The sequence below is a fragment of the Leptodactylus fuscus genome, chromosome 9, assembly GCF_031893055.1.
Source record: "Leptodactylus fuscus isolate aLepFus1 chromosome 9, aLepFus1.hap2, whole genome shotgun sequence".
NCBI classification, from domain to species: Eukaryota; Metazoa; Chordata; class Amphibia; order Anura; family Leptodactylidae; genus Leptodactylus; species Leptodactylus fuscus.
Genome location: NC_134273.1, coordinates 29204878 through 29493235, shown reverse-complemented (window position 1 = coordinate 29493235; position 288358 = coordinate 29204878). Strand labels below are relative to the sequence as shown.

The 288358-nt window shown below is 42.6% G+C and overlaps 3 protein-coding genes and 1 long non-coding RNA gene across 7 annotated transcripts; 2 read left to right on the top strand and 2 right to left on the bottom strand.

Annotated features, from left to right (window-relative positions):
* Nucleotides 1-26822: 26822 nt before the first annotated feature.
* CCDC66 (coiled-coil domain containing 66) lies at nucleotides 26823-48473 on the top strand. The gene is made up of 19 exons (XM_075287895.1): nucleotides 26823-26949; nucleotides 30747-30811; nucleotides 30892-30917; nucleotides 30997-31408; nucleotides 32543-32663; nucleotides 34373-34464; nucleotides 35585-35712; nucleotides 37196-37354; nucleotides 38238-38369; nucleotides 38655-38872; nucleotides 39291-39375; nucleotides 39786-39947; nucleotides 40420-40564; nucleotides 41102-41239; nucleotides 42189-42697; nucleotides 44777-44814; nucleotides 45051-45316; nucleotides 46667-46794; nucleotides 48253-48473. The coding sequence occupies exons 1-19, from the start codon at nucleotides 26939-26941 to the stop codon at nucleotides 48304-48306; spliced, it is 2889 nt and encodes a 962-aa protein (XP_075143996.1). The 5' UTR covers nucleotides 26823-26938; the 3' UTR covers nucleotides 48307-48473.
* A 5468-nt stretch (nucleotides 48474-53941) lies between these two features.
* On the bottom strand, nucleotides 53942-91552 carry TASOR (transcription activation suppressor). 2 transcript variants are annotated; one of them, XM_075287886.1, is made up of 24 exons: nucleotides 91050-91552; nucleotides 88068-88210; nucleotides 87614-87706; nucleotides 84448-84520; nucleotides 80497-80588; nucleotides 80204-80359; nucleotides 79766-79893; nucleotides 75799-75830; nucleotides 75000-75105; nucleotides 74810-74913; nucleotides 73728-73831; nucleotides 73117-73189; nucleotides 72687-72761; nucleotides 71234-71869; nucleotides 67722-68134; nucleotides 66430-66553; nucleotides 63034-63093; nucleotides 60844-61721; nucleotides 59347-59469; nucleotides 59048-59207; nucleotides 56567-56675; nucleotides 56004-56182; nucleotides 55761-55919; nucleotides 53942-54581 (listed from the first exon to the last, which is right to left on the bottom strand). In XM_075287886.1, exons 1-24 carry the CDS (start codon nucleotides 91360-91362, stop codon nucleotides 54115-54117), a joined length of 4800 nt encoding a protein of 1599 aa, XP_075143987.1. In that variant the 5' UTR covers nucleotides 91363-91552; the 3' UTR covers nucleotides 53942-54114. The 2 variants fall into 2 exon arrangements, with proteins under 2 accessions (XP_075143987.1, XP_075143988.1); XM_075287887.1 differs by lacking the exon at nucleotides 63034-63093.
* A 176-nt stretch (nucleotides 91553-91728) lies between these two features.
* Nucleotides 91729-137234, top strand: LOC142218933 (uncharacterized). 2 transcript variants are annotated; one of them, XR_012717485.1, is made up of 7 exons: nucleotides 91729-91779; nucleotides 91875-91954; nucleotides 123976-124044; nucleotides 128064-128228; nucleotides 131328-131480; nucleotides 135222-135327; nucleotides 136771-137234. It is a non-coding gene; the product is annotated as an uncharacterized LOC142218933 (long non-coding RNA). The 2 variants fall into 2 exon arrangements; XR_012717484.1 differs by having other exon boundaries at nucleotides 91742-91954.
* ARHGEF3 (Rho guanine nucleotide exchange factor 3) lies at nucleotides 120733-254520 on the bottom strand. 2 transcript variants are annotated; one of them, XM_075287915.1, is made up of 11 exons: nucleotides 254354-254520; nucleotides 240018-240086; nucleotides 139039-139146; nucleotides 133691-133861; nucleotides 132764-132826; nucleotides 132543-132639; nucleotides 132377-132453; nucleotides 127291-127548; nucleotides 125619-125789; nucleotides 123835-124021; nucleotides 120733-122994 (listed from the first exon to the last, which is right to left on the bottom strand). In XM_075287915.1, exons 1-11 carry the CDS (start codon nucleotides 254384-254386, stop codon nucleotides 122651-122653), a joined length of 1578 nt encoding a protein of 525 aa, XP_075144016.1. In that variant the 5' UTR covers nucleotides 254387-254520; the 3' UTR covers nucleotides 120733-122650. The 2 variants fall into 2 exon arrangements, with proteins under 2 accessions (XP_075144016.1, XP_075144017.1); XM_075287916.1 differs by lacking the exons at nucleotides 240018-240086; nucleotides 254354-254520 and adding an exon at nucleotides 156498-156764.
* Between the last annotated feature and the right edge of the window lie 33838 nt (nucleotides 254521-288358).

Below are 288358 nucleotides of genomic sequence, written 5' to 3'. Positions count from 1 at the left end.
GTGTGGTGGATAGGAGGCAGGGTATACAACATCTAAATTTGCCAAGCGCGCTAAGAGTGTTGTACATTCTCTCCCTCTTTCACTCCTTTGCAAGTTGGGAGGTATGCATTTGCATAACCATATCTCACAGTATGCTTCTCCAGTCTGCTTGGTATATTTTATCAGTTTTACACATTTCTAATTCTCTTTAGTTTTCATTGCAGCAAACATATCACACTTCCTAGTAACAGCATGGGGATCTAGTAACTTGGCTGCAATTGTGGGCTCTAAAAATAAGTAGCCAATTCTAGTTATCCCCAGCCAATACACCAGAGAGGGATCAATCACTGGATCCAGTGCAGGGAGTTTGCAGTGCAAGTTGCTGCAATTAGTTTTTAGCTGTCATGGTGACATACACATCCAGTCATTTTATGCAGCAAGAGAAGTCATTCAGATTATGCAAAAGTGCATGGAGCATTCCAACAAGATCATCTAGTTTGCAACTACTGTCAATTGTTTGTGTTTGTATTTCATGAAAACCCACATGCGGATTTAGGATTTGCATGCTGCAGAGTATGACACATGGGTTATTATGTCCTATCTACCTTGGGAACAGCTCTTCTTATTTATTGAAGCACAAAGCAGAATCTCCTGTGTTCAGACACAATAATGCTGGGGATAGAAACAGCTGTCAGAGCATCTCATCTGTGACACGATAAACAGCTGACACAATGGCGAAAGGGACTTAAACAGTGTCAATAGATGCCAGCCGGCAAACACTGCAGCATTTAAAGGAACAATGGGACTTAGTTGAAACATTGAATGCACCTAAATTTGTATTAATGTTGGTGTTGAAATGCATTAAATCTCAGAGTACATAACATATATATAAATACTTATAGACAATGTGGTATGTTATGATAGTATCTCTGGAGAAAATATCAGAAATTGCAGGAACTGGCTGACAAAAGAGAGCAATAGAACAGCAGTGAGAGAGTTCCTGGGCACCCAAATGCCTTCACCAGCACCAGCTGTGAAGCCAAATGGACTTGTGCAGAATTTGGGGCCCGAGTTATCACTACAGAAACTGGTATAAGAAATAAATGCTCCACAAACTGAAGTCTAACCGGAACCCATTATGAACTCACAAGGCAGATCAAAACCAGGGGGATGAATCAGAAAAGTGAACATGTCTAAGCCAAAAGTCAGTCCAAGAGGTAATGTTTGAGACAAAATCAAAAGCTCAAAAATAGTAGTCCAGCACAATCAAGCAGGATATGCGAGCCTCACTATAGTACAACCAAATAGCAGGCACCTGGATGAGTAGGAACAAGGTTTAAATATCCCTCCTCAGCTGCTAAATGGATCAGCATAGGAGATCCCTTAAAACTGCAAAAATTTCACAGGATGGCACGGTAATCTTAAAGCAACAGCAGCTAAACCAAGATTCCTAACAGTATACCTCCTTAAGGTCTTGTTTGGACCTGAACAAGGACATGGTTTTTGCAAAGTATTCAAATAGGTTTTTCTAGCAGAAAAATTCAGTGAGTGGAAAAATAAAGCGAGCGGAACCCATAGAACTTTATGGGGAGGCGTTTTTTTTCCACGTGGATTCTGACGCAGATTCAGCAGCAAAATCAGCACCAAAAAAGTCCATGTGAATGTACCCTCAGAGTATCTGAGTACCCAGTGGCAGACAGGCTTACTATAGGCATTCTTGGAACATTAAACCACCAGTCCATAATGTCATACTGTGGGGTCTATATCCCAAATTCACCTGACAAGTTTCCTTTTATTATGATGTTGACATATAAAAACAAATTCATTCATGCATTAAAGAGGACATGTTGAGTCCCCCGACATGTCTGTTATAGTAGGTTCCTACATAATTTTTGGAACATTTTTACTTATAACTACATTTTTCCATTTCTCAATTATTCCTACAACAAATAATATTAACATTGACAATTGGGTGTTACCATTCTCCTTGTTAGCACTGATTGAACAGTATCACTGTTTAGAGACTGACAAACCCCAACTAGTAACACCCAGTGTTCCTTTTTACACATTTCTAGTGAGGATAATAGGGGTACAACACAATACATAGCTCTAAAATGATGCTCCAAAATTCTTATTTTAGGGTATAAAGGAGAGAGGGCAGGTGATTATAGACTCTTATAGACTTCAGCGCAATATTTGATATCCACCAATTTCATCATTTGAAACTGAATATAACAGGGATTATGACACATTACAGTAGAGGCCAAGTATACAGTATGTTCTATGTAGCAAACTAGTATTTTTTCCCTTAGGCTTTCATCTGTGTATCCATATGTCCACTTGGGTTTAGCTGCTAATTATTCCATGCTAAATTATTTGTTGTTCTCGCTGCTCTGCAAAACACTCTCAAAGAGCACGAGGGCCATTTAGGTTTTGCCCAAGTACTGGAAATTTTCAAGCATAAAGAATTTGGAATTGAATTTTAATTTTTACTTACTGGTACGTCAATTTTTACATAAATTACTTTCCATATAGAACTGGTATGGTAGTTCCTTACGTTGTTTCTCAACTATATTTGTCTCTATTTTTGCCTATTTTTTTTACTGTATTGTCTTTACCGTAGATCACTGTTTGCAAAGAAAGAAAGCAAAGAGGGTAGCGGGCCACAGTAAAAAAGTGCTGTGGGAAAAAATGCAGCAGCAATGCATCGCGGTTCTTCCGATAGCGTTTAGACAGAAAGTGCGTAGAGAATTCCACTTCAATTATACTTATAGGGAAACTGAAGGTATTATTGACATGCTATGATTTCTGCAACGGTTTGGGGAATTGCCACGTGTACGCAGCATGTATTTTACCGCAAGCTAGAATCCCATCCACTTTGCTGCATTTCTCCTGCGGACAAAAGGCGGAGTTTATGCCACGTGGGGCCCTGCCTAAAAAAGTATTAATGCAATAGTTACTGCTTGTCAACTAAATAGACCATCACATCGTGATTGGTTAGGACCTTTATGAACTCAAAAATAGAGAACTCCGTCTTACATTCCACTTAAAATCAGCAAAGTCAGTCAGAAAAGTCCTGCAAGGAGTACAGCTATTGGGTCTACGGGTTTCCACAAGTAACTGCTTTGTAAGCAGATAGGGTTTCTGTCTTCAAAACCCAAACGCTAGTGTGAAGCTAGCTTCACTGAAGTCAGTGGGATTTCCAAAAACAACTAAGCATGTTTCCATATAAAATTGCTAACAAAACGTTTTTTGACCAGCGATTTCAGTTAAAAAGGATCGACATCCTATAGACACATGACGACCTCGTATAATGGATCAGCGTGAAGGATATTGCCTTATCAAAGCCACTTGGCGCACCTGACAATCACCCTTCTTCCTTACTTTCCATTCACCCCCTGTAAGCGTGCCTGGGTTTACAGGATAATACGGAACAAGTTTTACAAATTTTATATATTTATGAACCCGAGTGGGTCGGTACAAGCCACTAACATATACAGCACTACATATCAGTGGGTGACAAGCAACTACAGATAAAAGCACAATACAATATAAAAGATAGAATGGAAACAATTCCAAAACGAGTCTCAGTGTGCCCATCATGGCTTCCAGGCTCAGAACTACTTCTATCTCCTCAGGTGGGACAATATAACTCTCTTCAGTCTCCTCACAGGTTCCTTCCTGAATGATGTCATTAGGGGGAAGTCCAACCCTCCACCCTTGACACCAAATAACCATGTATCTTCATATTTCCTCGCCAGATGACTATAGAGTCAGCCAAGGTGTATGATGGGATTCGGGGCGAGATCTCCATCATGTAGACACCAAAAATGACACCTCAATTCCCTTTGGGTAATAAGTTCAGTGTCTGGACCTTTTCCCTGTGCCCAAGAATACCGAATCTAGATTTTCGTCTCTCTTCTCGCTCCCGAGGAATTTATTGGGGAATTATCATCATAAAACCATATTTCCTTTGTACTGTGACTGTCTCCAGGCAAACTATGGTCTGGTTTCATAAAGCTCTTCCAGCCATGACTCTGCAGGAACCTACTGCGGAGATAATGAGTGTAACACAGGTATGTTAATAGAACTAGGGACAGGACAACAAAGGGCTTTGAGTTAAAAACAGAAATACCACATTCCTGCATCAAAAGGGTTAATATAAGCATGTGATAATACACAGAAGAAAAATACATGACTGAAAAATACATAACTGGATTCTGATCATCACAATCAGTTTTTACGTTCTATCAGTCCTCCAATGGACCGGATGAACGGAAACTCAGATATCATTATAAACTTACAGTAAGTTGGCAAATATCCTTGTATAATGAATTGATAGTTAATCTATTTGCAATGCTTGCAGCTGTAAAGAAGTATACATAGAATCAGAAAAAATCTCAAAAATTGTGGAGAACAACAAGTCTTTAAAAGATGATTCTACTTACAATGAGCATTGGCTTTCTCATCCATGCATGGTAAGTCCTATCCAGTTGATCCTCGATGTCAGATGGTTGCATTAGAAAGTAGACCACCCTGCCTCAAATGCAACATCTCACAATATCAGTTCTAAACATTGAGCTAGAAAGTTGGAGTTCCCAAATCTACACTATATCATCCACTACGCAACCTCCATTCCTTCTCATTTCCATCTGACTATATTTGCAGGACATTTGTCATTTAGAGATCACACACTACTGGAATTGTGCGCAGGACATTTGTGTGCTTTCCCCAGATATGTGAATAATGTAGTTCTCGCTAACTCAATCAACACATCTTATTTCATTTCACAGGAACATTAACAGCACCGGGTGAAGAAAACACCTATCTGAAAAATCTCAAGTGAAGAAATTGTCATGTGTACCAGGATCATCTGCATCCTTCTGTCCTATAAATTAATTGATATAGAAGGTGTTAAAGGGATTGTATAGGATTGGCAAAGAGTATGGAATGTGATAAAATATACCCCAGAGACTCCAGAATATAATAGTAGTTCATGAGCAGCGAACCCCATGTGTACGCTATTAAACCCCTATTGTTATTTGTGGAGGGGCCACTACTTTTACAGGGATCTTTGCCATGAATAGGGGAGATACAAGCTTTCTAAACAGTCCTGGGCCCATGATACGCTGAATCTTCCCCTGGCAAAGAGCATTCTAGCTGTTTCCAGAAGAGGTCAGCAGTATAGAACAGTTTAAAATATTTTTTTGGTTTATTTTATCAACATGTTTTCACATATTGCACACTGACCCATTCATTTCTATGGTCCCATACACAAGACTGTGTATTTTCACAATCCGAGATATGGGGCCGTGAGCAAAACTCAGGACTGGTCCTATTTCTGTCCGTTTTTCGGACTGTGCTCTCTGGACCCAATGAATGGGGCTGCAGAACCATGACCAGTGCACCAGTGTCTGTACATGGAAGACATCAATCACGGCTATGTGCATTTTGCTTTAGGCCAACTTCATATCTGTCTATCCAAAAGAAGTGGCCAAGAAAAAACGTATTCAACTGTATAAAAAATATAGAATATTTATTCAAAAAGTACAATATGTCACAATACATAATGGTTAAAAAGATATGGGCCTGATGAAAAAACAGTCCATAGTGTATGCATCTCTAGTTATGTCTAACAAAATATATATGGACAACAAAAGTCTATACCTGTGACCATAGTGACAGTTGGCAATAGTTAGCAGGTGTCCACAGGAACAAATAGTCCCTGTGTTTAGGAACCATCTCAATATGTCTTACCTTACAAGCTTCCTCTGGAGCCATCTCCTTCCATTACACCTATATGGCTGCATCAATCACAGCTGTTAACCCTTTAGACGCCATGGTCAAACGCGACGACGGCGTCTGTACTTTGCAGACACCTCCGGGGCCGCCATTTTTCACTGGTCACTGCCCTCCGGAGGGCAGCAATGAAGGCTATTGAAGGCTCCCAGGCTTGTCAAAGCACTAGCTCTATGGCACGCTGCCAGAGGCAGTGTGTAATAGAGAGCAGGGGCGTAACTACCGTGGTAGCAGCGGTAGCAGCTGCCACAGGACCCAGGAAATTAAGGGCCTGGTGACAGCCGCTACCGCTGCGTTTTTTTTTTCTTAATAGGCCGTTACCGGCTGGAGTTACTCCAGCCGGTAACAGTCCCTATTTACTTATCGATCCTGGCAGGGGCTGAGATCGGTAAGTGACACTGCGAGCCCCACAAACACTATTATTATACTCAGGGGTCTTTTCAGACCCCCAAGTATAATGATCGGAGGCCCAGGAGAGGTAAGGGAACATAAAAAACCTGTGTTAACTTTGTATGAAATGATATAGAAATTATTTTCCCTGTTATAGAAGTATTAGTTGAGAACTATATATATATGTATATGTTTTTTATTTATTTATTTTTATGTTTGCTGATCTTTTAAACACTGGAGATGCTGCACTAAATTCACAATTGACTGAATATGACAGTGTTGTTGGTATCTTAGTATTTGGGGCCCCACTTCTAATTCTGCGCAGGACCACACTTTGTCTAAGACTCTCTCAGTAAGTTACTGTGTTTATTATCGTGTACTGTGACGTCACTGTGTGTATTATCCCTGTACTGTGATATCACTGTGTTCATTACACTTGTTCCGTGCAATACACCTGTTCTGTGACATCACTGTCTGCATTACACCTGTTCTGTGACATCACTGTTTTTATTATCCCTGTACTGTGACTTCACTGTGTGCATTAACCCTGTACTGTGACATCACTTTGTTTATTATCCCTGTAGCGTGACATCACTGTGTGTATTATCCCTGTACTGTGACATCACTGTGTATATTATCCCTGTACTGTGACATCACTGTGTGTATTATCCCTGTACTGTGACATCACTGTGTGCATTAGCTCTTTACTCTGACACCACTGTGTGTATTATCCCTTTACTGTGACATCACTGTGTGCATTAACCCTGTACTGTGACATCACTGTGTGCATTAACCCTGTACTGTGACATCACTTTGTTTATTATGCCTGTAGCGTAACATCACTATGTGTATTATCCCTGTACTGTGACATCACTGTGTGTATTATCCCTGTACTGTGACATCACTGTGTGTATTATCCCTGTACTGTGACATCACTGTGTGCATTAGCCCTTTACTCTGACACCACTTTGTTTATTATCCCTGTACTGTGACATCACTGTGTGCATTAGCCCTTTACTCTGACACCACTTTGTTTATTATCCCTGTACTGTGACATCACTGTGTGCATTACCTGTGCTGTAAAATCACTATGTACATTATCCTTGTGTATAAATTAGATAGAATTACTTGGACACTTTTCAATTTCAGAACTTGCTTCCTAAGGTGGTCATGGCAGAATGGGGCCCCATTACAAGTTTTCCTATAGGGCTCCATGGTTACTCCCCTGCTGTCAAATAAATAAAAATCCTTTTGTATCTGTTTTTTTAATTTTATTAGTATTAAATTACATTTTGCTTGATGTTCTATTATGTAAGATCTTGGTATACAGATATGTAATAACATAGAAAGGGCATATCTATTTTACATATGGCTACATATAGACTTAGCTTTAAGTCAATTCTAGCACTTGCATTTTATTTCTTCTAGTGTGTGTTGCAAGTCCACACTTTCAATCTGTTTTTCCAAAATTGCTACCGTCCGTAATAAGTGTGTATACGCTGCCACTTTTCAGTAGACAATTTCCTATTACAAGAACAACAAATAAAGTTATCTCAGTGCTGGTTGGAAGCCAAGACTGCATCTAAGCCATTCAAATGATCATTTGCCTTCATTCCCACTCAAGCTAAATGACTGTACCTTACTGCTCCACTAGACACTTCATCTGACATAATGCATTGTGGCTGGATTGCATGCTAATTCGCCGGGTTTTGCAGATTTGGAAGAAAATATATTTCATTTTTATAGCCTGTGACATTAGCACACTTTTTCATTCTTTATGTGCCTGCAGTAAAACAGACACAAGGTTCATATTGTGAAATTTGTGACTTTGGAATTGAATTAGATGCACCCTGGACACTTGGGCGGTGATAGAAATAAGGTCATTTCTGAACTGAGCAGACGTAAAGATAACGGAAAATACTCAGGAGAAAATTCAACCCCATTCAACTAGCCTTGGCTCATGGCCAGGACTTAAATTTCTGAATTTACCGATGTGCCATTTCCTTTTTCTCATTTTATTGTATTGAATTAATTTTTTAGTGTGTAGAATTGAATCTCTTGCTGTGAATGAAATAGATGATCCCACATTGAAACTACAGAATCCTGCACAATCTTTTATGGTCTTCTCTCTCATAAATTACTGTCTATAAAACCTTGGCTACATCATGTGTGTACAGTAGTGCAAAATTTGTTGGTGAATGTGGGGCCAAATTTATCAAACTAAGGACAAGACTTTTCTGGGTTTTTTGAAAACCCCTTGAGCACAAATTTCAGAATCAGTTTACTGTATGTGCAGGCAAAGCTCCCAGGACATACAGCAACTGCATCTGTAGACCAGGCATGACCTTCTATATATATTGTAAGCCGATGGCTGGTCAGGTAATGGAGGGGGTGTACATCTCACCCAGACTACTAAGGTGGGTGAGATGAGAAAACTCCAGAAAGAATGTTTCTCAGCAGATAACTATTGTCTGCTGAGGGTTATTTCAAAGTTCCAGTTACTGGGCTGGATTTTTAGGAATGGCAGGTAGGTTGGTAGTGGGACCTGTCATTCCACCCCCCCTCCAGTCCACACTTTGGGGATGTTCCGGCAGCGACTCAGCTGCAGAGAGTCTGCTCATCAAGGGAGCTTAAGAAGCCAGCTCCAGCAGCAGACTTTGGACAGAGCTTGGCTGGAGAGCCAGCAAGAAGGTCACACTGCTGGAGCTGTCCTGGTTGTTGTAATTTACTACTGAGTATGCTATTATAGGTGAGATAACCTATGTTCAGTTAGAGGCTAGCCGAGCAGGTATTTTTTTTTTTTTTTTGTATTGTTTCCTTTTGTTGCTGCACTATCTTTTTGAGTGAAAATAAAACTCTACCTTTGTTTTGGACTAAAGAAACTGGACTTGTGTGTCTATGCCACCCCACCTAGCAACCCCAGACCCTGACAATATACATAAGCATCAATGCTATTATGCTCTAAAAAGGCATCTAATCTTTTTCTGCAGCTGTCAGTTATGACTGCTGTGACAAATTTCCTGGGTTAGGCTATTCCACATATTCACAGTCCTTACAGTATAGAACCAGCTTCTTGGTAGGCTATTCCACAGATTCACAGACCTTACAGTGAAGTAACCTTCTTGGTTCTTGAGATTAAACCTTTTTTCTCCAGATGGATAGAGCGCCCCCTTGTCTTTTGATGGGATTTAACATGGAACAGCTCTCCCCCATATTCCTTATATTGGCCATTTACATATTTATACTGGTTTCTCATATCTCTTCTTAAACACCTCTTCTCCAGATGAAACATATTTGGCTCCTTAAGGCTTCGTTCACAAGGGGGGGGGGGGGGCGGAAGGGCAGATTTTGGCACCATGACTGTAGCGGCTTCTGACAGCCACGGCTTCTCCCTCCGGAGCAGGCTCAAATTAATTGGCCGACTCTGGAGGTTGTTGCCGCGAATCCGCCTGAAGAAAGGGCAGCTCACAACATAGCGGAAAAAAAACGCTAGCTGTCTCCATAGACCACCATTGTGAGGGGGCGGATTATGGTGTGGGCAGAAAGGGCAGCTCACAACATGCTGTTAGCAGAAAAAAGAATGCTAGCGGTCTCCATAGACCACCATTGTGAGGGGGTGGATTATGGTGTGGGCAGAAAGGGCAGCTCACAACATGCTGTTAGCAGAAAAAAGAATGCTAGCGGTCTCCATAGACCACCATTGTGAGGCGGCGGATTATGGTGTGGATTCATCCATCCATAATCCGCCCCCTCTGTGCCCGTCTGAATAGGCCCTTAGTCTCTCCTCCTACCTGAGGTCATCCAGGCTCAGTTTTGTGGCCCTCTGTTGAACCTTTTCCAACTCTAGCACATCCTTTCTATGAACTGAACTGCACAATCCAGATGGGGCCGCACCAATGACTTATAAATTGGTAATATTACATCTCTGTCCTGTGAGTCCATGCCCCTTTTAATACAAGACAATATCCTGCTGACTTTAGAAGCAGCAGACTGACATTGCATCCTGTAATATAACCTATGATCTACAAGTACACCCAGGTCCTTTACTCCCCCTAGGACAACAACATATAACATGTGCTATACATTTTTATTAAGACTCCATTTTTGGGTCAGTTTACTGTACGCATTGCAAGCCTTTCCTGGTGCGCACGTGTTAAAAAAACGTGTTGTGTGAAAATAGTCTAATGGGTTATCCTAATAAATATACAGTCTTGAATGGCGTATGACCTACTTGGGTTTAACATTTCTATTTCTTTAAGTTCTTTTCCGTAGGTTCTTGTATAGACATGGTTATTATACTCCGTGCTCTAGTTATTACATTACAGATGTCTAGGTATCAGAATAAATCCCTCTAGTCTTTTCTCCTGTTCTCAAGCAGAAGACAATAAATAAAATTAAATGAATGTACATGTCATAAATCTGGCAATTCACATTACATTTAGCAATTTCCATGGAGATCATCCAAAAGTTGCCCAGGCAGACAATATCATGTAAGAGGAGCTGGGAAAAAAAACATCAGATGGATGTCTTAAAAGGATCGGATGGTTTGGATGGAATACAATAGGTAGAGCTAATGTTGGTAGTAGCCTGTCGCTGACTAATAATCATCTCATCCACTATTCCCTCATTTGTCTTCTTAGGCTAAATTTTCATCTTTCTAGATTTTCTTATAAATTGAATTTCACTTCTGTGTACTTGGAAAAAGTGCCGCTCAGCACAATCTCCTACAATTATCCAGACAATGCCATTACTTGCAACAAAAAATAGAGGTCAGGCAAGCTGCAAATGGAGAACTTGGGCAGAAGATTGTTTAATGAGGTGGAACAGAAGAAAGGTTTGTTCCTACCGGGCTGCAGACAATGCTTGTGTTTGGCACATCTAATCTAGTATCTGCCAAGGTCTGGTGTATGTTTCCCGCATGGTTGTATTCAGTTCATATAGTTATATATGCTGTGTTACAAAATCAAAGGGAAACCATCAAGAAGACTCTTTGTGACCTGTTGCTTAGGGTAGGCTATTCTTGCTGACACAGATATCAGTTTGTCACATTTACAGTATATAGAAATTGGCTTAGGTATGCCAGAAAATATAGCCGTGAAAAGTCCTCCATTGTTGTCCAGTCACAATTTTTTTTTTAACAAAAAGTAATATTGACTGTACCAATCTACTACCAGTGATCCCTGATCTTCGGCCAGTCTCTGTGCGAAAAAATTGTACCTGCTACCCAGAAAATGGAATTGCTGGGGCCACACGGTGGCTCAGTGGTTAGCACTGCAGCCTTGCAGCGCTGGAGTCCTTGGTTCGAATCCTGCCAAGGGCAAAAAACCATCTGCAAGGAGTTTGTATGTTCTCCCCGTGTTTGCATGGATTTCCATCCCATATTCCAAAGACATACTGATAGAGAAAAATGTACATTGTGAGCTCTATGTGGGGCTCACAATCTACATTTAAAAAGAAAAAAAAAAAATGGAATTGCTGAAAACTAAGTGTGATCTCAGTGGTGTCAACATGCGAAGTCATCACTATAAGCAGGTAAACAGAGACCAGTGGAGGATCAAGAAAGCATCAGCATGACACGGTTAGGAAATTGGTTCTGGGTACAATTCTTCTCGGTACTTGCAGAAAGTTTTTGGTAGATCTCGGCAGGGAGGTTGTTCCCGCCATCCTGGAGAACTAAGCCCAGATCTTCTGTGGATGTAGGCTTGTGCCAGTCCTTCTGTCTCTTCATGTCATCCCAGACAGACTGGATGATATTGAGATAAGGACTCTGTGTGGGTCATATCACTATCAGGATCAGGTGCTGTTGAATTGCCTAATATAAGCGGGGTATGTATATATATATATATATATATATATATATATATATATATATATATATATACTAGCTGGTACCCGCGACTTCGTCTGCGGTGATTGTAGAAGTGGGTACATAAAGGCGTGGGGAAGGTTTTCGTAGTGTGTATTAGGTATGGGATATGAAATGTAAGTTTGTATCTTGTTTTTGCTGTAATTCAGAGAATACGTGAGACTTTTGTGTTGAAGTTAATTTGTATTTGAGCTGCTATACGGTGTTGTAAGAAACTTTACATAGTGACTTTGGGACAGAAGTATTTGAAGTTAACCCTTTCCCGCCGATGACATTTTTTGATTTTCGTTTTTGACTCCCCTCCTTCTAAACCCCATAACTTTTTTATTTCTCCGCTCCCAGAGCCATATGAGGTCTTAATTTTTCCTGGGACAAATTTTTCTTCATGATGCCACCATTCTTTATTTATATATAATGTACTGGGAAGCAGGGAAAAAATTCAGAATGGGATGGATTTGAAGTAAAAATGCAGTTCTGCGACTTTCTTACGGGCTTTGGTTTTACGGCGTTCACTGTGCAACCAAAATGACATGTCCCCTGTATTCTGTGTTTCGTTACGATTCCGGGGATACCAAATTTATAAGGTTTTATTTACATTTTGACCCCTTAAAAAAAATCCAAAACTGTTAAAAAATTATTTTTTGAAAAGTTGCCATATTCCGACAGCCGTAAATTTTTTTATACGTGCGTGTACGGGGATGCATAGGGCGTCTTTTTTGCGGGGTCGGGTGTACTTTGTAGTTCTACCATTTTCGGGAAATGTTATTGCTTTGATCACTTTTTCTTCAAATTTTTCAACATTAAAAGTTTTATTGAAAGTTTTTCCAAAAATTTTTTTAACACAAACTGGAGAGGGGGAGGAAAAAGAAAAAAGGGGGGGGGGGGGGGTTCGAAGGGGGGGAGGACCGGGAGGGGGAAATAATGTACAGAAGTATCAAATAATGGCAAAACTTGGGGGAAAAAGAGGGGATGAAGGAGGGGGAGGGAAGGGAAGGGGGAGGGGCACAAAACAGATAAACGCTCTGGCGCAGCAGAGCTGGGGAACAAACCATATGCGAGGACCTCAGCAAAAATATGAATAACAATAGACAGAGGAAATAAGGAAGAATTCAACAAACAAACCACGCAGGGGGACATTACACAGGGGACACAGAGGGAAAGAGGGAACGGAACTCGGCAGAATAATAAAAGTGGTTCCAAAGGAGCCAGGTTTGTTGAAGCTTGGTATCATCCTGACGGAGCTCAGCCACCAGGGTTTCCATAGTTCGCAAGGCAAGGACCTCATTCAACCAACAAATGAGCGAGGGGGGGGTCGTAGACTTCCATAGCCTGGGGATGACAGATCGAGCCGCCACCAATAAAAAGCCGAGAAGTCTACGGGTGGGTTTACGAAACACCCGGGAGAATAGTGAAAGGAGTAGCGGAGCCGGGTCATCTTCCAGCTGTAATAGTCCTGAAAAGTGGAGGCAATCACAGATGTGGAGTGAGTGATCGATCCAGAGGGCGTTTTGAGGGCCATGACATGTTGGGCTGTATGGCGCTCTCGCACCGCCCGTGCCAGCAGGCGGCCCGCTTTGTTACCCCACTCATAGAACGAGCGCTGACCCAATAGGCGAAGCTGCTGATGCTTCCTCTCAAGAAGGGACCTAATCTCCTGACGAGTGGCCGTCAGAGACGCCAAGGTCGCCTGCTGGAGTGTACGCTTATGCTGAGCTTCCAGGGACGCCAGATCGCTCAGGAGGGAATGAAGTTTCCGTCCCGCTTCCCTCTTCAGACGAGCACCATGTTTCATCAGCACTCCGCGGAGGACACACTTAAGGGCCTCCCACTGTATCGGTGGAGTGGAGGTGTCACAAGAGTGATCCCGAAGAAAGTGCGAGGTAGAAAGTTTCAGTTCTGCCAAACATTGGGGATCAAGAAGGAGCGATTCATTCAACCTCCAAGTGTTAGACCGCATGCTGGCAACAGGCGAGCGAAAAGCACAAGAGACCGGGGAATGGTCAGAGAGGAAGGCCACTCCAATCGAGGCTGCAGAAACGGAAGGGAGAAGGTTATGAGAAAAGAAAATGTAATCAATCCTACTGTAAGAGCTATGGGGGTGAGAGAAAAAAGAATAGTCTCTGTCGGTCGGGTGGAGGACCCGCCAAACATCACAAAGTAGAGAGGCGTTAAGCGCCTTCCTGACCTTATTTAAGGCACCATAGGAGATCTGGGACCTACCCGTAGAGGTATCAAGTAGAGGATTAAGCGGAAGATTGAAATCACCACATACAATCAGGTGACCTTTAGCAAAGGACTGGAGTACAGACAGGGCAGACAGCAGAAAAGGAACCTGGCCTACATTGGGAGCGTAAACATTAGCAATAGTATAAACAACACCCAATATCTCACAGATGATGAACAAGTACCGCGCATCGCCATCCACCAAGGAGTCTAGGACTTTCACAGGAAGATTTTTATGGAAAAAGATGGCCACACCCTTAACCTTACCTGCCGTGCTGCTGCTATGGAACCACTGGGGATAGTACCTGTTCTTAATCGAGGGAGTGTTGGAAGCTAAAAAGTGGGTTTCCTGTAGGCAAAGAATGTGTACCTTACGCTTATGGGCATCATATAGGACCTGCGAGCGTTTTTCAGGGACGTTAAGCCCCTTAACATTGAAGGAGGAGACTGATATCTCCGACATTAAGAGGGTGGGGGGGCAGAGAGGGCACAAAAGGGAAGAACAAAGGGGAGGACAGGGAGACCACACTACACAACAAAGACACAAAAACTAAGGAGCTAGAGCCTAAGTAAGAATGCACAAAAAAGGAGGGGGGGAGGAACCAAGAAGCACAAGGACAAAAGAAAACCAAGACTAACAAACGGAACACCAAAAACAAACAAAAAAAAGAGGGACTACAAGATACCCTCAAGGGTAGGCTAAAGAACAGGAGCACAAGTCTCCGGACGACCCCGCTCTGCAGGGACGCAGCTATTTGGGGGCGAAGAAGGCAATCCACACGGCAGGACACAGATCACTGACAGTGAATCAGGTGGAAAATGAAAAAGGACAAAACAGAACAGGAGGCAACTCCAACTCCGACACGCGGGCATCTGGACATACATATGAGGGGAGAGATCAAAGTAATAGCAAGATAACAAGTGTAAACAGTCTAGAATCATGGGCAACAACGTAAAAGGCAAACTTAAAGAGAGAGTCATAAGAGGAGAAAGCAGGGCACGGAACAAACTCAGAGTCCGGTCACAAATAACCAAAGTGCAGTAGGATAAGTCAATCCTGGGAGCCCTGAGCAGGCGGGGGCCTACGTTGTCGTTGCGGCCTCTGAGAGCGCAGTGAACCGGAGACTCCGGGATCATCCGCGGCATCCCATTGCAGACGGAAAGGGCCGGATTGGTTAGGATCTGCCAGTAGGGAGGACCACTCAGGAAGCTGTAGAGGCGGTAGACCCATGGAACGGAGGAAGGTAGGAAGGTCATCCGGATGAGCAAGAGAGCGCAGTCGGTCACCTCGGCGAACTTGTAAGGAAAATGGGAAGCCCCAACGGTAAGGAATCCTACGTTCTCGGAGAAGGGAGAGGAGAGGCTTCAGTGCTGCTCGCTGCCGGAGAGTGTATCTGGAAAGGTCCGGGTAAATTGACAGAGAGGAGCCCTCAAAGTCCACATCGCCAACCTCTCTAATCTTGTGCATGATAGCCTCCTTGACTGCATAAAAATGGATCCGACAAATAACATCTCTCGGCTTACTGGGGTCGTCACTGCGGGGTCGAAGGGCCCTGTGAGCGCGGTCCATCTCAATGTGGGAGTTAGGCGGGCGTCCCAGCAGCGAGTTAAAGATGCCAGACAAGACCGGGACCAAATCTGCGGTCTGAACCGATTCCGGGAGGCCCCGTATACGAATATTGTTGCGGCGGTTGCGGTTTTCAATATCGTCCATGTGGGAGACCAGGGTGCAAATTTGTGCGGAGTGAACGGCCACTTGCTGCTGGATGGAACTGAGAGTGGAGGAAGTAGTCGTCTGAGACCTCTCGAGGACCTGCACCCGCTGTTGTAAGTCAGAAATGTCCGCTTGGACCACACGTAAGTCCTGTCGCCAGGCGCGTTTCAGATCAGATGCTAGACTGTCCATATCCTTCCTACTTAGGGCTAGTAAGGCCTGTAGTTCTGGAAACTTCTGCAGGGTGAGAGCAGCCTTCTCAGGTGGAGGGAGGTGAGACACAAATGCAGGCGCCTCCGCACGGAGGGTCTGGACGGAGGACCCAGGGTCAGGGGCCCGCACACAGGCAGTTGGGAGGGCCAAGTCACCGTCCGGCGCAAAATCATACCCCGGGGTAGGGGGAGTTAAGTCCTGGCCAGCAGTGGAAGGCAGGTGACGGGCAGGCAGAGGGCTAGCACCCCAGTTAGTTACACCCTCCAGGGACCCCTGAGGCCATCTGAGCTGGTTGGGGCGAGGAGGGGATGCCTGTAGAGCCCTAGGGGTAGACCTGGGGTCAAATGGGGGCGATGCAGCCCTGGAGAGCAGCGGCGCCTCTGTTGCCGCTTCTCCCTGCAGCACAGCCTGAGGAATGGAAGCAGGGGACCTGGTGAGGGCAGGGACCGGTTCCAGGGCAGGAGAGTCAGTATCAGGTACCTGATGCCTGTCCACAGGCAGCGTGGAGGGACCCGGAGCGGTCAAGTCTCGGCAGCGGAGGTCCGGCATGGAGGAGCAGAGCGCACCAGCCTGCTCCCTCAGACGCCCACGTGCAGCGAGGGAAGATGGCGCCGGCGGCGGGAAGTAGGCCGCGTCCTTCTCGGGCTCCCGATGCCCCGGCCGTGGGGTGAAGAAAGTGGGGATCTTGCCTGCTGATGGAGGGGGGCAGAGGGCTCCCCCCTAGTACGTTGTGCCCGGGATCTCCCCATGAAGCCGCGGAAAACAGCCCGGGAGACGCAGAGTAGAGCGGAGCTCTCAAGGTATGCTGCCGCTCGCGTGCATGTCCAAGCCACGCCCCCCTTTATGCAAATTTTTATCAGAATCAAAACAGTGAAAAAATGGCGGTTTGGCACTTTTGACCACTTTTCCCGCTACGGTGTTTACCGAACAGGAAAAATATTTGTATAGCTTTGTAGAGCGGGCGATTTCGGACGCGGGGATACCTAACATGTATGTGTTTCACAGTTTTTAACTACTTTTATATGTGTTTTAGGGAAAGGGGGGTGATTTGAATTTTTAATCCTTTTTATTTATTTTTTTAATATTTTTTTTAACTTTTTTTAAACTTTTTTTTTGCATTTATTAGACCGCCTAGGGGTATTGACATGGGTGGGCGGTGTCGCGGATTGTCAGAGCGGTGGGGGTTGGCAAACATGGCTGCTCCGGAGCGTTAAAGAGAGCCTCCTGGAGTATCGTTAAGGTGAGGGGCAAAGTGGTAAAGTATATGTATATGTGATTGTGTGGGGTTAGGGGCGAGGCTGTAGAGGGCAATATGAATTTTGTGGCTTGCTATGGTCCAAAGTGTGTGAGATTGCAGAGATGGTAGTGTGAGTTTGGGTTTTGTGGGGGTCCTGGCACAAACGTATGTGCGCTATTGTGACGAAAAGTAGCCTATTGTTTAATCGGGTGTATTAACTATGTTTGTGGAAAATTTCAGCCAAATCGGTGGAGCGGTTTTTCCGTGATTGAGGAACAAACATCCGAACATGCAAACATCCAAACACACAAACCCACAAACTCACAAACTTTCACATTTATAATATTAATAGGATATATGTATGTGTGTGTTTATTAATTGTAAAAACGTGATCTACCACTAGAGAGCCAACAGTGCACAATGTCAGATTTCCCGACATATGCCCCAGTGCTGGAGATTTTGGTGCCAAAATTAACTTTATCTCTTCATTGTCAGAAGGGCGGGCCTTACAGCTCAGTGTCATCACTGGACAGTGAAGAAAGCCCCCTCCCACTTCCCCAGATAGTACAAGCCTATGGAACAATATTGTCAGAGTGGGTGTTCCAACAGACTGTAAGGCCTGCCCTTCTGGCAGTGGAGGGATATCGGTGCCGAAACTAATGGCACCATTATCTCCAGCATCCAGGCACATATTGGAAAAGATGACAAAGTGCTGAATTAAGTGCACTGTCAGCTTTCTAGCAGTATATAATACCACCAATGCCAGAGCATGTGAAAGGTCTTCTTTAAAGGGGGCAATACATCTTTGATAGCAGTATTCCACTGATATTCTGGCCTCCATATGAGTATACCTGTGCTGAGATACATACATATGTATATACATCCTAATGACAGTAATATGAAATTCATGAAATCCAAAAATATTAATTCTTGTTGACAGGTGCACACGAGTGCTTTGTTCTGCAGGCAGCGACAGTATGTGGAATATCAGCCGGAGCAGGCGGCATATAAATGGGTAATTAATGCAAAGATCATCTCTTCCCTGTGAGATCTGCCGGTTTAATGTCAGCAAAAACCTTTTCTCTTCCACTTTTCCTGAATTTGACTTAGTGCAAAAATAGCTTTCTGTCTCTAATCTGTGCATGAAATATAGATTTGCTGTACTGAAGATCCTGCTAATCTTGCTCCTTAGATCTGATAGGAAACACAGAATGCAAGTGGCACTGAAGTTTCTTAAAGCAAGGACACTGACTAACCTTGTGTTTAGTATGAAAAGCTTCTTCTAATATGGTGCAAATATTTCTGGATAAAGACATCAAAATGTATTGGTAACGGCAAACGTCTGCTGAAGAGGCCTGCTGCTGTAAGCAAGGATTTACTGGACATTGGGCACAGTTGATGGAAATATTTATGGTGTTTTTGCAGTGTTTAAATAATAAAAAATGATAGAATTAAAATGTAAAAACAGATGTAAAAAGTCAAATTCCAACCTATTTGTAATACCCAGTCCTCTCTCTCTCTCTCTCTATCTATCTTATATCTATATATTTTTCTTACATATATCGATAGATACTTCTCATATCTATATATCTATCTAGAAGGAAAAATATCAAAGTAGCATAGTAAACTAGAAAAATGGGTGCAAATCCAATGGAAGAGGGTGACAAATTATCAAATTATATATAATAATGTCTGTCTATCTATCTATCTATCTATCTATCTATCTATCTATCTATCTATCTATCTATCAGTCTCTGGAAAGCGATCCGAAGGCTTTGCTATGTCAGGATAGGTCATCAGTATCAGATTGTGGGTTTTTGACTTTCAACACCTCCATTAACCAGCTTATTGAAGGAGCTGCAGCACTTGCATGGCTGCTGCAGTCTCTTTTGTGACTGTAACACCAAATCCATCAATCTAGTGGCCTTCCTGCTTCTCATTCCCATTCAAGGGACTAGGCCCACGATGCAATAAGATGCACAGCTGCTATGTAATGTATGGTGCTGTGCTTGGTAAACAATGAGGAGGCCGGAGCGCTTCCCATATACACAATTGTGGCCATGAGTGACCTTGCCATTCACTCCCACACAGTTAAAGGGATTATCCCACTATTAAATGTCATATTCACTGTATGAATAAAATAATAATAATAATAATAATAATAATAATAATAATAAATGAATATTCTCATAGATTGTGAGCTCTTGCGAGCATGGCTCTCAGTCCCATTGTCTGAACAGACTATTACTCTGTAATGACTCATATTGACTGTACTTGAACCGTGCAATTTGTAAAGTGCTGTAGAATATGATGGCGCTATATAAATAAAATTTATTATTATTATTATACATATCAGTTTTTTGGGGGTAAAAACTGGGACATTTAACGGTCTCCTCAACCCTACCAGAAATACCCACTTTTGTGAAGGGTTTATCCAAACCTTGCCCCTGTTTGGGCCAGGACAAGAAAAATTTGCCAGGATTATTACTTCTTTGTAATATGTGAAGCTAGCCACAAGTAGTATTGTGAAGGTAGACCATGTCTATTCTTATTTTTATACATGCGTTATACTGCTTAAGAAATTATATTTTTCTTTGTGCAACGTTTATACATTAAGATGGCGCCTGTATCCAGTACCGCACCCAGATGCTGACGCACATGATCGTCATGTGGTTTACAAGAAAGACAGTATCATTTCCTGGGAACTCGAAAGCTAAGAGATGTTGAAATTTAACAGCCAATGACTGATCACCAGTGTATTCGGATACAAGACGTATATGCTTACAGCCTGCCTTTTTCTTATCTTTCTTGCATTCCTGTATAAAAACTGTAACTTCCTCAATAAACCTCAGTTCTGTGTGAATAGGCATCACGCTCATTGCATGGACTGAGATTGAAACTGCATCAATGTCAGTGTTTATCTTTGTCAGCGCGCACATGCATGATTGATTTGGAGCAGGTGACTGACCACTGTAAGTGACCCGTATTCTGGCGGGGGTTCTCCCTCAACAGTATCAGCTGCATATTCCTGAACCTGACAATCCTAGATCCTTTGTTGCGCTCCTGCTTTTGCTATTTAATGTTGGATCACAAGTTTCCTTGAGTTCCTTTATTCATCATAAAGCCTTTTCAGTGTAAGATAATTCACTCCCCATTGCTTAGTACATAATGAAATAATAGATTTTTTTCCCATCAAGTGAGATAAATTATGTGCTGTTATATACAGATGAGACACGAGCTACGATAAAATACCTGTTGACGTTATGAAGGATTCTTCTACTTGGCCTTCAGAATAATTATTTCTGAAAGTGAAAAATAAATATAATTGTGCTGCTATGCTGCCCTCTGGTGGAGATTCTGTATATCTGCAGGGTTAACCTTTATGGAGTAGATTTGTTGAAAAGGTTATCCAGGTTCTCAATACACCTGGACCCTTGCAGATCAGAGGCAGAATGAGAAAGATGCACTACTCACTTGCTGTGTACAATGTAGCGGCGAGTGTAGGTACTGCAGTACCATCCTATATACTTCAATGGGGCAGCACTGCAGTACCTATACTCGCCGCTACAGTCTGTACAGCAAGTGAGCAGCATGACCCTCCTGTGCTGCCTCAGTATCGGTGATTTGTGGTTCTCCAGGTTGTCAGACCCCCGCAGATCTAATATTGATGGCCTGTCCTAAAGATAGGTTGCCAATCTTAAAAACCAGATAACCTGTTCAAAAGTATTGACTAGAAAAGGTGAAAACAATTCCAGCCGGTGCACTACCCCATGCACACTACCTTATACGTGTACGGGTACATAAAAACAGAATAATTGGCACACAGAGTAACATCCGAGTGTCTTTCATGTTTTTCACAGCCACAAAAATGTACCGGAATAGCCCCTTCCTCTGTATTATGAAGCTCGTTTCTACAGTCCGGACACTGACCCATTAAAACTATGGACATGTGCATGGGGCCATAGAAATGAATGAGTCCTTATTCTATCCATTCTCAAATTCATAAAAACAAATAGCTCAAAATATCCCTGTGCCTAGTCAAACAAAAAAAAACTTTGCAAGTCTTCAGTAGGTGATACCTTTTTTAATGGCTAACTCATAATGATGACAGAATATGACGTTTCGAAGCTTTCCTCTGAGCTTCTTCTTCAGATATAACTAAAAAACACTTTCTAGAGGCTGCATATTTATGTACAACAGGACACATAGGGGATAGGATTACAGGAGGGAGGGGGGAAGAGGCTTATTACTATATACTTATAACAACAAACAATCAATTGCCAGATCCCCCAGTTCTTTTCTTAATGGCTGTCTTAATGATGTGTATAAAAAGACATAAACCCACGTGAGATGTTCATCCCATTGTCCAACGTCTGGAATAGGGTCATGGCCTTGTACTCATAAATCAGTCGCTGTTTCCTTGATTTAAAGTTCCCTTTTAAGATCAAGATTTTCATGTCATTGGTGATATTATGAGCTTCCTGGCAAAAATGATTTGGCACGGGAAGATCAGTTCTCTGTTGTTTGATTGTATGGCGATGTGAATTAATTCTCATTCTGAGTTTCTGACCAGTCTCTCCAACATACAGATTTTCAGTGGAACATTTGGTGCAAATGATCAAATACACCACATTAGGTGTGTTACAGGTGAACGTACCTGGGATTTTATATTCCCTGTTAGAGTTTGGTATCTCTATCCTGTCAGTGGTCAGTATGTGGGGGCAGGTTTTGCACCTCTTCTGTCCACATGGAAATGTTCCTTTGTTAGTTGGAGGTGACAGTGAGCTGCTAATAATCATATTCCTGAGGTTTGGTGGCTGTCTGTAGCATAGGAGAGGGGGGTCAGAAAATATGGATTTTAGACGGTTGTCTTTTTGCAGTAGTGGATGTAATTTGCGTGTGATTCCTCTCAGCGTCTCCAGGTGGGGGTTGTATGTGACAACCAGGGGTACCCGAGTGTTCTCCTGTTTGGTATTGTATTTTAATAACTCCGATCTTGGTATACTTGTGGCTCTGGTGATTTGGTTATCAATAGAGATGAGCGAACACTAAAATGTTCGAGGTTCGAAATTCGATTCGAACAGCCGCTCACTGTTCGAGTGTTCGAATGGGTTTCGAACCCCATTATAGTCTATGGGGAACATAAACTCGTTAAGGGGGAAACCCAAATTCGTGTCTGGAGGGTCACCAAGTCCACTATGACACCCCAGGAAATGATACCAACACCCTGGAATGACACTGGGACAGCAGGGGAAGCATGTCTGGGGGCATAAAAGTCACTTTATTTCATGGAAATCCCTGTCAGTTTGCGATTTTCGCAAGCTAACTTTTCCCCATAGAAATGCATTGGCCAGTGCTGATTGGCCAGAGTACGGAACTCGACCAATCAGCTCTGGCTCTGCTGGAGGAGGCGGAGTCTAAGATCGCTCCACACCAGTCTCCATTCAGGTCCGACCTTAGACTCCGCCTCCTCCGGCAGAGCCAGCGCTGATTGGCCGAAGGCTGGCCAATGCATTCCTATGCGAATGCAGAGACTTAGCAGTGCTGAGTCAGTTTTGCTCAACTACACATCTGATGCACACTCGGCACTGCTACATCAGATGTAGCAATCTGATGTAGCAGAGCCGAGGGTGCACTAGAACCCCTGTGCAAACTCAGTTCACGCTAATAGAATGCATTGGCCAGCGCTGATTGGCCAATGCATTCTATTAGCCCGATGAAGTAGAGCTGAATGTGTGTGTTAAGCACACACATTCAGCACTGCTTCATCACGCCAATACAATGCATTAGCCAGTGCTGATTGGCCAGAGTACGGAATTCGGCCAATCAGCGCTGGCCAATGCATCCCTATGGGAAAAAGTTTATCTCACAAAAATCACAATTACACACCCGATAGAGCCCCAAAAAGTTATTTTTAATAACATTCCCCCCTAAATAAAGGTTATCCCTAGCTATCCCTGCCTGTACAGCTATCCCTGTCTCATAGTCACAAAGTTCACATTCTCATATGACCCGGATTTGAAATCCACTATTCGTCTAAAATGGAGGTCACCTGATTTCGGCAGCCAATGACTTTTTCCAATTTTTTTCAATGCCCCCAGTGTCGTAGTTCCTGTCCCACCTCCCCTGCGCTGTTATTGGTGCAAAAAAGGCGCCAGGGAAGGTGGGAGGGGAATCGAATTTTGGCGCACTTTACCACGCGGTGTTCGATTCGATTCGAACATGGCGAACACCCTGATATCCGATCGAACATGTGTTCGATAGAACACTGTTCGCTCATCTCTAGTTATCAACTGTTCTTGGATGGTAACCCTGCCTCAAGAATGTGTTTTTGAGGCCCCCAAGGTGTCTATCTCTATCTGCAGGGTCTGAACATATGCGATGGTATCTGATGGCCTGGCTGTATACAATGGAGTTCTTTATGTGTTTAGGATGAAAACTATCCCATCTTAGGTACGTAGGGCGGTCAATTGGTTTCCGATACAGCGATGTCTCAATTTTGTTGTCCTGTATCTTGATGACTGCATCCAGGAAGTTTATTTCGGAGAGGGAGTGATTGAGCGTCAGGTTGATGGTGGGATGGAACTGGTTGAACTGTTCATGGAAGGTTTTCAGCTGTTCCTCAGACCCGGTCCAAATGATTAGGATATCATCAATGAAGCGATAGTAGGCCCGAGGCCTAATGGTGCAGGTGGAGAGGAAGTTACTCTCCAGCTTGGCCATGAAGAGATTAGCGTACTGTGGCGCCATTTTGCTCCCCATTGCGGTGCCGGTCCGTTGTAAATAGATGCAGTCACCAAAGGAGAAGTAATTGTGAGTGAGGATGAATTTTGTCAGTTTCACCACCGATTCAGCGTTCATACCTCGCTTTTCCATGAAAAACTGGCAGGCATTTATACCGTCCTGGTGTGGGATGTTGGAGTACAGGGATTCTACATCCATGGTGGCCAGGATGGTTCCATCTGGAAGGGGACCTATAGTGGATAGTTTGTTTAATAGGTCTGTAGTATCCTGTAGGTAGCTGGCTGTATCCTTCACTAGGGGTTTCAGAGTGCCCTCCACCCATCCAGAGATTTGTTCAGTGAGAGTCCCAACACATGATCGGTCTCCCTGGGTTCCCAGGTTTGTGCAGTTTTGGAAGCATATAAAAAGTCCCTGTCCTAGGGCTTGCTGGTATGAGGCTGCTTAGGCTTATTGCTCCATCAGATAGGCCGGAGATAACCTTTTTTAGTTTTTTGGAGTACTCCACTGTGGGGTCTGAATCCAACTTGGAGTAGTAGTGTGTGTCATTCAGTTGTCTGTGTGCCTCCTGTATGTAGTCTGATGTGTTCATCATGACTATAGCGCCACCCTTGTCCGCTGGTTTAATGATGATGTCGCAAAGGTTTTTTTTGTTTTTTTATATTTTATAACCACTGGCTAAAACGGTACCAAAACAAACATTTTCCTTTAGTCAAACAAAGTGATAAGTAAATGGCAAAGGTTGATATGGTGAAGGGTTAAAGGGAAACTGACATGTAAATATGAGACACTAACCCACCAGCAGGTTCTGATAGATCAATGGTTCAGGGTCCCAAATATACCTATAGAAAGCTTGTCCTCCCCAGGGTCTCACTGGATCCATCTCCTGTACGCACACAGAATACAAATGAAATTGGTGTCATACGCTTCAGTTCAACCGCACAGTGAAGTTAAGATGTACTTCTCTGACTTCATTACAAAACTGTACATGCACCGGGAGTAGTCTTCATCATCGGGAGCAATCATCATCACTGGGAGCAGTCATCATCACCAGGAACAGCCATTATCATTGCCAACATTACTAGGAACAACCATCATCTCTGAGAGCAGCCATTATCACAGGAGTGGTCATCATCACCGAGAGCAGCCATCATCACTGGGAGCAATCATCATCACCAGAAGCAGCCATCATCACAGGGAGCATCCATCATCATTGGGAGCAGCCATCATCACCAAGAGCAGCCATCATCACCGGGAGCAGCCGTCATCACCAGGAGCAGCCATCATCACCGATGCGTTGCCACTGCAGTTTTGTGGCCTCAGGCCTTACCCTACAGTCACACAGCCATCACACAGCCACATTAATTTCACTGAATGGGGGCAATTCACATGACCGATATTTTGACAGTCCATTGTCACATAAAATCAAAATATAGGTCATGCTGTATTTGTGTCTGTTATCACAAATCTCTCAATACACTGCAATATGTGAGGGATCTGTAAAAAATGTATGTTTTTCATGTCCGTTTTCAGCACCGATTGTGTAAATGTTGGCTAACCCACAGAAAGTTTGGTTTAGGGGCCCAAATCCTTTTTCCAGGTTCCCTTTAAAAATGATCAAAAGTTAAAGGGATTGTACAGGCAAAAACTTAATATTTAAAAAATCATACTCACCTTTCCCCAATGGCTCCCAGCATGGTTCGGGCCTGCCGGTCCATTGTTGTCATTTGGGGCACCTGACCACTGAGGCCAAACAGCAGCAGGCATGTGACATCACTTCGTGTTTCATCTCAGGGTCTCTTCCTAAGGCCGATGATCATTCTCAGCGATCATGTGACCATTGAAGCCTATCAGTGGTTTCAGCAAAATGGATCCGGGATATCATAGAAAGCAAGCAGCTTCACTTTGAGAAGACCTCCTAGCAGAAGGACCAGACCATGCCGGAGCCCTGGCCTATATTAAAAATAATTTTATTGCCCGGACAACCTCTTTAAATTCCCCTAGAAGAACATAAAACATATGTAACGTATTTAATAAACATTATATAAATACAACACAGTAAAGCCAGACATGTGAAAAATAGAAGAAATATTTTTATTATACAAATATCAAAACTGTGGTATAAATTCAGGCCAGTGTTGCGTAAGGCTGTATTCACACAATCGCAGATCATTCCATTTTAGCTGCCATTTTGCGTCCATTTTACATCTGTTAGTTGTTTTTTTTTTAATCAGAACATTAGCATGCAGAATTTTCAGAAGATATTTTTCAGAATTGGCATTTTATTGAAACACAATTATTGACTAACGCAGACATGTGAGCAGAGGTGACAAGTCCTCTTCTCTTTTAATGTAACTTAACATGATGCCTGCACATCTCCCTAAAAATAAAATAAAGGAGCTACAAGCAGTAGTTGCCCGGTCTCCCATGTGTGAACATGCTTTTATTCTTTACAAGGTATTCTACAACATACCAGGGATAGAATTCTATAGAACGTGCCCTCATCAAAGATGGCGCCGCTAGCATCAACCGCAACGGGCGAGCAGCCAACCCGCTGCGATCACATCGCTTTTTCCAACTGTCACCTGGTAAGTAACGCGTACGCTGATTGGGCGCTGTACGATCCAATGGCTGCGGCTGTGATTGAGCTGTGCCAGCAACCACCGTACACACTGGGAGTCCGGGAAGTGCTGAGCTCAGGATGCCTGTGGGCTCAGTGTGGAGGGGATCCTGACAGAGCCGGCCGCTGTGTGCCGGGGGGAGCCGAGGCAGGGCCATGAACCTGGGGTGAGTCTTGTGTACGTGTGTGGAGGGGGCTATATACTGCCCCCTGCTGTCCAGGAGCCTTGTAATGGCTGCCTGTGGTCTTCTATGTATTATATGCTGGTAATAATGCAGAGCTGGTCGTCCTGTTTGGTATCTCGCCTAATATTGCTGCTTTTTTGCACATTAAATGATATTTTTTGCAGCTGTGGCGAATAATCGTCCTGCATTGTGCTGTATTCTATAAATGTAGTGATAGCAGCGTGTCGCTGGGCATCAAACAACCCGGGTACAGCATTTGCGCCATATTTATTAAAGGGGTTTTCTGGGATTTTTGTGCTGACTACAGAAATTCACTGCTTGGTAAGTGAAGCATGTTTACAATATGGTGTCAGTACTGTTATGGTCCTGTTAGTGGCGTTGTCAGAGCGTCACGTGATCACCCTCGTCTCTTCCAGTGACAACCCGTATCCCAGAAAGTTCCAGCCGAGCGTCATCTTCTAAAGTAATAACTGCTTCCTCTCTGCAGCCCCCATCTATCTCTCTGCACTGTGTGATGGCCTTAGTGTATACAGCGCATGCGCGCTCCCTCTCCCTGTGTTGTTGAAATCAGTCATGCATTTGCAGTATATACTAGTGGTATCATGCAGAAGGAGTTATGTAATTGAGCTATGTACTGCGCATGTGCAATCAATCTGTGCAATACAAGGAGAGGGAGCATATATGCGCAATACAGAATAGCGCCATCACACAGTGCAGAGAGGAATCAGGCCCTACTGTAGGAGAAGTAGACAAGGATGCTCAGCCGAAACTTCCTGAAGATCATGTTACGCTTCGGTATTGTCGCATTGCTTCACTTAGCAAGGCTTGTCTGTGTCCTGGACAACTCTTTTAAGTCTGCCATCATGCTTTGCCATTCATTATGTAAGAAAAACATTTTCGTGGCTCCTTCTGCCATGTTTCCTGCGTCATGTACCTCAGTAGGTGTGCGCCATATTGTGGTATACACTGCACGCTACACAGGAATTACAGACTGGAGTTTAGCTGAGCTGAGACTACTTCTAGGTTGATGTAGGTAGCACAGATAGTATGGCGGTACAGGGAGACACTAAGGAGCCGTAGAAACGCCATGTGCCACTGTGACATCTGTAGTAATACATTTTATGCCAGCCCAACGTATGCTGAATAGACACTCATGTTGTATACACCGGGTGCCAATATGGCTGACTGTGAATGGGGTAGTCTCATCTTGTAAAGTGATGGCATGTCTCTAGGATATGCTATCACATTGTATTCAGAAAGGGACTTACCTTATCTTGAGAATGAAGGGACCACAACGCTGACTTAGCGTTTCTTCTTTTTTTTTTTTTTTTTAATTCCAGCATGGCGATGCTATAAAGCAAATTTAGGGGGCTGGGGTGTCTCTGTGCAAGATGAGCTTAGAATAGAGCACTAAACCAGTTCAGCAGCTCTTGAAGGGGTTGTCCATGATTTTTATTTATTTTTATTAGGATAGGCTATAAATATCTGATTGTGAAGCCAACAGCCAGTCCCCACTTCAATCAGCTGTATAGGGCTACATCTGTATTATACAGTGCCTGGAGCTGTTAGCAGGTAGCTCTGTATACTGTGTACTGGTCAGTTGATGTCACTGCAGTTTACTTGACGTCATGCTCTCCTCCTCATGGAGCTGCATAAACACAACCCAGCCATTATACAGAGTACAGAGGTGTCCATGTACCCTTGAATAGTTGATCCTTACAAGGAGAGGCTGTTGGGTCCCCGTTGATCAGGTATTTATGGCCCATCAGTACATAGAACTTTAACGGGTTGTCCAAGGTTAAGCTATATATGGCATATCCTACATAGACAGCAAATGTAGATAATGTGGGCTTCAGCTGGTTTTCTCACATTAGGTTTTCTATGGTATATCCATTGTCTGGTTAGTGGCCACCTCCGGTTTTGTAGCTAGTTTTTACAAGATTGCTTGTAATAAACAGAGAAGTGCCTTGATATACAAGCTCTTAGACTCATGTATTACCTTCTCCCAGTTATACAGTATAGACTAATACTAGTTTAAACCTGCAGATGAAAAAAGACACTTTTTGAGTCTCTCCAGCCCTAATAGATATTGTGCCCTAACAGAACGTCCATCAAAATCAACTAAGATAGATCATGCCTGTTTTTTTTTTGTCTGTCAGAACAGGATATGTAAACACTAGAAATGAGTGAGTAGTATGCGATCGACTACCTCCGCTGCATAGTTATTGGTGTAAAAAAGCGCCAGGGAAGGTGGGAGGGCCATCGAATTGTTACTGCGTTTACCGTGTGGTATTCAACCGATTACAACAATAACTATGCAGGAGAGGTATTCGATCGAATACTACTCACTCATCTCTAGTAAACACACATTCAGTCTCTTTGCTTTTGAGATAGCCACGTGTTGATTATTTAAAAAACAAAACTAAAACATTACTTGGAAATTTTTCACTGCCGTGGCAGATGTGTGTTCCATGTGGGTTCCACCTCTAGAGAACAAAGGTTCTTTGAAACACGGTTCCTCCCGGTGAGTCAGTCACCATGTCCAAGTGAAGTATGAATATAGTGATATGCGTGACTTCTCTGTTCAAGTGTGTAGGACGTATGAAAACAATTCTGTGGATAGGTCCATGTTGTCCCTGGGCAGGTACTGATTTCTACTCACAAAGTCATGACTAGTCTGGGAAATGGAGCCCATCCATGGATGAAGTATGGTCCTTACAGAAGCGTAGACTAGCGCCACTTGGCTGTTTCCCTGTGTCTGACCCTCATGGTTGGGACTTGCGGGCAGTTATTACAATCTCTACAGTGGTTTGCCAAGCTGGGTGTAACGCTTTTATACAAAGGCCCCACGTAGCAGGCCGCAGTGAAAAAGCAATGTGGGAAAAAAACGTGGCAGAAACACATTGTCGTTTTTCCCACAGCGCTATTCACATAAAGTTCGCACCTTCTGCGTCCATGAAACCTATAAGGAAACCGCCAGCATTTCCGTAGGTATAATTGGCATCCAAAAACACATAACGGTAATTTTAGAAATCGCAATGTTCCTGCTGCGCCTATTTTTCTGCAGTGTGTGGATGGAATTCACTAGTTTTTTCCAAACTGCTGGGTTTATGACGCCTGGGGCCCCGGCCTTAAGGTTTAATGTCCCAATTATTAGAACACTAGTATCTGTATGTAGCGATGTAATAGAAGAACGACGCTGAGCGTACAGGATACAGACTCATTTAGAAAACTAGGCCGTGTCTTTTCTTAGGCGCTGTGACATTAACGCTGGATATATTTAATTAGTATAATGGCTCAAAGCAAAACTATACGCTGTACTTCACATTACTATAAGGCATCAGGGAGTGAATTATTATTTATTAACCTCTTCAGGACTACACACATACATTTTAACATTATCACCTTAGTCAAAGGCTGTACAGGCATGCTGAGAGTTGTAGTGTGGCAGCAACTGGAGACTGCTAATGACATTGACATCTTGATTTTAGGCATGGCCCCAGTAGTAACATCACCTGTTCTTTCAGTGCTCCGGTATCGGCGGCATGACATCATCATGGGGTGCCAGTGTGCTCCTCTGTCAGCTGCCATGAGAACGTCTATGGACCTTCAGTGCAGATGAGGGCCGTATGTAATACCTAGTAGTCCATTTAGTCATACATTTCCATTAGGAATAATTGAGGATTAGCATCAAGCAAAGTTATATTAAAAGCTGCAGCACAAATATAACAGTTTTTTCAGTCTATTGTCCTTATCGTTTTATATGCCTTATTTTGTAGGGATGGACTGATGCTTGAAACTCAGATTCTGAATGGCAAACCCAAGCTTATCTTGGCTCCGTATGGTAAGATGCTCATCACAAGGCTTTGATATGCTCCTAATGGTTACTGAAATATGTTCATTTTTATGTTATCTCTTTACTAGGGGTACAAGAGAAGACTGCTAAACAGGTATCGTACCCGGAATCACAAATATCTATTTAATTCATAGTTTATAATGGCACTGACTAAATGACATGTTTTTTGACAGGTGGGTAACAAGGGAAGGGCACACAAAACTACGCTAAAGGGAAAGAATCCGGCTCAAGTCCTGCATACGGTACAGAGTAGCAATGCCAGAACAGAACAGCCGGTACTGAAAGGCAGATCTGCAGTTGGAGCGGGGCCCGCTGGTAGACCTCCTGCCAATGTACTCAAGGAACTAGAAAACAAACATCATGACCAAAATGTGCAACAAACAAGGCTGGATGCTGGAAGGGGGAAGCCCATGCCCAAAAAGATCTCTAATGTGCCAAAGCAAAGACTACAACAGAAGCCGGCAATCTCAGCCGAAGAGCTAAGGGAGAGTCTAGTATGTCTGACCCAGGAGCAATTCCAGCAAATTCTAATGACCATCAATCACGGTAGCAAACCAGCGACAACCGACCAGACAGCTGACAACGGTAAAACCATCGTCTGGGTATATGTAAATGGCTCTAAGTAGGGAATATGGATTATTGCTTGCTCACTTATTGACAGCTTGTCTGTACAGTATTTCCCACCCGGCCACTCGCTGTCATGGGGAATATCTGGTTAGTTTATGCGAACGTGGCAATTCCTGATGACTAGGAACAGAGTCCAAATAGTCAGAGCAGCCATTTAAAGGGGATATTCGGCCCCAAATTGAAGTTTTACACTGATGACCTATCCGTAGGTCCTGCTGTGAGACCCCACGCATATCATCTGTTCTAGAGACTCTGGGTGCTGGAAGCTGCTAATGGAATAATAGGAGCGACTCCATCCACTGCATATCAATGGTTCCAGTGCACTGCTGCTGTTACTTGTATAGGAGCGGTGCTGCACCCATCCACCTGCATCTTTTGGCACCTGGAGGTTTCTAGAACAGATGATCTGTGTGGGACTGGGGTCCTGTGGATAGGTCATCAGTATGAGAATTCGGTTTGGGGCTGGAAAACCCCTTTAAGCCAAAGTCAATTCAGCCAACAGCTTTTCTTCCTGTCCATCCAAATCTATACTTGGTTTGGCTGAGGATTCATGTGTTGTAAATGTAGGGAGGGAGTAAACTGCTGCTAAACATTTCTGGTGACCGCTTATCTCCCTTTAATACTACAGGATTGGGCAGGTAAAATTTAACATGCCTGACCTTCTTTACCCACACATCATCTGTAGGGGGAGAGTCTGGACACTTCAATACACATCAGCTAGTTGGCCAACCCTCCGACTAAGAGTATTTTGTATTTTAGTCTGCTCTACACAAAAAAAAATCTAAATCTCCCAGGTCTGTATACCCAACAGGGGTACCACCGCAACGTTTCCTGGTCCCGTATAGCCTTCATGGGGGTGCTTTTTAGTTAAGCTCTGGCTGTTTTCTGATATTGATATGTTTGTATAGTGGATATAGATGCTTAGGTCTGTTTGAAGGCACAGTGATTGTTTTCCAAGTATCACTTGTATGTTATCCACTATCAATAACCCCTTATTTTGCTTTCATTACGTCTTTGTGATGCTGTTTTCATCTTCACAATCTGAGCTCTTAACCAATGTCTATATTGATTTTATATTGCTTTTTAATTTAGATGAGGATGAAAAGGAAACAAAAGGAGACAACCTTATAGAAAGCCCATCTACAGAGGAGGAGGCCAGCAGTGGACTAGCAGAGAGAAATGATCTTCCTACCGCTGACCAGACCACTGATATGTAAGCTTTATTTCTGTACTATTGCAATTTCCAAGCGCTTGCCTAAAGATTATTGCTAATGATAACTTTTTTTTTTTTTACTGCAGCTGGTTCTGACTGTTTGAGATCTGCTCATTTCATCACAATTCTTATTATACACATTTTAACCTGTTAGAAACCAAGTACATGTATGTTACATGGTCCCAGACTTTGTTCCTGTACTGTTGTACTTATGTGTCGTGGATTTAAAGGAACTGTCCAGGGAGTTTAAAACTAACTTAATTGATCTGGTGGATTCTTCATGATGGACTCAGGGGCTCGGTCCTGGCTTCCAACACCTGATCGCAACCAGCTTCTGACCCCTAGGTTGCTCCCCCTCCTCTCTTGATCTCACTAATAGGGGGCTGGTTCAGATCATGTTATTTGGGGGCTTGGAACCAGGTCGGAACCCCTTGGTCCATCATCAAAAATCCACCAGATCAATTAAAAGGATTCTATCATTAGAATCCTATTTTCCACAAACTCTACGTCCGAATAGCCTTTAGAATAGCCTTTCTTTTTCTTCTCCGTGCCGCTGTTTCTGAGAATTTTTTTTCTTTTTTTTTTTTCTTTATGCAAATGAGTCTTAAGTAGGGGCTGTGCTCAAAGAAGGCACTGTGATGAAGATCCAGCGTCCATTCAGCCACAGGAAAATGGCCGAACGGACATGTGCAGTTGGATCTGCCCAATGGGACATGGCAGAGCCGACTGAGCGTGCGTGGGGTTTGGAGACTCGGCGACGGAGAGTTGTCTGCAGAAGAAAGAGACGGCGCTGAATCTTCAGCAGAGCATCATCTTTGAGCACAGGGAACGCCCCCTCTGGTTTCTAAAGACTCATTTGCATAAAGAAGAAAAACTAAAATTCTCAGAAAAGAAAATAAAGGTAGGAGAAGAATAACTTTTTCTAAAAGCTATTCCGACATGGTGTTTGTTGAAAATGGGATTCTAATGATAGATCACAGAGCTCAGCTTCTATCCTCTATCATATAATCCTATATATCACAGAGCTCAGCTTCTCTCCTCTATCATATAATCTTATATATCACAGAGTTCAGCTTCTCTCCTCTATCATATAACCCTATATATCACAGAGTTCAGCTTCTCTCCTCTATCATATAATCTTATATATCACAGAGTTCAGCTTCTCTCCTCTATCATATAACCCTATATATCACAGAGTTCAGCTTCTCTCCTTTATCATATAACCCTATATATCACAGAGTTCAGCTTCTCTCCTCTATCATATAACCCTATATATCACAGAGATCAGCTTCTCTCCTCTATTATATAATACTAAATATCACAGAGCTCAGCTTCTCTCCTCTATTATACAACCCTATATATCACAGAGTTCAGCTTCTCTGTCTCATACAAACTATATATCACAGAGCTCAGTTTTTCTCCATTCATTATATAAATCTGTATATATTGCATAGCTCAGCTTCTCTCCTTGTATCATTATATATCTATTAGAGATGAGCGAACACTATTCGAAACAGCCGTTTTGAATAGCACGCTCCCATAGAAATGAATGGCCGCTTCCATTCATTTCTATGGGAGTGTGCTATTCCAAAAGGCTGTTTCGAATAGTGTTCACATCTCTAATACCTGTGCATCACAGAGCTTAGTGTCTCTCTCTACATTATGTGACGTAATATGTTTTGTTTTTTTTTTCCCCCTAATCAACTCAGACAAACTATCAGCTTATTCAGCGCCCTGGGAGAACGGGAAAGAGACAAGAGTCTGCAGGAAGCAAAGAAAGCCCAGTGGAGGAGAGAGCTGGGTATGTGTCCCATCCTGCACTGCTGAATACTATATCATCTCTCTGCCAGCATGCATTTCCTCTACAGACAGACGGGACATATTATTTCACATATACCTCCCCTGAGTAGTCGTTTAGTTTTATGTAAATAGGCTCAGATGCTGAATACGTTTATCTTCCAGCTGTTGACATAGAGGAGTCTCACTTCCTATTCCAATAAATCATTCCAGGAAGCCAGCGTGTTGCTTTAGTGTTGGGAATTTAAGATATTGTAATTACCTGTGAGGCTTTCGGGAACTTTTTAACTCTTTGCTCAAGTCACAAGGGGATCACCTATTCAATCTTCAGAACCAGAAATTTTAATTACATAACCACATGACTGCTGGTGGTAGGATGAGCCCTGTCTGCTGATACTCGATCACTTCACAGGCTTAGCATTGGCACAATTCAGCCAGATGGTTTCCATTACAGACTGTCTGACTATTAAATATTGCTATAGCACTGTGTTTACATGCTCAGCATAAAAAGGGATATACACATAGATACACATTGGTCACCTATAACATCAAAATTGCTTAGAAATTTACGGATCTGAACAATGAAGACAATGGCCAAATGGTGATTTAAAGATGAAAAGGGAAGGGCGTCTACTGATCGGCAGATCTCATGGGGTAAGAATCTACCAAAAGTGTTTCATGGAAGGACAACTGGTGGGTCAGTGACAGGGTGAAGGACGCCCAAGGCTCATTAATGTGTATGGGGAGGGAAGACTAGCCAATTTGTTCCGATCCCATGGAAGATCTACAGCAGTGCAAATTGCTGAAACAGTTCCTGCTGACTCTGATAGGGTGTGAAAACACACAGGACATCAGAACTTACTTTGTATGGGGCTGTGTCGTGGTAAACTGGTCAAAGCGCCCCGGCTAAGCCTTGTCCATGGTTGAAAGCCCTTACACTGGCATGTGAGAATCAGTGCTACACGAACCTTGTCTGGTCACGTTTACTCTAACATCACGTGGTTGGATCTACACATTATTAAGCTGATGATTTTATTGTCATGAGTGAGCTGTGTACATTCTGCTTAAATCAAGGTATTATGGATGAGTTGTAGCTCTCACTTTTTCTATTTGTGTGACCTTAGATGAACAAGTGGCTCTAAAGAAGAAGTTGAAGGAAGCTGAAAAGGATGGAATTAATCTCAGGCATCGGGACCCTTATGGCAGAGACTCTTCTATTTCAGAGAGGACAGCCTCTTCAGATCTTCTAAAAGTAAGAAATGGAACCATTTGCTTTATACTTTACGTTTTTGGCTCTCTGTCGTTTGGGTGTCTCCAGCAGAAGATGTGAACTTAGTTAGGCTGAGTAATGTATTGATAAATTCATTAAATGAAATGTCAGTAGTGTCAATAGTCCTTTTAGTTTACAGAGATTGTATAGGATTAGTAAAGCATGGCTGCTTTTTGTTTAGAAATCACTCTTCACCTCTCCATACGATATATCTGATATTGCAGTTCAACTTCGTTGATGTGAATGGACTTAAGCTGCAGTACCACACACAACCTGGCAGCCATGTTTTTCTACACCTCAACAACCATGCACCGATGGTAAAATGGGGTCTTGGTTAGCTTTGACTGAGGCAGCAGAAGGGTTAATCAGGCACCGCAAGCAGACATTAGCACTGGGTGTCTGCTGTATAAAACCGCAGACACCTGGCAGCTATGGCGGCCGGCATATTTAAACACCTGGCATCCGGGAAAAAGTAGGTTTGGATTTTTTTTTTTTTGTAATAAATGTAATGTAAAAAAAAATTTTTTTAAAAGAAATATTGTGATGGCGGGGATGCCAGATGTAGAAAACAACCCATTAAATTCTTATGAACTACCCTAAGAGTAGATCATCAATATCTGCATCCCAGGTCATACAAAATGCAGTTAACATAAATTCACTTCACAAACTGATGTAGTTCAAAACCTATTTTACAGAATTTGGAGGAACCCCAAGGGCAACGGGGTTAGAGGAGTGTGTCTTCCCACCCCTCCCCCCACTTGCAACCATTTTGGTGCTGCTTTTTTTCTGGTTCTGAATCCATTTTCCCTTTCTGCATTGCTGGAAGTTGTGAGGCTCACATGATGGCTGACAGCACCTTGTATGACAGCTAATGGCAGAACCTTATAGGGCGGCTTTTACACTTTCCAAAGATGCCATTTCTTATTCTGCAGTCCAGCTCTGTTTTCTTGAAAATCAGTGTTCTAGTATTATAAATTAGCTGTAAAGGGCTTCAGGGGCATTTCTGCTCTTTTCAGGGCCTCTCTCTCTCCACGCTAGATAATCACCCCCAACTGTCTATGGAGAGACGAGGAGGAAACTTTTGATGTTAGTTATAAGGGATTGTCCAGTTTCGGGAAATAAGTATTATTGTTTGTATAATGAAAAATTTTACAATTCCCCAATATACGTTGTGTCAATTCCTCACATTTTTCTAGCTCTCTGCTTGCTTTCATTCTTTGTTAACTTAAACTAGATAAAAATCAGTTCATGGTCTGTGATGGACACACTATGCAGCACTTTTTCGGCCCACAATTTTCAGAGGTGATTGCAATGGAGTCTCTAAACAGACAGAATCTGACGCAGATGTGAACCCAGCTTTAGAGTACTTGGTACCTGCAAATGTATAAATATGCTATTGTATATGTTATATTCTGAACCAGCTGAATATATACATAGTTGCCTTTATTGTTGCTTGTTTTCCTAGAATACACCCCTCAATGATTACATCACCCCAGACCAAGAAGAGCCCCTGCTGAAGATATCCCCTGGTACAGAAACTAATGAATCCTCGCCATATGGAAGGGCTTCGAGTTTCAGCTCTCCTGAGCTTCCTGCCGCTATCCGTAGTGCATTCGTTTTAGGGGTAAGACAAACATTTTCAACATGGACAACACACTACAGACAGACTGTGCTATATTATAGTGCAGGAGGAGCTCAGCAGATAGATATATAATTTTATGGGATATGATTCAGCATAACTTGTCATTTATTCAGTTATTTTAGGTGTGGGAGATCAGTGGGTGGTCCTACTTTGTGATTGACAACGTTCCTGTTTTTTGAGAACATAGATATGGCTGCCAATCACTGGGTAGGACCGCCCACTGGACGCTTAAGCCCAGAATGAGCAATAAATTGAGTTTTCTTACAGTCTGCTCAGATCCTCCTGCCCTATATCATGAAGTTAACATGGCAGCGATGGTACTCTTCAAATTAAAATCTGTAGTCTTAGAGACCCTCTTTGTGCATTTGAAGGAAGCGAGAGCGACTCTTGTAATATTGCACCACCACATTCAAGTTAATGGACATGTTCGATGCTGATATGGGAGTGGGACTGTGCAGGGCTGAAACCAGAATTGGCACCATACTCCACACAATCAGTAAGGGTGCTAGTGGTCCTACTTCCTTACCATGAGACCACATATCCCAGCCATATAATATTGCATTATCTTTTTGTTAGTAGGGTGTTCCACTGCTGGAGTCTCAAGCAATCAACTATAATAATCTGTAGAGTAAACTGGCAGGAGTTGCTCTTATATACCCATATCGCCACCACAGGGGAAGCATTGCATGTTGCCAGTTGAAATCGGAGTCTGCCCGTGTCATGGATGGGCTTTCAGTGCTGGCTAATGGATCTTGGTTTATGATGGACTTTATTTGAAAATGTGCGTTCTAGTCCAGATAATCCCTACACAATAAATATTTTATTTTGTATCCCCGTGTTGAAAAGTATATTTCTGATACTATAGGAAGCCGCTCCAATGGATCATCCTTTTAGTGCTGTCAAACGACAACAGCAGAAGAAATGGTTAGAGGAACTGAACAAGCAAAGAGAGGAAGACGCCCTGCGTAAAATGGAAGAAAAGCAGAAGCTTCAAGAGGTAGATGACATTGTATTTCATGTAACTGAGAAAAAAATCCCAAATATAAATATAAAGTCTTCAGGTCAATTCACACTTCTTGTGTCTGCCTCTGTATAGCTGTAGAGTAGCCTATGTTTTGCCTCTTGCTTTAGAATATGTTTTCATTTCCGAGTTTTGTCTACAATTGCCAGAATCAAAAAAAAAATAAATCTTTTTGCACCATGGAAACTGTATCATGCCCGATTTATGTATCAAGGATACGTGGTTATTGTATAGTCAATGTCACTTCTTTGTTTCCTGCAGAGTGTTCAGCAGGATCATTGGGCGATGCATTTTGATTCTTTCAAGAAACAGAATCCTATCTCTCAGAATACTGTAACACTGCAGCAGTCGGAAAATCCTCAGACGACCCCAGATCCGCTGGGGGGTACGCCATCTCCCTCTTCAAGTCATCGCCAACAGGGACAGTCAGAAATTATCAAATCAACGGAGGAAGAACATTTTCAAAGCCAGAAAGTTGGGTAGGCATGGTGACTACTGCGGTGATATGTGATGGCATTGTTAGTATCGAGGAAGCCATTGTAAAGTCTTACATGTAATATTGTGTCTGTGTGAGGGATTTCAGAGTTACAAGTCCATATAGAGGAAAGTTTGGGTAAACAAAAAACACCCTCCCAATTTGCTTGGAATTGTCCGTTTGCTAGTCAGAGACCAAATTAGTTTAGGCCGCTGCTGGCAACACAACTGCTGTATCTTCATGTTTTTAGAAACCAACATATTGGTCCTTAGCACTTACCGCCAGGGATTTCGCTTTATATAATAACCACTATTAAAAAATGAATTAAGGGATTTTATCATTTTAAGGCTTTTCTTTGGGTAAAATTAAAATCTATATTTAGTACTTTTATTTACATGATTATGATTTTGACTTGTTTTTAGGTTTTTGCGTACCATGACCTCCCTATTAGACCCTGTGCAGATTGAAGAAAGGGATCGTAAAAGACTGAAACAACTGGAGCATCAGGTATATATGTACAGGCGGCCTCTGTGCGGTGGATTGCACATTGAAAAGCCTCTGATCAGCCCCATGGAATGGAGCAAATCCTGCTTTCTTCTTGGGGTAGATCCCCTTTAATGTAATGGGACAATAGGCGGGTTCACATCAGTGTACAGATATAAGATTACTATTCGACCATGTAGAATATGAACGTCAGTGTGGATCGGCCCAATGCTAAATTTGTAATTTGTAATGGGTTCGGAGGTGTTATGTGGCAGTGTGTGCACTAGTGTCCTATTCTGGAGGCAATTCCAACACATATGAACATTGTCTACTGGTGGAACTGTAAAGTTGCTTAGAGCAGAATGTGACCACAGACCGCAATACTTTTAATTTCACACTTTTTTTTTGCTCTCTTTTTTTTTAAAACTTGCCAGAAAGCTATAGCCGCTCAAGTGGAAGAAAAACTCAGGAGAAAGCAGCTGGAGGAAGAACAAAGACAAAGGGAAGAACAGGAGGAGGAGAGGCGATTGGCAAGGGAACGGGAGCAGATGCGACAACAGTACGAGGAAGACTCATTAAAACAGAGACAAAAAGAGGTATGCTACTCGTCTAATAGATCTTACAGATATGAACATAGCTTTACAAAACAGGTTGTATCAGAGGCGCCATCCATTTAAAAGGAACCTGTCATGATTATATAGACTGTGAATCTCCGTTATGTTGGATGATGGCATACCTATTGGGTAGAAGATGAACTGGTGACCGGTGGGGTCTGACTGCTGAAACCTACACTGCTGTTGAGAACATGGGGCACTTCCATGATCATTTGAATGGGATTGCTGGAGATGGCAACGTGCTGTAATTTAGCTATTTCCAGCACTCTCATGTAAATAAGTGGACCCAGGGAACATGTCTTCATCCACCAGTACATTCTCAATGAGGGTAAAACAACCCCCCTTTCCCAGTCTAGGGATTGGAGGGGGCTTGCAGTGGTTGGACCTCTATCAATCAGCAATTTGCCCTTTTTCGTACCATTTTGAACTTTGTTTTTTCCCTTTTGACTGATAGGAGGTTCTTGACCAGAAGACAAGAGAATTGTACCAAAGTATGCAGAGGGCACAAGAAGAAGCCCAGCGGCTAAAGCAAGAGCAGCGCATGCGTCACTTACTGAAGAAGGGACATGATGTATCTAACCTTCAGAAAAATGTATCTGGTAAATATATGCAGTTATGGTTTGAAATGGAATGAGAAATATATAGGAAGCTCTTAGACGTTTCCCTTCTGTTAAATATACTCCTGACTTTGGCTCAAAAAAACGCTGCTTTTCTGCAATGTGGGGCCTTAGTCTTTAATAGTTTATTCATTTATTAATAATCCTGTACTATATTTATCAATCCTGGTTATTCAGATTGTACATTTATAGCAGAATGTAGCAGCAGATGAAGTGCCTTAGCATGTGAAATGGTCATAGGCCATGTTTTGCTCCATCTGTGAAACTTACCATGAATAAAGGAGTTATTTTGAAGATTTGGTGAGAGTGAACTGGCCCTAAGACTGTGGTTGTTCTTAGAGTCCTTACTTAACTTTATTCAGGCTTGGAGAAACTCATTGATGGGCTAGTGTGCTGGGCATATTTATTATTCCGATTATATTTCTCCATTTGCCTGTATCTGTCAGATACTTAGTGCAATGTAAAGACAAACATATAAAACTTATTCAATTTTTTTTTCTTTATCTGATACTTCTTTAGGTGAGACTGTGCACCCAGAGGTCAGCAGATCTGCAAGCCGCACCACTGAAGCTAAAGGTGAAGATGTCACCAGCAGTGTTATAAATCCCAGGACTTTAACTGTTACCTCACCGAGGAAGGACACCGCTGTTCAGACTGGTAAATATTAGATTCTCAATTTTATTACATTAGGAGGAAAAAAAACTTGTGGCTTGGTTACAGCTGGAATCGTGCACTTGAATGTGGCCAAGTTCACATGACTGTTATTACAGCCCGTTGCTCTTGTCTGTCATAGGGTGAGAGCAATGGAAATTAAAGCATTTTGTACTCCATTAAAGAGGACCTTTCACCATTTTGCCCACAGGCAGTTCTATATACTGCCGGAAAGCTGACAGTGCGCTGAGTTCAGCACACTGTCGGCTTTCCCGATCTGTGCCCGGTGTGAAGAGCTTATGGCCCGGTACCGTAGCTCTTCTATGGTCAGAAGGGCGTTTCTGACAGTTAGCCAGAAACGTCTTTCTGCCTCGCGGTGCCAATCGTGCTGTGCTGTGAGAGCCGGGAGGAACTCCCCCCTCCATCTGCTCGCAGTACTCGTCCATAGACAAGCATTATCAGGGAGGGAGGGGGCGTTCCTCCCCGCTCCACAGTACAGCGCGATTGGCGCCGCGAGGCAGAAGGACGTCTCTGGCTAACTGTCAGAAACGCCCTTCTGACCATAGAAGAGCTACGGTACCGGACCGTAAGCTCTTCACACTGGGCACAGATCGGGAAAGCCGACAGTGTGCTGAATTCAGCGCACTGTCAGCTTTCCGGCAGTATATAGAACTGCCTGTGTGAAAAATGGTGAAAGGTCCTCTTTAACTTCTCTTGGTCTTCCCCATAGATGTTAATGGAGCACAGGTTGTGTTATGTACTTTGATGCACTACAATAGGAGTTATAAGTGTGTTGTGTATCCACACATTTACACTCCCTAAGGACTATTACTAAAATGTCAATCTTGTATGTAAAAACAACTTTAGTTGTTAGAGATTTTTGTCCACAAGAATCTTCATTATGTGGTTTGTGGTTCGATCTCGACTATCTTACTTTGCACTTTTTATTTAACAGATGACTTGAATTTTGTAATGAAGCCAGATCCTGTATTACATTACAAAGACAAGACCTGGAGACAGGAGCACAATGCCTCTCCTGATATTCCCATAGAGTTCAAGGATCAACCGCGCAAAGCTGAGGTACAGACAAAAAAGTCCCTTGTCCAGAGAGACAGAAATGACTCCAGCAAAGAGAACACAAATACCTACAGTGATGTTTACGATCAGTACGCGAGAGCAGAAAAGCAGGGTAAAGAGCTCGGCCGGAGACCAGACTGGAATAAAAACAGACCTCACAAGAAATACATCCCGGCCTCCGAGCGCTACCCCAGAGGCCTCCAGAAGCAGAGGGAGGAGAGCAAAGTGCGCAGACAGATGGAGCTGCTGCATCTCGTGGAGAAGAATTCCTCTAATAACTTGCACTTGAGAAAAGGAAATTCCCCAGAAAAGTCTCCAATTCCACGAGAAGAAGCCAAGATCTCTCCACATCATGAAGACATAAAAACTACACAGGAGACCAGAAAGGTAGTAGATATATATGATTCAGTAGAAATGGCGTACAAGTAACACAAAACGTACATAAGAGCTACTAATACTTTATATAGGTTACAGTCAAAAGTTTATCAGATCTTTGCATAGTAAAGTCTTACAGTTCACTGGAACTATATATGATACTGTGTGATATATCTTACTAAGACAATGTTTCAGACAGCATTACCTTCTAGTACAGTAGTCTATGAAGAGGGGAGGGGGAAGGGGAGGCTGCTAGAAAAGACACTCAAATAATTACAGATAAGCGGCTAAGAGTTCACAGAATGACATACAGCACAGCAACCTCCTACTCCACCCCTCCATTCTCCATAGAGCTCTATCTGTGAGGCTGAATAAGACAAATATAATGTGAACAATCAGTCAGATTGAAAATAAGGAACAGAAGAACAGCTTAAGTGGTGAAGAAAACAGATCTCCTTAAGATATATTACAAAGTTTCTTCTATTGACATGTGCTATTCATTTATGAGAAGTTGTTTATAATTGGAGGGAACCTGTCAGGTTGATTTGGGACACTAAACCATCCACAGGTCTTAATTCCATCCAAGCCCACGATTTAAATAAAATAAATACACCTTTATACTTACCTAGAGAAGAGTCTATTGAGCCTCATCGGACTCCTCTCTGGTGCTCCCAGTGCCTGTGCAGTTCTTCAGTAAAGCCAAGGACGTACACCCCAGCTTCACTGCGCAAGTGCCAGAGATATGGGAAGCTGAGGGCTCATTCACATCTGCGCCCAGTCTCCGTTCTGCAAGTTTCCGTTTCCTACACAAAACAGAGGCAGGAGACGGAAACCTGTAGGACTCTTTCATACCCATTCATTTGAATGGGTTTGAAAGATGTCCGGCCGTGAGCGGTGGTGAGCGTTTTATGCTCTCCGCTGTGAAACCGTTTTTTAAAAAATAGGACAGAGTCAGACATGCCGTACTCTGTGTCTGGTTTAAAAAAAAAAAAACGGTTTCGCGGTGGAGAGCATAAAACGCTCACTGCTGCTCACAGCCGGACCCAGTCTGACAGGTTTACGTCTTGTGCATGCAGAAGACGGAAACCACAGAACGGAGACCCAAACACTAGTGTGAACCTAGCGTGAGGTGTATTCCTGTGACTTTAGTGAAGAACTGCCTTAGTGCAAGGAGTATAGTGGCAGGGTGAGGATAAAGCTTTTTTTTTTTTTTTTTTTTTTTTTTTTTTATTGTGGGCATGAATGGCTTTATAACAAGGTAACAGGGCCTGTGAGTGATTTAGTGTCCCAATTCGCCCTGACAGATTGCCTTTAAGTTTATAACCTTCACCAGTACTTGTAGCTGTAGGCCTGTATTCACATGACCACATCGCTCAGCTTTATTTATTTATTTTTTTTTCGTCACACGAATCTTAATGGCACATCCTAGCAATATAGTGTTATAATATAAGATATGAATATTTCTTTAAAGGGGCTTTCTGGGAGAAGAGTATTAGAGATGAGCAAGTAGTATTCAATCGAGTACGCATTTGATCGATTACTATGGTATTTGAAATACTTGTACTTGGTCGAATACCACATGGTACACGTCTTTTACGTTTACCGCGTGGTATTCGACAGAATACGAGTATTTTGAATACCGTAGCATTCGATCAAATACCTACCCGATCAAATACTACTCGCTCATCTCTAGTATTTATAGACCATGCATAGGAGAGGCCTTCAATATCTGATGTATGGGGTCCAGCTCTCCAGACTCCAGCAGTCCAATGAGGCAGCAGTCCATAGAGTGGGGATAAAATTGTAACAACCAGCCCCTCCCAAATGTTTGGTGTACAGATGTATGGACTGATCTAAACAATGAAGAGGTCACAGGCATTACACCTCCTTCAGACAGCTGATCAGTGGGGCTGCCTAATGTCCCCCAACGATAAGATCCAAAGCATAGACCATCAATATCATAACCTCACAAAATTCCTTTACATTGTGGAGCATGGGGCGTGTTGTCTGCACCTGTACATGGAGCTGTAAAAGGGAATGTTCACCTGGTCTGGTTGGAAGAATAATTGTTCTAATTTTTGTGTTGTGCAGGAAGACAGGTTGCAGAAAGTTGAATCCAGTTTCAAGAGGTACGTAGATCTATCTTACCGACCTGTATCAATCCCCACAAGTTAACTTTTGCCTTGAAAACATGTATTTTTTCAAATTCTGTGTAGTAGTAATTGTGTATTACATACTCAAATAATGTCCCCGACGGGATGTATATGTATGTTCACTCCCTAATGTATATGCTTTTCTTTTAGACTGTCCTTCCTGCAGGACAGTGATCTGTTACCTTGTTATAACTAGTCCATTGTTGTCACAGACCAGACTCTCCACCAGTTCCCGCAGTGAAGAACAGATTACACCAAGCTCAGAAGAGATCCACGGTTACTCCTGTTCCTTCAGTTTACAATGGAACTGCTGTGTCCGTTCAGCGGCATGTCACCCCCGACCTTGAGAAATTAGATACTGACCGACCACCATCTTCACATTTTGTTCCATATGTTCGGACAAAAGAGATTTACTATCTAGATCCGGATGCCCCTATGTCCAGACCCTCAACGCACGAACCGCTGCACAATCCAACTGGTAAGAAGCTAATGCAGACCAGTAACCAGGCTTGTCATTTACAGACTGATTTTTTTACATATATATTATATTTATTTATTACATACCTACATATTTTGGAATAAGGCAAATAATTATATACAAGCGAAGGTAAGACTTGCTCATTGTGAATTTGATGACAAAATCAGACTCCAGAGAAGAAATGTCTTTTTGAGCAGGGTCTTCCTTACCCAGCACACAAATGGAGAACTTTCTCCCATATATCTGTCGCACACTATGGAAGCAGTATCATATAGGGACTTGTATTATGTAGTTTGCATTTCTCTCTGAGCTGGAGGGCGGATACTAGCGGTTATACACTTCATATAACGTAGAGAGGATCTACTCCATAACTTTGTCACTCAAACCATGCAGAACATATATACTGAAGGAAAAAAAAAAAAAAAAAGACAAAAACTTGTGTTTTGGTTGTGATAGAAAGCTTCAATGTAGCCCCAGTATCACACTAAACTTGAGTTTCTGTTGTTATCTCTTTGCATGTGCTCGTTCCACCTCTCCATAGACACATGTCCCACAGTCCAGATCCATACCAATATATACACAAAGTACCTACCAGGTGCCTACCATCAAGGCCCAGAAAATGCATATGTAGAGGCCCACTAGTCAGAAATATATTATTGGCTTCCCTTTACCAGCCAATAAGGGAGTGGGGAACACATTGAGAGTATAATAGAACTACTAAAGTACATAGATGATATTTAAAAAACAAAAAACTGTTTCACCACGGAGAGCATAAAACGCTCACCGGCGCTCACGGCCAGACTCAGCATGACAGGTTTCCGTCTTCTGCATGCAGAAGACGGAAACCTGAAAACTGAGTGCAGATGCTGGTGAGAACCCAGCATAATACTCTATTACTACAGTTTTTATCCTGTAACCCGCACGCCTTATACATCTGTTATGTTTTAGTTTTCTACACACTGCACTTTTCCTCAGCATTGGGCCACTGCAAAATAGTGTGGTTTTTCTCACAACACTTTTCACAGAGTCCACAGAGGTTTTCTCTGCGACTTTCTGCTTCCATTATACTTGTAGGGATACCTCAGGCATTTCCGTAGGTATAATTGGCATGCTGTGATTTCCAAAACCGCAACAGTTGTGGAATTCGTAGTATAATGTAACCTGAGCAGGGTATAAGTACCCACACCTCCTGAAAGTATTGTAACTGATCTACTGGAGAAACAAAGTATAACTTGTTAGAATACAATACTTCTAATATCTGCCATGAAACCTGGGAAGTAATATACAAGGTATGAAATGTAACTATGGAAATGGGATAATGAATTCTGGACAAAATGCTCTTCTCTGTAGGTAACGACCAGGAATTGCGACAGATCTTCAGCTCTGAACATGGAAAAGACCCGTTACTGAATCCTAATGTCATTAGAAATAAGGACCGACAGCAAGCGATACTGAAGGGGTTGTCAGAATTACGGAAGGTTTGTATTGTCTTCAGTTTTGGCACAATCTCTACAGGTATTGGTGCAGGTCACACTGTTTCTCCATCACCTTCTTAGGGTTAGTGAGCAGCATATAGAACAACAGGAAACAAATGTGGGAGGGAAATCAAAGTCCTAAAGAGTGTTTCAAAAAGGCCTATTCTAAATCTAGTTTTTAATGTTAAACACATTTAACCCCTTCTCGACATTTGCTGTGCTAATCATTTTCATCGAGTAAGACCATTTCTTGTGTTTGCTTAGTTATGAGATTCATTCTACTACCTTGTCCCCATATGCCCAAATTACAAACAGATAAAATTATTTTTCCCATACAGTGAACACAACAAAGTGTGCGTCTGAAAATTATTACATGTCTTCTGTGGTCCAGAATTGTATAACCAAGGAGCAAAGGACCAATATAATAAAACTTGAAGGGGTTTTCTGGGCCCAAAAAGTTTGTTTTTTTTTTAAATATAAAAAGTGAGTGCTATTAATGGGTTAATAAGTGCACCTATATACCTTTTTAGCTGTGTTTTGATTGATCCCTGGGAGTTCCTGGTATCTCCAGCATTTGTTTACACACTTCAGCTTCCTGCTATGTAACTTCCTCTCCCAGTCTCTCTAGCTAGCCCACCCTTCCCTACCTACTCAGTATAGTATATACTTACCCTCCACACTACTTCCTGTGAAACAGCTTCTCCTCCTGTACTGAATCTGTAGTCATGTGCTCTTCTCCATCTATGACTGCCCCAGGGATATTGGTAACCATACATTTTTAATTATGTTATTTAGAAAGTGGGAGGGGGATGTTTTAGATTAGTGTAGGGATTTCAAGTTATGCCGGACATCTCTTTGATCTTTTACTCTATTATCTAAAATACAATTCCATATCATCTAAAACAATCAACCACAAATCAAATAAATTGTACATGTCAAACCATGCTCTTAAGAAAAGGAACAGTCTTACCCAATCCTGATGAGGCTTTGGGAAGTCAACAGCATGGTGGGGGCAGATTAACTAACCCTTACTGACACCTAGGTCCCAAAAGAATTCCTGTCCTGACAAGGACACTCCCACATGTTCTCCCTCAGTGACCCTATTGTAATTATGTAATTAGACTGATGTAAACTGGTTGCTCATTCATCGGTACTTCAGGGGCTGAGATCTTGTTCTTGATCAAAGGGGTTGGCCACTTTCAGACCAATATTGAGAGACAAACTATTGTTGACAGCAAGCAGAGATCTAGAAAACTGACGAATTGATACAGAAAATATATTGGAAAATTGTACAACTTTTTAATTAATTATACAAACAATAATTGTCTATAAATATTGGTCTGAAAATGGCCAACCCCTTTAAGGCGGTATAAATTGCCGTGCCTGAAGTGAACATGTACGGATCTGTAACTATTCACAGCCACTTCTGTTACAGTCACAACTTTTGTTCCTTTCCCTTAGGGCTTGCTTCAGAAACAAAGGGAACTGGAGACGGGGTTGATGCCCGATGTGTAGGATGGTCCGAACTTCTGTCCCGCTATGTGTGTTATAACCTAGGACTCTGTGTGACGGTCATTATGCTATCTAGATGCACTGTAACATGATCAATGTGAATTGTGTTTGCTGCTGTTTTGTGTATTTATCAAACTTCTCATAGGAGTGTGTGTTTTGTCAATTTTGTAGATTGTGTTTTTAATAAAAATTATTTTTGTAACGTTTATTTTAAACCTGGACTTTTGATTGGTAAAGTATGTGTGTGAAATATCTACAGACTGCAGCGCCATATTCGATACACATCACTTTGTAGAAGTAATATTTGCCTTACTGTATATCACTTTCAGTAATTTACTGTATGTGGTGTCTACAGGCAAACAGAATTTTAGCATTAATGGGTCTGTACAGGGAAGTTGAAGGTCTCAGACTTTTTTTTTTTTTTTTTTACGCAAAAAAAAGGGTCATGGCTAGAGATGTGCGACTGCTTTTCCTATCTGCACCTGTTTTCTAGTGCAGAAGGAACAGTAAATGCTCCCCAATGTGCAGATTGTATGCCAATATCCTTCCATGCAGTAGCCGCAACATGGATGAGATTAAGAGATTCAGCAAGAATGTTGGCCTGTCATAGTAATGGTGGCCGATCACTGTTATATCTCCCAGGCAGTAGAGTACAATACACCTCTGCATATCAGACTTGTAAGGAAAAGTCTAAGTGATGCATCAGCAGTCTAAATGGAAGACAAGTTATGAGCCATTTACTACATAAAAAGGGAGTATAGTATCAATGCTACAAGGAGACTATATTTATATATATTTTACACTGCCGCCCCATTTCTATTGCGCTGTTTTTAGTTCTCATTTTGCTTCATGTCACCCTATATACAGGTGGACGTCAAGGCTGCGGAGTTGAAACTTGTATACAGAGTCCCACTCCTGCTTTAAAATAAAATTATTAGATATTAAAGGAATAAGCAGTAGAGATGAGAGTACTGTTCGGATCAGCCGATCCGAACAGCACGCTCGCATAGAAATGAATGGACGTAGCCAGCACGCGGGGGGTTAAGCGGCCGGCCGCCGTCAAATACGGAAGTACCAGGTGCATCCATTCATTTCTACGGAGCGTGTTGTTCGGATTGGCCGATCCAAACAGTACTCTCTCATCTCTAATAAGCAGAGCTTAGACTATAGCTGTTCTAGGACTACATTCTCAACACTTCTAAATTCCTATCAGTCTAAGCCCCATATACACTCAGCCATTGGATGGCATTCACCTAGGTGCATCAAGTCTACTGTATAAGAATTGGGGCGATGCTAAACTCAGCCACATCCTTTCATATAAACACTCAAAACTATGATTTACTAGCAGTTACCCGCGACTTCGTTGGCGGTGAACCGCTTATGTGTTGTTTCCCCCCCCATCTCTGGCCCAGTTTCATGTCCCACTCCGACATCGGCCCCAGTGTAGTAGCACTCACCTTGGCCACGCTCCCTCGCCGCTGCTTTCTCCGCTCGCTCAGTGCATATAGTTCGCGGGCTGCTGCCTGTGTGGCAGAGTTGCCATGACGCCAGGCCGCGTTCTTCTGCATATACGACACACACAGGCAGCAGCTCGCGAACTATGTGCACTGAGTGAGCGGAGACAGCAGCGGGGGAGCGTGGCCAAGGTGAGTGCTACTACACTGGGGCCGATGTCGGAGGGGGACATGAAGCTGGGGAACGTGGTTGATCCCTGGGGACACCCCCCTCCCCCCTGTTTGTGGAGTGTCGGGTGCAGCAGCCTCCTCCGTCCGCAGGTGGCCTAGTATAGCTGCAGCTCCAGGACGATGTGGGCTGCTGCCATCTTGTTCACTGTGTCCCTGCTCAATCGGCACGCCCACATTCAGCCCCCTACCTATGGTGCCGCAGCCCTGGCTCTATAGCCCACCCACAGCCTGCCATGCACCAATAGGAGGTGCGTAGACAGACCAGCGCTGGCAGCATGCCAGCTTCTACAGCCGAGCCCGGAGGGGTCTTTGGAGGGTCACGGTGGCGATTTGGGGCGAGTGACCCAAATTTTAAGTAGCCTACTACCTTTTCCTGGCAAGTGTGTGTGTGTGTGTGTGTGTGTGTGAAATTTCCCCCAAATCCATTCAGCCGTTTTGAGCCATCAGCTGTGATTGAGGAACAAACATACACACACACACACAAACCCACAAACTTTCACCTTTATAATATTAATAGGATATACATTAACAAAAAGATTAGTTTTGCATTAAAGCAGCACTCCACTTTAGGCACTCTTCCTATTTCTGCATAGGTGGTTCAGAGGGATGTTCATTGGTTTTGATACTAAGTCCTGTACTGCCCCACGTGACCAATTCTGATTATTATTATTTTTTTTTTTATGAAGCAGAACTCTGATTCCCTCTGCAATCCTACGGAATCAGGAGGCAGCTCTATTGGGAATGCATGGAGTCTCTGAATTCTTATTCTTTGACATTCCCACTGAGCTTCTGCCGTCGTTGAACAGCTTTGCTTGGTGGAGTTAAATGCCTAACCCGGCATAAGCCTATGTAACGCTTCTACCATCAATACCATCCTGCAGCGCGGAGAGAAAGATATTGAGCCCCGTGCCCGTTAAATTTACTCCAAGTAGTAAAAGTCCACTGTTTTCCCTCAAGTTGTCTATGCAGGATCAAACGCACAACATAACAAAAAGATGGAGACCCTGGTGTTCAGTAAACATCTTGCCCTTTCTGGCAGCATATCACAGACTGCTCCAGGTACAACCTCAGACCATACAAGAACTGAAAAACTCTGGAAATTGTCAATATCGAATTTCAACACTGCTATGAGCTCAGCCAAAGGCAAATGGCACAGATCATTGCCATCAGTGTGAATTACTACCCTGTAGGCACTGATGGCCACAGCAGGCAAAACCTGCAACCAATGCAGGGCCCACAACCCTTTCCAGAAGATATTAGCATCAAAGAAACCAAGGCAAGGGGGAAACCAGGGTGCAACACTTCTCTCTGCCCAGAACTCAGGAATCACCGATAAACCATTCTGGGGCTGAGCACCTAGAAAACATACAGCACACCAATTATAGTGGGAAAGTGTAAGCTGTAGAACAACTGTGCCCTAAATGTTTAATTTATCATGGTCTAGCAGGGTCCGCCGCGCATGCGCAGTGCACGGGTCTTGCGGTGGACGGAAAGAGAATAACCCCTAGACACGAGCATTGCCGTGGTAGTTTGTTTGTCTTCCCCCCCCCCACCTGTCTTCCCCCCCTCCCCCCTGTCTTCCCCCCCTCCCCCCTGTCTTCCCCCCCTCCTTTCCTCCCCCCCTCCCCCGTCTTCCCCCCTGTTGTGGCACCGCTAGGGGCAATATGCTCCATATCTGGTAGGACTGTGACGTTCTGTGGCCTTTCTGGGATGCTGTGTTTTCATTGTACTCCAAGGTGAGTGGGCGCTCGATATCTGCCTCCCCGCAGTTAGCGCTCCTATCAGTCATTCCTGGTAAGCTGTCGGCAATTAAGAAGGACCTCTTGGGGCATTTTCTCACGGCTGCCAGGGCTGATATTCTGAGACATTGGCGCAGCTCCACCCCTCCCTCCTTGCTCGAGTTCCTCCAAGAATTCCTTCTCATACGGAGGATGGAGGTATTGGTGGCGGAGAACTCTCCCGATTCCTCCAGGTTTGAGCGCCTCTGGATCCTGTTCCAGGAGTCATGTGACTTTTCCGCTGCCTTTGCTTGAATGCGACGTGGTCTCCTATCTTCTTCCCCCTCTGTTTGTCCTCTTGCTTTCCTGCTTTCTCCTCCGGTTTCGGGTTTGGTCCTCCCTTTGCCGTTCTCTGTTTCTGTGTTTACGTTTCATGTTTCTTTCTCCTGCCCTTTTCCCCTCTCAGTTTTGAGATGGTTTTCTTAGCGGTTTTTGTTTTTCCTGACTGGTCCCCATATGTTTTCTCTTTTTCTTTGTTTCTTCCCCCTTTTTCTTTCACTTCAAAATCCGCCCCTTTACAATGGTGGTCTATGCAGACGGCCGGGTTTTTTTCCACTAGCGGTGGGCTGCTGCTAGCGGAGAAAAGAAGCGACATGTCCTATCTTCAGGCGGAAACCGCGGCGCGCTGGGCCGCGGCTTCCTCCTAGCGGCAACACCCTCCTGTGTCGGCTCATTCATTTGAGCCGACATAGGAGGGAAAGCCGCAACCGCGATGGTCGCAGTAGGCGGGTTTGACCAGAGAGAGACGCGTCTCTCTCTGTGTCAAAACCCGCGCGGATGGCCAACGTGTGAACTAATCCTAAGAAAACCCGTTTATACATAAATCACTCCATTCCCTAGAATACATATAAAAGTAGAAAATGACTGTGAAACACAAACACATTAGGTATCCCTTTGTCTGAAAGTGCCGGGTCTACTGAATATAGGGCATCTGCAGTGCTCCTGTTCCGTCGGGAAGGGGTTAATAGGAGCACCTCGGCTTATACTCTAGTCAATAAGTTTTCCCAGTTTTTTTGTGGTAAAATTAGGGGCCTCGGCTTATATTCGGGTCGGCTTATACTCGAGTATATACATATATATACACTGTGTGTAATCTGCAGTTCACAAGCATTGTCTGACACCTGGTAAGTTTCCACAGCACCCATCTTTTGCGTGGTTCACATCTGCATTTGGTAATCCGTTCAAGGAGTCCACATGGGGGGGCTCCCCGAACGCATTGGAAAGTGGTGTGCAGTGAAAGCAAATGGACCCCATAGACTATAATGGGTCCGTGTGCTTTCCACGTGCTGTCAACACAAATCATGTGGACATGAAAGTAGATCACAATCTATTTTTCTGTCCATGTTTCATGCAGAATGCTCACAGACCCCATTATAGTCTATGAGGTCTGTGTGCTTTCACTGCACACCACTTGCCAATGCGTTTGGTAATCCATTCAGGGAGTCCGCATGGGGACCCCTACCTGAACGGAATACCAAACGCAGATGTGAGTAGTCCCACCACACAAGTAATATTATCTATAGGAGGCACAGTATGGTCCGCCTGCCCTGCCTATACTTTTATTAAGGGAGCTGTTCATGCTACAAATAAGTTCAGACACACATAATAGTATGTTTGTTTGTTTTTTCAGTATGTGCAGAGCAGGAAGGGGTCAGGTCCAAAACAGTCCCAAACCAATAGTTGTGCTATTAAGAGGCCTTTAATAGAAGCAGGAACACAATGTGTGACCACAAACAGATTGGTTATGGATATGCAAATCAGCTGCCAAGTGCACTGGCGGTGGGTCAGATCAGCCAACAAGAACCTGTGACAGAGGTGACAAAGCTAAAGGGGCAGCCTTGGCACTTCCAGAGCAGAACTGGAGCACTAACAGCTGTCTGTAGGCAAATCGGACCCACTGCTGACGCACTTGCAGACAGATCTGGATATCCATAAAAAGATGATCATCTCCATATTACTTTGGGACCACAAAGGTATGTTTCTACTATTAAAGATCTCTAACCCTACACCATTATCAGTTTGGGAGGCATTTTGGACCTGATTTCTTTTAAAAAATGTTAAAAAATAAAAAATCCCATGCAAAATAGTCAACAATTAGAAAAGGAGAAACACTTAATAGTAAAATGAAATTCTTTCGGGTCATTTATGTAAAAAATTTATTTACTCCGTGTAATATACAAGGACTCCAAAAAGAGGCAGAGAAAAGGGAATTTCCCTCAATATATAATAAAATGTTTTTACTTTGTGTAAGAAACAAAACAAATCTTACAAAAAACTTCATTTATATATATAAATACTTCAATTATATTGCAAGTACATAGGAAAAAAAAAAAAAAAAAAAATCTATTTTACATTCCACTTCGATCCCACTCAGAACGTTGTACGGGCTCCTGTTCCCTTGTCTGACTGTATGAATTTGGGAAATAGCTTTCCCCTGATGTTTGGTTGCCCAGCAGAGGGTATACATTTGATCCAAGAAAGGTCTGATGTGTTAGAAGGTTGAAATGGGAGATCCCCAATTGTCTGCTGCTGTAGTCCCGGAAACTGTTGTCCTCTCCTGTCACACTGCTATTGTCCCCGGTGGTGGATCCAGCCGTGGAGACGGGCGTGACTGGCTGCATGTACTCTGAGTCCATGGTGGGTGACCTGAGTTTTGAGCCCTCAGTTTGAGGCTCCTCTGCTTCTGAATCTCGTGCAGCTTCGTGTGTCTCTGGATTAGGGTTTGCAGAGTCGGTGCATACTTCAATCTCAGGAACTTCATCCTCCGAAGCCAGAGACATATCCTCATCCTCCTTAACATCAGCTTCGACGAGAGCTGTTTTACAAAGAGAATTTTCCTAAATATTAGGCCACATAAAAAGAGACATTACTTTTTCTGGCAATCTATAATCCGGCATGCTCTGGTAATTTCATCTTCTGCAATGAACCCTCAGATTAAGGTGTTAGGCTCCTGGAGATTGGTTCATTTATTAGTACCAGTATATGAAGACATGACACATTCACAGGTTTACCTAAGGCCTCATGCACATGGGGGAACTACATTTCCAGGCAACCATACGTCACCTACATCAGTCTATGGGGGCCATACTGTGCAACTTAATGCCTCAGATTTTACAGATTCCTTTTCTCTTAACTTTACCTAAGGAAAATGTTGTCATAGGGCATCAGATGTATAATGCTATCTTCAGTTTGGTTACTTGGTGCTGTACAGGAACACAGACCAGTACAGAGCTGCAGGGTCAGCCTGCTATCTGCATTAAGGACGACCTGTCACCACCTTATAAGTTTACTGAGAGACGTGTTATTTCCCAATGAAATAATAATCTCCGAGCATATTGTCTTAGAACTCTCCACTCTTGAGGTTTCTCTGTTATTCCTCCTAGAAATACAGTATTTATGTACACTGTCAACAGGTCCATAGTCTTGTGCTATAAGCACCAATTGGATAGTGTGAGCATATGGCGACATCCGGTCACAGATTAGATCTATGACTAGGAGGCATAGCACAGGAACAGAACACCACAGGCTTATAGGAGGAGATGCTTCAGAATTGTAATACTATGGGGAATGCAGGCATTTACAAGTAGATAAGGTCCCCGAGCGGCTGCCATCGTTTAACACCCAGCATCCGCCGTACGAGTACGGTGCATGTCGGGAAAGGATTAAAGAGACATACAGGGGGACCCCATTCTATTCTCGGTGGTCAGACACCCCACTGAACAGACGCTTATCCCTATACTGTGGGTAGGTGATCAGTATAGATATTGGGTATAAAGATCTTATAAATGTATCCATGTGAACATTTTCAGATGACCTTCTGCAGTGATCTACCTGCTGTCGGCAGAATGCATACACTACATAGGATGTGTCCTGATACAACTTGAAGTTTTCCACAAATTGAAAACATTCCAATACAACTAGAAAAACTGTATGACATTTTAATATCTAAGGGGTACAGACTGTAGACTGGGAACACAGTATCATAGCAAAATACCTGCTGGTTTTTCTTCATTCCCCAAATTGGGCAGGTCGACTCCTTCACTGCTGGCACTATGATGACCAACAAGCCCGGTAAAATTCTGCATGAACTCCTCCATTCTGGTCACCACAATCCCACTTTCAGTATAACTGGAAAACAAAGACGTATTCTTTTCTGGAACAAGATAAGAACGTGCTGTTAGGTTTGGCTGTCACACAACAAGCCGTATCACATAAAATAGAAACGTACGTGTGTTACCTGTCAGGAAGATGAGGTGTCGCTGCTGGATGTTCTGAACCTGAAGGTTTATCAGACAGTCTAGTCCTGGAGCTTGTCGGCTCTGAGAGTCACAGTTGTGATAAGAAAGTATCTCGACTAGATGCTTCTTCTGGTACGTGTTGAGAAGAGACAAAATGTTCAGTGCATTTGGTTTTGTCCTAAAATGGGAGGAATAAATGAAAAAAAGATTTAAAAAAATAAATAAAATTGAACATAACATTGGTACCATGTTTGTACAGAATGTAGGGTCAGGGAGACAAATGCACTATCATTATGAATATGTCAGATCGGGCCCAGTGTTGAAATTTCAAAGGCTATGCGTCGCACCACATTTCTCACCATTTCACTACTTTTTGGGCGTAAACAATGGCCGGTATCGACGCCATACTCGAGTATAAGTCAAATTTTTCAGCACAGTTTTTGTGCTTAAAAAGCCCCCCTCGGCTTATACTTGAGTCAGCAAAAAACCAGCTGCAATATCAATGTATAGAATCTCCCATAAAATAGTGAGGATAGACTCTAGTTAGAATAAGAGCACTTACCTTCCAAGCTCCTTTAGCTTCTTCTGAAATTTGCAATGGATTTTCAGTTGCCACTTTGCTTCAGGACTGTTTATTTGCTCAAGGAACAAAAGGAATTTTTCCAGATCACCTACAAGATAATTTAGTTTCAGTACTCAAATGAAAAGCTATAAAGGATCAGAACAAACTAAAAATGCAGTGTAAAAGCTTTATGAGTTTACAATTTCTATGCAGACCTATGCAGCGCCGTGATTACAGACTGCAAAACCTGGGTGTATTTTAATGGTGTAGTCAATCCTTTTATCTTCTTGCTGAGGTACATTTGGGTAAGAATAGTCAGCAAAGTGAAGTAGTAACCAGCACCCCGATTAGAAATAATGGTTATACCTGAACTCTGCAAAGTTTCAGACACAACAGTGTTAAGAGTCTATAGTGCAGCCGCCCCTTTAGGCTTATAGAGGACCTTTTATCACCTTCAACTTATTGCACCCTTCAAGAGGTTTAACTTCAATGATTCTGAGGCAGCTGGAATATTCACTCCAACCACCACCGCTCTCGAGCAGTCAGTTCTGTTAGTTTGAGCACCCAATATGTTAAGCATGCCCTCTACTGTTAGGGCTAGTTCACACGGGGCAAGTTGGCAGCAGATTTTGACGCAGAATCCACCTCAAAATCCGCTGCCAAAAATGGCTCCCATTGACTTCAACGGGAGCCGCTTGCTTCTTTTTTTAAGGCTAGCTAATAGCGGGGGAAAAAAAAAAGAAAACAAGCTGCCCTATCTTTCCGCAGCTGAATCAGCTGCAGCGCAAGGCTCCAGCCCATTCATTTGGGCATAATCCATTGCGGAATGCCGCGACAGGATGCCAGTGCACTGTGGAATGTGAACACGCGATGTTCATTTAACTCCAAAAATGGGCCGGACAAAAGTATTGGCACCCTCAGCCTAATACTTGGTAACACAACCTTTAGACAAAATAACTGTGCACAACCGCTTCCAGTAACCATCAATGAGTTTCTTACAATGCTCTGCTGGAATTTTAGACCATTCTTCTTTGGCAAACTGCTCCAGGTCCCTGAGATGTGAAGGGTGCCTTCTCCAAACTGCCATTTTGAGATCTCTCCCCCATAGGTGTTCTATGGGATTCAGGGCTGGACTCATTGCTGCCACTTTACAAGTCTCCAGTGCTTCCTCTCAAACCATTTTCTAGTGCTTTTTGAAGTGTGTTTTGGGTCATTGTCCTGCTGGAAGACCCATGACCTCTGAGGGAGACCCAGCTTTCTCACACTGGGCCCTACATTATGCTGCACAATGTGTTGGTAGTCTTCAGACTTCATAATGCCATGCACACGGTCAAGCAGTCCAGTGCCAGAGGCAGCAAAGCAACCCCAAAACATCAAGGAACCTCCGCCATGTTTGACTGTAGGGACAGTTTTCTTTTCTTTGAAGGCCTCTTTTTTTTTTTTCCTGTAAACTCTATGTTGATGCCTTTTCCCAAAAAGCTCTACTTTTGTCTCATCTGACCAGAGAACATTCTTCCAAAACGTTTTTGGCTTTCTCAGGTAAGTTTTGTCAAACTCCAGCCTTGCTTTTTTATGTCTCTGCGTAAGAAGTGGGGTCTTCCTGGGTATCCTACCATACAGTCCCTTTTCATTCAGACGCTGACGGATAGTACGGGTTGACACTGTTGTACCTTCAGACTGCAGGGCAGCTTGAACTTGTTTGGATGTTAGTCGAGGTTCTTTATATCCACCATCCGCACAATCCTGCGTTGAAATCTCTCGTCAATTTTTCTTTTCCGTCCACATCTAGGGAGGTTAGCCACAGTGCCATGGGCTTTAAACTTCTTGATGAAGTGCCATGGAGATGAACTTGTAGCCTTGAGATTGCTCATACTTTCTCACAATTTTGCTTCTCAAGTCCTCAGACAGTTCTTTGGTCTTCCTTCTTTTCTCCATGCTCAATGTGGTACACACAAGGACGCAGGACAGAGGTTGAGTCAACTTTAATCCATTTCAACTGGCTGCAAGTGGGATTTAGTTATTGCCACCACCTGTTAGGTGCCTCAGGTAAGTAACAGGTGCTGTTAATTACACAAATTAGAGGAGCATCACATGATTTTTCAAACAGTGCTAATACTTTTGTCCACCCTCTTTTTTATGTTTGGTGTGGAATTATATCCAATTTGGCTTTTTGACAATTCTTTTTGTGGTTTTCCATTGAAGACAAATTAAATGAAGATAATACCAAAGAATTTGTAATTGCAATCATTTTCTGGAAGAAAATGAGCAATATCTGACAGAATTGCAGGGGTGCCAATACTTTTGTCCAACATTGTATACTAACTTAGCATGCAGTATTATTCACAAACAGCTGATTGGTATGTAGACTAGATTTCAGATATTGAGGCCTATCCTAATGATATCAGGAGTTACAAAAACACCCTAATGTTACAATTATAAAACCCAAGCTGTTAAAAGATCGCTATTGCAGAGAAATCCTACCAGCTGTAACAGAGTCTGGGTTTAGCACGGAGTCATCACACACGATAAATCCTCCGGATACAAAAAGTTCATTATATGTGTGGTTTTTCACATCATCTAAGCTATCCACACCAGCGAAGCTGACGCATGACCGCTTCTTTAATTCTGTCAAGGACGGGATCTACAAAAATGGAGAGAAAAAAAAAAAATAAAAAAAATAAAAAAAAAATCAAATTACATGCTTTTTCCAGGAACTAATGGCAGAAAGAAATAGACATTGTAAAGGACTATTAAGGACTCGGAGGCTGAATCTCTCTCACCGTATGAATACTGGAGGCAATATCTTCATTCTGAATAACTATTAGCAGTTTGTCAGAGGATGCATCACTGTGCACATACTGGTCTGGGTAACACTGGACATTACCAAGTTTTGTCAAATAATCCTGGTGGAAAAAAAAAAATTTGAAAAATTACTTCCAAATAATAATAAAATCTAAAGTTATTGTGACAACTTGACACCAACTCAACCACCTCCGATGGTATACGGGCAAAAATACAGAAAATGGACCCAAACATTATACATGAAAGCAAATTCAGGCAATCTTATTGTTAATAAGCCAGTTCACCATCATAGAGAAGGTCACGTCAGACCAAATGAAGACTCGTCATCCGTCTTTATTTACAAGTCAGACGATACGGCTGTATAGTGTGGCAACTGCGCATGGTCAAGGCCCTACTAGCAACACCCAGGGGGCCCAATGGATACCTGCAAAGTCACACGGCCACTGGACAGGGCTTTGGCAATAAGCAGTTATTTCACTAGATCTGTGTGTGTGTTAAGGAAATGTGATTTATGAAAAATTTTAAATAAAATCTGATAAATTTTCAAATTTCTTTCAGCCTAACATTTTGTCAGACAATCGCCAGCACTTGGCATCGGTAACTGTGAGCCAAATCCAGGAGGAGAAACTTTGCAGAGATAAGTTAGAATGGAAATATTTGCACCTCTTCTGCATTTTTGTCACACATATGACACAGTGAAACAGATTTATTAAGAGTGGTGTTACGCCAGTCTTAATAATGGCCACCGACTGGCACAGAGTACCAATGACTATATAAAGAGGCTCTAGCATCATCATAAATCAGTGCCGAAATCCGGTTCCTAGCTGGTGTAAGTTTCCATTATAACTTACAGACAAACGGTGTGAGTTAAAAAATAAAAAAAAAAGTTGGGCTGAAGCGCCCCCCCCATCCACATTCGCACAATATCATCCCTGCAGAAAACGGATATATTTTCCCCATTCCTTTCTCGATTCCTGCTCCTTTCACTTCTAAAGACACAAATGGAGAACTGTACTCTATTACCTCTTATGTCACATGAACACAACCGGATGTGCAAGCTGAGGGGGGGTCCGATTGTTTAACAGAATGCACTCCGAAGACATCTGAATTTTCTGACCGCCATTTATTTCAAAGGGGGTTTTCCATTCAGATTTCATGAAGCAGGATAGGAACAGCCATATAATTATCAGAGTAGAATGTTGCATAACACACCCCCTCCCCCCCGTATCTCAGAAGACCCTTCGGTTGCACTCAGTCGTGTAAAAACTACAGCAAATTTCACACACAGGATTGGGGAATTTTGGAGAGTTTTTCAAAAAGCAGCTTTTCCTGTCCCCCCACACACACACACAATGTGGATGACTAACTACAATCAGTGTTTCTCCCCCCCCCCCCCCCCCCGTGTTTCCCATAAAGTGGGGCATTAACCTTCAGAATTCTATAAGTTACATAAGAAAACGGCTCTATTGCCTTACCTTGATTTCACCACATATTGTGTTTCCCTCTTGTTCTGTGTGAACGTAGAATTTTAATGTGTTTTTTTTAACCTGGGAGAAAATATTCACTAAATTGGTGAATAATTCTGGATTCATTTGGTTAATTAGAGCTTCAATATCAGGCAAGATGGGCGTTTTTTCTGGATTCTTAAGTGCTTGATCCTGTGACGCATGAGGCGATGCATCTATATGAGGAGCTGGACTATGTGGTGCGGGATCCTGGGCACGGGTGGACGGTGCCTGCTCCATGCACCCATTATGACCCAAATCAGGACTTTGTAGAGTCTTTAGCGCCTGTGAAATGTCTGTGTGTGTCTGTGAATATGTAAACCCAGCTGTACTGCATCCTTGCTGTGCATGCTCTAAGACATCCTTAGTTTCAGAAGATCCATCTTCTGGAGGTTTAATACGTGAATTTACAATAATATCCAGCTTTACACGTAGCTCATCTACGTATTGCTGCACAGGAATTTCAGAGGCTTGGGCAGATAGCCAGTCTGAAAGCTTGACCATCCTGTCTTCTGAAGACAACAAGGGTGTGGAAACAGCAGAAAATGAAATATCCTTGTCTCTCAAGACCTCCTGTAGCTGCTCTGAAAACTTGCTGTACACGTCAACCACAGTTTTCTCTATCACTCCATCCTGGCAGTGTTTGCTCTTAAAATGTCCTTTCTTCCCATGATTCTTATAGGGGCCTCTGTTACTTCTAGACGAATGTCTCCGTCCTTTCCTGTACTCTTCAAGTGGTGAAAATCCAGACCCTTTGCATCGTCTGGTGTGGTTGATCCTCGGATCATTTGGAAGGGGATCTTCTTGTGGTGAAGAGTACACAGACTGGTCTTCAATGATATTTAACTCTGAAAATGAAGGTATGAAAACAAACATTATTTATACATGCACAAGTATGATCACGACCTTGTATCAGCTACTCACAGAAGGTAGTTACAGCTAGATTCACATTTGTTGCAGTGTCAGCTTAATATCGCCAGATGACAGCCCTGTACGCTCAACTTTTCCATCTGGTGCATTCAGTTAAGGACACCAAACACATCCTGTTATAGTCAATGGGGTCAGTCTGTCTCTGTATGTGTCTGCTATATGGAACAGAACAATGGACACCCCAATGCTAGTGTGAACCAAGACTAACCTGAAATTTTATTAGATATCAAAAAAAAGAAAAGTACAAGTCTATTTGTAATGCCACTGTGGAAAGGAGTTCAGTCCCCCTTTCCAAGGGCATAAAATTACAGACAATCGACTCACTTTAGAGCCCTCATGGCTGATATCAACAGGAAGTGGAGAGTCAAGTCAAACTTTTCCCCTGCAGACACCCTTTTAATTATATGGCACCCATGTCAATCAACCACCATGTACTGAAGAGGGTGGCACCTATGTGCACTGGCTAAGTGACTCCCTGAAGTATCTGCTAAATGGCAAGTGATCGGCAGCTATATGTCTTTATCTGTCTTACTTGCAAACCTACCAATTGTATGGCTGCAAACAGTGAGGATATATGGGCCAGCATTCAAGCCGTAGAAATGAAACACTAGCAAAGTTACTTTCATTTTTGGCCGCAACATTGGATAGTCACATGGAGCACAGGTCTACCTTCAGTGAAGGCACGGCGCATGACCGAAAGAATAGTGGAGCACCAAGGACTGTTTGGCTTTTTGCGTTTCACCTTCTCCGGCCTCCGATTTGTCCAATTCCTGGAGAACCCCTTTCAGTAACCATCTTATAGTTGCAGAAAGTATAGAGGAAGGACACATACAAAAAATAAAAAAAATAACGTGCACAATGTACATGCAGATGAAATGATGTTTTTGGAGGTGCTTGACTTCTGTTACCACAATGAGGATTGTAGCTGTGTCTCCTGCTAGGTCGGGAGGTGACCAGTCTGTCTGGAAGACATGGCTGTGATCAAATATGTCCTGAACAAGTCTTATTTTAGCGGGACACACAATCTGTGCTGTAAGCCCTGGCCTCAAAACCCACAGAGGACAATGCTGAAGTGAACTCTGAGATGGTAACGTAATATTTTTCTCCAGTAGAGGTTTGGCCATAGCAGACTGTTAGCATGGAAGTACCAAGACCAAACAGGGCTTCCATACATACTACAGTTACAACAGTGCTTAGCATATAACTTTAACTTGGCATTATCCTCCTCACCTTGTGGTTTTTCATCTCTAAGATTTCCAATATGATCCTCTGGTATTCTTCCTTCCTCTCCTGGGGGAAACCAGTAGTTAGAAATCATGGATTCTTATCTAGGGTCTTATTCTATAGAATCCAATAAGTTAAATACAGGAGTTTGGCAATCCAACTACAACTTATAAATGACCAGATAAGATGGGAGAATGGGAGATGGTGATGATACAATACAGGCACACACAGCACAGCTTGGATGCATTACAATACATTAGCAACTTGCTAATGTATTACTCTAAGTAGAAATAGCAATCTGCTAAGAATATGTGACGACGGGAATCATTCCCTTTATCTGAGCGAGCGATCAGAGAACATGCAGGTCTGCAGATGAATAGTTTTGGGAAAATTTAACTTCTTGTGTTAGTAGTCCAGGTCTGCTACACACACGTGTCCAAGTACAATGACAAGGGAGGGTCCAATTCCCCAGCAGCCCTGCATGTTATCATACAGCATATGCAAATCACAATACGTACAAATACATAAGCTTAAAAGAGGTTTTCCAACCAAGACAAGTTATCATGCTTTTGTGGGAAAAACCAAAATCATTCCTTGGTAGGCACACTCAATATGTATGCATCGACTCTGCAAATATAAGTCACCAAAACTACATAGAACACCATCTCTTTATTTAACATTTGAAAAACTTTTCAGAATATATTTTATTTAGAATCGTGTTCTATGTGCCGAATGTAATCCAAAGTAAATCTTTTTCTTCAAGCATAGACCAGTGTCTCAGGAGTCCTTAGCACCCCCTGCTGTATGGCTTGCCATATAGATATAACCAGACTGGTGCCAACCTGGTCACATTTTAAACAGAAATGAGCAGATACTGGGATCTCCAACCTGATTTTTCTCTACATGATTATAGTTAAGCCATGTTGCCTGGGTTGCTTCTTTGCTTTTTTTTTTTTTTTTTACAGCAGTGACATAGGAAGCCATAATCTGGAGAAGACTGGCTTCTATGGGGAGTATTTTGTGCACTGTGCAGAGTTCGTTGTGTAGGGAAGGGTATGAGGTGTGCGGTGTTCATCATCATGTGTCAGTGGTGGGTCCTGGTTTATGTGCCGCCATCTTTATAACAGAATAATTGTAATTCTGCCTGTTCTGATGAGAAAACTAGTAAGTAGAGACCAGGTAGTAACAGACTATTGAAGGCTCTGAGGTCAGCATAGGCAGTGACATAGAACCAAAAAAATAAATAAATACTAAAACAAAACAAAAAAAAATTGTGTATGTTTAATACAATAACTTAAGGTCATAGTCTGACAAGTCCTTAATGCAGAATCACTAATATTTATGGTGTAATGTGTATAAAGGGATTCTACCACTAAAGTAATTTTTTTTTCTAATTACCATGTTGGAATAGCCTTAAGAAAGGCTATTCGTCTCTTACCTTTAGACGTGGTCTCTGCGGCGCCATTCCTTAGAAATACTGGTTTTAAACGGTATGCCGGCAGCCATTTTTGGGAGGCCGCTCTTGCTCTTGTAATTCAATACAGAAGCGTACTGCGCAGGCGTTGGAAGTTGGACCAACAGAAGACGACAGAAGAGGCAGGGTTGCAGCTGAAGATGAAGGCGGCGCTGGAGTGAGCTCTCGGGCAGCAGTGGGGACGCTCCCATCGCTGTTTGAGCACTGGGACCCGCCCTCATTGCTGTGGAGAACTCATTAGCATACCGGTAAAAACCGGGATTTCTAAGGAACGGCGCCGCAGAGACCACATCTAAAGGTAAGAGACAAATAGCCTTTCTAAAGGCTATTCCAACGTCTAAAGCAGAAAAACCAGAGTTTTAATGGTAGAATCCTTTTAATAAGCACGTCCTCATGTAAATGTACCTAATGGTGATCACAAGAGGATTCCAGGTGTAATTGTGGCAATAGCCTGGATGATTAGGATAATCCAGAACACTGAACCCCTTAAATGCAGAAGTCAAAGTGACTGCAGCAACTAAAGTGTTTGTCAGGGTATCAGACACCTCCCCTACCCCCTTGCAATGCAACTTCAGGGCACCAATAAGGTGCAGTGGCAGCCAGGGGCCCAATAGTCACCACAGGCATGATACACTACAATACATATGGAAATTGGTAATTGCGTTCCTTAGTAGTAAAGTACCTAAGACAGACTTACAATATAAGTGGCTTTAGGTACTGCAGCGCTGCCCCATTGCCTACACTTTCTACAGCAAGTCGGTAACACCCCCCCAGCATATAAACATTGGGCGTCACAAACTTATGTTCAACCAGCAGATTGAAGAGGATGCACCGTTTTTTTTTTAAATATAAAGCCTAGACACGAAGCCGCCTCAGTCTCCTTATGCTGGAATATTTTGTTGGTTCTGGAGCGTGACCCCATTCATGGCGCATTGGACTGCAATGATTCAGATAAGTACCTAAGTCCTAAATGTATCAGTCTCATTGTAAGGAGCTTTGCCAGCTATTCTTTTTGGTTGACATTGTCTTGAGTATTTGGTCTTGCAGCTCAGCACATTCACTTGAATGGGACTGAACTGATATTAGGCCATGTCACTGATGAATATGACATTACATGACCATTAAAACACAGTTCAGGGACTGCACCTGCCACTTCAAACAGGCAATACATAGGGGTCCCGGGTGCCAGACACACACAGATCTTCACCAGATGACCTATCCTGATAGCAGGTTAAGGTCTTGTCCATATGTATATTCTGGCTCTGTACAGTACTGATCTGTATGGATCTAAAATACAGCACCTACACTTTATATCTGTATGCCTCTAATGTCATATGGAGGATTCCATGTCTTGAAGTCATACAGAATCTGCAATGAGCCATCCAGTAATATACTACGGGAATAGTGTAACCAGAAATCTATTGTTGACCCTAATCCTATTGATTTAATCTAGAAATATGATTCAAGCAAATAATGTCTTTTTGTTAAATGCACCAGCCATTGTAGAAGTCGACATTTCTATATTGTCTGTATAAACAATGAAGAAGGGAGTATGTGCACTGAAATGAAGGGGAGTCAATAGGCAGAGAAATGCCATAGATGATACAGTCTGCAGGAACTGATAAGAGTACTGCCCCTCCTCCATAGGTTAGAGAAGATGCATACAAAGACTTATCTGTGTATGTGATGTATATTGTTTCTATTCTGCCTTATCAAGGCCTCCAGTAGTACAGCAGAGCTAGCTTACCCTCCAACAATAACAAGGGCTCATTCACCACTGGTGTACAAAGACAAGTGAGCTCCTGTATATACAGGTTGTGTCATCCTTTTGGGACTTCTATTGAAAATAGCTGGAGGCATTTCAGATCTATTCTGAAACTTCACTTCACCACACGCAAACATTAAAACTTGAAGTGTATATAATCTACCTGTAATTGGGATCAATTTCCAGTGCATTTCAGACTCCACATTGGTTGAACTAGAACTCTGTTGTGGGTAGAGTTGTTCTGTAGGTGTGCTGGGACAAGGGCTGGCATAGCCTGAATATGGCCCCTAAAAAAAAAAAAAATAACAAAAATACAAATTAGAATAATGGGTTAGTACCAAAATTAGCTCTAAGAGGTTTTCCCACAAAAGACATTTATGGATATGATGCGGGTCCCAGAGTCCTCCTCATGCTTACCAGGCTGGGACCTCTCAAAGGGCGGGTTCACACCTGCACCCGGTCACCGCTTTCAGGTTTCCGTCTTCTGCCCAAAAAACTGGACAGGAGACGGAAATCGGCAGTCACTCTTCAAATTCATTCATTTGAATGGGTTTGCAAACTGTCTGCCCGTGAGTTTTGTGGTCTCTGCAGTGAAACCATTTATTTAACTGAACACAAAGTCGGACATGCAGGACTTTGTGTCCGGTTAATAAAAAAACGGTTTCGCCGCGGAGACCACAAAACGCTCACGGGCGGACACTGACAGCCGGGTTTTTGTTTCCTGTCAGCAGAAGACAGAAACCCACAAAGCGGAGCCCAGGCGCAGGTGTGAACCCACCCTAAGAAGACTTTCAATTATAGCCTGCCTTTACGGAAACAGCATAGCTCTCATTTACACTGTTTCCATAACTCCAGCAAAAGTGAATTGGCATTACGGAAACAGCATAGAACAGCGAGCTAGATTTTTTCCATAACTTCTATTCTCTTCAGTGGTAGTTATGGAAACAGTGTAGCTCAGAGCTACATCCTGTGGATATGCCATAAACTTATTTCATGGGAAACCCCAATTAAAGAGTCTGTCACTAGTGAAATACATCACACCAGTCATAGTGCATTGTATTGGACATTACGCAGAGCGCCATCATAACATCATCATTTCCTCGAAAGAAACATTTTCAAAATATGCAAATGAAGCTCAAGTGCAATAGAAGTGTCAGAGACACCAAAGGCCCCGTCTGTCTCCTCCTTTGAAAGGCCATCTCTTATTCTACAGGTATGAGCTGCTCGTGGACCTTCCAGCTTTCCTAACTAGATCCCTTACAGACACTGACAAGCCGCCACTGCACTCGAATGCATATTTTTAGAAAGAGAATTTTAAAGGAAAAGGTTTATCTGTTGGGTTACCTAAAGGGATGAGGGTCCTTCCCTACACTGACTTGTTTGATATGGAGTTTCCTGATGATAGACTAGAAAATTTCCTAACTGGAAGCCATTAATAGAAATGTATGTAATTACTTGGATAATTTCCTCAGGGGCCAGTAATTCCTCATCCACGACCTCCTTTTCCGTAAAATCATCCTCTATAGGTGATGCTGTAACCGGTGGTGGCGGCACATGATCCATGCTTTGTTCTTGTACATAAGTGTTTTGCTCATAATGTGTAGAATTATCAGCAACACAGTCCGATGCCAATGAAAATGCCATTTTATCCACCTCCTCGTGAGTAGTTTGTTTTTGATCAGGAAACAGATTGTTAATGGAATTAATTATACTCGCTTCTGAAGAGTCTCCAAACTGTTCATTACAATTCTCAGGCTCTGCATTATCTGTTTCCATGTCTGTGTTCTCCTGTCTTAGATCTGTATCTTGTCCACCAAGGGCAGATATTAAAGTGGAAACAGAATGCGATGAATCCACTGCATCCTCACCTATAAGAAAAAAAAAAAACATTATTAGGTTTTACACTTATTAAAGACCAGCAGAGCAAAAGTACATGTACAGAAGATTGCCAGACAATGGACAGCGGGAAACCTGCAAGCAAAATTCTTCTCACGTTGATATGTAAAGCAATACTCCAGAACTAGGAAGATGTATTTGTCTTACATGACCTCAGCAAATTATGGAATAGCAGCAGATAGGTACATAAGCCCGTGTCACTGAAAAACAGCAAAGATCTGCAGCATGGCTTTCATGAGGATACGAAAGGTCTTTTTTAACTCCTTCCCTCCGACGGCATTTTTTGATTTTCATTTTTGACCCACACCTCCTCCCCTTGCAAACAGCAGAACTTTCTTTTTTATTTCTCCGCTCTCAGAGTCATATGAGGTCTTAATGTTTGCAGTTCAAATTTTTCTTGATGATCGTACCATTAATTGCAGGCTGCATAGAGTAACCTGCAAAAGAAAGTCACTGCAGACAGGCCAGAAAGCCTTTACAAGGCTCCCAGCTGTCAAGCCAATGTGACGTCGGCCCTGGAGTTTGCACCAGGTGCCAGTGATCACCAGCAAAATGGCGGCGCCCATGCACCGCCGGGAAACCAGCGCCTCGGTCAGCTTTGATCAAGGCACCAAAAGGGTTAATGCCCATGATCGGTGGAGGCGCATGGTGTCTGCTCTATGATACCCAACTCCTGGGTGGCCTTCACAATTAAAACACCTGACATCCGTCGCACTATTATGGCAGATGTCAGGAAAGGGTTAAATGCAGTTATGAGTATCTCATTTCTACTATGCCAGTAAATAAGAGGTTTTCAATTTAATGGCCACTAGCATACAGGTAAAATAAATAGTACTGCCTGCAAAACATGTCAGGGTGTCATCCGTGCAAACAGACTTTGAATGATCTACACTTGTGGTCCAAGTGTATGGGCCCAATAAAATGAATGGGTCCGTACCACCTGGGAGTATAAAGTCTATGGGCAGTCTGGAAATGGATAATTAAATCTGTACATGATCAAATTGTCCCCAATATGAACACTATATAATCCTAAGAACACTTAAAGGGGCTCTATCACTGGGAAAAGTCATTTTTAACTAATCACATCTTTACATTGCCTTTAGAAGGGCTAATCCACACCTACCTTTAGTATGTAGATTGCCTCAGTGCTAAGTCCGTTTTTATTCATATGTAGAGATGAGCGAGTACTGTTCCGATCAGCCGATCCGAAGAGCACGCTCCATAGAAATGAATGGACGCACCTGGTACTTCCGCTTTGACGTCGGCCAGCCGCTTAACCCCCCGCGTGCCGGCTACGTCCATTCATTTCTATGCGAGCGTGCTGTTCGGATCGGCTGGTCTGAACAGTACTCGCTCATCTCTATTCATATGCTAATTAGATTGGTGCACGATACATCGTGCACTCCTCTCCTATTGTTTCCTATGGGAGGCTGATGATGATGATGACTCAGCTTCCTGTTCGCGCACACACACATAGGAGATAATAGGAGAGACGAGTGCTGCTGGGAACGTCCTGTGATGGCTGGAAGCTCATTAGTATATGAATAAAAACGGACTTATTCAGAAACCACTGAGGCAATTTACATACTAAAGATAGGTGTGAAATAGCATTTCTCAAGGCTATGCAAGGATGTGTTTAGTTAAAAATGACTTTTCCCAGTGATAGAGCGCCCCTTTAAGTTACCCTCTGGAATTGCCCTAAAAGAACTCAGCCTGGGCACCTTCGCTTTTATTAATACTATTACTACAGTTTACACCTGAACCAATTCACTTCATTTCATCCGTTATAGTAGTATATCTGAATATACTGTAAAAGCCTAGTATTTCCTTATAATATTGTCCCACAAAGTTATATACGAATCTGCTCTATAACATGTGGCCTGCAGACTAAACACAATTATATATGTGACAGGTTTCCTTCAAATGAAACCTTTCAGATTCTTTATGTGAGTACCGCATTAAAGGGGTTGTGCCATTAAAGACACAGATCTCCTTACCACTGGATAGAGGATAAGTGTCAGATTGCTAAGGGGACCCAAACACTACATTCTCCAGTGATCATGAGAATGGGAGACCTAGAGTCCCCCTAAACCTTCCTGATGAATGGACTGCCAGTACCCTTGCATGAGTGGTGCTCCATTAACTTCTATGGGGATTTGGACTGGAGATAACAGTATCTGCAGCCCCATAGCAGTGAATGGAGTGCAGTGTATCATAAAAGAGTTAAAGAGGACCTTTCATCAGATCGGACACAGGCAGTTTTATATACTGCTGGAAAGCCGATAGTGCGCTGAATTCAGCGCACTGTCGGCTTTCCCGATCTGTGCCCGGTGTAAAGTGCTATCGGTTCCAGTACCGTAGCGCTTAAGTGTCAGAAGGGCGTTTCTGACACTTAGCCAGGGACGCCCTTCTGCCCAGCAGCGCCTATCGCGCTGCACTGTGGAGCGGGGAGGAACACCCCCTCCCTCTGCTCACACAGCTCGTCCATAGACGAGTATTATCAGGAGCGGGAGGGGGGGGGGGGGGGGGGGGAGAGTTCCTCCCCGCTCACACAGTACAGTGCGATAGGCGCTGCTGGGCAGAAGGGCGTCCCTGGCTAAGTGTCAGAAATGCCCTTCTGACTGTAAAGCCCTACGGTACCGGGACCAATAGCGCTTTACACCGGGCACAGATCGGGAAAGCCGATAGTGCAATTCAGCGCACTGTCAGCTTTCCAGCAGTATATAGAACTGCCTGTGCCCGATCTGATGAAAGGTCCTCTTTAATGCGATGTGAACTCTACAGCAGAGCTGGCACTGCCAAAGACGAGTCTAATGCTATGCTGTCTCTTCCACTGTTCATAAAGTGAAAACGGTCAGAGTTTGCACACAAGGGAACCTGCATATGAACGGAATCTTCTCTGGCCATGCTGCAAAATTTAAGATCCAAGTAAAGGAAAAAAAAAATACTTTGCTTAAAATTATCTTTCACTGAGAAAGATCCCTGAAGAACAACTGGGTTAACCACGTCAGACCGTAACAAATTCAACACACAAGCATAATACTACTGAAGTCAAAATAATCATGACTTACTGCTACAAAGGAAGTTTTCATGTTTCCATTCTGTTTCTGGGCTGTTTTCGCTCACTTTGGGTCCACTGGATGAAGCGGTGTTGGTTTCTGTATTACTGGATGCGTTCTTTTTCATGTAAATGAGGTTAATCAGGCCCTTTAATCTGTCCTGATCGTAATTTCCGTGTTCCGCCAGTCCATCATGGACAACTTCTCTCTTTGTGTTTGTAGTCAGGTCACGATCATCCTCAAGAGGTTCATAATCTGATACTGGGCTGAATTGCTGAACCTTTCGATTCTCCACAATCAGTTCTTGTGCTCTTTTTAAAGGCAAAGTATATGCCTCTGACCCATGGATATAGCTATTTAAAGATGGGTGTATTTGAGTTTTATCTTTAGGAGCAACAAATAAGGTTTTTTTCGAATCCAACCTTTGCTCGTAAGTTCTTAGAACAAATTCTTTGTGTGAATGAGACCCGTCGGCTCGCTGCTTTAAATACAGGCGCACATGTTTCTCCACAACAATGTTGAAGTTATCAGAGGTGTCTGTCTGACTCTTCAAAACAGCATAGTGCAACGCAGAAATAAAAGTCGGCAGTTCAGGTATTATTTCTTGGCTGTCTTGCAAGGGGAACGATGGAGCTTTAAAATAGGATGCTGTGAAAAAAACAAAACACAATATATATAGATATATATCTATCACACAGACACATATACACACACTCACACAGAAAAGGTTTCCAGAAAAGATGTTTTCTGGAAAATAAATATAGCTATGTGCTTCTTTAGTACTTAAAGAACATCTTTCATGTCCTCAGAGAAAGCACTGCCCTTCTGACAGTGGAGGGATATCAGTTGTTAAATTAATGGCACCAATATCGTTAGAACCCCCGCTTATACCGGCAAAGCTCAGTGTGTGCTGAATTCAGGGCTTTCTAACGGTATATAATACCACCCATCTCTGAGGACATGAAAGGTTCTCTTTAAGAGAGGTTTTCCAGGACTTTACAATTGATGGTCTACCCTAAGGTCCTACTTCTAGCAACCCACGCTGATCATCTAATAGGCTATCATTTTAAAGGGGTCTTCCATAACTTTACAAGTTGGAAGACAGCTGCAAAAATGCTACAGTCATACTTACCTAGTCCCGAAACAAATACAGGCAACATATCAACCACAACCTCAAAGAGGATATTATAGAGAAACACTCACCTCTACAAAGACCCTCATGGATCCCCAGAAGAGCAGGAACAGCTACCTATATAACTAGGGGGTCTCAGCTTTTTCCCAGTCCAAGAGTACCAAGTCTCTACAATCTCCCAGGCATACTAATGAAACATTCGGAATGTAATAAAGATGCTGAAGTCTAATACATGTAGGTATAGATCATTAACGGGAAGCAAATTTGATGTCTATGAAGTACAGCAATACATTCAACAATAAAACAATGTACATAATATTTTTTCACACTTACCAGGCAGTAGAGTTTCTCTGGACTGTGGATAAATAAAGAGTGCATGCAGCGGGTAGGACTTCATGCTTTGAGCACCTGAAATGTTAGAACACCATTATAAACTGTATTTTTAGAAGTTTTTTTTAATCAGGCTAAATCAACCCAAAAGCATTCATCTACCTATTCATTTGGCTGATTCTTTGAGTAGCTTAGACTCTGAACGCAGTCGGGAACATGCTCAGCTGCCCTTTCTTTCAAAGTCCTATAAGCCATGACTCTGCAATTAGGGGAGCAGTACCTGTGTTTTCTAGTGATCGATTGGTGGGAGTCTCAGCATTAGGACTAAATTGAGATACAGTAGCATTTATCATCTACTCAGTGGACAGGTGATAAATTGCTTTTGACTGGAATAGTTCTTCAATGTCCTACAGATAAAATAAGATACACTTACCATAGGAAGAGGTTAGGGGAGTCGGGAAATAGAACAGCAAGAAACCTCCATCAGCGAGTAGCTTAACTAATGCCTACAGGGAAGAGAAATGCTCAATGAATTCAGATTGTTTAGATGCATTTATGTATCACATTATCATGAATAACCTAGAAGAGCACTGGAAAAAAAAAAATCATTTTCAGGATAGGAAGAAAATTTGCCGTTTTCCCCAAATTATACTACACAATAAAAGTTCTTTAGGTGCGCAGAAAATCACATATCCCAGGAGCTGAGCGAGTATCAGCTGTTTTACAAAAAATAACCCTAATAAAATGTGATAACTTCAAAAAACTGTGATGCACAAAAAAAAAATTGGACTTTTTTACTGTTAAAGTTATAAATTGAGCATCACTAACCCACAGAATGAAGTTATGTCTTTTACATCATACAGTAAACATCGTAAAAATAAAGTAAAAAATATGTGTTTTTGAATACATACAACATTAACAATTCCATCAAAATTACAACTTGTTTAGCAAAATTGAAGTCTAAGGGGTTAATGAAAAAAAACAAAACAAAAACAAAACTATAAACCTTTTTATTAATATAGCACAAAATCAAGGAAATCTTACCAGTTTTTCTTTCTCCAATTTATGTAATAAACCCTGCAATTCTTTTCCTGTCTTGGTCTTGTTGGTTACTTCATAGAGTCGGCTATAAATTCCACCCTTCAAAACTGAAAATGAAAGTAAAGACAGATGAAAAAAAAAAGTTCACCATAAACACATTCTTAATATAATAATAATAATAATAAATTTTATTTATATAGCGCCAACATATTCCGCAGCGCTGTACAATTTGTAGGGTTCAAATACAGACAGAAAGATACATTACAAAGAAAGTAATTTCACACAATGGGACTGAGGGCCCTGCTCGCAAGAGCTTACAATCTATGAGGTAGAGGGGGTGACACAAGAGGTAGCAGGGGCGGCATTGCTTATGCAGAGGTCAGACCCTTTTGTAATAGAGGTGACTGTCATTACATAAACATAAGACTTTATGAGCCATCGACAGTCGTGTCCTTTAACATGTGGATGGAGCTTGGACCTATGAAGTTAGCATGAGATGACATCATATCATGTGGGGAAATGTGGGGGCGGGGACAGAGGAGGGTTAAGGGTTTACGTTAGACATTGTGATACGCCTGTCTGAAAAGATGCGTCTTTAGTTTGCGTTTGAAACTGTAGAACTTGGTAGTTAATCTGATTGCCCGGGGTAGAGCATTCCAGAGAAGTGGTGCAACTCGGGAGAAGTCTTGTATACGAGCGTGGGAGGTTCTTAGGGTTTGTTCACATCTGCGTTTGGATTCTGTCCGGGGAAGTCCCCCCCTCCCTCCAACCAGAATACCAAATGCAAGTGCTGGTGCAGTAAAAGCACACGGACCCTATAGACTATAATGGAGTCCGAGTGCTTACCACCTGATCTCCGCAGGCATCGTGCGGATACGAAAGTAGTTCACCATCTACTTTCCTGTCTGCATGATACGTGCGGACAGCGCATGGCATTATACTCTATGGGGTCCGTGTGCTTTTACAGCACAGCACTTACAATTGTGTTTGTATTCCGGTCGGGGGTCTCCATGTGGACTCTCGCCGGACGGAATACAAAAGAAGATGTCAACAAGGGCTAAAAGTTACACTAGCTTGAAGCTTACCTTCCTTACACCTGCTATGTGTTTCTTTATAGAACAGCAAGGGTGGAATTCTCTTTTTAATCTGCTCCAGTCGCATGACAAGGTCCAAGTCAATCTTATCAGGCCTAAGGAACACAATGCATTAAATTCATAGCTCATGCAAAGTAAGCATTATCTAGTTTTGGCAAAAAAATAAAATTAGGGAACTCACAGGTTATATGGAAAAAAAGGACCACTTGTAGATTTCAGAGAAGCAAGGCAGAGAAGTTTTCCTTTACTTAAGAGCTGCCCCCTCCATAAAATAAAACTGCTACGGTCTATAAAATAAATAGAAGTATTTATTAATAGTTATTGTAAGATAATTACCATAATAATATACATATTAAACATGTTTCAATGGACCATCCAAAAAAAACATGTAGAGGATAGGAGATGACGAGTGATGGCTGGAGGTCCGAACACTGGGACCCCCAAGTCAATGATGAGAAAGAGGACCCTTAAATGTGGATGGAGTGCATGTGTAGTCACTGCTCAATTCATTTCTATGAAACTGTCAGGATGACCTTCTCGCACAGAAGTGAATTGAGTGGTGGCCAAACATACCCTCTAATACTGCATTCACATGGAGCAGATATAGTAAGCTGCAGGTCCTTGTTATCCCCGACCCCACAAATCAGGAGAAGGGTATTCTGTGAGAAAACCCCTTTGATTCAGTGGCATTTGGCTGCTTCCCCGGGCGGTCCTCTACATATGTGTAGGTGCTACAAAAGTAGGACCCACATCTATCAGACTTTTATGGAGTAAGTGGGAATATCCTTGTAAGAAAACCATCTACTAAAGAATATGGGGCAAACTATGAAATTGCCTCAGATTCCAAACTGGTAACATACCCTTAACACCTGCTGCCTCTCTGCTGGTGATGGCATCTATAGCATATAGGCAGCATATAATAAAATTCCAGGGATGGGAACAGATATATCTTAATTATTAATTTCAAGGCTTATACATACCATTATAATGATCAACACTGACGTTCACTGGCCTGAAAAAAAAAGAAAAAAAAAGAAAAAAAAAAAAAACATTAAAAATTGCTATTGCATTTTCAACTACAGGTTGAGCCCAACGTACAACATATTTGTATCTTGTTTTGGGTTTGTGTGACAAGATAAGAGGGCAGATAAACTAAGTTTGAGAAAGTGTGTACAAAAACTAGAAAATCTTAAACTGTGCCAGATTTTTTGAAAGTCTAGCATGGTGCGAAAAACCTGGAGAACGTTTAGAGAACTTTACACCACTTATGAGTTGGCTTACACTGGGTTCACACAAGAGTTTCCACTACGTTCAGGGATTCCGTTCCCCTCTCCGCATGAAAAGTGCAGAGAGAAAAGTGCTGCAAGTAGCGTTTTTCCCTCTGCATTTTTCACCCATTTCAGGCAAAAACCACACGTACCCCATTATAGTCTAAGTCCGTGGGTTTCTTAAGGTAACTGCTTTTTATGCAGATTAGGTTTTCATTCAGGGAGTCCCAACCTAGCCTTAGTGTCTGCCAAAAAAAAAAAAAAAAAAAAAAAGTGCTGAAATGTTGCTTTTTTTTTTTTTTTTTTAATCACACGTCAGTGCATATTATGTTTGCACCCGTTTTTTGATTTCTCAATAAGCTACAGAAATAGTTAGAAAACACAGAAAATAAGGTGGAAAGCCTGTACTATTTTTGGCGCATTTCCCTCACTAGTTTATCTGCCCTGCCTCTTAAAGTGTAGCCGTCATTTCAGTAACTAATTGTGTACAGCACAGATTAGATGATTTCCATGTGTAATATCGCATTTATTTTGCGGTCCCTGATGATGACAAGCGGCTAGTACTAGTAGGGTTAACAGCATTGCTTCTGTCCCCTGATGTGCAGGAATAGATTAGCAGAGCAGTAAGTGATCCGTGTTAACGCTATAAACAATGTAAAATCTGCACATAGTGGTTTATACTTTTGGACAACTTTCACGCAATAGGGATATTCATCACAAATTGAATTGTATAATGAACTCTGCGATACAAGATGCTTACTGAGGCAGACTGCTTATGCAAACAGTCTACAAAAATATGCAAAGAATTCAAACCTCGTGTAAAATGTCTATGTTCAATGGCATGTGTTAGACAGAAAGAAGATTTTTGCATGGAAAATGGAACCAAAATAAGAGTCCCCCTCCATTTTCCAATTCTATAACCTGTAAAGAACTTAAAGAGGACCTTTTATGTCCTCAGACAAGGGTAAGGAACGACCCCTCTGACAGTAAAGAGCTATGGACAGTACTGTCAGGAGAGGTGTTCCTTTCAGCCAGCTAGACTGTCAAGAACGCCCTTCTGACGGTGAAGAGATATCAGTAAGGGCACCAATATCTCTTGCATCGGGGAACATAACAGGAAAGTCGACAAGAGTGCTGAATTCAGCGCACTGACAGCTTTCTAGCGGTATAGAAAAACACAGGCCATAAAAGGTCCTCTTTAAGGTAAATCAGTGCTGATAATTTGAGCAACAACCACCTGACGGAGTTGGTAACACCCAGTTGCCTATTTATTCTTTTTCAGGAGAGGGAACAAACGTGTCAGGAGAGGTGAAGGATCTCTTTAAAGGTAACCCGCCGCCGCTGCCAACACTTATATGCTTTTGTAGGAAGAGTTAGTGGCAAAGTGCAAGCTTGCTGTTAAAAAAAAAAATTAAAAAAAAAAAAAAATTTTTTAAAAAGGGATCTGTTAATCTATATGCAAATGAGTGGCTCAGTGCTCTCACGGTGTAGCCATGTCAATTTTTACGGGTGCCCTGGCAAGAACGGCCACAACCTACTTGCACCGTCAGCTATTTTGAATACGGATTAAAAGGTTGATTTTTCTTGGCAACAACACTGAACTTTAACACAAAAAGGTATCTTCAATATGACAATACCAGTCCCTACAACAGCATATAACTAGCTAAGGAGCAATTCTGATGGAAATAAGATTTCTGTATCAAGATCATTGTGGTGACTAAGTATTGAGAAAAAATGCCTACTGACAAAATTGCTCCAGTCAGTAAGGCATTTATTACACATTACTCTTTAAAAAGAACACCTTTCACGTCCTCCGACACCGGCGGTATTATATACTGCAAGTTCACATGGGGATTTTTGGACCGGATTTTGACGCGGAGGCTGCTTCAGAATCCGGTCCAAAAAACGGCTAGCTGCGACTGGATGCTGATGCAGTGCACTGGCACCCAGTCGCATCATTCCACTCCGGATTAGGCCTCAATGAATGGGTCTAGTCGGGAGGGGAGTGTCGCGTCACAGACACCGTTGCGGATTCAGCCACGGAATCTACAGCAAGAATGGTCATGTCGCTTTTTTCCACTACTAGGTAGCAGAAAAAAAAAAAAAAAAAAAAAAAAAAAAAAAGAAGAGCGGCTCCCACTGAAGTCAAAGGGAGACTGTTTTGGCAGCGGATTTTGAGGCGGATTCTGTGTCAAAATCTGCAGCCAAAAAAACTCTGTGTGAACTTACCCTTAGGAAGCTGACTGTGTGCTGAATTCAGCACACTGTCAGCTTTGCCAGTATGCGCTTGGGTGCCAGAGATATCGGTATTGTTAGCTTTGGCACAGACATCCCTTCACTGATTGACGAATGGCTCTTACAGTTTAGAGTGTTATAGTTGCCATTTCACTGATTCCAGCACAGTTGGTATTTTCTCTCTAGCCCCCACCATTCTTGAGCAATTTGTGCAGATTGTTTTGGTGCCTGATGTGCTATTTAAGCTCTGTAATGTCAGAAGGGCGGAGTTAGGTTGAGGGACGAGGGAGTTCGGCGGGACTTCAGAGCTCCATGGAGAGGCAATCAGAACCACACCCCTTTTCTGCCTGACACCGCCCTTCTAACAGTACAGAGCCTAAATAGCATTATCAGGAACCAAAACTAACAGCACTGATTGCTCACGAACAGTGGTATTGGTAGATAAACAATCATATGGGATTACACTCAAGATCAGACATGAACTGGAATAAGGATAGTGTGAAATGTACAAACTTTATTAAAATGTGTTCAAGTGTGGTACAAGTGCTTGGTGCTACGGTAAACATCAGTCAAGTATCCTGGTTAGACTCAGGGCAGCGATTAGATGAGCCCCTGCTCATTTTCTTTCACCTTTCGTAGGAAAAATCCTTTATGTGGTAGTAAATATAATGTTATTTTTAAGAGAATGATGCATAATAAAAGGTTTAGGTATCATATCCTTGGGGGAAGTGTCAATGGAAGGCTATACTATTATGTTTGCAATATTTCCGTGGCTGGCTTCCATGTCCCTTCCGACACTGAAAGAGAGAGCTACAATTTGTTTCTTGCTTTATAGTGGACCTTTCACCACCTTCACCAAATTCTCAGCATCTGTTAATGACACCACTCCACTCATTCCAGTTCAAATGAAATTTCTTCTCCAGCCCCACTGTTCCCGAACAACAAGTGCAGATCGTTTTGGTGCCGGTATTTGCTATTTAAGCTCTGTAATGTCAGGAGGGCGGTGTCAGGCAGGGGGCGTGATTCAGAGCTCCAATCAGAAGCAGACAGTGTCAGAACTCAGAGTCACACCAATTATCACCTCCTACCTGACATTGCCCTCCTGATAGTACAGAGTCTAAAAAGCATATCAGGCATCAAAAATGACAACAATGATTGCTAGGGAATGGCGCAGAGTCCAAGAAAAGATTCCAACTGTGCCAGAATCGGTGAAGCAGCAGCTATTACTAAATAACTGGACTTGTTAGAGGAGGTGAAAGGTCCTTTAAATGTATTCTATCATGTGGCAACACTCACTTGAAGTCAGGATGTATGTCATCAATACCATACAGGTCTTTACATGAAATCTCGTTTTTCAAGCAGAAGTATGTTGTCCATTAGATCACAGCCTTCATGAAAAGTTTTATCATCAATCTTTGAGTTAAAAATGTATATAGCTACTAACCCTGAAAGAGGTGAAGATGGTCTTCTTGGTTTCTGATCCGTTTTGTACCCAAATGACATAACCGCATATGGACATACATGTCGAGGTCTCTTGAGAATCTCATCAAATCCGTACTCATAAAGATAATACTAAAGGCAAGAAAAACATTTTACATTATAAATATAAACAATTTATATAATTTGGTTCTAAGATAAAAGATGAAATTGACACTAAGCAAAACAGGACAAGAAAAGAGTCAAATGTGCTGCTTCTAAGGAATCGTTCACACAGATTTAGTGACAGGTTTTGAAGCTATTTTGCTAAACCAAAACAATCCTGGAAAACAAGGCAGAATAAAATGCCTTTCTTTTATAATTAGATTTAAGATTAAGACTTAGAATTAAAAAAAAAAAAATCATCTAATGATTTTAAGTGAAAATGTACAGAGATAAGCACTACCTGAGTCCGTTCAAATGCCCTGTAGGACAGCAAAGAAGTAACAGCATTTATGTTCTTTAACACATGACACTCATGTTTAGGTGCTGGATCCAGAATAGTATTGCCAAAAGACTCCTGGCTATTCCTAAAGTTATCATAAACTGGCTTCATTTTACCCTATAAAACAAAATGCAATATAAACCAGGTTACATTTTCAACCTAAATGGTAATTTCATAATTCAATAATTTGTACACTATGACAGGTGTTGATATGAACCCCTAAAACTCCTCTATATCAGATGATAAAATATTACCTTTATTATTTTAAATATTAGAACACACCCAGTTGTTCCTCCATCTAAAGGATTGGCCTGCAATAAATCTGCAAACTTGGACAGGTACACACCTATGAGAAAAGAAACGAAGAACCCACAAGGGTTAAAAATAAACGAACATCTTTTTTGTGCACCACTTATCTTGTATTTTAGGACAAGGATAAAATAGTAGAAAATATTCAGTCCTACATATACAGCAAAACCTAAGTCTAATAATACTCACAACCTAAATGAAATTCAAGCTATGGGCTTCATAGTATAGTGGAATACCAATATAAAAAGGTAGCTATTAAAGAAAACAGATCTTGCTGCGTTTTAATGTCATATAACAGACCAGAATCTGCTAGCTTGGTATAATACCAAATATAAACTCAGTTTCACTAACCCTCTCCCCACTCCTTCCTCACTTCCCTCCCATATGCCCGCTTCCTGCCTCTCTAAATATCCCACCCATTCCCTATCTATTCAGCCCAACTCCTAACCCATATTAAATACTTACCTCTCAATACTTCTTCCGGCGAGACGGCTCCTCCTCCTGTAATATAGGCGGGTCATCGATGCCAACTACAGGCAGACGAAGTCGCGGGAAGAGACTAGTCCATTATAAGTGCTCCCTAATTTTGCCCTCAGATATAACTGACTGTCCTTATGCTGTTTTCCTTAGACACGTCTAGTAGGACTTAAGATTGTTCATTCCACTTGTCCTTTAGAGTATCTCTACATCTGCCTCACATCTCACCTCATATAGCGATTGAATTTATTAGAACATTAAGCTGGCATATCAGGGTACAACCCACTACTGAAACTAGCACTGGCCACTTTTGCTTAAAATACATTTTTTGAACTCGGACTCTTCAAAACATGACAACTACCACAGTTGCCATGCCATTGGCAACACAATAAAGTGCCCATAGACCTTCAATAACTATTGATTAATAACCACGTAAACATGCATGCTGGACTCGGGATGTAGAAATTCCACATGGCCAATCCATTTTATTAACTGACATCAATGGTGAGGGGAGAGTCATCTAACCTCTGCCTTAACACGCATACATTTGATACGTTTTGGGAGAGGCTGTCTGATACAGCCAGCCATACTTGTTCTATTTTGGGGAAAGGGCAAAGCTTTTTGCAAGAGATATGGTGGGGAATATTTAAAGTGCCATCAAATCTGTGATTTATGACTATTTACCACTAATATAATTGAAGTGCTGTATTTGCACAAGCCTTACCACTTTTAGAAAGTGCCTGTGATTAGATCATCAACATGTACAGCTTTCATAGCGATGCAGCAGAATACCACAGGGCTACCATAGATTTGCTCCTAGGCACAAGGCTGCTAAGAGGCAGTGCCCAATTCAAGGGCTGTGCCTCATCATGAAGTAAGGGTGCTCTCCATTGGTGCAGGTGACCTCAAGACTGGCATAAAATATGTTGGTGTTGATAAGGGATGTAGCATCACAATCTTGGTTGTGGAATTGGGACCAATTTCAAATAGAGTCAGAAAGAAACAAAAAAATTAAACAGACACAAAATCAAAAAATCTTTGTTAAGCATTTATATTGTATAATTAGAGGTATTTTTTTCTTTCAAAGGAAAATTATATATATATATATATATATATATATATATATATATATATATATATATATATATTCCTATTTTTTTTTTTTTTTTTATTAATTACTGCTTGTGACTGACCATGGCTTTCAAGCATTTATGAAAGGAGTCTGAATCGGACTGTGGGAAAAATAGAGATTCGCCTAAAAACTTTACAGCCTTGGCCTTCATCCTCCCTGTTTAATCTCATAATTTGCTGAACTTAAAGTGTGCATGGAGAAGGTCATGGAGTAGCATTTGTGTCCAGCATGTCATCCTTGACAGATGAAGGGGCTAGTGGAATGTTGGGTGGAGGTAGAAGAAGTCTCGTTACCAACAACACGTCATTGTAGCCAAACTTAGGGCTATGGTCAAACAAGGAACGATCCGGAGTACATGGAAGGATCGTACCTACACTTTTCCTTATGGGGAAAAAAAACTTGGATGAGGGTAAAGCGTCCTCAGCCTTTATAAGCAGGCTTTGGTAACATGGGGTAGAGCATTAACTCCACCTTCATACCAGCTCTCACTCTCTTCATTTTGACACTTGATATTTGTCATGCATATTCTATGTTCTTTTACCTTTAACTTTTGGACTGTAACCTATATATTCGTTTGAATTAAACCTTCGTTTGCTGTTTTAACTACAAATTGGATTGGACTCCAGCTGCTTCTTGGTATCACCGAAGTACACCTCTTGTCTCATCAGTCAAATGGTGTGGGACGTTATTTAACACTCCCCCATAGTCTCCTATAGCAAGCAATAAAAAGTTTTCTGAACATCATGCAACGTGGTTATCGTGAAGCAGGCGTCAAGACCAGACTATATGACTCAAAAAAAAATAAAAAGTGTAAATTTTGAAAATTTTATTCAGAAACGAATTTATTGCTCAAAGCACCTCAAGGTTATATTCTATAGAAAACGATAAGGGGCAATCCTAACTCTAGATTTGTGGCTTAAGCTAAATGAATTGTTTTAGCCAATATACTGCTCTAATCCATCTTGCTCTGTTTGTCAGATACAGCTAAATCTCTCTTATGGGGCAGTTACAGCTGGTTACTTAGGTTACAGACCTGCTTTCAGGATGGGATGAGGACTCAGTCCCCACTCCCTGGCCATTTATATTCTCTTCCTGTTTCCACATACCGCCTTCAGTTTTTGCACCCTGATAAGGGCTAGTAACATTTCTTGATCAGTGTTTATGTGTAGGTAAATCCAGAGATAAGTTTACAAAAAGGACCAGCTGTGTGCTGAAAAGAGCTGAATACCAGGACATGGAGGGCAGAGGAGGCAAGAGAGCTCCTTTAAACATTGTTTTACCGTATTTTTCGAACTATAAGACGCACTTTTTTTCCCCAAAAGTTTTGGGGAAAAGAAGGGTGCGTCTTATAGTCTGAAGGTGGAACCTGGCATCCGCTGTAATAGAGAGGCGGAAGCCGGCAAGTGATAGACGCCATTACAGGTGCCGGGGCCTGAGACATCGCTGCGCTCCTCTGCCCTGCATGAAGCCAGCAGCGGGAGGAGTGATGCTACTCCGCTCCTCCGTGCCCCCGCCGCTGGCTTCATGCAGGGCAGAGGATCGTAGCGATGTCTCAGGCCCCGGCGTCTATCCCTCCCCGGCATCCGCCTCTCTAGTACAGCGGATGCCGGGTCAGTATCCGTGGCCCCTTCTCCCCCGGGGCCGGTCCCCACCGGCCCCGTACCTGTAAAGTTGCAGGCCGGCTCCTGCGCGGCGATATCGCAGGAGCCGACCTGTTCGGTTGACAGCCGGGAGCCTAATGAGGCTCCCGGGTCTGTCACTGCTATATATTAGTATTGCGGCTGGTCTTTATGACCAGCCGTAATACTAATAGACAGAATGTCCCATAGACGGCAATACAGTTGTATTGCCGTCTATGGGACTTGCGATCAAGTGACCGCAGGTTCAAGCCCCTGGGGGGGAATAAAATAGTAAAAAAAAAAAAAAAAAAAAAAAAAAAAAAAAAAAAAAAAAGCTTTAAAAATATGAAATAAATAAAAGTTCTAAATCTATTTCTAAATAGATATCCCCCAAAATGGTATAACTAAAAAGTACAGCTGGCCCCGCAAAAAAAACGCTCTATGCATCCCCGTACAGCTGCAGGGTCACCTGTCAATGTGGCCTTGCAGCTGTTGCAAAACTACAACTCCCATATATTAAATATTTTACCAGTTTTTGCTTCAAAATTTTTTTTCCCTATTTTCCTCCTCTAAAACCTAGGTGCGTCTTATAGTCCGAAAAATACGGTAGTTCCTAAAAAAAAATACCAATGAAATCACTTCATGGACAAAATTCTAGAAATACTTACCCATTGAGGGCTTGCCAAGTGTGGTTAATCGGGAGTGTCCCACATGTAGCCCTTTCTCACTTATACTGTGCACCTAGAATTGAAGGCATGTCAGTCAATAATTTATAGGGTATCAAAAGAACTTTCAAGGGAAAAAGAAAAATGATGAATGGAAGCTACAACAAAACTGTAGACTGGGGTTAGTCCTGCGGAATAATCAACTGCATCATTTATACGAATTGAATAGGTTGGGAAATCCATTTTAAAATGCTCTTAAAAGAAACGCACAATTCAGAAACAAAACCTAAAGTGCGGAAGAAATATAGCAACCCTCTATGTCAAGTCTGAAAAAAATGTTCTTTCTGATACTGACAAACAGTCCTTTATAAAAATCCTTCAAATAAAGATGATAATCCCCTGAGGGACTGCTTCATCTTCAGTCACAGACTGCCAAATGGGTCGGGGCTTAGTGTTCCTTTATCAAATTCTGCATTTAAAAGGGATCCACAATTTACACCCTTCATATATTACCTACTCTGTAGAACATATATGAAGAGTTTTTTTGCTCTAGAGAAGTCAGGAATCGTCAGTATCAGGTGCAACAAGGAAATAATATCCCTGTGAAGCACACAGTGAATGTAAAGGTTGTTTTTTTTATTATTATTATTTCCAGAAGTTTTAGACTTTGATCCATGAGTTCTGTCCAGTTAAGATCATTCAGAATAAAATGAGACTATTTTGCAGAATGAATAGGATTGGCTCTCACAGGAACCAAGTCAACAGTTGGTTAGAGAGAGATCTCCATTGAACCCCTTGTGTCATTGCTTTCTGTCTTACCCCTGTAGGCATCAACTATGCAAATGGAGTAATTGCTAATCATAATCTGAATCCTGCAGTTAAGGAAGGTTCTCCAAGATTTCATAAATTTTGCAGCAATCATAAATGATTTAATTCTTCTTTTGTGATTCAGATGATTTCATTCTACCATTTTTGTTTTTTCATAGATGATATGTCTCCTACTCCTATCTGTACCTCATGCGTAAAGTAAAATGCACTGTAAGGTAGATTATCGACTGGTTATCGATTTATCCGATAATTTATGCGGAATGCCTTACACTACATACATACACTGCCTTAACCTACATCAGGAACAGCCACTATAATGATCATTCTAAATAAAATGTTGTCAGGGACAAGAGATGACATTCAGTAGTTCTTAAACCGTTATGAAAATGGGAGATCGAGGAGCAATACGGTGGCTCAGTGATTAGCGCTGAGCCCAGAGTCCTGGGTTCGAATCCCACCAAGAACAACATCTTCAAGGAGTTTGTATGTTCTCCCCGTGTTTGCGAGGATTTCTTCCCATTCTATAAAGACATACTGATAGGAAAAAAAAATGTACATTGTGATCCCTATATGGGGCTCACAATCTACATTTAGAAAAAAAACATCACATTTTTTGCAACGTGTCATGACAATCGCAATTAACAGAATGTCTGATGTTTAGGCTACATCCCTTTCATGTGCACAGGTACATATCTATTCTATCACACTGGGACAATTGTAACATTTGATCAATTGAGAAAGAATTTATCCTACTAAAGTATTTTGTGAAAGTTGTGAGCATAATCAATCTTACAGTTTACTTGAGATTGAGATGGAAAAAAATGATATTGGAAAAAAAAATAAAATCCAGCAATGCATTTCAGACCCTTATTTTATAATTGTCATTTGGAAGAGGCTACTAAAATTAAGGATAGAAATGTCCAGTTTATTGTAAGGTTCGAAAAAAACATTATTTCCATGATTATTGCATATTAAAGGACATGGATGTTTGTATGGGCTATATAGATTTCTATTGAGAGCTTTGTTTAGATCTACAGGTGACACATGCAAACGATGCCACCAAGGAAAAGAGAGGTTTCACATGTTTATACACAAATCGGTGATGAAGCTGTCCAAAATCAGAAATGTAGGGGCCAAGTCTAGGATTTATTTTTTGATGCATCGAAAAAGATTGGGGATTATAGGTGTGAATGGGATATAGACCATTTATATTTTACGCCAAAAATCTCGGTAAAACTAAATAAAATTACATTTCTTTCAACAAGTGTGGTAGATACGCTGATATTTTTGTGATTACTCTGGTGATTTCTACAGAAAAAATATAGGGGGTTGCTAGATAGAAAAAAATAAATCAGATCTCGGATAAGGTGTAATGCTCAAAGAGCAACAAATTTCACTTTAAGCAGGATAGTAATTTGCATTATCAAAAAAGTGTAAGTCAAAAAAATGTAAAAATAAAATGGACTGAGAATGAAAAAAAAATTCCTAGTTTCAAAATTGGTGATAAAAGCAGATTATCTTCACTTCATGACATCAGTTTCCTAGTTGCAGAGAAATCCAGGTGCATATCTGATATCTTTCAACATGTGAATTTTTTTTTATTTTTATTAATTCATACTTTAGTCCTTGGATGCGTAGATTTCATGTTGTGTTTCCATTACAGTTTGGAACTGTATATTCAAGTCATGGCAATCTTTCAATCCTTTAAAAGCCATGTAAGTAGTAATTCCATTTCGGTTAACACAGAAATTAATGTATATTCAAAAATTATGAGTAGTTAAAAACAAAAAAATTGCTGGTTTGTAGAGGGGGAAAAAAAAAAAAACTTAAGCCGTTTCCATATCCTAAAAAGAATCGAACACAAGTAGTAAAAACATAACAGAAAGCAGATGTAAAAATGGAATGCCAAGAAGCCACATTGATTCAGGGCAGGAAAATTGTCCCAACGCCTTATCAATTATGATATTACCCAAAACAAAAATGACAAAAAATAAAGTTCTTCCAAGCTTCACGTTTCAATTTTAGTTTTAACTGGGTGAGGATTATCATTCTGACCGATTCTCCAAAAATACACGGAGTCATGTACCATGTCAAATAAGACCAAGCTAATACGCCAAAAAGTGGATGGGGAGAATAAAAAAAATCCAATTTTAGCACAATACAAGGGCTCCAAGATTACATTCAGATAATTTACCAAGCAGGAATAACTGGAGAATTAACACTGAACGATATTTTAGAGAGAGACTTTAGTAGTGTTGCGTCGAGGTCTTTCCTTTAAATATGCGTTGCTAAAATAGAAAAATTCATGAACACTGTTAGCAAACGCACTGGACTTTCTTACCTGTTCTTCATCTACCAAAAGAAAAGCATAAGATTCGACAAGCTCTTTTTCAGATCGACCGTCAAATTTCAATTGTCTTCTTTTTTCAGTGAACTAAGGAAAACAAAAAAGAAAGTATGGAATTTGGGTAAGGATTGAAAAAAAAATATCCAGACTTTCTTCATCTTAAATAATATATTAAGCCCACACAAGTGAATATTGTGTTAACTAGGATGGGTGCCAACTAGGAAGTCTGTGCAACACAGTACACAATTTTGGCAGAGTTAAAAAATTTACTAGTTTTACTTTAGAAGGCGTTTCATCAGCTTCATTACAGTATATACAAAGACAGATCCCATTTTTCTTTTTAATATGTAGCATTCTGGAAGTGTTAGATTTACATATGCCAATGAAAGTCCAAAATCCAACAGAGTAAGCCATCGATCTGTGAGATGACCAATTTACTCTCACTGACCTCTTTTTCCAAGAATTCGTTATGAACCATTCGAGCGGATTGGTATTTAAAATGTAGCTTAGAATTTGCATCCAAGTATGATGAATGTAGAATTTTCAATATCTCCTCAAAATCCCGCGAGCCAGAACTAATTGGAAGTAGAGCTAAAAGATGAACAAAAAAAAATAATGATAAAAAAGTTACTTCCAGGATACGTAGTGTAACTTTTCAAATTGTCAGTCATATTGCGTTTGTCAAATAACAGAAACACATACAAAAAAAAAATGGTGCAAATATTTTATTATGCTTTAATATAATTGAATGAGACGTCATAAAAACAAGAACATTCACGAGGTTGTGTGAAATGTATTTTAATGCTTAGTTAAAAGACATCATATAAAAATAAAGTGGAAAAAGGAATAAAACTAAATGCTGCATGTAGGGAACCGCAATTTTCATAGTGGTCCTATGCGCAAGTGGACAACCATTTCAACTGAGACTTCACACAAATGGTGAGCATCCAGGGGGTACAGTCATAAATTTTTTCCTGGTGAATGACTTAAACATGCCCTTAGTAGTCTTTTTTAATTTAGCAAAAGGACATCTGAGAATCTGACAAATAGTCCAACAGTAGCCAAGCAAGGCTTTAGGTTGCCTAAGATCACAAAATACCAGCAAAAGTCTAAATGGCCTCCAAAAAAATAAATTTCGGACCGAGCGTAACTGTATTGTAAGATTTTAACAAACAAGAGGACTGGCTAAAAAAAAATCAAGATTACGATTTTTCAATAAATATCTTAGCTGAACATGTAGCCATTACACCTGACATCAAAAGATAACGGTATGACATATTTGAACAGGACAGCGATCACACTAACTAAAACTCAATTTATACTATATCACAGTAGATCGCTACTATAGAATGTGGACATACAGAGCGATTTTGTTATTTGCACAATTTGTTTTCTGAGAAACACTTTTTTGCTTCAATTTTCTGCACTTTGTTTACTAATAAGGAACAATTGCGTCAAATTTCGCACAACATTCACGCCATGGAAATTGTTTATCCAAAACAGTCACGGAGAGGTTTTTGGTTGTCAAAACAACCTATAAACTGGAGTGAAGAAGATCTTTTTCACACCTTTAAGATAAGGGGGCATTTCATAAATGCTTTGAAAGAGTCACTCCAGATAAATCGCACCCACTTCCCCCCAGACAAAAAGCAACGTGCCAAGCCTGGTGTAAAACGACAAAACGTGCGCAAACATGAAAAATCTTGAACATGCAGCATAAAATTTTTTTTAATTACAAATGTTTGCAGCCTGGAGTCCTTGACTGCCACCATGAATAACATTGCGGAGGCCTTCCACTCTATTTGGTCGCCCTGGGATGCCTACTGTGTTATGGAGGGTCTCTGATCTTGCTCTTATTGTCTATTTGCATTTTCCCTTTCTCTCCTTCCCCCCCTTCCCTTTGTCTGGTTTTGTGTCTTTGTCCATTTAAAAAAAACAAAACAACTAATTACAAAAGGAGCAGAATTAGAATAAAATGGGAACAAGAGGTTAAATGCCTCCAATGTGTATAGGGCTCCTCCCTCACACCAAGAAGACTTCTTTGTACAGGTTGAATAGAATCTGCATCTAAAAGAATTTTGAGTAAGACTTTAGTTACCAAAGGCTCATGGGAGGAGCTAACTACTGTCAACTCTTTGGAATGGAAGAAAAAAATTTAAATATTCAATTAGTTTAAAAAAAACTCCACAAAAACGTGACGTTGCAATAATTACATTGACTTGTGGATGGCAATCGTGTACAGGAAGCATATGTATTCCCACAGAAGATTAGAATTCCCAGGAGTTCTTTCAAAGTCTATCAAGTTACACCATTAAGACAAGATCTAAAAGTGATACCATAGGAGAAAACTAATTACAAATATAATGTCCTGTTGGGACACAACGAGGTGTACATAATTATAAGCCTCCAAAAGGCTAAAAACCACAAATGATAACGAAAAGCACCACTGAAGTCATGTCTATTAACCTAACGCCCAAACTGGAAGTTTCACCAAAATTGGGCCTTACAAAAATTTTTTTAAAAAATTCAAAACTGAACTATAATATGGAATTATATTCCAAAGGCAGAAATAACCAAATAAAAAATCCCAAATATTAAAAGAAATAATAAATTGAAGTTTGACCCCCCCCAATCTTACGATTTACTTTTTAGTTTCAATAATCCTGAATAAGCCATTTTTTTGATCCAGCCCCATTAAAGGTGGACATAAAAGAAAGATTAATGCCACGCCCCAAATGGTATAACATTGAATACCATGTATCTACACTAGGTATACACAAGGCCTTCTGAAATTTTAGGCTTCAGGATATACAACAGAAAAAGCATCAGAAAGAAATGCATTCCTTGTGTAAGGCAATCCATGCCCTAATTTCAGAATGCACTGCAACTACTAGCCAGCCGAGGGCACACAGGAGAGGGGCTCTCCCTCCTAAAAAAAAAACAACCCAAATCTTAAAGCACTCTGTCTGCAACAATAGACAAATGAGACTCACATGCCTTCTCCTATTGTCTCCTGAGAAATCCCTTGTACAGGTTATTCTCTGGCTCAATAACTAGGTTGCAGACAAGAATCAGTGGGTGCAAACTCACCCACTAAAAGGCACTACCTGGTTTCTAGGTTAGACTTTTAAAAAGCCTGCACACGACTATACCAATGCAAAGCTTTCCATCCGCGAACACTAACGCGTGGGCGGGGCAATGGTGCGTGGGCGGGACCACTCCGCCTCCAGCACGTGTCTCAGAACACTCACGTCGGAACGCTCACACCCTCTAGCGGTGATAACTAATCTACATCAACCCTCTGCACTGGCTCTACGACGAGGTGTACTGTGGCCCCCCCAAGGATAGCGCCGAGGTGACGTCTACTCCAAAGGCATGCAACATCACAGCATTGACATATTCTAGCTACACAGGAGAAGATGGCGGCCACCTTTCTTTTCTCTGCTCTTCTTTGGAATCTGAAACCTTTTTCTGGGGGGCTCATCTGTGGGGGTGCTGCCCCCTCTAGCGCCGCCGGTGGTTGTCAGATCGCTGTTAACACTGCTTCTCCTCTTGCGACCAATTATGTCCGTGGTCGCCGCCTCGTCTTCTTCAGCTTCGCCATTTTGGGATCCGGCGAATCTTGTGTCTTCAGTCGCTGCCTGTCTCGCACTTCCACCACCCCCGTTGACGTCCATCGCCGCCCCATGCTTCTCTTCTTCCATTGCTTCTGTGTCTTCTTTCTCTCCCGCGCCGTTAAACATTACACGCCGAACTCGTGAAGTCTTCGTCTTGCTCCTCGGCTCCTTCAGCGAGTCTCAAAGCCGCCCTGAGCCGTCACAAGAGCCGGGTGTGAGAACGCCGCATTCCCCCTCAGCCTCCTCTCAGGACGCCATCTCGCCGCTGTGTGCCCGCGTGCACCGCACTCTCCTCACATTTCACTAACCTTCCCCCCTCCTCACACATTGCTTTTAGCATCGTCATGAAGGGGGCGGGCACACGGAGGGGCTGACCAATCAACGGACGAAATTCGACGGCGCTGACCAATGGGAGCGAAGAAGAAGATCCTGTCAGGAAATCAGCCGCCATTTTAAAGCTTGTTGTTTTTTTTTTTTTTCTTAATTTCTCTCAGAGAAGAGCCGCGTTGCAGATAAGTGTTGATAGTGCTGCGTATTCGTTGTGTCCGTGTAATACTTTCTACACGTTATTACTTTTGTGATGTTTTCTAAAGGAATGGCTTATAAAATACCGTACTGACCTGGTTTGTTTTATGCAGTTTTCGCATGCTGCAGAATGTACAGATTTCAGTATGAAAGAGGACAGTGATGTTGGGAGGTAAAACAAAGGCTGCTTAATGTAAGTAACTGCTAAATAGCCTTCACTCTAAATACATATTGAAGGGAAATTTTACTAAAATGGGTCAGTAGTTGCTAATTTCACATAAAAAAGTGCATAAAATGCGACAAATTATTCGAGGTTCACACCAGCACTTGTACTAAGTCCGGGGATTCCCTTCTGTTCCCCCACAGGTCGGCGGGTTTCCTAAAGTCATCGCTTTTTTTATGCGGATTAGGTTTCCGTTTGGGGAGAGGGGTCCCCAAGTGGACCCCCTGAACGCAGATGTGAACCTAACCTTACTTTACAATGTGTATCTGGGTGGTCGCCGTCAGGTTTTGTACACACATGACACATTTGCGCGCATTTCAGTACGTGAGATGTACAAAATTTACGCCAACAGTGTCCCGCTAACGTTAAAGTGAAATATGCATAGTTTTATGCTGTATATATATATAAAAAAAAACTTGGTGAGAAAAAAATAAAAACTTGTCTCTTTGAAATGAGAGGGAGGGTTGAAAATATGCATTGAAAACCATGTTGAAAATACTCTCAACTCATGGATTTCAGACAATTTCTTGCCATCCTGTTTTTCAACCTGTAAAGTATACAGTGTGAATATACTCTGAGAAGAGTGTCTAGCATGACAAGCCGGTGGTGTCCAATTTATTTCTTCGAGTTAATACGCAAGAAAACCATAAAGGATTGAAACCATTTAAGGTTTTCCTAAAGACATTATGGTCTGGCTGAATTGTCAACATGGTTCAAGAAAGAGAAGTACACAATAATGCAAAAATGGGATCAGCGCCATGTCTTTTACTGCAGGAGCTAAGAGCCATACAGGTTGGACTATAACTGGCACTATCTTTTGTTTACATATGGAGTAAGTGGTGTCTGATCTGACAGATCTAGTTCTACTTCAGCCTAAAGGGATTTTTCCACTGTATATTTTTAGGCGATATTCTTAAGATGTGAAGAGTGCCTATTTTCAAGACAAAAAACGCCTCTAGAGTCGTTCACGTTTTTTTTTTCTCAGGCTTTAAAAAAAAAAATAGGACATGTTATAGATCGCAGAATAGACTCAAATTCATCAATTTTTTTTTTTACAGCAGCTATGTGAGTATATTAGTATCTATAGGATAAGCAACTAAGTGGCTGGGGGTCTAAAATGCCCTTAGGTTCTTCATGTAATTGAACTAGTGGTGCAAATGTTGGCCACTACGTTATTCCCTACTATGGGAGTGGCTCCTTTTGAATGCCAAAGGTCCAAGTGATCCAACCAATCCAGAAATCGTATGTTTATCCCCTAGAGGTAAGTATCTTTACTGGAACAATCCCTTCCACTGCAGACATTTTAGGCCTTTCTAAAGCCATGTTTTGTTTTTTGTATCATAGAGCCTGAGGGCTTAATTCTTCGGAACAAATTGTGCTTTGTAATGGTATCATTTAATATTCTGTACAATGTACTGGGAAGTTATAAAGGAATCCAGAACGTGGTGGAATTGGAGAAAAACTTTCACAACTTCTTATGTGCTTTGGTTTTTTTTTCAACTGTAATTTTCATTTGATTTTTAAAAAGCTTCCATAAGCCATACAAAGGAACAATGTTTGTGCAAAAAATAAGAAAAAAGGAGGGGTGCCAGGAAAAAGAAAGGGATTGAGACATATACAACCTGTCTAAGAAACAACCGAGAAGCATCCCAAATTTGGGTAGCCATAACATGAAACACAGAACGCTACAAACACAAGGGAAGACAATGAAGGGGACAGAGCACAAAGGGGAGGGGTCAGAGACCATGAAGGATACAGGACGTATCCCACAAGGACCAGATTGTAAGGCCTCCATGTTGTTCTGAGCTTTGTCTTTATGGAATTCACTGTGCAGGCAGAATGACTTGTCAGCTGTATTGTAATGGGTCAGTATGATTACATCAATACCAAATTTATATAGTTTTAAAAAAATCCAAAACTTTGCAAACTTAAAGATTTAGTGGAGTCAACATGTTCTGAAAAACAGTATGTATGGGGTTCATAGGGCTTCTTTTTTGCAGGGCTAGATGTACTTTTTCTTTATTGGGGAATGTCTATTGCTTAGATCACTTTTTATCTAAATTGGGGGTCTCAAACTCGTGGCCCTCGGGATGATAGTTTGTGGCCCCCAGCGGGCGCTGGGTGTTTAACTATGGTGGCCACCCAGGAGTCAGGCGGCCACAATAGCTTCCGGGTGTTTACCGTCACAGTAGACACCCAGCGCTAATGCCTCCGGTCAGTGTCCGCACCGGTCGGAGGCATTAACCCCTCAGGCGCCTAGACCATTTTGCCGGTGATCTCCGTCGCCTGGAGCATGCTCCAGGGCCGACATCACGTTGGCATGTCAGCTGGGAGCCTTGTAAAGGTTCCCTGGCCGGTCTGCAGTGATTTTCTTTTGCAGGCTGCTCTATGCAGCCTGCAAAAGAAATGACAATTTTTTGCAATGTATTGTAATGCATTGCATTAGTGATCAAACCCCCTGGGGTTCAAGACCCATAGGGGGTCTAATAAATGCAAAAAGAAATTTAAAAAAATATTTAAAAAATTAAAAAGTTTTAAAAATTCAAATCACCCCCCTTTCCCTAGAACACATATAAAAGTAGTTGAATACTGTGAAAGACATACATGTTAGGTATCATCATGTCCAAAAAAGCCCGCTCTGTAAATCTATAAAGTAGTGGGAAAAAAAAGTCAAAAGTGCCAAACCGCCATTTTTTCACTGTTTTGCCTCTGATAAAAATTTAAATAAAAAATGATCAAAGCAATAGCAATTCCCCAGTCTATAAAAATATTTTTCCTGTTCGGTAAACGCTGTAGCGGGAAAAATAGTCGAAAGTGCCAAACCGACGTTTTTTCACTGTTTTGATTCTGATAAAAATTTGAATAAAAAGTGATCAAAGCAATAACATTTCCCGAAAATGGTAGAACTAAAAAGTACACCCGGCCCCGCAAAAAAAGACGCCCTATGCATCCCCATACACTTACGTATAAAAAAGTTACGGCCGTCGGAATATGGCGACTTTTAGAAAAAAAAATTTTTAACACAGTTTTGGAAATTTTTTTAGGGGTCAAAATGTAAATAAAACCATATAAATTTGGTATCCCTGGAAGCGTACCGAAACACAGAATATAGGGGACATGTCATTTTGGCTGCACAGTGAACGCCGTAAAACCAAAGCCCGTAAGAAAGTCGCAGAAATGCATTTTTTCTTCAAATCCACCCCATTCTGATTTTTTTTTTTTCCAGCTTCCCAGTACATTATATAGAATAATTAATGGTGGCATCATGAAGAAAAATTTGTCCCGCAAAAATTAAGACCTCATATGGCTCTGGGAGCAGAGAAATAAAAAAGTTATGGGGTTTAGAAGGAGGGGAGTCAAAAACGAAAATCAAAAAATGCCATCGGCGGGAAGGGGTTAAGGGGATATGAGCCCTACATAGAGCAGCTTGTAATGCAGCAGTATGCCAGACCAGCCTGGGAGCCTTCAATAGGCTCCTCGCTGTCATGGTACTGGATCATCATCTCTAGATCTTGGTCTGGGGACTGACAATGCACCCCAATTTTAACTACAGCAGGGCCACAAATCCAATAACACTGAAGATAAAGCAATGGCAGATAAGTATTAACCATAGAGGGAACACTTCTTTTGTTAGTGCACAACATTCATCATCAGCATTGATGGCCACCTCTACTGAACAGTACAGAAACAAATGCTTTTTGATTATTGTACTATTCTGTTTGTTTGGCCGACAGCGGTCTCTCCAAATCCCCTCCTTCCCCCATGCACATGCATGCTTAGTTCGACCAAGCAAAATTCCCCCTAGTAGTGTTTTATCTCTTGTAGATCAAAAGCATTGGGCATATTGAGCTCCAATATATCTTTCTCCCCTCTGACCTCTACTGCCCCAAGCCCCATATACATTAGATTGTTAGCAGGTCCTGCCAAGATGAATGGGTTTGGCGGACATGCATCTAATGTGTATGACTTATCCTTAGGGCCCATTCACACGGAGTAAACGCATGTGTATTTTGACAAAATACACGTGTAAAAATAAGACTCCCATTGACTTCAATTTTTTTACACGTGTAAAAATACACATCAGAGTAAACTTGTAAAATGTCAATGGGAGTCTTAGGGAGCGTTCACACTACCGTCGGTGTCCGACGTGTAGTGTCCGCTCAAAATCTGTCACGGACATTAGGAGCGGACACTAGCTGTGTCCGTGACACCTGTCATTCATCTTAATGGGCATCGGGTGCGTTGTTTTGCACTCCGTGCCCGTCCTTCCCTGTCCGCAGAATGACAGGTGTCACGGACACAGCTAGTGTCTGCTCCTAATGTCCGTGACAGATTTTGAGCAGATACTACATGTCGGACACTGACGGTAGTGTGAACGCCCCCTTATTTTTACACGTGTGTTTTTTACATGTGTATTTTGCCAAAATACACATGCGTTTACTCCGTGTGAACGGGCCCTTAGGCTCTTTTCGTCAAGATGCATAGTCTGCTGTTTTCTATACTGTAATAAGGTCTACTGCCTATACCTGCCCAGCAGAAGCTAGAACACTTGACTGGAGGCCAATGGTTGCATTCAGTGTATGCACTTTGATCTTTAGCTAGGTCATTAGTATGAAGAATCAATTTGGGGCTGGATTACTACTCTACTTAGTAACCTATTGCAATTCTACAATTGCATTTACTGATAACCATTTTGAAAACCCCTGACAAATATTCTCCGTAATACCAACCATTGAGATAAATATTTCTGACGTTACAATCATCATCTGCATTTTCTGAGGCAATGTAATTGTACTGGAAATATTGGAAGACAAGCATTTACATTCAGCTAATTCAACAATGATTTTTTTTTTATATGTGCATGACATGTAAAAGAGGATAACTATAATTCTGCTGGTTATTTTGTGCATTTACATTGGCCATTTATTTATACAAGTGCAGAATTGTTAAGCATAACAGGTGTTCAGTTATCAGCAGCTGGAAAAACTGTATTTAAAATTTTACTATCAGGGGCATTAGAAAGTCTCCTGACTGATGATGCAACCTACTGTAGACTTTCCTGAAATTGCATCATGTGTTGTTGAAAACAGGTGGATAAGAGGTAAAAAAAAAAAAAAATTAACATTAAAATAGTAAAAAAAGACAAAGCAAACAATAGCATAAAGTAAATTGTGTGTTAACATAGACTGTAGTCATATGGTAGTGTTGGTTACATTTTTTTTCTTTTCTTTTTCTTGCCAAAAGCACCTTAAGGGCTAGTTCATACGGGGCAAAATGGTCAGGATTTTGACGTGGAATTCGCGTCAAAATCCTGCCGCCTCCCATTGAAATCAATGGGAGCCGGTCAGTTCCTTTTTCTGTGAGCGGTTTGTTCCCACTCGCGGAAAAAAGAAGCAAGCTGTCTTCTCTTCAGGCGGATTCTGCAGCTGATTCAGCCACGGCGTCCGCCCGGCGACACCACCCTCTGGACTAGGCCTATTCATTTGGGCCTAATCCAGAGCAGAAAGCCGCGACGGAATGTGTTCACGCGGAACCCCGTGTGAACTAGTCCTAAGAAATTCCACTGCACTCTTAGGTTTTGTTTGGTTTTTTTTATGACAAAAACTGACATGATGCCATAAATGTATTGTACAGGTTGTTTTATGACTGTGCCATATGTGTTTTTATTATATAATGTTCTGAGACTTATGTTTAATAAAAATGTATTCATTGTGAAAAAATAAATAAAATTTATGTTTTAAAGCGAAACTCACCGTACTGTACATACACTGGTTAATTGCTATCCTGCACTCTTTGGAGGAATATGAAGTGCAGATTAAGAACCTGTGGGGTTGAATAAAACTTCTATAATAAAGGACAATGAACTTTCCTTTATGGTGAAGTTAGTGTTCCATTTATTAATGTATCATCAATAGAAACCTGGCATTAAAGGGGCTCTATCAGCAAAATTATGTTGATAGAGCCCCACATATGCGTGAATAGCCTTTAAAAAGGCTATTCAGGCACCGGTAAAGTTATATTAAACTACCCCCCCCCCCGTTTTAAAATAAAACCCTAAAAAAGAATATGTTGTACTTGCCTATCGTGCATGGTGGGCGGGCATTCAGGGTCCGACAGCGTCTTCGTCCATGCCTCCTCTTCCAGCGATGTCCTACTGCTACTGCGCATGCACCCACAACATTATTTATCAATGGCAGTTTGCGAGCGCCGGAGGAAGACGGGACCCGAGGACATCGCTGGAAGAGGAGGTGTGGCTGAAGATGCCGTCGGACCCTGAATGCCCGCCCACTGTGCACGATAGATAAGTACAACATATTCTTTTTTTAGGGTTTTATTTTAAAACGGGGGGGGGGGTAGTTTAATATAATGTTACTGGTGCCTGAATAGCCTTTTTAAAGGCTATTCACGCATATGTGGGGCTCTTATCAGCATAATTTTGCTGATAGAGCCCCTTTAAGAATTCAGACAAATTGTCATAGAGAAAATTGCTTGCAAAGGCAAAGATCTGGAAAGGACCTAAAACTGTTCATTTTGCAGCCCAGACATACTAGATAAAGTAAATGGGTCTGAGGACGCAAGGGTGCCTTATGGATGTTTTGTTTTTGTTTGTTTTTCTTTTTAATACCATGTTTTCATATTGAAGGTCCTCTGTGCAGGACTTTTCTCACTGCCAATTTCTGGTGCTATATACCAATGTATGAAATTTTGGTGGTATACATTGTTTCGTAGGCATGTATTGCCTCTGTATTTAGGATCTGTATTACAAGATACTGAATACATACATTAGCCTATGGTGCTATTAGAGTTACTAGAAAATATACTATATTGGTGGACCATACTTACAGTAGGTGTGGAAAAGGGTCAGGAGCAATGGCGGTTATACATGTAAGACTAAATCTAGTAATACACATTAGATTTTAGACTGCCACTGCTCAATTTGGCTGTGGTTCGTATGGCGAACTGTGTAAAATGTGAACGACAACGAACCTTGCCATAAATGTTCGACTACCCCAGACATTTGGAATATTAAAGGGGCTCCATCAGCAAAATCATGCTGATAGAGCCCCACATATGCGTGAATAGTCTTTAAAAAGGCTATTCAGGCTCCGTAAATGTTATATTAAACTACCCCCCAGTTTTAAAATAAAACCCTAAAAAAGAATGTTATCTACTTACGCATCGTGCACGCTGGGCGGGCATTCAGGGTGCGCCGTCTTCTTCATCCACGCCTCCTCTTCCTCCGATGTCCTCTGGTCCCATCCTCGTCCGGCGCTCGCGAACTGACACTGATAAAAAAAGAAATTGCCTGGGCGCCTGCGCAGTAGAAGCCGCTTGCTACTGCGCAGGCGCCCAGGCCATTTTTTTATATCAGTGTCAGTTCGCTAGCACCGAAGGAGGACGGGACCGGAGGACATCGGAGGAAGAAGAGGCGTGGAAGAAGAAGACACATCCTGAATGCCCGCCCAGCGTGCACAATGCGTAAGTAGATAACATTCTTTTTTAGGGTTTTATTTTAAAAGGGGGGGGGGGTGTAGTTTAATATAACATTCACGGTGCCTGAATAGCCTTTTTAAAGGCTATTCACGCATATGTGGGGCTCTATCAGCATGATTTTGCTGATAGAGCCCCTTTAACAGATACGTTGTTCAGTGCTAATGAATTTCTGAAACAAGGAAGTGATGTACATTTTATGGATGTGTTTAGCCCATACACAACATATTACAGTAGAAAAAAAAAAAATAACACATGTTGATTGTGACCAACTTTGGTTGAAGGTTTGCTGTATGGGGAAAACTTTTATAGGTTTCTGTTTGAGTAACCATCGGCTGTCAATTCAAAATCTGCTGCTTCAGCAGTCTAAAATCTGTGTATGGCCAGCTCTTATCCCTCAAAGCTGACCGAGGTGCTATTTTGCCAGGGATCGCTGGAACCGGGAGCGAGCGAACCAGAGGGGTCCCATTACCATTGACAGCTAGGAGCCTATTGAAGACTCATACCGTGTTTCCCCCAAAATAAGACAGTGTCTTATATTAAATTGTCATCCTAAATATAGGACCTGTCTTATTTTCAGGGGATGTCTTATTACAAACGGCAGTCATGCCGGCACTACCTTAGCAGAGCGTCAGCTTGACTGCCGGTTGTAGATAGGGGAGAAGGTATCATACTTGCCTTTCCCATCTTCCTAGCAGCGCTGGTGCTGCTGCTCGTCCTGGCAGTGGTGGGCGGGGCTTAGCGGAGCTTCTGTGGTCGGGGCTTAGCTATCCCCACTTCACTGACACAGCAGCCGTGCTGTGCTCCGTATGCACAGCAAAGCCGGCTGCTGTCTCATCTGTATGGCGGTTGCTGCCTCTGGGATGAGCAGGGAGAGCTCATCCTACAGCAGCAGGGAAAGTGGACACAACAGCAGAGGCAGCAGCCGCCATACAGATGAGACCCCAGCCGATTTTGCTGTGCACACGGAGCAAAAAAAAAAAAAAAATCAAAAGTACTGAACTGCATTTTTTCCCCCCGCTGTTTTGCCTTAATAAAGAAAAAAAAAAATACACGGAAACATAAAAATGATATGGGTGTGAGAATATAGCGACTTTTGTTAACCCTATAGAGACACAGCTCAAAAGTGACTTAAGGACCAGGCCTCTTTTTTTCAAAACTGACATGTCACTTTAAATGGCAATAACTTTGAGACGCTTTAACTTACACAAGTGATTCTGAGATTGTTTTTTCGTAACACATTGTACTTCATGTCAGTAGTAAATTTTTGTCAATATGTTTTGTCTTTCATTATGAAAAAATAGGAAATTTGGTGAAAATTTTGAAAAAAATGCAGTTTTCAAACTTTGAAATTGCAAGCCTTTCAAATAGAAATCCATACTACCCAAATTTTTTCATAAATATAATTAACCATGTCTCTGATTTATGTAGCAATCAAATTTTAATCACCCTTTCATTTTTTTCAGATATTATAAGGCTTACAAGTCAAGCAGTAATTTTCCAAATTTTCAAGAAAATTTCCAAAACACATTTTTCAAGGGACCAGTTCAGTTCTGAAGGGTACTTGAAAGGCCTCTCTAATAAAACCCCCCGAAAATCACTCCATTCTAAAAACTGCACTCTTGAAAGAATCCAAAACAGCAGTTAGAAAGTTTCTTAACCCTTTCAGCATTTCACAACAATTACAACAAAATGGAGGTCAAATTTACATTTTTCAATTTCTGTCACTAATATATTCATTTAGCCCTAGAATTTACACATTTACTAAGGGTTAAAGGAGAAACTGCACCCCACATTTTGTTACACAATTTCTTCCGAACACAACAATACCCCATAAGTGCTTTTACCCTAATGTACGGGCACACGATCGCTCTCAGAACGGATGGAGCGCTAATTGGATTTTGTAGGCCAGATTTTGCTACAATACTTTTCAGGCGCCATGTCCCGTTTGCAAAGCCCCCAAGGTGCCAAAACAGTGGAAACCCCCAAAATGTCACCCCATTTTGGAAACTAGACCCCTCAAGGAATTTATCAAGGGGTATAGTGAGCCCTTGGACCCTACAGGTGTTTCACAGATTTTTTTACCATTGAGATGTGAAAATGAAAAATTACTTTTTTTTATAATAAAATGTCACTGTAGCCCCAAATTTTTCATCTTCACAAGGGGTTAAAGGAAAAATTGCACCCCAAATTTTGTTACAAAATTTCTCCCGAACACGACAATACCCAATATGTGCTGGTACCCTAATGTACGGGCACACGGTCGCTCTCAGAGCGGATGGAGCGCTAATTGGATTTCGTAGGCCAGATTTTGCTAGAATACTTTTCAGGCACCATATCCCGTTTGCAGAGCTCCCAAGGTGCCAAAACAGTGGAAACCCCCAAATGTGACCCCATTTTGGAAACTATACCCCTCAAAGAATTTACTAAGGGGTATAGTGAGCACTTTGACCCTACAGGAGTGTAACAGAATTGGCCCAACAAAAGGAAAAGTGACATTTTTTGCTATAAAATGTTGCTTTAACCCCAAATTTTGCATTTCCACAAGGGGTTAAAAGAGAAAATGCACCCCAAAAATTGTCAAGCATTTTCTCCCAACTACAGAAATGCCCCTTATGTGGATGTAAAGTGATGTATGGGCACACTGTAAGGTCCAGAGCTGAAGGATCGCTATTGGGATTTTAGAGGGCAAATTTAGCTGAAATCTGTTTCAGGCACCATGTTGCATTTGGAGAGCCCCTGAAGTGCTAGAACAGTGGAAACCCCCCTCCCCAAATGATCCCATTTTGAAAACTAGACCCCTCAAGGAATTTATCAAGGGGTTTAGTGAGCACTTGGACCCTACAGGTGTTTCACAGATTTTTTTTTACCATTGAGATGTGAAAATGAAAAATTACTTTTTTCCAATAAATCGTCCATTTAGCGCCATATTTTTAATTTTTACAAGTAGTTAGAGAATTAAAAGCCCCCCAGTTTGTCACACAATTTCCCCTGAACACGGCAATACCCCATATGTGGCCATAATCTGCTGTATGGGAACATGGCGGGGCTCAGAATGGAAAGAGGGCTATTTGGCTTTTGAGGGCAGTTTTCTGGTGCCATGTCGCATTTGCAGAGCCCCTAAAGTACCAATACAATGGAAACCCCTCAAAAGTGACCCCATTTTAGAAACTACACCTGTCAAGGAATGAATAAAGGGGTATTATCATTTTGAGCCTAAAAATGCTTCCCAAAAATTAATGTACAAAATGAAAATTTTAATTTTTAAAGAAATCTGCCATTTCGGTGCCCAATACGTTGCACCCACTTCGTGTTGTCAGAGACCTGCACTCCTAAAACTATTAAGTGGGCCATCCTGAGGGGCAAAAAATTATATATGTAGGTATAAACTGCTGCTTGGGCACATAGCAGGGCTCAGAAGGGAAGGAGCACTGCGCTTTTTAGCTTTTGGGGTACAGATTTAGAGGGACTTTCTGGGTGCCATGATGTTTTTGCAGAGCCCTGGAGGTGCCAGTGAACTGGAATTCCCCAAGAAGTGACCCCATTCTGTAAGGGCAATTTTAGGGTCTCTGCAAAAGTGTCATGGCATCTAAAAAAAAACAAACAAACCAACCGTCTAAGTCTGTGCTACAAAAACCCAATAACCCTTCTTCCCTTCTGTGTCTGGCTGTGCCCTAATATCAATTTATACCCACATATGACATTACGTGCATTATCCGGGGTACACCAGTATCATACATGTGTCATATATGTGGCATAAAATGCAGTTTGGGCACACAGCAGGGCGCAGAAGGGAAGGAGCGCGATGCGGCTTTTGGAGCGCAGATTCAGATGTTTGGTATCTGGACGCCATGTCATGTTTGTAGAGCCTGTAGGGTACCAGAAAAGTGGATTCCCCAAAGGTGTGACCCCAGTTTGAAAACTGCACCCCTCAAAGAATTTATCAGGGGGTGTAGTGAGTATTAGTATCCCAGACGTGACTGCACAGCGGATGGCGAAGAGTGAATATATAAGCTGTGCGGAGGACATTGCAAACACCGAATTTCCTACTATGTCCCAGTAGCTCCTATAATTGGGGGAGTCACTCTGGGGGTCACTTTGGGGTCACTTCTGGTATATTTTCCCTCGTAAGCTCTAAATCTGGGGTGTCCCCTGATATTCGCTCGCACAGCTTATATATTCCCTTCCTGACGCCGCCAGTTGTATTCTAATGATTTGGCGATGTTTGCGGGTTTTTATTCTTGCATTACTAGATGCTATATTTTCTTTACTTTTCTTGTTGTTTGCGGGATGAGATGTATTTTGTAATGACACCATTTTTGGGTGCCTACAACTTACTGAATACATTTTATTAACTCTTTTTTTGCTGGATTTAAATAAAAAAAATCAATTCCGGTATTGCGTTTTACCTTGTAAATTTTTCGCCATGCAGCGTACAGTATAAGTAACATATTATCTTTATTCTGTGGGTCGGTACGGTTACGGCGATACCTCATTTATATTATTTTTTTATGCGTAACTAATTCTGCAGAACAAAAACACATTTGGAGACATAAATCAATGTTTTTTGCATCGCCATCTTCTGAGAGGCGTAACATTTTTATTTTTTGGTTGACAGTGTTGGTTGGGGGCTTATTTTTTGCGGGACAATGTGTGCTTTTTATTGGTACTGTTGTGAGGTGCATTTGACTTTTTGATCACTTTTTATAGCACATTCTGTAAGGTGAGATGGCGAAAAATCACTACTTCCGGCGGGTTTTTTCCGTTTTTTTTTCCGTTTTTTTTTTCCGTCATTCACCGTGTACATTAAATATTGTTTCAGTTTTATTGTACAGATTGTTACGGACACGGCGATACCAAATATGTGTTGTTTTTATTAATTTTTAGGGTTTTTTTTTATATAATTCATTTTCTATAGAAAAAAAGGGTTTTTGGGGCTTGATAACTTTATTAATTGTTTCAAAACACTTTTTTTTTTTTTTTCCACTTTTTTTTTTAAACTTTTTCATGTGTCCCTATGGGACACTTGCATGAGTGAAGCTTGCATCACTGATCCTGTTTACAGAGTGAGTCACAGGCTTCAGTAAGAGCCTGCACGTTATCACTCTGTAAACAGGAAGTGAGGCTCGGCTCGTGCAGACGGACGGGACAGCTTATCTTCAGGAGATCCCGCACAGGATAAGAAAGGTAAGTGGGACTCAGGACTGCCAGGGGTGACTAATCAGACCCCTGGCTACATGGTAGGGATACCAGCACCCCCCGATCTCGCAGCGGGGGGTGCCGGGGATCCCTACAAGATCGGGCAACCCGTTGTTTGCCGTGATCATGTTTGATCACGGCAATCAACGGGTTAAAACCCAAAATCAGCACTCATGTCTGATGGAGGGGGATGGAGCAGGCTGTTAGGTGTCAGATACAACTAACACCTGCTCCAAGAACGCCCGCACTGCGCTGCGGGGATTGTTTACATCCATGTGGTACTATTACCACATCGGTCGTGAAGCACTAGACATCCATGTGGTAATAGTACCACATGGGTCGGGAAGGGGTTAAAGTGTTAAAATGGAAACAAATAAAAGATAATATATACATATTTTGGTATCCGCAGAATAGTCCCAAAACATAGAATATATCTGACATGGCATTTTAGCTGCAGAGTGAATGCCATAAAAAAAAAGCCCACAAGAGAGTCGCACAAGTTGACTTTTTCTCCTATTCTACCCCATTCAGAATTTTTTTCCAGCTTCCCAGTATATTGTACAGAATAATAAATTGGTACCATTATGAAGAACCATTTGCCCCACAAATATTAAGCCCTCATATGGCTCTGTGAACAAAAAAATAAAACAGTTATGGGATTTGGGAAGTGGGGAGTCAAAAACGAAAATTGAAAAATATCAACAACGGGAAGGGGTTAAAGGGGTTTTCCATTAATATAACCATATTTAAATCTGATATGGCTACCTCAACAAAAATACATTTAAAAAAATCTTGTAGAATCTAACAGTGAAAAAAATTGCTTCTTCTCTAAGGCCAGAATTGCCTTCACCCCCTGAAGGGATTATAATCCTGTGAAAGTTTCTCAATATTTTTTTTGTTTTTAAATTTCTTATAATGGGTTATATCACCATTATGAAACCACTGATCTGATTTTTGGATTATTTTATGGTGTGTTCCGATGGCAGAAAATAAAGTTAAATTTAAGATAAACATTCACTTTGATTCCTCTTCATTTCTCAGATGAATGGGGCTAAAACAGTTGTGCAATCCATGGCAAGATAAAGCAGAAAGTTTATTTTTTCTCAACATCCTGCTTCTGTCTCTGCCTCCCATTGTTTCCAAGAATCAGGGCAGAATCTGCCTCAAAATCAGCGCAAGATTTTGCCATGTATACATACCCATTGTGCATTGCAGTTTGAATTTAAAGCGATCGTATCATACATACCCTTTTTTTTGTGAGTAACACATCAGAATAGCCTTAAGAAAGGCTATTCTTCTACTACTTTTTGTTGTTTTCTCCGCGCCGCCATTCCGTAGGAATCCCGGTTCTTGTTGGTATGCAAATCAGTTCTCTCGCAGACTGGGGGCAGGCCCCAACGCTCAAACAGCACTGGGTGCATCCGCAATGCTGTGAGAGAACTCTCCAGCGTCGCCTCCGTCTTCGTCAGCAGCGTCCTCTTCTTCTGACTGTGGCTTGTAAATTCTAGGCCTTGGGCAGAGCAGACTGCACATGCCCACAGGCCACGAGAAAATGGCTGCTTAAAATACTGTGTAAGCGGCCATTTTCTTGTGGCCTGTGGGCATGCGCAGTCTGCTCTGCCGGAGGCATAGAAGTTACAAGCCACTGCCGGAAGAAGAGGATGAAGAGGACGCTGCTGACGAAGATGGATGCGGCGCTGGAGAGAGTTCTCTCGCAGCATTGGGGACGTCCCCAGTGCTGTTTGAGCGCTGGGGCCCACCCCCAGTGCTGTGAGAGAACTCAATTGCATACTGCCAAGAACCGGGATTCCTATGGAACGGCGGCGCGGAGAAGACAACGAAAGTTAGGAGAAGAATAGCCTTTCTTAAGGCTATTCCGATGTGTTACTCACAAAAAAAGGGTTTGTATGATAGGATCCCTTTAAAATATAGCTTAAACTACAAACTTGTGATTTAAGGAAAACAGCCCACATTTTTGACTATGGTATATGCAAATAAGACTTATTATTGTTTATTTATATAGCACCATTAATTCCATGGTGCTTTACATATGAGGGTTTACACACAGTACACAAAATATATGTACAAAAGAATATAATACTAACAATGACCGACTGGCACAGTGGGATAGAGGGCCCTGCCCAAGGGCTTACAGTCTATGAGGGAAGAGGGATAGAGACAGAAGGTGAGGGGAAAGGCTGTTCAGATGGTGTTGTGGTGACAGTAGCGTTATTGGACGTTGCAGGTCTTCCTGAATGGGTGAGTCTTCAGGGCCTTCTTGAAGCCTGTGATTGTGGGGGTCAGTCTTATGTGTCTTTGTGAGGAGAGAAATCTTGGAGACAGTTGTGTGAGGAGCGGATGAGAGTAGAGCAGAGTAGGAGATCTTTGGAGGATCTGAGGTTACGTGTGGGCAGGTAGTGGGAGATTAGGTCAGACATATATAGAGGGGGCAGGTTGTGGATAGTTTGTATGTCAGCGTTAGTAACTTGAACTCTATTCGCTGGGCATCGGGTAGCCAGTGAAGGGATTGGCAGAGGAGAGTGGCCGATAAATAACGGGGGAGAGGTGTATTAAGCATGCAATACAGTTTAAGGTAGACTGGAGGGGGGGGGGGGCGATAGTTTTCGCTGGGAGGGCAAGCAGAAGGGTGTTACAGTAATCTAAGCAGGAGATTATAAAAGCATGGACAAGCATCTTTTTGGTTTCTGGGGTGAGGAAGGAGCGGATTTGGTGGATGCCCTTGAGTTGGGGTTGGCAGGAGGTGTTGAGGGTTTGAACGTACGAATTGAAGGATAGGTCAAAGTCTAGGGTTATCTCAAGGCAAAGGACCCGTGGGACAGGGGTAAGCATGGTTCCATTAACTTTGTTAGATGAGTCAGGTAGAGGGGTCATACAAGGTGGGGGGAAGATGATGAATTCTGTTTTCTCCATGTTGACTTTGAGAAAGAAGGAGGAGAGAAATAGCAATAGCATAGCAATGGTAATGAAAACCTTGAGATTCTATGAGTTGGCGCAGGTCAAGGGTGTATATGGAGAACAGGATAGGTCCTAGGACAGCGCCTTGAGGGACACCTACAGAAAGAGGGTGTGGCGAGGAGGTGGTATGCGAGTGGGAGACGCTGAATGTGCGGTTGAAGAGGTATGTGGAGATTTAGGAAAGTGTCAGGTCTGAGATGCCAAGGGATGAGGGAGTGGTCGACTGTCAAAAGGCAGAGGAGAGGTCAAGGAGGAGGAGGACAGAGTAGTGACTCTTGGCTTTGGCAGTTAGTAGGTCATTAGTGACTTTGGATAGGGCAGTTTCTGTGGAGTGACTGGGTCTGAAGTCTGACTGAAGTTTGTCAAAGAGCAGGTTGGACGAGAGATAGGAGGAGAGTTCAGAGTGGACGTGTTGTTCAAGCAGTTTTGAGGCGAACGGGAGCAGTGAGATGGGTCGATAGTTGGCTGGAGATGGCGGGTCAAGGGACGGTTTCTTAAGTATAGGTGTGATGGTGGCATGTTTAAAGGTGGAAGGGAAGGATCCATTGGTTAGGGATAGGCTGAAGAGATGGGTTAGGACCGGAGTAATAACTTCAGTGAGTTTGTGGATGAGATGTGACTGGATTGCGTCAAGCGCACAGGAGGTGAGGTGGGATTTAGGGATTAGGGTTAAGAGCTTTTTTAAAGGGGTATTCCCATGACGCTTGTTCACTAACCTGCAGGCTGTTGTGCTCTCTTCACTTCCTGCTTTTCTCGGCACATAGGTGGGCAGGATTTCACTTGCACGGGATTGGTTGTAAATGAATTACCACAGTGTTAAGCTGAGGTAGCAGAGCTGGATTTAAGTCAGTTTGCATTACATACCAAGGTAACAGACTCCCTATCTCAGCCCTTATCAGCCAAATTCAATTAAACTGACTGATAAGAGCTCAGAAATTCCGGAGCTCTCACCTCCCCTATCTGAGAAGCTCTGCTACTTATCAGACACAAACAGCTCAGAGCTGCTCCCAACCCCTCCCCCCCCCCCCCATGAGAGCAGGCAGCTACATCACTTGACAAATGAGCAGATAATTTTAAGGGCCATAGAAATGGAGTGTAAACAATAAAGTGAATAAATTAAGATAGTGGCCAAACAAAGCAGTTTTGATAAAGCAATGTATTCAGGAAAAGTCTTAAATTCACATAAACTAGCAGTATAGATAGGATCCTTGTGATGGGACAACCCCTTTAAAGCTGGAAGAGCACCAAGCAATTGGGTAGAGTGGTTGCCAGGGGTGTAGGGTGAGACTGTCTCTGGTGTCTATTTTACTTTTAAAATAAGAGGCACAGTCGTCAGCTGAGATAAGTGACTTCTGAGGGGGCACAGGAGGATGGAGAAGGGAGTTGAAGGTAGTGAATAGCTGTTTCGGGTTGCGGGATAGGGCAGATATGAGTGTGGTGAAGTAGACCTGCTTTGCAGAGGTGAGTGCGTTCTTGAATGCGAGTACTGCCTCTTTATACCTGAGGAAGTCCTCCTGGGTGTGGCTTTTCTTCCAGAGGCGTTCTGTAACCCGCGAGGCACGTCTCAGTTTTTTAGGTCGGTCTGCCAGGGTTGCCTATTGATTGGTCGAGCTCTAATGTTTGTGAAGGGGGCCACAGAGTTAAGGACTGAAGTAATGGTGGTGTTATAGAAGGCAGCAGCATCTGCATCCTGGAGTGAGGCTATGTCAGCTAGTGGCAAGAGAGAGTCTGAGAGTGTGCGGATGTTGGTTAAGGTTCCTGCAGGAGCGTGTTGGTTTAGGGGCTGGGGGGGGGGGGGGTCTATTACAGAGGAGAGGGCAGAGAATGTCAGCAGGTTGTGATCAGAGAGCGTGTACGGAGAGTTAGAGAGGCTGCATAGAGAGCAGAGGCGGGTGAATATGAAGTCTAGCATGAGCCCCTTTATGTGGGTTTGCCGAACAGAGTGTACTGCGCATAACCCTCTGACGCCGGGATGAGTTCACTCGCGCGTCGGAGGGCTGTACGGACCTTACTGAGCATGCGCAGTACACTCTGTTCGGCAAATACTTTGCGGAGCGTACTGCGCATGCACGCATTTGCGGACTTGCAAATATGGCCACCGGCTGGCATGCACAGTCAGCTCTAACAGGGTCTCACTGCCAGAGCCGACTGCGCATGCGTCACCCGTGACAACAAAAGAAGAGGACACAGAAGGGGAGGAGGCAGATCAGGAAGAAGGAGTGGCTGGATTGCCCAGTTCCGGCAGCAGTGGGGACGCCTCCATCAGGGTATGAGCGCTGGGGCCCGCCCTCATTGCTGCTGGACACTCATTACCATACCGGGAAAAAACGGCATTTTGGATGAATCCCTTTAAGACTTACTTGGTAAATGTAGATCAATGTCTGGTTTTAACAAAAATCTAAAAGCATAGTTTGGAAACGGCCAAGCCAGAATAACTCCTCCAAAAAAGAAGAGGTTCCCGCCTGTAGATTATTGCCTTCCATCAGTGCAGAGCTGGGTAGTGGCTGGTGGTGTAAAGTGAGAGGTCTAGATGTGGGTCAGAAGGGGGATTACTATGTTACATTAGGGAGAGACAGTACAGGGATTTAATAGGCCATGCATGCCCTGCTAAGATTTCATTTGTACACATTTCTTCTTTTTGCTTCCACCAGATGGCAGCACTTCACCAGTTATACAGTAACTTTTTTATATACTGTGCTTTTCTCTGAGCACTAGAGAATGTGGTTTATTCAATCTTTAAAGGGGTTTGCCAGGAATGCAACTTATCCACAGGATAGGAGACAAGCTGCAGAATAGTAGGGATTTACAGCCGAGACCTGTGCCCTGCACCTATGTCTGAGTGCAGTTCTACAGGTGCTCTTCTCCTCCATTCATTGCTATGGGCCTGCCGGAGATAGCAAGGCGTTGTACTTGGACAACCTCTAGCAGTAATGCACCGTTGCTCTCATTCAAGTGTGAATAAGGTCTAAAATTGTGGTATCGATATGCTCTAATAGGATAACCCATACCTATTGACCGTTTTCCATCCTTTATGCTTATTTTTTTTCCTGCTCTCCAAAATCCCACAATCTTTTGCTGTATGTATGTGGTGACCCGTGGCCTCGTGTCTGTCTACTGCATCTGTTCTTGAAAGATCACAGTCGTGTAACTATATAAAGATCATGTCTTTCCATGGCTGTTAGAATAAGGTGCCCTGACACAAACCATGTAAATTTGGTATCCCCGTAATCTTATATACCCACAAAATAAAGGTAAATTTATTTTTCCTGCAACCACTTGCTGTAGCTTCAACCACCACTAAACCCACAGCTTTTCCTCTTGATCTGTCATACACATGCATACTCGGTTTGACTGAACATGCCTTTATTTTGAATGGGGCCACTGCAAAACACCTATAACTCATCTGTCCTGAAGGCAAAACTACAGCGCATGTTGAAATCTAACAGGATGATCTTTCTTTTCTTTGACACCTTGCATTGGATGAATGCCCCCATACACCATGGCCTTTCCTTCCTTCTCGCCCCTCTTACACAACCATCTCCCTCTCTTTGTGCTCTCATTTTTAACTCCTGGCCAGTGGTTTCCCATAGATCTACGGTAAACAGTGCTTCCCTTGTATATCATGTTAACCTCTTTATTGCATGGCATTTCTGCCTTTTCTTCAGCTGTTAGCATGTTATTTAATAGGGTTATGATTCCCAACTTGTGAATTTACCACCAGGAATTTCACATTATGACCCAAATTTATCATCACATTTACTTTTTTTCATAATAGTAAAGATAGATTGGAACATTTTGTTTAGTTCAAGCAGTTCTTACCTTTCCTATCTATGTTTATATTCTTATGCCAACAACTAGAAACGCCCTTCCTCACTTTGCCTCGGCTTTTCCTTTTAGCAATGCATTTACTTTCTAGTCTTTATTTGACATTGTAACCCTGTCACTGCCGCTGAAGTCAGTGGACCACTGCCAAAATAACTCCCCTGTCACCAGTGTTGTTGATAACTAATGCTACTCCAGAAATCTAAATATATAGATGAGTCATTCCAGACAAAAACTACTTAGTGCCAGAGACTCTACAAGTATTCTAAAGAAGTCACAAAATAAACAAGAATGGACCAGAGCTACAGAAACCATAACATATATGCACGGCAAAGATAAACACATAGAGTAGATGTAACTTACAGGATCCGTTCATGGTGGCATACCACGTCCACGTGAAAGGTAAAGAAGGTCTAGTTCAAATAGAGCTGTTGTGGTGCAGTTTTCTTTTTTTATTATTTATTGAACCCACCTCTGCTTGCTGTCTGAATTCTTCCTTCGATCATCTGCTGTAATAGTCAGTGGTATATAATCCTGTATTTCACCTCTGCATGATTACTGAACTATATCCTAGCATTTCATCCAGGCTGTATATTTTTTGCACTTCCATGTCTTCTTATCTGCACTAGTGTCAGTCTTTTGATCCTCACTGATTTTATTGCTGTTTCTGGCCAAGTGTTTACTTGGATCCACACTGCCAGTCTCCTCATGTGTCACAGTTTGTAGATTAATTAGTTAACGATTTAAATTAGTGCTAGTCTGAATCTGTGCTTTCCTATATAAGTAGATACAGCTCTCACACACTTTTCACACTCTGTAATCACCCCTTTACTTCTTTTAGCAGTGACACCAAACATAAGCGCCCACATAAATCCCTGAACCACCTTCTGTCTCTGTCCATTCTGCTCCTCCTAGCTGCTGGGGACATCTCTCCTAACCCCGGCCCTCCTTCCTTCACTAACTCTTCTTCCTGCACACATGGAAGGCCTACAAACCTCATCAATATTTACCGTGTTCCTTCCCCTCATCTCTCCCCTGTCTCTTTTAACTGCTCTCTCTGGAACGCCCGCTCAGTGTGTAACAAACTAGAATACATTAATGACTTATTCCTTAGTAAATCCCTCGGCCTGCTCGCCCTTACTGAAACTTGGATCCAGCAGTCAGATGCGGCTTCCCCTGCTGCTTTGTCTCATGGTGGCCTACAATTCTCACATACCTCTAGGCCTGATAATAGGCAGGGTGGTGGGGTAGGATTACTCCTGTCACCGCAGTGCATTTTTCAGTCCATTCCCCCGGTCCCCTTACTCACATTCTCCTCATTTGAAGTCCATGCTATCAGACTTTTCCGCCCACTCTCCTTACGTGTAGCCGTGATCTACCGTCCACCTGGCTCACCCTACCAATTTTTGGACCACTTTGCTTCTTGGCTTCCCCACTTTTTATCCAGTGACATTCCTACCCTCATCATGGGTGACTTTAACATCCCTATTGCCCCCCCCCCCTCACTCCCCAGCTGCCTCACAGTTTCTCTCATTAACCACTTCTCTTGGTCTCTCAAAATGTTCTTCTTCCGCCACACATATAGATGGTAACACGATTGATCTAGTCTTCCATCGACTCCTCACAGTCTCTAAATTTTCTAACTCTTCTCTGCCGCTCTCTGACCACAACCTTCTATCTCTCACCATCAGTGCTCTCTCCCCTTCACAAGACGCCCCTACCCATCACACATATAGGAACTTGCGTGCTATTGACACCCAGCACCTCTCAGATACTCTGCAGTCCTCTCTGTCCCCCATCTCTTCAATCTCTTGTCCCAATCTGGCCACCAGTCACTATAATGAAACCCTCAAAAATGCATTGGATGAGGTTGCTCCCCCCTCCACTCATAAAGTCCCACATAGGAGGCAGCAACCCTGGCACACGCCACAGACACGATTTCTCCAGCGATGCTCTAGGTGTGCCGAACGTCTCTGGAGAAAATCACGCTCACCTGCAGATTTCCTCCACTTCAAGTTTATGCTTAAAACATATAGCTCTGCCCTTTACCTCGCCAAACAAGACTATTTCACCGCCCTCTTCTCTCTCCAGCAACCCTAAAAGGCTTTTTGAAACCTTTCACTCCTTACTCACACCCAAGGTACAGACGCCATTCACAGACCTTAGTGCTGATGACCTGGCCATGTATTTCCATGATAAAATTGATAAGATCCGTCTGGAAATTACTGCCCAAGCCCCAGGTGGCATTGATCCCACCACCTACGATAGTACTGATCCCCTCACCAGCCGCACTTCAGACTGTCCATTCTCATCTTTTGAACCTGTTACGGAAGAGGAAGTCTCCCAGCTACTTTCTTCATCTCGCCCCACAACCTGCAGTAGTGACCCCTTCCCCTCACACCTTCTCCAATCTCTGTCCCCTGCTGTCACTAATTACCTTACTAAAATATTTAACCTCTCTCTCTCTTCTGGAATCTTCCCATCCTCCTTCAAGCATGCTGTTATAACCCCGCTACTGAAAAAACCCTCCCTGGACCCATCCTGTGCTGCTAACTATCGACCCGTCTCTAACCTCCCCTTCATCTCTAAACTTTTGGAACGCCTGGTTTATTCTCGGTTAATCCGTTATCTCTCTGCTAACTCTCTGCTTGACCCCTTACAATCTGGTTTCCACGCTCTGCACTCTACTGAAACAGCTCTCACAAACGTCTCTAATGATCTACTAAAGGCTAAATCCAATGGTGACTTCTCTCTTCTTATTCTTCTGGACCTCTCTGCAGCTTTTGACACTGTTGACCATCAACTTCTCCTCACTATGCTCCGCTCAGTCGGCCTCAATGACACTGCGCTCTCCTGGTTCTCCTCTTATCTCTCAGACCGCACTTTCAGTGTATCATTCGCAGGCTCTGTTTCCTCCCCTCTTTCCCTTGCTGTTGGGGTTCCTCAGGGCTCGGTCCTCGGCCCCCTGCTCTTTTCTCTCTACACAGCTCCCATTGGACAAACCATCGCCAGATTTGGCTTCAGGTACCATCTTTATGCTGATGACACCCAATTATACACATCTTCCCGTGACATCACCCCTGCACTCATACAGAACACCAGTGACTGTCTCTCTGCTGTCTCTAATATCATGTCCTCACTCTATCTGAAACTAAATCTCTCTAAGACTGAATTACTACTGTTTCCACCATCTAACAGATCTGTCCCTGATATATCCATTGCAGTCTCAGGCCTTACTCTAACTCTTAGGCAGCATGCCCGCTGCCTCGGGGTCATATTTGACGCAGACCTTTCCTTCACCCCTCATATTGAATCACTCGCACGTTCATGTCACCTCCACCTCAAAAACATCTCCAGAATACTCCCTTTCCTTACCAGAGATACACTAAAGACACTTATTGTCTCTCTGATTCATTCTCGCCTTGACTACTGTAACTCCTTACTAATCGGTCTTCCCCTCACTAAACTCTCCCCTCTACAATCTATTCTGAATGCAGCGGCCAGGCTCATCTATCAGGCTAGACGCTACAGCGATGCCTCTGGTCTGTGCCGGTCACTACATTGGCTGCCTATTCATTATAGAATAAAATATAAAGTTATTACTCTCATCCACAAGGCTCTCCATAATGCCGCACCTCCCTACATTTCTTCCCTCATCTCTGTCTACCGCCCAACCCGTGTTCTCCGCTCACTCAGTGATCTAACACTTACATCCTCTATTATCAGAACTTTCCACGCTCGTATACAAGACTTCTCCCGAGCTGCACCACTTCTCTGGAATGCTCTACCCCGGACAATAAGAGTAACTCCCAACTTCTACAGTTTCAAACGCAAACTAAAGACGCATCTTTTCAGACAAGCCTATCACAATTCCTAATGCACAAAATTGTCTGAACACTGTATAAGCAATGCTGCCCCTGCTACCTCTTGTGTCACCCCCTCTACCTCATAGATTGTAAGCTCTTTTGAGCAGGGCCCTCAGTCCCATTGTGTGAAATGATGTTCTTTGTTATGTATGTCTGTATCTGAACCCTATAAATTGTACAGTGCTGCGGAATATGTTGGCGCTATATAAATAAAATGTATTATGATTATTATTATTATTATTATTATTTTATTATATACTGTATAAATATGTGTGTGTGTGTGTGTACATATATATTTTCTACATTCTTCTGGTTTCATCTGAAACTACTCTAAATTATGGTGGCTTATTTTGTGAAAGAAAAGTGTGCTGGAATTTTGCTACAGAAGTTCAAGTGTGAATGTTACAACGTTTTGGCAAGCACCATCACTTTTCACAAACCTAATACACTTACCAACTTTAGACTTTTTTTTATAGGGAGTCAACCACCACCAAAATCACTTCAAAACCCCCTTTATGCTGTTATAGTGCTGGTTAGTGACAAATGGAATATAACTTTTTTTTGTGTCAAACTGTAGTCTTTCTGATAAGAAATCCGATGCCATAGGCAAATGAGTTGTTTGGAGCACACTGTACAGGACCATAGCGGTCCATGGTACATGTCAGTCTTTCTGTTTTGAGGGCAGCACTGGGTGATGATCACAAACGAAAATGAGTGCTGTAGCAAGGGTAACCCTGCACAAAACAACTCATTTTGTATATTGAATAAAAGAGGAATTTTTCTATCACGTTCCACATATCGTCAATAAGATGGAGGCTTTAGGAGATTTAAAGGGGCTCTATCAGCAAAATCATGCTGATAGAGCCCCACATATGCGTGCATAGCCTTTAAAATAATAACTTAAAAAAGAATGTTCTCTACTTACGGAACGTGCACCCTGGGCAGGCATTCAGGGTGCGCCGTCTTCTTCTTCCCCGCCTCTTCTTCCTCTGACGTCTTCGGGTCCCGTCCTCCTCCGGCGCTTGCTAGCGGACACTGATAAAAAAAAAATAGCCCGGGCGTATGCGCAGTAGCACGCGGCTTCTACTACGGCTACTGCGCATGCGCCCGGGCTATTTTTTTTTTTAATCAGTGTCCGCGAGCAAGCGCCAGAGGAGGACGGGACCCGAAGACGTCAGAGGAAGAAGAGGCGGGGAAGAAGAAGACGGCGCACCCTGAATGCCCGCCCAGGGTGCACGTTCCGTAAGTAGAGCACATTCTTTTTTAAGTTATTATTTTAAAACGGGGGGGGGGGGGTAGTTTAATTTAACTTTTAGGCAGAGTTCACACGGAGTAAACGCGCCGCGCATTGTGGCGCGTTTACGGCGCGTGTACGCCGCGTTATTTTACGGTGCGCGATTACGCCGCGTTAACGCCGTGTTTACGCGGCGCTAACGCGGCGTAATCGCGCACCGTAAAAAAAACGCGGCGTACACGCGCCGTAAACGCGCCACAATGCGCGGCGCGTTTACTCCGTGTGAACTCTGCCTTACAGTGCCTGAATAGCCTTTTTAAAGGCTATGCACGCATATGTGGGGCTCTATCAGCATGATTTTGCTGATAGAGCCCCTTTAAAGACCAAGTCACTTGCCTAAAGATTACCTCTAGTTACAAACAACTTTTCAAAAATGAGTAGTGCAGCTTAATATGAAACTTTGTAATATAGCAAAGAAATCTTTTTTTTTTTTTTTTTTTTTTTTCAACTTTTCAGACACTTTTTTCCATATTTGTCTATGAAAAAAGGAGGTGTGAAAGAAAAGACGTTGAAATAATTTCTACTGTTGCACTCTATTCCTTGCTTTTTTAACACTGCTAGGTTATAGATAAGAGGCTACTAGTCCACAGAGTGAGGCAATAAATCAACTGGTCGTCAGGAGAATCTTACCCCACCCCTCCCTTCTCCATAGAGCTCTGTGTGTGAGGCTGGATACAGAGATATAATGTAAACAAGCATCCAAGTTGAAGAGAAGGAGCAGGAGAATAGCTTAAGTTGTGAAGGAAACAGGTCTCCTTTAATAAGATATATTACAAAGTTTCTTAATTTAACCTGTACTACTCTAGGTTCAGACTAGTGTTCGGGTCTGTTTGGGGACCTGAAAGACTGAGACCCTGTTCGCTTAAAAAGTTACATGCGGCTCATAGACTATAATGGGGTGTTCCAGGGTACCGACAGTTTTATACTGAAACTGGTAGAGGAAAAAGTCCACCTCCTCTGCCAATTTTAAGCAGATTCTGTGAGACTCCAACGCAAGTGTGAATTGAATCTTATACATTTATGCAAAGTTGTTTATAACTGGACACTTTGTACATTGTAGGGTGCATTATCCCAATGAAGGAGGCAACAGCCATTAGACAATATGGTCGCCACAAAGAAGTTTTCTTGCATTGCAGCAATTTTAAATAGGTGGTACTTATGGAAGTCACATCCACATCCAATGTCTGTACCTAAGATTTCCCAACAGTGTATTGTTCAGAGCACAACTAGATTGGATTCCTCACAAAGTGCATCCTGGTGCCATCTCTTATAATGTAGCCATCTACAGGATTCACCACAACAGGCCACCTTCTTTTCCATTGCTCTATGGTTCAATTCCTTCCTATTTTAGACACGCACAGTGGCAGACAGGTCTACATGGGTACTCTGACCAGTATGTAGCTATTCAGCAAGCTGGGATGCCCTGTGTGTTCTGATTTGTCATAAACCAACATTAGCTTTTTTAGGAATTTGTACTACAGTACTGTGGCTCCTGTGCTACTGGATCGGAAAGACTATCTTCCAATCCCTTTCAGCATCACTGAGCTTTGGGTGCCCATGTCCCTGTCACCAGTTTATCAGTTGTTCCACTTTGGACCACTTTTGGTAGGTACTAATTACTGCATACTAGGAATACCCTAGAAGACCTTTTCTTTAAGAGATGCATCAGATCCAGCCCTTGTCCAGTTCTCTTAAATCCTTAAGCTTGCCTATTTTCCTGCTTCCACCACATCAACTTCAAGAATTGACTTTCTATCCCACCTGTGGACAGGTGCCCATCACAAGATAACCGCAGCAGGTCTCTGACTGTTCTGTAAAACCACAAGAGATGATTTACAAGTTGAATGTGATTTATTTTAGCTTCCAAAGTTACTTAAGGCCATTATGCAACATTTTTCTATACACATAACTAGAAAAATATACAGGATGCTGTGCTGGCCACATCCTTTCAAAAAACTGTGAAGACAATTTGTTCTGTCTTTTTTTTTTTTTTTTTTTTTTTTTTTTTTAAGCACGTTTTATGCACAATTTTTGTGAAGCTCGGTAAACCACACACCATTCACCATATTAAAATTATAAATAAAAGTTAAAAATAATGTAAAATAATATGCAATATTGTTGTCTGGTGTTTGGGTTTGCAGTAAAGGCAGAAAATACCATTTTCTGGTTTTCTATTGTGTAGACATTGAAATTCCTTGGTATTGATGGCAGCAGATCTGTGAGTCGCTGATGTTTTAGTAATAATCCTTCCTCTTCTGTAGTAGATTTGCTCAGTGTTCCTTCGATAGGTGCCAGTGACCAATACCAGTCACTTAGAACTGTTATGTGATCTGTCTATTAAGTAGTTAAATAACACCACCTCATGGTCTCTTCTGTTCTCCAAAAACACAGCCAGGTTCAGTAATGTGAAGGAGTATTTTGTGTAGTGATTTATGGGGAAAGCCATGCTTGACAGAGAAATTCTTCAAGTACTTCCAATTATACAACTTTTCATAAATCAATAGTATAGCTGAGTATAATAAACGTTGTCCTATATAAACGTTATCTTATTTCCATTTATCAGTGACTTACTTCGAATATAGAAGTCTATGGAGGGAGGAGGCTGCTGTGACACATATATACAGTACTTCAGATGCTTAGCTATGCTACACTAACTAGGATAGCCCTTTTTTGACTACTACATCTAGTAATATTATTCTCTAACCCTGTACAGAATAAGGCAATAAGTCAAATGCTAGCCATCAGAAGCCTCACCTCTCATCTTTCCATAGACTTTTGTGTATGAGGTAATACAGCCTAATAAGTGGAGCGGGAAACATTTTTCTTTAATAAGATATTTTACAAAGTTTCTTATATTCACCTGTACTATTCATTTATGATGTGGTTTTAGCAGTGGAGGTACACTTTAAGTCTATCACCTCTCCCAAGCATATTCAGCTGTCACTATGTTACAGAGTTCATTTTGTAGATTTGGAGAAAAACAACCTTGAAGTCTTATGCAAATGTGGGCCTCCAGCTCCTTGGAACTTTGCTCTTGACACTCAGTCCCCTACCATCTCCTCCCTACACCGCCCTGTGTAGTGGAAGTTGATCCTTCCACTGCTATAACATCAGCCATACTACTTGTGCAGTAAGAGCATTGCTCCCAGGACTGAACATATGCGCTCATGACACAATCTGCCTCTTCTGCACATTGCCTCATAGATGTTCTTTCTACAAAAGTGACATAGGTCTGTTTATCACTGTGATGTGCTCTGTAATGTGGTGATGACAAGTGATTATCTTTGGGAGGGGTGGTACTCCCTTTAATAATTTCATGTATTGTTGACCACAAATATTGGCAGCAATGGCCATGTTCCCCATCAGATATTCTGTGTAGTACAGGACATATGTCAGGAAATAGTAATCTAAGAGGACAAAGATGGGGGTGCAAAAAAGTAATGCTGACTAGAGATGAGCGAGTACTGTTCGGATCAGCCGATCCGAACAGCACGCTCGCATAGAAATGAATGGACGTAGCCGGCACGCGGGGGGTTAAGCGGCCGGCCGCCGTCAAAGCGGAAGTACCAGGTGCATCCATTCATTTCTATTTCTGCTGATCTGAACAGTACTTGCTCATCTCTAATGCTGACATGTGCCCTTAAACTCGAGGCTTTAGACATGTCCAGTATGACAGCTTATATTTGTGTAGAAGAATCATGTATATAGAAGCCCTCATCTACAACAATTATGCCCCTCTCCATTATTCTCCTATGTAATAAGGTGACACTATAGAGGCTATTCATTGTGAGTGTTATAAAATACTTGCAGTTTTAGTCACTTCTCAAGGATATGTGTCATTTAAAGGGTTTTTCCAGGCAAAATATTTTATTAAAGTGACAGGGTGGCAAATAAAAAAGCAATTCTCTTCTCAGCAATTTCCAGCACCTACTACTGGTTTCTATTTCCTGGTCCCATCTTGTTCCACAGGAAATACCAAAAAGATCAACTAATCTCTGCAGCCAGTGGTCGACCTGGTATGTCCTGTCGGTAGGGACCTTTAGGTACCCAGTAAGTGATTTAACAGGAGCTGGGTGGGGATTTTTGAGTTAATATCACTTTTGTTACGCCATTCTGAGACTTTAAGGAATATATTGGCCAAGCAACCCCTTTAAATGTGATTTCTACACCAGGTGAACTCCTATAGTGTCATCTGTATGATGTCTAAAATGATCTAGTGATTCACTATAAGGATCATATTTATTTATTATTATGACACAACACCAGTTCACAGAACTTCGCAACTTGTCACAAACTAAATGTTGCAACTATGGCTAAACTTTTAAGACATTCTTTATAATTCTGAATCTGCTCTTTGGAAATGACATCAGCAAGCACAAAATGTCAATTTTCCTTGAAATAATATCAAGTCTGAGGGTATTTACAGTATATTGGTAGTCCCTAATATGATAATGATGAAACTCCTGGATTTCGCAGTTCTTCCTAATATCTTAGTAAACATACGTTTATGGTACTTGGTCTGAATTAAATTTTTTCAAGATTGTTCATTTATTAATCCCCATATAACAGAATTCTGGTGTCAAGTCACAAAATAGGTTTTTGGCACTTTTTGCATTTTACATTTGTGTTCTACTCAGTAGTAACAATTTTTTTTTTGGTACTCAATTTATTGTTTGAAAGACCATCCCCTCAATAGTAATAGTCACATCGTCTTTCCTTATTCTGGTTTAAACCTCCTTCCCCTTTTTTCTAGCATGGATTGCCGTGCAAGCCGGAGGTCTCACAGCTGCCTTCACATACTACTGAGCACTACCATGTGACCTCAGATTCATTCAGTCCTCCCCTGCCTCTCACATAATCTGCTTACTATAGCCCCCCTCACAGTCAGGTCTCCATGCCACCATAGTAAAGATGTACGAGAATCTTTGGTGACTTCATCCTTACAGTCTAAGGTCCTGGAGGGTACATATTAGTATTAGCTCTGCAATGTTTTCCAGAAACAGGTAATAGACATGGGTGACCACACTAACAATAGTAGGTTTTGAATTCATTTCAATGACTTTCCACTCTTTTGTTGCACCAAGCACAGGGTGTCCCAATGTATTACACAGTAATTCATAGAACACCTAAGATAAAATTCATACACTGCCTCCCCCAGGTCTCATCTAGCACAAAACACAATGTATTAGTTTTGCCAAGAGTGTTTCTCACTTCATATACACGCTATATAACCTTGTATCTAGTGTGTATATTCATCCATGTTTACAAAATGTCTCCACAGTTGTGAATTTTCCATCTGTAACAATTAGTAAACGCCATGTCCATTATTTATCTGTTGAGGCTTTTGTTTTTTTGTGTACTTATCAATTGTGCCTACAATACTGCATTTGAACAGCTCAGGACTCTACGGCACAGCTCCATTCCAGTGACTGGGTTGTGCTTTCGTCCATTCCCAATTGGTTAATTGGAGCATTGCCTGGCAGGGAAAACTGTGAAAGAATTGGTGGGGGGTCCAGCTGACCGATCCTCATAGATCAACAAATGATGACATAAACCGAGCAATATGTCTTCACTTGAAAAACTAAACCCCTTTAACTCACCCAGTAAACATATCATATTTTTATGTCCTATTTCGAAACACAGAACTTAGGCATTTCTAAGACACAGTGTTAATCTGTAGAAAAAAAATAGCAACTTTTTTTTTTCTTTTTACAGTAAACATATATATTTTTTGTATATGATACACATATAGACAGTAGTTTAAAAGACTCTTCTTTACAGCATGCTGGTGGAACTTTCTGGATAGATACAATGTATCCCAATGCACAGCTGATGTAGAAGATAGGGGTAGGTGCAGGTCCAGCTCGCAGTTAAAGCTGGTTGCTACAGTACGATTGTCCATGAATACAAATCTTGATGGCGCCGTCCGCAAGAATGTTGTAAAAGTGCTTCTCCAACTGCTCCATACATGGAATGCAAATACTGTACAGGTAACAAGCAGGTAAAGCCAATGTTTTGTCAAACATCACTTTCAACCTGCTTGCTGTGTAGGCTACAGTCCGTCTGTTCCATCTGTTCACAGTCCATGCTGACCTCGCTCGTGTCCATACTGCAGTCCGAGATACTATCTGAGTGGTCCATTTGTTCAAACCTTGTGGCCCGCTGAGGGTCACTGCTGCTCTCTGCAGATATTAAGTGTCCTTCTGTGGCCAGCAGGTTGTCTCCTCCAGAACACACAACTGACTCTTTGGCTTGGCGGATACAATTCAGCCACTGTTGCTTGTTGAAAGTGTCATTTGCTTGAAAAGAATGAGACTGAGCATGGGGGCCATTCTTGTAACCTACTCTGAAAAAGTTTTTAACTGTGAATAGAAACAAAAAGTGAAACCAATTAATAAACTATTTTTACTATTTTGCATCCATAACCATGCATATTTAAAAAAAAAAAAAAAAGCACCCACATGGATATTGGGGCTAACTGCAACACGACTCACAGAACACATTCACTTGGACCATGTGCTGCTGTGGCTAGTAAAAGCTGAAGAGCTCGCAGTGTCCACTGGATGCAGCAGACCTTTTATTCCTCAAATCAACTGAAGCCCTGTAATCGTACCCTTACTGATCACATACTGAAGGTATACTGAATAAAATGAAATGTGAATGAAGAAAAGAGAAATGTAAATCCCATCAATATTTGGTGTGACCTTTGCCCTTTGCCTTCCATCAGTTCTTCTTGTTACTTGCAGACAGTATTTGGCAGAACAAGTCAGGAAGGTTGTTCCCACCATCTTGGAAAACTAAGCCCAGATTTTCTGTGGATGTAGGCTTGCTCCAATCCTTCTGTCTCTTCATGTCATCCCAGATAGACTGGTTGATATTGAGATCAGGGCTATATCTGTGGGGGCCATATCATCACTTCCAGGACTCCTCCTCCAAAGAGCAGAGGTCAAACCAAATATTGATGGGAATTACATTTTTCTTCATTCACTTCATTTTGTTAGTTGACAAAAATAAACGATTAACCCTTCCATTTCTGAAAGTGTTCTTACTCCACAGAACTCTTGAGTGAATACTCTAAAATAATGTAATATCTACAAATGAGACCGATACAATTTTTTTTACACTCCCACTAGACGTCCAGCATTAAATTCTAGTTTATGTAACAATTAAGTGCAAAGTTAACAAAATCAATCCAAACTCACTTCTCTCATTGTTGGTGAAGGCCCCTCGTAAAGATCCAGCCACACGGACCTCCCCGTCTTGCAAGTCTTCCACTATAAGTTCTTTTACAGGGATTGGTTGTCGATAGAGTTGATAGTAAACTTTGTCATTTTGTGTTATAGTTCTTGTAATAACCAAGACTTCTTGGAAGAGGAACACATGAAATTTCTAAAAGAGAAATGACCATATTGGTAAGTAACAAATCCTTGTAAGTGGCATATTCTTATTTGTCAGTAAAAATATAAACCAAATATTGCAGGCCATACACATTGGGGCTGCCTCAACCATCTAATGTCTATGGTGTCCCCCGACTCTCCTCAGATGACATGTTGGAGGGAAGCTAGCTATCTGAAGTATACCTCAACTTTAGAATCAGATGACATGAAATTCAGCAGGAGTATGTCTATAGCAGAAGCTCTTTTCAATACCAAGTACACATCATTATGCTTGAAACTGAATCCTACAAATGCATAGAGCTCTTTCATCTGTGAGTGACACATGACACCGAATATAATGGAAAGGTTACATAAAGCAATGGCAGCTGGGGTAATGTACGAGCTGTATGATCCTCACTTGTCCATACTTATGTAATCAGTACAAATAACTAGATGATCACTTCTGAAGAACAGCAGCAACAAAGATCAAAGTGCCTGAGTCCTGGCTGATGTCAGATCCTTCACTTGTTGAAAGGCTATTGGGGAGGGGTCAGGGGTGGGGGGTTACATGAGACTTAATGAGTGTCATGACATTACTTGATCTGAGTGTCACTTTAAAGTGCTGAAGAGTTAAAAAGAGACCCGTGACCTTTTACTGTCAATAATGACAATTGTATTAAATTGTGAACATCTCTCAGCATATGAGATGATAAAGTATCACAACTTCAAAAAATAAATTTACTTAAAAAGACAATTCAAAAACCCTTTTATGAATTGCTTTTTTGTTTAAAAAGACTACAAACTATCATACTAAAGATTTATAAATCCTCATTCTAATATTATTTGGGTGAAGGGTGACAGGGTGCGATCTCTTCATAGTTGTCTTCTGGTCAGCTATTACCCTATTTCTGATTACAACAATAAGTAAATTTTTGTCATTAAACAGAGAGGTCCCTCCAATTTTCTGGTATATGTTTAAAAATGGATCTATCATAGCTGTCATGGCTCTATAAGCTATTTCTGACCTGTTTTCAAGTAGGCACCTACAAATTCTGACAGACCCCACTGAGATATAATGAAGTCTGATCCATCAGAGTTGCAGTATTTTTTTTGGTAAGAATAGTTCCTCAGACTTTCCTATTTTTGACATCATAAATATCAAAAATGTGATGAAAACCTAAAAACTCTCATTTGAACTGAGCCTTAAGTCTACCATACACCTCAGCTGTTAGCTGAACATGGTTTCAGACAATGGCTATTGCTTCTGACCCCCCAATACACAAAGACACGAGGTTTAGTTGAGTGTGCATGCTTTTGTAATAGGGAAAGAGGAATGAGTCATTGCAAGACATTTGGCAGCAGTTTATGTCCTTTAAGAACAAGAGGATCAGACATATTGAAATCCAATATGCTCAATCTTTCACTCCCCAAGATCTCTCAATGGGAGAGAGAATGGACGCACCATGCAAATCAGCAGGTTCTATTCGCCTTCATGTATATGGACAGTTTTATATAATAAGATACCAATATTGAGTATTATATAGCATGTTATAGTTGGAATATGGTTTGTATTGAATAGATAAGAGTGTCATATGGACTGAATTACTTACAGCTCCTCTGTTATTCTTCAGCTCCCCATGACAGGAAAGAGCCCGAGAGTTATCAATCAGCGGATCCCTCTGACAGTCTTCAAGATAAATCAGCCGCTCCTTGTAATAGTGACATTCAGACTCTCCCGTTTTGATATTAATTTCTGTTACAATCCCTTGAACTATATTAATCTGCCAGAACATAAGAGACAGCATTAGTATCAGCTCCATCCACCCAGATTCTACACATATAAAATTCATAGAAAAAGAATGTACAATTACAGTGGTGTCATCTCAGCGTGAAATAACCACTGAAACTATCCAAAAATAGAAAAGGACAAGGCAGGAGTTGCTGAATTATTTAATTGCTCATTTATTTTCTCTGTACTATATAAAACTTTCCATGACAGTCTGCAAGATAAGCAATCCACAATCCTGACAGCAAAGGGTATGCAGAAATGGTCATGTGAGGCCTTTCTGGATGACATCAGCTTTTTATATTGAGAGAAACACACGTATAATAGCACTGATGGTGACATACTTGGACAAGACTCTTTCCAGGTATAAATACTCCCAAATGTTTAATAAACTTCTGTCCAGATACAACTTAGCAGTATATTTATCTCAGCAGATTGTGCAGAGAGACATTAGTCTTGTTATACCATGCAGCGCTTTCACAAGATGACCAACTCTATTCCATGGAAGCTGGTATCATCTTTTTTAGTTTCCATGTTTATATGACATCATCTTTAGGCTGTCAAATAATATTTACAAGTGATTGTTCTTAAAAAGGGAAAGGAAAAATCTAAGTCTCATCTTGTGGGTGTTTCTGACCCATAATATTTAAGAGGTTGTCCCGTAGATCATATGTAGTACTAAGGGATATGAATGTCCTAGAGGGAGGCCCAGCTCAGAAAGCAAAGACTGGCTTGACTAAATATGACTAAGGCTAAGTTAAAATATCTTTGTACCGTATTAGCCAGTGGATATGAAATATAAAAATTTTTAGAGTCTTCAGTAATTGATACCTTTTTTAATGGCTAACTAAAATAATGACAGATTGCAAGCTTTCGGGACTTATTAGATCCTCTTCACAAGGCAAACTATGCCTGACAAAGGGACCTAAGAAGTCCTGAAAGCTTGCAATCTGTCATTATTTTAGTTAGCCATTAAAAAAAAGTATCAACTACTGAAGACTCTCAAATTTTTTTATAAGGCTAAGTTAACATTTCCAATGTAAAGTTGGCTGCTCTAATCCGTTGTATGATGAGGGCAACAGACTTTAACAGAGCTGCAGACAGATCCCCCTACATCTCCATTCACTCCAGTGTAAAAAAAAATTACAACTTTCGTCATGTTAGTTTACTTTTCTAATGTAAGAAAGTCTTTACAGTCGGAAATGTAAACTTATCCGAATTCATGGCACCATAAAGAAAATAAGTGACCTTAGTGGCTGATCGCTTTAAGGCCCCTGTACAAATTAGGCTGCGTTTAGAGTCTCCAGTGGACCAGAACAAGGCACAGGCTCGTGCACATGTGCAATCAGATGTTGGTGCAGGTAAGTTTAAGAAAATTGGGTTTTCAATGTTGAGTCTTTTGTTCTCTGTGAAATAAGCCACTGCCACAAAGGTCTTGACTTATTCTCTGACATATTAGCAAACAGATATCCAAAAAAAAATCAAGATTTACTTACAGCTTCCTCCAAATGTTGCTGGTCTGGATGATCATTTGGAGTATGTCGGAGTATTTCCTTCAGTAGCAAATGATATTTCACCAGCCGACTCCTAGGGATGTCTAAGAAATTCCATAAATCTAATTTCCGGCTAAAGGGTGACTCTAAACAGCGTTGTAGGAAGTCCTGAACTCGATGGTCCTGTTTCTTGTGGTCCAGGAGGGCTTTGGCTGCCACTTGGTTACTGCAGTAGCTGTCATAGGAGTTTAGGCAGGGCAACTGAAAAATGAGAGAAAAATGCATAATGTGATATACAGCAACGACATGTTCATAGTAATAGTAGACTGGTCTGTTTATATAGATCTTTACAGCAGCGCCCTTCATTCATGGCCTCTGAGATTAGGTTTAGGGTAAAATCTAAAGCTACGTTTTCTACATAAAAGTAATTTTTGAACTTCTTTAAAAAAAAAAAAAAAGAAAAAAAAAAAGTGATGTCTGTGGAGACCACGTAAGTCGCTAAGAGATAAGGTGTCCAAGCTCTGGATAGGATTGAAATCTTAATCAGAACAAATTTACTCCTGAAGATAAAGTGAATGATGATGGTTAAGTGGCACTAAGCACTTAAATACTCATAACCACATCCCATAAAGAATGCTGGGTCCGATTTATAAACTTTAAGAAACCCTTTCAGATGTGATAAAGGTCATGAAGATCAAAGGGAAACTCTACCAGATAGTCCTCCAAGAATAAGGTTAATGGTAATTTTCAGACTCTTTTGTCTTCCCTCCATCCAGATGATAATACCCCTGACATGTTTCATCAGTGACGGACTGTAAACACAATGTCAGAGCCACCGAATCAAAGGGCGCTCAGTCCCTCCCATCCTTTCACAAACGCCACCAACGGGAGCCGAACAAAGCCGGCCTGACAGCCTAACAAATGAGCTAAAATAACTCCTGGTAAGTCAGACACATCTTTGTGCACACATTCATCGCACCACGCAGCATGTGGATGATCCTTTCTTAGAGGTCACCATTAAGGTGTCTGTCTGTATGGGAGTTTCTGTAGCGCTTGGTTGAGGCTTGTATCAAGCGTGGTCTGCGAGGATATAAATAAATACATATTGCATTTATTTGGCTACCTTCATAGCCTGTTCACTTTCTCTTTGCAAATTAGCTCTCCTCCAGAAGGAAGAAAACTACCTCTAGTAGTGCCACCTATTGGAGAAGGGTACCAGGGCGTCCATGAAAAAAGGACTCTGAATTTATGCCAAATCAGAAGATCCAAATGGAAGAGACCGTTTTGGCTAAAATTCCTAGTCAAGCACTTTAATGCGCCGCACATTGCCTTACAGGGTAGCCAATAGGTGGCACTAGGGAAACGTTTCTCTTCCTTCTGGAGGAGAGCTATTTAGCATAACTTTTCCCTAGGAAAACTGTGCCTGTAAACTCCCTATGCCAGTCAGCAGTCTCTGTGAATAAGAGATATAAGTTCAGAGTATGCACCAGGAAAGCGCCAGCATATTTGTAATATATCCATAGGGTCCCTTTTACTAACTGCAGTTTTGGTCTCTTTTGGGCTGGTATGTGAATCTACCTTTGTATTATGCTTTATAAAATGCCTTGCATTACACATTCTTGCTAGTTCTTTACATTTGATCCCTTCTGTGGCTTTGTATGAACTACGTGGGTACCACAAATCATAGCGCGTCCAGAGCTTATGAATATGACTTTTAAGGATTGCGCTATGAAGATCACTGGCACTTATTTTTTTTTACAATTTCTATATCCATGATCAAAAAAGTTCTCTTCACTTAAAGTTCACATTGCTTCAAACAACTGGAGGAACCAGCGTACCACAGCCAAAGGTTAAGAGTACTTTGATATGAACCCCAAAGCAATATATATATATATATATAAAATCACTCATATAGTGGGTTACAATTTCCTACGTCAGCACTGAATGGGGAATATCCCAATCTACCTCAAAAACTATCATTTACAATCGGTAGAAAACAGCACTGCACCTGCAATTCTAGTTTCCCATTGACATTCTGATTTCGGTTGCCTTGAGGGCTGAATAAATAAGACTTCCTGAGACCTGTAAATTGTTCCCAATCCTTATAGAGGAACAAAAGATTACCTCCAGTAATGTATAGATCCGGGCCTATGAAAATCCTAACCTATCATTCCCTGCTTCACAGCTTTACCCTGCAACCTGGGGTGATAATGAAGTTCTCCCACGCAGGAGGCTGGACTGGGTGTGTGGATTTCCTGATACGCTGAATTACATCTGGGGAATACAATGTATTCTCACCTTACTGAGCGAGTTAAACCACCCTATGCTTGAAAAGCCGAGGTGCAAATGACAGACATTTCTCTCTGCTACAATGGGAGGCCCTACTAGATTCTGCCTCATAATAAGGGGTAGCATTCCAGTCAAATCATTGTCATTAGGAGATACACACCTTTCAATGGCACTAATACCTATTAAAGTATATACAAGTCTCTTACTGTTAATCACTGGGTTATACAAGTCAATATCTATCCATTTATACATACATACATGTATATACTATAGTCTCAATAACCAATACAGAAATGTATACTATATATGATAAAAAACAAAAACTCACATGCGTTTCTCTAGGCTAGTGGTCTGCAACCTACCACTTATTCAAGTATTGCAAAACCACAACTCTCAGCATGATCGAGGTTGTAATTTTGCAGCAACTTAAGGTCACAGGTTGGAGACCATTACTCTACATAATGTCCGTGGTATTAAATTAGAAGATTTTGCTGTCTAGGTTTGACTATTACAGCTTGTATTTGGGTCTCACACATTAGCTCACAACTGCCAGTTCCTTCTTTCTGAGTCTGGCCATACATATCAGGATAGTTGAAGGCCAAACAATTGTTTTCCTGACACCTCCATACACATGCACACTTGGCTGAGGGCATCATACACATTAGACAGTTTGCCACACGTGTGCGTGTGTTCACCGATTTTTATATATATATATATATATATATATATATATATATATATATATATATATACACACACACATACACACATACAGTGAGAGAGTGAAGGGTGTAGTCAGGGAAGACAAGTATATTCCAGCCAGGCACCTAAGGGGTGTGTGGTGAGACCCACACTAGAGAGGTCAGCTGACTAATCAGGCCCTAATAACAGTCTGAGTGTGAAGACTAGCAGGGTGACACCACACAGAGTTGAACTGTCCAGACCGGACCTCCAAAGCAGGCACTGTGCCACCCGTTGTTGTTGCCAAGGTGGGAGACTGGTAACCAGTCTCCTGTATAGTCAGGGAAAAGTTTCCTTACGTTTAAGGGTCAGTTCACACGTGAACTGCCCGCGCGGGTTTTGACACCGAGAGAGCCGCGGTGAGCCGCGTCTCTCTCTTGTCAAAACCCGCCTGCCGCGACCATCGTGGTCGCGGCTTTCCCCTCCGCTGTCGGCTCAAATGAATGAGCCGACATAGGAGGGAGCTGCCGGGGGCGGAAGCCGTGCGGCTGAGCCCGCGCGGCTTCCGCCTGAAGAAAGGGCATGTCCCTTCTTTTCTCCGCTAGCGGAAAAAAAAGCCCGGTGGTCTACATAGACCACCATTATAAAGGGGCGGATTTTGAAGCGAAATCCGCTGTCAAAATCCGCCCCTTTGCCTACGTGTGAACTAGCCCTAAGTTAGTTTCTCAGCCGTGAAGGGTTTTGTTTTTTGTTTATCCTGTGGCTTTGCAAAAGCAGTGTATGCACTACATGTGAATAAAGCCTGAACTGGTGTGCAATCCAGTGTCTGTGTCCCTGTTGCCTGCACTGCTACAAGCACCTACCTACCTATATATATTGTGCATGGCCAATTTAATATCATATTTTTCCCGAAAATCTGGAATACTAATCAGTTTACTTTAAAACGTTATGGAGCAAGGTCCTGACACACAACACATGTAGTATATTACATTGCAGAATGTTACCCCTCTATGTTGACTGGTACTGACAACTTTTGATAACTTAAAGATATTTGTTTATTTCTCTTACAGTGTGAACTTATTCCTTAGCGCTTTACAAACAAGATACAGCACTTGCTATTACAGACAGTGTGGATATTGATACTGCAAGTTTCTATTTAGCAACAAAAAAAGATGCCCATAAAAGACAGAAGGAACCAAATGATCAGCCAAATAAGTGCCTAAGTGAGTACAGGAATGCTATAGATATAATCTTTCCTTAAACAAAGTATGACAAACACTTGAGATTACGTATATGATTCCATTATGTTATTTTAAGGATTGCAAAAGTAAAATAGAGATTCGATAGTTTTCTTAGTTCCGCATTTCGTTACGTATAGAAGGGTCAAATCTCACTTCCTAATACACTTGTACAAATTCCACCTCCAAACATTCCACATCTGTTAAGTATCATTTTCTAGTAATTGTCACTGGTCTTTGTCACTTCTAAACAGGGTGGAAATCACCTTTATATCATGTGGCTCTCATGAAATGGAAATTCTGAGATTCTCTAAAAGATTTACAGAGGTATTTTCTTTTAGGGATTCAACACAGAATGTGAAACTAAGCATTAAATCACATGGTGTCATGCATAAGGTGACCATACATATTAAATGAGTGTAGACCAAAACTGATGATGTTGGTGGGAACAGACAACCTTCTAATGTGGATGGAGGGGTCCTGGCTCTCCTGAATATCAACACACCAAAACCTTCTGTTCTCAGAGAGGTAAATCATCTCCATCGGTGTATTCTAGCAGCTTACTCTCTTCTGCCCATTGAGAACAGGTGTGTGGGGGAAGTCGAAAAGTTGTCTGCCAAAATAGTGTTCGCCCAACAGCAATCTAAAGTATACGGCCTCCTTTACTATGAAGGTTATCAATGGCTATTAACTCCAGACTGAACAAATACATTCCCGGACTTATAGATGCTTTTGTTCTGGAGGACTGAATAGAATTACTACTCCTCCAAACCATCTGCTTCCTCACTCAGCAGTAAATTGAATAATAATGCCAGCCAACCACTGCCGAAATGACAGGACGCTGAATCAAACGCCCATCTGAAAAATGAGTCATGTCTTACCCAGCCGACTAAGATGTGGCCAACGTGTTCTGTGGATCCGTCTGGTTTCCTGACCTCACGCAAGCGTCTGAGGAGATCTGCAGAAGTCAGAGAAATATTATTAGAAGAAAAGCTTCTCAAATTTAGCTTGGGTGATCCCAAAGAAGCATATGTGGAGAATGTGTACCTTCATGTAGTGGAATAAGAGAATCCAGGGTTCCAAATATTTGCATCAATTCTTCTTCTGTCATTATAGATAGTTTTAACATTGGGTCATGGTATGCCTGAATAAAAGAGAAACGGGTTAGAAATATCTAAAGAAATGCAGTGTCTGGTACTAGTGCTTAGCCTGCTGGAGACTTTACACAACCTTATAATATAGACATGCATTGACCAGGGACAGCTTACCTTTTTTGCCAACTTTAAGTCCTCTATCAAGTCTTCCTCTCCTTGAGATAACTCAAAAATAGCCTGTGAAAATGATACAGACACAGTTATTACTTTGTTGCATTTATGGAGGGTGCTTGTCTTCTATCTTATCTCTTTCTTTCTTTCTTTCTTTCTATCTATCTATCTATCTATCTATCTATCTATCTATCTATCTATGATTTTGATACATTTCTGTACAGCTGTTTCTATCCCTGTGCGCCCATGGATATTTTGTAATCTAAACCGCCTCAGTTCCCCTTGTAAATGCCATGTTAAGACTGATCAAACGTAAAGCACATCTTTAAAAGTGCACACAAGGATCAAAGATGTGAGAAGATCAAGACCTCTCACCTGCTCCCAGCAAATGCCAAACCCATTTAACATATGAAGCAATTCACAAATGTGGTGAGAACAGAACCACTATTTGAAGGAGGGAAAATGGTCACTTCTTCTTGCTCCATCATGGCGCTATGCTCTGCAGGGGGCGCCCTTCCAGTATACAATTAATCAGTTATGTTTATATTATTCCTGGGGTAACTTTGTGATCCCTTAACACTCCATGCTGGGCTGTAATGATGTTAATAATTATCACTAAACCACCCCTGGATGTTATGTAACCCTGCTTAGCAGAAGAAGGCCAAGTCCCAGACTGGATGGAAGAAAGCAATGATAGTACACATCTTGGCTTAAGAGAGAGAGTGTCCAGGACTCTTCCTTAAGGTATATATTTGGTATTGCAGCCCAGAGTAATTTAATTGAATGGAGATGGACTGCAGACGTAGTCCATGAATAAAAGTAGTGCTGTTTGCTAATTGAATAAAAGCAAACCTTTTTTTTTTAATCTTAGACAACCCCTTTAAGATCTAAACCATGCAAGTATTAGTGTAGTTCTATAGTGGTACAGACCTCCTGACGCTTGATCTCCTTGGATGTCAGCACTTGATTGACACAAACATCGAAGGTCTCGCTCCAGAGTTTGCTGTCCCTGCGTTTCGTGATGGGAGGAGGGGCATTTCTTGACCAAGGTCTTGGGGTAAAGAGGTCTGGCCGACTGTCTCCTCGGAAACTAATAGACCGCTGGAAGTGATAAATATGCATATTAATATACATATAACAATTTGGTCTTAAAGAAGTATACAGAATTCTAGATACAGAAGCCCAGTAGTGTGGGGATTCACATCCAGCAAGAACAGATGCTGAACAACCAATCAGAGACCACAAATAGACTAGACTGCAGCAGTACGACCCACGGTCACCCAGGTGAAGGAGCTCATATTTACAGAATCGGAGGAGACTATAAGCTGACCATACACATTAGCTGAAGCAGGTATTCCTCCAAGCCCCATGATTGATACACATGCTTTATTCAACTGAATCTGCATGTACTCTGAAAGAGGAGAAGGAAGTAAACCACTTGAAGACCCCTCTAGTGGCTGCTTGTCTTGTCTGGAGAACAAATCTAACAGCCCAATCCTTATGTACAGTGACATTTACCATGAAAGAAGACCTGGGAGGACCCTGCCCACATTACATGGTCTACCACCCCCACCACATTGGTATGTTCAGACACTGTTAATCTAATATGTAGATTAATGCTAGAAAATACTGTCAAACACAAGAACAGGATAATCTACACTATTCTTGGAGAGAAGTCATATCCAGTAACTTTGAGCTGATTTCCTTAAAATCACATTGCTACTTAGTAATAAGAAAGCAGAAGTGCAGCTAGCACGTTGCTACATACATATATACATACTATTCACAAAACCACATGATAAACATGGACTGATGATTAGAATAGTGTGTGCATAACTGAGGCAGATCAAGAGAACTGATGATTTTAAGGGAATGTCTCACTATGTATTATATGTAATGACTGGGTAGGGTAAAAGCCATGGATTCTGAATATGTAAACCTTATTTCTGTACTCACTGGCATTACCCCATAGTCACTCGTCGATGATTCAATGGTGCCACGCAGCACTATGCCACCCTTATTTCACTACAAACAGACATATATATATCTAATGATACTATAGCTGGCATATAGGGGGTCACTACTAAGTAATTTGGCTACATTGTCGAATTATAATTTGTACATATCGCTTCACTAGGCTGGATTAAATAATCATTTTCTGAAACAGAGTCTTATTGTATCCTGAAAACAATATATCCATCTTAAGAAATGCACAGTCTGTATCTCATATATGCATAGAGGATGAATGAATAATCATTGCTTTGTCACGAGTCGGGTGGGTAGATGCGATCTGATGACTTTTTTCATTTGCATGTCACTAGCAACTTTCCAAGCTTGTATTTCACTTTCTGTATGTATCAATTGTTTCACCATCTAGACAGGCATGGAGGTTCAGTGTCCTTGGATACACAAGTGTCTATCCTGTGCGTTCCAGTTATAAATATTATATATCCACTGACAGGTTCTCCATGGCATCTGTCTGCAGCTGTAACATGTGTGTGTATAAGACACAGGCCTACAGAAGGACACAGCCAGTGCAACAGGTCAAGTGCATCAAATTGTGCAAGGTGAGAATAAAAACTTTAGCTTTCCCCGTGGAGCTTTAAAGGGCTAGGATAATATTTTCTGAAGACCACAAGTTCTGGGAGCACCAGTTATCAGCTGTTCTCAGTGAGGGAAGTTTTGTTTGGTCAAACATTTGGGCTGCTGCAGGGGAAAGTGAATTCAATGGATAAGTGAGCTAACAATACATGGCCAAGTCAGTCTATTAGAATATGAGTACTTGTCACATCTCCTGTCATGTCTGTTTTAGTAAATACTTAGGCTATTCAGTTGTCTAGTCATTGGGTTTATATTATTTTCTTATAACACTTGTTCCCATCCGTGCCCCTGTGTCCATTGATCTGGTCTGTCGGAGGACCACATGGACCACTAAACTAGTGGACACCGACGTTACCTGCAGACCCAATCAACTTCAATGGGGTCTGTCGAGAGTCTGTTGTTTTAAACTGAAACCTCTGGCTAAAAAAGCTGGACGTGCAGCACTTTTTCATCAGGTGATTTTTGGCACCACTGCGACAGAGGCTCCATTGCAGATATGAACCCAGCCTTGCTATGTTAGGCTGTTCCTCTGCTTCTATGGTTAAATTGACAACTAGGAGTTCTCAGTTGGGGGGGTGTCTGTGCACACTCTGACATTGTCTCCTCATTGCTGACACCCCCAGGCTGGGCAGAAACACACCTCCTTGTCAGGAAAATGGTACCACAGGACTAACATAGGAATGGCAAAATGCAGCACTATAAGAAAAGCCACTTAGAATTATTCCATACACTGACTTACTAAAACAGACAAGTCACAAGAGCACCTTACTAACCCCTTTCTATGATGTCCCTGGGGCCCAATAGGACATATGTATAAGGACTATCCGTGAGACATCCCCTTCAAGCACATTAACCTTATTGTGGCTTATAAGCCCTTCTGGTCTTTTGGACCGCAGACAGCCTTGGAACATTCGGTTTGTTTCCTGTAGAAAATACCAGCACGCTAATACATAAAGTGGAATTAATGGACACCTGGAGCTCGTACTTGGATTCTCAACATAATCTCTAGGAGAGAGGTTTCATACATTTTTCCACTATATTATTTATGCGTCTCTTTATGAGTGTGGCTTTGTCGCTATTTATTGGCGGCGGCCTTGTTTAGGTTATTATACATCTCCTTCCATTACTTCTGTCCTCCCCCAAATCTAAAGGTCTCTGTCCTCAAATAACAGTATCTTATGGATCACTCTGTTTTGATAATTCTTAATTCTGCACATTTTAGGAGGGGGGGGGGGGGGTGTCTTAAAAACCTATGATTCTAGGGTAAAACAGTGGGAGCATTTACAGAAGGGAAACAGCTGTTTAAGCCACAAAAGCAAAGCTCCGGCCTCTGAGAAAAGTTTAGCCAAAACATAATTTACTTTCCACATTGGTGCTCACAACTGTAACTAATAAAGCCTTTCTTTCAGACCTAAGACATATTTTCCTTGACCTCTTCAGCACCGGCAAGCTTCTGCAAAGTATTACACGTCTGTCCCCCGACGTTATACAAGGAGGCTGTTGGCTGCCAAGGTGGGATCTTTCCAGACCAGTGACTGTACACTATTTTCTGTTCCAGTCACGCTAGACACTGCTTTCTGGATGAGAGGCTGAAGCGACTTTACAAACGTGCAGCCTGTCTATAAATGCCGCCATTGTATGCAGCCCACTACCATATGGAGGACAGAAGGGTCCCTGTATGTACACAAGCCATAGGATGTCACAGCTGCACTACAGTGCCGTGTCTGCAGAAAGCGATAGTCTCTTCAGCTGCATCCAAGGTATTGCCTCAGTTTAGGAAGAGATCTTACAACTTTATGTCTCACTTCTATAACCGGTCACAACTTGATTCAAACTTCTAATCCCAAAATAATAAGGATTTATTTTTTGTATCTGCAGCTTTAATAAACAGCTTATGCTCTTTTATTCTTTTAAGTCCTCACTATTATACCATTATAAGGGCGTTGTACTGTATGTTAAATATATTCTAGTAAATATTATGCAGCATTTCATTAGGGGTACTTTTCAGTCTGTGCGACATATACAATTGTAGCATATCTGAACATGTATCCATACCCACTGGATGGGCCTCCACCAATAATCTACAAATGTTCTATAGCATGGTTGTTTCTGCTCCCTATACATACGTATACATTAATTCATGAGCCCCAATGGGCTGACTACAGAGGTCCTTATAGACAAACCCATCACACATGGATGGCCTATCGTTATAGTTAAAGGGATTCTACCACTAAAACACTTTTTTTTCTAGTTACCACGTCGGAATAGCCTTTAAAAAGGCTATTCGTCTCTTACCTGTGGAAGTGCTCTCCGCCGCGCCGTTCGTTCAAAATACCGGTTTGTACCGGTATGCTAATGAGTTCTCTCGCAGCGATGGGGGCGTCCCTATCGCAGGAGCAGCGATGGGGGCGTCCCCATTGCAGCTCGAAAACTCACCGCAGCGCCGCCTCTCTGGTCTTCGGTGTCCTCCCCTTGCTTCTTCAGCGTACTGTCGGATGCCTGCGCAGTACGCTCTGTTCGACGAAGATTGCCGAACGTACTGCGCATGCGCGAAATTGCGATCCCAGCCATAGTGCGGGCACCGAACTTTCGCGCATGCGCAGTACGTTCGGCAATCTACGCCGAACAGAGAGCATACTGCGCAGGCGTCCGACAGACGCTGAAGAGGCAAGGGGAGGACACCGAAGACCGGAGAGGCGGCGCTGCGGTGAGTTTTCGAGCTGCAATGGGGACGCCCCCATCGCTGCTCCTGCGATGGGGACGCCCCCATCGCTGCGAGAGAACTCATTAGCATACCGGTACAAACCGGTATTTTGAACGAACGGCGCGGCGGAGAGCACTTCCACAGGTAAGAGACGAATAGCCTTTTTAAAGGCTATTCCGACGTGGTAACTAGAAAAAAAAGTGTTTTAGTGGTAGAATCCCTTTAACATCTCTTTACTGCAGTGGTCCTCATTTTATACAGATCTGCTAGCCCGCTACCTCCCCTGAGACACTTGCCTATTAGTACTATAATAGTTCAGGAGAAGCACTTTCAGGTCCCCATACATATTAGCTAAAAGTCAGTAGAAACTACTGATTTCTGCAGGACTAGATGAACACCTAAAGCAGGGGTAGGGAACCTTCGGCTCTAGAGTTGTTACATAACTACAACTCCCAGCATGCATACTCCGATGGAAGTGAATGGAGCATGCTGGGAGTTGTAGTTTCACAGCAGCTGGAGAAGGTTCCCTACCTCTGACCTAATGTGTATGGGTGTCACCCATGAATTTTAACTTGTCCATTCCTTGACTTTATTGAGACAGAGGGTATCTAGCACCAGATAATCTTCCTCTAGGCCAAGCACTCATATGTATAGGAATATCTTTTGGTGTCAACAGGTATCTTAAATGGGTATTCTCATCTTTAGAAGTTATCCCTCACAATGTGTGTCCCTCATCACCACTGCTCCAATAGCAATTGGGGACAAAACTCCCCCGTTCTTATGAAGCGTTGGACCCTACTAATCTGCAAGTTATCACCTAGCCAATGAATAGGAAATAACTTCTTAAGGGGAGAGTAGCGCTTTAAGTTTATGGGGACCCTCACACTCTGATAGAATAGTATAGGATAACGTTACATGCAATATAGTTCTACGCTATGTATAGCACAGAAGATACATAACAATTGTCGCTTACCTGCAGTGACTGGCTGAATCGCTTTAAAGGAGTTGCCCGCACAGGGGGAATAAGATTCGCAAGTGATGTGACCCTTGAAAGTGGTTTGACCCGTTTGGTACTTGGCTCCTACGAAAAAAAGCAGAGGACGAGACACATTACTGACCACATTCAATGTGAGCAATATGTCTAGACTCAGACAAAAAAAGATAAATAATCTACATAATATAGGTGACATCAGTGAAAGTAACATGACACAATATCCATGTGGTCACCCTCTATGTACATTTTGCTTTCGGCATTATGAAGGTTGGGCATACATTGTTCCATCAACCAAGATGCATTAAACTCAAGATGGAGTGTTCAAAGAGATTGGATATTCAAAATATGTCTGCAAGGAACATGATAGTTTTGCAAATAATTTTGCAAATCTGCAATAATTTCACTGTATTCTGGACTCTGGAATCCTGTCTAGGATGACCGCGATCTCCACAGGCACGTTCTCTTACTGTAAGATAACAATGGACGGGAATGTGCGCTAAAGGAAATGCACAAGAAACAACATATTCAAAACACAAACACGACATTGTTTGATTTTCATGGTTCATCGGACAGGAAGTTCCTGTATCTCATCCCGACTCCATGCAGCAGCCTGTGCCTGGATACTCAGAAGTATGTAGTCTAACATCTCAGATCCTATTGTGTTCATCAGATGCAGACAACATGTAATCTTCAAAGGAACATGAAGTTTGTTCTGATATTTCCTTTCCTGAAAGGCTTGGGTTGCCCTAGCCAATGCCCTAACAATGCAGTCGCGTCAGAGCCCTCTTGATCTATTGTTGCCTGACATGTACCAGGGGCTTTTTCGTATACACTGCAAGAATAGGTCAGCAGTCATTGTCTTGGGGCTTTTCAAGGTCTTGAGGGACCTGACAAGACAGGAATAATTCAGGAGGAGACTACTCCAAACCCAAGTAGGTTTAGTGACTCCCATCTTCCTTCCCTGTATTCTGTCCAGCATTGACAGTAGAAAAGGAGAAGACTTGGCAGACTCGTCCTACACCCATACCAATCCTTAAAGCTCACTACGTCCACTATTTTTTCTTTAAGGCATTTACTTCTGTCCATTTACTACAGAGCCCAGTTTATAAAATAATTGCGCTGCATAGAATGTAATGGGCACCTGCTGAGCCATGTCCAGATTATCAGAATGTATAAGAAGGTTTACAAGATTCAGACTTAAGGTGACCATACGCATTAAAAGAAGGTCTTCAGATCTTACTGATTTTTGTGTGAACGATTGACCAAACAGTTGACGTTGGTTTGTCAAATGTTAGGGAACAAAAAGGATCAGACATATTGAATTTCAGCATACATATTCTTTGCTCTCGGAAGGGGAGCGACCTACAAATGTGTCTGCAACTGACTTACTTGCCTCTCCTTATTGAAAATACATGCATACTTGGCTAAACCATACATTGTATGACGTTTATAAGAAAAAAATGTTACTAAGTAAAAGGAAAGAGATCTATGATGTTCGTAGACATTTGTTCCCAGTGATCTGTGGTCCTACTCACTACATGGTGGCCTACAGCTGTCACCCAGCTCCATATACTATGAGGGTGGATTGTTGCGGACCCTGGTTTATTTGACGGACTGTTTACAAATAGGATGTCACACTGAAGAACTTGTCAGAGTTACAAGGAAGCAAATTAGCTCAGCAAATAAGCGAGATTAGGTACAAAGCAGCTGTTAATGTATTGCAGACACCTGAGCCGCATCTACCAAGGAAAGCCAGGGTAGTCTCTAAACAAGTCAAGATTTGTAGTCTGTGTGCAGGGCATGCTTTGTGAGCCATGTGTATACAAACAGGAGACAAAAGACCATCATACTGTGCAAACACCACAGAGGTAATCACATCTGGAGGAGATTTAGTCTGTAGAGTACAAGAAGGGGTTTGGCAGGTGATAAAATATATTTAAGGAGGAAGGCATTTCGCTTCAGTTGTTGCCAGGGCTGAGGATAAATAACATAATGGGAGTGCTGTGTACTATCCTGCCATGTGGGTACTCTTGTAGACCGCGGACTAATAACTAGTCTGGCATGTTAATGATTATACACTGGGAAGAAAGACCTAGTTTAGAAATATATTACAGAACATCCCGGCCTCTCGCACCTAGTAAGTGGCTTAGGATGCCCATAAACTGGTCATTTCGGAGTTTATTTTTAATATATAATGCATGGTTGTCTATTAACACCAACTATTAATGACAACTCATTCACCGCACAGCCATATAAATCACTGCTGTATGACCAAATTTAGGGTTAACACTTTAACCACTGGAGCTTTGAGGTTCCCCTACACATTAGCTGGAATGATTTCGGTGGAGCTCGCCAGCCATCGAAGGCTCCATTCACATCATATTTTTTATATCCATTTGGCTGATCCGTTCAACAGACGCAAAAAAAAACTACAACCAAAAAAACGAACACAAATGGATGGCCATCAGTTTACCAGTGTACATAAAGATCAATGTTAACAAATTCATCCATTTCTGACCATTCTTTTGGACGGATACAGCTATGATATGCTACATTTTGGTGGCCTTCCATAAAAAACTGACAAACATCTCTATGTAAATGAATGGCCGCCATTTGCCTCTGTTTTTGCATCTGTTAAATGGATGTAAAAAGTGTGAACTGAATGAAGCCAAATATCTATGGGGATGGGACATGTTGGACTCCAACCTGGCCAATCCTCTTGTTCTCAAGGAAAATAGGACTGAACATTAGACTATAGACCGCATTGAGTACTAATATCATACATATACATAGATACTCATCATACTTTAACCCATACAACCCTAGTGTACAAACTATGACTTTTTTTAGCTGCTACTAAAACTAAACTCTCCATGACGCTCTAATAGACAGCAGCATGCTGAAGATTCACAGGTTGGAGATCATTGCCTTCCTATAAGAACCCTACAGATCTCCAGCTGCTCTGTGAATCCCAATTTCATCAGCTGGGCTTATAGTTTCACAAGACTAATAAAGCTGCGGGTATCACTCGTGTCTCTTTTTACTTTGGCTTGAATGAAAAGATTTAGGATTTGTATATGCAGCAGCAGATTTGCTTCCAGCTGAGCAGAGGATCTGTGAATGAAGACAATGATGGGAGTAGGAACATCTGTTATTGTAAGCTGGGATGTTCGACAGATGTAACACAGGGGATAACGTCCCTCTTCAGGTCTAGACGGGATCTAGTTTCCTATTTTTTTAGGTCATTATTGTCTGATCACTAAATTATAGATAATGAACAACTGGGAACGTGACCTAGGAAGGAGAAGGTAGAAACTGTTATCGAATCCAATGTTCCTTCTTCTCATACTGTAGTGTTTGGTGACTGCTCTGCTTATCAGAAGCAAACTTCCATGTGTGATTGTATTATCTGGTAACATTTTCAGTGATCTAAGGGCAGGGCGTCACTGGGAAGTAATCTGTGGTTCTCCATCACAACTCCCAGCATGCCAAAGCACACTGACAGTAGTAGTTTTACCACATATGAAACACCACAGGTTGCAGACCATTGAATCTGTCCACAAATTGCTTCACGTAAGAAGATTTCCAGTTTATAAACCTAATTTTCATACATCCTATTAGGGAATCCTGAGTTAGCAGGAGGGGTCCACTAGTCACTATTCCTCATCTCTTGGACAAAGTGGGCAGCAGTAGTTACAAAGAGTGTCTAGTCCTGTCCTGCATTACACAGCATTTTTTGAATGGACTCTGTGTAATGCTTCGTTTCCTCTGTGGTGGTGCTGCAGGGAAATTCAACAATTAATGCCAATATTTCCCAAAGGTCCCAGCAGCAGAATACTTTGTGGTCAGCTTATTATTAAGGGATCCTTGTAACAAGTAGGCATTTTCCAAAGAGAAACCCCTTTATGCTTGCATGACAAAGCAGCCCGCAAGCCACGCTACACGGTCACAGAATGCATGCCACGCTTGAAGTGAGTGAAATAAGCTTCAATACCAGACTCAGTCCATGGATAGAAGTATCGCTGTTGAGGAAAAAACACAGATTTTCTTCTAAACTCAGGCAATCCTATAAAGTTTTTGTATAATTCCAGTATTCATTTTACTGCGCTACTATTGCCCATCTCAGACAAGACAACATTCCTCCACTTTTACTACTAGTTTGTAGGAATTTTTGCGTTTGATCCATTGGCCCTAATGGTTTTGAAGGCAGGAATATTTGGGGCTGTCAGGTCACGTTATATTGTTTTCTCACAGTATTGATTGGTGTTTCTATTCACTTTCAGCATGGCGGACCACCCACAGCCCCCTAATGACCAGACTCTGCCGGAGAGCACACTCCACTGAAAGTCAAGTTTGATTTGGCTTCCTAAAGAAAGGCGAGCTCCATTCAGACCCGCGTCTATTGTGCAGGGAATACAAGAGCCAGTGACCTGGATAACATTAACCAAGGAATCAGTGTCTCGGACCAGGTGCGATACAATAGTCCGGCTCTCTGCTTTATATTACATGCTCCACCAGATGTCAAGATAGTGAAATTGTTCTTGCTTCATCTGCAGAGGTCAGAGGCTCATCCATTTCCATGGTCATTAAGAAATATGAAGGTCACCTCTTACTGAAGAGCAAAATGCAGAATTCACTTCACACAACCAATGTCAATGTAAGCTGGGAAACAGAGAACTGACCTCAACCTGTCTTCTAAGGATGAGTGAAGATTGTTGCTCTAGGGTAGGGCTACAAGACTCCAGGTAAGATCATAATTTGACTTCTACAGTTCACTATAGAGAGGAATGACCACAGTTGGAATTTCTGCCATAGTTGGATGTCCAAAGAGGGGAACCCGTGTGCTGCTGATTTTTCTAAGGTAATAAACAGCAGAGGATTCGACCAATTTCCGACACAGTTGGAAGAGTGAGGTTTTTTCAGTGAAATTCACTGGCAAGTATGCTGCTGCTTTAATTCTTTGCATTACAGTAGCGAAAACCACAGCAAATAGAAAACCTGCACCACTAGTCAATTTAGGCTGCGGCTTTTTTGCACAGCACGAGGATGAGATTTGTTGAAGACATTGTCCAAAGAGTAGAGTAGAGTTTATGGCCTCTACTTAGAATAGGCCATAAATATCTGATCAGCAGGAAGCCCCTGCACCGATCAGCTGTAGGGACCACATCCAATGCCTGTATTATACACAATACGGGCCCAGAAGCAATTGGCAGTGCCCTGTGTAGTGGTCAGGGGCCAATACTGCAGCTCAGCTCCCATTAAAGTTAAAGGAAACCAAGCTGCAGCGACAGCACCCGGCCATTATAGGGGCACCGGAGCCAACTATTTCTGGCCCCGTCATGTACACAGTACGAGCATGAGACGTGATCCTCCTGTACAAGTGATCGGTGCAGGGTTTGTCCGTCAACCAGTCAGATATCTAAGACCTATCCTGAGGGTAGTCCATAAATTACAAATTCCTGAACTACCCGTTTAATCTTTGAATTTAATTTAATCTTTTTAATTACTTAAAATTTTCAATTTCACTTTCAAATTAACTTTTTAATTTGCTGCTACTGTAAATTGCAGGTTATTAGCTGCCAGCATTAACAAGGGGCTTAAATCTAATTGTCCGTTTAGTCTCACATTTCCAGGAGGAATATAGGAGAAATGACACAATTCTAAGAAAAAGATGCTTCAGAATTGTTACTCCATGGGGAACGCAAGTACCAGTAATTACTAAAACAGACGTGTCAGGAGAGGTGACGGATCCACTTACACATGTGTTAGGACCCCATACATCTTATACCTTTATTATATGGCACATATCATATTGCACGTCTACGGTGTTCCTTTATGGACAAGTGAGTTGTGACTGACTTCAAATAAACTTCTTGCTACTGACAGATCACAGTCTTCTAACTACACAGAGGCCCTGAACATTTGCTGATATGTTAAATACATCTTCTGAGAGCTGCTCTCATGTCCCAGAAGTAAGAATAGTGCAAGCTTTGAAGTGGGTACAAACGGTTTGTGAGTCAGAGGCTGTATGGAGAAGAAGGTCTTTCTACTTCTCGCCTGGGGCCACAGTCAGCGTCTGACTTATGGGGGCAGTGATTAACCATGTAGATATTTCTATGTGAAGATGATGATGATAGAACATATGGTAACCATAATGTATCCTCAGGAGAACTGGCTGAAGATCTCTGGTTCAGGGACCTCAGACAGCAACTCCACTCCAAAATGCAATGAGCAGCCATGTTTGAATGTCCCTATAGTCTTTTATTGTCCTAAACACCTCCATATCATAAAGTGTCTTCCTTCTTTACTTCTAGTGGTTTTGCCCTATTATCTGGGTGTAATACCTATGGTTGTCCTTTTTTAACCACTGCTCACCAGCTCCTGGGGAGATCTGCAGGCGAAGACTTTGCAGACAATATATATGTCTATATAAACTTTACCCTTTAATGTCAATCAATGGATCATTGACCAGGATAAATATAGCCCTTTATAGGGGTTGTATAAGATTGGAATAACATGGTTGCTTTTTTCTAAAAACATCTTCTTGTTCACAGGCATTAAATGTGGGTCAGCCTCATATGCAGCGCCACTCCTGTCCATAGGCTTTGTGCGGTATTGCAGATCAGCCCCACTCCAGTCTATAGCCTATGTGTGACATTCTAGCCTAACCCCCCCAAAAGTGCAATTCTTATCTATTGGCCATGTCTTATTGCAGATTAGCACCTTTTAATTTCATCCACCCCCTTTGTATCCCCATCTTCTCCTCTTCTAGAAAGGTTATGCTGTACCCTGTAGGTGTGGGGGGGAGGGGGGATATGACCCCAAGGCTTTCAATTTATGCAAATTCTATACATACAATTTTCTTTTCAGTCCTCAAGAACATTTGACTGCGACCTGAACTTCCTGCTGCCAGAAAACATACATTACCAGTAATTTATGATAAATCTATTACCCCCAAATCACACGAGGGTCACAGGAATCAAAAGGAACATTATTACTCACAGATGTTACATCTCGCCGGCATATTACTATGAACCTAACCTACAAGATATCAAATGCATTCAGTGTTCACAGAGGTAAGTCAACATTTTCTATGGCTTCCTGCCAACGGCCCTCACTTTATTAGTCTGCTACCGGCAAAACTGGCCCCAAATCCAATGAATTCTAGAAGTGTAGTCTCATAACTTGTCAGAAATCCAAAACCACACAAAACGGCAAGAGCGGGAGATAACATCAATCATAGTAAGGAGTTATGAAACGTGTTCTTGTTACGTATGTGTCCATATAACACCCATACTGTATTATGTAGCCGCACCTGAACCTAGGTGTTAGATTCGGATAGGATATCCCAGGTTAAGTCCTCATATATTATAAGGCGGGACGAACATTTATCTTGTGTAAACGTGGAAGACAAAGAATCAACCTTTTGTGTTTGCCTGATAAAAAAAAAAAACACTAAGGTTTCCAAGTAAACATTCACGTATGTTTGTATGGATACAAGAACAGTGGGAATAGGAAGGGGCCAACGTGAAGAGTCTTTGGTGGATACAAAGCCTAGTAGCCATGACACAGCAATATATCCATCAAGGCATTATACATGAATGGAACATCGGATGCAGAATTTTTGCAACCGTCCCAATCATCTTGCAGAAATCTATGTGCTTGTGGCAGAAAAAAAACATTGAGATGTAAGAAATGGATTAAGTGTTCCAGAAAAGTCTACATTATGGGGGATGAAGCTCGTCTTGGACAATCACATGACTGATGTGACCATGATCGGGAAAGAAGGGAACTGGCCAGATGGTCATGGAAAAAAGTGCCAATAGGAGTAGGTTGCCCTATATACGCTTTTGCTATATCTCCTGTATTACTGTTTTAAGGATATGTCCACATCAGGAACTCTCTGCCTGAGGCTTGGATACCCACTGCGGTTTAGCATTGCTGCATTCAGTAGGGATAATCTGCATATGACCAACCACCAGGGTTCAGCTCAGTTCCTACACTTATACCCCAAAGGTTCAGCTCACTTCCTACACTTATACCATGAGCAGAATCTACGCGCTTATTTTTCCTTTTATTTTGCAACCATTTCATTTCACATGCTGCACAATAAATGGCATATGAGCTATAGTGCAACATCCCATTGGAAAAATGTGAGATATTAAGATATAAATAACGAGTATTGCTTCATGCAAATTCTGAAGTTAAGTATGTTCCATAATCCACGTGAAATAAAGCACAGTGTGAACATAAACCTTACACTCATCGCTTAGGTGACTATAAACATGATCATGATGTTCAAATGATGTTCGCACACATCCTACTAGACATGTACAATTAAAATTCCTCCATGTCACTCTGTCTAACAGTCACACCAAAAAGTAAGGACAAGGTAATTGCCCCAAGGCATAAGAAGGTTGGGGTGTGTAGGTGTGTTAACTGCTAAGTCTGGAGGCAGAACTAGGGAACTGAACCCTGAGATCAGTATGCACTGCCACAAAGCATTGTATGCCCTGGATTCCACATTTACGGTGCATTAAATAGACAGCTTACTATGCCCGGTGTTCACACACTGCAGATATATGTGTATGAGAATGTAGAAGTAAATTATTAATAATAGAAATAGCAACATCACTTCACCATATCTGCACCGCTATGTAAAGAAGTTGCTATTTCTATTATTACCCTTTATATTGACTACATTTCACAGTAGTCCACTGCCGCCCACACATTTTAGATGAGTATGACTATATGTTATATATAGCTACAATATTTACCAATGGGCTAGGACTGACACAGTCTAGAGGTGCTAGAGACATATATAACCGCCCTATATAGGTTTCTTAGCAATATTCAACATCCATACTGCAGAACTAGCCCTGGATGGAACCTATATAGACTCATAGTTGTGGCACATACATTCATATCCAGCTTTACTATATACAGTTACACAGACATAATCATCCTCACAAACTAAAGAGCCTTCTATATTCTTAACTACAGTGGCAAATACTACTATTCACAGGTAAGGGTGCAAAGACAAGTTTGCCCTTTGACATGCCCTAGACTAGTGAAAATGAACTGAATGTAACACGAGCCGGTATAATGCATGTCAATGGAGACTCGTGCAACAAAGTGTCAAAGTATGTAGTGATTTTGTTGCAGTGACTTTCCAATGTGCCCAGTGCACATTTGTGTGGCCATTTGGCAATGCCATGTAAGGGTAAGTTCACACTGAGATTTTTGGTCAGGATTTTGAGGCCGTATTCGTTTCAAAATCCTGACTAAAAAGACGGCTCCCATTGATTTCAATGGGAGTCGGTCAGTTCTTTTTTCCAGGAGCCATTCCTTCCGGCTCCCGGAAAAAAGAAGCGACATGCTCATTCTTCAGGCCGTTTCGCCTCGCGATCACACTCCCTCCCAACTAGGCCTATTCATTGGGCCTAATCCAGAGCGGAGTGCGCGGCTGATGCAGTGGCATTAAGTCACAACTAACCGTGTGAACTTAGCCGAAGAGTTTTTCAATGTGGAGTCTTCAGGTGGATTTTGCTGCAGATACCTTACCCACCATCGTTTTCATTTGGAGTCTGCGCAAAAACTGCACGTTATCAGACACAGATTAACCCTATTGACTGGGACTAATCTGTGTGTGTATCTACAGCACATAAAACTGCCTATGTGGAGCAGAAATTCAAAGGTCAGCTATGGATTTCTCAAGAATATTCTGCTGCCGACAGAAAAAATTCACCGTGCAGACATAACACTACACCCACGCAATACTTTAGTAAAAGGATCCTAACTTTGTCAGTGTAACAACAATGTGGGATTCCCATGTACGTTATCACATAGCAAAGGGAACCCCACACCCAGACTGGATTATTATTATTTTTACAGTACCAGCATATTCTGTTTCTACATGTAGCAAAGATAACATAACACACTCATATAACGTATACACATGAAAGAAGCCGGCTATCCTCTAACTATGGGCGTGATCAAAGATCGAATCTCAAAGTGCATGGCAGATGGATTCCAGTATAGTTTTGTAACAGCTTGACAGCCAATACAATGGAAAAAACTGGTCTGTAATATAAAATGTCTTTTAAGCAGTAAGACATTAAGGGGATTTCATGATTCCTTCTATGCCAGGGAAGATAGTGAAGATCCTTTCTTAAGTCAGACGTGCGCCACAAGCTCTGACCAATGTCTCACCTGCCACTTTGTGCATATGTGGGCAGGCCGAGGCATCCCTGGCGTGAGTTACAATGGAACTCTACGCCAGGTCCTACATGGTTAAATCTCAGTCGTCAATGGTCTTATTAACTATTAATTATTGGACCAGTTCCTATAGGAAATATGAGGTCCTCAGCAATGAGACGCTTTGTTTCCACCCAATTAACATGGTTGAGATGACTGTTTGTACTCTAGGGTGGCCGCTGTCCTTTCCAGGAGGTTATAAGGGTGGAGGGTCTGGGGGCTTATCAGCCACTTCTATGCTTCACTAAACAGAAAGTAATTAGCAGAAAGTTGTTTGAAGTCCATGTAAAATGAGGACGGTCTGACCCAAGTCTCAACCATGTAGAGAAATTACAGGCCCGATCTAGCTCCCACTGTTTACCTGAAGCAGTCTACCGGAAGTAAGGAGATGCCAAGTCATACAATACTGGTTTCCTTACAAGAACAAGACAATATCTGCAAATCAACTTCATTTAAAACCTCAAGCACATGGCAGAGCTACATGCAGGGACGATATGGGGCCACACTTAGTCCCTTTGTACGAAACCAGAGGTACAGCAAAGCCCTATAGACTTCTATCAGTGCTCGAAGGTTGTACGAAGCCATAACCTGGCCATGTGCATGAGGCCCCAGGCTGTGTTAACCAGGGGTGGACAAATTACTATAGACTTTACAAGCCAGTTTGACCACTCCAGGAACCAGTTTGCTACTTCTATAGAAAAAGTGAAACAAAAGTTAAGGGGTTTTGGCGGCAGGAATCCAAAGCTGACCCTGGGCTATCTGCTGTGGGTTACAGTTTACACAACAAGCTGCATAAGGATTAGCATCATTGTAATTCACTGGAGCTTACGTTTTTAACCCTAAATAAGTGACAGGACTTATTTTTGCAGCTGTTTTTCCCCCCAACAATCTGCAGCAGAAAATTTGGGAAGTATACAAAGGGGATTGTGTAAACCTCACCCACATCCATACGGGGCCTTAGCTATAGGGGGTTTAGATGTATACAACATAAGAAGACATCAGTATTGTAGTTAACACATAGCATTGGGGACCTGTTACATATTTGCATTGGGGCCCAGGAGCTTCAAATGATGGCTTTGCATGCACAGGCCTCATGCATTGAAATCTGAGCAAAAATTCTATTGTGTGAACATACCCTTAGACAGCAGCAAACTTCTAGACATATGAACGCTATATGTGAACCTACCCTAACGTTATCCACACACTCCTCTGTATGACCTTAGAAAATAATGTGAGGAATTTTTATAGAATTTTTAGTAATGAATACATTCACATCAGTATGCGGAAATTATATGAGGCTTTTCTGACGACTGCTTATTATGTTAATTAATAGTATAGGACTTGATGTTCGCACATTGACAGCTGGCAGAATTTGTCATCTTATGTATGAGTAATAATTATTAGCACTTAGAAGGAATGATGCATTGTGTAAGACACTAGTGACACTGCGGTGCGCCTATAGCACTGCAATTACCCTAATAATAGCACAGAGCGTATGGAGGAGAAAACGCTGAACCTGACCTTTCCTTGTTCTGAGAAAATCGTTGAATGACACGTCCTGCGAGTACACAGAAAAGCTGCATCAACACTTTACTGCAGGATGCACTAACACACGGAAGGAGGCCTTGAAAGGTGTTCAGTATCTCTTACACTCGGATCTTATCAAGCTGGAGCATGAGAAGTGTTACAGCCAAGATGGCAGCTCTGACAGCAATGGAACCACTAGACACGACTGGCATAGCTGTGTTACTGGTTACAGTAGAAAAATCGCCAGCAAATATTTTATTTCACCACTTCGATGGTCATTTCTTTGCCATTCTGGAACCCTAGGATTCCTATGAACCTGATCAGTAGTTTGGCAAAAGACCGCAGCAAAAAGTCCTATGACTGTGCATAGATGTATACTTGCATGGCGAACAGATACAGTCCTATGAAAAAGTTTGGGCACCCCTATTAATCTTAATCATTTTTTGTTCTAAATATTTTGGTGTTTGCAACAGCCATTTCAGTTTGATATATCTAATAACTGATGGACACAGTAATATTTCAGGATTGAAATGAGGTTTATTGTACTAACAGAAAATGTGCAATATGCATTAAACCAAAATTTGACCGGTGCAAAAGTATGGTCACCCTTATCATTTTATTGATTTGAATTCCCCTAACTACTTTTTACTGACTTACTGAAGCACAAAATTGGTTTTGTAACCTCAGTGAGCTTTGAACTTCATAGCCAGATGTATCCAATCATAAGAAAAGGTATTTAAGGTGGCCAATTGCAAGTTGATCTCCTATTTGAATCTACTCTGAAGAGTGGCATCATGGGCTACTCAAAACAACTCTCAAATGATCTGAAAACAAAGATTGTTCAACATAGTTGTTCAGGGGAAGGATACAAAAAGTTGTCTCAGAGATTTAACCTGTCAGTTTCCACTGTGAGGAACATAGTAAGGAAATGGAAGACCACAGGGACAGTTCTTGTTAAGCCCAGAAGTGGCAGGCCAAGAAAAATATCAGAAAGGCAGAGAAGAAGAATGGTGAGAACAGTCAAGGACAATCCACAGACCACCTCCAAAGAGCTGCAGCATCATCTTGCTGCAGATGGTGTCACTGTGCATCGGTCAACTATACAGCGCACTTTGCACAAATAGAAGCTGTATGGGAGAGTGATGAGAAAGAAGCCGTTTCTGCACGTACGCCACAAATAGAGTTGCCTGAGGTATGAAAAAGCACATTTGGACAAGGCAGCTTCATTTTGGAAACAAAAATTGAGTTGTTTGGTTATAAAAAAAGGCGTTATGCATGGCGTCCAAAAAGAAACAGCATTCCAAGAAAAACACATGCTACCCACTGTAAAATTTGGTGGAGGTTCCATCATGCTTTGGGGCTGTGTGGCCAATGCCGGCACCGGGAATCTTGTTAAAGTTGAGAGTCGCATGGATTCCACTCAGTATCAGCAGATTCTTGAGAATAATGTTCAAGAATCAGTGACGAAGTTGAAGTTACGCCGGGGATGGATATTTCAGCAAGACAATGATCCAAAACACCGCTCCAAATCCTCAGGCATTCATGCAGAGGAACAATTACAATGTTCTGGAATGGCCATCCCAGTCCCCAGACCTGAATATCATTGAACATCTGTGGGATGATTTGAAGCGGGCTGTCCATGCTCGGCGACCATCTAACTTAACTGAACTTGAATTGTTTGTCCAAAATACCTTTATCCAGGATCCAGGAACTGATTAAAAGCTACAGGAAGCGACTAGAGGCTGTTATCTTTGCAAAAGGAGGATCTACTAAATATTAATGTCACTTTTCTGTTGAGGTGCCCATACTTTTGCACCGGTCAAATTTTGGTTTAATGCATATTGCACATTTTCTGTTAGTACAATAAACCTCATTTCAATCCTGAAATATTACTGTGTCCATCAGTTATTAGATATATCAAACTGAAATGGCTGTTATAAACACCAAAATATTTAGAACTAAAAATGATTAAGATTAATAGGGGTGCCCAAACTTTTTCATAGGACTGTATTCCTCCTGACTACCCCATACACATGCACGCTTGGATTAAGTGTGCACATGTATTCCGTATAGCGATACTATCAAACACCTCTCACAGTGACTTACCGCTCCTAAAAACAAAAGGATCAGTCATTGATCCCACTAAAATAAGCAGGTTGAGCTACTGTTGCTGTAATGTGAATGGTGACATATATAGTCAGGATAGGAAGATAATTTTAACCAGTTTAGAGATCTTTGCACCGGGACAAGCAAAGCAGTCAACAAGAATAAATATGCTGTACCCATCCCCAAAGTGAGATATGAGCATAGGGGAATGGATTATTTTGAGAGGATCTGACTCAATGAGACCTTGATAGAAAGCTATACGGCGACCTCGACAGCCCACACAGGAACTGTCACCTGGTTAGGAATGGAAATATTATCCTTGAACATGCTATTGGGGGTTAAATCTTTAGTACAGCCTTTTCCATTTTTTCCCCCTTGTTTTACATTACTCAGTCTGAAATCTAGAATAGGTGCCGAAAAAAGTTGCAGCAAGTTCCTACAGGGATCCTCTGCCTGTGACCACAAGCTGCCCCGGACCTGGAATGCTGCCTCTATGGCTGTAAATGTCTCTTCAAAGATTGAGGAAACCTGTTGATCCCATAGAGATTCTGGCAGCTGCTGCGTGTCTAGAAGTGCCTGAGAAAACAAAGGTCAAAGTTTTTCAAGGCTCGCTTATCTGGAAGAAGCCTCCCTCTCCTTCGGAAACTGCACATACAATCTGTATAGAAGCCAAATTCATAACAAACCATTGTTCCCGGCACAATGTGCGCAGAACAGAAACATAACAATAAAGTGGAACCCAGCGGAAAAAATAAGGCAAAAAGGAGTCGTGTGAAAGAGAGCGAGACCGTATTTACTAAGAGTCCATCGTAAAGATTGTGACTGAAGGAGACTTTTCAGATTTACAATGACTAGTATTATATTCATCCCTTGTTGTAATTCAACCGGTAGATAGATCCATCTGCCATTTACCACACCATACCACAGATAGTCTGTGTCTACTCAGGCTGACAAGAATATATGTACGCTACACTACTATGAAGTACATTGGTCGTGTGTAATGGATGAGGAAGATACAAGGTATCAGCACTTGACTGCTCATATAACATGGAGAAGGTCTTGTCAATGTCAAATCGAAGAAATGGTGCAGAATTGTGTCATGTGATGCGTGTATATAGAAGTCTATGTATGCAGCCTGTCCATGTGGAATTGTCCCAGTGTCCATAAGGATATAGCAGTCAGCGTATACAATATATCCTGCATAATCAGTAAGGGGATATATATACATACTGTATATATTATGGCATTTCCCCCTACCTCATTGTGTACAATGGATCCCTATGTAATGTCCAACATTTAAACCAATGGTCATGGCCACTGCAATATAGCATGCAAGGTTACTGTCAGCAAGGACAAAGCATTTACAAGACGTCCAATAGGATACATTCACATGGTGCATGGAAACATTACATGCAGTTTTGATTTCTTAATTTTACAGGTGATATTTATTTACCAGCATGCATTTTTTCCAATGCAGATTTGAAACTGCTTTAACTGCACTGTGTGAACATACCCTAAGAAAAGGCAAAATTGCTACCCACTGACTACAATAAAGCCAGCTCTGGCATCGAATTCCCTTTTACAGAGGGAACTGGGCCTGAGCTTTGGGGGTTGTTAGAATTATTTATAACTGCGCAGATCCTTGATCATAATACGTGCAGCTCTGTACAAGGCACTGCCTGGTGGTGTGTGCTGTACCGCTGTGTAAGGTACTTACAGGAACTAGCAACCAAACTGTAAGAGAGATGCCCTACAAGCAGAATCCACAGCGGGATCTTATAAGATGATAAGACCGGCCCCTGAAGATGATCTCCTACCATTTTATCATATCACTTGCTGCTTCCAGAAACATAATTATAGATAAGACCTTATCGCCTTGTGGCTGCTAAACCGGGATACACAAGTGTGATGAGGGGTCATATACTTCTGAAGAATAAACATAGATTATTAGATGACAAATAAAGTAACACAAAAAGTAGGAAAAAGGCAAATAATCATTCACATGCGGCATGTTTTGTTGCAGAAATTTCAGTCCCTGTCCTATCTGGATGCAATCCCTGTCCTAGTCCCTGTCCTATCTGGATGCAGAAATCTAGGCATGTGGTGCAGAATAAAACTTATTCAGAGGTATGACATGGAAGTGATGATTAGCCGCAGTTACAAATCTGCTTTGGCGTCAATGAAGAGTCACACTAAGATATTACTGACCCCCAAATCTGTATCACAAGTCATCAAAAAGTTCAGAGAATGATTCAATTTCTTATTTTTGATCCTTTTGTTACCAGGTCAGGATTACCATCGGTCACCACCATATAACATCACATATCACAGTACCAAATGCTTATGTATATGGAAGCCAACTGAAACAACAAAGGGGAACCCATATCTAAAAATATGAGCCAGGGGATAAGAGGGAAAGCTAATGATTATTCTAGCTGACATGTTTAGATCCACATCACTTACTAGAAGATTACAGGGTGAATTATACTAGGTTTGGTCCTTTGCTTCTGAGACACCTAAGATATAAGTGGGAATTCTCTCTGTCTTGACAGGTAAAGCTTCTTAACAGATGTGCCCAGACAGGTCTCCTAGAAAATGTTCTGTTTTGCAGTCTCTCGCATGAGTGACACTGTACTGGTGTCCATTACCTCCTGCTCAGACACAGCAAAATTTAACACTTTCGTCACTGGCTAAGCTTGCACAATACAGACACCTGTGATCTTTACCCAAGTCATACATATGTGGGGATTCTCCAAACTACAGTAAACTATCCGCACAGTATTTACTATGTGTGTATCCAGATGTAAAGCAACCTGAAGACACAGACCGAATGTGGCACAGGACACTAGATATAGACAGTATACAGACCGCTACAGTCTCCTATTTTGTAACAAAGTAGCCAGAGCACAGACTCTACAGAGACTTCAGACACAAACTTACAATCTGCAAAGGGAATTGGACTCTAAACACTAATGAACATAACCAGACGGCCTGGACTGTGTCCAACATAGAATGGAGTGTGTAATAGTCTCATTCATTTCCCTTCTCCAGGGAACCATCAATATAAGACTGGAGCACAAAAGCCCAGAATCAGGGAAGCTCCCCCCCATCATTCATCCTAAAGCACAGCACCAGGGAACCCCCATCATCCATCCTAGGATACAGCAACAGGGAAGACACCATCATACATCCAAGGACACAACAACAAGAAATACCCACATCATACATCCTAAGACATAGGACTAGAAAAAAACACATTACCCATCCTAAGACATAGCACAAGGGAAGACCCCATCATGCATCCAAGGACATAACAACAAGAAATAACCCTTTCATCCATACTAAGACATAGGACTAGAAAAGCCCCCCATTAGCCATCCTAAGATACAGCACCAGCGAAGCCTCCCATCATCTCCACCAAGGACACAGCACCAGGGAAGCCCCCCATCACCTATCCAAGGACACAGCACCAAGGAAGCCCCCCATCACCTATCCAAGGACAAAGCACCAGGGAAGCCCCCATCATCACTCCCATCAATTCAGGTTACCTCAATGCTCTTGGTGGTTGCACTCTTGACTTCCAGAGTTAAATTGACCCTCTTGACGGTGAGATAGAAGGGGTAATCCTTCGCCACCATTGTGGCTTTGGAGTTAGTTGCTTGGGTGGTCACAGTGGATCCTGAGAGTAAAACCAATGCGTAAAAGCGCAGCCTCTCAGCTCCAGAGCTCCAGTGTAGCCGGCAGAGTGCAAAATCCAGTTGTGATCTTTCTGTAAGTGCATTACACTGGCTGACTGAGTGCTGAGCCTGACTAACACAGGGAGGAGAAGCCTGTAGTGTCAGCAGGGGAAACACTACACCAGTCATTACAGAGATCCCTCCTCTCTGCTGCACTGGGGGAGGAGGGGGCTGCAGCAGCCACACAACCTGCTGCTCTCAGCCCATACTAGTCTATGGCAGGAAGTGTTATACACGGGCAGCCACTGACTGATCACAGTCCCCGACTACTCTCCCCCTACCAAACATTAATACCCATTGCTCTATAGTCTATGAACTTCTGGCTCCACTTTTTTTCTATTCTTCACTTTTTGTCTCCCTCTTTGCTCTGTCTATTAGTCTGTACTACTGACTACTTCTGTCCCATCTCTCTTTTTACAGCGATCTCTATATACCTCTGTTTCCAGGAGTCTCAGGTGTGTAAGGAAATCAAGAAGATTAAAGGGATTCTACCATTAAAATTTTTTTTTTTCTAGGTAACACGTCGGAATAGCCTTTAGAAAGGCTATTCGCCTCCTACCTTTGGAAGTGATCTCCGCCGCACCGTTCGTTCAAAATATCGGTTTGTACCGGTATGCTAATTAGTTCTCTCACAGTGATGGGGGCGTCCCCCAGCGCAGGAGATGCGATGGGGGCGTCCCCATTGCTGCTCGAAAACCGACTCCAGCGCCGCCTCTATCTTCTTCTGCATCCTCCCCTTCCTTCTTCGGCTTGACGTCGGACGCCTTCGCAATACGCTCTGTTCGGCGAACTTGCGGTGTCAGCACTATGGCCGCGGGCATGCGCAGTACGTTCGGCGAAGTTCGCCAAACAGAGCGTACTGCACAGGCGTCCGACGTCAAGCCAAAGAAGGAAGGGGAGGATGCAGAAGAAGATAGAGGCGGCGCTGGAGTCGGTTTTCGAGCAGCAATGGGGACGCCCCCATCGCATCTCCTGCGCTGGGGGACGCCCCCATCGCTGCAAGAGAACTAATTAGCATACCGGTACAAACCGGTATTTTGAACAAACGGCGCGGCGGAGATCACTTCCAAAGGTAGGAGACGAATAGCCTTTCTAAAGGCTATTCCGACGTGTTACCTAGAAAAAAAAGTTTTTTAATGGTAGAATCCCTTTAAAATGTGTCTTTCTGTCTATACTAATGTAGAGAAAAGAAGGTTTCCAAGTATTTTTCCACTTTCCATAGAGGTTCTATTGAGTTTGGAGTGTCTAGTTGATAGGCTGTGATAGTGGTGTAATACTGGCACTTGGGCGTGTTAGATGCCCCCTGGCATGCTTCCCCTGCTGTCCCAGTGGCATTCCAGAGGTGTTGTCATCATTTCCTTGGGTGTCATTGTGGACTTGTTGACTCCAATTGGTTGAATTTTGGTTTCCCTGAAACGAGCATTTTTTCCCATAGACTATATTGGGATTAAATATTTGATCGAATGGTCGAATATTGAGGTCCACTCGAATCGAATTTCGAATAGTCGAATATTTCACTACTCGCTCATCTCTACTGTCTATATCTTTCTCCCTTGCTCTCCATTTCTGTCTCATCTATTTATCCTTTTTTTCTGTCCCACCTTGTCTCTCTCATTGCTCTCTATATACCTCTTTTCTTTCATTGCTCTCTATAGCTTTCTCTGATTGCCTGCCCCTCCCCCCTTTACGTTTGTCCCACCTTTCTATATATTCTCCTTTTTTCTCTGTCCCATCCTGTCTCAGTATAGCTCTCTCTATATCACGCTCTCTCTCATGTCCTCACTCTATACAGTACGTCTCACATTTCTCTGTCTTTCCCTATTTCCCCCCTCATTGCTCTCTACATACCCCTCTCCATGTCTCTCTTCTCTCTCGTTGCTCTCTACATACCCCTCTACAGTCTCTCTTCTCTCTCATTGCTCTCTACATACCCTTCTCCATCATGTCTCTCTTCTCTCTCATTGCTCTCTACATACCCCTCTCCATGTCTCTCTTCTCTGTCATTGCTCTCTACATACCCCTCTCCATGTCTCTCTCCTCTCTCATTGCTCTCTACATACCCCTCTCCATCATGTCTCTCTTCTCTCTCATTGCTCTCTACATACCCCTCTACAGTCTCTCTTCTCTCTCATTGCTCTCTACATACCCTTCTCCATCATGTCTCTCTTCTCTCTCATTGCTCTCTACATACCCCTCTCCATGTCTCTCTTCTCTCTCATTGCTCTCTACATACCCCTCTACAGTCTCTCTTCTCTCTCATTGCTCTCTACATACCCTTCTCCATCATGTCTCTCTTCTCTCTCATTGCTCTCTACATACCCCTCTCCATGTCTCTCTTCTCTCTCATTGCTCTCTACATACCCCTCTCCATGTCTCTCTTCTCTCTCATTGCTCTCTACATACCCCTCTCCATGTCTCTCTTCTCTCTCATTGCTCTCTACATACCCCTCTCCATGTCTCTCTTCTCTCTCATTGCTCTCTACATACCCCTCTCCATGTCTCTCTCCTCTCTCGTTGCTCTCTACATACCCCTCTACAGTCTCTCTTCTCTCTCATTGCTCTCTACATACCCTTCTCCATCATGTCTCTCTCCTCTCTCATTGCTCTCTACATACCCCTCTCCATGTCTCTCTTCTCTCTCATTGTTCTCTACATACCCCTCTCCATGTCTCACTCCTCTCTCATTGCTCTCTACATACCCCTCTCCATGTCTCTCTTCTCTCTCATTGCTCTCTACATACCCCTCTCCATGTCTCTCTTCTCTCTCATTGCTCTCTACATACCCCTCTCCATGTCTCTCTTCTCTCTCATTGCTCTCTACATACCCCTCTCCATCATGTCTCTCTTCTCTCTCATTGCTCTCTACATACCCCTCTACAGTCTCTCTTCTCTCTCATTGCTTTCTGCATTGCTGTCTCTTTTTATTTATCTCTCATTTCTCTAAATGTCTATCTCATCTCTCTAGCCTCTGATCCTTCTTTTTGTTTCTATCCCTTCTTATCTTTTTGCAATATCTTCCTATCTCTTACTCTTATTGCTCTCTGCTCCTCTCTCTAGCCTTCTCTCTCAATATCTCCGTCTCCTACTTTTTCTCTCTCATTCAAGCATTATTCCTCATTAAAGAGCATTAAAGATTTTTTTTTGCCTCCCCCACATCTTGACATCTTAACAGTTCTTAATACAGAACGACAACGTAATTCAGCAAAAAGCTCCATTTACACATTTCCGAGCTGATTTTCCATTTCCCTTTTTGATTTCTATATGGAAGATAAGTGACAAAATGGCCCACGGAAAACCCACACAGTGAACTGACACGTGAAGAGATCAAACCTGGAGGTATATGAGTCACTGTAATGCAGCACTTATTCTTGGGCTATATAGTGGGCGTACTATACATTAATGTTTTATCCCTCTTCTTATAGATGTACACGTCTATACCTTGCTCTTTTTATCAGATAATTTCAGTGCACATCCGCTGGTTTTACATTATTGTAATATGGTTACTATTAGTGCTATATCTCCAAGACCCAAGGTGGGATACGGACAGCATAGAGTTCAAGAATATGAATGGACCTATTGCTATCAAATAACACATCATAGAGGACCCCCTTATGTCCCAGTAACAATCGTAATAAATTGTGACCCGTTATTCTCTAGCTAAGTCTTTTCCATGCACACTGTTACCTCCTGTGCACCTGAACAGCTTGTACATATATGTCTGCCCCTGCCAGGACCCTCCTTACTTCAATTAGCTCACCACTATTTTTGGTGTAATCCAATTATTATTGTAAAGCAATAATCATTTAGTGGATAGCTATCTCACTTAATTTCTCCATAGATGTGGCTCGGCTGACCCTGGGCTGTGTCTTATCCACCCAAAACTAAAGGATCGAACAGCTGAAATCCAATCTGAAATCTGTAGTTGGGAAGCATCGAGAGGACCCCATACATATTAGATGGGCAAACTTGGTGATTTTGGCTGGCAAACATCTGATGTATACAGTGTTGGACTGGCCCAACAGAGTAGCAGAGGATCTCGCCAGGGCCCAGGCTCTAACACAGTAATGGTCCAGCAGGAGACACACAAATTTGAAGGGTACTATTATGTTCTATTCCCAGGGGGTTTTGGAGGGAGGGCCCGTAGGATAATTTTATCTGGTGGGTCCAAAAAACTCCAGTCTGACACAAGATATATGTTGTGTATATAAAGCAGAACATACACTTTCGATAGCTGTCCATTCGGGTGACAGCTACCTCTCCCAGCACCCCCATATACAGAACTGAATAGTGTTTGCATGTATTCTGAATAGAGATAGTAAAACCTTGATGACTGTTTTTACAGCTCTGACACATTGATAAATCTGCAATCCTATAAGGGTATGTTCACACTAGCATATTTGCTGTCCGTAGCTCTTCCGCCATGATAGTAGTGTGACAGACAGGACTGTGCAGGACTTTTTCTTCCATCAGAAATATAAAAAAAGGGACATAAGAAAGCTTGTCATGTTTTTATATGGGGGTGAATGCAGACGGATACCAGACAGAGGGGGCTCCATCTGCAACTATCTTTTAATGTCCGTTGCGCTCATGCAGTGATAGTGTGAACCCAGCCTAAGGCTGAGTTTCTATGCTCAGGTAGGCATGTATGGACGAAACCCCTCCTGCATGCGGCCGCCAGTGATGGCACAATTTTACAAAGGTATAATCGTGAGATCACTGGATCAGAATATGGCTTTGACTCTTAAGTTTGAAGACTTTATCCTTCTATATAATATACTGAAAACACAATAAAAACAATGTAAAAAAAAAAACCTGGAGAACTCCCTTAATATAATGCATACCCTTATTATGTATTAGCCTAAATCTACTAGCTCACTTATGTCACTTGCAGGTCACTGTCTCTTTGGCTGTATGGTTGGCACTTTTTTGTGTTTTACCCATGTAAATATACGGCTTTACACAAAACACAAAGGGCTTAGTAATGTAAATGAGACGAGAGACTAATCCTGAAATGTCAGTGGCACTGACATTACACCCATTAATGGGTGTCACAAATCCACAATGTTCCCTCAGCTAGAGACCAACAGAGCTGTAAATAACAATCATGGCTCCTCCGGGGGGTGTCTATAGTAATTGGAGTTTTTGTAATTCACAAATCCTATTAACAAAGCCTTTAAGCTTATGCATGTGCCAGTGGGGACATGTCTGTATCTTGGCAATAGCAGTAATGACAGAGTATTTACTGAGGATGTGAGTGCAGGCCCACTGGCCCTCTGGGCTAGTCTGGCTCCATATAAAGTATATTCTTTTTTTTTTTTTTTTATTACAGCAGAACCATAGAGACTATCGGAAAGTAGCACCAACACAATCTGTAAAGTTGTAAGCCATTTTTGTAAATCTTGGATAGAGACTGACCTACAACTTGCTATTATAGCAAAGGTCAACATGTCATTTGCAAGGGTAATTGTCACCTCTGTATCCAAAGTGTGACCCCTACAAATTGGCACACATACCTGTGATAAGCAAACACAGCCACAGTTAATGGCACAAAGGTCAGCAACCTGACATCTCAGGGAGACCCTTGGCCGTCAGCTAATCCTTAGGACTTTCCCATATACACAGACACTTGGATTGACTGGCCGTACATGTGTTATCAATGGGAGTCAATGTTGGACACATTTGGCAAGTGAGAACAAAGGACTTCTCCTGTGGTGACTTTGCATACAAACTCTAGGACTAAAATATTGATGACCTATCCATAAGACAGGTCGTCAGGGGTCCCCACCAAAGACCTGCACAACTCAGCTGACCAAAGTGGCACAGGCCACGTCACATCACATTCATCAGTCACCTCGTCTGTTTGCAGCTGAGTCTTGTATGCAGTACCAAGCACATCCACTATACAATGTATGGCGCTGTGCTTGGTAAGTAGTGAGGAGGCCTCAGCACCTGCCTGAATGCTGTGGTCTCTTCAAACAACTGATCAGTGGGGTCCTGAGCCTCAGACCTCCACCAATCTAAGGACAGGCCACGAATAAATAAATCCTACAGAAGTCCTTTAATACCACAGATTATAGCAGATTGCTGGAGTTATGGCAGCAGGACATCCCAAGATCAGCTTATCAGCAGAAGACTAGGCATAGTCCTGAGTTTTGCTCATGGCCCCATACACAGGACTATACAGTCATGTGTATACTTTAGAACTCAATGGGTTAGTGTCCTAGCCAGGAAAAATGGCTACCACGAAGCACACCGTCGTGTGTATGAGGCCTCAGTCAATTTCTAGCATGGTGTGTTCTGTGTATGGAGGAGCAAACATGCGCTGTCATAACCATTATATGCCTCCTAAAGAGGATGTTAGCCGAAATTAGATTGTTCATAGAGTACCATGTTCTATTCTATTCTAGGGACTCCCTCTAAGGATACCTAAGAATCTTAAAAGCTCCCTTCTGCATTTTTACAGTGTGTATTGGCCAAATATCTCTTCATTTTTGGATGAACCCGATTTGGCTGATCCAGAACAGAACATTTTGTGACCAACTGATGATCCATGTTATGTAATAAGCCTTTATTGAAATGTGATTCACCAGATCTGGGACATTCATCCATTTACTGTTGTTCTTCCCGTTAGTTACATATAATAAGGTTTCTCCTCTTGGCAGAGACCAAACATGTGATGTTACGTGTGGTCCATCATAAAAGCCTGCCACCAAAAGTGCTTATAAGTAAACCTGCAAAACCGTGCACCAGTAACAAGTTATCAAGAAATAATCAGTATATGTAAATGTAATGACTAGTGGCTTGGACTGGTGGGTGGAAGGAGCCGTATTGTGTGTCTGCACCTTAGGAATGCTAAGATTTTTTATTGTTTATTTATATAGCACCATTAAAGGGGTTGTCCCATCACAAGGATCCTATCTATACTGCTTGTTAATGTGGATGTAAGACTTTTCCTAAATACATTGCTTCAGCAAAACTGCTTTGTTTGTCCACTATCTTACTTTATTCAATTCATTGTTGACACAGCCCTTGACTTATCTGGTCAAAAGTCAAGTGATGTATCTGCTGCTCTCAGGGGGAGGGACGAGGGGCTAAGTGCACGGGAGTGAGCCTGGAGGGGGGTGGGTAGTTTACACTTGGGAGGGCCGCCAATACAGACCCGGCATCCGCTGTAATAGAGAGGCGGATGCCGTGGACAGTTAGACGCCGGCACAGGTGCCTGCAATATCGCTATGCTCCTGCCCTGCATGAAGCTAGCAGCGGCAGGAGCGATGTTGCTATTCCGGAGGGGGCGGAGGAGCGGAATAGCAGCATCGCTCCTGCCGCTGCTGGCTTCATGCAGGGCAGGAGCGTAGCGATGTTGCAGGCACCTGTGCCGGCGTCTAACCGTCCCCGGCATCCGCCTCTCTATTACAGCGGATGCCGGGTCTGTATTGCATTGTGAAGGCTGTACGTCCGATGCCTAGCTGCATCGGGAGCGCACACGCAGGGTCAGCGACATAGAAGCGACGTCTTCTCACCGCTGGCTTTGCATATGTAACCCCGCCCACCAATGACGCAACAAAGCAGGAAGAAAGAAGAATTTACAGCAGCGAAGACTGGTGAGTATGCGACGTGGGAATACCCCTTTAATTCCATGGTGCTGTACATTATTATATTAATTCCATGGGGGTTTTTTTTCTCTCCAAGAGTGACATCACATCCATTGTTCACATGGCAATGTTACAGCTGTCTAATTCACATGAATGAAACTGAGCTGCAGAATGGCCATGTGACCAATGGATGTGATGTCACTTCCAGAGAAGAAGAAAGAAGCCATGTTTTCTACTCCTGGACAACCCCTTTAAACTGTCATATACAAGTGGCAATTACTGTATTGTATGAAAATGAAGGAGACTGGATTATCAAGCCAGTAAAAAAAACCTCAGGATTTATGGCCACATTTAGGCTATTTTCATATGAAAGAGGTGCAAAATGGCTGTGAAAAACATCTATTTTTCACTGCCGACAGGGGCTGCTGTTTTTAGGAATTTCCGATACATCTTAGTGTATGAAGAGATCCATGAAAACGGGCAAAAAAAGTTTTGACAGTCCGTTAATAACGGACCTTCAAAATGATAGTCATGTGACTAGCCCCCATTCACTGACAGTAAAATTAATGCTACCGTATATTGTCATTTAAAAAAAAACAGACGTCACATGGCCAGCGTTCACTGTTGTGTGAATGTAGCCTTATTTTCCGATGCATTAAGCTTATATAGGTCAATGATCTCAGATCCACTGTGTCAGGTTTTTGTTGGCTTCGTAGGGTACGATTCTGTCAAAATAGATCAGCATTATGTCGGAAATCGATGGATCCCAAAATAGTCAACAGGTCCATTGTGCTCCGTTGGTATCCATCATACAGTGGATTCAGCATGGTATAATTGCAGTGATTTTGTTCCTATAATGGAGTAGACAAACGATGGTGCAGATGTGAACAGAGCCTTACTTTGGTAGCACGCTTGTTTATTTACTCGCGAACAACTTATCATTGTCTATGTAAACACAACGGTAAACAGTACGGAGCAATCATAGGGATTTAGACCTGAAACGCACAATAGGAGGAAAATCCTTTCAGTTATGAAAGCAATGAAAATTCCAGGGGAAAGTATGGACTTTAAAGCAGAAATGAATTTTGCCTCTGGGGAAAGCAGTGGAAAGCAGAGGTTCACTTATACAGCTTCACTTTTCTTTACAAGTTGTCAGCCAAGACATTTTACTCTTGCTCCGGGCAATAATAAAGAACCTGCAACTTAAGTGAAACATTTTCAGCCGTGATTAAAGCTGCAGGTCACAAAACGGTTAAAGCTTAGATCATTGTGGAAGAAAAGAGGTAAACGTTTCCTGAGCCGCTCTCTATGAAGTTACATGTTCCATTCCAGCTCCTGCACTGCTGGGTTTTATGTACAGAGCGTCATCGGCGCCGCCAAAATACTTCTTTTTTTTTTTCTTTTTTTTTACATAAAAGTGCAAGTGCAGAGAACTGGATGAAATCAGAAAAGTGAAAAGTCCTCCTTAAAAGAACACTCCAGACAAAACTGATACACTGGCCCAGATTTATCACAGTCAGAAAAGATGCCAGATTTATCACAGTGACTGATGCTGGATGCTAAATCTGGGATATCTTTAGACCTTGCTGCACTTATATCATACTTTAGTTGGTTTACTTTGTGCCAGAATTTTTGGACACTATGTTGGCGTATCGTGGTGCATGTAAGCCACACCCCCTGGGGTGCATACCGAGAAAGCCGACAGTGCTCTGAATTCAGCGCATGTCGGCTTTCTAGCAGTATATAATACTGCACATATATGAAGGTCCTCTTTAATGATGGTCTGCAAAATGGACCAAAATAGAGCATCGAAAATGAATGAAGTTCTGCATGCACTCCTTCAAACAAATGAGTCGGCATGCAGCCTACAGCTGTCATGGAGATCTCATACCCACAAAATGAGGACATGTGAATAAGGGTCCTTGTAAACTGCCCAATGCAAGGGCAGGATGAGTGCCCATAAATGGATCCTATTACACTTCCCGATGCCAAGTACATGTGGGTGTTTGCTTGTCTGTGGGCTGATCCCTGTGAACGCTAGTTCCAGACATGGAGAATGACACGTATTCAGGTGTTTTGATGCAGTTTTTGAAGTCAACACAAAAGCAGATGTGGATCCTAAACGGTGAGAACCTATAAATAACAGCTGCTACTTCTCATTATTTTCAATCCACTCCAGGTTTTTGCTTCAAAAACTGCATTAAAAAACCTGTATGTTTATCTTTACCCTTACTAGGACCGTATAGCCTATGTAGCCATCTGCTGGAAGGGTGCAGTGGGATATAAAGGATTTTTTTTTTTTTTTTTTTGAAGAAAATTTCCCAAAGGTGGAGATTTCCTTTAGAAATAAACAATAAAAAAAGAATCTTGTCCTAACACTACTGTTCTGCTCCAGGCCATGAGTGACAGCGCCACTGCCTCTCCCATGTACACACCCTTGTAGTCCTCCATGTCATGCTAATTACTGACTATGGTGGTCTTGTCTTGTGTGTGTGTACACGCCCTGATCAGAAAACCGTGAGGTTTTAGGAGGTTTATATACTGCAGACAATGAGGTAAAAATCTAAAAAGATTTACATAATGTAGTGTATATGGTGCAATTGCTGTGACAGTTTCCCATCAGTATCTAATGTGTATGGCCACCTTTACTATCTGTGATTTAGCCAGCCAGATTAAATCGATGTCCTATCCTCAGTATGGACCAACAATATTGGTGCGGACTGACTCTTTATACCCCTGCTGATCGGCTGCCTGAAGGTGCTGCAACCACTTCACTGGACAAACTGTAATATTTGCACAGCCACTTCCGATAATGGTTAGTGTAAGCGGTACAGCAGCGCTCAAGCAAGTCAGAACCCCACCGATATCATTCTGAGGATAAACCATCAATTTTATCTTCCTGCAAAAAAAAAATCTTCAATAATGTTGCACTATTGCAGCCCCATGGACCTGTATATTGCAATATTTCAACCTTCTGATCCTACAGCTAGAACTAAATACTACAATTATTATAGTTTTTAATATTCCATTTATCGAGAACAGGGCAGCCATCCATACTATAACTAAGAGTATATAACTGGAATAACCTATATTACGCAGACAAGACAGAGTGGCCTGACTTCCCGACATCCCTGACATTTGTCTACGCTACTCTGTATTTCCTCCTCGGTACAACTTTAATACTAACACTTTAATGCCATTTACTCAGGATAAACAGATACGCTTGTTCTCCGGGGCCGTCGCGTGTGATCTCTACTCTAGAAAACACATCTTTATGGGCATTGAAAAGGTCACTTTAATCCCCCAGTGCAGAGTGTATATAATAAAAATCATATCATAATCCAAGCTGCCGCTTACTATCTCTTGCTGAGCAGAAGTTACAGTAAACCTCCAAATACCAAATCAAGCAAATAAACCGTCCCAGACACTTTTATTAAACCCCCCTTGGTTTACCCCGACTTAGGACTCTGAAACATTGTGCAAACTGGCGCCAAGAGAATTATGACAAAATCCGCCTATATATTAAGGCTGTTTGCATACATTGGTCCAGAGATATACAGAATAATAGATGGAGCTGGTAATACATCAGCTCAGGATGAGCCACTCGTAAAGCACTGGCTGCTCGGCTTCCTCCATGTTTGTAAATGGAATAAAGGTCACATGTACGGCGGCTCACACAAGACAGACTTACAGCTACTTAACATTCTAATACCGCTTATCACCTAGGGATTTAGACTAAGCTGCAATCCCACTTAGCCAAGGAAAAAGTCACATTTGCACCCATAGCATAGTAAAGCAAAGCAGAGAGCACTGACAGGAACCAGTCACAACCAAATATACCAGTTTAGTGTCACTTAAAGTGCAGAGAGTAATTGTCATCTTTCTAGAAAGGCTGTGCTGCAGGATATATGCTAAAGCTCAACATCTAGGGTAACTACCTTACATAAGTGAAGTGGCAATCCCCTCTGGTGACCTGTCAGGAGATACACCTACCTGTTTGTTCCCTACATTGGACACCAGATTACAGGCCATAAGAAAAATTTCTGAATATGCAGAATTTAAATGAAGATTATAAGGCTATAAATAATTTCCACTTGTATTATTGTGTGACGTTTTATTCTGCTGTGAAGGGATTGCCCAGGATTAGAAAAGAGAATCTGCTTTGTACAATAAACAGCGCCACTCTTGTCTACAGTCTGTGCCTGGTATTCCTGCAATTATAAAACCTTTCCATAAATGTATAGTACAGGTGAATAGGTTTATTCTGCTTGCTTATATTGCGCCATCTAAAGACTTTCCCATGTAGGTTTCACAATCTAAATTCCCTATCAGTATGTCTTTGGAGTGTGGGAGGAAACCGAAGTACCCAGGGGAAATCCATGCAAACATGGGAAAAAATGGCAAACTCCTTACAGATGTCCTTGGCTGGACTCCAACATTGTAAGGCATCAGTGCTAACCACCAAGCCATCATGCTAGAGAAACTTTGTACTATATCTTCTTAAAGAAATCTTTTTCCTTCTCCTCTTATAAGACTGAGCAGGGCCGCCATCAGAAATTTTGGGGCCCCATACAGCCTAAGTGTCTGCCTCCCCCCCCCCCCCCCCCCCGGCTGCCGCCATTTTAAAACTACTTTATTTTGCGACATACCAATTCTGTATTACATTTCCCTTTATTTAGCAGCATTACAAGGCTTCATCAGATTCTATTTGCAGGTATAATCTGCTACGTGTGACCGCGCCTATAGAGAGCCAACACCATCTATAAGAGCCCTCCTAATAAATCCTCAGGGCTTATTCACATTGCGTTTTTGGCCTCCCTTGCCGGGATACGTTGGTAACCAGTCAGAATCAGCTGTCAACTTATCCCTGCACGAAGAACTGGCCATTAAAAAAAAGGGGGGGGCCTGCAGTTCTCCGTGCAGGGATAAGTGGGGAGCTGATTGTGACTGGTTTCCAATGTATCCCGGCAAGGGAGGCCAAAAACGCAACGTGAACACTCCTTTAAAGTGAAAGTCCGACCCCCAAACAGGCTGCTATGCTAGTAGTATAGCCGCCTACATCATTATTAATACAAAGCACACATACCTTTTGGAGGTCTTGTGTGCTTTGTAGTTCTCCAGCTAAAAACTTATATATTATATATTATTGCCCCAGTTCCCTCTCCGCAGTGCCGCACACCTGATGTCCCAACAATCCCCCTTCCCCCCCCTGTCCACCTTCTAACATCTTTCCACTGCCCCCTGTACCCATACCTCCCAAATTTTGAAGAACCAAAAGAGGGGCCAAAATGTGCGGCACGCTTTGCGCGCCGCGGCAAATTTAGCCCCACCCACCGTTATGTTGACTCCACCCATTCTCATTAATTTTTCATGTGCCCGCACACAGGATAATCCTCCTACAGTCACCCGTACATTATATGTCCCCCCTCTATCTCACCCCCAGCTTCATATACACCCTTCATCTGCACCCAGTTTCATGTCTCCCACCCAATCTCTGCCCCCAGATTCATGTCCGCCCATCCATTTCTGCCCCCAGTTTCATGTCCCCCCCCTCCATCTCTGCCCCCAGTTTCATGTCCCCTCCATCTCTGCCCCCATATTCATGTCCCTCCATCTCTGTCCCCATATTCATGTCCCTCCATCTCTGTCCCCATATTCATGTCCCTCCATCTCTGTCCCCAGTTTCATGTCCCCTCCATCTCTGCCCCCATATTCATGTCCCTCCATCTCTGTCCCCATATTCATGTCCCTCCATCTCTGCCCCCATATTCATGTCCCCTCCATCTCTGCCCCATATTCATGTCCCCTCCATCTCTGCCCCCATATTCATGTCCCTCCATCTCTGCCCCCATTGTCATGCCGTCCTCTCCATCTCTGCCCCCATATTCATGTCCCCTCCATCTCTGCCCCCATATTCATGTCCTCTCCATCTCTGCCCCCAGTGTCATGCCGTCCTCTCTCTGCCCCCAGTTTCACGTTCCACATTACACTGACTGACTTACCTTCTCCTTCGTTCCCTCGCAGCTCTCTGCGCGCCTCTCTCTCACTGGCGCACAGTTATAGACGCGATGTGACGTCATCACATCGCGTCTACAAGCCAGTGGCGGCGGCGGCGGCGAAGCGAGGAGCTGACACATGTCAGCTCCTCGCTTCAGCTGCATATGTGTCAGGGAGAGAGGCGCGCAGCGGCGAAGCGAGAAGCTGACCTGTGTCAGCTCCTTGCTTCAGCCGCGTATGTCTTCAACTCAGATCTGCGTCCTCTGGATGCAGATCTGAGTTGAAATAGGACATACACAATGACTGCTACGGGCGCCAGGGGGCTGGCACACGGTGGCGGGCCAAAACCGGGCCCCCCCCATTTTTCAATTTGGCCGGGCCCCTGACGCCAGTACCAGTAGTACTGCCCTATCGGCGGCCCTGAGGCTGAGATACATAGAAGTCTATGGAGAGGGAAAGAGGATGCTGTTAAACATACAAAGAGTTGAAGCTGATAAACTCTGCTATACTGTGAGTCAGGTAGTCTTTTTAATACTGCTATGCTTCAAGAAATACAGACTCTATAACAATGAGGTCTAAGTGTCTGTTCCCTCTTCCTTCTCCCCTCTCAATAGACTTCTATGGGAAGTAGGTAAGCTGATTCTTCAGTGAAACTGGAAATCAGTCTAGTTTCTGACTCTCATGATGGATTTTAAGCTCATTGTAGGGGACAAAAGTGACAAGTGGAAGAGGCATTTTGCAATAATATATACTGTATCTTACAATGTTATTTATCTTCCCTCGAACAATTTATATATTTAAAGTTTGCTGAAATGACAGTAATATAATAGGAAAACCGTACACATTACCTATCAGTGTACATTATCATTGCACAGTTTGCAGGAGATATCACATGGATAATTATTGGTTAATTTCTTTGGGTTCCTGTAGATTTTTCCTTAGTAGACAATAATGAGTCTTGACTGTACCAAGTTCTTATACTGTGCCGTGTCTTGGAGCTGTAAGTATTTTTGGTGTGTCCAATGATGTATGTCCATATATTCTACTTAACACCTATGGAGAGAAGTGGCAGCAACTATAAACCATAATGAATATTCCACTGCTGGCACTTGTATGGGAACAGCCCTGGCTCCTCGCTCACACTTGCCAATGTTCTGACTGACCTTTCTATACAGACCACATTGTGTACCAGGGAGGAAAGCCCTGCCCAGATATCATGGTGGAATCAAACAGGCAGGAAACCAGAGGAAATGTGAGGTGGCAATAGTGATGAATAAGCTATTAAAATGGCAAACACAACAGGATTCTATTGGATTGCAGATGTAAAAGTTTTTGGAACTAATGTAGGATAATGTGTTTTTTTTATTGATCTGTGTATACCGCCCCTTTGATCTTTAGATAGTAAGGTCGCCTTGAGAGACTTTTGGTATAGTGACTTCTGGATTGAATTGTGAATTTATGGTAGTCTGAGCTCTTTTTTTTTTTTTTTTTTTACCCTGGAATACTATTTAAAAGAGAGGGACATAATGAAAATGATGATGGTCCTCTCCATTTGGTAGTCCCACAGAACTACAGAGGTCCACATTGGCGAATTTTGATTATTTGGACATAGAAAAATTGGCCTAAGTTTTAGTAAAGTAGATTTTAGGCACTTTTGTATGTACTTTCAGTGATACAAGTATTAGTATAGAAGTGTGCACTGGTGTCATAGTGATCTTCTGTGGTTCAGCTCAAACCTCACGGGAAACAAGGACAGTTCTGCCCAGTTATAGGGACTGTGCCACATAGTAGGCTAGGTTCACATTGGAGTCAGGCTATCAGGACCTGTTTGTCCAGCAACTGCAGGCGAGCATCGTGATGGAGTTTCCTAATGGAGAATCTGATGAAGATGTGAACATAGCCTCTCACCTACCCCTATATACAGGATAGCGAATATGTGTCTTGTTGCTGGGGTCTGACAGCTGAGATCCCCAGTGATCAGGAAATAGAGCACTGGTGAGAATACACGGCCATTGTTGCATTAATTTTTATGGGGCTGCTAAAATGACAATCTTCATCAACCCCATAGAAGTGAATAGAACACTGGCCATGCATACTCATCAGTGATCCATTCACATGGATCTTTAGGGGAACTTTTTGGTTCCTGTCCTCATGATCGTTGGAGGTCCCAACTTTTGGAACCCCAAAGAGTAGGCGCTTATTCCCTATCCAAACATGTAGGAGATAAGTGTATTTGGCGGCATAATCCCTAAAAAACCTGATAGAGAACCTGACTATAGATGCTACTAAAACTCACTGACACCAATAGAGGCAAAACCAGAAATGTTTCTCTGCGTTTTTCTATAAAAACTGTGAAGTCTCACAATTCATCCAAACAGTGAACAATAAGGACAAAGGGGCACGATCACGATCCTTGGACATCTGAGGAAACCTTTTTACAACTGTTTTAGTCTGCAATGTAACAAAGTAATCAGATTACTTGTGGTCTTGAACAGACCGTGATGTTCTTACAACAACAAATGAAATTTCTATTTTAGAAAATGATCTGATCATGAGTCACGGGGTCGTACATTAAACAATGGGGAAACCCAACCCCACTCTATTTGACAAGTCAGTTGAATTGGAATGACAGGAAATAAGGAAGAAGAGAACATCCGAAGAGCTGCTCACATATTGTGGAGATAGAATCCTCATTGTTGTGCACAGGGATGAGACATTTGTTCCCTAAAATAGCACCATTTATTTCATCGAACTTCTAAACATAGTTAGACATACTGGTTTATTACTGGAATATTACTATGACTCTAATAATATTGGGCTAATGCCCCACGTAGCGGGTTGCAGCAAAAAAAGCGCTGCGTGAAAAACCGTGGTGACAACGTATGGCGGTTGTTTCCTGCAGCGCTTTTCAGAGAAAGTTTCCTCTGCAGACTAACTTTCTGCTTCAGTTATACCTACATAGAAACCATCGGTATTTCTGTAGGAATAATTGACATGCTGAGATTTCCAAAACCGTGACTGTTTTGGAAATCGCAGCTTGTTTGCTGCATGTATTTTTTTTGTACCGTGTGGATAGGATTCACTAGAATGCCATCCACCTTGCTGTAACTGTAAAATTCTGCGTGCTTTTCTGCGGCGGCCAAACCACAGCGTTTACGCCATGTTGGGCCCGGCCTTAAATGGTTTTTCAGTGGTAAAAAAAAATTGGTGGCCAGATCCATATTACTCTCTACTTCATCTCAAGACACAGGAAATACCTGCTCAGGCCTTCAATCCCAGGAATTTACTGAGTTAGCATTAGAAAGTCCAGATCAGCAGGGATCTAGGCAGAGTTGGAGGAGGAGTGACAGGGACAGACCTGTTAAATCTCCCCCAGCTCCAGCACCAATGCTCTAGGTATCCCCACCATGGTTTGCTTACTGTCCCTACAGCGGTGAGTGCCATACACCCAAGTGGCCATTGCAGTCAATCACTGGTCTCATTGGTGATGTGTTGTACATGTAATAGGGTGCATTCACACGATGTCTTTTGGTACGTAATGTGGCACGTAGACGTCGCGGGAGCTTTTGCGGGCCGTATACGCTCCCATTGATTTCACTGGGAGCTGGGACCGTATACACGGCACTATTTTGCGGCCGCCGCAAAATAGCGCCGCGTATACGGTCCCGGCTCCCATTGAAATCAATGGGAGTGTATACGACCCGCAAAAGCTCCCGCGGTGTCTACGTGCCACATTACGTGCCAAAAGACATTGTGTGAATGCACCCTAAAGCCTTACGGCTGAGGCCAGTGATTGATACATCAGTCAGGAGGAAGTTCAACATGTCATCACTGCTAGAACAGTAAGTTAGACTGGTGAAGACTACCGGAGCATTGGATCTTCTTATGAAAGGGCCACTGCATTTCTTTAAGAAGTCTGGGACTACATTCACATACATTGATCGTTCCATTGTCCTGTGGACAGACTCCCACCATTGCTTCTGATATGCCTTGGTGACATATGATGGAATGAAATTTAGCTGAAGCGGGTTGATGTGATTGCCATTAGAGAATTATCGACAAACACAATTGTAAACAGTGTCTGAAACCCATGCAACGCCCTATTCACATCTGCAAAATTATTCTTATTATTCTCCTCCATAAAAGGAACAGAACAACGAAAATTACTCAATTACTCACACGTCATAGATGTTCAGAGTGTCCAATGGATCCAATTGACTAATGGAGTCTGTCTGGTCTCCTGGTATTTATGATGTGTTTTGTCCGCTATGTATTATCAGATCTGTGGAGTCTCCAACGCAGATGTGAACACAACCTAAAAGTGCTATGGTACAAAAATGCTTTATGTGCTGCCATACAGGCTACCCTGGGCTTCATATTTATAGGGCTACGCTGTAGGAAATCTCAGATGGAATGTGTCCTGATTTTTATATCAGATTTTTCCAGAACCTGAAGAGAAACATCTGTATTTCCCTGTATGATATCAGAGGCCAATGGCGGTACAGTAGACCCCTCAAGCACCTCTATAGGTCTTTCCAAACTGAGCCATAATATAGCCCTGTACATGAACCCCAAACTAACCTAGCAGAAGAGACAGGTGAGTTGTGGGTTGCTCTGTGTTGGCGACCAAACAGAATGAGTTAGTATTTCTATAGATTGTTGTATGTGACGGGAAGAAAAAAGTCTTATATCCTTGGTGCACATGTAACATCCATAAATATGTAGCCAGATGAAGGGGTTAATGTATTTTCGAAGAAATAACAAATCCCTCCGATGGCAAATTCCAAGCTTCCATGTCTACCACCCCTCCAGCCCCCGCATTTAAAAATATGTGTCTGAGAGGAGAAAGAAACAAAGCATCTATCATCAAAGCGCGCTACGGACTCTCCCACCAAGCCTTTTGTCTATTTTCGTGTAGAACTGACTCAGGTACTTTCTAATATCTTGTGGTTTAATTTTGGAACTGGACTTGATCCCAGAAAATCAGCTACTGCATTCCGAGACGGCATTTTTCACATTATTGTATCTTCCTCCCAGATTGTACAGGAGTCTGAAAAGGAGCACGAAACGCCAGGAGACCACCTTACATAGGAGAAAATACTGTAAGCCCTTCCTTACGTCTACTGGATATTCTCACAGTCCTCGTGGAGTTTATACAAGTGTTGCAGACATGGGGAACATATTACATATTAACTATGAATCTGGAATTAAGTGAGAACAAAGTGCAGTATAATCCTTCTCAAAACCACATACAGTGCTCAGATATATGAGGATTATTCTTATTTTTTTGGCCACCTAGCAGTCCACGTTTGGAATAAATTAAGGATATAATTTAAGGAGATCCCACCGACTCTCCTAACATGTCTGTTTTAGTAAATATATGTTTTCCCTATGAAAAGGACCAATTATCTTCTAACAGTTTTGCATTTAATCCAGTGAAGCCGCTCTGGTCATCCCCTCCAGCCATTCTATACACGGCTGCAGTGATGATGTATCCACGTACCCAAACCCTGCAGCAGTCAGTCATTGGCCTTAGCACTATATGACACAAGACTGCAGAGTCCAGTGATTGGCTGCAATAGTCACATGGCCATACAGCGAGGTCACCCCTAAAAAAGACAGGCAAGGTGGACCAAAGTGGCAGCATAGGAGCGGCAGCGGAATAAACAGGGAAGGTTTTATCTTTTATTATTTATCATATCCTCCTCCACTTTCACAATTTTTTTCTCCAACTAAACGAAAAGCAGTTAATACATTTCCAGGAGGAATGAGAGAGGAAAGATACAAAAGATGAAAGTGTGTATACTCTAACACAAGCACTAGAGAGACAAACATACTACTGTATAAATACCTGTAAAGGAATATGAGATCAACAAGGGTGACCACAGAGAAAAATCAACAATGTACAAATTGACCATGAAAAATAACAAAATGGTCAATTTTTCATGGCCATTTGGATTCCATCTGAGACCGGTTTTAACAGATCCGTCATAGACTTCGGTCTATTGAAGCATCCCCAAAATTGGACAAAGATAGGAGAAGTTCAAAAAATAGAAATATAAGATAAGATAGTCCTTTAATAGTCCCACAGTCGGGAAATTTCAGCATGTTACAGCAGCATAGTAATACAGATGTGAATAGACACTTTGAAGTCAATGTGTTCTAAAAACAGCCTTACAATGGCCGTAGCAAAAGAGGTTGTTGCATGGCCATTTTTGACCTTTGTGTGAATATAGCCCTATCCTATAGTCTAATAACTGGCTAGCCTTACGATGAATCCCCCGGATGGCCTGGCATGTCTTTGGAGCTATGATGATAGCTGACCAGCCGTCCCCATCCATCTCCTGCACTAATGGGGAGAAAGTATCATCTTATCCACAGCTTAGAGCAATACCTAAGACATCCAGAGCGACAAGTTGCAGCCTTGCTGAGGTCATTTCAGCCCATGGTTAGAGGCAAGGTCTTCTACTAGAGAGAGGAAAGATTTCCACATCCAGGAAATCTTCTGTATTAATTAGCAAGTGAATAAAATGTTCACAAAAGCAATAAAGGAAGAGTCAGAATAGAGAACAAAGTCACCCGGGGGTAAGCAAGGAATTGTTACCTCTATGTGCAATAAGCGGTCGCTTCAGTACGTAGAACTTGATGTATGCAAGTATGTTACATCATATTCCCTACATGTAATTCAAAGGTGGGGTCCAGGGTTCCAATCTGATAAAGGGCAACATATCGCATGGAGTTTGTAAGTCCTCCCCCCATCAGTATGTCTTTGGAGGAAACCCACACAAACACAAGGAGAACATACAAACTCCTTGCAGATGTTGCCCTAGGTGGGATTCGAACCCAAGGCTCCAGAGCTGCAAGGCTAACCATTGAGCCACCATGCTGAGTTTGTATTCATCGTTTTTTCATTGTCTTTTCATACTCCAAAAAAACATACACATACCATGTTCTCATCTGCATCGGAATCCGTCCAATACAGTCATGCAAACATGGCTTTTCTGGTTGGTAATGTGCCAAGAACAATGTATACCCTACAGACCCCATTATAGACAAAGGAGTTTCCCGGATCTATAGTTATCATTACATTGATCAGTCTTTACAGTTTATTTCATTCTTCTGGTTCTACGACAGACCAAAAGAGCAAATTAAACAATGAAGATGTGGATACACCTTTTCAGATATTGAAATTTTCATGTAGATTTTAACCATATTCTATGCCAAATTTCATGTGAAATCCGCATTCCCTGGTTTTCAGTGGGAATTTATATTGCCATTTATACAACTAAGAATATTGCCGCTGAAAATTTGAAATCATGCAAGTATGTAAGTGACATGCCATATATTACATGCGGAAACTGCAGATGCTGCAAATTGAAAATTCCCATTAGCCCCATTGAAATGGCTGACTCGGTGGGCAAATCCATGGCATGTCATCCTGCAAATCCAGGGTAGAAATCCCAGGACCAGCCTCAGATTTCCGACATGGTTTCTGCATTGCATAGCTTAGTTTCTTAGTGTGCACAACGGACAAAAGGAATGATTTTGTGATTTAAGATTTTATAAAATTAGGATTATAGAGTATTCCAATTACAGAAAGTGAGTTCTCCTTCCAGGACCCCCACTGATCCTGAGAATAAAGGGGCTGCGACAATGTTGAAGGATACAACCTCTTCACTGTGCAAGAACTGCAGCACAATCCCATTCAAGTGCTGTAGTTCCATTTATACCTGAGTGGCTGTGGGGGCGCCCATGTGCAGAGCAACATTCCCGAGGTCGTAGGGGTCATCAGAAAATGATGTCCTATCACATTACACATAAGTTTACACAGTAGTACTAACAATATTCCCTTTCACTGCCGGCTTAACGCTATGTCACGGGTATTGGCCTCAGCAGGAAGATCAAGTTCAGACATCAATCTTTGGTAAATTTACACGTCTGTACTTGTCAGGTTTACCTAAGAGGGACATCAATCACTTTGATTTGGTGGCGGCTTCCCTGAGTCCATAGCCCCTTTAACCTATATGACATAGTCCATTACATTACCATTAGGGATGAGCAACTGCAGCAGCTGCAATGCTAATCCCTGTGCAAATCTATCTGTTCCTATGAAACCAGATCACATCAGATATCCTACTGACACATATGGAAACCTTATGATGACTCATCTTGAAATCCCTCTATCTTATAGCTTCTTATAAATCAAGAAAACAGCAACTTTTGTGTTTCATTTGTTTCAGAAGATCATAATCTTATAGGTGTAAATGACTTTTATACATTTCCAAAAGTGCACTTGATTTGCTGAAATGTTCGAATATACTCAATGCTGAAGTATACGGGTTTTCCCTTAAACATACATTTACATATAAAAATCTGTAGAGCATTGAAACTTAAAAACGTTTTTTCAAATTTAAGCCATTAAAAATGTTGCTGAATTTTAAAGATTTTCTCCAACCATCTAATGCTAGTTTTACACTAGTGTTTGGCTTTCTGTTCTTCGGGTTGGGACCCAAAGAAAGGAAACATAGTATGCTTAAAAAGCGGTGACCCGCAGAAACACGGACTCCAAACAATATAATGGGGGGGCGCCGTGTTTCTATCCGAAAAACACAAGAGAAAAGTCCTGCAATTTTTCAGGCAATTTCGGGGACGGAAACCTCAAACATAGTTCCAACACTAGTGTACACCTAGCCTTAGTGGTGATAATCTTTTGTCTTGATCAATTGTCAAAGGATACAAACAAGAATGAAGGAACGTTACATGGTCTGGAACGTGTCAGAAACCCAGCTATAATTTCCTTATCGTGGTCGGTTTATCTGCTCATGTAGTGTCCCTGCCTGATAACCTGACCACAATAATGACATCATAGCTGGGTATCTGACACGTCCCAGACCATAGAAAGTTCCTTTGCTCATGATCATATCCATTGGCAACCGATCAAGATAAAAGACTATCACCACTTAGGGTAAGTTAAGACGCGGTTTTTTGGATCGGAACCTGAGGCAGAGGACGCCTCAGTTACCGATCAAAAAAGCGGGTAGCCATGACTGAAAGCCGGTGCACAGCAGCAGCATCCAGCCGCGCACTCCGCTCCGGATTAGGCCCAATCAATGAGCCTAGTCCGGAGGAGGGAGTGTCTTCAGGCCGAATCCCGAGGCGACTCAGTCTGAAGAATGAGCATCTCATTGATTTCAATGGGAGCCATCTTTTTGGTCAGGTGGATACGGCCTCAAAATCCTGACCAAAAATCTCTTGTGAACTTACCCTAAGATGGTTAGAGGAAATCTAGAAAATTCTGCAAAAGTTTTAATCTACTGGTATTTTTAATTGCAAAAATGTTTAAATTTTACTTGTCTACAAATGTAAGTATGTTTCTAGTTCTGTAGAAGTTACGAAGCGTATTAATAGTGTTTGTATACTCTTTTATACATAGGGTAGGCCTTCAAGGATGTTGAGGTGTGAAGTGTTACTGAAAATCAGCATGAAAATGAGTCTCTTGCTGTGTCTGGAGTTCTGTAAACCATGAGCTAGATAGTCAGGAAGGAAGTGGAAGCTGCTGAAGAGCTCAGGAAGGAACCGCACACTTCAGGTACTCTACAAATACATCATGACAATCTTCTATTGCAGCCAAGGTCAGTCTGTAGGTTCTTCTAATTAAGATCATGAGGTGTGATCTGGGAGTTGCCGAAAAGTAAGTTACATGACCAAGTCAACTTTGCTACAGTCACTATGCGATGGCTAAAGTTTTGTTAACTTGACAGAGGAGCCCAACCAAGGTTGTCCCATCGGAGTAAGGCCTTATTCACACAAATGGGACAAAGCAGCCGTGTGCTGGGCGATTTTAAAGAAATGTTGGCCATGGTTTACTATTATGGTAAAGTAAACGTGATGCATCTCGGTCGCAATGTGGTTCATCTAGTTTCGATTCGCTAGACATGTGGACGTGAATTCTCAGAAACGGGTGTGTGGTTTAAATATGCCATGCTGAGCCAAAATTGTGTTGTAAAATTCTGGCTCAAAGTACGCCAACTAAAAGGTGGTATAAATGTAGACTAGACTAGAAGATATGTCAGATTGATGCATTTTCAGACCGCCTAAGTTTGCACTGTCTAACTTAGTAAATCTGGGCCAGCGGTTACAAAATGGATATTCACATGTCTGTTTTTTTGAGGGTCTGTCCTATCTTTGTCTTAAATGAGCGATCAATGACAATAGGTCTTTGACAGATGCCAAAGGGCCATGAGAAAATTGACTTTTTCCATCCATCTTTCATGGTCATTTTTATCCATGGTCATGTGACTATAGCCTAGGGTACTCTGTTTTTTAAGTGGCCCACGGCCTAGGAAACAGCAGTAAGTTACACTTTCTATAAACCAAACAAAAGTTTTACCATTGGAAATCAGTCTGATGGAGGACAAAATAACTTATTTCTAGGCCGGGGCCCCACATGTCGTAAACACCACGGCAAAAAACACAAGTATGCATCTATCCTTGCGGACCATGTTCACCCCTACATGCAAAATGTTTTTCCTCAGGATGATGGCATCTATCAGCAGGACAATATGACGTGTCATAAAGCTCGCAGTGTATGTGCGTGGTTCAAGGAGCACCAGGATGAGTTTACTGTACACCCTTGGCCAGCAAATTCCCCGGACTTGAACCCAATAGAGAATCTGTGGGACCACCTCGATCGAGTTGTTCGCGCCATGGATGCTCAACCGTGTAACCTAGCGCAGCTGGCCACGGCACTGGAGCCGGTATGGCTCAACATCCCAGTGAACATCATCACAACATCCCCTCTGTTCCTGCATGTCTTGCAGCGGTCCGCTCTGGATTTTGACAGGTGGTCACATTAATGTGACTGGACTGTGTATGTCCATATGTCAAAACACAACAGTTTAACGCAAAAATTTCAGTAATACTGACTGACCATCTAATGTATATGGAGGTCCACCAACTTTTCCCAGTTGTCAAATATTAGGGTGTAAATAAGTATTGGGCTGCCCAATTTCAACATCCATGATCCTTTGGATGTCAGGGGAGATAAAGCCCACAACAAAGGTGTTTGGCAATGACTTACCCACTCTCTCCTAGGGCTAAGCTTACTGCATGTACATGGAGGAGTCAAGAGGAGCGCTCATCCAAAAGCTATCTAAACTGTATGGCCAGCATTCACATTGTATCACGTTGATGCACATCCATGCTGGAAATCTATGATGACAATTTATAAACTGTGGTTTTCATACGATATCAGTGTAATGTATACAGTACGTCTTGTGTAGGAGATGGATGACTCCAATGAGATGAATTGGTGTATTCAGTGCTTTGTGTAATAAGACATCGGAAGAGGCCTGTGATGTCTAAAAGTGACCTCAAGGATAGAGCATGTGGTAAAGTATCTCTCCCAATTACAGGACAAGGTTAAGAGTTCAGAATTATAAGGGATGAAGTAATATCGACTGTGGATCCAGTGGAAACCAGCTGTCTCCTGGGCAGCGGGGATTGGATTGCCGCTGAAATCAAATTCTCTTTTCGGTTAGTTGTGAGTTATACAATGCTCTGTGTATAGAGAATTGCTGTGATTAGTGGATGAGTAATATGTCAGCAGTAGGTAGTGGTGAGACAGCTTCAGAAGTCACTCGTATGGCTATACAACCCAATGTACGTTCTCAATACATACCAGGCGCAAACCCAAGAATCCGACTGAGGGATTACGTCACATCTAGGAATATAAGGCAATGATTAAGTCTTCCCATCATGGATATGCGGACATATGGCCGGTTGTCTCCCAGTCTAGGTATGCAGAGACTTTCCTCTAATACACTAATAGAGTGGTTATTTGGCTGTATTCCAATTTAGCTCAGATCATTATAGACATGGAGCAATCTGCTTATTACTAGTGTCATCCATTATATATGTTACAGTAGATTATATCCATACATTTACAGTGGTCAGAGCTGAGAACTGGAACTGAGAGCTGAGCTGCAGTACTCTGGCACAGCCACTATACAGTTAGTGGAGCTGTCTGCTTCCTGCTCCATCCACTATCTAGTTCGTCCAATGGGAATATCAATTGTCAGAACTACCCCAAATGTCAGATCTGTCCTCAAGAATTACAGTACAGGCTGCACTATTATTGCCTAGATAAGATGCAGATGTGAACAGAGCCTAAGTGATTTTTTTCCCACTGGACCCACTGACTATATGGGTGCCCATGGTTTTCAAACTGAAACCGATGGAGATAAAAATCCTCCGTGTGGGACGTTTTCCTCCCCCGTGTTTCGGCAGACACTGTGAGTCTCCAACAGCAACTTCAACGCAGATGAGTCAGGACGTGATCCAAGAGTATAAACAATATGAAAGCCAATATTTTGGGTTAATTTATTTTATATATTGTTTCTATAGGATATTAGTCGTACTATATTTCCACATTCTTGCTGACTCTTTCCATGTCTAAATATTTTTGGGGTGGAATTGCTCCTTACGCCTTTGGAAGGACTGGTGGTTTTAGAAGTTATTTGGTGTGATATATTTTGTCTAGAGAGGGAGGCGGCAGCTCATCCTGACCTAAACTCCAGCTGGAATTCGGGAAGATTCGCTGTTTTAAGTACAAAACACTTCATTAAGTTTAGTATGACAAATAGCAACAGGGGCCGCAATCTTTTTGGGCTAAAACCATTGTTCTAAGCCCGTCCTCTGTCCATTATCCTCAATGTCTGTAACAGCGTGTGTGGTATTAATCAGTCCCAGAGCCCACAAAGATAACTTAATCTCCGAGTGTGGGAATTTATAATATTTTTAACAAAACCCAGAGCATTCAGGAAGTCAGACAAAGAGCAGGGAAGGCTGACGGCGGGGAATGAAAACACCTTTTTGATGAATACTCCAAGGAGGTCCCGCGGTGAGCTAAAGGTATAGGATCATCAGATCGCTATTCTTGCTGCTAGTCATGTATGACTAAGGGAGATTTAGTTGCAAGAGCTTGTATAAAGAAAACCTGCTATAACACCTAAATAGCATTTCGGTAAGAAAACACACAGATTTCAGCTTCAATATCCATGTAGAGCCAGGGTTTTCAAAGATATAATAAAATGGAGATACAAACTGAGATTTTGTCTGATCCACAATGCAATAACTTTCTCCAATGTATGTTACGGCACATTTTTATTTTGTTTACAGCCATAATCAGATAAATCTGGCCCTTAGGCCATGTTCAGACATGGCAGATTTGTCACAGATTAAACCCTATTCACATGTAGTGGGGAAAAAAAGTATTGTGAATATGAGGACATGCTGAATGTAATGAATGCAGCCTGCTGCAAATACGCAGATTTTGTACTGAATTTGCCCCCAAATCTGTGTTTCCGCAATGTGGAGCCTTACCCCTCGTTCACATCTGCGTTTGGTAACCCGTTCGGGGAGTCCGCATGGGGACCCTCAGAACGGACTACCGAACACATTTGCAAGCAGTGTGCAGAAAAAGCACAAGAATCCCCATAGACTATGAAGGGTCTGTGTGCTTGCCGCGAGATCTCCACACGAGTCATGTGGAAAGGAAAGTAGATTATTATGAAGTACTTTCCTGTCTGCATGTTCCCTGCGGAGATCTGGCGGCAAGCACACAGACCACATTATAGTCTATGGGGTCCGTGTGCTTTCACTGCACACCGCATGCAAATGCATTTGGTATTCCGATTAGAGGGGTCCCCATGCAGACTCCCTGAACAGGTTACCAAACGCAGATGTGAACGAGGGGTTAGCCTAAAGTGGTATTATCATTTTACTGAATGCCAATGCTATCAGTATGGTGTGGAGTCAACACATCAGTGATCAAATTACTATTAAATATATTCATTGCCAAGGTAATAGAAATTAAAGGGGTTGTCCAGAAATAACAGATGTCTGTCAGGAGGCCGGGGAAGGTGAAAAATTAAAAAAAAAAAAAACTAAGCAAAAAACAACATACTCACTGAGGGTCACATGTGGCGAGGACTTCCACAAGAACAAGCCCTTACGCATGGCAAGACTGGACATTGGAGGGGACACTAGAACACTAGGGACAGTCAAGTATGGGTTGCTTTTTTTCCACCTTCCCCAGCCTCTTGCCAGAAATCTTTAATTCCTGGACAACCCCTTTAATGTTCGCCATTTTGGTGCTAAAGTATTATCTAAGAAAGAGTTAAGGCATTTAATTACATATTAGAGCGCCAACTGGTGTTCAAAGAGTATAGTATGGTGCACCAGATGCCTACATAATGATGATTTTCTGCCCTGCATGTTAGGCCAGGTTCACACCTCCGTAGGAAACTCCACTGCAGATTTAATCTAAAATAGTCAGGGAAAAAAATCCTGCAAGGAGGACTTATATCTCCACTGGTTTCAGAATAAAACTGGCAGAAACCTGACCAAGCCCATTATAGTCAATGGAGTCCAAGGGAGTCTGTGGGTGTCTGCTTTTCTAGTGGCCTGGCTCTGTGTCTTTTGGGTTCCCATGTGGACCCAAACCACAGACAGCTGAATGCTAGTGGGAACCAGGTGTCAAGGAGCGGCAGGGTCCCTGCATTACTTGATACTATAGCTGAGAAGACTAATTTTATAAGAAAAGTAAGAAGAAATATATTGTCATCTGCCCGGAGGTGAAGGAGACTGATTCTGTCCAGAGTTCATCCCTCAGTAGAACAGATCTGCAGCAGCATCAAGGGAGGCTCAGATAACCTAACATGATGAAAGTTGCAATTTTTTTATGATGAAAACATTGAACATGACATTAAAACAGCTATTAAGAGCATTTTTAGTAGGAAAATAATTTATTGGATAACCCCTTCAAGCCTCATTGTCTCTAGAGGTATCTCATAGTACAGCCAGTGGTATCGGGCACAAATTCAGTAAAATTTATAATGTATCCCGCCGGACAGAAACAAATTCCTTCTAAAATTTAACTACAAAATAGAACATGTTTTTGGATCTTGCAGCTACAAGATAATGATAGCTATTTGTAAAAAAATACATCAAGCCGTCCCATGACGTCTAAGCTTGCCAGCGTTATCCTGGCTTCTGTTCTGAACAGAACGTGAAAAACTAATTTGCATTAGACAAGGTTCTGTGCCCTCGAATCGACCATGAACCAAGACGATGTGTCTGCAGTAGGCCCGAGATGTGACATGTCTCACCACCATTACAAGTTTAATCACGTCGAATCTTTTGCCAAGTGTCTAAGAGCAAGCCGTATACTGCTACAGAGCAAAGATGTACCGTATATACATTTTAAAAGGGGTTACTGTATATGGTTTCTAACATTGATGGACTACCTGACACCAGGGCCCCTCGCAGATCACTGGTACCAAGGCAGCACAGAAGAGCAGTACAAACTGCAGCGGTAAGTGTAGGCATTGTAGTGCTGGCCTATTAAAATCTATCTGGACAGCAGTGCTATACCCACACTCACCTCTACTATTTGTACAGCTAGTGAGCAGAACGGCTTGCGGTATCTAAACAATACTGAGAACCGCACTGTCACAGTACCATTGATCTGTAGGGGTGCCAGGTGTTGGACCCTCGCAGATCTATCCTAAGGATACAGTAATATACAGCATTTGTATGCAACACGAGACATGATTTAATTTGCATTATTTTACACTACTATCCCTGAGATGGTATCTGGGAAAATTCAAAAGCTTTAGACAAGAGTGGGGAAAATGCTGCAAAGTAAGGCTCGGTTCACATCTGCGCCCAGTCTTCATACGGGGGATTTCTTTCCCCTCTTCGTATGAAAAATGTAGTTATGGTCTATGGGGCCCGCGGATTTCCTAAGGTAACCTTTTTTTTTTTTAATGCAGATTAGGTTTCCAATTCGTCTTGGTACTTGCACAGTTTTTGGCAGAATTCGGCAGGGAGGTTGTTCCCACCATCTTGGAGAACTAAGCCCAGATCTTCTGTGGATGTAGGCTTGCTCCAATCCTTCTGTCTCTTCATGTCATCCCAGACAGACTGGATAACGTTGAGATCAGAGCTATATCTGTGGGGGCCATCACTTCCAGGACTCCTCCTCCAAAGGGCAAAGGTCACACCAAACATTGATGGGATTTACATTTCTGTTTTGTTTATTTCAATCATTTCAGTGTAATGTTACAAAGAATGATAGTAGAAAAATCTAGCAGTATTATAAGTTATCATACTATCCTATAACATTAAACACATTTGGAATAAATCCAGACGAATAATAAAAATAACCAAGAAAAAAACCCAAAAGACTTATATATCCTCAAAATCTGATAGGAGATAAATATATATAATGTTATAACTGTGGGCCACACAAGAGCAGTAAATCGTCCTTCAGCCTACAAAAATGATCTGCTCCTTATCTCAGGCTGAATAATACAGGATGAATACAGTTGTTCTGTCCTTGCTTCTAAAGCTAAACATCCTAAGCCTTCGTATCAGTCAGATTTGGGCTGTATCACTTGCCTCCAGCATCTGCTTAAGAAAAATGTGTGTGTAGCGGGTCTGCAACTCTCACGCAACCCTGGGCCACTCATCCGACCTGACAAGGAAAACAAATGACTTCAAGAAGTGAGCAAGATGGGGTATAACCTTGTGGATATGGCCGTCTCTTACAGCGGATTCTCTGCAGACCAGTTACTAAGCATTTTCTCTTTATGAATCATTATGACTGCCAAGATTTACTAAGCGTCACATATAGAATCTATATATCAAATATCAATTTATGTCCCCTTCTGAGTTCACAAAAAGCAGACATGACGTTAAATGGTAGTCGTGAGCTCCTAACCTATGTATGGCTTCCTGGAAACACCAAGTTAACCTTATAACTAGAGATGAGCGAACAGTGTTCTATCGAACTCATGTTCGATCGGATATTAGGCTGTTCGGCATGTTCGAATCGAATCGAACACCGCGTGGTAAAGTGCGCCATTACTCGATTCCCCTCCCACCTTCCCTGGCGCCTTTTTTGCTCCAATAACAGCGCAGGGTAGGTGGGACAGGAACTACGACACCGGTGACGTTGAAAAAAGTAGGCAAAACCCATTGGCTGCCGAAAACATGTGACCTCTAATTTAAAAGAACAGCGCCGCCCAGCTTCGCGTCATTCTGAGCTTGCAATTCACCGAGGACGGAGGTTTCCGTCCAGCTAGCTAGGGCTTAGATTCTGGGTAGGCAGGGACAGGCTAGGATAGGAAGGAGAAGACAACCAACAGCTCTTGTAAGAGCTAAATTCCAGGGAGAAGCTTGTCAGTGTAACGTGGCACTGACGGGCTCAATCGCCGCAACCCAGCTTTCCCAGGATCCTGAATGGAATACACTGTCAGTGTATTCCCGTATACCCGATATATACCCCGATACCCGTTCCAACGGTGTGCCCCCCCACCTTCACCCCAGAAATACCCTGCAAGTCCCCTAGCAATAGAATTGGGGCTATATACACCCACAATTTTTACTACTGGTATACAGTGCCATTGTCTGACTGGGAATTCAAAGAATATATTGGGAATACAAATACCCTCATTTCTTGCTACTGCCATATAGTGCCAGTTTCTGACTGGTAATTCAAAGAATATATTGGGGTTACGTGCACCCACAATTTTTACTACTGGTATACAGTGCCATTGTCTGACTGGGAATTCAAAGAATATATTGGGGTTATAAATACCCTCATTTCTTGCTACTGCCATATAGTGCCAGTTTCTGACTGGTAATTCAAAGAATATATTGGGGTTACGTGCACCCACAATTTTTACTACTGGTATACAGTGCCATTGTCTGACTGGGAATTCAAAGAATATATTGGGGTTATAAATACCCTCATTTCTTGCTACTGCCATATAGTGCCAGTTTCTGACTGGTAATTCAAAGAATATATTGGGGTTACGTGCACCCACAATTTTTACTACTGGTATACAGTGCCATTGTCTGACTGGGAATTCAAAGAATATATTGGGAATACAAATACCCTCATTTCTTGCTACTGCCATATAGTGCCAGTTTCTGACTGGTAATTCAAAGAATATATTGGGGTTACGTGCACCCACAATTTTTACTACTGGTATACAGTGCCATTGTCTGACTGGGAATTCAAAGAATATATTGGGGTTATAAATACCCTCATTTCTTGCTACTGCCATATAGTGCCAGTTTCTGACTGGTAATTCAAAGAATATATTGGGGTTACGTGCACCCACAATTTTTACTACTGGTATACAGTGCCATTGTCTGACTGGGAATTCAAAGAGTATATTGGGAATACAAATACCCTCATTTCTTGCTACTGCCATATAGTGCCAGTGTCTGACTGGGAATTCAAAGAATATATTGGGGTTACGTGCACCCACAATTTTTACTACTGGTATACAGTGCCATTGTCTGACTGGGAATTCAAAGAATATATTGGGGTTATAAATACCCTCATTTCTTGCTACTGCCATATAGTGCCAGTTTCTGACTGGTAATTCAAAGAATATATTGGGGTTACGTGCACCCACAATTTTTACTACTGGTATACAGTGCCATTGTCTGACTGGGAATTCAAAGAATATATTGGGAATACAAATACCCTCATTTCTTGCTACTGCCATATAGTGCCAGTTTCTGACTGGGAATTCAAAGAATATATTGGGGTTACGTGCACCCACAATTTTTACTACTGGTATACAGTGCCATTGTCTGACTGGGAATTCAAAGAATATATTGGGGTTATAAATACCCTCATTTCTTGCTACTGCCATATAGTGCCAGTTTCTGACTGGTAATTCAAAGAATATATTGGGGTTACGTGCACCCACAATTTTTACTACTGGTATACAGTGCCATTGTCTGACTGGGAATTCAAAGAGTATATTGGGAATACAAATACCCTCATTTCTTGCTACTGCCATATAGTGCCAGTTTCTGACTGGGAATTCAAAGAATATATTGGGGTTACGTGCACCCACAATTTTTACTACTGGTATACAGTGCCATTGTCTGACTGGGAATTCAAAGAATATATTGGGGTTATAAATACCCTCATTTCTTGCTACTGCCATATAGTGCCAGTTTCTGACTGGTAATTCAAAGAATATATTGGGGTTACGTGCACCCACAATTTTTACTACTGGTATACAGTGCCATTGTCTGACTGGGAATTCAAAGAGTATATTGGGAATACAAATACCCTCATTTCTTGCTACTGCCATATAGTGCCAGTGTCTGACTGGGAATTCAAAGAATATATTGGGGTTACGTGCACCCACAATTTTTACTACTGGTATACAGTGCCATTGTCTGACTGGGAATTCAAAGAATATATTGGGGTTATAAATACCCTCATTTCTTGCTACTGCCATATAGTGCCAGTTTCTGACTGGTAATTCAAAGAATATATTGGGGTTACGTGCACCCACAATTTTTACTACTGGTATACAGTGCCATTGTCTGACTGGGAATTCAAAGAGTATATTGGGAATACAAATACCCTCATTTCTTGCTACTGCCATATAGTGCCAGTTTCTGACTGGTAATTCAAAGAATATATTGGGGTTACGTGCACCCACAATTTTTACTACTGGTATACAGTGCCATTGTCTGACTGGGAATTCAAAGAGTATATTGGGAATACAAATACCCTCATTTCTTGCTACTGCCATATAGTGCCAGTTTCTGACTGGGAATTCAAAGAATATATTGGGGTTACGTGCACCCACAATTTTTACTACTGGTATACAGTGCCATTGTCTGACTGGGAATTCAAAGAATATATTGGGGTTATAAATACCCTCATTTCTTGCTACTGCCATATAGTGCCAGTTTCTGACTGGTAATTCAAAGAATATATTGGGGTTACGTGCACCCACAATTTTTACTACTGGTATACAGTGCCATTGTCTGACTGGGAATTCAAAGAGTATATTGGGAATACAAATACCCTCATTTCTTGCTACTGCCATATAGTGCCAGTTTCTGACTGGTAATTCAAAGAATATATTGGGGTTACGTGCACCCACAATTTTTACTACTGGTATACAGTGCCATTGTCTGACTGGGAATTCAAAGAATATATTGGGGTTATAAATACCCTCATTTCTTGCTACTGCCATATAGTGCCAGTTTCTGACTGGTAATTCAAAGAATATATTGGGGTTACGTGCACCCACAATTTTTACTACTGGTATACAGTGCCATTGTCTGACTGGGAATTCAAAGAGTATATTGGGAATACAAATACCCTCATTTCTTGCTACTGCCATATAGTGCCAGTGTCTGACTGGGAATTCAAAGAATATATTGGGGTTACGTGCACCCACAATTTTTACTACTGGTATACAGTGCCATTGTCTGACTGGGAATTCAAAGAATATATTGGGGTTATAAATACCCTCATTTCTTGCTACTGCCATATAGTGCCAGTTTCTGACTGGTAATTCAAAGAATATATTGGGGTTACGTGCACCCACAATTTTTACTACTGGTATACAGTGCCATTGTCTGACTGGGAATTCAAAGAGTATATTGGGAATACAAATACCCTCATTTCTTGCTACTGCCATATAGTGCCAGTTTCTGACTGGTAATTCAAAGAATATATTGGGGTTACGTGCACCCACAATTTTTACTACTGGTATACAGTGCCATTGTCTGACTGGGAATTCAAAGAATATATTGGGGTTATAAATACCCTCATTTCTTGCTACTGCCATATAGTGCCAGTTTCTGACTGGTAATTCAAAGAATATATTGGGGTTACGTGCACCCACAATTTTTACTACTGGTATACAGTGCCATTGTCTGACTGGGAATTCAAAGAGTATATTGGGAATACAAATACCCTCATTTCTTGCTACTGCCATATAGTGCCAGTGTCTGACTGGGAATTCAAAGAATATATTGGGGTTACGTGCACCCACAATTTTTACTACTGGTATACAGTGCCATTGTCTGACTGGGAATTCAAAGAGTATATTGGGAATACAAATACCCTCATTTCTTGCTACTGCCATATAGTGCCAGTGTCTGACTGGGAATTCAAAGAATATATTGGGGTTACGTGCACCCACAATTTTTACTACTGGTATACAGTGCCAATTTCTAACTAGGAATTCAAAATGCGCAAGGCTCCCGGAAAGGGACGTGGACGAGGCCGTGGGCGAGGTCGGGGGAATGGTTCTGGGGAGCAAGGTAGCAGTGAAGCCACAGGGCGTCCCGTGCCTACTCCTGTGGGGCAGCAAGCATTGCGCCACTCCACAGTGCCAGGGTTGCTTGCCACATTAACTAAACTGCAGGGTACAAACCTTAGTAGGCCCGAGAACCAGGAACAGGTCTTGCAATGGCTGTCAGAGAACGCTTACAGCACATTGTCCAGCAGCCAGTCAGACTCTGCCTCCTCTCCTCCTATTACCCAACAGTCTTGTCTTCCTTCCTCCCAAAATTCCGAAGCTTTACAGAACAATAACCCAAACTGTCCCTGCTCCCCAGAGCTGTTCTCCGCTCCTTTCATTGTCCCTCAACCTGCCTCTCCACGTCACGATTCCACGAACCTAACAGAGGAGCATCTGTGTCCAGATGCTCAAACACTAGAGTCTCCTCCATCTCCGTTCGATTTGGTGGTGGATGACCAGCAACCCACCCTCATCGACGATGATGTGACGCAGTTGCCGTCAGGGCATCCAGTTGACTGGCGCATTGTGCGGGAGGAGGAGATGAGACAGGAGTTGGAAGAGGAAGTGGTGGATGATGAGGACACTGACCCGACCTGGACAGGGGGGATGTCAAGCGGGGAAAGTAGTGTGGATGTTGAGGCAGGTGCAGCACCAAAAAGGGTAGCTAGAGGCAGAGGCAGAGGTCAGCAGCTTAGGCGAAGCCAGGCCACACCCGGAATCTCCCAAGATGTTCCAGTTCGTACCCAGCCCCGAAAAACTCCCACCTCGAGGGCACGTTTCTCGAAGGTGTGGAGTTTTTTCAAGGAATGCGCCGAGGACAGATATAGTGTTGTCTGCACAATTTGCCTCTCGAAATTGATTAGGGGCTCTGAGAAGAGCAACCTGTCCACCACTTCAATGCGCCGTCATTTGGAATCCAAGCACTGGAATCAGTGGCAGGCAGCAACGGCAGGACAAAGGCCGCCTGCCGTTCACGCCACTGCCACTGCCTCTGCCTCTGCCACTGCCACTGCTGACTGTGCTGGCGATGCACTCCAGAGGACGAGCCAGGACACCACTTCATCTGCCTCCGCCACTTTGTTGACTTCTACCTCATCCTCCCCTGGTCCTGTCTTATCTCCTTCTCCTGCACCATCAAAGGCACCATCAGGCGTTTCTTTACAACAACCCACCATCTCTCAGACATTGGAGCGGCGGCAGAAATACACTGCTAACCACCCACACGCGCAAGCCTTGAACGCCAACATCGCTAAACTGCTGGCCCAGGAGATGTTGGCGTTCCGGCTTGTTGAAACTCCCGCCTTCCTGGACCTGATGGCAACTGCGGCACCTCGCTATGCCGTCCCTAGCCGTCACTACTTCTCCCGGTGTGCCGTCCCCGCCTTGCACCAGCACGTGTCACTCAACATCAGGCGGGCCCTTAGTTCCGCGCTTTGCACAAAGGTCCACTTGACCACCGACGCGTGGACAAGTGCATGCGGACAGGGACGCTACATTTCACTGACGGCACACTGGGTGAATGTAGTTGAGGCTGGGACTGCTTCCCAAACTGGCCCGGTGTACCTCGTCTCCCCGCCTAACATTCCTGGCAGGGACACGAGAAGAACACCCCCCTCCTCCTCCTCCTCTACCGCCTCCTCCTCCGCCACCGCCTCCTCCTCCGCCACCGCCTCCTCCTCCGCTGTTAGATTGACCCCAGCTACGAGTTGGAAACGTTGCAGCACTGGCGTTGGTAGACGTCAGCAGGCTGTGCTGAAGCTGATCAGCTTGGGGGACAGACAGCACACTGCCTCCGAGGTGAGGGATGCCCTCCTCGATGAGACGGCAATATGGTTTGAGCCGCTGCACCTGGGCCCAGGCATGGTCGTTTGTGATAACGGCCGGAACCTGGTAGCAGCTCTGGAGCTTGCCGGACTCCAACATGTTCCATGCCTGGCCCACGTCTTCAACCTAGTGGTGCAACGTTTCCTAAAGAGCTACCCCAATGTTCCAGAGCTACTGGTGAAAGTGCGGCGCATGTGCGCCCACTTTCGCAAGTCGACAGTAGCCGCTGCTAGCTTAAAATCTCTCCAGCAACGCCTGCATGTGCCACAACACCGGCTTTTGTGCGACGTCCCCACACGCTGGAACTCAACGTTTCAGATGTTGAATAGAGTGGTTGAGCAGCAGAGACCTTTGATGGAATACCAGCTACAAAACCCTAGGGTGCCACAAAGTCAGCTGCCTCAGTTTCACATCCATGAGTGGCCATGGATGAGAGACCTTTGTGACATCCTACGGGTCTTTGAGGAGTCCACAAGGAGGGTGAGCTCTGAGGATGCGATGGTGAGCCTTACAATCCCGCTCTTGTGTGTTCTGAGAGAATCCCTGATTGACATCAGGGATAACTCAGATCACACAGAGGAGTTAGGGATAGCATCCGATCCGTCACAGCTGGAGAGTAGGTCCACACATCTGTCCGCTTCACTGCGTTTAATGGAGGAGGAGGAGGAGGAGGAGGAGGAAGAAGAGTTGTCCGATGATGTGATGGTGATACAGGAGGCTTCCGGGCAACTTCGAATCGTCCCATTGTTGCAGCGCGGATGGGTAGACATGGAGGATGAGGAGGAAATGGAGATTGAACTTTCCGGTGGGGCCAGAGGAGTCATGCCAACTAACACTGTGGCAGACATGGCTGAGTTCATGTTGGGGTGCTTTACAACCGACAAGCGTATTGTCAAAATCATGGAGGACAACCAGTACTGGATCTTTGCTATCCTTGACCCCCGGTATAAAAACAACATCTCGTCTTTTATTCCGGTAGAGGGGAGGGCCAATCGCATCAATGCTTGCCACAGGCAATTGGTGCAGAATATGATGGAGATGTTTCCAGCATGTGACAGTGGCGGCAGGGAGGGCAGTTCCTCCAGTAGGCAACCAAGTTCTCACCGGTCCACACAAACGAGGGGCACACTGTCTAAGGTCTGGGACACCTTGATGGCACCCCCTCGCCAAAGTGCCGCCACGGAGGGTCCTAGTGTCACCAGGCGTGAGAAGTATAGGCGCATGTTGCGGGAATACCTTTCCGACCACAGCCCTGTCCTCTCCGACCCCTCTGCGCCCTACACGTATTGGGTGTCGAAGTTGGACCTGTGGCTTGAACTTGCCCTATATGCCTTGGAGGTGCTGTCCTGTCCTGCCGCCAGCGTCCTATCTGAGAGGGTGTTCAGTGCAGCCGGTGGCATCATCACTGACAAGCGCACCCGTCTGTCAGCTGAGAGTGCCGACCGGCTCACTTTGATAAAAATGAACCACCACTGGATAGAGCCTTCATTTTTGTGCCCACCTGTGTAAAGCACCCCAACATGAAACTCCATGTCTGTACTCAACCTCTCCAATTCCTCCGCATCCTCATACTCATCCACCATAAGCGTTGCACAATTCTGCTAATACTAGGCTCCCTCCAACATGATTTCCCCCAACTCTGCTGGTTAGAGGCTCCCTCCACCCTGATTTCCACCAACTCTGCTGGTTAGAGGCTCCCTCCACCCTGCTTTCCCACAACTCTGCTGGTTAGAGGCTCCTTCCACCATGAATTTGCCCAAACTGGGCTGTTTAGAGGCTCCCTCCACCATGAATTGGTCCAAACTGGGCTGGTTAGAGGCTCCCTCCACCATGAATTGGTCCAAACTGGGGTGGTTAGAGGCTCCCTCCACCATTAATTGGTCCAAACTGGGCTGGTTAGAGGCTCCCTCCACCATGAATTGGTCCAAACTGGGCTGGTTAGAGGCTCCCTCCACCATGAATTGGTCCAAACTGGGGTGGTTAGAGGCTCCCTCCACCATTAATTGGTCCAAACTGGGCTGGTTAGAGGCTCCCTCCACCATTAATTGGTCCAAACTGGGCTGGTTAGAGGCTCCCTCCACCATGAATTTGCCCAAACTGGGCTGTTTAGAGGCTCCCTCCACCATTAATTGGTCCAAACTGGGCTGGTTAGAGGCTCCCTCCACAATTAATTGGTCCAAACTGGGCTAATTAGAGGCTCCCTCCACCATGAATTGGTCCAAACTGGGTTTTTTAGAGGCTCCCTCCACCATGAATTTGCCCAAACTGGGCTGTTTAGAGGCTCCCTCCACCATGAATTGGTCCAAACTGGGCTGGTTAGAGGCTCCCTCCACCATGAATTTCCCAAAACTTGGCTGTTTAGAGGCTCCCTCCACCATTAATTGGTCCAAACTGGGCTGGTTAGAGGCTCCCTCCACCATGAATTGGTCCAAACTGGGGTTTTTAGAGGCTCCCTCCACCATGAATTGGTCCAAACTTGGCTGTTTAGAGGCTCCCTCCACCATGAATTGGTCCAAACTGGGGTGGTTAGAGGCTCCCTCCACCATTAATTGGTCCAAACTGGGCTGGTTAGAGGCTCCCTCCACCATTAATTGGTCCAAACTGGGCTGGTTAGAGGCTCCCTCCACCATGAATTTGCCCAAACTGGGCTGTTTAGAGGCTCCCTCCACCATGAATTTGCCCAAACTGGGCTGGTTAGAGGCTCCCTCCACCATGAATTGGTCCAAACGGGTTTTTAGAGGCTCCCTTCACCATGAATTGGTCCAAACTTGGCTGTTTAGAGGCTCCCTCCACCATGAATTGGTCCAAACTGGGGTGGTTAGAGGCTCCCTCCACCATTAATTGGTCCAAACTGGGCTGGTTAGAGGCTCCCTCCACCATGAATTGGTCCAAACTGGGGTTTTTAGAGGCTCCCTCCACCATGAATTGGTCCAAACTTGGCTGTTTAGAGGCTCCCTCCACCATTAATTGGTCCAAACTGGGCTGGTTAGAGGCTCCCTCCACCATGAATTGGTCCAAACTGGGTTTTTTAGAGGCTCCCTCCACCATGAATTTGCCCAAACTGGGCTGTTTAGAGGCTCCCTCCACCATGAATTGGTCCAAACTGGGTTTTTTATAGGCTCCCTCCACCATGAATTGGTCCAAACTGGGCTGGTTAGAGGCTCCCTCCACCATGAATTGGTCCAAACTGGGGTGGTTAGAGGCTCCCTCCACCATTAATTGGTCCAAACTGGGCTGGTTAGAGGCTCCCTCCACCATTAATTGGTCCAAACTGGGCTGGTTAGAGGCTCCCTCCACCATGAATTTGCCCAAACTGGGCTGTTTAGAGGCTCCCTCCACCATTAATTGGTCCAAACTGGGCTGGTTAGAGGCTCCCTCCACAATTAATTGGTCCAAACTGGGCTAATTAGAGGCTCCCTCCACCATGAATTGGTCCAAACTGGGTTTTTTAGAGGCTCCCTCCACCATGAATTTGCCCAAACTGGGCTGTTTAGAGGCTCCCTCCACCATGAATTGGTCCAAACTGGGCTGGTTAGAGGCTCCCTCCACCATGAATTTCCCAAAACTTGGCTGTTTAGAGGCTCCCTCCACCATTAATTGGTCCAAACTGGGCTGGTTAGAGGCTCCCTCCACCATGAATTGGTCCAAACTGGGCTGGTTAGAGGCTCCCTCCACCATTAATTGGTCCAAACTGGGCTGGTTAGAGGCTCCCTCCACCATGAATTTGCCCAAACTGGGCTGGTTAGAGGCTCCCTCCACCATGAATTGGTCCAAACTGGGTTTTTTAGAGGCTCCCTCCACCATGAATTTGCCCAAACTGGGCTGGTTAGAGGCTCCCTCCACCATGAATTGGTCCAAACTGGGCTGGTTAGAGGCTCCCTCCACCATGAATTTGCCCAAACTGGGCTGTTTAGAGGCTCCCTCCACCATTAATTGGTCCAAACTGGGCTGGTTAGAGGCTCCCTCCACCATGAATTTGCCCAAACTGGGCTGTTTAGAGGCTCCCTCCACCATGAATTGGTCCAAACTGGGTTTTTTAGAGGCTCCCTCCACCATGAATTGGTCCAAACTGGGCTGGTTAGAGGCTCCCTCCACCATGAATTTCCCAAAACTTGGCTGTTTAGAGGCTCCCTCCACCATGAATTGGTCCAAACTGGGCTGGTTAGAGGCTCCCTCCACCATGAATTTCCCAAAACTTGGCTGTTTAGAGGCTCCCTCCACCATGAATTGGTCCAAACTGGGCTGGTTAGAGGCTCCCTCCACCATTAATTGGTCCAAACTGGGCTGGTTAGAGGCTCCCTCCACCATGAATTGGTCCAAACTGGGTTTTTTAGAGGCTCCCTCCACCATGAATTTGCCCAAACTGGGCTGTTTAGAGGCTCCCTCCACCATGAATTGGTTCAAACTGGGCTGGTTAGAGGCTCCCTCCACCATTAATTGGTCCAAACTGGGCTGGTTAGAGGCTCCCTCCACCATTAATTGGTCCAAACTGGGCTGGTTAGAGGCTCCCTCCACCATGAATTTGCCCAAACTGGGCTGGTTAGAGGCTCCCTCCACCATGAATTGGTCCAAACTGGGTTTTTTAGAGGCTCCCTCCACCATGAATTTGCCCAAACTGGGCTGGTTAGAGGCTCCCTCCACCATGAATTGGTCCAAACTGGGGTTTTTAGAGGCTCCCTCCACCATGAATTTGCCCAAACTGGGGTGTTTAGAGGCTCCCTCCACCATGAATTTGCCCAAACTCTGCTGGTTAGAGGCTCAATCCACCCTGATTTTCAAAACAAATGTTGGTGCCAACCTCAACTTACTACAAGGGCCAAATTCACTGCTGGTGACAAGCTCTCCTCACTGCAAGTGCCAAATACACATGTTTCAAGGTGTTTTCCTACTGTCAGAGAGGTGGTATTGAGTGTGTAAAGTGTGTAGTTGTTAGGCTGTGATGTTGGGGTAATAGAGGGTCTTTGGTGTGTTAGATGCCCCCAGACATGCTTCCCCTGCTGTCCCAGTGTCATTCCAGAGGTGTTGGCATCATTTCCTGGGGTGTCATAGTGGACTTGGTGACCCTCCAGACACGGATTTGGGTTTCCCCCTTAACGAGTATCTGTTCCCCATAGACTATAATGGGGTTCGAAACCCGTTCGAACACACGAACATTGAGCGGCTGTTCGAATCGAATTTCGAACCTCGAACATTTTAGTGTTCGCTCATCTCTACTTATAACCCTTATCTAAAGAGAGGGCGACTTTATTCAGATTTTACTAGAATATTTTTTTTTATACATACATTTTCATTGAAAAGATAAAGACGCATTAATAATGGATCTTGATGAACTATCCACAGGCACCGACTACATCAGTGTTGCTGGGAAGACTATTGAGCAAGAGGAAAATATTTATTTATCTCTCAATATACAAATGAGCCATTTGGAGCAACGAGGGCGGTTCTGTTGCCCCACAAAGCTCTAATACGCCAGCGTGAACACAAGACACAGGACCAGGCGAAATTTCAGCCTAGCCCCTGGGTCCAGTCAGTCAAAGAAGGAAATGGTGAATATTATAAGGCTGTGGGCGGAAACACCGTAGGAAAAATCGCGGCGTTTTACAGTATTTGCAAAGTGGATGGGATTCATGTGAATCCCATGCCCACTTTGCGGAAAAAATCACAGAAATCGCAGCCTGTCGATTATATCTACGGAAACGCCGGCGGCTTTCCCATAGATATAATTGTAACAGAAAGTCAGCGGAGGAAAACTCTGGGAACTTTCTGTTCAAAGCGCTGTGGGAAGAACCATGATGCGTTCACGCCGCGGTTGTTCCCGCAGCGCTTTAGCACGGCATTTCCGGCCCAAGGGGCCTTAGCCGCCGCGTTAACGCCGGTCAATGCCACTGCAAAATAACGCGGCGTATACGCGGCGCTACGCGGCGTTAACGCGGCGCTATGTGCAAAAAAAAGCACAAAAAACGCCAGCGTTACTCAGTGTGAATGCAGCCTAAGAGTGGAAAATTTAGTGGTCTGGAGCAACGGAGCCGCCCTCGGTGCTGCAGACTTCCTTTTGCATATTGTAAAATAGATGAATATCTCAGCAGTTGAGAAATGAATTTTCATGGGGGAAAGAGCATTACATTCAGGTCCGACGTACCACATCTGTATTGCTGGTTTTATGATGAGAGCGATGATTCACCCTTCAGCATTTTAGGAACTCAGCTACCTGGTTAAAGTATTGATAGAATGTCTGCTGATACCAGTAACAACCAGTAGAAAACTGGATGCAGCTCTGGGCTACAAGTCATGCTCAGACTTAAGTATTTGCACATTTTCTATAAAGACACCGTCAGATGATGTACAAGGGTCTATGGATACTTTATTACTCAAGTAAAAGAAAACACAAAACAAATCCCCAAAATGCAAAAATGAGAAATGTAGGGTCAAGGGAAATACAATATATCATATTCAGCTTCAACGTAAATATTAGAGTCTTCACTTTTTATTTCCACTCTTAATGAACTGTGAATTTTATGGATTTTAGATATGTTTCTAATCTAAAATATTGATTTATATAAAAAATTCTGGAAGCTGTGATGCGAGTGTGAACTTGCTGTATTTATACTAGCTGGGTGTATGTCTATGTGTATACCTGTAAGTAGGTAAGCGGCTTCTCACTATATATATATGGTTCAGTGCCTAGGTATCCCCTCCCCATCTACATGCTCTGTAAGGTCATATGAATACCATAGGTTTGGCTCATGCCCTAGGTCCCAGGGAGGACAGCCAGTAATAGAAAGATACTGTCACTCTGGTCTTGAGCCATCCATATGTACTTAGCAGCATCGCTATAGGGGGCACAGACAACACTTGTATACAGGTCCTTGTGCCCAAGAGGCCTCTCTGCCACATAAGAAGACACCAATATTATTCATACTTGCCAACTCTACTGAAACGTCTGTGAAGTTCCCACAAAAAGGGTTGACCCCCCCCCCCAAGTCTGACCAGCCAATGTGTTCCCACATCACAAAAAGGGGGCAAAACAGGCCACAAAAGGGAGTGGGACTTTAGCAAAAGGGGCATGGACATGTGGAAGTTTTTACTGTGTGTTTCACATACCAGTTCTCCCAGGAGGTAACATCTAAATGTTGGCACTTGGGGTATTAGTAATGGCACATAGCAGTTGGGGGCCTTGTCGCTTCAAGTTATGCCTCTGCTTGTATTATATGGATAATTGTTCATCTGAATAGATACCATGTAATACTGCATTTCTCCAGCAGTGGCCACCCTCATGACAAAGTTGGATGTTTAGTGGGGGTCTTGGGAAGTGGACTTGTAATGACTAACTTGAAGATGTTATTTGTGTTAAAGGGGTTGTCCAGAGACTTTCTCCGGAGGTTTTTACCCATTGTACCAAGGACGAAGGCGGCATAGGGACCTGGGGACGGATGATGGTGTTGGAACCACCCTAAGTTCAACATGTAAAACCATCAGAGTAAGTAATACATAAAGCATAAACTCTCTGGACAATCCCTTTAAATAATTGAAAGGGTTATTCTCATCTTAGACATAGCATTTATATAGGATAGATGCCAGATCCACTTCTGAGACCTACACCTATATCCAGAAAGGGGATTCGCCCCCCCCCCCCCCCCACTGATGGCTCGTGGTGTGGTGCTGCAGTCGCTGTGAATGTATAGGTGTCTGCATATCTGAATACAGCCATGTCCTGTAAATACTGCATAGTAATAATTCTGGTACTCTGCTGTATATTACACAATACATCTGTGTTTGCTACTGTATTACAGTACGCAGTCCTCACTAGCATTTGCTGTACTAACCACCCATGATGCTGACCCGAAGGGATAAGGACAGGATGAAGGATTGCAGGGAAACACATGTGGGATTGGAAATCATCCCTCTGATCACTTAGCAGACACGCTCAGCCACTGGGACATGTTAGAAGGCTGACGCTCACAAGTCAGATTAAATGTTGACTTTGTACGGTGCACTGAGCTGATCCAGCTGACAGCCAGTCACATCATGACCCCAGATAGAAAACCACAAGAACTTCCAGGCAGAAGTGTCAGGAAAATGACTTCACCCACTGACGGCTCGTGGTGTGAAAATCTATTTCTTGTAAATGGAAATTAAAGGATTTTATTCCATCTGTCGTCTCGCCCCTATAAGTGCTCACTAGATTCTTCAATGCCCGCCACCGTAATTGGCCATAAAGTGACACAAGACACGTGACCTGATATGGAGATACAGTCATGTAGTTGAGAACTATCTTTGACATGCCAGTGACTAACCTAAAAGAGGCCGCTGCTCTTACTGGAAATATATATTTCTATGTCTCTGTGTATAAATTGATTTTGTCTTGGCTGTTCCTTCCAGTCACAGACCCCAGAACATTAGACATGGGTACGTTAACCGATGTTATTACAAAAGAAATGACATCACTATGTACAAATAACTAATCATTGTACTTAAAGGGTTCCTCCAATTTTATAATCCCTTTATGCTTGAACAATCCCTGTCTGCTATCATTCTGAGACCCCTGACAATCATCTGTAATCTGTGTCAGAACCTGCCAGCGCCACTATAGGCAAAATATAGAATTGCATAATGATTATTAAAGGGATTCTACCATTAAAATCAATTTTTTTGTCAATCACATGTAGGAATAGCCTTAAGAAAGGCTATTCTTCTCCTACCTTTAGAGGTCTTCTCCGCTCTGCTGTTCAGTAGAAATCTGGGTTTTCGTCGGTATGCAAATGAGTTCTCTCGCAGCACTGGGGGCATCCCCAATGCTGCGAGAGAACTCTCCAGTGACGCCTCCATCTTCTTCAGGAATGGCCTCTTCACGCGTCTTCTTCCGGTGCTGGGATCAAACTTCTAGACCTCAGGCAGAGCCAACTGCACATGCCCACAGGCCACAAGAAAATAGCTGCTTACTTACTGTGTAAGCAGCCATTTTTCTTGAGCCTGTTCCTGAAGAAGATGGAGGCATCTCTGGAGAGTTCTCTCGCAGCATTGGGGACGCCCCCAGTGCTGTTTGAGCACTGGGGCCCACCCCCAGTGCTGTGAGAGAACTTATTTGCATACCGACAAAAAACGGGATTTCTACGGAACGGCGGCACGGAGAAGACGTCTAAAGGTAGGAGAAGAATAGCCTTTCTTAAGGCTATTCCTATGTGTGACTGACAAAAAATACTTAAGACACCCTTTGTCACTGCTTTTCACTCTAGCGAACAGATGAAGGTCCTAAAAAAGGAGTTCCCTATTAGGTCAATGAAAATAAGGCTTATAAACCAGACAACCACAGTAAGGCGACATTCACATGAAAGTGAAAACTGATCGTGTGATGTCCGTTTTGTCACACAACAGCATTGAATGCAGTATAAATCGAGGCTATTCACATGACTGTTGTAATGGACTCTCAAAATATAGGTCATGTCCTACACTCAAATGTATGGAGGATCTGTGAAAACAGGTGCCCCTGGGGCGCAAGACGGACGTGAAAAATTGACATTTTTCATAGCCATTTTGCACTTGGGTCATCTGAATGTAGCCTTAGGCTGAGGCCTCACTGTATGAACATGCTGGCTGCAGAATTTCCAGAGGGAATGTGTGTTCTCCTGCAAACCTCTGTGAAAAAAATACCCACTCAAAATCGGTTTAAGGCTGCGGAAACGCAGCTTTTTTTGCTGCGTTTTTTTGAGCCAATGCCAGGAGTGGATTGAGCAAAAGGGAGAAGTGTAAGAGTTTCCTATATATTCCCCATTTCTTTTGTAGCCATTCTTGGTCTTGGCTCAAAAAAATGCGAAAAAAGCTGTATTTCCTTAGTGTGGGGCCTTAGCCTAAAAGGTTCAAATACAGGTTTGCGGCGGAAAAAAAACGCCTAAGGCTACATGCTCATTCATTTGGGCCTAATCCGGAGCGGAGTGCGCACCTGGATGCCGGAGCACTGCACTTTCTCAATGGCAGTACGCTCGCGTCCATGAGGCAAGCGATACTGCGCATGCGCCGGATCTGAACCAATCCCGCCGAAAGAAGAGGACCATAAAGCCGGGGAAGAGCCAGGACTGGAGTGCGTCGCCAAAAGAAGAAAGAAGAGGAAGGCGTGCCAGAAAATGACGTCGGACCGTGCATAACCACCCACTGTGCACAATAAGTATAATTTGCATATATGTTTATTTTAAAATGGGGGGGGGGGTTAAAATAAGATTAGCGGTGCCTGAATAGCCTTTTTAAAGGCTATTCACGCATATGTGGGGCTCATACAGCATCATTTGCTGATAGAGCCCCTTTAAGATCTTTAAGGATCCTGACAGTCAGACTCCTTCTGTTAAAAAAAAACCCAAAAAAACACAGCTTTTTGGCAACCTGGGGCCTCAGCCTAAGTGGCATGTATTATGTAGACCCGTGTACAAACATCACTTGACATGAATCTTCTATGATTTTTACTGCTCACCCTATGTAAGATTCATGCCAGTACTATAACGTAATACAGAGGTCGGCACTTGTGACTGACCGGCATAATAAAAACTGACAGTAACGCCATTAACATGTCAGGCTAAGAAGCCATGTTTTTTCTATATTCGCCTCTACATCTGGAATCTATACGTGTTCACTCTTGTTCTAATTAACAGCCTGACCAAAAAAAAAAAATTGGATGTCAGGATCCCATGCTGGATGCAATGTGACAGCTCTGGCAAGGCAATCTCACCAGCAGTAGTGAGCGGGGGAGGAGTCGCCTGGCTATAATTGCTTTATTGCAGTAAACAGAGCGAGCTGTCAGGATGTATTACTCAGTCTGGTCACTGAAGGCTACATGTCATGTGTAAGTTCATGGACATCTGGGCTGCTTAACCTTTTTTGGTCTGGATTCCAGTGTCAGAGCCTTGTTTTTGGACCAATGGGTAACTATGATATCTCACGTATTACTGTAATCTAATATCTGCTCATAGAAAGTCCCTGATATGATGTGACCAAGTGAATGCAGAGGACAATTAACTACTTCAGGGTCTTACACTGTGTATGATGGATGTCATATAGTTATCCCATCCAATATGGAAATCCTATGTGATTATAGGGAGCTGTAGGAAAGATTGTGTTATATTAGGGTGGACTCGCATTCACAAATCGTCATTCCGCTTGGACAAATGGGAAATGAAATAATGCCTGGAGGACATGGCTGGTCCTATAAACATGCGCCGCGGAGCTACATAAGCATCAATACTACATATACTTATAGACAGAAGTCATCTATATCTCATCATGTTATAGCAGACCTATTAATATTCACTCAAGCCATGAAAAGTGTACTATTGTGTGCATAGCGCATTTGTCAGTATATGCACATAGAAAATATTATATAACTAGAGGGAGGACCCGGCTTCGCACGGGTATATTACATTTTATGTTTGTGTAGTGGCCCCATAAGAATTGTCCTGTTTTGCACTGATGTATTTTGTATGTGGTTTGTGTGTATGTCCATAAGCGTCATGTGATTATGTGTATCTCATTTTGGACATCAGTGAAAAACCTGTCATTAGTTGTTATGGATATCTGGAGTAAAGCTGTATCTAATCCTTCCCCGTGTAATACTGTGTTTAGATGCAAGTATCCAATCCTTGTTAGTGTGGTACTTTGTGCAGATACACATATCTAATCCTCCGGCGTGTGGTACTGTGTGCAGATGCGTGTATCTAATCCTCCCCGTGTGGTATTGTGTGAAGAGGCGCATATCTAATCCTCCAGTAAGTGAAACTGTGTTCAGATGCATGTATCTAATGACTCTGGCGTGTGGTACTGTGTGCAGATGCGTGTATCTAATACTCTGGCATGTGGTATTGTGTGCAGATGCGTGTATCTAATCCTACAGTGTGTGGAACTGTGTGTAGACGCATGTATCCAATCCCCCAGCATGTGGTACTGTGTGTATCTAATCCTCCCATGTGGAACTGTGTTCTGAGACACGTATCTACTTCTCTGGCATGTGGTAATGTGTGCAGAGGCCTGTATCTAATCCTCCAAAGTGTGGTACTGTGTTCAGATGCACGTATCTAATCCTCCCCTGTGTGGTATTGTGTTAAGAGGCACGTATCTAATCCTACGGCATGTGGAACTGTGTGTAGACGCGCGTATCTAATCCTACAGCATGTGGTACTGTATGCAGACGTGTGTATCTAATCCTATGGCATGTTCAACTGTGTGAAGATGCGTGTATTTATTCCTCTGGCGTGTGGATCTGTAAGCAGATGCAGGTATCTAATCCTACAGCATGTGGTAGTGTGTGCAGACCTGCTTATCCAATCCTCTGGCATGTGGTATTGTGTGCAGACCTGCTTATCCAATCCCCCGGCGTATGGTACTGTGTGCAGACGCGCGTATCTAATCCTCCAGCGTGTGAAACTGTGTGCAGATGCACATATCTAATAGTATGGCATGTGGTACAGTGTGCAGACGTGCGTTTCTAATCCTCCGGCGTATGGAACTGTGTGCAGATGTGCATATCCAATCCTCTGGCATGTGGTACCGTGTGCAGATGCGCACATCTAATCCTTCCCCGTGTGATACTGTGTGTAGAAACGTGTATCTAATCCTCTGGCGGTGGTACTATGTGAAGACATGCGTATCTAATCCTCCAGCATTTTGAACTGTGTGCAGATGTGCGTATCTAATCCTCCCCCGTGTGATACTCAGAGCAGACAAACGTATCTAATCCTTCAGCGTGTGTAACTGTGTGCAGACACGCACATCTAACACTCGGTCATGTGGTACTGTGTGCAGATGCACGTATCTAATCCTCCCCTGTGTGGTATTGTGTGAAGAGGCGAGTATCTTATCCTACGGCATGTGGAACTGTGTGTAGACGTGGATATCTAATCCTACGACATGTGGTACTGTGTGCAGACGCGCGTATGTAATCCTATGGAATTTGGTACTGTGTGCAGACGCGCTTATCTAATACTCTGGCGTGTGGTACTGTGTGCAGACGCACGTATTTAATCCTCCCCTGTGTGGTATTGTGTGAAGAGGCGCGTACCTAATCCTACGGCGTGTGGAACTGTGTGTAGATGCACGTATCTAATTCTACGGCATGTGGTACTGTGTGCAGACACGCGTATCTAATCCTATGGAATGTGGTACTGTGTGTAGACGCGCGTATCTAATCCTACAGCATGTGGTACTGTGTGCAGACGTGTGTATCTAATCCAATGGCGTGTACAACTGTGTGAAGACACGTGTATCTAATCCTCCCCTGTGTGGTATTGTGTGAAGAGGCACGTATCTAATCCTTCGGCGTGTGGAACTATGTGTAGACGCGCGTATCTAATCCTACTGCATGTGGTACTGTGTGCAGACACGTGTATCTAATCCTATGGCGTGTACAACTGTGTGCAGACACGCGTATCTAATCCTCTGGAGTGTGGAACTGTGTGTAGACGCGTGTATCTAATCCTAAGGCATGTGGAACCGTGTGCAGACGCACGTATCAAATCCTTCAGTGTGTGGAACTGTGTGCAGAAGTGCATATTTAATCCTCTGGTGTGTGGGACTGTGTGCAGACTCGTGTATCTAATTCTACGGCATGTGGTACTGTGTGCAGACGCGTGTATCTAATGCTATGGCGTGTACAACTATGTGAAGACACGTGTATCTAATCCTCCCCTGTGTGGTATTGTGTGAAGAGGCGTGTATCTAATCCTACGGCGTGTGGAACTGTGTGTAGACGCGCGTATCCAATCCCCTGGCATGTGTTACTGTGTGCAGACGCGCGTATCTAATCCTATGGCATGTGGTACTGTGTGTAGACGCGCGTATCTAATCCTCCCCCGTGTGGTACTGTGTGCAGACGTGCGTATCTAATCCTCTGGAGTGTGGAACTGTGTGTAGACGCGTGTATCTAATCCTACGGCATGTGGTACTCTGTGCAGACGCGTGTATCTAATCCTATGGCGTGTACAAATGTGTGCAGACGCACGTATCTAATCCTCTAGAGTGTGGAACTGTGTGTAAACGCGCGTATCTAATCCTCTAGAGTGTGGGCCTGTGTGTAGACGCCTGTATCAAATCCTTCAGTGTGTGTAACTGTGTGCAGAAGTGCGTATTTAATCCTCTGGTTTGTGGGACTGTGTGCAGACTCGTGTATCTAATCCTGTGGCGTGTGATACTGTGTGCTGATCTGTGTATCTAATCCTCTGATGCGTGTATCTCAGTTTGGATATCAGTGTTGTATTGTGCATGTGGAGTGACCGTGTGTATTGCAGTTGAAATATGAGTGAAAGTCTTGTAGGTTTGTATTGGCTAAGGGGGGGGCACTGTGTTTGGAATGCTGTATCTCAGCAACGCTACGTCCTAGCGAGTTGGAGTCTCGTCTTAAACCTTCCCGGATATCTGAAGTATCTCTGTACCAAATTTGGTGAAGATCGGTCCAGTCGTTTGGTTCGCATTAGAGCACAGACAGACAGACAGACAGACAGAAATTCATTTTTATAATATAGGGAGATAGATGTGTTAATTTAGTCCTCTAGGCCAGTTTGAGAGTTAGATCATTTTTGGGATAGCCGTGGACCCAGTTTACACAATTAATCACCCTCACGCCCACTATCATTTTTCTTTACAAAACCTTCAAGAAAGAAAATGCAAAAGCATATATTATATAGCCTCATGCACATGCTACAGTATCATTCCCAGGACAGTAATAAGTAACCATGGGGCCTAACAGCAAAACGTGCAATGGGGCCTTTCCTACCATGTGAGCCTGGAGCAGAGAAATCAGAAAAATGAAAAGTTTATGACCAGTCAGGAATAATGCACAATGTGGGGTAAGAATAGAAAAACAATATACACTATTTCCTGCCTCAGTACAGGAATATTATACACAGTGATGTCACAGTACAGGGATAATACACACAGTGATAATACACACAGTGATGTCACAGTACAGGGATAATACACACAGTGATAATATACACAGTGATGTCACAGTACAGGGATAATACACACAGTGATAATATACACAGTGATGTCACAGTACAGGGATAATACACACAGTGATGTCACAGTACAGGGATAATACACACAGTGATGTCACAGTACAGGGATAATACACACAGTGATGTCACAGTACAGGATAATACACACAGTGATGTCACAGTACAGGGATAATACACACAGTGATGTCACAGTACAGGGATAATACACACAGTGATGTCACAGTACAGGGATAATACACATAGTGATGTTACAGTGCAGGGATAATACACACAGTGATAATACACACAGTGATGTCACAGTACAGGGATAATACACACAGTGATAATATACACAGTGATGTCACAGTACAGGGATAATACACACAGTGATGTTACAGTACAGGGATAATACACACAGGGATGTCACAGTACAGGGATAATACACACAGTGATGTCACAGTACAGGGATAATACACACGGTGATGTCACAGTACAGGGATAATACACACGGTGATGTCACAGTACAGGGATAATACACAGTGATGTCACAGTACAGAGATAATACACACAGTGATGTCACAGTACAAAGATAATACACACAGTGGTGTCACAGTACAGAGATAATACACACAGTGATGTCACAGTACAAAGATAATACACACAGTGGTGTCACAGTACAGAGATAATACACACAGTGATGTCACAGTACAGGGATAATACACACAGTGATGTCACAGTACAGAGATAATACACACAGTGATGTCACAGTAGAGGGATAATACGCACAGTGATGTCACAGTACAGAGATAGTAGTGTGTTAGTGCGCACATCAGGAGTTAACGTTGGGCTCCACTATAATACATAGAATGGGCGATATTCAGTACTTAACACATTTCAATCATTTGTAGCCACCACTAAGCCACTACCTCCAGTCTCCACCAGTCCTGAATGGTTGTGGCTTCAGGTTGTCAGCCGTAACATACCACTGACACCCACTATGTATGGCGCAGCCTCAGCTCCTGACCCTGCTGTATACTCCCTCCTGTGACATGTTACGTGCTTGTAGCCACAAGTCAGATAGAAATTTATTAGCACAGAACTGGTATACAGGAAGGAGTTGGCCATTCACTTTGGCTGGGATACATGTTAGGTCACCTATGAAGATACATACAATATGTTTCCAGTAAGGAGGATTTTTCATTGCACATTACTTGGAAAATGATAGGAGAATTCTGTTGCGATTTGGCCGCATCCAACAATTTAGAGGTCGGAAAAATAAATAGCCTCCAATTGATAACTGTTAGCACCTATTGTGGAAATATTACTGCTGAGCAGCACGTGCCAGGAAAGGTCTCAGCAAGAGGGGAAATTCATAGGAAGAGCCATTCATCTCAGCTTGTTGTGGAACCTCTCCCGCCGCTGGCCCGCTGCCGCTCTGCTCATCACCCACCCAGTTCGCTTTCTTTTGGCTTTAGGTGAGGCTGTGCTATTTTTACCAAGGGAGTTAACCCAGAATAAAGATGTCTGTACATCTCTCATCTTTAAAGGAACACAGAAGAATATTGCAGCCAGATATATAGAGCCGAGAATGAGGAAAACAACAAGCATTTGCCTTCTCTGCAAACTGAGATTGTTATGATTATGATTTACATAGCACTATTAATTCCATTTATAAAGAGGTTTACATGTGTAATATAAGAAACACAAAACTAGATGAGTAAGGGCTAGTTCACACGGGGCATGGGACACCATATTTTGGTCCTGATTCTGATGCGGGAAGCTGCGTCAGAATAGGACCAAAATGCCGCGACGGTCACGGCTTCCGATAGTCGCGGCTTCCCACTCCGGAGTAGGCCCAAATGGATGGGCCTAGTCCGGAGGATGCTGTCACGAAGCGGACGACGGGGCTGATTCAGCTGCAGAATCCGCCGGAAGAAAGGGAAACTCGCTTCTTTTTTATGTGAGCTCACGGAAAAAAGGAAGCTAGCAGTCTACATAGACCTCTATTGTGAGGGGGTGGATTCGGCGGCAGAGTCCACCCCCTCTTGCCCCGTGTGAACGAGCCCTATGGGGGCGCTCACACTATCATTGGATGTCCAGTGGACACTGATAGTGTCCATTAAAAAAAAAAAAAAAAAGGCACGTGGCGTTCTCTTTCTCTCTATCTATTTGGTGATGTCGTGCACAGGTTCACAATCACAGGCTTTGTGGTCACATGGCCACACATTTACTGCAATGCATGTTGCGGCGGCCATTTTAGTTTATCCGGCTCAGAATTAATGGGTTTGCCCATCTCTAGCTATAACCTGTAAGAGTACCTGTCTGCTAAAAGATTTTATGGGCCTTAGTAAGGTCTATAAACACGGACATGTGCAATGTGGTTATCTATAACATTCCATGTACGAGATACGATAACACAGCAGCCATATAGCATGTTGACAACCAACAACCTTTTTAATAAAATGCTTTAATAGGTGTGAAATATATACACGATATGCAGAAGCATCCAGTCAGGTCTAGGTACTCCCGATGATGTCATCAGTTTCTTGTCCAGTCTTCCTATGCCTACTGTTGTGTCACCAAGTCACATGCAGGACGTCCAGTGACAGTGTGATAGTCTAAACACTAGTAGTGACATCATCGGTCTGCCTGAGCCGCCAGTGTTTTCATCAACCCGGTGACTAAATAATGCGGAATTTAAATCTGTTTTAGCCTTTAATCTGTGAATAATGCGCGGTGTACGAGGCCACATGCCATCCGGAGGCTTGTACTCTACTCTGACCCTTGTGAAGACCGTAAGACGTCATGTATAGAGAGCAACTGTTTGTATATACTGGATTACTCTGCTTCATACACTCAGCTATAAATTCACTTATAAGGTTACGACTCTAGTTCTTTTTTTTTGCTTTGTGTGACACATTCTTTAATAATTTATAGTAGCTAAAAATACCAGCATATTTCCACGGCTACCTTGAAAATGATCTACATTTTACTCATAGGTCCTAGGGGAACATCCATCATAATGCAGGCTCAAACTTGTTAACAGTCTGATGATTTTTTTTCAGCACTGTCCTACAAACCAGGCCGCGAAAAGGTAATTGACATTAGAGGGAACCTGTTGGGTTGATATGGACCAGTGGCTTAGTGTCCTAAGCAGCCCTTGATGTAATACTGTCCATAATTGCATTAAAAAACCCCAAACCTTTATACTTGCCTAGAGAGGAGTCTGGGAAGTCTCAGCGGACTCATCTCTGGTGCTCCCGGTACCTGGGCAATTGTTCAGTGAAGCCTGCGACGTACTCCCTGGCTTCACTGCACATCTGCCAAGGTCCAGCGCATACGCACGAAAGGCAAAGTGTACACTATGAAGATCTGCGCAGGCATCCGGAGTACAGCCTCTCGGTAGGTAAAGGTTTTTTATATTTAATGCAGTCACAGAAGGCGCTACAGCAGGGCTATTTGAGACATTAAACCTCCAGCCCATAAGGACCTGTGGGTTTTTCCCTTTAAGAGCTCATTCACATGTCGAAAAGTGGAGAGGAATTTGAAGTAGTCTTCCGCCTCTACTTTCGGATTCTGTGTTTTTTTAGCTGCAGTTTGCTGCATGTGGTGTAAAGCTGAGTTGACACATAGATTTTTGGTCAGGATTTTGAGGCCGACTTCGCCTCAAAATCCTGACCAAAAACAATGGGAGCCAGTCAGTTCTTCAAAAAGACGGATCCCGGAAAAAAGAAGAGACATGCTCATTCTTCAGGCGGATTCACGAGGCACTCCCGACTCTGGCAGAGCCGACTGCACATGTCCGCAGAAATTTTCCTGTGGTCGCTTACACAGTAAACTGGTGTAAGCGGCCATTTTCTTGTGGCTGCTTACACAGTAAGCTGGCATAGGCGGCCACAAGAAAATGGCCGCGGGAATGCGCAGTCGGCTCTGCCCAAGGCCAGACCTAGCAGTTTGAAGCTAGCGCTGGAAGATGCAGAGAGAGGTGGTTCCAGGCCAAAATAGAGGCGTTGCTGGAGATTTCTCTCACATCATTGGGGATGCCCCCAGTGCTGCAAGAGAACTCATTTGCATACAGAAGAAAACCAGGATTTCTACCGAACGGCGGCGCAGAGAAAACATCTAAAGGTAGGAAAAGATTAGCCTTTCTTAAGGCTATTCCTACGTGTTAGGGACAAAAAAATTGCATTTTAATGATTGAATCCCTTTAAGTCTAACTCTTCTATACTGAGATTTTACTTCACTTTTATACTCTACCCCATGCTGGACTGTCTCCTACTGTAATCATGTTTTCAATAGGGGACAGTAGAGCCACGGGGAAGCAGGAACTCCAGACATCATAGATGCGGGGAGTCTGGGTCCAGGCTAAGGGTTCGGTCCAGCAAATACACTGACATCTGGTCCGTATCTCTTGGATCAAATCCATCCATGTGAAACTGGACTTATGTCGCAAATTTCTTTAAAGGTGTCTGGTGGCAGTGATCTCCCTCCTTCCCATGTACAACACCTGCACACAGTTGGGATGGATTAACAGGTATCTAACACTAGGTTCACACTAAATTCAGGTTTCTACCTTTTGGGTCCAGATGGGGACCCAAAAGACAGAAACCCTATCCACTTATAAAGCGGTTACATATGGAAATCCACAGGACACCCCCCCCCCCTCCCCCCCGCAAGACTATAATGGTGCCTTCCAGTTTCTGCTGATTTTATACTGAAATCAGCTAAAAGAAGAGTCCTCGTTGCAGAACTTTTCTCTCTGCCGATTTTAAGTGGAATGTGGAACGGAGTCTCGTATGGAGACTGGAATGCTCATGTGAACCTAATGTAATGTGTATGGCCAGCTTTGCTGAGGTCTCGAGCCTTTTGCGAATGAAGGGCCAACGGAGGACTCTATTTCACGAATAAGTCAGGGGGAATTAAAGCAAAATATCATCTTTGGTGTCCATTCACATGACATGACAAGTGTTGTATTAATGGCCAGCACGCAGGTATATACTGTAGATATCAATGGATCAATTCACGCATCACTGTTTAATGGCCTGTGTGACCTATCCATGAAAAAAAAAAAGAATATGCCATTTCCCGGGGCCAATTTGACAGATCCTTCACTAGACTCAAGCCTATGAAGGATCCGTGAAAATGGGTTACCCACAAGTGTACACTTAGCAGTAAAAACAGTCCAAGTACATGGCACACATTCGTCTGAATATGCTCTTAAATGTACTTGCCAGAAATTATTCCAATGAGTTTCTTTTCTTAAAATGTAGATTGTGAGCCCCATATAGGGATATTTGTAGTAAGGAAGGAAATCCATGCAAACACGGGGAGAACATACAAACTCCTTGCAGATGTTATTTCTGGTGGGATTCGAACCCAGGACTCCAGAGCTGCAAGACTGCAGTGCTAACCACTGAGCCACCATGTTACCCTATAACAACTACTTTCTCTCCCTCTGCTGCATCTTTTTCTATGACCTCATTAATAGTCTGCAAAAAGTACAGACAGAGAGTCATAAATACCTGTAGAAGAGCGTGACTGTCCCTCAGAGGGGACACCAAGTGCTGCAGTAATATGTAGAAGCTTTCTCTCCTATTACATTGGCTTTGTTATGATGGATGAGGTATATTATAACCGAACCTGTCGCCCTAACAATTCATCTCATTTCATTCTGCTTTTTCCATTTGTGCAGGTCAAAAGACCAGTGTAGTGAAGAGAGGAGGATAATCCATTTCTCAGCATGTTGGCCCCCTTTGTCCTTTGGAAGATAAGTACTTTGCCAGTAGAATAAAAAAAATACATTAAAGTACACCTGACATTGCTACAGAAATTATACATGCGAAGGTTAGGGATATTAATTATGATATTTATACTTAAGACTTCACTTTATTGAGACATGTCAGAATACAACATGAGCTGGGACACTAGGGGTAGCTACAATGAAGCAGAGAGCACCGCGCCCCTCTGACTTATAACATTGCACAATCTACATGTCTATGCAACAAGAGCTCCAAAATATGAAATAGTCTTCAGAACTGAGGCCTGTTTCACATCTTTGTTCGGTATTCCGTTCGGAGTTCGCTTGGGGCCCCCTCAAATGGAATAACGAACGCATTAATAAGTGGTGAGCAATGAAAACAAACGCCTTTGAGCAGTACTTTTGTCTCCACGTGACTCATTCAGACACCGCACGAAAAACACACGGACCCCATTACAGTCTATGGAGTCTGTGTGTTTTCATTGCTCACTGCTTTTTAATGCATTCAGTATTCTGTTTGGGGGGTCTCTTAGCGGGCTCCCTGAAAGGAATACCGAACGCAGATGTGAACTGGGCCTAAGCAAATGGCAGTGTCACAGTAGAGTTATTGCATATAGTAATGTCATTGTACAGGGATGATGAGCACAGTGATGTCACAGTAAAGAATGAATGCATACAGTGATGTCTGAATACAGGGATAATGCACACAGCAATGTCATAGTATAGGGATAATGCACATAGTGATGTCAGAATACAGAAATATTGCACACAGTGATGTCAGAATACAGAAATATTGCACACAGTGATGTCACAGTATAGGGATAATGCACATAGTAAGGTGAGAATACAGAGACAATGTGCACAGTGATAATGCACACAGTGATGTCACAATATAGAATCAATGCACAAAGTGATGTTACAGTACAGGAATAATGCACACAGTGATGTCACAGTACAAGAATAATGCACACAGTGATGTCACAGTACAAAAATAATACACACAGTGATGTCACAGAGTAAGGACAATGTACACAGCACAAGAATAATGGTCACACTGCTGATAAAACATAGGGATAATACACATAGTAATGTTATAAAAGTAAAATAACAAGGACAGTAAAGTGAGAACCCAGGGATAATGTGCACGGTGATGTCACAGTTCAAGAACTATGTAAAACAGTGATGTCACAGTAGAGAGATAACGTACAGCATGACATCATAGCACAGGAATACCACACACAAAAAGTCAACATGTGTACCGTGGCATCACCAAATAGATAAAAAAAACAAATAATGATACAACTTAGGTATTACGTATATACACACGATGCTCCAGTACACGAACATGCAGTGATGGGAATAGGAATAATGCAGACAACAGTGGCAGCTATGGGGCACCACAGACAAACACAGAATATGGAGGCATGTCATTTTCTATATCCATAGTCCATAATAACTGCAGATAGTAAATACAACATATGCCACTATGCCGATTACCCTGTTAGTTATGCCCATACTTATATCCATGGTACTTTACAGCAATTTCCCCTGAAACTAAAGACTTTATAAGGGCCAGGAAAGGGAGTAGCAGAATACACTAACTACCTCCAAACCATGAGCTGCTATCCTATACTACATATCCGTATCCAAAGAGTCCCAATTATGTGACAGATGATAAATGGTTAATAATAAATGATTCATAACTAATTTTTTTTACATCCCTCTATGGCATAGATTACAACACAATCCCATCTAACCCCCATCGGACACTGGGAAATCTCGTAGTGAGCACACAGTACAGCGGAGATGTATACGGTCATAAAATAATAGCCAGAGACGTGTATATTTAATACCCAGCATGTTTAGTTAACCTTATTGGTAGAGTAATCCTCTATGAGCAAACTTCCTGGGCTTTACTTTTCAAGTTGACTTGAGTCTCCGGAAATAGACAAAATGAAATAGTGAATCATGCCAAGTTGTTCTGCTTCCCTCTGTTCTCTATTGTTTTACACCCCTCCATAAAGGAGACATTATATCAATACATCCTGCTCTGCCATACAGGAAGACGTATACATGGCATAAACTGAGCCCCACCGAAAAAGTACATAGTCCATAAATAAACCACTGGAATGGCTGCTAAATCCAGACATTTTATTAAATCAACTTTCTTTGTATTTTGGTAACTATAGCGTTTGTCACTATACATGTTATAGTTCTTTATGAGAGTCCCAGATGGCGATACGGCACAAGGTGGAGGGGAAAATGTTCTTAAGGCCGGCCATATATATTAGGTAGCTGTCAGCTAAAAGCATATACTTGTATACCTGCCATACACATGCAAGGCCAAGCTTATACAGTCCTATGAAAAAGTTTGGGCACCCCTATTAATCTTAATCATTTTTAGTTCTAAATATTTTGGTATTTGCAACAGCCATTTCAGTTTGATATATCTAATAACTGATGGACACAGTAATATTTCAGGATTGAAATGAGGTTTATTGTACTAACAGAAAATGTGCAATATGCATTAAACCAAAATTTGACCGGTGCAAAAGTATGGGCACCTCAACAGAAAAGTGACATTGATATTTAGTAGATCCTCCTTTTGCAAAGATAACAGCCTCTAGTCGCTTCCTGTAGCTTTTAATCAGTTCCTGGATCCTGGATGAAGGTATTTTGGACAAACAATACAAGTTCAGTTAAGTTAGATGGTCGCCGAGCATGGACAGCCCGCTTCAAATCATCCCACAGATGTTCAATGATATTCAGGTCTGGGGACTGGGATGGCCATTCCAGAACATTGTAATTGTTCCTCTGCATGAATGCCTGAGGATTTGGAGCGGTGTTTTGGATCATTGTCTTGCTGAAATATCCATCCCCGGCGTAACTTCAACTTCGTCACTGATTCTTGAACATTATTCTCAAGAATCTGCTGATACTGAGTGGAATCCATGCGACTCTCAACTTTAACAAGATTCCCGATGCCGGCATTGGCCACACAGCCCCAAAGCATGATGGAACCTCCACCAAATTTTACAGTGGGTAGCATGTGTTTTTCTTGGAATGCTGTTTCTTTTTGGACGCCATGCATAACGCCTTTTTTTATAACCAAACAACTCAATTTTTGTTTCCAAAATGAAGCTGCCTTGTCCAAATGTGCTTTTTCATACCTCAGGCAACTCTATTTGTGGCGTACGTGCAGAAACGGCTTCTTTCTCATCACTCTCCCATACAGCTTCTATTTGTGCAAAGTGCGCTGTATAGTTGACCGATGCACAGTGACACCATCTGCAGCAAGATGATGCTGCAGCTCTTTGGAGGTGGTCTGTGGATTGTCCTTGACTGTTCTCACCATTCTTCTTCTCTGCCTTTCTGATATTTTTCTTGGCCTGCCACTTCTGGGCTTAACAAGAACTGTCCCTGTGGTCTTCCATTTCCTTACTATGTTCCTCACAGTGGAAACTGACAGGTTAAATCTCTGAGACAACTTTTTGTATCCTTCCCCTGAACAACTATGTTGAACAATCTTTGTTTTCAGATCATTTGAGAGTTGTTTTGAGTAGCCCATGATGCCACTCTTCAGAGGAGATTCAAATAGGAGAACAACTTGCAATTGGCCACCTTAAATACCTTTTCTTATGATTGGATACATCTGGCTATGAAGTTCAAAGCTCACTGAGGTTACAAAACCAATTTTGTGCTTCAGTAAGTCAGTAAAAAGTAGTTAGGGGAATTCAAATCAATAAAATGATAAGGGTGCCCATACTTTTGCACCGGTCAAATTTTGGTTTAATGCATATTGCACATTTTCTGTTAGTACAATAAACCTCATTTCAATCCTGAAATATTACTGTGTCCATCAGTTATTAGATATATCAAACTGAAATGGCTGTTGCAAACACCAAAATATTTAGAACAAAAAATGATTAAGATTAATAGGGGTGCCCAAACTTTTTCATAGGACTGTATGTGTTGTCAGTGATATCTCTGGTGCTAGCTTATGTTTCCAAGAACTAAACAAACAAACAGGTGAACTCCACATCTGGCACTGGTGGAGAGTATGGAGGTTCTCATAGATGGTTGCGTTTTATGCATCTGGCTATCTTAAAGGAATCTGTCACCAGGTTTGGGGAACCTAAAGGAGCAGAATGTCCTTATGCTGCTGGAGACTAAGGGCCCCAAACCTGGTAAGCTCCATTTAGTGTACTGTTGAAGTTGAGGACAGTAGACCTTGCTTTGTGGATCACATGACAGACCCCGCTCTACTCCAAAGACAAGCAGGAGGAGTTCAGCGGGGTTGGCCATGTGATCCAGAGTCATTGGGAAGCCAAACTAGAAGATTTTCAGTCACCAGCCACTACTATTGAAAGCTCCTAGCTCCAAGATGGGTAAAAGGGTTTATATTAGTAAAGCAACTTGTACACTACCGTGTGCGGGCCACTAGCCGTGATTGCATGGCAGGACCATTGTATGGACAGTACATGGATAGCATCCGTATGCTGCCTATGCACCGACCGTACTTTTGTGGCCCTTTACATTCAATGAATGAGGGTCACTGAAGCACAGCCACAAAAACGGACAGGATTAGGACCCCAAAAACTGATAGGACACTGAAGGGGCTTGAGATTCACCTTTTGCTTCATTGAATACACTGCCAGCAGCTTAGGCTCCCAAATACCCATTTAATCAAAATGGATCCTCCATTAAGGACCAACACCAAAGCATCAAAGCACTCAGCAAGACAATCCACTGATTTCAATAGACAAGGATTAATGTTTCACTTCCCCAGTAGTGGCACTGCAGGGACATTGAACACTGGCTGACATTTTTCTCCATGGATTCCAAGTGATCAGAGAACAGGACTCTCTGCGATCGACTTACCCTCTAACAAACATGGGGGGCCAATAATAGTGTCATGACAGAAACATGCTTGAAGCCTCAAGTAGCCATTGACTGCATTTCAGAACTGACTTGAGGCCTCCACTACATTAAATAACATTATATAGCAGTGGTCTGTGTATGTGATTTAATAGGAAGACACAAGTATCTGAGAGATCGACTTTACAGGGGAAAGAGTCTTGGTGCTCTGCTTACATGCAGACGACCTCTAGGCGGAGATCTACATATTTGCCTAGCTGTAGCCTCAGCGGAGCGCAGACACTGGCCTACATATTACATATTAAGAAAGCAAACAAACACTAGAGTGTAATGTAATTGCACATCTTCAAGACCAGACATTGGATATTTTAATTGGAACTAGTTCCTTAGAGACTGTAATAAGTTATATAACAGAGTGTCTGAGTCAGCCTGCGGAGACAGATGTTCTCCGAAATGTCTGAAGTGAGAGACGGCAGTAAAAAGACCACATGAAAGCTGATGTGGAGCATGCTGCAGCGTGCCGCCCCAAAGACATCTAAGACCCAGGTCTTCATTTCAGAACAAGGTGCTAATTTGTCTAATTCTCGTAGAATTGTCCTTTACTGCCAGTAATTGGGGGCCTGAATGCTATAAAGTCATTTGTTACACTGTATATACATGTCATAATAGGGTTTGGTTTAAGACGTCCATGTACAGCTGCAAACAACACACAGATTCCAGCAGTCGCCTCTAACCTGTATGGGGTGCACAATAAAAGGCACGTGGAATGGGAAACACAAAAAAGATGTAGCACGGTACACTGGAAAAGCAATGAGGCTACGAAGGCCGGAAATCTAGAAATGCAACTGGAATAGAGAGATTCTAGATATTGGGGCTACACTGCTGACTATGTAGGCAATGCTGGATGGTTTACTTTGCCTTCATTATTCAAAATACAAACGTATGAAGAGGAATTTTACCATTTCTTAAAGCGAGCCATACAGTCCAACAGCTATCCTTTCTGACCCTCACATTTACATACACATACATACTGGACTCTATAGACATGCATATGTTCCCAATAGGGAGATGGGAATAGCCAGAAGCTTATCTACTGTATTTGTCTTCCTCGTATAGCCCCAACATATTCTGCATCGCTTGACAGACAGTGTCATATATAGGGATTACAATCTAAAGTATGTTGTTGAGAACACAAAGATTGGGCATGTCAGCACTCAGGAGGTGCAACCGTTCCCTCCAATATCTGCTATCAGAAATGCGTTGGTACACGTCCATACATTAGATGGTCAGCCAGTCCTACCGAAATTAGTGGGGTTGCTCAATTTTTGGCAAACATGATAGCCATCGTAACAATAAACCCTAGTAGTCCAGAATCAAGATCTACTGGCCCAACTTTGAGGTCACTACATACAGTACACACATACTTCATACTTCATGAATATATTGGCAAATCTGTGCAGTCATCTGAACAAAAACTAGTGTGATTCTGAAGGTGTTAAACCTAAATCTGTAAATATAGTGTTTGTACATTTTAAGCTGTTAGTGGTGCAGACCATGAATATGATTTATGGCAGTAAACCTAACCCAGGACTAAACCACCCCACGCAGGTGTCTATTCTGTGCTATGAATCACCTAAATGGCACTTAAGGCAACTTCATCACATCCATTTGTAAGAAAGTGTTACTACCTATATAACCATTTAGCTCTAAGTATATGGAGGGATTTGGAGCTCAGTATCAGAAGGACAAAGGTTTTGAAACGTAAAGGGATCCTATCATTAAAACTTAATTTTTTCTCACTACCACGTAGGGATAGCCTTAAGAAAGGCTACTCGTCTCCTGCCTTTAGATGTCTTCTCCGGGCCGCCGATCGGTATATAATCCGCATAATTTTCGTCGGTATGTAAATGAATTCTCTCATAGCACTGGGGGCAGGCCCCAACGCTCAAACAGCACTGGGGGCATCTCCAATGCTGCCAGAGAACTCTGCAGCGCCACCTCCATCTTCTTCAGGAACAGGGTCTTCACGCATCCTCTTCCGAGGGTTGGCTTCAAACCTCTAGGCCTATGGCAAAGCTGAGTGCGCGTGCCCACCGGCCACAAGAAAATGGCCGCTTACACAGTATTGTAAGCGGCCATTTTCTTGTGGCTGAAAGGCATGCACAGTCAACTGCCCGAGGCCTAGAAATTTGAAGCCACTGCTGGAAGACGACGCGATGAAGGCCCGTTCCTGAAGAAGATGGAGGCGTCGCTGAAGAGTTCTCTGGCAGTATTGAGGACGCCACCAGTGCTGTCTGAGCGCTGGGGACTGCCCCCACTGCTGCGAGAGAACTCATTTACATACCGACAAAAACCGGATTATATACCAAACGGCGGTGCGGTGAAGACATCTAAAGGTAGGAGACGAATAGCGTTTCTTGAGGCTATTCCTACATGGTAGTGAGAAAAAATTAAGTTTTAATGATAGGATCCCTTTAAAATAAGATGACATTCAAGGTGGACGTTCACTTTAACTTATTCTAAGTTACAGTCACATCATTGAAGTGCAAAGCACCTGTGAAAAACATCCATTTTTCATGGCCGTCTTGTACCCGAGGGGCACCTGTTTTATATAAGAAGAACTGTACATTGGTTTCTGCTATATACTAGATACATTGGAATGAAGCTGTAAATAGGTCTGTTCCAGGCTTTATGTCTGCCTCGCACTTCTACAGGACCCTGCACCACTTACTTCCAGTTATTCTAAAGCACTTTGCAAAAAGCTGATTTTTAAAGAGGATGGGGATTGTCTGTGACACCTCTTAACTTGTGACCTATAAGGGCTTTATAACAAAGAAAGAGGAAGTATGCTTATTAACACTGTGACCTCAGTTTGGGTGTAACCCCGAAGATAGAAATGAAACATAACAGCATTTAGCACCTAGATAATGAAGTGTGACTGGGGTCCTATGTCGCCGGCGGTCTGATTTGCATACTGGAGACATACAGATATACAAGCACCATTAGTCACATCAGGGGTGGATATAAACAGTATATAGAGCCCCTGTACAAAATATACGTGAGCCCCTTGTTTAGAGCACATTCAGAGAGCCATGTACTCTTATTATTATCCCTAGGATAAAGTACGAGACATTTATGGACTGCTTCATTGTATTTCCAGCCTAAAATATCATACATACATACACACACACACATTAGAAATTTAGGTGGTTTTAAGTTTTTGACATTGATGACTTCTTCTCAGGATATGAGATTCCCGGCTTCCCCACTGATCAGCTTTGGCAGCTCAGGCAAAAACTGTGTACATAACAAAAGTATACACACCAAATCTCTGTGTGTTATTTGTTGTGTCCCTTTTAAGTGAATGTGAGATACTTTACAGTAGCCCAGCTCAGCAACTACACAGTGTACAGAGCTGTATACTTCTAGCTACATGTTTGTGGTTTTTGCTGGAGCTACTGCTGTGGCAAACAGCTGATCAGTGGGTGTCAGACTCCAACTGATCAGATATTGATAACCTATCTTAATGGGGTTGTACCAAGTTTGGAAGTTATTCCATACCAGTAGTATAAAGGATAACTTCATGATTGCTGGGGATCCGACTGCTGGGGTCCCCTCCGATCTTGAGAATGGGGGTCTTGATGGAGTGACAGGCCCTGCTGCTCTGTTAATTCTTTATAGTAGTGGCAGACATAGCTGAACGTTGTATTTGGCTATTTCCGGAACTCCTATGGAGAAAGAATGGAACAGTAGGCTGTTCCATCATGACAATGGTTGGACTCCAACTGATTATGAAGGTGTCCCCTATCTTATTGATTGGTGATAACTCCTAAACTTGGTACAACCCCTTTAAGAACAGGTCATAAATATGAAAAAGTTTAGAAACCACTGCTATATGGTATACAGGTTGGCACATAACTCAGCAATGAAATACCAGTAAATCGTTGCAAAGTTTACAGATACATAAACTCCCCAAACAGAAGGCATGGACCATTTATTATAGCCCTTGGCCTTCTCAATCACTCCATACCCAGTGCTTAGTGAATGCCACATACTGTATATAGGGATAAAAGCTGCCAGGATATGGCTTCAGTGGTCACACAACTGCTGGGTGATGGGCCGGACCCTGCTGCAAAATCTGTCTCAGGGCTCACACTCAAAACTGCACGTACCAAAATGCCTGAAAATGTGTCTGGTCATGGAGTGGTGAATTATCTTATCTTCAGATGTTAATGTACATTTCACTGCAGATCAGTCCATTGTACAGACTGTATACTATCTGTTCTGTGTTATGTGACAGTTTAGGCATATATACATTAGATAAACTACTTGTATCAGGTCAGATACATCCACATTCTGCTTTGTCTGTTGCCTTCTCTCCCAGTGAACCATCTTTGTCCTCCATGAATAAGGTCACCTTGTTCTCCAGCTGCTCCATATCATAAGGTCATCCCTCCCACATTCATACTGTCAATTTTGCTAATAGAAGTGAGGTCTGGGCAGCTTTACCTGTGTTCAGACCTGAAAGTTCACTCTAAGGAGCAGTTTTAATGATGCTACCAGGACACTACAGACTAAATTTACATATTATTACTGATTTCCAAACTCTAGGTTATTTTAAATGGGTTATGGAGGAAAAAAGCTTACCAGTGAACCAACAACGGAAACGAATTGTGGTTTTTCCTGTAGCGTTTTTCACAGGATGTCCGCAGAGTTGTCCTCTTCAGACTCGCCAGCGTTTCCGTAGGTATAATTTACATACTGCAATTTACAAAAACGCAACGGTTTTTGAAATCGCAGGATGTCCGCTGCGGATATTTTTCTGCAATGTGTGGATGGGATTAGCTAGCGTCCTATTCATTTAGTAGGTACTATAAAACACTGCAGATTTTGTTTTGGCAAAATTGTGATGTTTACAGGGGGCAACATGGTGGCTCAGTGGTTAGCACTATAGCCTTGCAGCGCTGGAGTCCTGGGGCTGACTCCCCCCAGGAACAACATCTGCAAGGAGTTTGTATGTTCTCCCCGTATTTGCATGGATTTCCTCCCATTCTACAAAGACATACTGATAGGGAAAAAAAAATGTACATTGTGATCCCTATATGGGGCTCACAATCTACATTAAAGGAAAAAAAAATGCGATGTTTACGCTATGTGGGGCCCTAGCCTTATACTGTTCTATATGGGGACACTCCAAAATTAGCTAGGAATGTCATTCTGAATGTAAATCCTGACTGCTGGCAAGGATAAATTTCTAGAATTATCTCATTATTACAATAGAAGAGGAATTAAAGAGGACCTTTCATGTCCTCAGGGCACATGTGGTGTTATACACCACTAGGAAGCTGACAGTGCGCTGAATTCAGCCCACTATCGGCTTTCCCATTCTGTGCACCAGGTGAACTATCGGTGACAGTACCGTAGCTCTTCAGTGTCAGAAGGGAGTTTCTGACAGTCTGTCAAGCACGCCCCTCCTCACAGTAGCGTCTATTGCGCTGTACAGTGTGAGAGGTGAGGAACGTCCCCCCAGGACTAGTCTATGGATGAGTACTATAAGGAGTAGGGGGGGGGGGCGCGTTCCTCACATTGTACAGATCCTGCAGCCACAGTCACTGATCTGTGGGGGTCTTGGTGTTGGACCCCCACCAAACTGATATTGATAACCAACTGTAAGGATAGGCCATCAATATCTAATCTTGGACAACGGCCCATCTCCTGTTTTTATTTCTGGCACTGTATGCCATCAGCACTACATGAACAGTGAAATGATATTTGCTTTGTATTCGTTGTTACCTTGGCTAGTTCTATGAATGTAAACACACAGAAACACCCTGACATCTGTGTGCACAACACAAGCACTTCGACAGACAGACATGTTGTATCACGCTAACACATGAAGTGGGAGAAATTCCGTCTGACAGAACAGATGGCTCCTAATTGATTCTCAAGGGAAGTATGTTGTCTAGGTGTTAGCATGTCTTAGATCACCATTATACACATAACTATATAATTATATATATATATATATATATATATATATATATATATATAGACATAAACCGTACATATGCATAACTAGTAATACAAGACATTGATTGTATAATTTAGAACGGAAAAACATCTTTTTGTACTTGTAGTAATTCATTTTGTGTATGACAAAGAACCAGTCAGCTCTCCACATATGTCTGTTTAGGAAATGCCCCAAGAAATATCATCTGAAATATTCCTTTATTCCTTCTAGAAATGTTTGGGTAAATGGGTGTTATTAATCCGCTCAAAGGGGTTTATCCAATCAGATTGCACAGTGGCAGAATGTTTAGGACACACCCAGATGATAATTCTTTCATAAATTTCGATGTGTGCAGTTCTCAATGCCTAACCATGGGGTAGAACCTGCTATTCATTCATCCTGTAAAAGTCAATCTTGTGACCAATTCTCAAATGAAAGAGAAAATGTCTAAAAAAAATAAAAAAAATCACTTTCTTTTCATTAGAATCACAAAAATGGGAAAGGGGTAAATACAAGGGTTGTAACTATAGGGGGCGCAGAGGTAGGAAGTGCTACTGGGCCCTGGAGCTTTGGGGGGACCAAAAGGCACCAGTATTATAGACAGCACATTGTAATTGGGGGTCCAGTTACAGATTTTGCATTGAGGCCCAGAAGCTTTAAGTTACACCTCTGGGTCTATACAATCCCTATCCTTTGAGAGGTAGGCGTAGGCTTAGTTAAGGTGTGTCAGTTTAAGGTGTTGGTATTGTGTAAAAAAAAATCACAATATGTCTTAATGGGGTTGTCACATGAAGAACTGAAGCCGTAGAGGAGGGTCTTGAGGAGGAGACCCCACCCTATAAGTTTCTGCCATCTTGGTGGATTGAGCCACCAATGGCCAACACATAATACCTCATTTCACCTGCATCAGCCCATAAAGGGCAAATGTAACTAGAGTCAACCGATGAAGGGGACATACAATGGCAGGGAAACCAGAGGAACCTGAAGTCAGAACCATGTTGATCATCTGATGGTTTGGGTAACTGTTTTTAGAGATGGTGTTGTAGACAATCCCTTCAATATTATCCAACTAATTAAAATCTGCACACGTGTCCTTGGTCAACCAGATCTTGCACCCCTGGATCACATGGTTCCAAAATACACTTTTTTATAACAATAATTCTAGACCAATACTAAGTATTTTAGCCAAAGGTCCCTTTAAAACACAGTTTTTCAGATCAGTGTGAAATTCACTTGTCAGAATATACGTCCTTGTAAGGAGAAACATCAATAGCTTTGTAAAAGAAAGTGATTTCTATCAAGGTTTTAGACCTTGAATTTCAGCCAAACAGGAATATTCCACTCAGCTTGCAAACACGTAAGAGAGTGGTGAACGTGTACAGAAAATGTGATCCCCAGGATGACGGATAGAGGACATTGTACGTTGGTGAAAGTCGGGAATAAGGAAATATCTAAAAGCAACGATTGACATATTGGACATTTCAGAGGAGCCAATTCATTTGGGTGTCATTAGACTACTAGTCTTCACTCATCCATATTGTTTGAGAATTTCCTCTTTAGGATATATGGGCATTGATGAAATTGCCCAAACCACGGCGTTCACACTACCGTCGGTGTCCGACAGGTAGTGTCCGCTCAAAATCTGTCACGGACATTAGGAGCGGACACTAGCTGTGTGCATGCAGGGTTCTTCTGTCCGCTTGAGAAGTTGGACATCTTCACTTGCAGACAGGGAAGGACGGGCACGGAGTGCAAAAGAACGCACCCGATGCCCACTGAAATGAATGACAGGTGTCACGGACACAGCTAGTGTCCGCTCCTAATGTCCGTGCCAGATTTTGAGCGGACACTATAAGTTGAAAGGAGAAAGTCAAAAGCCCCAATGAACACAACTGAGTGTGCCATTCGATTCACCTCCAAGGGGGCGTCTGATGATCCATTCTGTTCCTATAAAAATAGAATAGGTGTTATCCTGCTCCGTGTCATCAGAAGAGAACACACCGGACGCCCCCATAGAGGTAATTGCACCACAGAACGCACTCATATCTCACTCATAGTACATAACGTTGCAAACTTGGCCCCACATTGGATGCACACTTGGAACCATATACATAAAAGTTACCCCAAACCCCACAAATTTTGGTAAGATGAGACAACTATCTTATGTGTACTGTGGTCTCCTGAGTCTCTCCTAATGTTTGATGGCAGTAAGGGTGATCAGGCATGTTGAATGTTATGCCCAATCCTTTGTTCGCCTGAGAGAAAAAAAAAAAAATACAAAAAGGTCTCAGCGGCCATATGTTGGGTACCGGCGATGTATTAGCAGTGACGTCACCACTACATAACATATGACTGCTGAGGCTAGGGTACCCAGTGCTGGAACAGAGGACTGCAGATAGGTGAGTATTGTTTCTGGGGTTTTTTTTGGGTTTTTTTAGCCCTCCTGCTCCCTTGATTTTTCAAGTTTTCCTGGAAATCCCCTTTAAATGATCATTGAGCTCTGATACTTGTACCTGCATTCTCAGCCACACATTTGCATCATCCAAATGGCTGTAAAATTCAGTAAGGCCAAGAGGTTAGGTTTATATAAGTTCATAATGGTGTCCTAGACTCCCACCAATTTTGCCTACCCCCTACCCTGGGCTTTCTCAATGTAATTCATGCTTTCTGCATGAACCTTCCTATTTTGGACTCTCGCTGGCCTTTAATCCATGCCCATTCACCTTTCCAGTAATTCCAGAGATCAAACATCTTTACAGATCCTGCAAACAGACAAATTTCCATGGATCATCAAATTCTTCAAACAAAAAGGCACAGTTCAGACCGCTACATACAAATATTTGGTACACGGATATAAAAAGAGCTTTGCGGTCGCACAAACTGACAGATCCCCATTTCCGATATTACTGAAATAAAACTGATGAAGAAACACAGATGGTAGAGAAGGAATGTGCGCTGTCATTTATTTTAGTCTTTTCTGTTAAGTCTATTTATTGGGGAGGAATTAGGGAAAAAATGCATACAATGAAATATAACCAAGAATGCGGAGTCACTATAAATACCTTTCCTGGTTTTGTTCTGTTTCATTTCCAAAGCTCGGAGCCAAATCACAAGATCTGCTCCTTTCAGCACCAGTCAGCTCTGCGCTCCCCTGTGTATTCTCATTATATTGTTCTATTCTCACCTGCCAAGTTTTTACTGAATATGCGCTGGGTTCTGTAAACACAAAAGCTGAATATAAATTGATACAATCTCTGTTCTGATAGATGAGGGCCAAGAGATTAGAGGGAGTCAATTGGGTCCAAAATGCCTCCCAATAATAGAGCCATGCAGAGGCCTTTACAAGGAGCAGACAGACACCTCTGTGGCTACAAACCGATGAGGCAATGCAGAGATAACTGTCTTTTTATCAATGTGCAAGCCACCCTGCAAGTGCACTGAGGGCGGGGCTGGTGTTGCCAGATTTGTCTACACAGACAGAGACTGAAAGTTTCATTCACAACAAAATGGGCGGCATAGAGTATAATTCCATAGGAGAACCGGTGCACATGCAGCTGTCTGTTGGGAAATCTGGCAGATCAGGCCCCGCCTCTGATGCACTTGCAGGCTGATTTGCATATACATAATAGATGATCCTTGTATCGCTTCATCGGTTTGCTGCCACAATGTTTCCACTCAGTGGCGTAACTAGGAATGGCTCTATTATGCCCCATAGTAGACCCTGCACACAGTATTATACCCATAGTGGCCCCTACACACAATATTATGTCTCTCAGTGTCCCCTGCACACAGTATTATCCCCAATAGTGGCCCCTGCACACAGTATTATCCCCAATAGTGGCCCCTGCACACAGTATTATCCCCCATAGTGGTCCCTGCACACAGTATTATACCCCATAGTGGCCCCTGCACACAGTGTTATCCCCCATAGTGGCCCCTGCACACAATATTATCTCCCTTAGTGGCCCCTACACACAGTATTATGTCCCTTAGTGGCTCCTGCACACAGTATTATGCCCCACTGTGGACACCCATAACAATTATTATACTCTGGGGTCTTCTCAGACCCCAGAGTATAACAATCGGAGACCGGGGGGGGATGTAAAATAAAAAAACACGGTTACCTATCTCCCGGCTCCGTTGCAGTCCTCCGCTGTCGGCCTCCGCTGTAGTCCATCTTCTATGACGTCAGACGTTACATGACCCGGGATGCAGGCCGGGGTCATGTGACGTCAGACGACTAGGCCTGAAGCCTGCCCGGATCGTGGAGAGGTAAGTAACAGTTTTTTTTAATGTCTTTTACCTATCCCTGGCCTCCGATCATTATACTCCGGGGTCTGAAAAGTGTTTGTGGGGCCTGCAGCGTCACTTACCGATCCCGGCCCTGCCAGGATCGGTAAGTAAATAGGGCCCATTACCGGCTGGAGTAACTCCAGCTGGTAACGGACTATTAAAAAAAATAAAAACGCAGCGGTAGCGGTTGTCGCCCGGCCCCCTAATTTCCTGGGCCCTGTGGCAGCTGCCTTTGCTGCTACAGTGGTAGTTACGCCACTGTTTCTACTCCTATTAGACAATCCTACAAGGCCCTATTGTTGGCTTGGGAGGAATTTTGGACCTGTAGATTCATGTTAAAGTTTGCTGTTCTGTGTTGCAAATGTAGTTACTCCAGATCCATGACCAATTTAACCCCTTTAGGACACAGCCTATTTTTGACTTCAGTATACAGGAGTACTTTATCTCATATATCAAAAATCTTTTTTTTCCCATTGAAATAGGTATGAGGGGGCTTATTATTTGTGGGATGAGTTGTATTTTTATATGGTACCATTTTGGGGTACATAAAATGGATTGTCTAACTTTTATCACTATTTCTAAGGGGGTGGCTTGGAAAAAAAAAAAAAAAACAATCCTACCACTGTTCTTTGCATTTCTTGAATAAATGTGAAGATTACCAAAATTTTATGTTGTTTTTTTTTTCTGTTTGGCACAATAAAAAAAAATTATTTTCAGAAATCATTAGTTTTAGTATTACTGCTTTAAAAGAATCAGAACATTTAATACCTTTCTACCCATAGAAATGTGTAAGGTTTTGGGATTCTTTGTGTGGAAATTTTATGTTACAATAAAAAAAAAAAAATTAAACAAGGTTCACCAAAGGGATTAATAGGATAATTTTATTGTACGGCATCCAGTCACGGTATTCCGCTTTGGATTAGGCCCAAATGAATGGGCCTAGTCGGGAGGGAGGTGTTGCGAGGCCACGGCTGAATCAGCTGCGGAATCCGCCTGTTAACATTGATTTCAATGGGAAGCGTTTTTTTGAGGCAGATTCCACATCAAAATCCGGCCCAAAAAACCCCGGCCTAATAGTGTCAACGGCTAAGTACCTGTGCTCAGTAAGATGAAGTGGTAGATTATTACTATCATTATCATAGCTTATTTCTTCAATGCACTGCTTATTCAGTATCTGATGGTCTAATGGTGTATATGACACTTCTCATTGGTTAGCACTGAGACCTCTATGGTAACAGACTACAAACAAATACTATGTTGTATAATCCTGGAGTCCTACTCTCGTTTTAGCAGTCCCATACTTCTCCATATTCTACCAGATAAACTGTATATCAACAAGTAGTGGGAGAAAGATGAAAGGGAACGTGACAACAGGATCAGACGACACAGGATTTGCTGTAGTCTGTTACCATGGAGACCTGTGGACGTGCAGAGAAGCTGTAGACACAAAGTGATAGGATATTTACAAGACACTTTACTTTGTTTTTAAAAATTGTTGCATTTGGACTATTACAAAGAAACTGATCATGATGGTGGACATTGCCTTAAAGGGATCACTAGAATCCTGTTTTTAACCAAGCCCACGTCGGGATAGCCTTAAGAAAGGCTATTCATCTCTTACCTTTAGAATTCTTCTCCCCACCGTTAGGTTGATATCCCAGTTTTCATCGTTATGCTAATGAGTCTCCAAAACAATACAAGGATGATTTATGTTCATACTGGATAATGCGTCACAACATCCAAGACTAAGTATATGACAACTGTCATTGTAACATGCTCAAACAACACTGGGGGCGACCTATGTGCTGCTGAAAACTCTCCAGCGCCACCAAAAGCGCCAACTACACGTGTCCGGTGGACATTTTCCTGTCTTCGATGGAGACGCGACGGTGAACCAGGAGAAGAAGCAGAGGCGGAGAAGAAGATGGAGGCGGCGCTGGAGAGTTTTCAGGCAGTACAGGGGACGCCCCCAATTCTGTTTGAGCACAGGGGACCGCCCCTTGTGATGTCTGGAGACTCATTAGCATAACAAAGAAAATCAGGATATCTATTGAACGGCGGTGGGGAGAAGAATTATAAAGGTGGGGGAAGAATAGCCTTTCTTAAGGCTATTCTGACATGGGTTTAGTTAAAAACGGGATTTTAATGATAGAATCCCTTTAACTACTAAACTACTGAAATTCAACTACAAATCTCCCAGGGGTTTCACTAATGTTTCTGAACGGTTACAGAAACCTTTATCCTGGCACAACAATGACACTTTATAGGTGTGAATGCATGGTTCTCATTGTTGTACACATCTCCAGGGTATAATGTTTCTATTGTGTAGCAAGTGACTCAAACAACAAGTATGTAGTCCAACTATTTGTCAGAAATCACTTTCTTTTGTCATCTTTTGCAAAGTGATTTCTGCTCATACTGGATAATGCGTCACAACATCCAAGACTAAGTATATGACAACTTTCATTGTAACATTTAGTGGAAGTGTATTGTAACTGGATCACTTTCTGTGAATTGTATGACTTGGTACATTCTATGTGCTAAAAATGGAAGTGGGGTAGTGCTCTTTATACATACACACATATCTATACACACGAAATGGTAAAAAAAAAAAAAAAAACCTACAAAGTCGTGAAATGGAGGCAGAAAGGAAGAGTCACAACAATCTAGATTTAGATCTATTATCTGAGAATTTTTGTAGGTTTATGTATCAGCAGCTGACAAGAATGTGAAGAATGAAGGATTACCATACTGACCTCTGGCCAATAAACCCTGGATGTTATGATTGTCATCGTATAGACACACCTTGTGAGGAAATTAAGTACATTTTGCCAGCAGCTAGGCAGATACAATCCATTTTTTGGATGAAGGCACGATAGACAGTGATTTTGTACATACAGTTTACATACCTGTTGGTGGACAGATAAAAGATTCTCCATAAACAGGTGTGCTGGAATAACCATAAGGAAACAATGAGATGTTGCTGACCATAATTATGTCTATGGTTAGCTAAGTGGCTGGAATTGTCTCCAGTTGTCAGCAGCTGTGTCCCTGATATGTCTCTAGACCAGGGGCATAACTAGCAAAGACTGGGCCGCATAGCAAACTTTAGCAGTTTTGTTTTAGATTGGTTTGATTTTAGTGAACCTCGCGAGATTCACCCAACAAATAACCTCAGTGCCGTGGCCCTACTTACCAATCCCCACTGCTCCTCATTGCTATCTCCACTTCCCCTTCAGCCTCCAGGAAGCCCTGTGTGCCACAATGAATAGTATGTAATGTGGGATGCACTGGGTCCCCTGGAGGGCTAAAGGAAAGCGGAGATAGCTGTGGATAGGATCAGTGATCAGTAAGTAAATAGCGGCCATTACCTGGTGGAGTAATCCAGTAGCTTATTTGATTTTAAAAAAAGAAAAGAATAAAAGGGCAGCTGCTATGGCGGTATTTCTGCCACTGCTCTAGATTATAGAGAATAGCAAGTGTTACTGCATACTGCCCTGTTTACACAGTAATACATAAGTGCAAGCAAATGATTGCTTATAGGTAGTCTGTCATCAGGTATGTACTGCCCGATCCGAGTTTTGGTTCCAGGTTGTGCCACCTTTTTTCCTGCAGAAGTTTTCATTAACCCCTTAGCGACCTTTGACGTACTATTACGTCATGGACGCGAGGTACTTCGCGCACCATGAAGTAATATTACGTCATGGTGATTCCACCCGCTCACTAGCTGAGCGGGCGGAATCGGAACTGAGTGATAGCTGTTACTGACAGCTATCACCCTTTTCCATAACCTCCGGTCGGTACTTTTACCAATCGGAGGTTTTAACCCTTTGATTGCGATGGTCAAACATGACCACCGCAAACAAAGGGTGCCGCGATCTCTCCCCCCCCCGCCGGCACCCCCCGGACCGAGATCGGGGGGTGCCGGTATCTGTAGTACGTAGTCTGGGGTCTGGTTAGTGACCCCAGACAGCCCTGAGCACTCACTTACTTACCTGGTGCTCCCGGCGTCTTCTGGAAGTGAGCTGTCCCGTCCGCACAGCTCACTTCCTGTGTCTAGAGTGAGACACGTGCAGGCTGTCACTGTAGCCTGTGTCTCAGTCTAGAGTAGAGAATCAGTGATGCAATCTTCACTGATCCATGTGTCCCATAGACACAAGAACAAGTAAAAAAAAAAGTGTAAAAAAAAAAAAAGTATTTGAAAACAATTAATAAAGTTATAAAGTCCCAAAAATCCCTTTTTTCTATAAAAAATGAATTATGTAAAAAAAACACAAAAAAATAATAAAAACAATACATATTTGGTATTGTCGCGTCCGTAACAACCTGTACAACAAAACTGAAACAATATTTAATGTACACAGTGAACGGCGGTAAAAAATAACGGAAAAAACCCGCCGGAAGTAGTGATTTTTCGCCATCTCACCTTACAAAATGTGCTATAAAAAGTGATCAAAAGTCATATGCACCCCAAAATAGTACCAATAAAATGCACAGGTTGTCCCGCAAAAAATAAGCCCTCAACCAACACTGTCAAGCGAAAAGTAAAAATGTTATGCCTCTCAGAAGATGGCGATGCAAAAATCACTGATTTATGTCCCCAAATGTGTTTTTGTTCTGCAGACTTAGTATCGCATAAAAAAATAACATAAATGAGGTATCGCCGTAACCGTACCAACCCGCAGAATAAAGGTCACATGTTACTTATACTGTACGCTGCATGGCGAAAAATGTAAAAGGTAAAACTCAATACCAGAATTGATTTTTTCTCTTTTAAATCCAGCAAAAAAAGAGTTAATAAAATGTAATCAGTAAGTTTTAGGCACCCCAAGATGGTGTCATTACAAAATACATCGTATCCCGCAAACAACAAGCCCTTATATGGCCACGTCAGCAGAAAAATAAAGAAAATATAGCCTCTACCAATGTGAAGACAAAATCACTAAAAACGCCAAATCATTAGAACACAACTGGGTGCGGCAGGCAGGGAATGTATAAGCTGTGCAAGCGAATATCAGGGGACACCACAGATTTACAGCTTATGAGGGAACGGACACCAGAAGTGACCCCCAAAGTGACCCCAGTGTGACTCCCCCAATCATAGGAGCTACTGGGGGTACAGTAGGGAATTTAGTGTCTGCAATGTCCTCCGCACAGCTTATATATTCCCTCTTTGCCATCCGCTGTGCAGTCACGTCCGGGATACTAATACTACACTACACCCCCTGATAAATTCTTTTAGGGGTGCAGTTTTCAAACTGCGGTCACTCCTTTGGGGAATCCACTTTTCTGGTACCTTACAGGCTCTACAAACATGACATGGCGTCCAGATACCAAACATCTGAATCTGTACTCCAAAAGCCGCATCGCGCTCCTTCCCTTCTGCCCCCTGCTGTGTGCCCAAACTGCAGTTTATGCCACATGTATGACACTGGTGTAACCGGGGTAATGTCATATGTGAGTATAAACTGATATTAGGGCACATGTATGACACTGGTGTACCCCGGATAACGTACGTAATGTCATATGTGGGTATAAACTGATATTAGGGCCCAGCCAGACACAGAAGGGAAGAAGGTTATTTGGTTTTTGGAGCACAGACTTAGACGGTTTGGTTTTTGGATGCCATGGCACTTTTGCAGAGACTCTAAAATTTCCCCTACAAAATGGGGTCACTTCTTGGGGAATTCCAGTTTACTGGCACCTCCAGGGCTCTGCAAAAACAACATGGCACCCAGAAAGTCCCTCTAAATCTGTACCCCAAAAGCTATAAAGCGCAGTGCTCCTTCCCTTCTGAGCCCTGCTGTGCACCCAAGCAGCAGTTTATACCCACATATATAATTTTTTTGCCCCTCGGGATCGCCCACTTAATAGTTTTAGGAGTGCAGGTCTCTGACAATACAAAGTGGGTGCAATGCATTGGATACCAAAATGGCATATTTCTTTAAAAATTTCAAATTTTGGGAAGCATTTTTAGTCTCAAAATCATAATACCACTTGATACATTCCTTGATGGGTGTAGTTTCTAAAATGGGGTCACTTTTGAGGGGTTTCTATTGTATTGATACTTTAGGGGCTCAGCAAATCCGACATGGCACCTCAAAACTATTCCAGCAATATATGCCCTCCAAAATCCAAATAGCGCTCTTTCCATTCTGAGCCCCAACATGTACCCATACAGCAGATTATGATCCCATATGGGGTATTGCCGTGTTCAGGGGAAATTGTGTAACAAACTGTGGGGGGCTCTTAATTCTCTAAGTACTTGCAAAAATTAAAAATATGGCGCTAAATGGACGATTTATTGGAAAAAAAGTAATTTTTCATTTTCACATCTCAATGGTAAAAAAATCTGTGAAACACCTGTAGGGTCCAAGTGCTCACTAAACCCCTTGATAAATTCCTTGAGGGGTCTAGTTTTCAAAATGGGGTCGTTTTTTTTTTTTTTTTGGGGGGGGGGGGTTTCCACTGTTCTAGCACTTCAGGGGCTCTCCAAATGCAACATGGTGCCTGAAACAGATTTCAGCTAAATTTGCCCTCCAAAATCCCAATAGCGATCCTTCAGCTCTGGACTTTACAGTGTGCCCATACATCACTTTACATCCACATGTGGGGCATTTCTGTAGTTGGGGCAAAGTGCTTGACAATTTGTGGGGTGCATTTTCTTTTTTAACCCGTTGTGGAAATGCATAATTTGGGGTTAAAGCTACATTTTATAGCAAAAAATGTCACTTTTCCTTTTGTTGGGCCAATTCTGTTACACTCCTGTAGGGTCAAAGGGCTCACTAAACCCCTTGGTAAATTCCTTGAGGGGTATAGTTTCCAAAATGGGGTGACATTTTGGGGGTTTCCACTGTTTTGACACATTGGGGGCTCTGCAAAAGGGACATGGTGCCTGAAAAGTATTCTAGTAAAATCTGGCCTACAAAATCCAATTAGCGCTCTATCCGTTCTGAGAGCGACCGTGTGCCCGTACATTAGGGTACCAGCACATATGGGGTATTGTCGTGTTCGGGAGAAATTGTGTAACAAAATGTGGGGTGCAGTTTCTCCTTTAACCCTTTGTGAAGATGAAAAATTTGGGGCTACAGTGACATTTTATTATAAAAAAAGTAATTTTTCATTTTCACATCTCAATGGTAAAAAAATCTGTGAAACACCTGTAGGGTCCAAGTGCTCACTATACCCCTTGATAAATTCCTTGAGGGGTCTAGTTTCCAAAATGGGGTGACATTTTGGGGTTTTCCACTGTTTTGGCACCTTGGGGGCTTTGCAATCGGGGCTAGGCTCCTGAAAAATATTCTAGCAAAATCTGGCCTACAAAATCTAATTAGTGCTCCATCCGTTCTGAGAGCGACCGTGTGCCCGTACATTAGGGTACCAGCACATATGGGGTATTGTCGTGTTCGGGAGAAATTGTGTAACAAAATGTGGGGTGCAGTTTCTCCTTTAAACCTTAGTAAATGTGTAAATTCTAGGGCTAAATGAATATATTAGTGACAGAAATTGAAAAATGTAAATTTGACCTCCATATTGTTTTAATTGTTGTGAAATGCTGAAAGGGTTAAGAAACTTTCTAACTGCTGTTTTAGATTCTTTCAGGAGTGCAGTTTTTAGAATGGGGTGACTTTTGGGGGGTTTTATTAGAGAGGCCTTTCAAGTTCCCTTCAGAACTGAACTGGTCCCTTGAAAAATGTGTTTTGGAAATTTTCTTGAAAATTTGGAAAATTACTGCTTGACTTGTAAGCCTTATAATATCTGAAAAAAATGAAAGGGTGCTTAAAATTTGATTGCTACATAAATCAGAGACATGGTTAATTATATTTATGAAAAAATTCGGGTAGTATGACTTTCTATTTCAAAGGCTTGCAATTTCAAAGTTTGAAAACTGCATTTTTTTCAAAATTTTCACCAAATTTCCTATTTTTTCATAATTAAAGACAAAACATATCAACGAAAATTTACTACTGACATGAAGTACAATGTGTTACGAAAAAACAATCTCAGAATCACTTGTGTAAGTTAAAGCGTCTCAAAGTTATCGCCATTTAAAGTGACACATGTCAGATTTGAAAAAAGAGGCCTGGTCCTTAAGTCACTTTTGGGCTGTGTCTCTAAGGGGTTAAATCACTGTCCGTCATCTGTAGTATCAGCTGAGCATGGGAGCCCTTGCATTCATAAGTACATAGGGACAAAGCTGTCAAACAGCAATGGGCGGAGTCAGGATCTGATAATAATCGAGGATTCCACAGTGCATGTACATTATTGACAGGACTCCAGTGTTTGGCTTGTTTGCACCCAATAAACAGTGAGTTTAGAGAAACTAAAAAAAAGACATTACAGTATCACCATCTCTGTCACTATTTTAAGCCGCTATTGGATCAACCAGATTGTGGCGCCACCATCTAATGTCTATGGGATCCTCTCTACTTTTTCCAGGTGGCAGATAGCAGGGAGATAAAGATCAGGCCGTTTGACTTCAGCTTTCTTGTGGCAATAAGCTTCTTCCCATTCAGAACCCTACTGAATCCAAAACTCACCTCACTGCTTTTCTAAGGGCAATACTGTTGTGTGCAAATTGTGCCACTATGACATGCTCGACAATTGCACGGCTAAAGTGTTGTGTAACTTGTGTTATCCATTGACTCCATTAAAAAAAAACTAAGCAAAATCTCCTGCAAATAAACACTGTGTTTCCGCAATGTGAGGACCCCTGAACGGAAACCCATGCGCAGATGTGAATCAAGCCTAAGATATTATTTCGGATAAAAAAAATGGTTATTTTTTATTTTAGCAATGCTTGTTCTCATAAATACTGTAATGATCATGACATGTAAAACAGAATAAAATGCTTTGATTAAGAAGTGTCTAAAAAGAACAGACTTTGGCTCTTGGTACCAAAAACTTTGTGTAAAGTGCAGGATGTGCTCACATCAGAGTATATATAGCCTTAGTAACAAGAATCCTGGCTAAAAGCAACAGAGGACAGTTTACGAGAACAGTGCCTCTAGTGGTCTGGCATGCACAAAACATGCTATAATATACTTTTATTAAATTGTCAACAGGTCACATATCATTAGAGGGGTCAGAAATAACCAATTTGCAAAGACTAAGCGCTAGAGACAATCTGAGAAGTCTACAGGAGCTTTCCTAGTCAGTATGAACTGGTTAAGTATGTCAGTATGGAAGTCATCCAAAGCACTCACAAGACACCGGCCTCAGGGTATTTGCTTTTCAAGCTCTATCACTAAGGATGCTTGACATCAGATACACCCATGTGTAGTATTTTTTAAGTACGTATGTCAGGAGTCCTATGGTGCCCGATTTCCCCACCTGTAAGTCCTGCATCCCCCTGCTCCATCATAGAGAAAGTGTGTGGGTCCTGCAAAGGCAGCGTCACCAGGGCTGAAGGTCCATCACAAGAACAACAACTATCTCACCTGCATATGACTTCAGAGCTGTTTGTTTCTACATCTACAAAAGTGACTTATATAACTGTATTTCCCTTTCACTTTTTTTGCTAATACAAATTCTAACTGGACTTGAAGTCTCTCGGCCCTTATATAAGATATGTGTACTAGACAATCCCTTGATGTTGCCCATCTGTACAGAAGATGGACAACCCCATTTAGTTCCTTTTTGCTTGTTCTGTATACAGGCTCTGTGCACCTTCATTATTGCTTCCTGTCCCTGATTAACCAGTATAATTGTACAGCTTGTATGGCCAGAAAAGGGAACAATCCCATTAACAAAGTCCAATATAAGAGCCGTCATCTGTGGGCCAAATGGAGCAACTACAGCTCTGATCATCTCCCAGCAATTGTCCAGATCTCTTCTATCACAACCTGACTCCTGAATGTTTGATCCCCATATTCTTCCACATCTGTTAGTAATCTTCTTGTTCTCAAAGTTCCTGTAATTTGCTCCTTTCCTTCCCCTTCCATAAGAAGGACACTGATACTTCCTCTGCATGAACCTGCCCTCCAGTCACTTCCTCTAACCTCCATGTTTCACCTGTTTTCTAAACCTTTCCCTAGTATATTCTACTCTAGGGTCTTATATAGTATTGTCTGTCCAGTTTTTATATTTTCCACTGTGATCCAATGCAGCATGTTTCATTGAGTCAGATTACAATGTTACCTTTTTAGTGCTTTATTTAGGACCATCCGTCACATGACTTTAAAGAAGCTACCCCCGGAGATAGGTCAACTCCAGAGATGTACGGCAAAGACCAAAGCAGTCAACAGATGTTGGATCTAGGTCATCAAAACTCACCAATTTCAACAAGTTTGCCCTACACTTATTGTATATGGGGGCCTTCCCGACAGCAGAAGTTGGGGTGACAAGGACCAGGCATTTGGACTGCGTACGGAAGCATATATTTTTAAAGGGGAGACAGCATTCTCATGTGTATGGCTGACTTTACTCTCCTCTCACCATTGAAACTACATGCATGCTCAGCCAAAGTGTGTATATGTAAAGAGGAATTGGAAGGAAAAGCTTTCAGCTCAGCAGCCTTGTCTACGGACTGTTCTTAGGATTCCGATGAGTTGCAATACCACACCCAGCCACTGGACAAGAGTGGAGCTGCTTCAAGAGCAGCTGTAATTTTATCATCTCAAAGAATCCCTTTAATAAAACCATTACAACCAGGCATTAATAACACCAAAATATTCAAATATGACACCTATATTATATATAGATTCCCATCCCTATCCCATTTTGGGCACAGGCAGATTGTGTGACTTTTTCCACAATGGGTTACACACCAAGTGTACTGTAAGCCCTGACAACTTTCAATGGAAAGCGGCGACAATCAGGTTTCTTGGATACAGAAATCAATTGAAACAAAACAAGGACTCACATCATTTCTGCCGAGGCTGCACACGCTGATGGCGTCATCCTGGTCCTGGGAACTCTGCTTCCTTTTCCTCTATAAAGCAAACACAGAAATTAACATCCAAGTTCCTTCGGTCACACATCAGATTATTTACAACAGACTGTAGTAGCTATGCTTTTAGGTTTATTAAAACCAGGCTCCAGATACCAATAAGTACTGTTTGTCCACATTATTTTGTGTTTTTTTTTTTTTTTTACTTTTTAACCACTAGATCTAAAAATATTTCAGTAAAATGGACAAAGGATTAATGGCTGCCAGTAACATGATCACTGTAGAAACACAGATGACAGAATCCATGTTGGGTATGATGTGTAGCAGAGCAGTATGTTTTATGAGATTGTTTGTGCAATATAGGAGGGAGGGAACCCATCACAATGAACATATACTTAGAATTGGTGGCAGGATGTTATGGAGCAGGAAGAGCTGAGCAGATTGATATATAGGTGTGTGGGAAACACCTCAGTATAACCTATCATTTACTAAGATAAGTCTCTGCTCAGTCTGGACTTTGGAGTTCAATGGGCGGTCCTTAGTGGCTTCCATAATTCAGTCACTAATTAGGACCGCCCACTGGACTCCTAAGTAGAATGAGCTTTAAATCAATAAATTATGTTGTTATACATATTGTGGTCCCATAAACCAGTATATCAATCTGCTCAGCTCCTCTTGTTCTATAACATGTTGCCTGCAGATTCAATGGCATTGTCAACATGACAGGTTCCCTTTAAGCACACAGACATTCGCTTTATACGGATGTTAACAAATATTTTACTTATTTAAGTGCTAGCTCTGAGGTGTACACGCCATGTCGCTAGGGTACTTGTACGGGTAAATGACTTAGGAACATTGAGTAACGTTGTTACTAAAATGGAATACACTGCAGGCATGTAATATACTACATTGCTGATGTACTTGTACATGGGGAGTGTCCGGATAGGGTTAGAGAACCTGATGAATTTCCAGATTTTTAAAAATTGCCTAGTCTGTAACAGGCAGTACATCAAGTACTGTAATCTTGTACTGTAATATCCTTGTCCTCACTGTTTGGCATCTTTTATAAGCCCCTGAAACAAAGTATTATATTGATCTTTAAAGGGGTTGTTTAGATATTGATGGCCTATCGATACCGGATTGGTGGGGGTCTGATACGTGGCATCCCCACCGATCAGGGGTTTTTTTTGCACAGGATATGGGCCAGGAAGCAGACAGCACCATACACTGTATAGTGGCCATGCTGTGGCATTGCAGTTCAGATCTCATTCAAGTGAATCCTTTCACTGCTATGACATCACCCATCCTACCTGAGCAGCGAAAGGATGAAGGACCGCCCCCAGTGCACCGACTGCTTTATTTGCATAAGACTTCAAAGTTGTTTTTCTTTAAACAAAAAACGTGACATATATAACAAAGTAATGTTGTATATCACTGTAATATGCAGTGCTGAAGTTGTATAGACTCATTTTAAAACTAATATAATCTTGGACTATACAGTATAAAGAGCAAATGAGGAAGACAGATGAAAGAGGAGAGTCAGACACTAATACCTGGGGCCAGATAGTTTTGCTTGTTAACCATTCTTGTTTAATAGGAACATCCTGCACCCATACAACAAATACGTCACCATTTGTAGCTGCAGGAAATCAGGAAGGAAGAGAGCCTGTATACGTATGTATCCCAGTGTGGGACGTCTTCAGATCTGTTGCTGAATGGGAATGCGGACATGGCAATTCACGTGATGTTTCTGTGCTGGAGCATGCTGTGCTTTACCATGACATGTCCCTTTGGCCCCTATGTGAACGCTTTTATCCGTCCCGACTATAAGAAAATCAATTTAGAACAGTCCATATAATTGCCATCCTGGGGACTTGTGGGGAGTTAGATGGGACTGGTTAGGTGATCTGTGTTGTTGCAGCTGTCATATTGGGCTCTGCGGAAGAGCCAGGTACCTCTGGACAGGGCTGAGGAATTGCAGTTTTCCATTTGGAAAACGTATCACTATAAATCTTTATGACAGGTTCGTGTATCCAGTTGCTTCATAGGAAATCATACACATTAAAATAAAAGAAGGCATATGAAATATGTATTAAGAAGGACAGCATATGTCTTGCTCAGCTGAAGCTTCCTGAAATTGCGCAGGACAACAAAGACCCGCACTGGGCCAGTAACCTGTCACATGATCTGATAGAGACGTATACATTTCTTTGGAAAATTGCCGCGTGCAAAAGTTATGAATGGTTGTAATAGTCCTATAAATATCCAGCGGGTCTTCCTAGTCAATACATTATTTTACTAGCGTCTGAGTAATTATTGTCGTCCTTCCTTTGTTTGGTTCTAACTGGGGAGTAACGGCTGCCTTCCAAAAGGTGGCGCTATGGTGAGTTTTCCTATTTTCTTCAAGGAGAATATTATTTGGATATTTTTTCCACATAATTCTTAGTCGAGCATGTCCTGTAAGACTCTGCATACTGAAAGGTAGCCTGCAAAGGCAGTATCATTAAAGGGGCTCTATCAGCAGATTTACAGGTTGTGAGCTAAAGATATTCCTGAATAGTCTTTAAAAAGGCTATTCAGGTACTGCTATTAGTGTGCGAAAAGACCCCCCCTGGTAGGGGCAACACGGTGGCTCAGTGGTTAGCACTGCAGCACTGGAGTCCTGGGTTCGAATCCCGCTAGGAACAAGATCTGCAAGGAGTTTGTATGTTCTCCCCATGTTTGCGTGGATTTCCTCCCATACTACAGCCATACTGATAGGAAAAATAATAATGTACATTGTGATCCCTATATGGGGCTCACAATCTACATTAAAAAAAAAACCCTGATATGTAAATTAGCTGGATCGTGCACAGTGGGCGTGTCCTGCACCCCTTAGGGTTATAGCTTCTGGACGCTCACGGCTGCCTCCAAGCCCCCCTCCTCCTGCTTATTCACGTCGGTTTCTATTAAAAGCTATTGAAAGCCCGCTACTGCGCATGCTCCAGCTCGCAATAGTCTCTATGGGAAAATGGCGCTGGAGCGTGCGCAGTAGCGCTATTGCTCACGCGCGGGCTTTCAATAGCTTTTAATAGAGACCGATGTGAATAAGCAGGAGGAGGGGGGCTTGATGGCAGTAGTGGGCGTGCAGAAGCTATGACGCTAAGGGGTGCATAACACGCCCACCGAGCATGATCCAGCTAATTTACATATCAATTACCAAGGTAATTAAAAAAAAAACAAAAAAAAACGAGGGGGTCTTAATACATTGAAACAATAGGGAAAAAAGCCTCCCATTGATTTCAATGGGGAGTGCACGTATGCCGACTCCCATTCAAGTCAATGGGAGCTTCTTTTTACGCGCTCATTCTGAACGTGTTTTTACGATCAGAATCAGCCACCATAACTCTGTGTGAAGGCTCCCTAATAGCAGCACCTGAAAACCCTTTCTAAAGTTTATTCAGGAATATCTTTAGCTCATAACCTGTAAATCTGCTGATAGAGCCCCTTTAAGGAGATGTAGAACCTTATAGGCAGCTCTATGTACATACACAGGGATTCACACAGCTTCACGGTTAAAAATGTCCCTTACTGACCCCTGGCCTGATACTAGTGGGGCCTGGGGTGTACAATTCTCAGTGCTCATAGCTGCTAGGACTCCTCATTCCTTCTGGTGGTTGTTGTAGCTACTATCTTAAGACTAGTGAGGGCTAAGAATCATACCCTGGGTACCCTACTCACATCCCATGCTTTGTAGTGTGTGGTTTTAGGCAGTGGGGGGCATAATACTGTGCATACCTTGGGGACATTATACAGTATGGGACCTGAAGACACTAAACTGTAATTAAGCAGAGAATTATACTATCATTGGGGCACTAAGGGGGCATTATACCGCGGGGGAGGAATGTTCCCCCTGATATGGTCCCCTCCACCATACCGCACGACTAGATGAAGCTGCTCCCCGTGACTGGTAAAGGTAAATTTGTATATGTATATATGATATATGTATTTTATAATGTGACTTTTCAACAACAGAATGCTTAGCGTGCGGCACCATAGGAAATGTCTGTATTTGGAAAAAAAAAACACCTGACAAGTTCCCTTTAACAGTTTGTATAAGATACTACTAAACAGACTCCCCCATCCACTGACTCAAGAGCAGAACTGTGTAGTAAGACCTATAGATGCTCCCCGCAATACTGATAAGACCATGATGCTGTAGTGTTTGTTTTAGCAACCAGAAAAATTCATGCCCAACAGGATTTATATGAGTAATATTCAGAAAATCTAGGAGAAACTCGGTAAAAACATTCTACATCAAGACCTGATACTACTACCATTTCTCCCACGCGATCTAATTGGTTACAATGTGTCACTATATTAATAACAGGAAATAATATCAGTTATTTACACCCCCACCACCACCCATGCCACTACATTAAAACTTGTCATCATTTTCCAGAGAAATACAGTGTGAGAAAGTAACAGCTCACTTTCCGACACTGTTGTAAAATGCCAGGGTAAAATGATCAGCAAACGGAAACTTTGCAGAAGTTAAAACCATGTACACTGTAAAAATGAAGCCCATAAGAATGTCACACAAATGCACTTTTTCTCCATTTCTACCCCATTCTGCGTATTATTCCAGCTTCCTAGAAGATTGTGCAGAATAATAAAAGATAAAAACACGGAGAACAATTTGTCCCACAAACAGTAAGCCCTCATATGGCTCTGTGAGTGGAAAATTGAAAAAATTATGGGGATTGGAAGGCAGGGAATCAAAAAATTCACCGGGTGAGAAGGGGTTAATAATAAGTTTTTCTCTATAAAATTCAATGAGGAAAAAAAAGCAGTCCGAGAATATGTAAAATGTGAATAAATAGATTGTTTTTTACTAGTAAATCTTCAGATATAGTCGTCAGATCGGCCGGACCTTGATGCTTGAGTGATGAATTGTTACAGTTGGTTACATTGTTACAGTCTTGCAGTAAAAGTTACATTACTATAATAAAACAGATACAACAAAATCTCAAGAAAATATTGATATAATAAAATGACAAACTACAGAGTAAACCTGATAGTAAGTAGGCAGTAAATACTGAGTTCTGGCAGGGTACATGTGAGTGAGCGAGGCTGTGTACAGACATGTTGTAATGTGCTATCCTGAGTTCAAGGCGCCTCCAGACACCCCACCAGCAAGAGCTGCTCAGTGAGGTCTCCCGGATTGTAGTGTCAGTGCTGACATATCTCACCAGTGACCCCTCTGTGCCAGCACAGAGAACAGATGTCTCCTCCAGATCTGTCACTGCTCACAATACTGCTGACGGGGGATATTTCTTAACAAGACTTGCAAAGATCAGAGAAGGAAAAAGGTCTCTGACTCCACAAGGCCATTTTTAGCACCACCACTTGTATTATCAGGATCCGACGAGCCAACGCACCAGCAATCCTAAAGACCTGTCCTTAGCAGTGGTCGTCAATATCAGACGAATGGTGGGAGTCTGACATTGGGCACCCCTACAAGAAGGTGTGTGAAGAGACCCCAGCACTGGGGTGAGTGATACAGCCACTTTACAACTCATCAAGCACAACGCCATACGTTATATAGCAGCTGTACCTGGTATTGCAGTTCAGCCCCATTCATTTGAATGAGACTGAGCTAAAAACAGGTCACATGACAAATGAATGTGATGTCACTGGCAACACTGCCACTTCAATCATTTTATCTATGGTGGACCCCCACCAATCACATATTGATGACCATCCATATTTTATTCCCAAAAACCCCTTTAATGCAGTTGTCGCTCTCATAATAAAAATTTCACTGTGCAGAGTTAACTTGGTATTTTGCTCCTGAAAAATAAAATCTGTGCCATGGGCCGCTTAGTCCCGGTTCACATCTGTGCATGGGTTTCGGTTTGGGGAGTCCGCTTGGGGAACCCCCGAATGGAAACCTAAACTGCAAAAAAAAAAGCGTTTATGTTAGGAAACCTGAGGACCCCATAGACTATAACGGGGTCCGTGTGTTTTCCACTCTGATTTTGCACGAAAAATGCGGAAAGAAAAGTGCTGCTTGCATTTTACACGCGGAGAGGGGAACGGAATGGCCCGAATGCAGATGTGAACCAGGCAGAGAGTTCTGCTTTCAGACAGTTCTAATAAATCTGCCCCAAAATGTATAGTTAAGATACTGGGATCCCAGATATCTACTCTATCTATGCTGGTTTGTCCGATTCCCAGTCGCAGTCATCGGCTTCTCAGACTACACACTGTGCCTGGGTAGTCTGAGACACTCCCCCTTATGGGTGGTCCAGCCCAGAGCAGGGGGGAGTGTTTTAGACTATAAAAGAACAGTATTCATAGAGAAATGGGTGAGATTTTTTTTCACAAAAAAAAAATAGAAGACGTGTCAGAAAAGTTTAAAAAGAAGGCAGCAGGCATTTCAACTATGGGAGGACACGATGGGGGAATGAATTGGGAGCACATGCACCTCTCGGTCCAACCATTATCAATTGCCGGAATGTCCCTGTCAGACTTCCCCCTTCCCAGAATAAACATTTTGGCTCCGATGCAAACTCTTATGATAATATACTGGAAAGAAAAATCCTACTCAGCAAATGTCATCAATAAGAAAAAGCTATTTTGACGTGCCGAGTATTTTATACATTTCTTCTCATACATGCCATTCTTATATTACAGACGTACAGTAGTTGTGACTGGACAGACCATCACCCCCTCGCTCCCCTCAGTCTAGAATTTGTAGGACTCTTCTATGTTTTTATGATCAAAAGATTAAGTGGTGGAAAGTTTTAGCTCTGCCAGAGAAATCCCCCTCCCACCAATAGCGGAGTAAAGTCATTACTGGCTATAACTCTACAAGTCATGTCTGAGATTTTATTGGGTAGTGGGCCTGGAACGTTACACACTGGAAAATACAAGTTGGATATATTAATAGAAGTAATTGCATTTTACAATAAAAAGTTTAGATTTATTGTTTTCTCTGGCAGGAAGCCCCGTAATGGCGGAGAAATAAAAACAAGGGGCTCATCTGGGATCATATACACACATACACAAACATTAGACATATCTATCTATCTATCTATCTATCTATCTATCTATCTATCTATCCATCTCCTATCTATCTATCTATCTATCTATCTATCTATCTATCTATCTATCTATGCACTGGTTGGAAAACACAGGAGAGCAAATACCCACAGCTACTTTACAGAAAAAGGTAAAGCTTGGTTTTTCACATCAAACTCAGCTTGCTTTCAGTGAATAGAAACACTCTGGTTTGCATCCAGAAGCTGGAGACCTGTCCAAATCATGTCCAGAGCTCTTGGAGTGCACCGTCTGCGATTGTCAGTAACACACGATCAGACTGAGACCACATACTGTGGAAAAGCTGCTTTTTTTCTTGCAGATTTTACTGCAGCTTTTTGAACCAAAGTGGCTACAAAAGGAATGGGAGATACGGTATATAGGAAGTTCTTCTACTTCTCCTTTCTGTTACATTCAGCCTTAAAGGGGCTGTATCAGCAAAATCATGCTGATAGAGCCCCACATATGCGTGAATAGCCTTTAAAAAGGCTATTCAGGCATCGTAAAAGTTATATTAAACTACCCCCCCGTTTTAAAATAATAACCTAAAAAAGAATGTGCTCTACTTACGCATCGTGCACCCTGGGCGGGCATTCAGGGTGTGTCTTCATCTTCATCCACGCCTCTTCTTCCACCGATGTCCTCTGGTCCTGTCCTCCTCCGGTGCTTGCAAACGGACACTGATATAAAAAAATAGCCTGGGCGCATGCGCAGTAGCATGCGGCTTCTACTACGGCTACTGCGCATGCGCCCAGGCTATTTTTTTTTTTTATCAACGTCCGTTTGCGAGCGCCGGAGGAGGACGGGACCAGAGGACATCGGAGGAAGAAGAGGCGTGGATGAAGATGAAGACACACCCTGAATAACCGCCCAGCGTGCACGATGCGTAAGTAGATCACATTCTTTTTTAGGTTATTATTTTAAAATGGGGGGGAGGTTAATATAACATTTACGGTGCCTGAATAGCCTTTTTAAAGGCTATTCACGCATATGTGGGGCTCTATCAGCATGATTTTGCTGATAGAGCCCCTTTAACTATATCTCAAAAAACCCACCAAAATCTGTCATAACAGCTCTTCCATGTCTTATACAGGCTTGGAGCCTCTGAATGTACATAAGAATTCTTCTATTCACAGAGAACAAGCCGAGATATTAAAAATTCCCAAAACCAAATGATGATGAATTGAGCTTGTTCTCAAAAATTCTTCTTGATCAGCATAAGGCATAGACACACAATGTATAACTGCTGGCAGATATTCACCCTAACTCCCCCAAACACATATATACTGGGCCTGGTGAATGTGTTTTCAATGAGTAGAAAGTTGTCTCTTCTCAAGGGTGCCAGTTTGTCTCCTATGGGAAGAAAGAATTAAGCATGTTGAAATCCAACATGTCTGATCCTTCTTTCATCATCCTAGGGGTCTCAATGGAGGATCGATCACATTTTAATCATCCTGAGCCTAGGATAGCAATAAGAGATAGCAGAAGGCAGGGTTATCAGCTCTCTTTCCTATAAAGATCAAGCTTGTGTCATTGCTAGGGGTCTGTGGCCATAGACATGACGTAATGGTCGGCCAAACACCCGCTACCTTGTCCAACCCCGAGCAGCAATGTATGTGTAACAAGTATGACAGGGAAGAAAGCCATTGCCAACTTATCCCATCGTGAAAAACTGTGGATAGTGTGGGTACCCCAAACACATTAGATGGTAGACCAAAGCCACAGAAATTGGTGGGTTTGGTCAGCCTACATCTAATGTGTATGGGCTGCATTCTTTCCAATCACATTGGGGCACATGTATTATGCCTTCTATGATATTGTTTTTTTGGTGTACATAACATTAACAGCCACAATTTTTTGCTCAAAACCATGCAACTTTTTTTTTCTTCTTTTTTTAATGTGCACCCCTTTTTGGGAAAGTAGCATGGGTGTGTATGGCCCCAACAAATTTATAATCATTTATGCCAGAAATATAGGAAAATGTACACCAGCATAAAGCTGGCACAGCGTAGAGTGCCTCTCATTTATGAGGAGGCGTGCGCCTTGTCGTATATAACACTCCGACGGCTCTGGGGCTATGAAGACTGGAGTTAGTAATGCCAATCTTTATAAATCTGCCCCAGTAGATTTAAGGGCTTGCTAAGGATTGGTATGGCATGGATGCCATAGCCCTATATTCTGTTTATATATCTCTACGTAGGAGTCCAGTGGACATGATTGCCAGTTATTGCTGTACTAAACTCTCATAGGGAAAGGCTGTCGGTCGGACTAGGACCACCCAATGTTGACAGGAAATATGGTGCAGACAACTACATTTTGCACAAATTAGGTAAAACGATAAACGGTCCATCGTCCCTTTAAATAACCAAGGACCGAGATCTAATCATTCAGTGTTCTTCAGTAATGAGGTTGCATGCAGAATATGAAAGGTTGATGTGGTGACATATCCAAGGACAGAGATAAGACCTATAAATGACTACTATAGCTGACACATTTAAGACGCAAAACCACAGCTGACTACTCAGCGCCCAATCTGATAATATTTCAGCAGTGAAAAGAGAACAATTTCAAAGAAACACATTGCAAGTGTGAAATTGAGGGAGTATACCGTTGGTAAGGTTTATGGTAAACCACAGATCAAAGTCTTTATTTAGGGTAAGTCCATGGACTGTGGTGTTCTGCTTAGAGGACAGGGAGGCTCAGATGTCTCCCTCCGATGTCCTGTCAACACCAAAGAACACTTGTCTTAGGAGCTGGCATGTGTTGGCCGCAGACCGCTGCTTTGTTCCCACATTGCATCATATCTCATAACTGTGGTCAGACCCCCCAGTCCATGACAGTAACAGTCAATGGATCAGCAGGCAGGGAACGGCATGTCCAATTACACAAAGTCATGTTCACACAGGAAGATGAAGGTAGCGTTGCTGCAGGTTCCATTTAATGAGCAGCCTGCAGCCTTGCCTTGTCTAATTGTCTGCAGCAAGGTCAAGGCAAGCCTCTAAATACCAAGCACCACTTGGAGAAGGAGTAGGACGGAGTAATGACTTACTGCTGAAAGGTTTACTTTGAAAAGAAAAGCTGAATTCAAGTTATTGAAATTATAAGTAAATCTCAAGGCCAAGATGGCCACCAGAGAGCTCACCAGGTGGAGGCTGTTTTGGTATTTGGGTGTGCGTGTGCACAGTTTTCCTCACTGAATCCTCCAGGAGTTAGGCAGGCCAGGGACTATACATTCCCAGGACCATTTTTCAAGGTGGTATAAAACCAGAGATATGGCCATTTGAAGGGGCAATTTCCAATTTGGTATAAGCTTCACCTCTACATACTGCACTGAGTACAGACAGAGGCTTCCTGGCATTGCTGTGTCTTTTCAAAGGACATTTAATAGGTTAATAAAGTATATTACCAAAATGTTCCCGACACAATAGCATAAAATAGAATACAATGGGAGTTATACCTCGAAGTAGTTGCCTTTCTGGATGGAACATAAAGATGGTTAAGGTAGAAGGCGTAACTTTATAAATTGTGGTCAATCATAATAGTTATCAAAGTCATCATTGTCCAAAGCCTGGAAAACTCCTTTAATAGGAACATAGCTTGTGTGCTAGCTTATTCTGGAGGTGGCCAAACAGCAGCCAGAGGTGACCACACATGGATATCTTCAATTCTGTACAAAGGCTACCAACAGCACTCCCACACATGCAAAGAAGATGGCTCCAGTCTTCAGCACTGCTGAGGGGGTTAATATTGTGTAAAAGTAAAACCTGCTCATTACGAGTATTACAGAAGTATGGAAGATATGTCACGGTAAGTGATAATCTACTCCCAACTTTTTTTTTTTTAATCAGATACTTTTTAATAACATCAACGTAACATCGATACAAGGTAAATATGGAGACATTATCCGACATGTATCCACTGATCACCTTAGGTCTCACTCTTGATCTTCTCAGGGAAAGCTGTGGATTAACTTTTGGCTTTGGATAACTCCTTTAAACCTCTTCTTTTTGAAGTGGTCCATTGTAATCCATTATAATGACCTAGTCAACAGCTCTCCCTTAAAGGGATCTGTCACCAGGAAACTAAATATCAATTCAGTCACAATGAGTTTCCTTTAAATAGCTGGTTTAAGAAGTATGCAACAGGTGCAGAAGATAACAAGTGCAAAATGGGTAGTAGCCCTGGGCCCAAGGCCGCAAGGAGATCCATAGGCAAGAGATTGTCCCCATTATAATTCAACCTCATAACCAACTGTATTGGCATCCGCTGATAAAGTTGATTATTGTGGTAGGGGAGTCTCCTGGAGGAACAGGAGTGAGGGGGAGGATTTGTTGGTTGAACCTAGAGAGTCTTGCAAATTTTTGCATGATTCAGCCACCATTTTCTTTTAGACTGGATACACCCAAACCAGGATTGCTGTCATTATGCCTTGGGGCCTCCGAGGGTACTGGTATTATTTCCTGTGTGTTGAGACAAACTGAGATGTAGACAGCAGCAGGGAATCCTGGAGGCATTGGATCGGCAGCAACGGGGGATCGGTGAATTGAGTAATTTTAAAGCAAAGTCCAATTTTCAATTAGTCCAATAATTTTTCTTTTACTATATCAAGCCATGGCAACTAAAGTCTAAAGGACATATCTAGAATATGGGATATTAGCAGCATTAGAATGAATTCACATTCACTATTTAATTCAGCTAAACAGGGCTTACAGCAATTCATGTGTTTTATGGCAATACAATTTTACTCAGGTGAATTTACTTGGTTTTCAGAGTTACAGAAACTTCTGCAACTAATTTAAAGGAGTTTTCTAGGCAAAAAAATCTTTATTTTTATTTTAAAAAAAAAAAGTCTGTTAGTGCTATTAATGTGTTAAATGTGCACCCATATATTTTTAGCAGTGCTTTGAGTGATTTCTGGGTGTCTGTGGGAGCTCCTGGCATCTTCTGCATTTGTTAGCATCCTGCTATGTAACTTCCTGTGTACCTTCCACACTGCCTCCCTGTCACTGCCCCCTACCTCCTCTCTCACTCCATTACACCACCCTCCCTATCTCCCTACCGAAGCTATCCCGCCCACTACTAGCCCTTCCCAAGTAACCAAGCATACCCCCATCCCATTGCATCTGCGAGACAGATCCTTCTGTCTACTTCACTGTGCACAGGCTGGAGTCGCTGCGCACAGACTGGATGTTCCAGTGCGGTCTGCACAGTACAGATACAATGTCATCTCTACTGCGCATGACTTGCAGTCACCTCCAGACTGGAAGGCACATAAGTATTGATGGAGTTGCGGGGGAAGAGTAAATACTGGTGGTGTTCCGTTTCGGGAGCGGTGAAATAGAATGTCGTTGGCTTATCAGAACGTAATTCTGGGTAATTTTACATTTTTTTTTACACAAGTAAATTAATAGTTAGGCGGGGGGAGGGGGTTTAGTTTAGGGGAAGATTTGTATTTTACCCTGAACAACCCCTTTAATGTATGTGAATATACCTTAAGTCAGACTGGCCAACCAGAGGATCCTCCAATACACCCAGGCTCTAACACAATAATGGTACAGCAGATGGCATCCAAATCTGATAGTTACTATGGTCTATTTCCTGGGGGTTGTTGGAAGGTGGGCTTCCAAAAATCATTTTATCTGGTGGCCCAAAGAACCTCAGTCCAACACTGAATATGCTTGTATAAAGCTAGGTTCACATCTTCACCGAAATCTCCGGCGGGGATATAATGGGGTTCGCCACTTTCATAGTATAAGCAGCGGAGAGAATAGTCCTCCATGCAGGTGGTTTCTGGGATGAGTATCTAACAGACCCCAGCACAAATGTGAATTGACGGTAGGTTCACACTAGCATTTGGGTTTCCGTTTTTCGGGTCTACTTGGGGACCCAAAAAATGGAAAACCAATCTGCTTAAGAAGCAGTTACTTGTGGAAATCTGCATTTTATAAGTGGATGGGAGACAAAATCCCCAAACAGTCCACGAGCACAGGTGTGAACCCAGCCTGAGTCTGACTTATTCAAAATATATTATGTCCATTATAACTGAAGAAAAAACCATCAGAATATTGTCAGTTGAATAAGAAACAATACGTTGTAAAAATGTGGAGGAGCACAGGTTACTCAGTGAATGGACTGCCACAATAATCAGCGAATACAGAGGACACCCACTGGTTTCAATGGACGCTCATTATATAAAGTTACTTCAGATGGAGCGCGGAAATACAAGGAGAGGTTAAAATATAGAGTGGGCGCCTCATGTTAAATTTTAAAGGGATTTTTCTGGGATTACAATATTGATGGCCATCTATATCAGATTGATGGGGTCCCATTCTTGGTATCCACAGACCAATTGCTGCGACATCTTCATTGTTTACATTGGTCCATCTATCTACGAGCTGTCTGCTTAGTAGTGATGATGTCGGATATCATTCACTTGTTCAATGTTGAGAGTCGGACCACTCCCAATCTGATGTTGATGGTCTATCCTAGCAATAGTCCATCAATACCATGACTGTGGAAAACCCTTTCAATATCCCTCCAGATTTTGTAGCCTTTGTCACTTAAAATGAAAAGATTTAGGCCCAAGTGTAACTTTTTTTGTAATGAAGTCCAAATACTGATGGAACCCAAACATCAAAAACAGAATCAGCCCATAGTCAAATATTGCAAAAATTCCAAACTACATGCGTGAACAGCTTGGTTTACCCCGCGATACACAAAAGTGACAGCTTGTCATAGGGCACGCCTTTAATGCCCATTCTGCCATGCTGCAATAACAGCTTCCTAAACTCATTCTATATATAGGTACAGTCCATATATACAATTTACATAGCAATGCTGAAGCTACATGTTATGATAAAAGCTGACAATAATATTATTATAGGCACAAGGCTCAGGCTGGTATTGGCTCACGTTGAAGAGAGTCGGCGATGTATGAAGACTTATTTACAAGCAATGCTTTGGGTGGAAAAGTATGCTAATATTATCCAAACCCATGGCTGATGAGACAAATACATGTATAAAAAAAAAAATCATAAAGTTAAATAGATTTTTGGACACATATAATGGAAAAGAATAAAGAGGATCTTCTGAGCTCAACATGCATGTAGCAGATCATTCAGAGGGCTTGGGTGAACTGATACAGAAATAGAGATACGTGATGTACGGAATTGAGGTGGCTTACAATATAAATGGATACGGACAATGATAGACAGGACTTGACTCACCTGATGATGCACAAAACAGCAGCACCACACCATGAGGCTGCATGAGATGGAATTCCAACCAGATCTTCAATCAGCTCAGTGTGTGAATGTACAGGACGGGGATCAGGAGGCTGCACACTTTGCAATACTGCTTCATGATTTCCTTCCAGCTGCCTTGGTAACCCCTCCCAGTGAATAGCCTAAAGTGCAAGGCAGGAAGCGACTATCTGTTACTATCAGAAAAAGTATCAGTCAAATGTTTCGCCCCTATGTGTGGTTTGTGAAGAGCACTTATTGGGGAAGCTGTATTACACCTCATGGACAAGGACTGGTGCTGATACTTGATGTTGAGAGCTGGCCTGTCTCAGTCTCCAGGGCTGTGGTTTGTGTCTGAGATAAGAGGATCAGTCATCGGGGTATGCTACTTCTGGGCTGACTGATGCCCTTTGATGCTCCAGGCTGGTGGGCTCCGATATACTTGCAATATGCTTTCAGACAGATAAGGGGAAAAGCGAGTATACCACAATCAACTAACGTCTATAGCGGCTTCATACTAGGTCAAAGCGGGCTGTAAACACAAAACCACCCCCAGGAAATGTACAAAGAAATGCAACCTTGTATTTAATGTGACAAGCCATGAGGATGTGCTTATTGTCACACTGCCGCAGACAGGTGAACAGGTCAGGGGCTCCAGTCATCCAAAAACTGGACTATTGGTCTGTGCCTATGAATAGAATGGACCTATGAAGTTGGGAGTTGCTTCTAGGGCTGTGGAGTTGGAATTGGGGCCAGTTTTGGGTAGAGTAGCTAGGTTCATACTAGGGTTTGAGTCTCAATACGATACGACATCCACCACTCCGTTTACAAGAGGCAAGAAAAAAATCCTGCGAGGTGGACTTTTCAGTGGAAACCTGGTGCACCCCATTATAGTCTATAGGGGGATTCTGCATGTAACCGCTTTTAAGCAGATAAGTTTTCAGTTTCTCTGGGTCACCAAGTGGACCCGAAATACGGAGACCTGAGCGCTAGTGTGACCGAGCGTTACAGTGGAAAAAAAAGTTACTGACCTCATCTCCCGCTGGTCACACAATCTGTTTGCAGCTCAGACTTATTCATATGAATGTGAATTTCATTCAGGTACCCTTTAACACCTGTTCATGATAACCACCTCTTTCCATAGACGTTTAATAGCCCTTGAATGGAGCAGCGCTGCACATGGCGACTCAGGACGCCTATTCTTTTAATCTAGACGGTCTCAGCAGTAGGGTCTTCATCTATCAAAGACTTCACATATATCTGCTACAGAAAAAACGCAAACGGACGGAGATGACGGAGCTGACTTGGTTCACTTATTTTTCTTGTAATTATCATCATTTTAAAACTCATATTAAATGTGAAAAATATGTTTGATCTAGCGTCCCGAGTTATCGTCATGATTCATTTTTGGCTTTCTAAGTAGCCAGTGAATTTTGGTCAAGATTTCCAGACAAAGCAAAAACTGGTGTTGCTGACCCTGTAGCAGGTCTGTGCCCGAGGACGAATTCAGTTACAATGAGAAGTGTAAAGATTATCACAAGGGTTACGACCAGCCAACCCACGTGTCGCCAAATACCAGGATTACTAAATGAGCACCCGCTCAGCCTGGAAAATAAAATACGTGACCTGCACCACTTCCAGCCTGCAGCAGTTTTCTACATTAGCTCCTATGTGTTTACAGCTGAGGAAACTTCCTCACACTTCCTATCACTTCCCATATCACACAAACCCTGCAAATCTCTACAGAGAAGGGAAGTTATTTTATTATTGACAGGGAGTGCGGCTTCCTCTTTTCTACCAAAACGATGATTATGATGGCCAAAACGTACAGGGTTAATTTCATGTGATCTGCTGTATGGCATGTATTATATTACATATTATATTTAGTATATAACATTATATAATATTTTATTTCCTTGCTGTTAGCTGGCAGGATATAAGGGTGTAAAATAAGATAAGATAAACCTTTAATATTCCCATCACGGGGAAATTCAGTGAGTTACAGCAGCATGGATAATACAGTAACATATTACAAGAAAGAACACATACAAGCGCAGAATAGTGGCTAGAAAAGATACTAGGAGTCATAGCAAATGATAAAAAAAGACAGACTTCAGGATCATTTAGTTGTCTGTGCGGAGTGATCTTCGCTTAGCCTGATGTTGATTATACAGCCTGACCGCGGTTGGGAGGAAGGATCTCTGATAGCTTCTTCTCACACTTGGGGTGAAGCAGTCGGTCACTGACAGTACTGCCCAGTGCTATCAAGGTCTCATACATGGGATGGGAGTTGTTCTCCAGCATGGAGCTCACCACGGACAGTATCCTTCTGTCACCCACCACCTGTACTGGGCCCAAGGTGCTCCCCAGGTCAGAGCTGGCCCTTCTATCCAGCCTGTCAGGTCTATTTCTGTCCCTGACTGGTATACTACTCCCCAGCAGGCCACAAAAAGAAGATGGTAGGTGACTGTATTCTTGTAAATCTGCAAAATCCCAGATACTGTTATCTCAAAAGAATCATTGACATTATATTTGGTTTTATTGAATTTACTGTTGTCCATGATTTTATTACCAATGACCTATCCTTAGGATCACAGATTGGAGGGGTCTGAATCCCGACCTCCCCACCTCTCAGCTATTTACTGCAGCCACATTGTACTGAAACTAGCAGAGTGCTGTAAACAGCGTAGCGGCTGCAATGCAAAGTTGCAGTAAATTCAGTCACATTCAGATCAATGGGACTGACCTTGCAGTAGCTTTCTCGGCCACTAAACAATATATGGCACTGTGTTAGTTCTAGTACACTCTGCCCAATGCAGTTGATCCCTGGCAATTTTATCCTAATGATAGGCCATCAGTAGTATATTCCTGGACAACCCCTGTAAATGGACTGTCCCATCAGAGACGACCCCTTTTCACAATGTAGCCCCAGAGATGGTCCGCTAGTGTCCCGGATCTTGATACTGGCACCCCAAACAAACAAGTCATTTTGCTGTAATTGTAGCAGAAAGTCTGCAAAGGAAACTTTCTGTGAAAAGTGCTGTGGGAATAAACGCGATGCGTTGCTGCTGCGGGTTTTCCTGCAGCGCTTTTTTCCTGTGGGACGCTACAAGGAGCCTTAGCTGAAGTCAAAGCTCACCGAGCAGAGGATAGAGGAAATGCACTAAATTTGGCATTAAAGGCAAAGAATTATGATAAAGCTTTTTAAGGCCTCATTTATTATGGTAACACAAAATATTGACGGCCAAGAGGTAAATTGACATTCCTGTGAAGAACCCCTTGACCTTCAAGCCATTCCTGGTCTAGATACTGCAGTCTTAACTATTGTGATGAGACATTTGTATGGACATGAAAGACACAATTTCAGGAACACGGGAGCTGTACATGTTTAGGAAACGTGAACATCACAAAGCTTGGCCAATTGCCAGATCTATAGCCAGCTGCAAATGGCCTAAAAGACGGTTTCCTCTGACAGAAAAATATATGAAAACAATGAAAATGTTGATGGAGGGTATACTGCCCTGGAACGGGTTGTCCATTCAGGAAATCGAGTTTTGCAGCAGGACAAAAGCAGCCACCTGGCTCCGAATCACAGACCTGGCCAAGCTGTTTACTCAGCGAATTATAGAATATTAACAAGCCATAAATTGGCGAGTGCTTGTACATAAAAATGATAGATATTGTTTATCACTGTCTAGATCTTCAAAGTCTGCATCGTGTCAGCGGAGGGGGGCGAGAGACCATACCCGCTCCTGCTGTCCAATGACTCTGTGATGAAAGTGAGGAGAAGATCACACAAAGTAACACAATCCTGATGTGTTGGATTATGTGTAATCAAAGGTACAAATTGCGCAGCCCACCCATCGTGTGTACAGACTCCTGAACGTGGCAACAATTTAGGAACCTCTTTTTGATCTCATGTTACAAGCAAAATAGGGGGGTCATATACAGCTATCTTTTAATGGGTTTGCCAGTGGGGAAAATTTTTTAAAAAACAGGCTCAGAATGGGTTAATAACATGAATAACAAGAATCAATGACTTATCTTACTAATCGCCCATCGCTCCTATTCCAACTCTGACCTCTGTCAGTCCGGCATTGGAGATGACCAGTACCAGCCATTGAGTGAGTATTTCCTGGAGTGGCAGGGGATGGATGACATGGGTATTGCTCCTTTTATATATTTTTTTTTCTCATTCTGAGCTTGTTTTAAAGGAGTTGTCCAGGCCATACATAACTGATTGGTGGGGGGCTGCACAGATCAGTTGTTTGGAGGTACATCTGGCCCCCATACTATGTAGTTGGGGACTGTTGGTGATGTGCCATGTATAGTGACCCGGCACCTGTACTGCAGCTCAGCTCCTATGGAAGCCAATGGACGTTGAACTGTTGTGATGCTACTATACAGGGCATGAAGACAACAGCTTTCAGCTTCATGCAATGCCTATTACAGAGACAGGGCATACCCCCGAACAAGTGATCCAGTGGGCCAGCTGGCAGCCACCTACTGATCAAATATTTATGGCCTATCCTAAGGACAACCCCTTTATTGGACAGGGCCCTTAAGATGACCTTTGAGTAGTTTTGTTACAGGGAGGACTGGAGCCTCTGCAGCGCTGTGTGGAGGCTGCTGTCCCTCTGCTCACTGCGCCAAGTCCTCGCTTCCAGGTCTTGGGAGGCAGGCCAGAACCTCTGCTGCGATTTGTGGGGGTTGCTGGTCTCCTCCTGAGCCGGACGGGGGACCTCCGTTTTCGGCCTAGCAGCGGGCTAGAGCCTATTTAAATAGGGCTCTGGCTCCTGACCGCCGTTGCCTATTCAGTTGTACTTCTCGTCCTGGTAGTAAGCGGATCTCATTGCCTGTATTCTGACCCCTTGCCTGACCTTGCCTTTGCCTCCTGATTTCGTACTGTGCCTGCTCCTGTTTATGACGCCGGGTTGTATCTAGACCTCTGCTTCCTGAACACCATTTTGTACTACGCTACTGCTCCTGTTACTGACTCGGCCTGCCTGGCATTCTCTTTGGATTGCCCACTGTACTGTGTTTCTTTCTTGTTGACAACCCAGACCGTATGACTATGATTTACTCACTGCTGCAACCTGCTGACCACCGGTCACAGCCTTCTGGATCCCTGGACCTACACCGCAACCCAAAACATCTACTGGTAAGTAGATCTCAGTGTCTGGTTTACCGTGATTTGTGGTGCGCTGTGTGTTTTATATTTCCTGACCCATACCGCTTCACCCAGCACTGCAGCCAAGTCCATCCCCATCTTCTGGGGCTCTGGTGAACACCATTGTGAGGTTGAAGTTGGTACAGCCCAGGGGGTGTTGGACACACAGCGCCATGTTGACCATTTTAATCTGGTGCATTTAGTACTGGTTCTCGGTTTGGCTCTGATCTGCATCTGCCATCCTAACAAGTTTTGGTTGAGACAGAACACTTTTATACAAGGTTAAACATTGCTGTTTCTGCTAGAAATTGTGGAGTAATTTAAGGTAATCTAATAGCTTTTGGCTGAAATTTCAATATAGTTACGTGGAAAAAAAATAGAAGCCTCAATTTTAATAAAGTGAAGTCTGTGTTAATTTTACCTTCCATTAGCACCTTATTTGGTCTCGTATTTCCATTGTAGAAACAGTCTGTAATGAAGTCCACGTCTACCCGGCCTCTGAATGAATATGACCCAATATGGCCAAATGTGTGATGACCACTTCGGTACCGGAGCTTGTCGCATGGACTGAGTGGCAAGATTTAGACGTGTAAGGACAAGAAGTCTGATGAATATACATCACCATGATCATAGTGGGTAATGCTTGTAACTAGTCTTTCTTGCACTGCTGTGACCATAGGTGGCCTTTTGTGACATTAGGGGAGCAGTGAATATTCGCCAATATCCGGAGGACTGGAAGACTATCTAGTAGGTAGATCTACATATGACATTCCCAGACATGAGATTGATGGAGAAAGAAGGAACAGAAATGTATCAGGCAGTGGTTAATTCCACTCTTCCTACTTGGATGACATGCACCTCTAACCAGGCCAAGTATACATGTGCATGGGGGATAAGAAGATATATCTTTCAGATGAACACGAGTTTGGTCAATATCTACTACACCTAAGCTGAATGGCCACGTAAAGGACCACATGGCCTGAAATGCCAGAATCTAGTTAACAGGGTTTGCAAAGACAAATACTCCTACACCCGAAATCCCTCTGATGAGCATTGATTCAGTTTCACAGTCCAGTTCATTGGTCATAGGACTTTATTGCAATAAGGACTGAGGAGGTCGCTGCACTTGTCCATACGTCACAGTTTCATTGATGGAGGTGCCAGATGTCAGACCTCCACTGATAAGACATTGATGGCTTAGGATAGGTCATCAATATCTTACTCCCCTGAAACCCCTTCATAGAAGATATTTGCTGTAGAGAATCCCTTTTTGTAGGGAGAATTCCTAACCATGAAACTGATCACTGGGTGTCCTGCTACTGGGGCCACCAGGTCAGCTGGAAGAAGAACCGCTCAGCAAGTATTCAATTCCCCTACAGTGCCACCACAGGGATAAAGAAGTATTACAAGATGGAGCGCCTGTATCGTATAGACGTCTTGTGTCCTTCAGAGCTATCAACACTCTTTATAGTCACTCTCTGATCTATAGATACGGGTCTTGAAGCGGAAATATATCAAGGCTCTGTTAAGTTCGGAGTCTTCCTCAGATATCAATGGATGAAGAAGTGCAAGCCTGACTTTTAGTTAAAAATGGACACCCCACAGTGTCCATTATACACAATGGGGTTCATTGGGATTAGTTCATGTCCATCATTTTCGGGATCTGTTGCTGTCCTTTTTTTCCCTTCTTCTAGTCCTGCAACACACCAAAGAATGGCTAGGACAGCACAGACATGTATGTACGGTATGTTTTATCTATGCTGCTGTCTCCCCATGCTGGGACTATTAAAGGATTATCTTATCTTGTAGCCTAACTATTGACTTCATAATTTTGCATTCAATTTTGTATTAAACCTTAGCACAATCCTGTGCAGTTTCTCTGTAACTTAGCGATGTCTCACATGAATATGGCACAAAAAAAAACACTTCACCCCAATGTGTTATAATAATCACCTAGACAGGAGGAGATGCAATTGTTGTGTTCACAGAATTGGAGTTAAAAGAGAGGAAAGTGTCCTGCCATCCCTTTTCCTGGAAACGCTTTAAGATTTCCGTACACATACGTATATCCTGGATTCTGAAGACAAAGCCTGTCACGGTATACACCGATCTTATTAACAGAGACCTAGATGACACTAAGGGGTCCACAAAATCCTCTCTGATACAGAAGAGACTCAGGATTCGGGAGGGGACACACGGTGGCTCAGTGGTTAGCACTGCAGCCTTGCAGCGCTGGGTCCTGGTGTTCAAATCCCGCTAAGGGCAAAAAACCATCTGCAAGGAGTTTGTATGTTCTCCCCGTGTTTGCATGGATTCCAAAAAAGACATACTGATAGGGGAAAAAATGTACATTGTGAGCCGTATGTGGGGCTCACAATCTACATTTAGAAAAAAAAAAGAAGAGACTGAGGATTCCTTGGTACAAGTATAGTTATTTTGCACTTAGTAACAAACTGAAGTTACACTGAAAATAGTATATAGACAGGTTGCCAACTAGATGCATATTTCTCATGAGAACTGTGTACAAGATATGGGTTTAAATAGTAAACCAGCATAGTTTCCACTTTGACCGAGAAAAACAACTTCTATCTATTATCATAGAATCTTTTAATAGTGAACCCTGACTATTTATATCGCTCCTAATGTTATACACAGGAGGAAGAAGAGCTGTATAAGCCAGAGCCTGCAGGACATGGAGAAGGGGTAAAAAAAAAGCCCATCATAGAAGGCTATACTGTATAATGTCTTTATATCATGCACTTTGTATTCAGCTCTATACCAATCGAAAGCAGAAGGGAAGGACGCGAGACAGAACATATTCAGCGTGAAAGTGTGTATATGTAACAGGCAATGTGTGAGGCTACATACAAACGAATGTGTGGGGAAATGACAGTATACAGATGATCTAATTTGATATTCATTTCATTTAGTGAGCTCAGGCCACAAAAAGGAATAGGACCTGTTCTGAGTTTTGCCCCTACACAGATCTGTGATAATACCAGGTTGTGTGTATGGGGCCAAAGGAAATAATGGGACCGTGTGATAGACATAAAAACACAGGCTAGCTGACAAAGTACATGCTTGTGGCCATGTAGACCAAAACTAAGCCAATGTATAACATAAATGAACCTGGACACCACAGGTAAGACATTGTTTGCCTCTCCAGCTGCTGTGAAACTACAACTCCCAGCATCCTCCTTTCACTTCCATGGGAGTACCAAGAACCCTCGATGAAGTACGTGAGCTGGAAGTTGTGTTTTCACACCAGCTGTGGTGCTGTAAGTTGCCGACCTCAGCCGTGCACAGATTTTCTGGCCATAAAGTAAAAGTGACCACCCAAATTCAGATAAAATCGGGACAAATCAGGCAAGGGTGTAAGATAACAAAGCGTTACTTAGTCACTGGATTCTTCAAAGCAACATCATTTTGTCGCCATGACATTGTTGTACAGCCAAATAAACAATCACCGACAGGGATGACTGGAGTGGGATTCAGCAGGTTGTTTACACTCTGGTCCATTTTGTCCTAATTTAGCCCAGTTTCGGACAATCTCTTTAAAGGGGACCTGACAGAACATTTTTGTCTAAAATCTGCCAACAATCAATACCTGACTGTTGTGCTGCAGTATTTTTAAAAGGTGTCTAAAGCCGAGTTCACACTGGGTTTTTTGGTCAGGATTTTGATGCGGAATCCGCGACAAAATCCGGCTAAAAAAACTGCCTCCCATTGAATTCAATGAGTTCTTTTTTCTGCAAGAGGGAAAAAGTAGTGACATGCCCTTTCTTCAGGCAGAATTTGCCGCGGAGTCTGTGGCGCGAACACTCCCTCCAGACTAGGCCCACTCATTTGCGTCTAATCCGGAGCAGAATGCCACGACTGGATGCCGATGTACTGTATGCACTGCACTGGCATCCATTCGCGGCTAGCCGTCCTTGGAACTGGATTCTGAGGCAGCCTCCGCATCAAAATTCAGTCCAAACCCTTCCCCCCCATGTGAAGCCGGCTTTAGATGGACAAAGAGGTACCTAATTCTCGTGAAAATACACTTTAAGGCCAGGGACCCACATGCCGTAAACGCCGCAGTTTTATAGTCCCTGCAAAATGGAATGAATCATTTTGCAGAAAAATACACACATTGGACACGTTGCAATTTCTAAAACAGTCGCGGTTTTGGAAATCGCAGCATGTCAACTATACCTACGGAAACACCTGTGGTTTCCCTATAAGTATAACTGAAGCAGAAAGTCCGAAGGAGAAAACTCTCCAGAATTTCTGTGTAAAGTGCTGCAGGAAACCCACGAAGCGTTGCTGCCACGGTTCTTCCACTGCACTATTTTGCTGCGAACCACTACGCGGGGCCTTAGCTTATAAGGAATACAGTCCTATGAAAAAGTTTGGGCACCCCTATTAATCTTAATCATTTTTAGTTCTAAATATTTTGGTGTTTGCAGCAGCCATTTCAGCCTGATCTATCTAATAACTGATGGACACAGTAATATTTCAGGATTGAAATGAGGTTTATTGTACTAACACAAAATGTGCAATATGCATTAAACCAAAATTTGACCGGTGCAAAAGTATGGGCACCTCAACAGAAAAGTGACATTAATATTTAGTAGATCCTCCTTTTGCAAAGATAACAGCCTCTAGTCACTTCCTGTAGCTTTTAATCAGTTCCTGGATCCTGGATGAAGGTATTTTGGACCATTCCTCTTTACAAAACAATTCAAGTTCAGTTAAGTTAGATGGTCGCCGAGCATGGACAGCCCGCTTCAAATCATCCCACAGATATTCAATGATATTCAGGTCTGGGGACTGAGATGGCCATTCCAGAACATTGTAATTGTTCCTCTGCATGAATGCCTGAGTCGATTTGGAGCGGTGTTTTGGATCATTGTCTTGCTGAAATATCCATCCCCGGCGTAACTTCAACTTCGTCACTGATTCTTGAACATTATTCTCAAGAATCTGCTGATACTGAGTGGAATCCATGCGACCCTCAACTTTAACAAGATTCCCGATGCCGGCATTGGCCACACAGCCCCAAAGCCTGATGGAACCTCCACCAAATTTTACAGGGGGTAGTAAGTGTTTTTCTTGGAATGCTGTTTTTTTTGGACGCCATGCATAACGTCTTTTTGTATGACCAAACAACTCAATCTGTGTTTCATCAGTCCACAGGAGCTTCTTCCAAAATTAAGCTGGCTTGTCCAAATGTGCTTTTGCATACCTCAGGCGACTCTGTTTGTGGCGTGCTTGCAGAAACGGCTTCTTTATCATTACTCTCCTATACAGCTTCTCCTTGTGCAAAGTGCGCTGTATAGTTGACTGATGCACAGTGACACCATCTGGAGCAAGATGATGCTGCAGCTCTTTGGAGGTGGTCTGTGGATTGTCCTTGACTGTTCTCACCATTCTTCTTCTCTGCCTTTCTGATATTTTTCTTGGCCTGCCACTTCTGGGCTTAACAAGAACTGTCCCTGTGGTCTTCCATTTCCTTACTATGTTCCTCACAGTGGAAACTGACAGGTTAAATCTCTGAGACAGCTTTTTGTATCCTTCCCCTGAACAACTATGTTGAACAATCTTTGTTTTCAGATCATTTGAGAGCGGGCTGTCCATGCTCGGCGACCATCAAACCTAACTGAACTTGAATTGTTTTGTAAAGAGGAATGGTCCAAAATACCTTCATCCAGGATCCAGGAACTGATTAAAAGCTACAGGAAGCGACTAGAGGCTGTTATCTTTGCAAAAGGAGGATCTACTAAATATTAATGTCACTTTTCTGTTGAGGTGCCCATACTTTTGCACCGGTCAAATTTTAGTTTAATGCATATTGCACATTTTCTGTTAGTACAATAAACTTCATTTCAATCCTGAAATATTACTGTCTGTCAGTTATTAGATATATCAAACTGAAATGGCTGCTGCAAACACCAAAATATTTAGAACTAAAAATGATTAAGATTAATAGGGGTGCCCAAACTTTTTCATAGGACTGTAGCTTCTAAACCATTTATATGCAGTTATATGGGCACTTAGTGACATAGCGAGTATACCTTTAGGGCCAATCAGACTTTAGATATCTTTGCGTTTCTTGCTCTTGCACTTCACAGCAGAAAACTGAAGCAGAGCTTTGACTTTCTGTTGTGATTTCCACTTGCTGACTAGCTCCGGATGGGTCTACTGAGCCACCCGGCAGGCTTTGCCACTGATCAGCTGCAGAATCTACAATAAAATTAAGCTGATCACCTATATTTTAGCCGTCTTACTTCGATCTCTTCCTCCAGTTGAATCTGTCTCAAAATCAGTAGCAAATTCCTACATATTGATGGACCCTTGTCCTCTCCATCCGTGGTATGACTGCACCAGTTTTTGCCTGTAGTTAGAGATGAGCGAACAGTAAAATGTTCGAGGTTCGATATTCGTTTCGAGTAGCCCCTCAATATTCGACTACTCGATTCGAATATCGAACCCTATTATAGTCTATGGGGGGAAAATGCTCGTTTCAGGGGTAGGCAACATTCGATCAAATTACACTTACCAAGTCCACGAGTGAGGGTCGCGCTGGATCCTCCGTGCAGTCTTCTCCGTGCAGCGTCCACGCGGCGTCTTCCGGCTCTTCGTTCACTCTGCCAGGCATCGGGCCTGGGCAGAGCCCCACTGCGCATGCCCGCACTACAAGCGGACATGCGCAGTCGGCTCTGCCCAGGCCCGATGCCTGGCTGAGTGAATGAAGAGCCGGAAGATGCCGCGGGGACGCTGCACGGAGAAGACTTCTAAAGGTAGGAGAAGAATCAGCATTGATTGGCCAACTGTATAGCATTCGGCCAATCAATGCTGGTTCTGCATCGAACTTTTACATTCGAATAGCGAGTGGTACTCGATCGAGTATTTCGAATACCGTAGTATTCGATCGAATACCTACTCGATCGAGTACTACTCGCTCATCTCTACCTGTAGTCACCACCCAGCCCTGATGTGCAGTGACCTGAGATGAAAACGGGTGCTTTGGTGGATACAACCACAATCCCATCAGCCTCGAGTGTGTGCCATTGCTCAGATTCTGTTCAAAATAATCTGTACAATTTCCTAAGCCTAATAACTAATAGATTATAATGATGCAATGTTAGTTCCTTAAATTTGTTATCTCTCTTATAGTGGTACGTTAGGACTCCCAAAGAAGTCAATGAGGCTCTATTACGAACCTGTACAATCCCAAATACACACATGTGCATGAGGCCTTAGAGAGACTTAAAAGTCCTGGAGAATCTCAAATAGCCCCTTTCTAATGTGTATATGTGTGATTGTCAGGTGCAGCCTTAGCGGGTTATGAATGCAGGCTCTTCACCATACACCATGAGCTCATTACCAGGTATATGAATGACCCTATAGATCCCAGCACTGACACTCAGCAGGATCAATGAACAATCCCTACTTCAATGAATCACCTTATACATGGCAGTCGACCGTTTGTCAGTAAGGCTTGTAATAATGTTTCCCTCACAAAGCGTTCCTTACAAGTATGTAAAACTTCAGTAACAGGCCCCGGCCATTGATGTGGAAGAGTTTATAATTATGTCCTGTAGGACACAGGAGACCATCAGTCACTGAAAGCCTCCAGATTAAGGGCAGATGGTGGAGGTCACCCGACATCATGATGTGTCTGTTTTTAATGTTAGGTAAAGTATATTACGTTCTGCAAAGCTAACATGGTCGGGTCACTGTGCTGTGCGCACTATGTAAGGCCGGGCGCAAATCCCTGGCCAACCATACACCCCTACAATACTATTACATCCACTCATTGCACTCATGTCCAGGTTTGAGTGCAAAAATGCCCCCAAATTAACGCTTGTTTGGAACTGGCCTTACCTAGTGTTAGATATCATTTATCTACTGTTTATCATATATGAACACATCACTGCACAATACTGGCACATTAGAATAAAATTATAATATGTATTGAAGAATTTCGGAATATATAGTAGACAATATACAGAGGTAGTAGAGTTAACCTGAAAATCTGCCTTTGGTTGAACTGCTGCAGCCAGAAGATAACAAAATCTAATGAAAAGTTATTGGAAAACCATCATTACTTTTTGTTGTCCTCTGTGATAAGATATCTCACTGCAGCACTCGAACCAATTGCAGAGGTTTGGGTTTATTCTATCTGTACATCAAGGAGCCTTTATAATGCAGTGAATATCAACTCCCATGTTAAAGGGGCTGTCCCACCCCAAGATGATTTTAATACTGATGATCTATCCACAGAGTAGGTCCTCAGTATGTGATCTGTTGGGGATTGACACCCGGATCCCACACAGATCAGCTGCTTTGACAGCCTCCATGCCGCATACATGCTGCTGCACCTATGTCAAAGGAGCAGTGCTGCACCCCATCCACTTTATAGGGTGGTTCCAGGGGTACTGCATAGCTGCCCCTATTACTTGCTCACACTCCCTGTCCCAGAGACCGCAGGAACGGCTGCCGAAACAGAGTGAAAAATCACTTTTCGGTCTTCCATCCAACATATACAGTACCGTACAAAAGTTTTAGGCTAAGGCCCCAAGGGACGTCTGGCAGCAAAAAGGCGCTACCGGAAAAACCGTGGCGGCAATGCATCACAGTTCTTTACGCAGCGCTTTAGACAGAAACTTTGCAGAGGTTTCCTCTATGGACTTTCTGCTTCAATTATACCTATGGAGAAACTGCTGACATTTCCATAGGTATAATTGACATGCTGCGATTTCCAAAACCGTGCCAGTTTTGGAAATTGCTGTGTGTCTGCGACGCGGTTTTTACGACAATGTCGGCATGGGATTTCTTAGAATCCCATCCACTTTTCCCTGACTTTAAAATGCCACAACTTTTCCCATGAGCAAATCGTGGCGTTTACATCCCATGGGGTCCCGGCCTTAGGTGGGAGATGTTGCAAAATATGAACGTTTTCAGAAATACAAGGGTTAATATTGCTGTAAAAGCTGGAGCCTCTTAATTTTTGCACCTCAGTTGCGCACAATGTGCAAGTCTTAATATATCCCCCCCATTATGTACCATTACACCATCTAAATGTGCCGAAATTGGTTTTTCTAACAAATCCGCTCTGTAACGTGTCATTCCCATGACACCAGAAAAGTATGTGCCCCTATCACTTTTTGCAGACAACTCGTTTCGTTTCTGAATTCGCTTTTTCTCTCTGCTATAAACAATCATATTTATCTGCGGTTCCTAAGACGATAGAATAGAAATATTACAGATGAAAGGGCTTTTTGTCCACTTCCAGCTATTCTTGGCTGGTGTCAGCCTCCGACCAGGTGTGTGCTGTCCAGAAGGGAAGCCAGGACTTGTCAGTGCCATGTACCCAGGCAAAGAATGAGGTTAAGGCACTTCTGAGCAGAAAGAGACAGAACAAACCAAAAATGGCCAGTGCCCTCTGGATTAACCCGCCCTTCTCCGCAGAACACACCCGTGACCTTAGCACGCATCGGAGAGTTTTTTTCCTTTTGCTTCAATCTTCCAAATGGAAAAATTGCAATTGCCAAAGTAAGTAACACGTCTTATTATCCAGTGATTTCCTTAATAGTAAGAAAATAAAGTAACATTGCCGACAATCAACTGCAATCCAGTATAAGTGAGTCGTGAAGGGGGGGGGGGTCAATCTATAAGACTGTCTAGACCAAAGCCCTTCTATAGTGTGGATTCCTGGCAGTCGTCCTCTCTATATGATTCACGTACAGTGTTTTCATACATTGCCAGCTATGAGTCGCTGACTAAATCCTGCAGGTGCTCTGCTAATTTATGAAAGGGGCAGCCTATGTCTTTAAAATATTCTTATGCGCTCATTTTAGCTGTAAACACTCAGATTCTTCTACCTCATTCCAAGATGACTACAACCCATCCTCCAAACAGACCGTTATGAGTATGTTTATGCACCTTCCACCATCTGAAACTATCAATTCTGTCTTTCAGGTTTCCTGTAGGAGCCAACACATGAAGTCCCTGCAGTTCCATACTACAATGTTATATGCAGCGTATTAAAGTCTTAGGGGGCGTTCACACTTGCGCACTGTCCGCCCGCCATGTTTCCGTCCTAATCTCCGGATTAACTGGATAGTCAATATAGATGGAGCTCCAAGATCCCAACATCTAAGACTTCCTTCATAGAACCACACTTTTGATCTGCAATTGAGGAACAAAGTGCGGACACAGGCATTTCTTTTTTTTTAATATTTAATGTAGATTGTCAGTCCCATATAGGACTCACAATGTGCATTGGTCCCTATCAGTATGTCTTTGTAGAATGGGAGGAAACCCACGCAAACACGTGGAGAATATACAAACTCCTTGCAGATGTTGTTCCTGGCGGGGACACATACATTTCTATGGCCCCAGTCACAAAATCAAATTTTATGTGTCTGCGTGTCAAGGACCACAGATTATAAAGCATGTCCTCTTGTTGTCTCCATACCACCCCTCATACCCCCTATCTCCTGCCGATTAGGTTTAGATGAATGGAGTTAAGCAGCTGAGTGTCTTGTGGCTGAATCAGCCATGAAATCCGTGGCAGGAACAAGAAGGCCACTTATTTTTTCAGCGTTCTGCTTTGATTTTTGTTTCCCATAGAAAACAATGGGTGGAAGAATCAGGTGGAATTTTGCGCAGGTTTTGAGGTGGACGGGCACTAAGCTTGTAATTCATAATAAAAGTAAATATGTCACTAACTATTCATGAATTATACAATATCAATAACTGTATAATACAATGAAGAAGAATTATGGCTTATATTTTGAAGTTGGGGTAACTTCCCATAACTGGTCCTGTCTCCAACTTCAACTCCACAGCCCTGCGGCATGTCAGCTTATACATAAGAAGATGTAACTGGTATACTGCATATAAGGACAGTGTGTGACTGAAGCCTAAGAAGCTGCATAGACATTCACAGCTATTACCCCTGGTTCACATTAGCATTTGTATTCCGTCCGTGGAGAGTCCGCATGGAGACCCCTGAATGGAATACAAATGCAATTGCAAGCACTGTGCTGTAAAAGCACACTGACCCCATAGACTATAATGGGGTCCGTGTGCTTGCCGTGCATGCAGACTCTCCCTGGACGGAATGCATACGCTAATGTGAACCAGGCTTTACTCAGAAAATCATCATGGAATTGCCGCAGATATACAGAACTAAATCATCCTCCATAAGAGATTTGCTTGAGGCTGAGCCCCACGTAGCAGAAGCACAGCTTTTTTTGTTGCAGATTTTGGTGCATGAAGAACATCGGTCTTGATATATGACTTAGAGAGAAATGAATGTTTTTCAATTGCATGACCCAAGGAGAGTTCTACAAAATCTAAAAAAATTTTAAATTGTGAAAACCAACAATGACCGATAATGTGGAATATGGTAAAATTGCTGCCTCTCACTGAGCGCTGGATCATAAAACGTGAAGTTAATTTTCCTTGCTACATTTTAATAGAATCTATGATTGATATAAGAGAGATGATCCAGATAGATAATTAAAGATGAAGAAGAAAACACATTATGGAGGAATTTGTTCAAGATAAGACGGACAGCGCTATTGTTATTGGCCAGAAAATTGTCTATGCTTGAAAGGAACTTCAATTTCCAATATATAATATGTATATTGGCCATCTTCACTGAGAATATCACCCTCCTACAAGACCACTTTTATCTGTATATTTCTTTATTTAAAAAGGTTATACTATGGAAAATATTTATCCTCCATCCATAGGGTCTGATCAGACTCATCCTGACAATGGAGATCACACTGATCCTGACAACGGAGATCACACTGATCCTGACAACGGAGATCACACTGATCCTGACAATGGAGATCACACTGATCCTCACAACAAATTGAGTTTTTCCCCCATTGTGAATGCAGCCTGGTTGAATGTAAGCGTGCTTGTGCACTCAGCTATCTCTGGCACTCCCGCTGAAGTGAATGGGACCACTGAAGTGTCTCATCTTACAGGGCACGCTTATATTTAGCCTGGATACAGTCCGGTTGAATTCATAACATGGGCAAAAACAGAATCCCATTCTCAGAATACGTGAGGGTCTCCGCAGTCAGATTTTTTGAGCCAAAGCCAAGAGTGGATTGAGCAGAATGTAAAAGAATGAGAGATTTCTATATATTTCCTATTCCTCTTGTAGCCATTCTTGGCTTTGGCTCAAAAAACCACAGTAAAATCTGCAGCAAAAAAAAAGTTCTATTTCCGCAACGTGGGGCCTCAGCCTAGACACAATTTGTCTGCAGATTTGAAACCACATACATTTTTTACACCACTAGATAGGTGCAGGGAAAAAAAAAACATTCGACCATGGTTATGTTTGCTATAATAAACCCAGTATAGTTGAGAAAAAACTCAAATGGTAAAAAAAAAAATGTTAAAGACGGAGGCCAGTGGTTGTGTTTTTTGTTGTAGATTTTGCTACAGTTTTCTGAGCCAAAGTTGGGAGTGGATTTAGGATAAGGGAGAGGTATAAGGGCCCCTTCACACAGTGTAAGCGCTCGGCTCATTCTGAGCCGTACATGCGCGCGCTTCTAAACACTTCCCATTCACTTCAATCGGAGCGCGCGTAAAGCTGGCTTTACGAGCGCTCCCATTGAAGTGAATAGGAAGTGTTTAGAAGCGCTCACGTGTACGGCTCAGAATGAGCCGAGCGCTTATGCCGTGTGAAGGGGCCCTAAGAGCTGCCTTTATATTTCCCATTCCTTTTGAACATAAAATGCAGATTTTCTGCAATGTGTAAACTCGGCCAAAGGCATTGACCAGCAATAAAAAAAATTCTATACTTTACACATGAAGGCACTGGCTCTAAAGAGTAGGCCATCCATGTCATAGTCCTAGAAAATCCCTTTAGGCTATACCATATATACTAGACAACTTGGCAGTTTTGATATCTGCTGTTGGAGGCGACAAGGATCACACATGTTGGATTTTAACATGTCCAATACTTTTTTCCCCAGGAGACAGGAGTTAAGGATGCTCGTAGATGAGCATACAGGCGTGCCAGTCAATTGTGGGTGTACTGAGCCAAGCTTACAGCATCACAGATCCCTATGAAGTGGTGATTTTAGGTCAATAGAATGACATTCATGCCAGGATAGTTGTATGTGAGTACCTGTACAGTGTATTCCTAAAGTATAATAACCAGTCCTATTAATATTCACTTGCTGACAACTGTATATACTAATGGACTGATCTTTGTCACGTTTCTATTTAGGTCTCTAAAACCACATCATCGAGAGCGCAGCAATTTTTACAACTTAAGTTGGAGAAGAAGATGATATATGTTGTGTGTTTCCTCCCAGCTGACAGGATATGAAACCCAGTTAAATGACTGATCAAAAATAGACACTGAATCAACAAAGAACAAGAAAAAAACAGAAAGAATACAAAAACGGAAGCTCGGCCATAGTAAATCATGGGCTGTGACAGCGGCCTCGCCACCAATGTGGAGGAAGAGAATTGTTAGAGCTGCTGAGCGCCTGAAGCTTCCTGTATGACAAAGTCTCCTGGGGACTGCTGGTGTAGGCCAAAGAATAATGGTCGCTATATAGTTCTAGACATATCTGAATGACTATATCAATAATCCAGTTTCATGTGTCAAATCATTGTATATCCCCGACCATACGATGGAAATATATTTTTATATGGTACAGGTACTTACCTTCTTCCCAGGAGATTATGGCGAAGCCCTGAAATATGTTGAGAGATATCTGTCCCTTAAAATTAGTATTTCATCAATATTTACCAACTATTTGAGAGCTTTATTAGACTGGCTTTGTCAGTCCCACAGTTTGATCCGGGTGATGCTAACCTATTTACCTGCGGGGTAGGATTAATATACTGGTTTCTGGTAACAGACTCCCTTTAAAAAGGTCTTCCCATATGGGCATTTATGACTTTGCCCACAGAATATGCCGTAGATGGCCAATACGTCTGTGACTTGTATCTACCTTGAGAACAACCTTGACTAGCCACAATGAACAGAGTGATGGCCAATGCTCAGGTCTCTCCATTCACTTGTATGGGTTTTTCAAAAATAGCCAAACAAGTAGGCTGACATCTACCAGCATTTATGGCAGATATAGCCATAAATGCCCCAATAGGACTACCCCTTGAAATGAAATCTGTAGCCTCAAACCCCATCTCAACAAACCACTGTACAGGCTGGATAAGGGGAAAGATGCTGAACCTGAATATATATGGTATATCTCAGTGCTCACTGATATTCCCCTACAAAAAAATACACATTCAGAGCATCTTTTCACCTATCCATCCATTACAGCAGTTTGTGGGGTATAATATAATGACTGATCCCCTTTACATGTTGGGTTATCTTAAGATGCCAGGTTTGCCACCGGTCAGGTCATGAAAGTTCTGATTTGGTACATCTGTCTCAGTCAACGTTCAAGAGGAACTTTCACCACCTCCACCAACTCCAGTTCTATGTACCCTATAGTAGGCCGATCCACTCATTCTGGCAGTATTGGAATTTGGTAGCCCTTGAAGTGTGTAGGGGAAAGGGCAGAGACTATTGGATGTGTAAGGTCATGGTGGTTAAACAACATCAGACAACGGTGTTATGATACAAATATTCACCTCACCTCCCCCCCTCCTTGCTTTTGCGCGCCCTTTTGGGTGGGAGGGTGGGTGTGGGGGTAGGTGGAGAAAGGCGGAGCAAGAGGCGGTGGTTTGAGAATAAAATGCGGGTATGTGGGCGGAGCCTGCACCTTCTACCATATGGTTTGGGTTTTTTGTTAAAGGTTTTGCTGATCTTACTGTTAACACAATAAATTTGCTGTGGCCAATCCCAGCTTTAACCATAACAAAGTGTTTGCTTTTATTTCACGGGGTGTCTGTGAAGGGGTAATTTTTTCCTGCCCCACTCTTCCATTCAATACAGCTACTTTCAGTACCTGATATTCCAGTTTGGTTCTGTACTATTAAGTGCATGGTATCAGGCAGGAGCAGGCAAAGCTCTGACGTTCCCCCATCATACCTCTTTGCCTGATAGGCCCAAGACCGGCCACCAGGCATCAGAGAACCTAACTATCATATTATGCACGAAAAATAACCATACGGATTGCTTAGGAACAGTGAGAATTAGAAAAAAAACTATCAAATGCATCTAAGTTACTCTATTGGCACCTATTAAAGGATGGAACAGAATTTGGTGAAGGTGGTGAAAGGTCCTCTTTAAGTGCTACTATTGTGACCTGAAAAGTTACAGCTCAGCCCCCAAATTGGTTGACCAGGCAGTGCTGAAGTGTGTGGCAAATAAAGTCCTTGACAAAACAACCAAGCGAAGATTCCCATGGTTGAGCTGCAGCAAACAAGCCTAAAATAACCGTGTGCCCCAAAGGCAAATGTTATATGGAATGGTGTAAAGAACACTTTGTAACAGAACGCATAGTGCCTACTGATGGATGAATGGTCCAGGGACTGAGCTTTGTACTTCATTTCCAGTCAAGGAAATTTTAATGATAAATTGTACAAAGACATTCTTGACAACTGTATGCTTCCAATTTTGTAACATCAGTAATAGGAAGGGCTTCCATGTTCTAGTATGACTGCGCCCCTGCAAACAAAGCAAGCTCCATAAAAATATAGATTGGTACAGAGGAACTGGAGTCGCCTGCATAGTCCTGACCTCAACCCTATCAAATACTTGGGATGAATTATAACGGCGAGCCAGACCTTCTTGTACAACATTGGTGCCTGACCCCAAAAATGATGGTTGGTTCAATGGGCACCAACTCCCCAGACATGCTCCAAAATCTTGTGGAAAGTCTTCCTAGAAGAGTAGCAAAAGGTTTCTCAACTCTGTATTAATAGCCATGCTTTAAGGGTTGGATTTCCAACCAGTTCATATAGGTGCACGCCTACTTTGGACCCTATAGTATATATGGTGCTGTAGACTTGGGTACATGCGGTACACGTTTCTCCCACGAATAGGATTCTGAACAGGTAAATGGGACATTTCGCTCGTAAAAATACAACAAAGTGAAAATCACATGAAATAAAAGACGCAATGTCAGAGGAATCGGATGGGTTTTTGAACTTTTTAATTTATGAGCCATTTCGGAGGAATGAATTAGTCGCCATGACAACCCTTTCGTACAAGGACACGGTGGATATTCTATAAAGGATGTTTAATCTGAGTAATTTTTTGGCAGCTGTGCCCTAGCTTAGTCCATTTAGGCTGGACAATAAATGTCATTTGGGGCACAACTAAGCAGATCTCACTTATAAATAAATGTACTAATATTCGAGCGTCCTTCTCGCTCTCTCTCTCATTGACCTATAGCTGAGTAATAACACAGGATTTCGCAAGCGTTCTCTTGAATTGTGATCTAACCAAATAAAAATGTAATATTTGGAGAATAACATCTTTTGATTTTACGGAAAACAATTGCTGAAAAATATCTGTTCTCGTGATGACAGAAGTAAGTTGACAGATATGACATATGTTGTAATCTACTTACCGTAACTAACCTAAAATCTGAAATGGGCATCCAAAAGGTCGGCCATAATTATGAAGTGTTTTTCGTCCTTTATAGATTGATGACCACCTATGCAAAGGATAGGTCATCTATGACAGATCATGGGGGCTGAACAACAGATCAGCTGGTACTGTCAGCTCTCGCTACTATATAGTGTACTGGGCTGGAAGAAGATGGTGCGGATAGCATCTCATATCAGCTGGTCAGTGGGGTTTCTGTGTGTCAGACCTCCATCGATCAGGTACTGATTTATAGGTCATCAATATCGAAATGTTGGAAAACTCCTTTAAGATAAGGCCCCACATTATGGAAACACAGTTTTTTCGTTGCAGATATCGGTAGAGTTTTTCAAGCCAATGCCAGGAGTGGATTGAGCAGAAGGGAGAAGTATAAGAACTTCCTATATATTTTACATTTCTTTTGTAGCCATTCTTGGCTTTGGCTCAAAAACTGCAGCAAAATCTGCAACAAAAAAAGCTGCACTTTTGCAACAAGGGGCCTCAGCCTTAAAAGGGTTATCCGATTTCTAAGATTAATAGCCTATCAATCTAGCCTATATGCAGGGTACAACACCCGGGATCCCTGCAGACCCCCTGGTAGTAATTAAGCACCGGTACTGAAGTCTATGGGACAGTGCTGCAGTACCTACACTCACTGCTAGAGTTTTTATGGCGAGTAAGCAGCGTGGTTTTCCCATGCTGCCTCAGTACCAGTGATCTGCAGGGGACCCGGGTGTCAGACACTTGCAGATCTAATATTCTATTCTAAGGATAGGTCATCAATAACTGTACGGCTAACAATAATGTATAATCCCTTAAAGAGGACCTCTCACCTCCTGGGGCACATGCGGTGTAATACACCACTGGAAAGCCAACAGTGCGCTGAATTCACTATCGGCTTTCCCGTTCTGTGCCCCCGGTGAAGAGCTACTCGAGTACTATTAGGAGTACGGGAGGCGTTCCTCACCGGTCAGTGTCATCGCTGGGCAGTAAGGAATTCCCCCCCTCACAGTACAGCACAATAGACGCTACTATGAGGAAGGGCATTCCTGACTGTCAGAAACGTCCTTCTGACAGTGAAGAGATACAGTACCGGCACTGATAGCTCTTCACTGGGGGCACAGAATGGGAAAGCTGAATTCAGCGCATTGTTGGCTTTCTAGCAGTGTATTACACCACATGTGCCCCAGGAGGTGAAAGGTCCTCTTTTAGGTTATGGTCCCACTTAGAAGGCCGAAACAAAAAAGCACTCCGGGAAAAACCGAGGCGAAAACATATTGTGGTTTTTCCTGCAGCACTTTTTAGAGAAAATCTGCAGAGGTTTCCTCTGTGGACTTTCTGCCTCCATTACACCGTTCCCATAGGTATAACTGACATGCGTCGGTTTTGGAAATTGCACTGCGCGTATTTTTCTGCAATGTGTGGATGGGATTTGCTAGACTGTGAATGTAAAATACTGCCAAACCGCGGCATTTACACTACCCCGGCCTTAAATCAGTCAATGCTATTATAATGTTTTGTGTGACTAACTCTGTACGGTTAGGAGGGCGGTGCCAGGCAGGAGCAGACAAGGGGTGTGATTCTGACACTGGCCACCTCTGATTGGAGCTCTGAGTCACACCCTCCTGCCTGACACCGCCCTTCTGACATTACAGAGCTTAATTAGCACAGCAGACACCAAAACTAACTGCACTTATTGCTCAGGAATGGTGGGGGCTATAGAAAACTTCCATCTGTGCTGGAATCAGTAGTGCGGTACCTTTTAACAGATGCTAAAAACTTAGATTGGTAAAGGTGGTGGAAGGTCCTCTTTAAGGCTATTGCTAAGCAACTACTTTGTCCATTTGATCTCCAGAACAGATGGTTGAGCAACCTGAGATATCTGATCCAACCTTTCTATGACCTTTCTTATGCAGAGCATCAATTAAAATGAATGGGTAACGCTGTGGAGAAGTCGTGCTCCTGCATTGGTCTCCCTTTACTTTTACCGCAAAGTCTTAATATATGAATACTCATATAGCTGTAATAACATAGCGCACACATATTTCACCACTATATAAGCCCCTTTAAACGTTGTTTTCATGTTTGCACTTGGACGATGTGACGGTACAAATTATCATGTGGCTTACTGCTGTTTTCATCCCTGGGCAGGCTACATCTGTCTAACTTCCCTGGAGCGTCTGAAAATATTATTTTAGCAATATGACCATATGGCGGGTGAATGCCGTGATGAGATGTAATCTGCTAAAAGTAATATCAAAGACTTTATATTATTTCCATACTTTTCAGACACATTTCTATTATATTTATGATTACCTCACCGTTATTCTGCGGCAAAGACTCTCAAACCTGACTCAGACTGCAGGTGAGACCTGTGGCTGACGCCGGCGCTGTACTGCCCCATAGTGGACACCAATGACTGGAGCTTTAACAATGCAATCTGTATTATGTGCAATTGAAGAGTTATTTTAGGCTAGGGGGACAAGGAGACTATGATTGAGAAACCCATCGCACAATCAAAGATTGATTGGTGACTCCTTCACTAAAACAATTGACCCTTGAGGGTGCTGGGGATGAGCGCCTGTATTGCAGCCACTAACTCCATAAGGTTCCCTGTGCTTTGAGTCCCTTGAATGAGAAAGCGCATCATGACCCTGAGCGGGCAGCAACCTTTTTTTGCATCTGCAGGGTCACAATGCAAATCTATTAAAGGGTGTATGCCACAAAGAATATTTCTCCTCCATAGGATAGAGGATAAATAGCTGATTGGTGGGGGTCTGACCACTCAGACCCCCACCAATCCTGAGAATGAGGGTGAAGTCAGCCTGACCACAGCCATTAGCTGAATGTAGGTGCGCCTGTGCTGGATGGGACACATCCACACTCCCATTGACTTCAATGGGAGTGCCAGAGATAGTGAAGTGAAATGACACACGTATGCATCCTTTCTAGGATGGGTATGCCTAAATTCAGATCCCCATGATCAGCTATTTATCCTCTTTCCTATGGATAAATGATTATGCTTTGTGGCATAACCTCTTTAAGGGTAAGTTCACACAGAGTTTTTTGTTCAGGATTTTGAGACTGTATCCGCCGGTTTGTTCTGGCTTCCGGAAAAAGAAGTGACATGCTTATTCATTCAGGCGGATTCACTTTGCAACATCTGCCTAAAGACACTCCCAACAAGGCCCATTCATTTGGGCCTAATCTGGAGCGGAGTGCGTGACTGGATGCCAATGCACTGCACCGGCATCCAGTCACAGCTACCATATTTTGGACCGGAACCTGAGGCGGCCTCCACCTCAGGTTCCAGTCCAAAAAACTCTGTGTGAACTTACCCCAACTTTCATTACTGTAGGAGTTGCATGGCGAAATGGCAATCTGGTTGCGACATAACCGTAGCACCAAAAGTTACTGTATATTCCTTAATGACTATGACTCAGAAACAATTCATTAAAGGGGTTCTCCATGAAACACGCCACCTGTAATGCGGAATTGTACAGAAAATATTTATACGTGTCAAACTTGAAGGGAAAAAATGTCTTACCCCTTTAAAGTTCCAGCCTTTATGGGAAGAGAACAAGGAGAAGGAATTTGTGGGCTGCCATGCTGTCCTGCAATGGAAGAGATAACACAGGTCACTATTTACCTGCCGAGCATAACTCACAGTCACTCACCTGGCGCGGCCTCACATTTGGCAATTCCAGGATACGATAATCTCTTATTTCCTGACACTTTATAGCTGTTGTAGAATTTTGTAAACATGTGCTGAAAGTGAATGAGCCGATAATGGTGGTCAGTGACACCCTATACCCGGCCTACGCTGGCTGCTCACACAAGCTGTGAAGGTAATGGAGAACATGAATGGCTACTACTAGAGGACGACACTTCATGTAAGACGATAAGCAAGAGGCTATGTCAACACCTCAAGGTTCATTTACTAGTTACTCAGAGCATCATATCTCACAGGAGCCTTGTGATAAGTCAGCCATGGAAGAAAACACCAGCGTGGGAGATTTACTAAGCTAATACGTAAGAATTCTGGCTCAATTTGTGACAACGTGAATAGGCTGTGCGCCTAATTTATAAGGAAAAATACTGGAAAAAAAAAGCCAGTGGATATGAAATATAAAAAATTAAGAGTCTTCAGTAGTTGATACCTTTTTAATGGCTAACTCATAATGATGACAGATTGCAAGCTTTCGAGGCTCTAGGCCCCTTCCTCAGGCTTAGTTTAAACACAATTTCTACTCTCCCACCAAATGTTCTATTCCTATGTGTCTCTTTTTGCATAAACATGTATTCTTCAGAAATTGTGTTTAAGCTATGCCTGAGGAAGGGGCCTAGAGCCTCGAAAGCTTGTAATCTGTCATCAATTTAGTTAGCCATTAAAAAAGGTATCAACTACTGAAGACTCTCAATTTTTTATATATATTATAATTTATAAGGGTCTTTTCACACTAAGTCTGTAGCCCCCAGCATGTGTATTTCAGTAAATTATAGCCATGAAATAACAATTCTGGATTATGTTTTCTTAAAACTCTGCATTAGCCATTCCTTGGTTATTCCTCCTAGAAATTTCTGACTAATCTGACAACTGGGTGTTACTAATCCCTCTCCTCAAAGAGGCTTGTTCCTGCAGTCTGTCAGTGACAGTTCTGATGGATAGTGTCAAATTTTGTAGGAACACACCCTCAAATGTTGTCAACGTATGCATACATTTCCAGGAGGAATAAGAGAGGAATGGTGCAATGTAAAGATTGAAAAAAGACGCTCCATGATTATTATTTAGTGTAAAATGCAAGTATCTACTAAAACAGAGATGTCAGGGTAGGTGACCAGTTCTTTATAAATGATCTCTGCTGGGATGTATATATGGGGGATCCCATTTTTTTTACTACATGGAAAAACACAGTGGACTCTGATATTGCAGGCATAAGAGCCCTGTAAGACATGTATAGCATATGGTATACGACGTATACTATACGTATAGTATAACGTATACTATACGTTATTCAACATGGGCGCCCATGAGTAAAAGATGCCACTGAAACCTCAGATGGACAGTGCACAATGCTTTCTGAAAATTGCATCCTGCTTTAGATGCTGTGTCTCAATAGACAAGGGGGTGTGGCTTCATGGTGCAGGGTTGTGGCTTAACTTGCACCAAAACTGGACTCAAATATTGGTATAACCAATAGATGCTGTCAAAGTAGAGAAAAGTGTCTCAAATGTATCAAACTTATCACCAGCCACTTTGATAAAATTTAGGCATCTTTAGGCTTCCTGGTCAATGTCTAAATATTAAAATATTACACGGGATTAGTAATCTGACCCTGTACCACCAGAATGCTGCTGGCGTCAGGCGCAAACTGAAGAGTTGAATCCTCAGAACAAATATATTCATATATTATATATACTATATAAAAAGGGAAGCTACGCACTACTTAGTTAATGTGACGGATGAGAGCAATGGACATTAAATAACGGTAGTATGAACTATCCTTAGACCGCATGCACACGACCGAGTGGGGCCGAGGTTGCAGCAGTATTGAGTTGGATGACACTCGTAGTGATATCCAAGTCCATGCTGTGATGTATTCCCATCTATGGCGGCTTCCACTTCGTTCCGATGACATGGTTGATTATAGAGCAGGTTCTTTCCTGTTCCCTGCTATCGGAACGGATCAGAAGCTCCGATAGACGTGAATAAATCACAAAATGCGCTCAGATGTCACTCCAGGTGTCATCCGATTCTGTTTCAACCTGGACTCCACATCAGAAGCATACTCAGTCGTGTGCATCGGGTCTTAAGACAGTTTTTGATGTAATTTTTTTTTGCAATTCTTTTCAGAACTACCAGGTTTTAGCAAGTAAAAAAAACAAACTACAATTATAGCAAAAATTAATAATAAATAAACAGTAGCTAGAATCAGCTGGATCTAGACTGCGAAGAGACGGCTCATCCTTCTCAATCTGCTGGAACAATGACAAAAACATCGGCACAACATAGGTAAGAAAGCTATTGAGGTGATTGATGCCGCCTGACCCCGGTCAGTGACATAGAGAGGAATCCGGCCCTCTATATGATGTCAATGACACGCTGCGGTGAAATAGGCCACTTTCCAGAGAATGAGGCTCCATCAGATCAGGCAGTCGGCCCCAAGATTAATGAGACCACCTGGATAGTCACTGACCGAATCCAGATGTTTATATCTTGGACTATATCCTGCTGTCGGGGTGTTTATACTTTTATTTCATATTCATTACTTTCTGTGTCTCAAAAAATAAGAGTGAACTTGTAAAAGTAGTTTATGTGTTTTTTAGTTGGACATTTAGGAAAGGGGGATGACACGTGACGGAGCCCTGCCATCTGTTACTATAATGTATGATGAGAGGGTGAGGCTCTATCTGCGCGCACTTCTGGAAAGCCGAGCAGCTCTGCTGTCAACGTACTGAATTTTCCCATCCGTTTCAATGGCATAAACAATATTAAAAAGTGTATAAAAAAGCCACAGTCATTTTATTTACATGTGATATCAGTATGAGGATTTCCATCCGCATAACACACCCTGCAGTTGTGGTTTCATGGGGCTTTTTGTTATTATTGAGGTTAAAGGACATCTTATGCTTCATTCACATCTGCACTGAAGTTGGACTCCATCGCAGATTCTGACGAAAATCAGTAGAGATGATATACATAGTCCAGTCGCATTAATGTGACCACCTGTCAAAATCCAGAATAACCACCTTTGGCAGAGCGGACCGCTGCGAGACGTGCAGGAAGAGAGGGGATGTTATGATGATGTTCATTGGGATGTTGAGCCATGCCAATTCCAGTGCCATAGCCAGCTGTACTAGGTTACGCGGTTGAGCATCCATGATGGAGGTGGTCCCACAAATTCTCGATTGGGTTCAAGTCTGGGGAATTTGCTGGCCAAGGGTGTACGGTAAACTCATCCTGGTGCTCCCCAAACCACGCACATACACTGCGAGCTTTAAGACACGTCGCATTGTCCTGCTGGTAGAAGAAGGGGTGAAGATGGTCCGCAAGGATAGATGCATACTTGTGTTGATCCATCGTGCCTTCCACAATGATGAGTGTACCCAGATGGCTGATGACACGTGCCTTCTGCGATTGGTTATTTAAGTTAGACGTCAAATGTAGGCAGTGGTCACATTAATATGACTGGACTGTTTATATTATAATGGCCCCCACAGATTAATGTACCCCCCAGGTTTCCCCCACTGTATAACATCTCCCTCCAGTTGCTCCCACAGTTTAATGCCCGCTCCAGGTTTCCACCACAGTATAATGTCTCCCTCTAGTTGCCCCCACAGTATGATATGCCCCTCCAGGTTGCCCCTGCCATTTCATTTCCCCCGTCTGGTGCCCCCTCAGTATATATCTAACAAAGGCTCCAGGGGCAACAGGAGCGATGATAGTGACATCACAACATTGTGCCTACCACAGCCAAGACACCAGGAGCAGAGAAAGTGGCTGAATGGTGAAGCAGGAAGCGGATGGCTCCCTGCTTCACCACTGTATTCAGCTCATCTGTGTCCAGGGAACATAGATGAGTTGGAGCTGTTATATAGTGGGGAGCCCATAACAGCAGGACTGCACTCTAATTGCTGGACTGTCCCAAGGGGGCCAACGATACTAAGACCCCATGGAAGTGCACTGATGACCCCATGGTTAAAGCGGCCCTGATTTATGGCCTATTTTAAGGACAGGCCATTAAAAAAAAAAAAAAATCCTAGAAACCCCTTTAATGGGAGCGCACCTCTTAATAAATTTGGTATAATTTAGTATCCTATCTGAATAAAACTGTTTTTTGTATCCTGAGGAGCAGATTCACCTCTCTGTACAACCTGCTAAATGAACTAAAGCTGGATTATAAGGTATATTAGATATGCTGGTAAATCTCTTATCTGATTGTTGTCATATGTTGTCAGAAGCCCATGTTATGTCTGATTTGTACATTATTGCTAACATCCATATTTCAGTCCAGCTCGCCACCAGTGAACCAGCATGAATCATACCTCAGCTATCACCATATGTCTGGTGCACGGCCCAGCTGACAGGAATATCCTCAGTTTTCAAAGAAGAATAAAAAGTTTTGATGTTCAAAGCCGTGTTCCCTTGGTTGTGGCAGAAGTGTCGGGGTCTCTAATTATGTAACATGTGAACTGTGCCCTGGGAAATCTGATCGGGGTTTTCCCACATGAATTGCACCTTCTCTGCTCTCTATTCTTTCATCGGCATTGCTGCAGTTAAAAATCACAGAATGTCTTGCGAGTGTCTCATTTGACCTGAAGACGATAAAAGTTATTGATGTGTCCTGTAAAATGTCTTCTGTGTAATGAATACCTCAGGAGTGAGCGGGTAAGATCCTTACAGTGACACGTCAGTGACCGTCTCCTGTGCACAATGAAATGCTGTGTGGTCCTCCGGACTTCTGTTCGTTTGGAAAATGACATCTGATTTTGCAATTTGGACAATGACCTTTGCAAACACAGATGCAATATACAGACTTGGGCCTTATTCACATGACTGTCACATGGCCGTTTTGAGAACACATTGGCAGACAAAAAAAACCTGACATGATTTATCTTTGACATGGACCCTATAGAAATGAATGGATCCATTTTTAACAGATGTAGGCTGCATTCACACGGAGTAACGCCAGCGTGTATCACAGCCGTACACGCCGGCGTTACAGCAGGGCTGCCGTACACTTCCCATTCATTTCTATGGGAGCCGGCATACGAGCGCTTCCCATAGAAATGAATGGGCTGCTTCTTTCACTGCGAGCAGTCCCATTGAAGTGAATGGGAAGTGCCGGCATGTACGGCACGGCATGAGCAGAGCTTGCCGTACACGCCGGCACTTCCCATTCACTTCAATGGGACTGCTCGCAGTGAAAGAAGCAGCCCATTCATTTCTATGGGAAGCGCTCGTATGCCGGCTCCCATAGAAATGAATGGGAAGTGTACGGCAGCCCTGCTGTAACGCCGGCGTGTACGGCTGTGATACACGCTGGCGTTACTCTGTGTGAATGCAGCCGTAAAACGGTTTTGTGTTGTGTCTATTAAAACCGGATAAGTGGGTTGGGTCAAAAAGAAAGACCAAGGCTGGATACAGATGAAAGAGGTGCAAAACGTTTGTGAAAAAAAGGCATTGGAGCCCGTGCATATTGCTGTAATACCATTTTTGCAGGTTTGTAAAACAGATGTACGGTTTACATGAATGGTTTGGTTTATATGGAATCCTTGAAAAAAAAATTGATATGGTTCATTGGATATTGGGGGTGCGCAGCAGTACTGGATCTGTGGTGTAACATAGATAACACAAAGGGTGCGGCAATACCTGGATTACAAGGGTATTCTCATCTCATGCCATTATTTTATTATTGATTGAGGTCAGACATATGGGACCCCCGCCAATCTGGAGAATGAAGGGACCACCAAGTCATCCTCATCACAATCCACACCTGCACAGTAACACCCTGGATATCCACTAACCCACTGTGCAATGGAATGGGGCCTGCTAAGGAGGGTAGGGAGGTCCCATATACAAAAGATGGATGGCACAGTGTTCTATCATTGCCAGATTTGGTCAACATTCAATTACACTGTACTTTAATGATTTACATCCATTTCAGCCATCAAGAAAGCCACATGTTAATCCCTTTACGGCTGTAACAAAATAAAGCAGAACACTGTGGTGCTCGAAACATCAAGAACCCACTGCAGGCTTTAGCAGATCCTTCCTTGAGTGTCCTCCATCTTTTACACCTATTTCATAATGAGTACCTAAATAAAGATTTCCCAGGCATTTGATATGATGATCCATTCTTAGGATAGGTCATCGATATCAGATCAGAGGGGGTCCAACACCCAGCACCCCCACTGACCAGCTGATGGAACCAGCAAAAACACACTGAGCTGCGTACTTCTGGCTGTGTAACCTGCGCTCCTGCCAACACGATGGCAGTGCAAGTCCTCAGTGATCTGATATTGACCTCCTAATGATAGGTCTTCAAACCTCTTTCATCTATAAATACTCATAATTTGCCTATAAATACACAGATTACCTCTTTGGCAGGTGTCCTTCCCCAAGATGCACAAGCCTACTTTGGGGTGACCTGTAAGAAAACAAGTCTCCCTAGAATTTGGCCACTTGTTCTAACCACTAAGGTCCTGAGACCCATGGGTGATGTGTAATGCTATAGACTATACCGGAAACTGGATAAGTGAAACTCTATATGAATGTTTAGAACAAAAGTCATGACTGCTCGGTGCACAGACTACTGCCCGCACTACAACACAAACACAAGTAAAGCGATGGATGACATTGTTGGGGCCGCCTCGCCGATTATACGGAGCGTTAGACATACATTCCCAGCAAGTGCTCAGACGTAAAATGTGCTCTGATACTCTGCCAGGGCCCTATTATCTCTTCTCAAGGTTTTATAGTCATATTCTGAAGACATGCCAAGTAAATGAAAGTCATGAGGTTAGTTTTTCCACACTGAAATTTAGGAATGTAGAAAGAATTCAGTAGAACTGTCAGGTATGTATACATGGTCGTAACCTGAAGCTTGGCCCCAATGCAAAGAGGATCTTCAACCTACTGTAGTATAAGTCATCACTGGCATCTTCTTATGTGGGCCCCCTTAGGTACCAAGGCCAGGGTGTGACTGTACACTCCCTAAATACACCATACAATCTACAGATTGTATACCCATCTATAGGCTTCAATAGTTACATAGCAAATCTGCCATAGACTAGATTCTTTTTTCTTCCAAATTTTGTAAAGTTATTAAACATGAAAAAAAAAATAAAAAAAAATTTGTCATTGATAGCACCGACCCAGAGAATAGAGCTAACCTAGCATTTTAACCGTAAAGTTGAACCCTTAAAAACAAAACCCGTAAGAAAATGGTGGTACTGCAGTTTTTTTCTACAATTCCAACTTATTAAAAAATTTTCTAACGCTTTCCAATACATTGTACCGAACAATAAATGGCACCATTGTGAAGTACAACTTGTCATGCAAAAACCAAGCCCCCGTACGACTACTTAAATGGAAAAATGAGAAAGTTACGGCTTTTGGAATGCAGGGAGTAAAAAAAAAAGGAAAACTCAAAAATGAAAAATGTCTGCGTCACATAAGGGTTAAAATAGGGATATTTGGGGAACTAACTCCCGGTCTATAAGGACCTGTGGGTGGTTTAGTGTCCCAAACAGACCCGACAGGTTCAGTTTTGAAGCCAAAACCAGATGTGGATCATAAAGAGTGAGAACCTATAAAAGGACAGATGGGACTTGTTTTTTTTCTTTTAATGCATTTCTAGTTTTGGCTTGAAAAATGGCATCAAAAAACCTGCACGTGTGTTCTTACCCTTACTTACATAGCCCTTCTTTTAGTCTGTATATTGTCCTTGTGTACAACGGATCCCACAGGTACAGTATACAGACCCGCAATAGTGAAGGCTGTAAACAATGCAACCTGCCCTTAGATAGCAGAGGATTGTTGGTACTATCTGATTTTGGCAGGAACGGGAGGATAACTTCGGATGATTGATCATAAGGGAAATATTGGTTGACTGTATTAGATTTTTTTTTTTCAGTTGCTCTCTGCCAAAATCTCTCTGGCTTCGCTCTTCCTTCTCATTTTAGGTGTATTTATCACATGTGCTGTTTTGTTCTTTGCAGCAGCCGCCAAATGTTAAAGAGATCCAATCATTGGAATCCCATTTTTTCTCCCTAACACATAAGAATAACCTTAAAGGGATTCTACCATTAAAACAACTTTTTTTCTAATTACCACGTCGGAATAGCCTTAAGAAAGGCTATTTGTCTCCTACCTTTAGATGTGGTCTCCGTCGCGCCGTTCCTTAGAAATACCGGTACTTACCGGTATGCTAATGAGGTCTTGGCAGCAAGTGAACACGCAAGTGAACTCATCCAGGCGTCGGAGAGCTGTACGGACCTTACTGAGCAGGCGCAGTCGGCTCTAACAGGGTCTCTGCTGTCAGAGCCGACTGCGCAGGCGTCAGACATGATGAAGAAAGAAGACGACAGACAAGGGGAGGAGGCAGATGAAGAAGGACGCCTCCATTGCTGCCGAGACCTCATTAGCATACCGGTTCTGGATAAGCCTTGTGAGAGTCAAACCTTTATACTTAAATGGGTATTCTAAACGTCCACGTATACAAAAATGCTGTATTCAGGGAAGAATGGGGTTCCCTGATCCCTGTTTGGCTCCCATTGA

What these genes read in the sequence shown, in the direction of transcription:
- TASOR (XM_075287886.1), bottom strand. Translation starts at nt 91,362, where the DNA reads ATGTTTAACGGCGCGGGAGAGAAAGAAGACACAGAAGCAATGGAAGAA. An exon ending in ACGAATTCTTGGAAAAAGAG is followed by an intron (nt 87,707 to 88,067) that starts GTCAGTGAGAGT and finishes TGTTTTCCTTAG; the next exon opens with TTCACTGAAAAAAGAAGACA. An exon ending in GGGCATTTGAACGGACTCAG is followed by an intron (nt 79,894 to 80,203) that starts GTAGTGCTTATC and finishes TCTTGCCTTTAG; the next exon opens with TATTATCTTTATGAGTACGG.
- ARHGEF3 (XM_075287915.1), bottom strand. Translation starts at nt 254,386, where the DNA reads ATGGTGTGGTGCTGCTGTTTTGTGCATCATCAG. An exon ending in ACTTAAAGTTGGCAAAAAAG is followed by an intron (nt 132,640 to 132,763) that starts GTAAGCTGTCCC and finishes TCTTTTATTCAG; the next exon opens with GCATACCATGACCCAATGTT. An exon ending in AGCAACATTTGGAGGAAGCT is followed by an intron (nt 125,790 to 127,290) that starts GTAAGTAAATCT and finishes ATGTTCTGGCAG; the next exon opens with ATTAATATAGTTCAAGGGAT.
- CCDC66 (XM_075287895.1), top strand. An exon ending in AAAAGCAGAAGCTTCAAGAG is followed by an intron (nt 38,370 to 38,654) that starts GTAGATGACATT and finishes TGTTTCCTGCAG; the next exon opens with AGTGTTCAGCAGGATCATTG. An exon ending in TTTCAAAGCCAGAAAGTTGG is followed by an intron (nt 38,873 to 39,290) that starts GTAGGCATGGTG and finishes ACTTGTTTTTAG; the next exon opens with GTTTTTGCGTACCATGACCT.